The 235989-nt window shown below is 48.6% G+C and overlaps 1 protein-coding gene and 1 long non-coding RNA gene across 6 annotated transcripts; one reads left to right on the top strand and one right to left on the bottom strand.

The window, feature by feature from the left end:
• Positions 1-45587: 45587 nt before the first annotated feature.
• LOC116553753 lies at positions 45588-57326 on the top strand. Of its 2 annotated transcripts, none has more exons than XR_004269892.1 (3): positions 45588-45966; positions 54482-54607; positions 57073-57326. It is a non-coding gene; the product is annotated as an uncharacterized LOC116553753 (long non-coding RNA). The 2 variants fall into 2 exon arrangements; XR_004269891.1 differs by lacking the exon at positions 45588-45966 and adding an exon at positions 52776-53164.
• Positions 57327-59922: 2596 nt separating this feature from the next.
• CRTAC1 (cartilage acidic protein 1) lies at positions 59923-221764 on the bottom strand. Of its 4 annotated transcripts, none has more exons than XM_032281221.1 (15): positions 221391-221764; positions 202543-202742; positions 130606-130802; positions 117615-117751; positions 111866-112022; positions 102368-102502; positions 98698-98843; positions 95542-95678; positions 91711-91793; positions 90701-90801; positions 90062-90230; positions 79533-79678; positions 78101-78143; positions 75625-75768; positions 59923-60698 (listed from the first exon to the last, which is right to left on the bottom strand). In XM_032281221.1, exons 1-15 carry the CDS (start codon positions 221412-221414, stop codon positions 60559-60561), a joined length of 1959 nt encoding a protein of 652 aa, XP_032137112.1. In that variant the 5' UTR covers positions 221415-221764; the 3' UTR covers positions 59923-60558. The 4 variants fall into 4 exon arrangements, with proteins under 4 accessions (XP_032137112.1, XP_032137115.1, XP_032137114.1 ...); XM_032281224.1 differs by lacking the exon at positions 59923-60698 and adding an exon at positions 74471-74965 and having other exon boundaries at positions 221391-221587; XM_032281223.1 differs by lacking the exon at positions 59923-60698 and adding an exon at positions 74471-74968 and having other exon boundaries at positions 221391-221587.
• Between the last annotated feature and the right edge of the window lie 14225 nt (positions 221765-235989).

The raw sequence follows: 235989 nt of genomic DNA on the forward strand, positions 1-235989 counted from the left end.
TGGAGTGCAATGGCGCGATCTCGGCTCACCGCAACCTCCGCCTCCTGGGTTCAGGCAATTCTCCTGCCTCAACCTCCTGAGTAGCTGGGATTACAGGCATGCGCCACCATGCCCAGATAATTTTTTGTAGTTTTAGTAGAGACGGGGTTTCACCATGTTGACCAGGATGGTCTCGATCTCTTGACCTCGTGATCCACCCGCCTCGGCCTCCCAAAGTGCTGGGATTACAGGCATGAGCCACCGCACCCGGCAGGTTCATTTATTATTAACGATGGAGTCCCTGTTTTGTGCTGGACACCTTCCAGACCCCAGAGAGACAGTGGTGAACAGAACAGGCAAGGTCCCTGCTTTCAGAGGACCTAAACTCTAGAGTGGGGGTAGGAAGACATGCAATCAACGAATCGGTAATAAACACCACCATGTTCTTTCTCACAATGCTGAGTGCTTAGAAAAAAACAAGAGAGGGCGATGGGACTCAGTCTATGTCAGATGGATTGGGAGAGAGAGGCCATGTGAGCAGGTGATGCCTGGAGTTGATGACCTTTGGCATAAGGGAGCCAGCCACGTAAGGAACCTTACAGGTGAAGGGATGGGAGGAGAGTCTGACCTGTGGCTGGAGCACAGTAAGTGGAAGGAAGGCAGCATGGGAGGACAGTCAGGCAGGGGCCAGCTGCAGGAGTCTTGTGGGCACTGGCAGGGACTTTGGATTTTTTTTTTTGAGAGTCCAGTGGTGTAATCACATCTCACTGCAACCTCAACTTTCAAGACTCAAGCGATCCTTCCACTTCAGCCTCCTGAGGAGCTGGAACTAGAGGCATGCACCACCATACCTGCCAAATTTTTAAATTTTTATTTTTTGTAGAGATGAAGTCTCACTATGTTGTCCAGGCTGGTCTTGAACTACTGGCTCAAGGAGTCCTCCTGTGTCAGCCTCCCAAGGTGCTGGGATTATAGGCGTGGGCCACTGTGCCCAGCCAAGTCTGGATTTTATTCTCGGGGGAATGGGAACTGGGTTGTGTAATTTAGAGATGCATGTGTTGCAGAAAACTAAACCAACAGTGTCACAAACAAATGAAGTTTATTTTTCTCACTTGAAAAGGAGACTGGAGCTGGGTGGCTGTTGGTGCTGTCTCCATGGCTTGGGGAGGTTGGGGCTGAGATGTGTGCCGTTCTGGGACTGTCCCCTCTGGTTGTGAGTGGCTGCGGCAGCTCCCGGTATCACAGCTACATCCCAGGCAGAGCCTGCTGGTTTCTTCTTACTCAGAACTGCTCTTAGCTTCAAGGAAGCCTGGAAAAGGGAGTCAAGTATAGGAATGAACTTTTCTGGCCCCAAGTGAAGGCAGGCAGGAGAGCTAGGGCTGGAGGTTGGGTGTGGGTGAGCCTTGGCCTCAGCAGCACTAGCGCTTCTTGAACTTTCAGGACATAGGATGCATGGGTCTGTGCTGGGGTCTGAGATTCTGTGTTTCAGATATGCTCTCAGGAGTTGCTGATGGGGCTGGCCTATCCTCCAGACTTTGAAGAACGTGGGTAAACACCACTGGAGAGTTTTAAGTAAGAAAGTGGTAGGCCTGGCATGGTGGCTCATGCCTGTAATCCCAACACTCTGGGAGGCCGAGGGCAGCGAATCACTTGAGATTAGGAGTTTGAGACCAGCCTGGCCATCATGAAGAAACACTATCTCTACTAAAAATACAAAAATTAGCTAGGCACGGTGGCAGGTGCCTGTAATCCCAGCTATTCAGGAGGCTGAGGCAGGAGAATCATTTGAACCTGGGAGGTGGAGGTTGCAGTGAGCTGAGATTGTGCCACTGCACTCCAGCCCGGGCCATAGAGCCAGACTCCATCTCAAAAAAAGAAAAAAAAGGAAAGTGGTGACTTGATTTGTGTGGCTCTGTGAAGAGTCCAGTGTCGGGGACTAGAGGCGACACCTGGAGGCCAGTCAAGGGACCAGAAATCAGGATCACTTGGGTTAGGGTGGGAGCAGGGCAGATGGTGCTGGTAGTTGCGTTAAAAATATTTTTTAATTTTTAATTTTTAAAATTGTTAAAAAAGAATTGTAAAATAAACATAAACTTTATCATTTTCACTGCTGTTAAGTATATACAGTTCAGTGGCATTTAAATACATCCATAGTGTTGAACCCCATCACCACTATCCATTTCCAGAGCTTTTCATCACTCCAAGCAGAAACTCGGTACCCATTCAGCAATGACTTCCCCTTCTCTCTCCCCTAGTCTCTGGCAACCTCTGTTCCATTTTCCGTCTCTATGAGTATGGCTACTCTAGGTGCCTTGTAGAAGCAGAATCACACAATATTTGTCCTTTTGGAACTGGCTTGTCTTACTTCATGTAGCATCCTCAAGGCTCATCCACAGTAATGCTGCTGTGCACGGGGGTGTTCGAGGATCTGAGAGAGTCCTGTGGTTGGCTGTGAGGGGTCTTTTGGAGCAGAGCCATCAGAAAGACTGGTAGGTGGAAGCAAAGACAGGAGCAGAAGGACCCGTGGGTTTTTGGCTTAGTGGCCGGGGTGGCTTATATTAAGTTGGGGAAGAACTTGTAAAGTGCTCTGCAAACACCAGACAGTATTTTATTCAGAATTGTTTTAAGGAGTTATCAGCCGTGAAATTATCCTAATAAACACATGAAAACCTCCCTTTATTTATTGAGACAGGGTTTCACTGTCACCCAGGCTGGAGTGCAGTGGTGCAATCCCTGCTCACTACAACCTCCACCTCTGGGGTTCAAGTGATTCTCCCATCTCAGCTTCCTGAGTAGCTGGAACTACAGGTGCATGCTACCACACCTGGCTAATTTTTGTATTTTTAGTAGAGACGAGGGTTCACCATGTTGGCCAGGCTGGTCTCGAACTCCTGGCCTCAAGTGATTCACCTGCCTTGGCTTCCCAAAGTGCTGTGATTACAGGCATGAGCCACTATCCCCAGCAAAAACCTCCCTCTAAGAGTCATGCACCTGGGGCCTGGGCACGCAGCTTTCCTTACTCCTTCCATAACTGCCTGATTTGAATGAGCAGTTGGCAAACCATGGCCCACAGACCAAATCCGGCTCACCACCTGGTCTTATATGTCCTAGAGCTAAGAATAGTTTTCACATTTTAAAATATAAAATGGGGTGGAAAAAAAGACAATGGAGCCCTTCACCTAGAACAGTTGCTCACTTTTGACTCTTGGCCCCAGAGAGCCTAAAACATTGACTCTCAGGCTCTTTGTAGAAGTTTGCTGACCTCTGACCTGTTTATTGGTTTGGCTCAGACAGAAGAAGACAGTGTGGTATCTTCTTCTGGAAATAAAAGAAAACAAAACAAAAATCAAAACCCCTCCTCACCACTGCTGACCTACTTCTCTGTAGAGTTTCTTTTGTTCTGATGAGCACCTGCTGGTAATAGGAAACTGCAAGCCAGACCCACCCTGAGGGCCTCTGCGGCCACCACGGTTAACAGCTCCAGTCAGCTGAGCCGGGTGAAATGGATTCGTGCCAGCACAATGTTGTTTACCAGAGCAAGTGATTTATTTAGCATCTAAATTTTAAAGGGTGCCTGTGCTTCCCAGGAAGCTGTCTGGTTTAGAAAATTGCCCATAATAAATGCATGTAATAAATCCATTAGTTTGAACCAAAAGGAAGATATTCAAGTTTTATAAGAGAAAAGGAATTTCTCCTCATCTTCGCTAAATGCATGTTGTGTAAATAATTACAAACAATGGTTTGAATGGGTGCTAAATTATCAACTTGCCAAAATGCAATCATGGCTCTTATTATTCCAATTAATCATGCAAAAATCCGCTAGCTGGTTTCTTCCTAGTGAGGCCTCCCCCATTCCTGAATAACCCAAGAATCCACAGTGCTTTGCATCAGAAGACTCTGGAGAGAGCCGCCCCTTTGCTCGGGATTTTAAACTACTGGACCCAGTCTTGGGCACTCCTGGGTCTCCTCATCTGCTGCTGCAGGGATGCCGTGGCCTGGTAGGTTGCAGGCTGCCCCATTCTCACGCTCTTGAAGTTCTAGTTGTTTTAGCTCATACTCACTTAGCTCCCGAGGGGCTGAGTCCTAAGACTCAGTGAGCTTCGATCCCAAGCCATGCCCCCTCCCTGAGACTCCCAGACCAGGGACGAGGCGTAGAGCCACAATGCTGTGTCCTGAAATGTGGATGTCACCACATCCATCTTCAAGAGTACTGGGGTTGGGCAGGACGTTCTTCTAGGAAAGTTTTTGGCCTCTGGGAAATTTGCAAATTTACCCACCTGCTTCTCTGGAATTACTTCTGTGCACCAAGGGAGATTGGGTGTGGTGGTGTTTGTCAGGCCGTAGGAGGTCCTGGGCAATGAATATCTACTCGCCTCACCTTTATATAACCAAGAGGGGTTCCCAGGAGTCTTCTTCCAGATGAGAATATTGGTGGTGCATGGTGCGTTGCTGGTTCACCTAGTTGAAGTGGCTGGGAGCCTCTGTCCTGCAAAATGTATGCATTCAACAAGTGGTTTTTTTTTTGTTTTTTTTTTTTTTTTTAGAGATAGTCTCACTCTGTTGCCCAGGCTGGAGTGCAGTGGTGCGATGTCGGCTCACGGCAACCTCCGCCTCCCGGGTTCAAGTGATTCTTGTGTCTCAGCCTCCCGAGTAGCTGGTACCACAGGCGCACACCACTGCACCCAGCTAGTTTTTGTATTTTTGGTAGAGATGGGGTTTCGCCATTGTGGTCAGGCTGGTTTCCAACTTCTGGCCTCAGGTGATCCACTTACCTCAGCCTTCCAAAGTGCTGGGATTACAGGAATAAGCCACCACGCCCAGCCACATTCAACGCAGCACCTCCTGTGTGCTGGACAGTGGGCTGTCCTGGGCAGTTGGGATACACCAGTGAACAGTGTGTAAAACAAAGACACAGTGGGGTATAAAGCTCTGTTCTTGAATACAATGCAGTGCTAGGGGACCCAGATTGCTCTGTGTGTGTGTGTGTGTGTGTGTGTGTGTGTGTTTAGGACACTGGAAAGTCTTCCTATAAGAGGAGGCATTTGACAGGGTCTGGAAAGCTGAGCGGGATTTACCAAGGCACACAGAGGCAGAGCTGCGGAGGGGCATCCATGCCTGAAAGTCTGGAAGTGAGCAGGAGGTGGGCAAGTTCAGACCTGGAAGAGCCACATGGTGGGAGCCAGGAATGCTCGGGGAGCACAGTTTGCCCATAGAATTCTCAATTTCTTGCAAATAAATCAGCTCCAGGAGGGGCCGCTCAGGGGAAAAGGTGCCTGTAGGGTGGGCTGGGGCCCAACTCTAAGGGGCTTTGAATGCTTTGCAAAAGGGTTCGATCTGTGTGTTTGCAGCCTCATCCTCAGGGCCCCCAGCAGTGGCCAACTCTTGGGGTGCCATGACAAAGACCTCCAGGTGAGTGACACCCCCTATGGTTGGGTCCTGTCCCCTTCCCAGCCACTGGTTTTCCATCTCCCCCAGTGTGCCCCCCAAGGGCTGGCTCTGTAGGTGCCTGTTGGAGAGGAGCACCCTGACTCACTATCTCATCCCCACCTGTTCTAGAGATCACATTGAATAACTTTTTCCTTCTTAGGTGCTACGTGCTACACTTTCTGATTTAGGACCAGCATTCATTAGCACCTGTTTTGAGCACCTCCAAGGGTGGGGACGATTTCCCTGGGTCTGTCTTCTCAGCTCAAAGCGGTTCTTTGTGTACAGCATTTCTAACTGTGGGCTCAGCCCCCACATTTGAGTTTCTGAAAGAGCAGCAGACAGGAGTTGAAGGCAGAGGTCCTCAAGTTTGGTCCTTGGACCACATGAACCTGCCTCATCCTGTTGGAAATACAGATCTCCAGCTCAGATCTGCCAAGTTTGAATCTCTAGGAGGGGGGCCAGTAGTCGGTTTTTGGAATGTGTTTCCCAAGTGGTTCTTAATGTATGTCAAAGTTTGAGGACAACTATATGGGAGAGCGGCTCCTTAACATTTTGGGAGCTGGGGCTAGGTCTCCTTGATTGGATGCATGAGTTTGGCCTTCTGAGATAATGGAATCTGGGCTCAGCTGGCCTCTGCCTGATGGTGTCTAGGTCTCCAGAGTCACTACCTGCAAGGCTATTGTTCACAGTGGAGAAAAGGTGACTCTTTCTTTCTTTTCTTTTCTTTTTTTTTTAAATTGAGGCGAAGTCTTGCTCTGTCACCCAGGCTGGAATGGAATGGCACAATCTTGGCTCACTGCAACCTCTGCCTTCCGGGTTCAAACGATTCTCCTGCTTCAGCCTCACAAGTAGCTAGGATTATAGGCGCCCACCACCATACCTGTCTAATTTTTGTGTTTTTTAGTAGAGATGGGGTTTTACCATGTTGGCCAGGCTGGTCTTAAACTCCTGACCTCAAGTGACCCACCTGCCTTGGCCTCCCAAAGTACTGGGATTACAGGCGTGAGCCACCATGTCCAGCTGGAATCTTTCTTTTTTTGAGACAGGATCTCACTTTGTTGCCTAAGCTGGAGTGCGGTGGAACAGTCTCAGCTCACTGCAGCTCAGCATCCCTGGGTTCAGGTGATCCTCTCATCTTAGCCTCTTGGATAGCTAGGATCACAGGCATGCACACTGTCCCCAGCTAATTTTTATATTTTTTTTCTGTGTTGCCCAGGCTGGTCTCAAACTCCTGGGTTCAAGTGATCTTCCTGTCTTAGCCTTTAAAAGTGCTGGGATTACAGGCATGAGCCCTTATGCTTGGTCAAATCTTTCTTATTTGAAACAAAATCTCCTTCCCTGGGGTTTCTACCCTGTGGCTCTGGTTCTGCCCACTGGAGTCAGATCAAGTAAACTCAGTGTGTCTTCCAGATGGCAGCCCTGCAGACATCTGCAGGCTGCTGTCATATCAAGATCCTTGGATCTTTTGACCAGTTTTTATCTATTATGATCACTTTGCTCTCCTGGGCGCTCCCCTGAATGATGACTCTGTCTTATGTGTTTTCTGTGTATTCTTATTTAACCCTCCCCACATCCCAATAAGGTTGGCTTTATTATCCCCATTTTACAGATGAGCAAATGTAGGCCCAAAGAGGTGAAGAGACTTTCCTAAGATTACATGACTAGTTTGTGTCAGAGCTGGGATTTGAACCTAAGGTCAGCTAGACACAAAAGCCAGAGTGCTATTATGATCCCCATTTTACATACAGAGAAACTCAGGCTTAGAGAAGTCAAGGACCTACCTAAATCACACCACAACAAGTGGTAGAGCTGGGATATGACCCCAGAGCCTACATTTTTTTGGAGACAGGAATCTCACTGTTGCCCAGGCTGGAGTGCAGCGGCGTGATCATAGCTCACTGCAGCCTAATATCAACCTCCTGGAGTCAAGGGATCCTCCGGCTTCAGCCTCCCAAGTAGCTGGGGCTACAGGTACGTGCTACTATGTCTGGTTAAGTTTAAAAAAAATTTGTAGACACAGGGTCTTGTTATATTGCCCAGGCTGGTCTAGAATTCCTTGCCTCGAGTTTTCCTCCTGACTTAACCTCCCAAGTCACTGGGATTGCAGGTGTCAGCCATTACACTTGTCAGAGCCTGCATTCTTAATCATGATGCCAAATAATGCCCTCATAGTAGGCAGTGTATGGTAGTAATCATGTCTACATTAGGAGCTTTACTGCTGAACACAGGGGCTGCTAGGCACATAGTTAGCAGCCAAAAATATTGGATAATAGGATTGTTGATATTATTCTTAGAGATTGACACGGTTCCCACCTAATATGACATATATATCTATATCAATATATATATATATTTGTGGACAAGTAAACCTGTCTTATGTCAAAGGGAATGTGTTTTTTAACTTGACCTGTAAGATGACCAAAATTGCTGTTGCTTGGGTGCAGGCAAATGTTTCAAACCATCCTTGGAGTGACTAGTACCTTTAAATACCGCCAGTAGTGTTATTTTTGTAGAGACAGGGTTTTGCTATGTTGCCCAAGCTGGTCTTTAACTCTAGATCTCAAGCAATCCTCTCGCCTCAGCCTTCCAAAGTGCTGGGGTTACAGGGGTGAGCCGCCACACCTGACCTACATTAATGTTTACTGAGCACCTAACACAGGCCCAGGGGCACAGGGCCCCTGAATCAGATCCTATAGCTGTCCATTCACAGTCAAACCCCCTTCCTTGTAGACTGAATGAGATTTTGTTCTGGTATCAGGTAACAGTATTTCATGGCCCCTTCTCCAGCTCCAAAGGCCATGTCTTAAGAAGCCCAGCTTTTCGGCCACGGCGCGTGAGTGGGTGTGGTGGAGTTTCAAGATGCTGATGAACTTACAGTCTGGCGCTTGAAAGAATCAGTGAAGCTTTTCAAGTAGATGAGATATATTTGGATATGTTACCTTTAGTATCTACAGAATAGAGGATGCTTTTTTTGGTTGTTCTTTTCATAGTGGTAGCAAGTGTGAATTTTGAGATGGCCCCAACCATCTATAAGAATATTACCTGACAGTTTTGTGTCTCTGCCTTATAGTTGAATTGATCCTGCAGAAAATTTTTATGGAATTCAATTTCATTATTTAAAGTAGTTTTTCTATGAACCAGCTGTGGTCTGTAACTTGACAGTGTTAATACCAAAGAGCAATACCTTAATCATGGTTCATATACTCAACAAAGATATGACTTAACTCTAAATATTGTTAAGATTGTTATTTCGGCCGGGCGCGGTGGCTCAAGCCTGTAATCCCAGCACTTTGGGAGGCCGAGGCGGGTGGATCACGAGGTCAAGAGATTGAGACCATCCTGGTGAACATGGTGAAACCCCGTCTCTACTAAAAATACAAAAAACATTAGCTGGGCGTGGTGGCGCATGCCTGTAATCCCAGCTACTCAGGAGGTTGAGGCAGGAGAATTGCCTGAACCCAGGAGACAGAGGTTGCGGTGAGCCGAGATCGCGCCATTGCACTCCAGCCTGGGTAACAAGAGCGAAACTCCGTCTCAAAAAAAAAAAAAAAAAGATTGTTATTTTACAGTACTTTTTTTTGTGTGTAGTTTACGAGATCCGAGTCTTTTTTTTTTTTTTTTTAAGGCTCCACTCTTGTTTCCCAGGCTGAAGGACAGTGCTGCGATCTCAGCTCACTGCGCCATCTGCCTCTTGGGATCATTCTCCTGCCTCAGGTTCCTGAGTAGCTGGGATTACAGGCATGAACCACCACACCCAGATAACTTTGTATTTTTACACATTTTTGTTTTGAGTCTTGTTAGTGCCCAGGCTGGAGTGCAGTGGCACAATCTCGATTCACTGCAACCTCCACCTCCCAGGTTCAAGTGATTCTTCCGCCTCAGCCTCCCAAGTAGCTGGGATTACAGGCTAATGTTTGTAGAGGTGGGTTCCATGCTGGCCAGGCTGGTCTCAAACTCCTGACCTCAGGTGATCCACCCACCTTGGCCTCCCAAAGTGCTGGGATTACAGGCATGAGCCACCATGCCCATCCAGTGTATTCTTAAACATTACTGTTGAGCCATAGATAGGACAATGGTGGACTTTGAATATTTGCACATCTATAGTAAAATGCAATGCTACGTTCATTTTTTGTTGGTATGCTAAAGAAACTTTTTAAAGTATCTCACTTTTTTAAAAAAATGGGTTTGTGTATTTTATGTGCTTATACATTTTTTCATAGTACTGTAGATCATTTTAGTGATTAAATTTGACACTTGACAGAAAAACAGATCAGTGAGTTTTGGGATCAAAAAGGGGTTGATTGCAAATGGACAGGAGGGAATCGTTAGAGTGATTCTACAGTTGTTCTGCATCTTGATTATGGTATGACTATGCATTTGTCAAATCTTAACAGGATGAATTTTACTGAATGTAAAATCATACTTCAATAAACATGACTTTATACAAACTTAAAAAAAAAAAAGCCCATACCATTCATCTTATCTCTGATTACACATATTTCCAGTCCTCTTGCTAGTGGTTGCCTTAGGTCTGGGCATGTGGTAGGTGCTCAGTGGCCCAGCAATTGGCCAATGAGACGTTAGGAGATGTATGCCTTGAGAGAGCACCTGGGAAAGTTGTCGTGGCTTTTAAGGCAAGACATGCAAAGGCCTCTTCCTGTCTTTGGATGTTATTGTGTGAGAATGAGATGTTTGTCACTGTTACAGGCCTCTATGACTGATTGGATAAAGCCCAGAGAATGCTAGAGAAGGTGACCCAAAGCCCTGATTTTTTGAGCCACTGAATTAACATAATCTGGATGTCCCCTGCCTCCAGGCTTCTTGTATAAGATTATAAGTGTTGTTATTACAAAAGATACTTTCAGTTGGGCATTCTGCTACTTGCAGCCAAAAGCATAACCTTAACGGTTATGGTCCCTAAAGAGCTTACAGGGCTCCTGGGGAGAGAAGGAACATACTTAGGTGTCATTAGGTCACCATATGGCAGCAGGAGGTAACTCAGCACCGATCACACAGTGACAGGTACGACATCAGGAGAGAAGGGTGAGATCTGAGAGAAGGAAGAGGGGAGGTGGGCGGACTTGGGATTCAAAATGACTTAGAGCTTGGGCTTCTTGTTGTTGTTGTTGAGATGGAGTCTCGTTCTATGGCCCAGGCTGGAGTGCAGTGATGTGCACTTGGCTCACTGCAATTTCTGCCTCCCAGGTTCAAGCAGTTCTCCTGCCTCAGCCTCCTGAGTAGCTGAGATTACAGGTGCACACCATCACCCTGGCTAATTTTGTATTTTTAGTAGAGACAGGGGTTTCACCATGTTGGCCAGGCTGGTCTTGAACTCCTGACCTCAGGTGATCTGCCTACCCTGGCCTCCCAAAGTGCTGGGATCACAGGTGTGAGCCACCACGCCTGGCCTAGAGCTTGGGCTTTGAAACCTGACTCTACCACTTACTGGTGGTGAAGCCTTGGGAAATTGTTATTTATTTATTTATTTAGAGATGGAGTTTTGCTCTTGTTGCCCAGGCTGGGGGAGTGCAATGGCACAATCTCAGCTCACCGCAACCTCCGCCTCCCGGGTTCAAGCAATTCTCCTGCTTCAGCCTCCCGAGTAGCTGGGATTACAGGCATGCACTGCCACACCAGTCTGGTTTTGAACTCCTGACCTCAGGTGATCTGCCTGCCTTGGCCTCCCAAAGTGCTGGGATTATAAGCATGAACCACCACATCCAGCTGGGAAATTGACTTAACGTCTCTTGTCCTCAGTTTCCTCATCTGTCAAGTGGGGATAATACTAGGGCCTAAATCACGGGGCTTTGTGAGGATTTGAAAAGCCATTGAGCATGGTGCCCGGCACATGGCAAGCTCTCAAATAAAAGCCATTGTGATGATCATTCCGGAGACATGAACTACTGTGAGGACCCTGGCTGCAGCCTCGCTCCTGTCCCCTGTCCCGCACCAGCTGAAATGCTTTCCTCCCGCTGCAGGGGCAGGCTCAGGTGGGCATGAATAAACTCTTTAGCAAAGGTCTTCCTCCAGGACCCTTCTGTTTCTTCTTGCTTGTACTATGCTCTTGTTCTATGCGGTTCTGGACTTCATGGCTCAGCTCTGACCTGGAACCCAGACTTCAGGTTCCTATTGATCCTAAATTGGTCCCCAGAATTGTGTCTTTTTTCTGGCCATGAATTTGGGCTCCCTGATCTTGAAGATCTTGAGATACTCTTTTTGACCTGCCCTCGTTAGATGCTCTGAGAACCTCCTTGCTGATAAATTGGCTCACAGGTGGCTGCGGATTGGTGCTTCTCCAGCTTCTGCCTGAGAGCACCCCCGGAGACAAAGGCATGTGAACACCGTTCAAGTCTGCTACAAGTGAGAAGGGTGTCTAAAGCCTTGTGTCTGATCTTTAATTCATGTGGATTTTGCAGCACTTCCTGACTTGAACAAGTCATTATAATATAAAAAGTTTAACTTACCATCAGGAAAGAATACGAAGAGTGGCTGCCCTGTTCGTTAATGCATGGGATGCAGCTGCAATGAATCGAGCTATTTTTTCATATGCGCTGAATTGAAAAGAGATCACATTGCCTCGAAGATTAGCTTCTCTCCTCTTCCCAAGGTTACAGTATGTTAAAAACCCAGATCCTAGGCCGGGCGCGGTGGCTCAAGCCTGTAATCCCAGCACTGTGGGAGGCTGAGGCAGGTGGATCACGAGGTCAAGAGATCGAGACCATCCTGGTCAACATGGTGAAACCCCGTCTCTACTAAAAATACAAAAACATTAGCTGGGCATGGTGGCGCGTGCCTGTAATCCTAGCGACTCAGGAGGCTGAGGCAGGAGAATTGCCTGAACCCGGGAGGCGGATGTTGCGGTTAGCCGAGATCGCGCCATTGCACTCCAGCCTTGGTAACAAGAGGGAAACTCCGTCTCAAAAAAAAAGAAAACAACAACAAAAAAAACAAACCCAGATCCTTGTAATTCTGTGGCTATGAAGGGCAGCAGCTCTTTGTTTGGCAGCTTCAGGTAATCGCCGACGAGAGGCATCTGGAATACCATGGGAGCAGTGGGCCCGTGGAGCAAGTTCAGGCTTCTGCTGCAGGCTGGATAGCCCGGGAAATGATGAGCATGCGCTCCCCGACCTGGTGAAGCTGCAGAACTCTGTCTCTTGCTGCCCTCCAGGTCTTTGACTGGCCTGCTTCTGCTTCTTAAGGCTGGTCTCATTCATGTGCTTTGAATCCTGCAGCCTGTATCTGTCTGCTTCTGCTCTTTGAGTCAGATAGGATACAGGTAACAGAACATTCCATGGACAGTGGCTTAAACCATAATGACACTCAATTATCTCAGAAGCCTGGTCTAGAGTTGATGAGCACATAAAAAATGTTGAAAGGACTCAGGCTCTTTTGATTTCTCTGCTTATCATCCTCACTGTATTTGCTTTTCTTAAGCTTGTTACCTTTTTTTTTTTTTTTTTGAGATGGAGTTTCGCTCTTGTCACCCAGGCTGGAGTGCAACGGCACGATCTCTGCTCACTGCAACCTCCACCTTGTGGGTTTAAGCAATTCTCCTGCCTCAGCCTCCTGAGTAGCTGTGACCACAGACACACACCACCACAGCCAGCTAATTTTTGTATTTTTAGTAGAGACAAGGTTTCACCATGTTGGCCAGGCTGGTCTCGAATTCCTGAGCTTAGGTGATCTGCCCACCTCAGCCTCCCAAAGTGCTGGAATTACAGGCGTGAGCCACCATGCCTGGCCAAGCTTGTTACCTTTTGATGGCAAGATGGCTGCCACAGCTCCAGCCATCACACCCTCACTCAACCACATTCAAGGCAGGAAGGAGGAGAAAGGGACAGTTTCTTCAATTAAATGTCTATCTCTTTTATCAGGAAGCAAGCAGCCCTTCCTCAGATTTGTCTTTATTTTTCTTTGGCTAGAACTGTATCTTGATGGCAAGGGAAAATGGGAAAGTAAGAATCTGGGAAAAGCAAATGAAATTACTGTGTTTGTTTAGCCCAATTGTGATTCATCTTCTGAGGCTGGAACAAATATCAGAGTCTGATCAATAAAGAGAAGACAGTGACTTTAGGGTGGGCACTAACAGTGTCCACAAGTCTTTCTAATTTCCTGTGTCACCCTCAACTTGCTGGCATAAGCCCTCAGGCCCATGGCTTGCTTGAGGAGCCTCAGGAGAATACCCCCTTCTTGGTCAGACCCTCCTTTGTAGCTCTTGAGGCCCTCTTCATACTTTGCTGTGAAATATGTCATAGGGAAGAGATGTCCTCTTTGATCAAATCTCACAGAATTGCATTCTGCGCCAGTCTGTAGGTTACAGATGACGGAGATAGAGATAGCTCTCGCTCCAGCACGTCTCAAAGACTGCTGTCTCTGCGAACAGAGATTGTTCTGAAGAAAAGGCTGACCATTGGCCCCACGCACAAAATTATCCCCCAAATCAAGTTTGGGTAGAATGACTATTCCCAGTAATTGGCCATTGTTATAGACAATTCCGTGCATTTGCATTGCTTTCCAATGCAGGGTGGCCTAGGAGGGGCACAGACTTGGGAGCCCAGGTTTAGTCCTGGCACTGACAGCGTGACCTGGGGCAAGTCCTTGAACTTCCCTGGGCCTCTATTGATGTCCCTCTGAATAGGAGACAGGATTGCCACCTCAGGGTTGCTGTGAGGATGGACTGGGACTTGAGCGGGAGAAGGCTGGAGGGCTCTAAGTGTGGTGTTACTTCCTGCCTTCAAGGCTTCTACCAGGAGCAGATTTTCAGTTATGTATTTGCACTTGAACTTGGCCACCTGATGGCTGGCTTTGTTAGAAATCAAGACCATGGCTTATTTGGAGCAAGGCTCTTATACCTCATTGGCCTTTGGGCCTCTCTTTAAGCTTCCCCAAGGAGCAGATAAGCAGGTCTCAGTTTCTTGGTTTGTAGGTATGTGTGGGGAGATTTTTCCTTCCTTTTGTCCTTTGCTATTTTTTTATTATTGAGGTAAAATTTACTTACAGTAAAGTCCACAAATTCTTTGTTTTTTTGAAACAGAGTCTCTCTCTGTCACCCATGCTGAAGTGCAGTGGTGCAATCTCGGCTCACTGCAACCTCCGCCTCCTAGGTTCAAGCGGTTCTCCTGCCGCAGCCTCCGGAGTAGCTGGGACCGCAGGCTCCCGCCACCATGCCTGGCTAGTTTTTGTATTTTTAGTAGAGATGGGTTTTACCATGTTGGCCAGGCTGTCTCTAACTCCTGACCTCAAATGATCCACCCAACTCCCAAAGTGCTGGTATTACAGGCATGGCCCACCATACCTGGCCAAGTCATGTGCTGTATAGTTTGTGTATTTTTTCTGTATTTGTACATCAGCGCAAGCATTGCTCTAATCAGGATATGGACTGTTTCCATCGCTCCAGAGGCTTCTCCAGCCCCTCACCCGCTTCCCCCATCAACCCAGCTTGTGCTCCTGGCATGCAGCAGCTGTCCGTGAACTTCACATGGGTGGTATTGTACACCATGTGCTTTACATCATTCCCTCAGGACCTTCACTTCTTTTTCTGGTCAATTTTAAGCAGCCTCTCAGCTCTTGTTGTGATGGGCGGGGCTCCTCCCTCTTGGCACATCACTGGTGACAGCCTACTGTGGTCTCCTGAGATGGCAGAAGCCTCAGATGTGCCTCCCTTGGCAGGGTGTGCCCTGGGATATTCCTGCGGGCACCCAGACCAGGACTTTGCTCCCAGAGGCAGCTCTGTGGCTTTACTGTCTGCTGCATTGCAGGGCTTAGAGGAGCTGGGAATGGGCTGGGGGCTGGGTGCCCTGGGCAAAGGTTTCTGAGAAGTGGCCTGAAGTCAGGCCAAGCTGGGGGGCTTTAGAGAGGGAGTGGATAAAGCTACAGACCCAAGAGAGATCTGCACCATGGGGGGTGCTCACAGAACACCCAGTGATCTTAGAAGCGGTGGTGAAGTGTTGGGTGATGAATTAGGCATTAGCTCGGCCCTCCACTGAGAGTGAGGGGGGACAGGCCCCACCCCTGCTGACCAGGCTGGCCTTAGGTGTGGTATAGTGGGAAGTCCCCCTTCCCTACAAAAATATCCCTTTCGCCTGCCTGCTGACACCATGTGCTCACCTACTTTTTCACGTCAGGGGTGTTTCCTGGGGCCCTGGGTATGCCAGGCAGTGTGCTAACGCCAACCGTGTGAGGATGCCACAGGGGCTCTCATCCTGAGGGCCCACCTCCTAGACAGGCTGTGAACGGGTAGCCCGTAGGCCAGATCGGGACCTCAGATGTGCTGGCTTTGGTTTCCATAGTTTAAAAACCTGGAAATTGCCTATAGAAACTAGCTTCCTGACTTCTCTTGACAAATCAGGAGATCTGGCAACCCCAGCCTGCTACACAGCAGCAGGTAGCCGTGGGCACAGCATGCCTTCTCCAGTTTGCTACAGTCCCCAAAATCCTCCCGGCCTCATGCCCACTGGCCTAGGTATGTACATTTCTGCTACACCACTAGACATGTAGACAATTCTGCTTATCTGGATGGATGGGAAGAGTGGGTGAAGTCCTCACAGGCGAGGCAGTGAGGCTTGGTCACTGGTTGGAGAGGGCCGGTCCAAGCCTTCTCAGGCTCTTCCTTCTCAGGGTGATGCTCTCCTCGTCAGATGCTCTCTGGAGAGGATGATAGTGTGGGGGGAGGGGGAATGGGCAGGAGAGCAAGATGCTGAGATAGCATACCACCAAGGCCCAGGGTAGTGGATCTCATGGTCTGGACTACCTGGATCAGGATCACCTAGGGGTGCTGGCTGAAAACGCAGCCCCACTGCAGCAGAGCCTGCAAGGGAGCTCCCCAGGTGACGGTCTTCTCACTCAAGTATGAGAAGAGGAGGCTGGGGCTTAGCGGGCCGTGGGTCTAACACAAACCATGTTTTCTAGGGCAAGACTGGGGACCCAACTCCCCCTTCCCGTCGATGGAGGCTTGTTCTGGATAGCCTGCTTCCAGGCACAGCTGGGGCCCCCACCAGGCTGAAGGCGTGAGAATCCTCTTCTCCAGCCTTCCGGCCCCTGCACCTGGAGGAAAGGTCACGCTTGCCTTTGCCAAGTCTTGTCATTTTCCAGCATCTTTGCCACGCAGGCAGTGGGCCAGCTCTGGGGAGTGGGATGGCGGCTGGTCGGCTGGTAAGGGACGCCTTGTCTCCTCTTCCCTTTGATGGGTGTGCGTGCCTCTCAGCCAGGTGGCCTGACAGTTGCTGGGCTCTGGCCAGGGGGCTGGAATCATGGCCCTTTGTAGGTAAGGAGGGGCAGGGGTTGGGAGGCTCTGGGGGTGGCCAGGGCGTGTGTAAGGAGGTGCTTATGCTCCCGTTCTTGAAGTGCCCCAGCAAGGGAGAGTCTCCTTCATACTGAGGTTCCCGGGGAGCGAATGGGAGGCCCTCATTCTCAGGATGGTGAAGGGCCCACCCCCACCCACTGTTGCCAGCACCTGAGCATGTGGGCTCCCTAAATGTCTCACTTGCCAACCCTTGTCGGGTCCTACACCCTGATCACTGCACTCAGGGAGCCGGAGGGATGTGCTGGGATTGCAGGTGAAGGAGAGGGCGGGGCAGGCAGAGCGTTTAGGAGCTCTCACATCAGACCACTGCCTCAACCCTGGCTGCACACAGGAAGCCTCCGGGAAGCTTTAATGTTTCCTGATGCCAGGACCCCATCCCCAGAGATTTGGATTTAATTAATCTGGGGTGCAGCCTAGGTGTTGGGGCTTTTGAAACTCCCCAGGGGCTTCTAATGTGCAGCAAAGTTTGAAAACCTCTGATGTGGGTGGAGCAGGGAGGGTGTTGTTTATGGGTTTTCCTTTCATCTGTTTGAGTTGTGAGCAACAGACCAACAAGCAGGACGCTTTCTTTCTGTGAGACGGATGCAACCTCTGTCTCCCAGGTTCAAGCGATTCTTTTGCCTCAGCCTCTCGAATAGCTGGGATAAAAGTCGCACACCACCACGCCTGGCTAATTTTTGTATTTTTACTAGAGACGGGGTTTCACCATGTTGGCCAGGCTGGTCTTGAACTCCTGACCACAGGCGATCCGCCCACCTTGACCTCTCAATGTGCTGGAATTACAGGCGTGAGTCACTATGCCCGGCCTGGGTAATGCTTTTACTAATAACACCAATAGCTGTATGCTGTTGTCAACATTCAACAAAGTGAATGGACTATGAGGAGGATGGAAAGAAGTCTGAGATTCAAGCTCCCAGTCTGTGCCACATGCATCATGTTTGCCACTTAATGGTCAGCCCTGGGAGTTTACGGATGAGGAGCTTAAGTCTTGGCCAGGTTAAGGACGTTGCTTGCACCTCACAGCTGTGGAGTAGTAGTGCCTTAATTGAAATTGATGTGTGACAAGGTGCTGGTAGGAATGAAAGTCCTTCCTGTTGCTTTCAATTGATTTTGTAAACAAAGTATTTCTGGGGTCAGCTGGTGGAGGAGAGGACTTCGGAAAGAACTGGGCTCCGACTCCTCTCTGCCTGCAAGATAGAGGGTGGGGAGGAGCTGAAGACTATTTCGGGCCCCTTCCCCCATCAGATTAAGTCGGAATCTGGCCTCAGCCAGCTGCCCCAAGTGATTTTAAGAAAAAATACCTCTCCCTTTGCTTAAAGCCAAATAGGTCCCTGGACCTAAACTGATTTGGCTAGTGTGATAAAAAGGGGACCTCTTCGTTGCTTCCAAATTCTCTTTCTCTCTTTCTCTGTCTCTGTCTGTCTGTCTCTCTCTCTGTCTCTGTCTGTCTCTCTCTCTCTCTCAGAGTTACTGCAATTTCACCAATTAGGTGATTAGATTCAGCCAGAAAATACTCATGGGAGGATAAGTGGGGAGACAATGCCATCTGTGACAGGGCATATTACAGGTTACAGATTCCTTTTGTGTGGGGGCCGATCCCACATTCTCGGCAGACCTATGCATCCTGGCAAACAGCAAACACCACAGAGAATGTGCCATAGAGACTTCTGAAGGTGCAAAGAGAGAGCATTTAAGGTGAGACTTGGAAGATGCTGGAAGCTGCTCTTTAATCGGTAACTTTATGCAAAGGAATTGTCCCACTGGCTTCCACAGCAGTGACAATGCTGTGAGCAGCTTTTTCTGTGGTGAAAGAAGTCCACTTTCTCCTACTGAGAGCGGTTTCTGCGTTCTCAGTTGGTTCATGCAGGAGCAGCAGGCCAGGGAAGATAGCACCAGGGCTGGCTGGATTCCTGCCTGTCCACTTAGGGGCTCCCTCACCTCAGAGGGGTTTAGCCTCTGAGTCCTGGCTTCCTCCTGTGCATGCGGGGGGCTTCTGCTTCTGGCCAAGACATGGTAGCAGGGACTGGATTTGCACTCCTGCCTGAAACAATTTTTAAAAAACAGACAGAACATAGGAAATAATGGTTTTCAAGACATTAGGCATCAGGCTACAAGATTCAGGGGCCCCAGAGAGCTCTACAACTGTCCCTGCTTACTGCCTGGAGAGGGTTTTCTGGCTACAACCAGAGAGGGGAAACTCAGGCTGGGAGCGGAGACATGGAGGTAACTTCTGTAAGGTTCTTATACTCGATGCGAAGTGGCACAACATCACTTGAAGGTAAATTGTGAAAAGGTCAAGATGTATACTATAAATACTAAAGCGACTGCTATGCCAGTTACAGCTGCTAAGCCAACAAAGAAGATAAAATGGAATCATCAAAATAGTCCAAAAGAAGGCAGAAAAGGGAAAAAATAGATGGAACAAAATCTCTATCAATTATCATGTTAAATGTCAATGGTCTGAACACCAAAAAGAGCAAGAGTTAATTCCTAAAAGAGCAAGAGTGAATTCCATGCTGCCTGCAAGAAACCCACTGTAAATATAAGGACAGAAACATATTCAAAGGACAAAGATGATTAGCATATACCATGCTAACACTAATCAAAAGAAAGCTGGAAGGGCTATGTTAATATCAGACAAAGGGCTATGTTAATATCAGAACAAAGACACTATCTGGTAGATCTATATCTATGTATTTATATCTAATCTATGTTTGTAATATTGGGAACAATGATCCTTGCCTCATTGGGTTTTGGTAAGAAAGGACTGAGATAATACCTGGAAAAGTGCTTGACAGACTATGAAACATGATACAGGTGTAACTGGGCCTTAATGATTAGAAGCAGGATCATCTTATAAAGAGTCAAGGGGCTGGGTTTGAACTGTTGAGTTCTTGAGAAAAACAAAGAAATCCCAGATAGCAGCTCTGAGGAGGGCAGGGTAGGGCTGGCTGGAGGAGCCAGGGCCTAGGAATGTCAGTGCCAGGTACCTCGGCCAGTGCTTCAGAGGTCCTGCAAGTTGACCAGCATCCACCCTAACAAGGGGGCTTCCCTGAGCAGCAGGAGAAGAGATGGGACCAGAGGGCACTTGAATCCCATAACCCCAGAAGCTTTGGTAATCCTAGCAGATGTTTGGCTAAAAAGAAAAGTAAGATGTCTAGAAGTTGCTGTGGTGAGTCTTTCTGAGCATTTTCTCCTTCGTTGGTCTTATTTGGTTGGTACTGATACCATCATCTCCATTTGACAGTTGGGGATATGGAAGCTGAGCATTATAGAGCCATGTAGCCATTGGGCTGGAAGGGGACCCATGAAGTCTAGACCAGAGCTCAAGGCCTAACCACTACCTTAGCCATGCATGAGGTGAGGGATAGGAAGGCCTTGGGCGGCCAGAGGGTTGTATCTAGATTCAGAAGCAGGGAGGGGAGGGGTAGAGCTAGGGTAAGCTTCTTCACCCTCCAGCCCATGCAGTGCATCCCTGCCCCTCCCTCAGGCTCCCCACTCCCCTCCCATGTCCCTCACCTGCCCTCCAGGGGCCAGCAGGTGAGGCGTGGGGACCAATCAGCCAGAAGGAGCTGGTGCTGGGCTGCAGCCCTGGGGCTATGCTAGGTTCCCCTGCCTCTCCTCCTTGGAGTCAGGAGGTCCAAGCCCTGCTCCAAGCCACACTGAACCTTGGTTTTCTCATCTGGAGAATGGGATGGAAGTTCTGACCTCTTGGGGATATCTGAGGGTTCCTCAGCAGTGTGGTTCCTGGTATAGGATGGCTGCCTTCTCTCTTCTGTCCGCCCGGCCCAGCTCCTGCCCCTGCTCCCCTCTCCCCTCTTCTACTTGGGGGTATTTTTTGCCCTTGGACTCCCCCTGCCTCTCCAAGGCCTTCTGGGAGCCAAGTGCCTCAGACCTGCCAGTGGGCAGGTTGAAGATTTTTCCCTCACGACCCTCGAAGGCCAGACTGGTGGTCAGGAGTCAGGGAGCATGAAAGCTGAGTGAGACTAAGATTTTTTTTTATGTTTCATTGGTATTTTTTTTTTTTTTTGGGATAAAATTCACATAATACAAGGAACCATGTTAAAGTGTACAATTCAGTTTGGGTACAGTGGCCCACACCTCTAATCCCAGCACTTTGGGAGGCCAAGATGGGGTGATCACTTGAATCTAGAAGTTTGAAACCAGCCTGGGCAACATGGTGAAACCCCATCTCTACAAAAAAATTAGGTGAGCGTGGTGGTGTGCGCCTGTGGTCCCAGCTACTCTGGAGGCTGAGATGGGAGGATGCTTGAGCCCGGGAGGCAGAGGTTGCAGTGAGTTAAGATCACCCCACCGCACTCTAATCTGGGCGACAGGGTGAGACCGTGTCTCAAAATAAATAAATAAAAATTATACAATTCAGTGGCATTTAGTACATTCCTAATTTTGTACAACCACCAGTTTCAAAACCACTATTTTCAAATTTTTTTATCACCCCCGAAAAACACTCTATACTCATTAAGCAATCAGTCCTCATTCCCTCCCTCCCCGAAGCCCCGGGCAACCACGCATCTGCTTTCTCTCTATGGATTTGCTGTTGTGGTCATTTCATTTCAAAGGAATCATAGACTCTGTGGTCTTTTGTGTCTGGCTTCCTTCCCTTAGCATCATGTTTTCAAGTTTCATCCATGTTATGCAAGTGTCAGTACTGTATTTCTTTTTAATAGGCGAATAATATTCTATTACATGTATGTAACACGATGTTTATCCATTCAGCTGTTGATGGAGATTGAGTTGTTTCCACCTTTCAGTTACTGTGGATAGTACCGTGAGGAACATTTATGAACAAGGGGAGTCCCTGTTTTCAATTCTTTAGAGCATATGCCAAGGGGTGGAGTTGCTGGGTCCTATGGAAATTCTGTTTATCTTTTGGAGAAACCGCCAGACTGTTCCCCACAGTGGCTGGTACCTCCTTTTAATTTTCAGATTATATTATTCTAAGTGCAAAGATAAAACAACACTGTAGAAAATTTGGAAATTATTCATTGAGCAGTTTTTAAAAAGCTTCAATTAAAAAAATGAAGTTACATATACATACATGCTTACTGTAACAATTCAAAGACATTTCTAGCAGAAAAAAGTCTACCTGCTCCCCCTGTACTTTCCCCCTGGCTGACAAATGTTGGCCCTTTAGTATGTATCGTTCCAGACATTTTCTAGGCATTGACAGAATTTGGGATTTTTTTCTTTTTACGTGAACTTGTCATACTATCCCTATTATCTTGCTTTGAAATATTTATATCCATTTCTTGTGAATTTCAAGTGGGAAAGACTGTTCCAGAGCCAGGTGAGCAGTCCCTGGAGGAGAGACCCTCAGATCTGTGACCTGTCCTTGCTCTGTTAAAAAAAATGTCTGGAAATCTGGGCCACAGGTATGGACAAAGTTGTCCTCAGTGGATGTGATAAAGAATGTATTATAATTTTCTTTTTGTTATCTGCATATACAAATTATTTGTAAAATGGGTATGAATTGCTTTTATAAGAAAAAAAAGTAGGGAAGAATTGAGGGGCAGGCTTAGTGCCCAGCTTGTACCTTAATTTAGCACTAGCTTCTCTCTTCCTTATTGCATGATGAGTTGTTTATGTGTTTGCCTCCCTTGAGGGCGAACAGGCTTATTCATCTCCTTGCCCTCCCATCTCCTCCCCTGCTCAGGGCTGAGCCCCATGCCAGGCACACAGCAGGATTGCTGAACAAGCAAGTGGCCCCTTCAGGGTTGTGATGGAGACTGCAGAGGAGAAGGCGGGTCCCAAAGACCCCCATTTGCCCTCAGCTCAGGCTCACAAAGGAGAGTGCATGGCCTGGGGAGTCCAGGCCCCTAGGACCAGGCCCCCTGGGGTCACACTCTCTGCAGGGGCACCAGGCCCAGCCTCTGTGGGAAGCTGGGTGTGAGTGCAAGTGCACTTATTCATGGCAGCACCGGCCAGGGTACCCATAGAAGGCAGCACCCAGCTGAGGAAGTAATTAGAGCATTGCCAGGAGCAGGAAAGCGGGGCTGGAGGCTTGGAGGCTTGGGCTCCCTTTCCAGGAGGTAGAAATGGCTAGGCTGCTGGTGGAGGCGGAGAGCAGTCCACACAGGAATGGAGGTGCGAGCAGCTGGTACCTGGGGCACAGGGTAGGGTTGGCTTCTTGGGCTTGTCCGTCGTTCCTGTTTGGGAGGTGTAGGGGGAGGGCATGTGGTCTGTGGCCTGGAGGGGACCTGGCTGAGGCCCTTCCTCTCCTGCCTGGGCCTCTGCCCTCTATCCCCCAAGCCTGGCCTGCCAGGGCTCATGGGAAGCATCACAACAGCCCCACAGCCCTGGCCTCAGCTTCCTGCCTCTAGCTTTCCAAGAGAAGCAGGCTATGAAGGTGGCGGTGGGGTTCCAGAGCTCAGGATCATTCTAGCATTTCCAGAGGATAGTCCCTGGTGGTGCTGGGCAGCTCCCTGCCTGACTCATCTGAAACCACGTTATAAATAACCTGGCAGAGGGACGTGGGCTGTCCACCCCCGTACTCGCCACACTCTGAGCAGGTGGCAGCACCAAGGTCCTGAGGGCTTCTGAGATGTCTAGGGCAGGGTTCTGGTCAGGAGCCAGGCCCCAGAGGATGCCGGGAGGGAGCGTTGTCCACCTCTGGTGAATGGCGCTGCGGGGGTTCTGGGCACTGCGGAGTCTTCCCTCAGCTGTGATGTTGTCAGCACCGCAACCTTCAATGGGAGCATCGGGGATTTCTGGCTGGGCTCACTGAGCCACTATCGGCTAAAGTTGCTGGGCAACCTGCAATGAGTCACTTCCCTTCTCTGGGAACCCTAAAAGGTTGAACTAGGTGAGCACTAAGGTATATTTTTTATTCTCCTTGGTGGGGACACGTTGGTGTTCCTAAATTAGATGCCACAGATATTTACTGAGCCCTCATGTCCCTGGCACTGTGATGCAATTTTCTTTTTTTTTTAAGAGATGAGGTCTTGCTGTGTTGCCAAGGCTGGAGTGCAGTGGTGTGATCTCAGCTCACTACAGTCAACCTCCCAAGCTCAAGTAATCCTTCCATCTCAGCCCCCTGAGTAGCTAGGACTACAGGTGCACACCACTACACCCGGCTAAGTTTAAAAGTTTTTGTAGAGATGTGGTCTCACTGCATTGCCTCGGCTGGTCTCAGACTCCTGGCCTGAAGAAATCCTCCCTCCTAAGCCTCCCAAAGTGCTGGGATTGCAGGCAACAGCCACTGCACTAGGTCCTTTTTTCTTTTTTCTTTTTTTTTTTTTTTTTTGAGACGGAGTTTCACTCTTGTTACCCAGGCTGGAGTGCAATGGCGCGATCTCGGCTCACCGCAACCTCTGCGTCCTGGGTTCAGGCAATTCTCCTGCCTCAGCCTCCTGAGTAGCTGGGACTACAGGCACGCGCCACCATCCCCAGCTAATTTTTTGTAGTTTTAGTAGAGACGGGGTTTCACCATGTTGACCAGGATGGTCTTGATCTCTTGACCTCGTGATCCACCCGCCTCGGCCTCCCAAAGTGCTGGGATTACAGGCTTGAGCCACCGCGCCCGGCCACTAGGTCCTTTTTTCTTGAGACAGAGTCTTGCTCTGTTGCCAAGGCTGGAGTGCAATAGCATGATCTCAGCTCACTACAACCTCTGTCTCCTGGGTTCAAGCGATTCTCCTGCCTCAGCCTCCCAAGTAGCTGGCACTATAGTCACATGCCACCACACCTGGCTAATTTTTGTGTTTTTTTTTTTAAGTAAAAATGGGTCTTTGCCATGTTGGCCAGGCTGGTCTCGAATTCCTGACCTCAAGTGATCCGCCTACCTCGGCCTCTCAATGTGCTGGGATTATAGACATGAGCCACCACGCCTGGCCTCAAATATTTTTTAATAAGGCTCATCTGCTGCTAGTTAATGCATTGGTCAGGGGCCCATGCTGGTCGGGCCTCATCAGGATCCCACGCCAGGGCAGCAGCTGTATATATGTCAGCCATCTGAAGGGTTAGCAAGGGAGTGGGGTCACATCAGGCAGAAAACACCTGATGCTGAGAGGGAAGGGCACTGTGGGCTCTGACGCTTGTCTGAATTTCCCTCAGCAGCCCCATGCATCAGATGGACCCTGGGACTTGCTCAAGGTCCCACAGCTGGAAGTGGTGGGGGTTGGGGAGGTGTTCTGATTTCACACCCGGTTTCTTGGGAGGAATGCTCCTTGCTTCTGTCTTCTCTATTTGGAAAGATCTCAAGTAGACACGATGACACCAGGAGCCAGAGGCCACTGGACAGAGAAGGCAGGGCCCTGTGTGTTCCTGACTGGGCCTGCTGTGGTCTCAGGCCGGGGAGGATACTGTGCCATGGTGCTTGGTGGTGTCTGGTGCAGATGGGCATGTGTGGGTGGGGCAGGAGGAGGGGCAGTTACCCGCAGATGGAGCCTGCATGCTGGAGAAGGAGAATCTCTCCCTCGTGAGGCCTGGGGGACACCGGGAGCCTCCAGGGCAGGGACAGCATCTAGGGGGCCAGGGGTTGGGGACAGGGCTGCAATAGGCCTGATTTTGTTCCTGAGGAAGAAGAGACATTTGGCTGGTCAGCCACAGAAGGCAGATAAGGACCCCGGACTCAGATTTCAGCATGGCACCGCCTGTGTGCTCACTGCCGGAGCATTTCCACCTGTGAGGTGGTGAGTGCCCAGTCCCCCGATGGGTGGCCTTCTGTGAGGGTGTGGAGGAGAGGACTTCCTGGGGAAAGGCTGAACTAGGCTGGTGGTTCCCAACAGGGTATACCAGAATCCCTGGAGGCATTTGCTTACGGCACAGATCCCCGAGTCGCCCTCTGACCCTCCACTGGATGGGACTCTCCAGGGGTGCGGCCCGGGGACTGAGATGCACAACCTCCACATCAGGTCTCCAGAGGCTGGGGCTCCATTTATCCCAGCCTCCCCTACCCACCCTGAGATATGCTGTTGAGGTTTCAAGCACAGTGCTGCCACAGATGTAGTTGCAGTCCATAGGCAGAGAAAAAACAGCAACCTCAGGAGATCGTGGATTTGGAGCTTAGTCAGTGGACTTGGTGGCTGCACAGAACCTCGACAATGGCTTCCCTGCAGGCCACTCCAGAGACTGATGTCAAGTGTCATGCCTATGGGGATTAAGATGCTGAAGGGTTTGGTATCTTTCAAGGGAAACAGAGCTGCAGGGCCTTCAACAAGCTGCTCTGCTCCTGTGGTCAGTCCAGTTCAATAGTAATTTCTGGCGGGGTGTGGTGGCTCACACATGTAATTGCAACACTTTGGGAGGCCGAGGCTGGAGGACTGCTTGAGGCCAGGAGTTCGAGACAAGCCTGGCCAACATGGCAAAACCCCTTCTCTACTAAAAATACAAAAATTAGCAGGGTGTGGTGGCACACACTTGTAATCCCAGTTACGTGGGTGGCGGAGGCATGAGAATTGCTTGAACCCAAGAGGCAGGGGTTGCAGTGAGATCACACCATTGCACTCCAGTCTGGGTGACAGAGCGAGACTCCATCTCCAAAATAAAACTGAACAAAACAAAACAGAACAGAACAAAACAAACAAACGTGGACCCTGAGATTCCAACTCTGGTCTATCTGATACCCAATCTTGTCCTCTTTCCAGGGAGTCTGTCCACTCCCCTAGTGGGAATTCAGAGACTGGAGGCCAGCCTATTCCAAAGTCCCACCACTGCCAGCCTGTAATTCCACTGTCCACTCCTCTGAATGAAAGCAATGTTGTCTCCTGAAGGTCCCAGAAGGACACAGTAAATGGGGAAGGTATTGGACTGTCAGTCACTCCAATAGGCCAGGCAATAAGCAAATAGGACATGGGCCAACAAGATTTGACAGGGGATGAGGCTGGGACTACTGGGAGGGGAGGGGGTCTGAGACCTGCAGGTGCTCCAGGGGGTGTGCCTAAAGAAAGGAGTGTGGTACTGCAGAGTGACCAAGTGGAATGGGTGTAGCAGAGGCACCACTCCTCCCAGGATGGCTGGTGGCTGGGAGGACTAAATGAGATGATGATTGTGAGGTCCTGGCTTGGGGCCTGGCAACAGAGTAAGGTCAACAAATGGGAGTGGTCCTGCTACACCAGGATGTGGGTCAGGTCTCCCCCATCTGAGTGCTGAGCCTTCGGTGACACCCAGCTACCCCAGGGCTATCTGAAGGAATGCAGGAGTCAGCTGATCCCCTGGAACCTGGCCTGGGCATGGGCAAAGCCTCCTCCTCTTGGGGCCCAGCATCTCTCTGGCTGTAGCTTTCCATGCAGGACCTGCTCCTCCCACCTTGCTCTTTCTGTCTGACCAGTCAGGGCCTGGTGAAGCTGGCCACTCTGGAGCCATAGCGAAGCCCCTGCCTGTTGTGTTTAGTAGATCCTCTGATACTCCGTGACTTCAATTTCACAGACCTCTCAATGATCCTGACTTCCTATTGTCTTATGTATAAAATGACTCAAATGAGGGACAGAAACCCAGACATACATGAACAACTGGAATGCAGGAGAATTTGCAAATCTCAGAGTGTCAAGCCTAGGAGAGCCCTGAGGGTCATGAGGCCCACCTGCGTCTGTCAATGATGGAGAGCCCAAGGTCCAGAGAGGGCCCATGTCCTGTCACAGGTCACACAGCTCATAAAGGACTGAGCTGGGGTTCAAACCTGGATTTCCTGACTCCCCAGCCAGTGCTCTCTGCCAATCTGGACAGTCAATGTGCTGGGGACCCCACAGGGAACCCCACTTTCATTTCCTGTCTCCATGTCTTGACCCGCACCCCCATATCAGATCAGGTAGAAAGTCACAGGGAGCAACTGACAGCGCGGGGATTGGTGAGGATCAGGATGGTCTCGAATTCCAAATGAGCTGATTATAAGAACTCGCTGACTGCCTCCTGCCCACACCTCTGTCCCTGTTTTTTCTGTAGTCTGGAGTGCTCTCCTCTCAACTCTGCTGGTCAAAATAGCCTTCTCACACCTCCCAGGTCCCACACTTCCCGGGTCCCACCCCTTCCGGGTCCCACCCCTCCTGAATCCCACATCCCCAGATCCCACCCCTGCCAGGTCCCATGCCTACCAGGTCCCACCCCTCCCAGGTCTTACCCCTCCCAGGTCCCATCCCTCCCAGGTCCCATCCCTCCCAGGTCTTACCCCTCCCAGGTTCCATCCCTCCCAGGTCTTACCCCTCCTAGGTCCCCTCCCTCCCAGGTCCTACCCTTCCCAGATTTTACACCTCCCAAGAAGCTTTGGGTAGAAAAAGGACTGAACTGTTCCTTTGTGCCCCCCATAGTGCTTTGTTTTTGCTGCTTTTGTCACATGGTTTCTTATGTTTTTATTGTTGGCTGAAGGAAATTACCCTTTCCTGCTTTCATTCTAAGATATTTGGGAGCCAAGTCAATTTCAGAGGCTACAGATAGGGAGCTAGGGCTCACCTGCAGCCCGACCAGAACGCTCAGGGATGTTGCTGCTAAGGCTTTGCTGGCCTGGCTTCCTCCCACCCGGCCAAACTCTCATCTTTCCTCAGTTTGTGGGAAATGAGTCTGTTCACCTCTGAAATACTCTTAACAGGCACTTTTAAACTAGACACTGTGTCCTTCTGTAAACCTGTTCCAGCACAGATGCTACAAACAAACACTTATCTCTCCAGGAGGGTCCTGAGGCCAGATGGCCTGGTGCCCACAATGCCAGCAAAAGGCTGGGGTTTGGTTGGTTTCTCCTGCCTACAAAATAAAGGAAAGGAAGATGTGGCAGTTGCCTAACCAGGCTTTTCTGCTGAGGGCTTCCAGCCTCAGAAATTTCACATTGTTATGAGCTATGATGTCTGAGCTGGGGCCTGCTATCACCTGCACCTCCCAAGCAGTTCCTGCAGGAATCTGGACCTCAGGGCCAATCAAAGCCTCAGGATTCCAGGGATCTGCCTGTATCCTCTTCCTAGCATGGACCAGAGATCCTGGCAAAATCCTACACAGATTTTGTAGCTGACAATGCCTTCTTTCTGTATACCCAGCACTGTGACAAGAGCTTATATGTTATCACATTTAATCATCCCGATAACCTTATAGCACAGGTGGTATTGTCACCATTTCATAGATGCAGAAACTGAGGCCCTGGGATGTTGAGCCATGTGCCCAAGGTCACACACAGCTAACAGGCTACCAGCTGGGACTAGAATCCAGCTCTTGCTGACCAGAGAGCCTGTGCAAATGACCATTGCACCACCCTGCCATCAGATCACCTCTGCCCCCAACACCTGATCCCAGCCTTCTAGAATAAGGCAGGTGTACTCGTAGAGTCTCTAGGCTTGGCTTAACATGTGCTTAAATGCCATCCGGGTGGAACTCCACTGCTTCCATTGGGAAACTGTTGCCCAACCCCAGAGCTTTTGCTGAGAGAAAAAGATTCCTGCCACTAGGCCTAAAATTCCCATGGCTTCATCTCATTCCATTTTGCATAATTATACCCTCTCATGTCATCCCCAATACTTCCCTCCCTCAAAGGCTTTCACACCCCTTGGAGCCTTGCATGCAATTATCCTATTCTGCTTAACTTGGCAAAGCCCAGAGTGTGGTCTTTTCATCTGTTATAATTATTCCATTTCCCTTGTTCCTACATTGTTTCACATATCTCATCTCTGAACATCCTCCAATTTTAGGGTACCCTGTGGAACAGTGGTTGCCAAGAACTCAGTGCTGCAGTCAGGAAGATCTCATTAGGAGCAAGTGGAGGGAGGGGACATCCCCACTGGGCAGGGGTTGCCCAAGATGCCAATAGCATGCCATCTGGAGGGTCCTACCTCCTCCCTTCCTAGGCATCCAGGGCTGCCCAGACACCAGTCTGAAGGCAAAGGGGGCTTACCAACTGCTCTCCTGGGCACAGAGGGTGTAGACAGCGCTCTCTCTGAGCAGGGACATGGGTCTGAGTCTCTCTACATGTCTCTCATCTCAGCCTTCTTTCACTACTCTGCTTCAGCTTTTCACTTATTTTACAAACATTTGTCAAAACCTGCCATCTGCCAGACCTGGAGCCGGGCAGTGGGGATGCCACAGTAAGCAGAGGCATGCAGTCCCTGCCCTCAAGTGGTGTATGTTCCAGGGCATGGGAGAGACAGTGAGCAAGCAGAGCAGCTGATGCATACGGACAGTTGAGGCACGAGGAGATCAAGGGGCAGAATCCAGGGAAGGAGAGTAACAAGGGGCCCCACTGAAGTGGGGTGGTCAAGAGGGGTCTTTGAGCAGGTGGCATTGAAGCTGAGACCTGAAGATAGGAAGGACCCTGCTAGGGAAAGATGTGGGAGGTCAGTTTCTGGAAGAGGTGACAGGGTATGTAAAGCCCTGGTTAGGAAAGGCTTGGCTGAGTGGAAGGATGGATGGAAGGGCAGTGTACATGAGCTGAGGCTGGAGGGCCAGCAGCCCAGACTGGGAGGAGGTTACGTATGATTGCAAGTGCCTGCCTCTTCCACTGACCTGCTGTGTGGCATGAGCAAGTAACTAACTTGGGTTTTCTCTTTGGTAAAACGGAGATGGAAGGTCAGGCATGGTGGCTCACGCCTATAATCTCAGCAATTTAGGAGGTTGGGGCAGGAAGATCACTTGAGGCCAGGAGTTTAAGTCTGGCCTGAGCAACATAGTAAGAACCTGTCTCTATGGAAAATTAAAAAAAAGTGGTGCAGCGATGTGAGCCTGTAGTCTAAGCTACTCAGGAGGCTGAGGTGGGAGGAGCACTTGAGCCTGGGGGTTCCAGGGCGTATGAGCTAGGATGTGCACTCCAGCCTGGGTGACAGAGTGAGACCCTATCTCCTAAAAAGAAATGGAGATGGTCATTCCCTCTTCCTAAACATGTCAGGAGGCTTCAGTGGGAAGCCAGGCTGTTCCAGGCCCAGGTCAAGCCCTGCAAGCAGGGAGCAATTCTTTTCTTCTTTTCACCCCTAATTCCTTTAGGAAAAACATCCTAGTAATGTCTTGGCTTTCTCTCCACCCCACTCCTGTCTACCCTCTTTCCCCCTCCCAAATGTGAGGTTCTCCCCACTCTAAGTGACACCCAGACAGAACTGGCCAGACTTCTGCCATAACACATCCAGTTGTCTGAACTCCATGTATTCTGGGCTCTGCCAGTCCCAGATGGTGACGAGACGGGTGGGGCTTCCGTCCCACAGTGGACTTGCGCTGTGCATTCATCCCACTTGCACTCTCTCTCCTTTTTAATCTTCAAGTTGTTTTAATTAGTTATTCAGTGGGCACAAAAGACTATTTCTGGCATCTGTGTAAAGTATAAAGAATGAGAACACAGTGAACACCTGTGTACCAACCGCTCAGTTTAAGGAGAGCATTTCCTTCCCATTTGGAGTTCTGCGTCTGCGTCTCCCCAAGTTTGCCTAGAGCTAATCGCTTTCTTGATTTTTGTGTTTATCTCTTTATTTCTTTTCTTTATAGTTTTGCACTTATGTTTGTATACCCAAGTAACATACTATTTTAGTTTCTGCATGCTTTGGAATTTTATGTAAATATAAACGCAACCACACTGTATGTATCTTTCTGTCATTTGCCTTTTTTGTTCAACCTGTTTTTTCTGAGATCCGTGTTGTGACTTTTTTTTTTTCTTTTTTTGAGAGAGTGTTCGATATTGTCCCCTAGGCTGGAGTGCAGTGGCACAATCTTGGCTTGCTTGAACTGGGACTTCAGGCTGGGATTACAGGCGACTGCCTCCTCACCTGGCTAATTTTTGTATTTTCAGTAGAGACAGGGTTTCACCATGTTGATCAGGCTTCTCTTGAACTCCTGACCTCAAGTGATCTGCTCACCTTGACCTCCCAAAGTGCTGGGATTTCAGGTGTGAGCCACTGCACCTGGCTGCCTACTGTTATATAGTATTCTATTATGGGAGTAGATCATGATTTAATTATTCATTCTCTGACCTAAGGATGTTTCCGGTTGTTTTCAGATGTTTTTCTTTCACAGTGCTGCTGAGAACAGTTTGGTTTGTTACTGGACCCACAGATGCAGTGGTGTCGATTTAGGAGTGGAATCGCTGGATTATGGAGTACGGCTAAATTGTTTTCAAAAGTGGCTGTACCTGCTGATACTCCCGTCATCAGCACAGAAGTATTCCTGTTGTTCCGCAGCCTTCCCAGGGCATGCTTGGTGTCTTTCTAACTTTTGTTGATTTGGAGGGTGGCGTCTCATTGTCGGCCCCCGTGATGTTCTAGTGCATTCTTCAAAGCAGCCATTTTTTGGCTTTGTCAAGGTTAAGGTTACTCTCTCCTCTTCAGAATCTGTTTCCAGGCCTGCCCTCTGCCTTTCTTGGCTATGGCAGAGAATGAAACAGCCTTCCTCCTCTCTCAATCCTGGGCTCTCTTCTCTCTCCTGTGGGAGCCTACTTCTCCCCTTCTTCCCCATCATCTCCAGTGTCCCCTTATTTATGGTTTCCAGATTTCGCAAATGAGTAGTGTGGTAGGTAGAGTTGATCACATACCCAATCTCTGGCTATTTTCAACCTCTTCTTTCTTGCCTTCCTCTTCCCATAGAGTCTGAAAATGCTGGATAGCTTCCTGGCTGCCCTTGCAACTGGACGTGGCCATGGATCCAGTTCTGCCAATGAGATACAGGGGCAGGTTTACTGGGAGGCTTCTGAGAAAGATTTATCTCCCTGAAAAAAGGAAGTAAGTTCTCCCTCCTCCTGCCTGCCATGGAAGTTTATCTATGAGAACATGATGCTTACAGCGGCAGCAGCCACCTTGCAACTATGAGGACGAGAAGCCGATTTGCTCAGGATGTAGAGAAAGGCTGAAAAAGGGCCAGATTCTTAAGGACACTGGGGGGCCAGTGAGCGAATTCTGAAGCCGCCACCCTACACACTGCTTGTTAGGTTAATCAGATGCCTTTATTGCTCAAATAACATTCATAGAATAATCTATTTGCAGCCCAAATATCCTGCCTTTGGCCTTTGTAGTGATTTCTCTGTTTGCTTTCTCTGTCACTCTGTTTGCTGACTCCTTTTGTACTCCAAATTGCACTCTCTAAAGACTCAGTAATGTAATTCCTGCCAATCCAGCTCCTCCTGAACCTTCTATAATACCTGACACTGTTCATCCGCCTTCTGGAGGGCTTTTCCCTCCTGGGCTTCTGTGATGCTCCGGGGTCCAGGGTCTCCAGCTACCATCGTCCTTTTCTCCTTACACTGACTCCTTCTGCCCATGAACTACTTTTGCTGAACACCTGCTACAGACCAGGAGCTGAACATGGTTCTTTCTAGAGGTTATTTTACTCCCTACAAAACTCCTGTGACATAGGCATTGTAGTTTCCACTTCACAGATGTAGAGCCTCAGCTCAGAGATGGTAATTAACTCATCCACAGTGATGGAGTTAGTAAGTGACACAGCTGGGATTTAAACTGAGGTATCTTTAACTTCAATTACACCATCTTGCCCAAGGCTAGACAGCCAGTCTCTTTCTCATAGTTCTTTTTAAACTTCTCCTGGGGTCAAATGACACATTCTTATTGTATTAGGCCATTCTTGCATTGCTATAATAAAATACCCCAGACGTGGCCTGGCATAGTGGCTTGTGCCCGTAATCTCAGTACTTTGGGAGGCTGAGGAGGGCAGATTGCCTGATTCCAATAGTTTGAGACCAGCCTGGGCAACATGGTGAAACCCCGTCTCTATAAAGAATACAAAAATTGGGTGGGCGTGGTGGCGTGTGCCTGTGGTCCCAGCCGTTCAGGAGACTGAGGTGGGAGGATCATTTGACCCTGGGAGGTCGAGGCTGCAATGAGGCGTGATAGCACCACTGCACTCTAGCCTGGGTGACAGAGTGAGACCTTGTCTTAAAAAAATACCTGAGACTGGATCGTTTAGAGATTTAATTGGCTTACAGTTCTTCAGGCTTCACAGGAAGTGTGGTGCTGGCATCTGCTCAGCTTCTGGTGAAGCCTCAGGGAGCTTTCAATCATGGTGGAAGGCAAAGGGGAAACAGGAAGGTCACATGGGTGCCACACACTTTTAGACCGACAGACCTTGTGAGAACTCACTCCCTATTGTGAGGACAGCACCAAGAGGATGGTGTTAAACCATTCACGGAAATCCACTGCCATGGTCCAGGCACCTCGCACCAGGGACAAACATACAAATGTCATCACTCATTGCATCAATTACAGAGAGGCCTCCCAAGTTTTTCCCACAGTCTTACACTATGCCCTCAGTCCTGAAAAACCACGAATGCTTCTCCTATCCCCTTACATCTGCCACATATAATTCTCACCTAGTCTGCCTTTGTGGTTTCTGCCTGCAGCATCTTCCAACCATGGAGATGGATGGGTCATCCTGCATTCTTTTGTCCACCCCTCCCTTCTCCATCTCATATACTCAGTCAGAAGCAGGAGCCCTGGGTGATCCCAGTGAAAGTATTTCTTGCATCTGTCCCTTTGCCCTCACTCCTAGGCAATGCCCCATGCCCCACCATCTGGTCCTTCCCCCACCATCTGGTCCTTCCCCTTCTCATCCACCCCTGAGACTGCTTCCAGATGGATGGTTCCAATACATTGCCTTCCTGATGCCCCCACATGTTCCCATTGTCTGTGTGGCCCAGTCCTGGCTTTCATGGCCCTTCATGATCTGGCCCCTGCCTTGGTTCTTGACAGAGTAGTTCAAATCCACCAGCGGGGCTGCTCTTTCGAGACATAAGTTCCCCTTTCTTAACTTCCAACTGCCCACTCCCCCCGCCCCTCCTCCCAATCTGGCATCTTCTTCCCCTAAGCATAAAACACCTCACCTCTAATCTTTTGGGTGAGGGGAAGACTTCTGTTACTAGACTGCCGGGATTTCTCCTGCCTCAGCTTTCCTATGATTCTTGCTGTTTCTACAGGTCCCTAGGACACCTGTCAGATGCTCACTGTGTCATGCTGTCTAAGCCAGTTTCCCAGACAAGTGTAAAGTTTTTTATGATTGGAACCATACCTCTCCCTGTCTGAGGCTCAATCTTGGGGAACTGAATAGAGATATTCCCTTTCCTGTAAGTCAACTCACCCTTTCCTGTAAGTCAATATATAAATATTAACTGAGCATCTACTATGTTCCAGGTACTATTCTAGGCAATGGGAATGCAGTCGAAGTGACAAAGTTCCTGCCTTCAGGGGTTTATGGTGTAATAGGGAAGATGAATAAATAAACTTTAGCAAGTATGACTGTTATTATGGGGAAAGTATAGAGTGCCAACAAGAGGGGCACATATAACCAAGGCCAAAGTGACAGGAAAGCCTCTTTCCCAAGGAAGGAAATTATAAATCAAGACTAGAAGAAGTTTAGCCAGGTGAAGAGCCAGGTGAAGAGCAGGGAATGTTCCAGGCAGAGCACATGTGAAAGCTCAGAAGTGAGAGAGAGCACAGAACATTTGAGAGAGTGGAGAATGAAAGTCCATTCTGGCTGTGGCTGGCATGGAGTGTGTGTGGGAGAGAAGGGGTGAGAAGGGCTAGGAGGGGTGGAGGGTGGAGGCCAGATGGGCTGGACCCAGGAGAGAGGGGAGTCCTGGTTGTTGTGGCCTTGGTGAGGAGGGATAGCACCTTTTTTTTTTTTTTTTTGTGGTGGAGTCTTGCTCTGTCACCCAGGCTGGAGTGCAGTGGTGTGATCTCGGCTTACCACAACCTCCACCTCCTGGGTTCAAGCGATTCTCCTGCCTCAGCCTCCTGAGTAGCTGGGATTACATGTGCACACTACCACACCCTGCTAATTTTTGTCTGTTTTGTAGAGATGGGTTTTCACCATGTTGGCCAGGCGGGTCTTGAACTCCTGGTCTCAAGTGATCTACCTACCTTGGCCTCCCAAAGTGCTGAGATTACAGGCGTGAGCCACTGCTCCTGGCCCCAGCCCTTTTTAGCCAAGGAAGCTTTAGGTTCAGGGGAATATCAGGGGCCCAGCAGGGAATGGTGAAATGGCTGCTAGAACTTGGAAGACTATGGAAATGTTCCAATTGCTGGAACCTGCACTGTAACCTGGGCAATAATCAGGAATTCCAAAACCTCTAAGGAGTTTACCAGGCACAGCATGGTAAGATAGAAGCCATGAGAAAGGTGTCTAGAAAGCCCCGTGTTTGGGAGTAGAATGGTTCAAGAAAGGCTTCTGGTCCTGATGGACTTCAAGATGCATCTGCAACGTGGGACTGATAGTGCTGGGCATGGGTGTGGGGAGGATGGGGTTCTCTCCTTCCTGCCAGAGTGCAGAACAGTACCTGGAACATAGGAGCTGCTCAAGCTTAGTCTGTGGCTAAGGTCTTCTGGCCCTGGGGCCTCTGGTGGCCCAGTTATCCCTGGTGCTTCTCCTTTCCGCAGCAGGAACTGACCTTGGGAGAGTTAGGTTGACAAAGGCCACTTCCTCAATGTTCATGTCCTTCCCAGTCTCTACCAAGCTAAGCAAATAGCTACTTTCTTTCCAAGGTAATTGGACCAATTTGTCCAAACATGGAAAGCCAATAAGTGGGTCTGAACTGAAGTCTTTATCTATTATGGCACCACCCCTATTGTCTAGAGTTTTTTATTATCTACAAAATAAAATTTTCATTTATACACCCTCCCACAGAACAAATCAGATATAAAATGATTGATTCTAACAGTATCTCAAAGAAGCTCCATTTTCAGAGAACTCTGCCTTAATTAATTCAACAAATATTTATTGAACCAGACATTATTCTAGGCATTTGGTATACATCAGTGAACGTAGCAAAGATCCCTGCCCAAGCTTGCAATTTAGCAGGCAAGACAAACAGAAGACATAATAAGTAAATTATACAGTTTGCTAGAAAAGGTGATGAGTGCTACAGAAAAAAACTAGAAGGGGAACTAAATAGAGAGCTCTCTTTTCCACAAGCCAACCTACCTGAGGGGGAAGGGGGATGGGAAGGAGGGGAGGGAAGAAAGAGACAGGACACAGTTTCTGTGCTTTACTGCCCGCGTTAGCCTTTTGTCCCTGGTTGGAATTTTACATTAATTACCTGTATTACTTTGATAAAAATAAAAATTAAGTTTAAATAGTGACATAACCATATTGGGAGGAGGGGTGTGACCCAAGTTCTCTTCTGTCACTGAAGAAAACAAGACAAAGTTTCTAAAGTGAATAAATCAAGAGACAGAAGTACAGGCATATTGGCCGGGTGCAGTGGCTCACGCATGTGATCACAGCACTTTGGGAGGCTGAGGCGGGTGGATCACTTGAGGTGAGGGGTTCAAGACTCGCCTGGCTGATATGGTGAAAACCCATCTCTACGAAAAATACAAAAATTAGCTAGGTGTGGTGGCACACAGCTTTAGTCCCAGCTGCTGGGGAGGTTGAGGCAGGAGAATCACTTGAACTCAGGAGCTGGAGGTTGCAGTGAGCCGAGATCATACCACCGCACTCCAGCCTGGGAGACAGAGCAACACTCCATCTCAAAAAAAAAAAAAAAAAAAAAAAAAAAGTACAGGTATGTCATTTAGAAAGTCAACATCATTATCAGAAGGATTTAAAATGGAAAAGTAATTTTTTCTAGAGGAAAAAAGACAGAGAGGAAGGCTCGGGACAGAGTTGGTGGGGGACTCTTGCCTTTTAAAAATAAGCCTTTCTGTATGTTTGGATTTTAAAAATCATAGGCGTGTATTACTTTGATGATTAAAAAACATTCTGCTGAGCCCTTGAGGGGTCCACAGTGGTGGAGGTGCCTTTGGGACTTCTGCAGGGAGTGCAGGGTAGCAGAGAAGCAAATTCTGCCTCCTTTCATCCAAATCCACTTTTTATTTGTTTTATGTATCTGACTTTCATGCGAGACTTTGAACAAAGGGTTCTGCAGCTAAAATTGGTTTGAACTCTGTGATCCCTTTTGGCTCTTGTAATTAATGATGCTTTATAAGCACCTGTTACCCTTTGTGCTCATGTCTATTTACTTGCTGAAATAATTTCCTTAATTTAGCCAGAAGCCTTGCAGTCTTCCCTCAGTAGGCTGTGGTTTGAAATGATTGGTGAGTTTGCTGCCAGTTTGCTTAGTGTAGAAGTGACACCTTGCAGTCAGTCATTTCTGATTGCTACTCCAGAGGGCCTCTGGAGCCACTGTTAGGACAAAGATCCTGTGGGCACTCTGTCTGGCCTCTAGCACAGTGGCTATTGTAACAACAGGTAAACATTTTGGCCAATAATTCCCTGATGTCATCTCAGTATCTGCAGTCTCTCCTGGGCAGCTGTGAATCTGCTTATAGAATCTACTTATAGAACCTTGCCTCCCACTCCACCACTTCCTGGAGAGAGGGAAGTGAGAGAGAGAGAGAGAGAGAGCGAGCGACAGAGAGAGAGACTGTGAATGAAGTTAGGAAAGGGAGGGAGGGAAGCAACTTCCTTTAGCTTAGTCACCTCCTAGTGACCCCACTTCCAGACATGTGTCATAATTGGCCTGCTCTGGATCTATTTATAGGGCAGGTCCACTCCATTCATGTTTCTGGGGCCTCTGTAGTTGTTGCTGTTTCTACCTGGCAGCTGCTTTCTTGAATTTGAGGTTCCAGAGGTTCTGTGTTTACAGGCACCTATCATGCCCCCTCGCCTTTGCACACTGTTTTTCATCTGCTGTCTGGGGATCTAACACTAATCCCTGAAGGCCAAGCTTAAATGCCTTGTAGTTTGTAAAACCTCTTTGGGCCCCCACCTCTGGGGAATTTATCTCCACCTTAGCACTTAGCACAGACCCTGACCATCACTCGATTACATTTTGGTGTCCTTTGCGGGTTGGAAATATCCCATGGTCATCTCTCTGAGGCATACAGTGGGTGTTTAATAACTGCTTGCCAAGTGAAATGAAGTATGTTTGCCTATGTCTCTTTTGTGCTTCAGGAAATCCCATTGGGCCTGGAATAAATGTCGGTGTGGGAAGCTCTCTCTCAAGGCATCACCATAAATCTCTTCCTGTTTTCCTCTTGAAAGACAAGATTTGGAAGTCAGGTAACATCTGGAGAAACCTGCTAATATTTGGATGAATTCTATCTGGGGAGGGAGAATTATTGTCATCATTTTACGGATGAGAAATCTGAGGCTCAGAGAGACTGAGACTTGCTAATGATTACATGGTAAATAGCAGAGCCAGAGATTGAAACCTATGTCATCTGACTCCAGGGATGCTGTTTCCTACCACACACTTCCTAGAGGTCTCTGCAGTGTGCTGTGAGATGACACCATTTAAGACTTTCCAGACCACAGTTTCCCGCTCAAGCATTCATGCAATAGTTTTCCATCCAGACCCAAGGGCTGAGAATTTCCTGGTCTCCCCTGCTTTTTCTTCATCTTGCTGAGGTTTGCTAACTCTTTCCCTGGCTTCTCTGCAGTCTGCAAGAGTTCATTTTTTCTCTCATCTCTTTCCAGATACTGTGATTTCCAAATCTTTCAGTCACTTTCTTTTTCCAGCTGTGGTCCTTTATTGGGAGGCTTTCCAATGCAGCCACAGATCAGAGGATGATAACACTGAATTAGTGGATCTTCTTTGATGTTATTTTGTGGGTGAACTCATTAATTTATGATGAAAGACATCAAAGAGCTAGGCTCTTGCATAGGACTGGGTTGTCCCAAGGCAGCTGGATAATAATGGTTAGTCAGATTCAATCTCAAAGAGCTCTCCTCCTCAAATATAGGAGTTAAAATCCAGATGACTGCAGTTGGGAACGTCCCATCCTCCAACATCCCGACACAGCCTTGAGTCAGCACAACATGGAATGCTCCCCACTCTGAATGTGGGTCTCTCTCTGTGGCGTCCGCTTTGAGGCCTCCAAGACTTGAGGTCTGTCGAGATTGTTACAACCCTGGAGGCAATGTAGGGCAAAACAAGGGTGAGGCTGTGAAAGCCTTTTTCCCATCAGAGGAGCTGGATATTAAAAGGGATCATTTGTCCTTGTGTGAGTGATCTCAAAGCCCTCTATAGACTCTAGTCCTGTATGTCAATGAGGAGAACTCTCTCTGGGCTGCATGGGGAAGTGCCAGCTCCATGCTTGGCATGGAGCAAGCTTTCTATAGGTACTGGTTGAATGATGTGTGAAAAGCCTCTGGCTAGTTGAAGGGGGCAGGAGTGGAACTCAGGTTTTTCTTTACATGCAAAACCTCCTAGCCAGCTGCCATCTGTGGCTGTTTACTGTGCTGCTTTCACCTCCGTGGAAAGTTGTCTGTGCTTCTCTCCCAAACCATCCCCTTTCTGTTTGTCCTGAGTCCCATTCTCTGCTGGTCTGTTAAGGGCTTGCTCCTGCAAATAACTCTCTCTTTTCTGAACCATCAGTGTTTCCCTCTCTACTAGACGATTCCTGTTAGCAGACAAACATGCCCTAATGTCTTCCCTCTTGAAAGGAGCCTCTCTTGCTTCCACTTCTCCCTTAGACCACCACGCTAGTCTTTGCTTTCCTTTACAGCAAAAAGAGTTGTCTACACTATCAGTATCTCTGCTTCCTCTCCTCCATGCTAACTCTCAAACCCACTTTAATCAGGATCTCATCCCTGCACCACTAAAACAGCTCTTGCCAAGGTCACTGGCGACCTTTTTGCTGCCAAGTCCGGTGGTCATTTCTCAGTCTGCATCTTATTCCACCTGTGAGCAGCATTCAACATGGCAGGCAAGGCTCTCTTTCCAGCCTTCTTTGCTTGGCTTCAGGACGCCACCCTCTCTTGAGTCTCCTCCTGCTTCCCTGGCCACTCTTCTCAGCCTTTCGTCTTCTAGCCTATCAGTGACCAAGTGTCCTGAATCGGTTCTTGAACAGCCTTTTTTTCTAGCTATGCCTTCTCCTTTGATGATGTCTCTAGTCCCATGGTTTTAAATGCTAACCACACACTGTAGGCTCCTAGAATTATATCTTCAACTCCTCCTCCCCACTTATAATTTACTTATAACATCAAACTTCAAACCTAAGTTAACAAAATAACCAAAATGCTGCATCCCCCATCCCTTCAGGCCTACGTATTCCCTAGTCTTCCCCTCTCACTTTCTTCTGATGGCTCAGATCTCAAGACTTGGAATAATCTTTGACAATCTCTTTTTAATTTTATTTATTTATTTATTTATTTTTTAGACAGTTCTCACTCTGTCCAGGCTGGAGTGCAGTGTCACCATCTCAGCTCACTGCAACATCTGCCTTCTGGGTTCAAGTTATTCTCCTACTTCAGCCTCCAAGTATCTGGGACTACAGGCGTGCACTACTGTGCCTGGCTAATTTTTGTATTTTTAGTAGAGTCGGGGTTTTGCCATGTTGGTCAGGCTGGTCTTGAACTCCTGATCTCAAGTGATCCACCCACCTCGGCCTCCCAAAGTGCTGGGATTACAAGTGTGAGTCACCATGCCCAGCCTGGCTGTCTTGGTTATATCACACATCCAATCCATCAGAAGATCCTCTTAGCATTACTTTCAAATTATATCTAGAATCTGGCCACTTCTTCCCCCCTCCACTGCTACTACCAGATTCTGAGCCACCACCACATTTTCTAAGCCTGGGCTGCTCTAACATCCTCCTAATTGCTCTCACAGCTTCTACCCTTGCCTCCCCTCTGACATCCAGAGGAATCTTTTAAAAACTGCAATTAGATGGTGTCACACCCCTGTGCTAAACCTTCTTAGGCTTGCCATTTCACTTTATGAGAAGAATCTAAAGTCTTTATCAGGACGTACAAGACCCTGGAAGATCTGATTCTTGCTACCTCTCTGAGCTCAACTCCCAACTCTCTTCCCCTTGCTCACTTCGGGTCTAGCTACACTGGTCTCCTAGTTATTTTTTTTTTTGGTGGGGGATGGAGTCTTACTCTGTCACCCAGGATGGAGTGCAGTGGTGCAATCTCAGCTCACTGAAACCTTCGCCTACCAGGCTCAAGTGATTCTCTAGCCTCAGCCTCCCAAGTAGCTGGGATTATAGGTGCCCATCATCACACCTGGCTAATTTTTGTATTTTTCGTAGAGATGGGCTTTCACCATGTTGGCCAGTCTGGTCTTGAACTCCTGTCCTTAAGTGATCCACCTACTGTGGCCTCTTAAAGTGCTGGGATTATAGGTGTGAGCCACCGCACCCAGCCTTCTGCTATTCTTTGAACATACCAAGCCAGCCCTGTGTCAGGGACCTTGGACTCTGTCTTCTCTGCCTTGTCACCCTTCCTCTAGGTATCTATATGTCTAGTTCTCTCTCTTCCTTTAGGACTCTACCCAAATTTCACTTATCAAAAAAAGTATTCCCTGATTGTTCTTTCTAAAATATGCCCCCTCTATCACTATCTCCTTGCCATGTTTTCTTCCTAGCAGTGATCACAACTTGATTATGTCATGGATTGTTACCCTCATTACTATATAAGTTCAATAAGGACAGAAGGTTTGTATTTCTAGTCATGATTGTATCCCAAGTTCCTAGAATAGTGCCCAATACACAGTAGGTGTTCAACAAATAGATGTTGAATAGATTTGTTGAATGGCTTCATCCAGATCTCGAGTCATAAGGTGAAGAGAGTGGTTTCCAGACAGTTGTCTAATTGATGTGGTCAAAATTAAGTGGGAAGAACTGTGAAATTTACGTGGAGATCATCAGATTATATGTTCATTTATTACCAGTGACCACTGCAGGATTCACAGATATTCTGTTTGCTCCTTGATGCCAAATTCTGTGCCAAACTATAAGGTAGAATGAGACACCTGCCTCTAACTTCTTTAGCATGTCACTTATCCTCTGGGACTCAGTGTTTTCATCTGCAAAATAGGCAGCTGGAGATGGGGTCATTGCTCTGCTAGCCTGTGGTCTCCCAGATGCTGAAGGGAGGCAGTACAGTTAGGAAGATCAACCACACAGGCCCTGGAGCTTGACTGCCTGTGTCTGAATCCTGTCTCCATCCCCCACAAGCTATGTGACCTTGGGAAATTTTCTCAGTTCCCTCATTTATAAAGTGGGAATAATAAAAAGATCACTAGAACACAACTCAAAGAGTAATTGTGGGGATTACGTAAGATCATACATATAAAGTGTGTAGCATGTGGGCTGGCACATGGTAAGTGCTCACTAAATGTTAGCTATTAAAAATGAAAAGTTCTGGGGGAATTTTTGAGGGGTCATTGCTATGAATGTGTTTTAGGGGTAACAAACTATTCTAGCATATTAGATGATATGGGTATTTTAAAAGCATAAGAATTGGCTGGGCGCCGTGGCTCACACCTGTAATCCTGGTATTTTGAGAGGCCAAGGCAGGTGGATCACCTGAGCACAGGAGTTTGAGACCAGCCTGGCCAACATGGCAAAACCCCATCTCTACTAAAAATACAAAAATTCAACATGGCAAAACCGCATCTCTACTAAAAATACAAAAATTAACTGGGCATGGTGGGAGGCTAAGAATTGCTTAAACCCAGGAGGCAGAGGTTGCAGTGAGCCAAGATAGTGCCACAGCACTCCAGCCTGGGTGATAGAGCAAGATCCTGTCTCAATAAAATAAAATAAAATAATAAAAAAGCATGAGAATGGTATTGTTGGGACAATGCTCTTCTTCTTGGGAGATGCATAGTGAATTGAAGTACTTACGAATAAAGTCTCATGATATCTGTCATCTTCTAATAATCTAGCCAAATATATCTCTGTTTTTATATCTATCAATAAAGCAAATATGGCAAAATGTTAGGAATTGTTAGAGCTAGGTGGATGGCATAGTTTATTGTACTATTCTTTCAACTTTTCTGTATGTTTAAAAATTTCTAAATAAAAGGTTGAAGGAAAAACAAAAGGCCCTAGAAATAGTCTAGTGAAATCCAACACTCTTATTTTACAGAAAGAGAATCATGGGCTCAGAAAACAAGACAGTTGCTCAAGGTTATATAGCTGGAGAAGCCTGGGTGAGAACCTAGGTCTCCTGGCTGCCAGGTTCTCCCTGTGTGTGAGCTTCAGACTCTCAGGCAGCAGTGAGCTGCAGAGGCACACACCCCACCACCCCTCAAAGTGACCAAGGGGTATTACGGGTATATAAAAAGACACTTGTGTTGGTGTTTCCTTTTTTATATTTAATTTAATTTAATTTTTTTTTCAAGCCAGAGTTTTGTTCTTGTCACCCAGGCTGGAGTGCAATGATGCAATCTCAGCTCACTGTAACCACCACTTCCTGGGTTCAAGCAATTCTCCCGCTTTAGCCTCCTGAGTAGCTGGGACTACAGGTGTGTGCCAGAAAACACCTGACTAATTTTTTGTATTTGTGGTAGAGACGGGGTTTCACGATGTTGGCCAGGCTGGTCTTGAACTCCTGATCTCAGGGGATCCACCCCCTCAGCTTCCCAAAGTTCTGAGATTACAGGCATGAGCCACTGCACCTGGTCTTATTTTTAATTTTTTAAGAGACAGGATCTTGCTCTGTTGCCCAGGCTGAAGCGCAGTGCACAATCATGGCTAGCTACAGCCTTGAACTCTTGGGTTCAAGTGATCCTCCTGCCTTAGCCTTCTGAGTAGCAGGAACCACAAGCATACACCACAACGCTCGGCTACTGTTTTTAGTTTTTGTACAAATGGGGTCTTGCCCAGGCTGGTTATGGACTCCTGGCCTCAAGCAATCCTTTTACCTCAGCCTCCCAAAGTGTTGGGATTACAGCTGTGAGCCACTGTGCCTGGTCTCCTTTTTATTAAACAGATAATTTAATTGGAAGTTATGATGTAAAAAATGTGAAGGTGGCATCAGAGCCAGACCCGCCATCCTTGGAGAGTGAGCATACCGGTTTGGCACCATCTGCTTGTGGTTTTTGAGTGGTGGTGGTAGTGGTGGTGCATGTGTGTAAACTCGGGTTGCAGAGGACAGAGGGAAGAGTAAAGGGTGGGGCCCAGGTCCAGGAAGAACAGCAAGGAGAGAGGGCTTCAATTCTGGAGCTCACTGGGCTATGGCTGTGAATGAAATGTGGGCACCTATTTAAAGAAAGGAAATGATTCTCTGCGGTCGGCAGGATCTGTGTCTGGCCAATGGGGTTTCAGAAAGTGCAAAGGAGAGGGGAAAGGAGGGGCCGTCCGTGCAAGCCTGGCTGTGTGTATACGAGGGGAGCGCACAGAGAGGAAAAGGGAGAGAAAGAAGAGAAAATATTCTGGAGGAAGCTGGGGGGCGGGGGGTGGGGAGGAGGGGTAGAGCCGAGGCGTTGTGGGTGGCTGGAAAGGTAGAGAGGCCGCACCTGGGGGCCTGCGAGCAGCTCGGGAGCGGTCAGCCTCCGCAGGCTGAAGCGTCTTGCCCCAGAAAATCCCTGCCCCACTCTCCGACAGTCTGGATGTCCCAGGGGCCACGGCGGCGAGCGCTGAGCTCCGGGGCTCTCACGAGGGGGAGGGCAGGAAGGGGAGGCGGGGCCTCGCGCGGGGCGGGAGCCGAGCCTGTGGCCCGGGCGGGGCTCCTCTCCGGCGGTGCCGGAGTCTGGGGGCTGCGGCTTCCCCCTCCCGGCCCGCGGTGGCGCCTGGCCCCTCCTCCCCCCTCCACTGCTCCCACCCCCGCCGCCGCCGCTGCCAAAGCTAAACCCGGCCGTTGCCTGCAGGAGCCGCAGCAGCGGGCGTTCGGGCCGTGAGGAGCCTCGGGCGCGGCCTCGCCTCCCGGGCCGGGCGCCTGCCTCAGCACCGCGGACAGCGCAGCACCCCTCGCCCGGACCCCGCCGCCCGCCAGCCCCTGGCCCACCTGCGCCCCGACCCACGACGCCCGTATCAGCACCGCGGACAGCGCCCCGGGCCCCAGCTCGCTGCCGCCGCCCACCTGCTCCCGGGGTCAGCACCGCGGACAGCCCCCCTCGCCCAGCCCTGCGGCAGCCTCCGAGCGCCCTCGGATCATGGCCACCGAGGTAGGGGCGAGCGCCCGGCCCGCAGACAGTGCCGGATTGCCGCGGAAACAAATCCCCTAGGGGAGGGTTGGGCAGGAGAGGGAGGCGGGGGTTGGGGGTGGGATGGGGTGATTCCCTGGGTCAGGTCTGGAGGGAGGAGGTAGGGGGCTTAGTGAGGGCTCATCTTTCCCTGGCGTGTCAATCTTCCCCTCGCCCCACCGGAGACCCCAAGCTGTCCGCAACACTTGTTGGCACTAGTGCCAGGGTTGCTTCAGGGCCCCAGGCCGGGCTTTCCCCTTCCCTGGACTTCACAAGTCCCGAAACCGCTTTCCTAGAGGGTTGGAGACGCGTGTGTGCGCGTGTGTGAGGGGAGGAAAGGCAGTTGTCCGCTGTTGCTATGCAGTGCAGTCACCTAGCTTCTGAACCCAAATGCTTGGCTAAGGGATGACAGACTTACCTCTATATCCGCATTTCCTTTGTGGGAGGGAGGGGACAAAGACACTGCAGGTTGAGAACCCAAACGGTTGGTCCCCACTTTTGCATATCACCCTTCTTGCTTTTTTACTCCATTTGAATTTGCGTGTGTGTCTGTTCCAGGGTGTCCAAATTTCCCCTCTATCTGATGGGAGGTGCTGCCTTCTTCAAGGTGCACTGATAGGTGTGTCACCTTCAAGCACTTGAAGGCTGAACCAAGGAGCCTGTTAGCTAAGGGCAGAATCTTGGTGTAATGCTTGAGGTCAGGAATTTCCCCCTTTACCCCTATGTATTGCCCTTCTCTCCCCTCATTTCAGGAGGGAGATTGGACTGTTTATGTTCCCACTTTATACACAATAAAGGTGATATAGGGAAAATGAGAGGACTGATTTGCTACTCCACACAGGATATCAGCAGCAGAACTGAAAGTTTTTGCGTTTGAATTTTTGGAGTGAAACTCAGGACATCAGGGTCTCCTCAGTTCTGATGTTGATTTCCTTTGTGGTGTCTCCCCATTTCCAATCCAGCTGGCATATGCTGGGGGAATGCAGAGGCTTTTGAATGATTCAGTGCAGTGCTTCTGGGCATCCTGGTGAGCAGTGTGACATTAATACCAAGTGTAGCTATTGTTATTCCTCTCAAATCTTCACCACAGAATAAGGTGCCATGGTTTGGCATTCTGACAATGCTGGAGGTTAGCTACAAGGAGAGCTTGCCCCCCAGGACCTCATGTGGGGGCAAGCCCTGGGGAGACCCTGAGAGCTTGGTTTCTAGAGGAGAAGACTACAGAGTACTCACAAAGCACCAAAGACACTGAGGAGAGCAGGAAGAACAAAGGGAGAAATCAAGGAGCTGGTTACCTTCCAGATAGGACTGCCAAACTGCAGCAGAGGCTGCTGTGTTGGACAGAAAAGGGGAACTTCAGCTACATGGGCATAGCCTGTCTAGCAGTGTGGGCAGAGAAGGCAGCTGCCTCTGTGATGTGATCTGACAGATCCCAACAGGCCCATCTGTCCCAGGATATCTGCCTCACAGGTCTGCCATGGCCCACAGATTCCAACCAGCAGGCTCACATCTCTAGGTTGAGGCAGCATTTCCAGGAGGCTGTGACACATGCATGACTGTCCCCTGGGAGGGGCTCTGCTCATAACGCCTTTGAGAATATTGCACTTTCCTGTGTACAAAGCACTATCACATAAATGATCTCTTTTAAGCCTCAGAGCATATCTGTGAAGTGGGTAAGAATGGTGTTATTATGCCCAATTAACAGATGAGACAACTAAGGTTCAGAAGCTTGCCTGATCCCTGTGAAGGAGCCAAAGAAGGCATCATTATCCCATTTTACAGGTGATGCAACTGAAGTGCTGAGACTTATTCAGGAAAATATGGCTAAAAGGTGGCAGGGCTGGGATAAGAACTTGAGTCTTCTGCCTCTTTGGCCAGTGCTTTTTTCCTGCATCCAGAGTGAGTGTACCCAATTAGCCAATTGTGTCAGCTAATAGAGAGGAGGGCCCTCGGGGTCTTGACATAAAGCTTTGAGGGAAAGAGGGTTGCAAAGGAAATCATGAAGGGCTGGAGTATGGGCATTCAGGCCCCCTGCTTGCCCTGGCTGTGTTGGTTTGAGGGCAGAGGGACAGAGGAATATCTAGAAGTGACAGGTAGCTGAGGACAAACATTCCTCACTTCACAATTTGGCCTTGGGTGGACTCTGATGGCAGAACTGAGGAAGGAAGCCTTAGCTCTGCCAGGGCACAGGGCATGCATGTATTCTGGGCTGTGGGGTGAGTCATTCTCCCCAGGCTGTTTTTACTATTAGGATTGAGTTGAAATTACCAGGATAAACCTGTTGGGAGAGAAAAAACGTCGCGTTAAGTTCCCATGAGTATTCCCTTAGGATTATCAGTAGGAAGTCTTCAGCTCTAGGAGAAGCTGTATTGAGAGAAAGAGAGAGGGAGAGGAAGGGGGTGGGGAGAGGAGCAGACAGGAGGGGTGAGGGAGAAGGAAGAGATCCATGGGTGGAAACTGGGTCTTTTCTGTTTCCTAATTTCTGTTTAGGAGTTAGCATTAGGGGAGAGGTGTCTGAGGAACTCAGAGGAGGGATGGTGCCTCCTGAGCGATACACTGACCTCATTTGGAAAGCTGCAATAAGCCCATTTTCTGAGCAGCAAACCTCTGTTAATGTGTGTCACTGGGAGCAGGGTCTGCCCTGGGAAATAGTCCAGCTGGCCAAGGATAACTGGGAAGTGCCTGGCTGGGAGGGGCTTCTCCAAGTATTGGAGTTTGGCTTCTAAGAGATTTTTAAATGCATCCAAGCAATGTTATTCAAGCAAGGTATTTGGAGGTTTGATCTTTGAAGCATGGAATTAATGACCAGCAGATCCTGGGTCAGGCTTGAGCACTGGTACAGGCTGAGAAGAAGGGAAGCCTTGTGGCTGGTGTTTCATCCTTAGCCTGACCTGGCTGTCTGTGACTCACCATCCTCACTCCTCCTCCACACCCCAGCCAGGAAGCAGAGTGCTGGCATCAGCAGAACCTCCTGATGCTTCACATGCATCCTATGGAGTGAGATAGTTTTTAATGAGGTTGAAGATGGGGCCAGGGGGGCACTCCCATTGGACTTGGGCAGACTGGACCAGGAGTTCATTTACACTCCAGAGCTTGCTCCTCTGCACCCCAGCTGGTTGACTGTCAGGTGAACTGGAGCTAAATGTGTGACCTGTGGTACCCACTCTCCAGGCAGCCTCCCCCTCCTTCTCACCATGAGTCCCATGGGTCTCAACATTGATTTTCCTCCTCATGAAATGCCTCTCAGTCCTGTCTTCACTCTGTTGCCAGTGGACCAGTGCAGGTGGCAATGGGAGAGAGGGGCAGGGTTGAGGAAAGTGAGAAGTGGAGAGAAGCTCAGGTCTCTGGGGCATTTAAGAGCCCCCGGGAGATGCTCAGGGGAGACACAAAAACTGCAGCCTCAGAGAGGTGTGTATATATTTTGAGATCATATGGTAGGATTTCAGAGCATCATGGATCTCTGCTGAAAACCCCACCAGCTTGCTGAAAGCTTAGTAGTTGGTCCGTGACCTGGAACCTGGCTTAGTTCTTGCCCAGGGGCCAAGCCATGGGATTCTTTATTCAGAGGTCCTAAACTAGCAGCTCTAGAAATAAGTCTGGTCCATGGATATACCTTATTTAGTCTGTTTAGTGCTTATAATTTTTAAAAATGTATTGGAAACATTCGAAAATCAGGATATTATATGTTAAAAATATCTAGATTTGTGGCTTCTTTTGAGACACCAGAAGTGCTAGCAACCTGGGCATACATTCCCACATGGCAATGGTCATCTGCCTCCTTGAGATGGGGCACCTGTTTTCTATTTAGCCTCAGGCCCCACCTGGCCCACTTATTGATCAGCCCCTGTAAACATTTACATTCATAATCCCTGATAAAGCCTTTAGAATATCACAGCTGAAAGGGGCTTGAGCAAGGATGTTGTTCCAATTTCTTAGTTTCCAGCTGAAGAAATGGAAGTCCAGAGAAGGGACGACTTTCCCAGGGCCATGTGGCCCAGAGTCAGGTCTCCTGCTCCCAGGTCAGTAGGCCATCTTTCCACCAGGGCTTCCTGGCACTTCACACTCGAGCCACCATGGATGGAGAGAATCGGGAGACCCTGCCTGCCTTAAATCCTGCTCTTCACCAACTGCAAATGAGTCTGTAATGTATGTACTCTATGTAGGCCTGGGAGACTAAGGCTCTGCCATATACAATGTGTCTGATATCATCCTTTAGCAACTCCTCAAGAGTTGCTCCTCCACAAACACTCTCCAGGGAGAGAAGCAGATCTCTGGTCACCCAGAGCCTGGGCAGTAGTCTAAGGCTTAGGATATTTTTGGTGCTGAAAAGGGTGTTGACCTATCCCATTCTGGCTACTTGAGAACCCATGGATCAAAGCCAAGAGGAAGTGGGACTTTATCATGTAAGGTAGCACCCCCAAATCTTAATGTATTTTTCTTAAATATTAAAAAATCTTTTTTATCCAGCCCAAAATGTCAATCTTAATGTATTAATGGCTTAATACAATAGCAATATCCTGCTCAGTGAAGTTTCAGGTAAGTGTTCCCGACCAATAGGTGAATCTCTTCCAGGCAGTGATTCAGAGACCCAGGCTCTTCCCAACTTGTGGTGTTCATAATCTTCAAAACAGGGCTCCACCGGCTTCCATGAAAGGGGAAAGAGCAGGGAGGAGTGGTATATCTTCATGAGTCAAGCCTACATATGACATCACTTCTGCTCACATTCTACTCAGTCATAGGGATGCACATAACTGCAAGGGAGGCTGGGAATTAATATAGCTGTGTGCCTAAGAGGAAGAAGAAATGGCCAGGTCAACAGCTGGCCGGTTGCTAGAGATCCACACCTTCAGTACAGCACACATGCATGCATGTATGCATTCAGGCACATACAAAAGATGTCAGAGGAGAGGAAGCTGAGTCCATGTCAGAATGCTTTCTTCCCTTTCTTTCTATTCTCACCACTGCTTTTCTCACCACCTCTTTAGCTTTTCCTGTGGACTACTAGAAAGAGAATCATCCCTCCAACTGGCCCCTCACCCCAGTCTTGTCTACTTCCCACAAAACCGCTAGAATGAGCCTTCTAGGGGCAGGGGAGCTGAAAGGGGCTTGAGCAAGAATGACAGACTTTTGTAAGCTGGTTTTAGAGGGGCAGAGGAAGGCCATAGCCCTGTTCTTTACTCTTGAAAATACAACATTATAAAACCTTAACCGAAGCAGGTACATTAACCATTAACTTATGTATATTGCCAAAGCATTCTTTATTTCTCCAAGTTATCATAGGTTCCTAGTAGCTATCAAGGGGATTTCCTCAGTGAAAACCTTGATTAGAAGAATCAACCAATATAAGCCCAGAGGAGCGCTTATACATTATTTAATCCAGTCATAATACTTTGGGATCACATTTTTTTTACATAGAGCAAGGTTCACCTGGATTTAAGAAAGTCACATATAGCGTTTTTGGATTCCCACCTTTTCGGGACCTTGATCTACCAGTTATGTGCTCCTTCTACTTTATTGATAACCCTTCTCTGGTTATTTATTATTTCCCCAGATTTTTGTTTGTTTTAAATTTTATTTTATTTTAGATTCAGGGAGTACATGTGCATGTTTGTTACATGGGTATATTGTGTTTTTGTGGGGATTGGGTTTCTAGTGTACCCATCACCCAAGTAGTGAACATTGTACCTGATGGGTAATTTTTTAACCCTCACCCTCTCCCCTCTTTTGGAATCCCCAGTGTCTATTATTTTCATCTTTATATCCAGGTGTACCCATTGTTTAGCTTAGGCTTATAAGTGAGAAAGTGTGTTTTGTGATATTTTATTTTCTGTTTCTAAGTTAGTTCACTAAGGATAATGGCCTCCAGCTCCATTCACGGTGCTGCAAAAGATATGACTTTATTATTTTGTATGGCTGTGTAGTATTCTCTCGTGTATATATACCACGTTTTCTTTATCCAGTCAACTGTTGATGGGCATTCTGAAGTTGACTCTGTGACTTTGCAATTTTGAATAGTGCTGTGATGAACATATGAGCACAGGTGTCTTTTTAACACAATGATTTATTTTCCTTTGGGTGGATACCCTGTAGTGAGATTGCTGCGTTGAATGGTGGGTCTCTTTTTAGTTATTTAAGAAATCTTCATACTGTTTTCCATAGAGGTTGAATTAATTTACATTTCTACCAATAGTGTGTAAGTGTTCCCTGTTTTTTGCATCTATGCCAACATTTGTTTTTTTAAATTATAGCCATTCTGATTGGTGTAGGATGATATCTCAATGTGGTTTTAATTTGCATTTCTCTGATGCTTAGTGCTGTTGATCATTTTTCATGCGTTTATTGGCAGCATATATTTCTTCTTTTCAGAAATGTCTGTTCATGTCCTTTGCCCAGTTTTTAATGTTTTTTTCTTTTCTTTTCTTGAGTTTGAGTTCCTTGTAGATTCTGGATATTAGTCCTTTGTCAAAGGCATAATTTGCAAATATTTTCTCCCTTTCTGTAGATTGTCTGTATACTTTGTTATTTCTTTTGCTGTGCAGAAGCTTTTTAGTTTAATTAAGTCCCATTTGTCTATTTTTGTTTTTATTCCATTTGCTTTTGGGGACTTCATCACAAATTATTTGCCTCGGCTGATATCTAATAGAGTTTTCCCTAGGCTTTCTTCTAGAATTTTTACAGTTTCAGGTCTTAAATTTCAGTCTTTAATCCATCTTGAATTAATTTTTGTATACAGTGAGAAATAGGGGCCCAGTTTCACTCTTCTGCACATGGTCAGCCAGTTTTCCCAGCACTATTCATTGAACAGGGAGTCCTTTTCCCACCCCATTTACAATAGCCAGACACACACACACACACACACACACACACACACACACACACACACACACTCTTAACCAAGGAAATGAAAGATCTCTGTGAGGAGAACTACAAAACACTGATGAAAGAAACTGTAGACAACACAAACAAATGGAAAAACATCTCATGCTCAAGGATTGCAAGAATCAACATCATTAAAATGACCGAGCGGCCTGCAGCAATCTACAGATTTAACACAATCCCTATCAAATTAACAACATCATTTTTCACAGAATTAGAAAAAACAGTGCTAAAGTTCATATGGAACCAAAAGAGAATCTGAATAGCCAAAGCAATCTTATGCAAAGAACAAATCCAGAGGCATCACATTGCCTGACATCAAGTAATACTACAAGATGGTAGTAACTAAAACAGCAGGCTTTGTACTGGGTACTGGTACAAAAATAGATGCATAGACCAATGGAACAGAATAGAGAATGCAGAAATAAAGCAGCATACCTGCAACCAACTGATCTTCAACAAAGTCTTTCCCCAGTGCTTAAGCAAGTTTAAGTATCTTTCATCTTAAATCCTCCCCTTCAGCAGGAACCCGTCCTACCCCTTGTGATCTGACCCTTGCCTCCCTACAGTCTCATTTCCCACTGTTTCTTATCTAATCTGGAAACCACCTCCAGTCTTGCTGAAATCCGCCTGTAGTAGACCGTGTGCTCTATCTTTGTCACTTTGCACAAGTTTCTCTTTTTGGCTGCGTTGCCTTTTCCTCCCTCTCCACACTCCCCGCCTGTCCCCTACCACTGGTAACCCCTGGCCTTCCTTTATGACTCAACACAGGCTTCAGGAGGCCTTTTCTGAGTGAGGATTTCTGGGTAAGATGTTACTTCTCTGTGGCATTTGTCACTGTCTAATTCGTTATATATTTACTTGTCTTCCTCCCTGGAGCTCACAGACTCTTTAGCTCAGCTCTCCCAGAGCTTGGCACTGGGAGAGACTCAATAAATGAGAGCTGAGTGACTGAATGGATCCAGCTTAATTACATGGGATGAACTGGCTGTTGTTCACTCTGCCTTTGGGGCTTGGTCTCCACGTGGTCTCAATGTTGGGCATATTTCAACCGGTGGGATGCTTGTCTTGAATGTGGGTGACTGAGGCTGGAGAGGTGGAAAAAGTGGCCTTGTTCTGTGGAATTGAGCCAAGTCCCCTCAAACGCTAGAGTCTGTGTCAATGTCAATTTCTGTCCCAGGTGTGCACAAGGGACAGAAATTGCCCCTCTCCTTCCTGTTAGGGAAGGCTATTTCTTTCATTTCTGGCCTCTGTCCCCACTATCCTCTGGGGAAGTTTGGACATTCATGGACCCTTTGTTTCCTGTGGGGAGAAGTGCTGGATGTGAAAAGCATCTGAGATAGCCTCTGGCTGGGGCCATAAAACTTGGCCTGGACGCCAGTCTCTGAGTTTAGGGGTGCATCAGTATTCCTCTGTCTCACATGTTCCCTGCCCTCAACTCTGTTGTGAGTTCACTCGGCACAGCTGGGGCATCGGTCTTGTTCAGTACTGCATTCCCCAGGCACAGGGCCTCACAAGTTGTGAACACTTGGTACTTGGCGAATGAATGAAAGTATGAAAAGTTCTGCTGTGTGTGTGTGTGCATGCGTGCATGCATGTGTGTGTGAGAGAGGGAGAATGGGGGAGGGAGTGACTGGATCTGCCACCAGGAGGTCTTATTCCTTTTGTTAAAATATGTTGGTTCCAGAACTTCTCATTTTGGCTCAACTTTGGCCCTGCTTTAGGCTTGTTAAAACATTTTTTAGAGTCAGGGTCTTGCTTTATCATCCAGGCTGGAGTGCAGTGGTGCAATCACAGCTCATTAAAGCCTTTAACTCCTGGGGTCCAGAATCCTCCCACCTCAGCCTCCCAAAGTGCTGAGATTACAGGCATGAGTCACTATGCCCTGCCTGGCTGTTAAAAGATCTTTCTGGGATAGCTCAGGGCAACTCCTTGGGTAGACCCCACAACCCTGCCTCCCATGGCCTCCTGGAGCACCTGTAGCATGCCCAGTTTGTCCCTGCATGCTGGGGACTTTCCTGGTGTTAGTGCTGGAAGAACCCGCATTCTGGGAAATCCCTGCATTTGGGAGATGCCGAGATGGATGATCACTCTCAGTGCATGCTGCCCCTATGTCTCTTCAGGTCCACAATCTCCAGGAGCTCCGGCGAAGTGCCTCACTGGCCACTAAGGTCTTTATCCAGAGAGACTATAGTGATGGGACCATCTGTCAGTTCCAGACCAAGTTTCCCCCAGAGCTGGACAGCCGGGTAAGGATGCCTTTTTTTACCCTTGGAACCCAGGGCTGTGATGGAGCTGAGGTTCTTATTGGAATGTATTATTTCCGGGATCATATGACCCATAATATCATAGGACACATAAACTGTTCAGCCACTTTAAAAGGATGAATTTAAAAAGTTGTTAACATTGTATTACTGTCTCCTCATAGAAAGTTACAGCTGAAGGGGTCTCAGGGATTTTCTGGTCCGGCAGCCCTCAAGTTTCAGTTGCCTAGGAATTATGTAGAGAGTTTGTTAAACAAATGGAAATTCCTGAGCCCTACTGGGTGATACTTGTGTTCTCCAGTGGTACTGATTCAGTTGTTGGATTGTGGCTCAGGAATCTCCATTTATTAGCAGCTGTTCTCAACCTTGGCTGTATGTTAGAGGTTTCTGGGGAGCTTAAAAAAATCCTGATGCTCAGGTCACAGCCCAAAGCAATTACATTAGACTCTCTAGGGTGGGGGTCTGGAATCAGCATAATTTTAAAATTAATTTTAATCATGATTGTTTAAACTTTAATATGTATTTATAATTTTGTGGGTACATAGCAGGTGTATATATTTATGGGGTACCTGAGATATTTTGATATAGGCATGCCATGTGTAATAGTCACATCAGGGCAAATGGGGTATCTATTACTTCAAACGTTTATGTGTTACAAACAATCCAAGTATACTCTTTTAGTTATTTTAAAATGTACAATTAAATTATTATTGACTACAGTCACCCTGTCGTGTTATCAAATACTGGGTTTTTTTTTCTTGATGGAAACCCAGCATGGAGTGCAGTGGTGTGATCACAGCTTACTGCAGCCTCTGTCTCCCAGCTCAGGTGATCTTCCTGCCTTGGCCTCCCAGGTAGCTGGGATTACAGGTGGGTGTCACCATACCTGGCTAATTTTTTGTATTTTTAGTAGAGATGGGGTTTTGCCATGTTGCCCAGGCTGGTCTCAAACTCCTGGACTCAAGTGATCTGCCCTCCTCAGCCTCTCAAAGTGCTGGGATTACAGGTGTGAGCCACCATGCCCAGCGCAAATACTAGGTCTTAAGCCCTACTTTTTAATGAGGAATTCCCATTATGAATCAGAATCAAGTGGTTCATAGATTATACTTGGAGAATTTCTGGTCTTCTGGAACAGTGCTTCTTCTCATCCTTGGCTGTACCTTAGAGGCACTGGAAACTTTGAAAAAGGAAACTTGCAGGTGTCAGCTTGGGTAGTGGTGGTCTTTGCTGCTCTGATCCATCCTCCCCTTTCCTAGACCATTGACTCAGAATCTCCTGGTAGGGGAGACTTGGACCTCATAGGCTTTAAAGGCTGCTCAGATAATCTCAGTGTGCAGCTGGAGCTGAGAACCATTAAGTCCTTGTTACTAAAACTGTGGCCTGTGGATCAACAATATTAGCATTACCTGGGAGCTTGATAGAAATGCAGAATCTTGGGTCCCTCCCTGCATCTACTGAATTTGAATCTGGATTTTAACCTATTCCCTGGGTTACTCAGCACGCAATTTTGAGAAGCTCCACACTAGTCCATCCATCTCATTTAGCAGAGGAAACCAAGCGCCAGAAATAGGAAGTGACATACCGGAGTTAGCACCAGACAGGCTTAAATGCCCTGCCTCTCTGCTTTTTCACAGGACTCTTATTTTCTTGTGGATGCAATTGCGTCTTTCATGGGTATAGATCAAACTAGATGCCTTCATGATCACAGTCTTGCAGGGAAAGTTTAGAGACCCTAAAGGAAGAGCTGCAGGCCGCTTTTCCCTTCTCCTGCTTGGGGTGAAGAGGAGAGCTGGATGCTCCCTCCCACAGTCTGTGCTGGGTGGCATCAAAGGCAGTCAGCCAAGGGCTCTGCCCACAGCCCTGCCTCTAGACTCAGATAGTTGGGTGACTCATGGACCTCAGGCTGCTGTGAGGCATCAGCTGCTGAGTTTTGCTACCGGTCCAGGGGTGTCTGTGGCTTTCATCCTAGGCTGCCCTGGAGTGGGCCTGGGATTGGGGAGACCAGAAGGCTGATTCTGACCTTCCATTCCAGCAGCCTAGGCAGATCTGAATGGGTTTGGGAAGTGGGGCAGGGATGGTCTGTACTGATATGACCCCAGGCCAGCTTTTAGAGAGAATGTGGATCTCTTTCACACCTTAGCATGCTTGTCCTTTAGGGCAGGGTGGCCCCCAGCCTGGAGCAGCAGGGCTCGTGGCATGGACTAGATGGGTTGGATTTTCTCTATGAGTTCTCCACAGGTTTGTGTAGGGGCAGTGGCTGGGAACTCCTAAACCTCTAACTATTCTTGGACAGAGCTTTCATTCTAGAGAGGCGGAGAGGTCCCTAAACTGTGTGAGCAGTTCTGGTCCTGCTGCACAAGTGAGGAAGAAGGTACTGTAAAGAATGTGAAAAATAGGGCTACTATTTTGACACTTTGACACCTGCTGAGTTTGGAATGTGACCTTCCCAGGGTCTCTGAAGTTACCCTGTGAAGAGCACAGACTCTGGGGTCAGAGCTGTAACCTTGGACAAGTTCACTTACCATTCACTAAGTATTTAATGAGCACTTAGCATTCACTAAGTATTTAATGAGCACTTAGCATTCACTAAGTATTTAATGAGCACTTAGCATCCACTAAGTATTTATTGAATATGTATTAGACTCTAGAGATATAGGAGTAGACTCATGGCATTTATTTTCTCTTAGGTGGTATAGAAAATAAAAACAGCAACCAAATACCGTTGACCCTCGAACAACATGGGTTTGGGGTGCCTATCCCTTGCACGTCAAAAATTTGGATATAACCTTTGGCTCTCTAAAAACTTAACTATTAGTAGCCTACTGTTGACTGGAAGCCTTCTGATAACACAGTTTATTAACACGTATTTTGCATGTTATGTATATTATATACTGTATTCTTACAATAAAGTAAGCTAGAGGAAAGAAAATGTTAAGAAAATCATAAGGAGAAGAAAATATATTTACTACTCATTAAGTGGAAGTGGATCACCATAAAGGTGTTCATCCTCGTCATCTTCATGTTGAGTAGGTTCATGAAGAGGAGGAAGAGGATGGGTTGGTCTTGCTGTCCCAGTTGTGGCAGAGGAAGAAGAATATTCACATACACATGGACCCACACAGTTCAAAGCTGTGTTGTTCAAGGGTCAACTGTAAATATACCTAGCTCAGGAGGTAACAAATACTAGGAGAATAAGGGGAGGATGTCGGGGGGTCGGGTGTGCTGGGGAGAGGTGGATGATCCAGGGCACAGGTGAGACCCGAGGGTGTCAAGGGTATCATGGCAGCCTGCAGGGGAAGGTGTGGCAGCTAAGGAGATAGACACAAAGGGTCTGAGGCAATTTCAAGAAGCAGGGGACTGAGTGAGGAGGAGAGGAGGAGATGGGCCCAGGGGTAGCAGGTCCAGGCCATGGAGGGCCTAGTGGGCACTGTAAGGACTTTTTGGATTTTACTTATAGACAGATGGAAAGATGGTGGGAGCTTTTGATCACAGCTATGACATAATGTGACTTTAACAGGAAGTTAGGGCAGGGGCAGGGAGGCCAGTGAAGGGGCTAGAGACGGTGGTGGCTGGAACCACAGAGCAGTCCGTGTGGCCTTAGGACCATAGAGCAGCTCTCGCCTGTAAAATGGGATGACAGTAGCACTTTTCTCATAGACTTATTGTGAGAGTTAAATGAAAGAATGCATTTCCTGGCACATAGAAAGTGTTTACTACATATTAGCTATTCCTATTATGGATGCAGGCAGAACAGCTTCTTAGGTGTCCAAACACACAGGCCTGTGGCGTTGTGGGTGACCTCTGAGCTAGAAGGAAATGCTCCTTCCTGGAGAGATGCCCAGGAAGCCCCTGAGGTCTCACTGAAGCAGTCTCATGCAGTCCCATTCAAACATGGAGAGATCCTATGAATTTAGTCCTGAGTTCTCTCACAACCAGCAAGATGGGACGTGTCAAAGTCACTAGAATACTTGTCTGATTTCCCGCAGAAAACACCTAGGATATCATGGGAATTTTCTGTTTCCAAGGGAGGATAAGCAGCCATTCTTATTCTCATTTTATAGATGAGGAAACTGAGGCCTAGACAGTTAAGCTGTTAGTTCCAGGTCATGCAGCCAGCTGATGGCCAAGTCTGGACTGGGCCCCCAGTCTCCTGACTCCCAGGCTAGTGCTCTTTCTGCTGTGCCTGCAGCCTCTTTGGTCTTGCCTGTGTGCCAGTGTCATCTCCCCCATCTACATGGCCCCACCACTGTCACCCCCAGCCCCCCCGTGACTGTGCACACTCCAGGGAGACTAACCACAGCCTGGCTCTGTCCCCTTCTCTAGATCGAGCGGCAGCTCTTCGAGGAGACTGTGAAGACCCTCAATGGCTTTTATGCAGAGGCTGAGAAGATTGGGGGCAGCTCCTACCTCGAGGGCTGCCTAGCCTGCGCCACAGCCTACTTCATCTTCCTCTGCATGGAGACCCACTACGAGAAGGTGCCCCCACCCCCCGCCCCACCATGCGTCCCCTCCCTCAGGGCTGCTCATCCTTGTCTGGCTCCTCTTTTTGCAGGTTCTCAAGAAAATTTCCCGCTATATCCAGGAGCAGAATGAGAAGATCTTTGCACCTCGAGGCCTCCTACTTACAGACCCTGTGGAGCGTGGGATGAGGGTTGTATCCTTCCGGGCTGTTCTGTGTGAGGGCACAGGACTGCCAACTAGTAGAGATCCTGGTGAGGCTGCCAGGAAACGGGGCCTCCATTCAAGGTTTTCCCAGGATCCCTCACAGCAATGGTCCTCAGCCCTCCTCTGCCACTGTACGTTACTGGAGGCTTTTGAGTTTTAGGTTTTGCACTTGGTGGGTTGCATGTAATCAGTGCTTAGAATATGCCAGACACCATGTGAAGTGCTTTGAAAATATGAATTCATGTACTTCTCATAATCTTACGGGATGGGTTGCTCTGATTATTCCAAGCAACCTGCTCAGAGTTGTGCAGCTGGTGAATGTGGGAGCCAGGACTTGTGCCCAGGCTCACCCTTAACCACAAAGACCCCTCCAGGAATATACAAATCACCGCATTCATTTACAGGTCCACAGTCTCATGGAATACTCATGGAATTTCCCCTGGCAGGTCCCACTGTCCTGCTTTCGCAGATGAGAGACATGAGGTCTAGGATGAGGTGACTCCCCCAGGGTCTCAGTCCTGGTGGGAGGCTAGACAGGTGTGGGGCTCAGTTCTGTGGACCCCACCTCCACCTGGAATAGTGTGACCTGGGTGTGCACACATCCCTCCCCCCAGGCAGCAGCAACACGAGTAGAATTGCTAAAAAATAAAGTTTACTGGAAAACTGAGGAGAAACAGAGTCAAAAAACCACAGACACCCAGAGTCACATGTTGACAAAGCCCAGTGAGAGGCACTTGTTTTTATTGAGCCTTTACTATATGCCAGGTTTTGTGCTAAGCACTTTATATACGTTTCATCTCCTCTCCCCACTAACCCCAAGATTCTATTCCTAATCCCTATTTTGCAGATGCAATAATTGATGGCTAACAAGTTAGGTGACTGGTGTAAGGTCACGTAGCTTTGTGAGTGCCTGGGTCAGGATTTGAACTCAGGACACTGAAGTTCTTCTCATACTTCCTGTGCAGTAACACCACCTCCCTGGGCACATCTGTGTCCTGAGATATGGTCATTAAACCCACTGGAATGTAAGCTCCATCAGGGCAGTGACCCTGTCTGCTGTGATCACGGCTGTGTGCCTAGCACAGGGGCTGGCCTTACAAGTCTCCCTAATTGTTAGCTAAGTAATGTGCATGGATGGGCTTGGGGAGGGGTCTAGCTCCCAGCCCTCCACAGCCTTACTGTCTAGGCAGCAGCACAAGCCCACGTTCCCATTCCCCTGGCGGCCTCCATCCACTGGTTCACGTCCGAACCCTGCTCAGCAGCAGCTCTCCTTAACCGCCGTGCAGATTGAGATCTCCATCTACGAGGACCGGTGCAGCAGTGGCAGCTCCAGCAGCGGCAGCAGCAGTGGCAGCGGCAGCAGCAGTGGTGGGGGTGGTGGGGCTGGGGCCCGGTGACTGGCCGAGAGTCCCTGTAGGGAGGTGTATGGCCGGAATGAGGGCCTCGCAGACCTGCGGCGGCTGCGCTACCAGAGCACCCGCTTCTGAGTCATTCTCTGGGCCCACCCTGCTGCCGTGGTGGGAGGGAGGGTGATGGGGCTCCTATTTCCTGTAGGCCATCAACCTATGCCCCCTGTCCCTCACCCCCAGCTGGGTCAGTCCATTTCCTGACCTGGGGGCTTTCCTTTCCCGATGGGGGTGGTCTGGGCCACACAGAGACAGATCTTTCTAGGGAAGGCCGGGGTGGGGAGAACACAACCTTAGGCGGCCCCTCTCTTCTACAGCTCCTCTCCCAAGCCCTCGAGGGGGCCCAGGTCTGCCACATAGAGGATTCCCATGCTGCATGACCCCTCATCCCAAAACCATGTCCACCAGGACTCTCTCCCTTGGGCCCTGCGTTCCGTGGCTCTCTCCCAGTGTCTGCTCCTTCTCATGGCCCTGTGGGGCCCCGGCCTGTCTATGATCCTGCCTCCACCGAATTCAGGGTGTGGGGAGATGGGTGCTGTGGTTGGGAGCTGTTAGGCCACTCCTGACCTCTTCTAGACCTAGGGCTTTCCTGTCCTGCAGCCAGAGCTGGGAGGCCAGCTCGGCCTTGCCCAGAAGCACCCAACTCTGAGACTTTGCAGGCTGCCAGGTGCTGGCTGTGGGGCACACAGCCTGGGGCTCTGGGAGGTTATATGGGGGTCTGGAGAAACTTCGTGGAGAGATGTAGTTATGCGGGGCTTGAACCTCCTGAATTGGACCAGTTTCCTGAGATTAGAACCTGTGTGTATGCACGTGCGAATGTATATGTGAGTGCACATGTGTGTAAGTGCAGCGTGCATACATGTGTGAGTCTGCGTGTGTTAGCATGCCTGTGTGTGAGCGCCTGTGTGTGCACCAGTGCAAAAGGGTATGAATGTGGGTGCATTTGTAAGTACACCTGTGTGTGTATATGTGCACATGTGTGCACAAGTGTGCACTTATGTGTGAGTGCATTCATGTGCACGAGCATGTGTGTATGAGTGCTCATGTGTATGTGTGTGTGCAGGTGAGTGCACGTGTGAATGCACGTGTGTGTGAGTGCCTGTGTGTTCCCCTTGGCTGCTAGGCCAATGATTGCGTCTCTGCATCCTGCTGTCTTCACTACCTGATGGTCTGTGACTTCTTCCCTACGTGGGTCCAGCCTGGGCCCTTGTAAATAAATGTCCCAAAGCCCCTTGCCCCTTCCCTAGGGCTACCAGCTTGGCTTTTCTTTCTGCCCTCTCCCCCACCTGCTGACTCTACTGGAAGAGAAGCTGGGGTTCTAGGAGAGCAGAGCCAACCTTTGGTGGCCTTCGGTGCCCCCTCTCAGCTCCCCATGACAAGACAATGGGGCTACAGACACTGCGTGTTCAGCCTGCCCAAGGGCTGGGGCTCTTTCAGGCTTTGTAGACGAGGCTTCTGTGGACCTTCAAAGGTGCCAGCAGCCTGCAGGGGAAAGGCAGACTCCTTCCTTGCAAGGAAAGGAGATGTCCAGCCAATGATGCCTGGCTTCGAAGGCCCAGAGGAGCAGGTGGGATGGGAGCCACCCCTGGGCCTGGTGTCCTGAAGACGGAATGAAGGGGGCTGCCTGCCTCAGTTGGCAGGAGGTGCTAGAAGTGGATGTGAAGACCAGCCACCGCAGGTAGCTTTCTGGAACCTAAGAGGGGCCTGCTTTTCTACTGGACATGGGAGGAGCATATGGGAAGCAAGGGCCTACCCAGAGAGTGGAGAGGGCTGGCCCAGTCCTTGCGGCCTCTGGAAGTCCTGGCCCCAAGTGAGTCCTGGGCCAAGGATCTCCCTGGAGAGCTGCAGTTCAGTGGGCTCCGCCGCAGCACCTGGCCACAGCCTGTGCCCACCCAGGGCCAGTGCGGGCTGGGCATTGTGTCTGACCTGCGCATCTCCCATGGGGGGCCGGGCACAGGCAGTGCCATGGCTTTTTAGTTTTTCTTTTTTCAATAAAAGGACTTGCCCAGCGTGAGGCTCTGTGATGCTTTTCTCTGCCCCATGATGATGGAGGGTGAGTTCTGTGCCCCAGGACCTGTGTGGGGATGCTTGGCTGCCTGAGCCAGACCTGAATGGCGGGCAGGATGGACCCTGTCTTCTTGGAGCTTGTAGTATACTGGGGAGGCAGACACTTCAGCGCCTCTAGTCTGAAATCTTCGGGGCACTTGCAGCCTTGGGCGGGGGAACAGGTTAGACTGAAAGCCAGGCCAATAGTAATCAATTAATTATATCAATAAATCCTCATTTCTTGAGCTCTTCCCTTGGGTTGGGTCCTGTTGGGAGTTGGATCACACGGGTCACTCAGAGCTGAAGATGAGAAAGTAGCCAGATGATCGCTTCTCAGCTTCTTGGCTAAGATCAAGTGTGGAGAAAGTAGCTGGGTGTTGGAACCTAGCAGAGTTGTGTCCTGTCATTGAGGTCCAGAGAGGGTGGGTGACTTGCCCCAGGCCACACAGCTGGTTGACAATGACAGGGCCCAGGTCTCCTGATACCACAGGGATGGCACCCAGGAAGCTGCCCGAGCCTGCAGGGAGGCTGGAGTCACATACTCATGTCTGTTCCTAGAGAGGAGCTCATCAGACTGTGGGGACAACGGCTCCAGCCTCTGGGGTGGGGGCTGGGCAGTCCCCTCTGGGTGGTTTTCATGCTTGTTCTCACTGCCGATAAGGGCAGCTTGGTGCTTGCCTGAGCTGTGTGCAGCCTAGACTCACTCCCTGTGCTGGAACCTGGGCCCTGTGTGGGTTGCCACAAGTGAGGATGTTCTCTTAACATGTGGGCAGGTTCATTCTGTTTTGGGATAGGAAGTTTGTTCTACCCCGAGGCCAGATTTGAACCCAAGCTCAGCTCTTCTAGAGAGGAAAGGGTGAGGATTTACTAAACCGGTAAAACCAAATCCGGGTGCTTATTTAACTGAGAGGCATTCAGTCTGTCCATTTTCATAGTAATCATCATAAACAACAGTGGCTGACATTTATTTGGCACTTCCTATGTGCTAGGCACTAGGCTAAGACTCTACATAATCAGTCATTCGATTCTCACAGCAACCCTCTATGGCATGGATTCTTACTTCCCATTTTACATATGGGGAAACTGAGGCTCATGGAAGTTAAGTAACCGGTAAGTGGCAGATCTTGGCTTTGAATCTAGGCAATCTGACTCCCAACTGCAGGGAAGAAGACAGATCCAGTCTCAGAGGCCCCTTAGCAGCTTGAGGGCCTCAGCCGTCCTGGGATTAGGATCTGGCAGGTTCTCAGGGAAGGACCTGGAGCTATGCCTGAGGCAGGGCTGGCACCTCCACTTCCAGGGCATCACAGGAGTGTGGGTGGGCTGTGCTCGTGGGCATGCGGGACCCAGGGGCAGCCCAGTGAAGGGCAGTGGGGGACCCGACTCACTGTGGGCCTGGGGAGGTGTGGTTTCTCTGCCGGCTTAGTTACAGGCAGTGGCCTGTCTCTCCGGGGTCTGGCTGTAGCCATGTCCCTGCACCCACCTTGCCAGCCTGGGACAGGCCCCGTCAAGACCCAGTAGCAGCTCCGGCCTCAGCCAGACTGTCCCCAGGTCCCATGTGAGGCCTCAGCCACCCAGGCATGCCCCAGCCAGCTCCTGAAGCACGAGCTCCTCTCACCTCGCCAGCACCCTGCTGTCTGGCTTCCTTCCTTTGGCCGCAGGCAGGGTGTTTGTGAAACCACAGGGTTTACAGAAGCTCAAGATGCCACTGAGCGGCTGAATTGTGCACTGCACTCGGGGAATCAAAGGCATTGGCAGAAAGAACTAGAGCTGTTGTGAAACGCCCACAGCTGCCAGGCTGGCAGCCACTGCCACCTGCAGGGATTTTTCTGTGGTTTCCAGAGGTGCAGGACAAAGGTGGAGTCCGGTGACTTTCTCCCTACAGCCAGCCCCTGGGCTGTCTTGGTGGCACCGCTAGCCTAGGAAACTCCACATCCCCCTCCACACCTCTAGAAGGACTCACAGTGAGGGGGGCCCAGGCAGGAGGCGTCACCACCTGGTTTGGGTTTTACTATTCACCCAGGGTTAAGGCAAGACAAACACCACTCCACATCAGATCTGAATTTGAGCTCTGGCTTCATGACATTAACACATGAAGACTCTTGGAGCCTCAGTTTCCCCAGCTGTAAAACAGGGAGACTAATACCTCACAGAGTTGTTTAGACCCAAGGTGTTCAACTTTGGTGGCAATGGGTGTCACATAAGAGTATGAAAAACCACCAATGCCTGATCCCACCCCCAGAGATTCTGATTTAATTGTTTTGGGGGACAGCGTGGGCATCAGGATTTTAAAGAGTTCCCCTGGTGATTCTAATGTGAAGATAAGGCTGAGAATCCCTGGTTTTGACGGTACCTGCAGCCTATAAGCCTTTCATAGGCCTCTGAAAATGTCTGAGACCTGAATAAAAAGTTTTTGGGTTCCACAAAAGCAGCCAGACACAAAAAAGAGTATGCACCATGTGGTTCCCCTTATATGAAACTCAAAGACAGGCAAAGCTAGTCTTTGGTGTTGGGAGTCAGCACCAAGATTACCCTGGGTGGGGGTAGCGAGTGGATGGGGACCTGGGGGGCTTCTGGGAGCTCAGGATGTTCTCTTTCTTGAGCAGAATGCCAGTTACACAGGGGTGCTCACTTCATGAGAATCCACCAAACTGTACACTTAGGAGCTGTGTATTTGTACGTACTAGTATATATCACTAGTCCTAGTCTGCATGAAATAGATCATGGGTACTAGTTTGTACAAACTAGTACTCGTGATATATTTCAATAAAATTCACCAAAAAAGCCTATTGGCTACAAAATAGGAAAAGAAAGGACAAACTTCAAGTTAATGTTTTGTGCCAGGTGTGGTGGCTTACACCTGTAATCCCAGCATTTTGGGAGGTCGAGGCGGGTGGATCACTTGAGGTCAGCAGTTTGACACCAGCCCAACATGGCAAAACCCCGTCTCTACTGAAAATACAAAATTAGCTGTGTGTGGTGGCACAAGCCTGTAAACCCAGTTATTCAGGAGGCTGAGGTAGGAGAATCACTTGAACTTGGGAGACAGAGGTAGCAGTGAGCGGAGATCACACCACTGCACTCCAGCCTGGACAGCAAGAGCAAAACTCCATCTCAAACAAACACACAGACAAGAAATTAATGTTTTGCCAAATATCTGGAAATGTAACACACATACCAAACAGACAACTGCAACTGTTACTGTGTGTGTGTGTGTGTGTGTGTGTGTGTGTGTGTGTGCGTGTGTGCTTGTGCGTGTATGAAAATGTAATGTCTGCTCTGTTGAGGGTGGGGCCTCTAACAGGGAAGGTCCCTGACGCCTAAGAAAATCTTAAAACAGCCCAGGTTCACACCCAGGAGTTCTTAACCTTGACCCGACTGCATTCATGTGCATATTATGTGCCGTTATCTGAGGAGAGAATCTACAGCTTTCAGCAGATTCTCAAAAGGGTACGCAGGCCCCTAAAAAGGTTAAGAACAATGGGTCTTGAGGAGTCAGGGAGAAACTGCCCAGTGAATGTGCTTGGCATGAAATAGGTGCGTGGTAATGTCAGTTTTTTTCCTTCCTTTCAGAGCCCAGCCTTTGGGGGTTCTGCATGACCCTTCTTGGGGGACTTGTAGGAGGATTTATTCTCCTGGCAGTGCCAAGGGCAGCCTGCACCAAGCTCACAGCTCTTCCTCCAAGAGGATGTTCAAAGGGCCCCCCATTTCAGCATCTGCTGGACAGCAGAACTTCGCATGCAGAATCCTGGGGCTGCGTTGGGTTTTGAACCAGGGACAATGGAGGAGGTGGGACAGTGTGAAGGGAGTCAGAAGGCTGTGCCAGCTGCCCGCCTTCCCAACTCCAGCAATTCACTTCATTTTCCTGAATCTCAGCTTTGTCATCATGAGAATGCATCTATTTATAAATGATCATCTGTTTCTCCAGTGTAAGGTATTACTGTTATTGCAGAAGTGACACTAGGACCTCATTATATAATGGCCTCATGATATAGATTTAGAGCAGGCTTCAGATTCTGGCATTGAGTAAACAGATTTTTTTTTTTTTTTTTTTTTTTGAGGCGGAGTTTCGCTCTTGTTACCCAGGCTGGAGTGCAATGGCGCGATCTCGGCTCACCGCAACCTCCGCCTCCTGGGTTCAGCCTCCTGAGTAGCTGGGATTACAGGCACGCGCCACCATGCCCAGCTAATTTTTGTATTTTTAGTAGAGACGGGGTTTCACCATGTTGACCAGGATGGTCTCGAGCTCTTGACCTCGTGATCCACCCGCCTCGGCCTCCCACAGTGCTGGGATTACAGGCGTGAGCCACCGTGCCCAGCCAAGTAAACAGATATTTATCCAAGGGTTCACTGATTCCCTAACAAATGCCAGGAACATTCATGTACATTATTATTCCATTTAATTCTCAAACACTGGGGTATTGAAATGTTATTTTACAGATGAGGAAACTGATGCTCTAGGTGGTCAGGTAGCTTGACGAGGGCCAGTAAGTGTCAGAGCAAACACTTGGACCTAAGTCTCCAACTCCAAATCGAGAGAGACTGCTCTACCTGGATTGACTCATAAAGACCGAAGACAGATTCCAGACCAGAGAGAAACTCATGGGCAAATGCAGACCCAGAAAAATTAGCTTTGCAGGGGCATGAAAATGTTGGTTATTTTGGAGTAATTCAAGTTATTGATTTCTGTAATGGAAAAGTGATTGGGAATCAGCTACCACCTGAAAACGGTGCTGAGTGAGGCCCCAAGAAGCGGGAAATGTTGCACACAAGCTTACACACAGCTTACAAGACCTCAGCGATGGCGAGGGTCCTTTTCCCTGCTGCCCCCAATTAGTCAGTACCCTGCTCAAGGGCAGGGAGCCTGTCTTATTCATTCCCCCACCCACCTCCCTCCCCCTGTCCTAAGTGCTTGCCACAGGGCCTGGCCCTGGCCAGGTGAATGGAAGATGCTGCCCATCTCAGGCTGGCAGGAAAAGCTGAACCTAGACAGATATGTCATCTGCGAACCCCTGGGGCAATGTGCCACTGAGAAGCAGCTCAGAAAAATGCATACAGGCAGTAGCCACTGAAGGATACAATCCACCTGCCACCTGCAAGTGGTCACCTATAACTCAGTTAAAGAGCGGTTGTAGTGACCCCAGGCCACTCCCTGAGCTGGGCAGCAGCTCTCAGTGATGCTGTCCTGGCTGTGACATTGTGGTTCCACTCATGACCTCTACCTGTCCTGGGAGAGGAGGGTAGGAAGCGTGCGTCCCCCCCTAGTCAGCCCTGCCAGGCATTCCCCGAACACCATTTTGAGGTGGTGAAATCCTTCTGGTGCTGAATGCTTTGCTTGGGAGATCAGGGCCTCGGGGCCTACAGAGTGAACTACTGTGAGCGGCTGGCTGGCTGGGTAAGTGGATGGATACAGAGAAGACGGGTGTAGGGAGATGACTGATAGATCGGAGATGAGTGAGAGGCCTGCCTGGCTTGAGATGGATCCTCGCAGACGATGGAGAGGCAGGTGAATGGATGGGTACCGATCGCCCCTGGGCTCCCCAGTGCAGATCTAAATATAGGGCTGGAGCTCTTCAAAGGGAAGAGCTGTGTTAACCCAGTCCCCAAATGAGCTCTGCATTTGTAACTCTGAGTGATGGATGTGTCTTGTTGGGAAGAATCCTTATAGGTCTAATATTGCCCCAGTTAATAGCTTATGGATTGCTGTAAAGTCAGGGATTGCTGGAAGCGAAACCGGGAGGTGAAAGGTCCTGGTACAGATTTTATGACAGTATCTGCATTTCATCACTCAGGCTGCAGCAAGTGCCTTACAGGCTTTACCTCGATGAAGCCTCGCAAGGCTACGAGGATTTTATAACTGCCTCCATTTTGTGGGTGAAGAAACTGAGGCTCAGAGATGGAATAACTTGCTTAAGGCTACTTGAGAATGCCTGGGTGGAGGGTCTGGACTTGAAGTCCATCTGACCCCAGAGTTTCAGGGTGAAGAGAAAATTTTAAGGACAGGTAAAAGGAAGGGAGAGAGGAGGGCCATAGGATTTGTGCATAGCTCTAAGAAAGAACAAGGCATTTTGGCACATGAGACACCTTTGCAGTGGGAGGAGGTACTGAGACTCTCTGATGGCTGTGTGCCCCGAGGGCGGCCCCAGGTTTCCTTTTCCCTCTCTTTCTTATGTCAGCCTTCCAGGGCTCTAAACCTTGAGTCTGGGGATGTGAACTGCAGAGAGGGTGTGTGTTTGGCTCACGTTCCTTCCTTTGGCTTAAACTTGTCCCTCTGCCATGGTTCCCACAAGCAATTGGGGAATGAGGATGTGCTTTTCCTCTGTTCCATGAGCTCTGCAGCCAGGTCTGGGGTGGAGGGAGGGAAGTCAGTTCTTAGATTTGGGTGGAGAGTGCATTAAATGACTCTGGGGGGTGAGATCTTTCCTGGCTGCTCTGGGGCTGGCCATGAAGAAGGAGAAGCAGCTGCCTTTAGGGGAATTATTCTGGCCCCAGACTGCTTTCCTGTTGGCAGGCAGGCAGATGGCGTGAGGCTCTGGGTGGGACGTTCTGGGAAGGGGTGATACAGATTCTTCATCTGCCATACCGTTCTCCTGACCCTGTGTCCCTCCTCACAGCTGAACAGGCTCCTCTCTGCACTCGGGACCTCCGTTCAGATCTGTGTTTAATCTCGGCGGTGTTCCAAGGTCCAAGTGTGGTTCTTCTGTTACTTGGTGGGCATGTATCCTGACTCAGTTTCCATGTCAGCAAAGTGGGAAGGACAAGCCCTGCCTCTCTTATTCCTGAACTTGTTCATACATTTAGGCTTCTGGAATACTTGGAGCTTTCTGGAGAAGGGTGCTGGGAGCAGTCTGGTAGCTGAGGTCTTTTGAGAAACAGGCTGAGCAGGAAAAAGGACCAGACGCAGGGCACAGGTGCCTTGGGAAAGATGCAGCTCCTTTTTGGGCCTTGGTTTCCACGTCTGAAAAGGATGGGACAGGACTAGATGATTTCTCAGGTGTTCTTGGATTTAAAGCTCTAGGATTCTGAGATTGTTGAGGGCCAAATACCCAGGCCAGCTCACTAGCTCCCGGTGACCTCTGCTCTGTGTGTCCCAGTCCATGCCATGCCTGCCCGGCTCAGTTCACCTTGTTTTATGACTGTTCTCTCTGGGAATGGCACTACTTGAGAATTCTGCTGAACATAGCACAGCCCAGGCCCCAGGAAGGGTGGCTCTGCCCCTTATGGCCATTTGCCGTCTTTTTCTGTTGAATCTGTCAGTTCCTTGGAGGTGGCCCCTGTCCTCCCCGTGTCTCTCACTGCAGGTGTCCTGGGTGGCAGCAGGGTGCACCGGGAAGCACAGGAGCTTTGGCACTGAATGGGCCCAGGGCTTCTTCCTAAACATGGCTACTTAATAATAATCAAACTCTAATTTGTTGGGGGCTTTCTCTGTGACAGGCACCATGTCAAGTCTAATATAATAACTCTCTGAGGTACTATCCCCATCTTGCAGATGGGAAAATTGAGGTTCAAAGACATCTTACCTACTTTAAGTCTTTGCTCAATGCCTCTTTCTCAGAGAGGCCGACCCTCACCCACCCTGTTTAAAATGGCATTCCGCCTCCATCCCGCTCTCCCAAATGGCCCTGATGCTACTCTTCTCCAGCTGTCCATAGCACGTATCATGCTGTAACACGCACAGACTTTCCTTATTCTGGGTATTGTCTAATGCCTGCTGTGCCTTGCTAAGGCAGAGACCTTTGCTAGTGTTGGTCACAGATGTATATCCCAAGCCACTAGAACAACACCCAGCACATAGTAGGCATTCAGTCACTGTACTCGCATGAAAAACCGGTTAAATAACTTCCCCAGGTGTCAGTTACCAGGAGATTGAACAGCACAAGGCTTAAGAACCCAGGCTTTGGAGCTAGTCATGAGTTTGAATTACAGCTCTTGCCACTTTAACTAGTTATGTGACCTTGCGTAACTTACTGTTTCTGAGCCTCAGTTTCTTTGGTAATAAAATAGACTAATAACATTTATGTTGTGGGATGGGTGTGAGGATTCATGGAGACATGGTTGTAAAGTTCTTGGCATATGGCAGGCATTGCGTAAATGTTAGGTGCTTTCCCGGAGGATGTTTTTCTTCTCTCTTGCATCTCATTTTCCCTCTGATGGCCGATTTTTTGACCAGTTCACTGTCAACAGTAGTTCCTTAGAGGGCAAGCCACGGTGGGAAGGGCTGGCATAATCTGTGGTGTTAACCAGCCTATGTTTTCTTGCCTTCCTTCCAGGATGTGCCTGTTGCTACGGAGACACAGCAGCAACCCCTGGCTGGTTCCTGGCCCCTGTGGCTGGGGTTCTGGCCTCATAGAAGGCTGGCCCTGGGGACAGGGAGGAAGGGAGGGGCTCAGTTTGCCTTCTGGGCTGCAAATCTGGGTGGAGGTATCAGCCTGGAATCTGTTGGAAGAACTTGGCTGGCTCCCTGTGAAAACGAAGCGCTCATCTTCTTTCCTCCACGGGGCTCTTGGATTCTGGAGTGGAGTTCCTGCTTGGGCCGAGGTCCAGAGGCACTGGTCTGGGTGTGATGCCCAGACCCTGGGAGGGGGCCATAGCAGCCAGAGTGACACATAATCAAACTCCTGGCCCTCCGAATGGCACCTTCCCAGAATAGGGTTGGCAACCGCGTAGATGCTTGAAGAGGCCTGGTGGATGGTTCACCATTCTGCCTCAGCGAAGGCTGGCTGAGCCCGCCTGGCGAGGGAACTCTCAACATCAGCGAGCACTGCCATCTCTTCTTGCAGACTTGAATGTGATCGTGGGGAGGACTGTTACAGATCACTCGGCCTCCAGGGGCTCCATTTTTCCCTTCCAAACCCTGCTCTTGATTCTGGGCAACATGAGCGACTGTGGCTTTTGCTTAAGCCAATTCACCACCCCAAATGAAGAAGGGAGTGGTAGGTGAGAGTGCCAGCCGATAGCCAGACTCCCGGGATCCGATCCTGCCTTCATCTGTCCAGGCTGTGTGACCCTACACAAACCATTTAGCTTATCTGCAAACTTGAGATAATTACAGCACCTTCCTCTTGAGATTATTGTGAGGATTAAATGAGATGATTATTTTAAAGAGTTTAGATTCAACCCAGACATGCTGAGCCCACTAAATGTAAGCCATTATTGTCACTTTAAGGGGTACTTGAGCAGAATAAAAATGGTATTATTATTTGACTTTTCTTGCAAAATGGGGGGTTGTGGCATCACTGGCCCACCTTGCTGCTGGAGTTGTGGCTGCCTTGCGCAGGCAGGTGGGGCACAAGCTTCCCATTTGCATAATCCCTTCTGGGTCCATTTCATTACTTGACTGCCCCTAAAGGCATTTGCTATTTTTGTTACAAATTCAAGTGTAGCATAAGCCAACAAAGATGTCAGGAGCCCAGGTGGGGCTAAGGGACAGGGAAAAGACAGACTTATCTGTGCACAGGAGGAGAAGGGAAGGGTTTGGGCTCCCATGGGTCTCAGAGAAAGGGATTAGAAGAAAGAGGGGGACTGGAGTGCTGAGCCTGGGTAGCTTGGGGGTGGCTTTGCACCCACAAACCTGTGACTGGTATAGCATAGACCAGTAGATGCACTGAATTTGAGGCACCTGCCCAGAAAGCCTGTATTGCTAGCCCAATGAGGAGGCCCTGTCTTTTTTTGGGTGGTGGGGGTAAGTAATGTTGAGTGGGTTCGATATCCACCTGTCCTCTGTATCTTTCAGCCTTGTATTTCTTTTAACACAAGCATCTTGGAGGCAGGGGACTTGTCCACGTCATTAGAGGGTCCTTATCACATTCCTTGTGGGAGGAACCTAGTGCTTGTCATACAGGATATTCTTAATAAATGTTTGCTGAATGAATATGTAAATGAATGACTGCAGAGAGCTTGCTTTTTGGTATAGCAACCTGATAATTCAGCTTGACTTTTTAGAAAGCCCCTTGGTGTACCACTCCCATCCCATGCACTTGACTCCTCTACCTGGCTGGAGGGAAGGCAGCATAGGGGCGGCAACCATGTCACCTTCACTTACCATTATATACCTATTATATACCATTATATACCAGGCCTGGCTCAGTACCTGGCTCATAATAGGAGCTCAATCAATATTACTTTCACTTACCGTTGTATGCCTAGAGCCTCTCAGTATCAGGCACATAGTAGGGGCTCAACAAATATTACTTTTGCTTGCCATTGTTACCTTCACTTGCCATTGTAGGCTTAGAGCCTAGCCGATTATTTGGCACATTGTAGGTGCTCAATCATTATTTGTTGAACTCATGAATGAATCAAACGGAAGCCTTATCCTGGAGTCTGAGTGCTATGGTGGTGCTCTTATCAGCTGTGGGAACTTAGAAGGCCTCTGTAACTCACCGGACCCCACCCGCCCAACACGGTCACATGACACAGATATACCCTGTTACATAAAACTCAGTGTGCAGGCATTTATTGGTTATCACCTATAAGGCATCATCTGAAGTCTGCTGTCACCCTGAACCCCCTAATGTGCTTGGCAGGCTGTCTCTGTAGTTCGCCTGTCCCTTACTTCTTGTGCTGTTGTGTATGGCCAGTCGATGGGCAGTGTTATCTTGTCATTGACCACTGCATTCGGAACCATTCCTCCGTGGGTTTTGGGTTTTACTTATTTCACCATCTTAGATTCTCCACTTGTTCATTTTTAAAAAGGCAGCAGTTTCCAGAAGGACCAGGGAATAGTCCGAACAGTGACAGCGCTCCCTGTTACCCCTCTGACAAGATGGTGTGGTGGGAAAGGGCTCCGGCCCTGGCTGGGGGACAGTGGGCTCTGTGACCTTGAACACTTCAGCTCCCTGAGCCTTGTCTCTGGAGCCCTTTCAGATCTTTAATTCTATGTCAATACACAGGAATGGGCTTTCTAGAAGTGGAATGATTTTTAAGTTGGTGTATGCTTTTCAGGGAAATTGTAGCTGTTTTCATTTAAAAACTTTTCATTTATGCTCCTGTTCTGAGTGTAAAAACAGCACTAGCTACAATGAATTCATATTTTGTGATTTATTAGGAGTATTACTATGATATCAGAAAACGGTAGGGTTTTTTTTTGTTGTTGTTGTTAAATATGTTTTTAAAAGGGTTGCTGCATTCTTAAGTGTGATTTTATTATATCCTGGGATGATTTTTTTCCCCATGAAGAATAGATCTATGTTTTATAACAAGCCCTCACTACTGAGGCTGGTTGTGAGCATATTCTATGGCGTTACATCATTCCCAAAGGGTGTTCTGGCTACAGGAACACTCCATTTTCTAAGCAGATTGCAGAGACCAAGCAGCAAAGTTCTTTCTAGAAATCAGAGTAACTTGAGATGAGCCATGCCTAGGTCCAGCCAGACAGTGAGGAGTCTTAGAAAGGAAAGGCCCCTTAGGGATACATCAGCCCAACACTCTTGCCATTTACATTAGGGAAACCGAGGCCCAGCATGGAGAAGTGACTTCCTGCAGGTAAAAGGCCCAGAATGCACACTCCATTTCTGCCCCTCACTCATCACACATCCTTCACTTGGCCCAAAACCTGCTCCCTGAAATGTGAACACTGTTGTACACAACCAAACCTCTGCTGGTGCCTGGGGGTGATACCTGCTCTGTGTGATGATCTGCTGTCGAAGCATCCCATGGTGGAAGGCCTGCTGCTAATTTAGCATTCTAATCAGTTCTACTTACCCCAAACCCTTTTTTTTCATCAGCTTGGCACTAATATCTAGCAGAGAGTTTATTGGCATAACATTTCTCCAGAAAAGAGGCTGGAAGGTTTAGCAAGTTCAAATGATAACATTTTTATCAAGAGTCCCAAAGGACCACGCTTTTCCCTCCCATCACCACCACCAACACCAGTAAGGCTTTCTCTAGCACAGGAAGACAGGGACAAAAAGCAGAAACAGCATAGGCCAAACCAGCAGGCACATGGTACATCATCGGATCAACCAGCAAGCAACCACCTGGGAGCCATCTTTGTTAAGGGCAAAATACCGTGCTCACGAGACACTGGAGGATACAAGACTATCTTGATTCTTCTGAAGGAGTGAGGGAGGCTGGATGGGGTGTTGGGGAGACTTTCCTTTTCTGTTTTCTCAGAAAACATGCAAAGAAAGGCTTCATAAACAACTAAGGTTGCGTCAGTATCTCCCAACTTTCCCTTTTCAAAGATGGCCACCCCTGCTGTCCATTCAGAGGGAGCACGCAGCAGAATCTACTGGGCGTGGAGAGAGAGACAGGCAGCAGGAGAGAGATTTAGTTTTCCACAAAGGCTGTTAGTTTAGTTTTGTTTTTTTCCTTTATTGATGGGATTTAAAGTGCATATAACTGAAGGCAAAGTCCAAGGCCTAGAGAAAGATATGAGGCCCGAGAGAGAGGCTCAGAGATTCTAAAGGCGGCGGAAGAATACCCACCTAAAAAGGCCACTTGAGCTGCAAAAAGGATGGGACAGGGAGATAGAAAATGGGAAAAAGAGAAAGGGGGTGGGGACAGGGTGGAGGTAGAGGAAAGAGTTTGGGAAGAAGAAATTACCAGTTTAGAAATTCAGCCAAAGATGAGTAGTAGGAGTTAGTTTACATCCCAGCTATGAAAATATGGGCTGACTTCAAGGCAGGAACACTTGTTTTAGGAAAGGTAAGAAGAGTGATAGCCTCAGGACACAGCATCCCCCGACCCTTCAGGTGATGGTAGAAGTGATGGGGCTTCTCCAAGCCTCTGCCATGGTCTTCCCTGGAGACCCAGTGTGGGTTAAAGGAGACACTATCCAGCCAAAAGAAGGAAGGGGCTAGGGACCTTGATCTGGGGCCTACTCAGAGCTCCCCAATGGAAGGCAACTTCCCGTCACTACTGGACTCTGGCTGGGGTCCCACTCACCCACACAGGCCGTGCCATCCTCGTTGGGCTCATAGCCCCGACTGCACCTCTTGTTGGTCCGGCACCTGTAGCTTCCATAGGTGTTGACACATACGGGCTTGTCTCGAGGGCACACGAATGGAAACTGGATGCATTCATTGGTGTCTGCAAGGCGAGGGGAACCACTCACCATGAAGGTGTGGGGCAGCAAGTCCTGGCCCAGGCTCTGTCTGCCCCATATATGGTCTGGCTTTGGGAATGTGCCTTCCTCTCTGGGCTTCAGCTCCCTTGGCTGGCTCCTCGTGTACTTGGTCTTTACATGCTGAGGGGCACTCAGGCGTGGTCCTGGGTCCTCTCTTCTATCTACCACAATCATTCTGGGTGATGTCTTCACACATGGATGATTCCAAAAGTTCTATCTCCAGTCACAACCTTTCCCCGTGGCTGCACACTCGTGAGTACAATGACTCATGACCTACTTAACAGCTCCAGTTGGATGTCTAAGATGCACCTCATGCTTAATATGTCCGAAATAGAGCTCCAGATTCTGCCCTGCCCTTAAACCTCTCTTGCCCTCTGTTCTGTCTTCTCTAGCTCAATCGATATCCCCTTCATCTATCAGCTGCTCAAGGAGTAATCAGAGCGACCCTGATTCCTCCGTCTTTCTTACCCCCTGCGCAATTTCACAGCAGAGCCTGTCCACTCTGCCCCACAGTCCACCTCTGTCTGTCACCTCTTTCTCACTCCTCTGCCAGCACCCAATCTCCAACCATTGTGATCTCTTGCCTGGATTTCTGCAGCTGCCTCCTCAGAATACCTGCCTTTCCCACTTCCCTCCAATCCACTCTGCAATTCAGCAGCTAAAGTGAGCCTTTAAAAATGTGAATCACATCATATCACTCTCCATTTAGCTTCTAAGGCTCCTACTAGCAAAATGAAGACTCCCTATGGGAGCCTCACAGACTCTCCATTATCTCCAGACCACGCTGGCCTCCCTCCTCTTCCTCGACACATGAAGGCTTTGTCCTGCCTCCTGCTTTTAGCTCCTTCCCTTCCCTCAGCTCTTTCTGGGCCTGGATCCTTCCCATCCTTTAGGTCTCAGCTCAAAGTCTTCCTCCCAGACCGTTGTGTCTGGAACAGTCTCCAGGGAGCACCTTGCTCAGAGGGTCCTGAAATCATCTTGTCCAGCTGTGTGGTCATGCGTTCAGGATCTGTCTCCCTGCACTAAATGGATGCCCCTGTGGGGGAGGTGGAACTTGGCCTATATTCCCCACTCCCAGCACGGCACCTGCTGTATACAAGGCACATCACTGCCTGTTGGGTGATGAAAAGGAAGAGGAGGCTGAACTGGTGACCTCAAAGGGTCCTTGCAGCAGGGAGAGAAGACTCTGGAATTTCTGTGCACGTGCACTGTGTGTTTGGAGTGGGGCTGGGTGGGGATGTGGAGAGTGCAGGGGAGTCATTTCCTCCTCCAGCCACCCTTGACAGCACTGCTCGTGCACCTCCCCACCTGCGCTCCTTTGTCCAGACAGTGCCCTTCACTAGAACCCTGCCTCCCCTCTCTATGCCTGCCGAACTCCTCCTCATCCCTCAGGGCCCAGCTTAGACCTCACTTTCTCTAGGGCACCCTCTAGGACCCTCCCTAGACTGGTTTAGGACTACTGCTTTGTAGGCTCCAAGCCCTTGCCCTCCCCTATCTGGGCTGTGATCACACTGTGTGGTTGTCAGCTGTTTACTTGTGTGGCTCGCCATTGGTTTTCAGCTCCTGAGAGTGGTATCTGTCTGTTTACTCCTGTATCTCAGTAGCAAAGAGCTAATGAGTGGCTGCAGAGTAGTTTTGGGAAGAATGCTGGATAAGTGTTCAAGGAAGGAGGGATCCTTGGCCTGACCCCTCATTGCTGGTCACTGGGATGGCAAGTGTTGGGGTGAAGGTCTCCTGGACACTGAGCTTCTAGGCTGCCCCTTCCCATTCCAGGCCCTTGGGGACTTTCAGAAGGTTTTTGGACCCTCAAGGAGCTGCCATCCTGGTAGTGCTGCAGCTGCCTGCCTGCCCCAGTACTGCGCCAGGCTGCAGTCTTTCTTCCACACTGCTACCACACTCCATACACTATTTTGCCCCAATGCCCTTGACAATGCCCGCCCTTGCCTGCCAGCCTCCTTGCTTGCTGCTCCACTGGCTGACCATGGTGTGTGGCTATTCCCCTGTGCCAGGGTGGTGGCATGTCTCCTTCCCATGTGCACTTTCTCGGTACTCACGGCAGGGAAGCACTGCCAGTTCCCAGAACCACAGTGATTCAGCCTGTGGGTCAGTAACATAACTCTCACCCTGGTGAGTCATGTGGCGGTTGTCTTGGCATCTGGAGTCCCAGGACAAACAACACCCTCTTCTGTCCGCCTTTCCACCCCTTTCTTGCACAGTGGGCCTTGCCATGGGTCAGGCGGGCATTCCCCAGGGAGATTCCTCTGCCCCACACCCTGGTGCCTGCAGGCAACTCACCCATGCAATGGCCATTTTCCTGCTGGGAGAATCCTTGGCCGCACTGCAAGGTGGGCAGAAGCAGAGACATGAGTGAGTTGAGAAGGTCCCATCCCAGGTTCCCTTCCTAGTCATGGCCACAGAGCAGCTGTCGCCCTAACCACAGTGTGAGGTGCCACTCTCTGCGCTCTGGGCCTGGGGAGATCCCCCTCCCTTGTAGAACCCTTCCTTTGCGCTGAGAACAAGAGCCCCAGGGGAAGGCCATGAATGGATACAGTTCAGACTCTTGCTCATTTCCCTGTGTAGGGGATCCACGTGCCGGAGCTGGGATGCCCAACAGAACTGTCCCTCTTGTAGCATTGCCCTGAGACTGAGGCTGGGTCTGTCAGGTCAAAGTGTAATGAGGGCTGGGAGATGCTTTTTGAGGCATCTGCTCACTGCCCACACCCCCTTCTCCGAGAACTTCCCCCTCACATGGGCGGGTGCCCATAGCCATGCTTGTGTCCCACCTCTCTGGCCAGGGCCGATGGGTGGACATCCCAGCAGGAGAGAAGACTCAAGGCTTTGTAGCAAGAATTTGAACAAACTGACTCAGAGACTTGAGAGTTGGGAGCTGGTCTTGCCAGGCTGTGGGGGCTCTGCCATGCCCATATGGGGGTCTCAGAGACAGCAGCCTGGGTTGGGGCAGGGGACTCAAAATGTAACACACGACACAAAATGTCAATCCATCATACCGACGAATGAGGTGGGTGGATGGGGATTGTTGGGGAAGAGAAGCCCCCTCTCCTCCCAAAGCCAGTGCACTGACAAAGGTCCTTGAGCTTCTAGGGCTAAGGCCATCAAGCTGCCACAGTTCCTACTCATCCTGAGCTCTCCTGAGTTTTGTGAGTAACCCTTCTTATAAGCCCCCTTCATTTGTGTGATTTTGGGTGGGTTCCTGTTACTTGCCACCAAGTGAACCCCATCAGAGTTGGAAGGACACTGCCAAGGTGGGTCCGGAACTGCTTCTCAAAGAGCCCCTAGAGGGGCCCTGCTGCAGGCTCTGAGTCCCACCCTGGGGCAACAAGAGGTCTTGTCAGAGACTGGAAAGAACCAGGAGGGCAGCAGGAGACCTGGGGTCATCTCTTAACTCTGCTTACAACTGGCTGTGCAGCCTTGGTGGGCCTTGGTGGGTTTCCTCTCTTAACCTCGGTTTTCTTCCTCTGAAAAAGGGGTGCAAAAATGCTTGCCCTGCCAATACACCAGGGCTTCTGTGAGAAGCAGAAGAGACGTGGGTGTGATGGTGTTGTGCAAACTACAAATGGAGGGATCAGCATGAAGCCTTCGCTTTGCCAAGAAGATTTCCATCACTCTAGAGGCTGAGTTTACAGATTCCTGGGAACCCAGCTTCAGCCCGTGGGGTTGTGGGTGGTGCCTGCTTTTCTGGTTATGAGGCCCAGATGCCTTTGCCCACCTCCAGGGGGGCTGGGTCCTGAAGTGTGTCCTCATCCCGGGGGTAGGGGATCTCCAGCACCGAGTTCATCTCCCCGCTGGCCACGTTCCGGCTCACCATCTTGCCATCTGGCCACGTCACCTCCACACTGCTGGCTTCATCTTTCCCTGAGGGACAGAAGGAGAGAGCGTCAGCAGCAGAGGAGAACAGGAGGCTCTCAGCAGAAGTATCAGCATCAACAAATTGATCCATTGAATACAGGCATGAATTGGCACTGTTGTAAGTGCTAGGGAAATGGTGAATGAGACAGATTTGAGGTCTCTCCTCTCTGGAGCAAGGCTGTCCCATAGACCTGTCTGCAAGGATGGAAATGTTCTGCATTTGTGCTGTCTAGTACAGTAGCCACTGGCCTGTTGAGCCCTTAAAGTGTGACTTGTGTGGTTGAGGAGGTGAATTTTCAATTTTAGTTAACTTGAATTAATTTACATTTAAAAGCCACACATGGCTGGTGGCTGCCATGTTGGATAGTGCAGCTCTCAAACTTATGTTCTAGCAGAGAGGCCAAGCATCGGGAGGCTGTATTGGAGGATATAGTAAGGCCTGTGATAAGCAAGTTGTCTTTGGAGTCTGGGGTTCAAATCTTGGCTCTACCCCTTACCTGGTATGTTGGAAAAAGCATGCCGGGGAGTGGATGGGAGACCTGGGGACAAATCCCAGCTTTGCAGCTAACTGGCTTTGTCATCCTGGGAATGCTTCTTGTATTTCTATTTACTGACCTCTGCTAGGGGCCAGGCTCTCTCTTGTCACTGGGGATACCCCTGTTCTCAAGGAGCTCCCATTCCAAATGCGGAGACAAGCAAACAGACGAATAAATAAATCATGTCAGATATTGACCAAAGTTAGGCAAGGGGGTAAGGAGGAGCTGGGGGTTGCCAGGGCCTTCTCTAGTCAGGTGATTAGGGACTCCCCTTTAGGGAGCGGGCATTTGAACTGAGCTCTACATAAAAACTTGGAAAAAGAGCTGGGCATGGTGGGCTCAAGCCTGGAATCCCAGCTACTCAGGAGGTTGAGGCAGAAGGATCGCTTGAGCCCAGGACTTCAATTCCAGCCTAGGCAACATATTGAGACTCTGTTTTTGTGGGGGGAAAAACAACAAAAAAACCAAACCTTAGAAAAGATGGAGTGATAAAGAGCTGGCAGGTGGAGGACAGGGGAGAAAGCCCATTCTACAAATCTAAGATGCTTACAGAAGATAATGGGAAGCTCAGAGACATTCACAGTGAATCCATTCGCACACATACCTAAAGCAATGTGCTATATCATTGGTGGAAAGCAGGCTGGAAAGATTTGTCAGATGTTTCGGCACTGTCAAAGCTGGCCCCAGCTCCCTATGTAAGGAAATAGGCCATCACTGTGGCAAGGTCAGGCTAATGGTGATGGATCGGAGTGGGGAGGAGGCGGGGGCTGGGCCTCACCTTCAGGGAGAGGCTGCTCTCAGGTCAGCCCCTGGGAAGGAGGGTCAGGCCCAGCAGACAGGGGGAAGGCACAGCTCACTCTATCACCCACCAGGGCTGAGCAGATGTGGGGACACAGGGTCCCGCAGGGGGCCTAGAAATCAACACACTCCCCCAAACACCATTCCCGGGCTAAATAATCCATCACCCACATATATGCACTATTATTTTCCCTAACATGTAGATACTGTTAGAAAACAAATTAAAATTGCTGTTGAATGTATATTCGCTTTTGGCCGTTACTATCCACCAATGAATTTTACGACGATGGCTACCATGGGAGTGGAGGGTAGTGGGCAAAATATCTTGATGTATAAAAGGGGTTCCCCTATTTTAGCAACGGGGTTTTGGAGGCCACATGCAGACTTGGAGGAGAATCTCTGTGTAGACTACGAGTAGAAACCATTGTGTGGGCATGGAGGAAGGGAGCCGGGGTGCTGGCTGGAGGACCTGCAGTGAGAGGGGTTCCAGAGGGAGTTACGCCTTGTGAGCCACAACCCCAGCTTCTAGATCCTTCCTGTATTTGGTCTCCTTTTGTTCTCCCACCCTGGCCTCCAGGGGAGTCTCACTGGAGTGTCCCAGCCTTGCTGCTGCCGTGCTGTGAGTCTATAAGGGCCAGGACCAGAGGCTACACTCGGAAGAGTCCATGGAGACGCAGCTCCTGCCTTCATGGGCATGGCAGACAGCAGCAACAGGAGAGGCTCAGAGGCAGAGGCTTGTCCTCAAAGGTCAGTTTCTCTGCCCATAGGAAGATCCCCTCCTTCCAGGCCCAACCTTACTGTTCTGGGTTTTGCTTTATCAAGCAACAAATTATTTCTTATCAATCCCTCAATCTATAAGAATTCCTTCTGCAGAATGGGGGTGAAAATGGGACTGGGGAGTGCCAACTACAGATTTTTTTTTTTTTTTTTTTTTTTTGAGACGGAGTCTTGCTCTGTCACCCAGGTTGGAGTGCAGTGGAGGGATCTCGGCTCATTGCAACCTCCGCCTCCTGGCTTTGAGTGATTCTCCTATCTCAACCTCCTGAGTAGCTGGGATGACAGGCATGCACCACCACACCTGGCTAATTTTTGTATTTTTAGTAGAGACGGGGTTTCACCATGTTGGCCAGGCTGGTCTCAAACTCCTGACTTCAAGTGATTCACCCTCCTCAGCCTCCTAAAGTGTTAGGATTACAGGCGTGACCCAACACACCTGGTCAGATTTTTTTCTAATTTGAAATAGAAAAAAAATTTGAGGTGCAAGAGATTTGGCATTTCCAGGGTGTATAGTGCCCAAATTAAGTGGCACATGTAAAAGGTAAACATTTGCCATTAGAAGGAGACAACGGCAAATGTTTCTTACCTAAGCCTGCAGAACAGCTACAGGAATATATTTTCCAGTCTGACTGAAGGGCCACAAAGGACTCAAAAGAGTCACCAAATATTCATAGACAATCACAGATTTGCATGTGGTACTTAGTCTTTTTTTGAGATGGAGTTTTGCTCTTTTTGCCCAGGCTGGAGTGCAATGGTGCAATCTTGGCTCACTGCAACCTCTGCCCCCCGTGTCCAAGCGATTCTCCTGCCTCAGCCTCCTGATTACAGCATGCATCTGTATTTTGTATTTTTAGTAAAGATTGGGTTTCTCCATGTTCATTAGGCTGGTCTCAAACTCCTGACCAGGTGATTCACCCTACTCGGCCTCCCAAAGAGCTGGGATTATAGGCAGGAGCCACCGTGCCTGGCCCCACTTAGTTTTGAGTCCTGCTTCCTCAACTTCCTCCAGATACAGACCTGGTGCAGGATACCTGGGGCTATGAGATAAACAGGCCTCAGAAAGCACAACCAGCAGGACTCCCTCCTCTGCTGCTGTTTTTTGCTGCCTTCGGCTTCCTCTCTGGGCCCCTGTTTCTTCATCTGTAAGATGGGGGTGCTGGCTGACAGCCTTACCACTCCCAGGAAGCGCAGCCTTTCTACCATGGAGCAGGAGTTCACCGTTCACCTCAGCATCCCCAGCACCATCAGCTCTCGGACACGGGGTCTCCCTGCAGTTCCCAAAGGGCTTTCAGGTGCTGGTAATAACAGTGAACACTGACAACGTGCCCCAAGCCGTACCAGGTGCTTTACGATGTTAATGCATTGAAACTTCACATTTCCACGAGGAGGGTGCCAAAGTTATCGTTTTCGCCTTAGAGATGAGAAGGCAGAGCCGTGGAGAGGTGCAGTGATTTGCCCAGCTAAGACTGAGAGATCCCAGGGCCCGTATCTGCTATGCTCCTGTTACCCTGCCCACCCTATCCCACACCCAGCAGCCACCATATGCCAGGCTTTGCACAGGGATTTGGGATTCAGTAGTGAATGAGACAGACCCAGCCCCCATTCTGATGATTCCCGTGGGAACAGTGAATACAAGTGATCTTATTATAAGCTGGGGACGTGCCACAACAGCACTGCTACCACGTGGTGAGAGATGTGGGTCATTTCATTTAGGTATTGCAGGAGGAGTAAGACTTTGTGAGGCGGAGAAAGGAAAGAAGGAGCATTCCAGGGAGAGGATACAGTGTGGGCAAAGGTACAGCAGCGTGGAAGGGCAAGTTGCATCTGAAGATCAGGGAGAAGTTCCAAGCGGAAAAGAGTGGGAGAATGTGTATCAGAGGGAGGGGAGGGACTTCAGTCTTCACACCTAAGAGGTGGGTGTTTTATCCCCATTCTCCAGATGTCAACATTGAGGCTTGACAAGGTGAAGTGACTTCCAGGTATCTGAGCTAGAACTGAAACCCAGTCTCCTGTCCTTAGGCTCAGCCCACCCCTCTGCCCAGGTGGTCTGCATAACATCTTAAGTCTTTCTTGGGCTGCACAACCTAGGGGGACTGGCTCCCAGACACTGCACACCAGCAGCTTCGAAGCCGGCCAGGCTGCCAGGCCTGTATGTAGGGGAGGGCTGAGCAGAGGAGCACCCCCCATTAACCAGCAGAGACACGAGGTCATGAGCAGCAGTGAGTCACCTCTGCCAGCTTTTAAAAGACAGAGGCCAAGGAGGCAGAGAGAATTACACTTTTCAGAAGAATTACAAACAAAACAGATGGTGGGAATACAGTTGGTAGAATATTTTTGCACTTTAATAAAGCAATTTTTATGTGGGCCACTGAATTTCCCTTCCCTAAATGAGCACCAGCCAGCCGCAAGGCAGCTCTGAGTCACCTGCAAACAATTAGCTGAAAAGACGGTGGCGTGTGGGGGTGGGGCTGGGGACACCAGCGATGGTGAGAGTGGGGGATAGGGTGACTCCCAGTGGGTCTGGTGGAGGCAAATAGATGATTGGTGTTTTTATTTTCTGGGTTTGGGAGTGGGCTGCCTTGGCCTGCTGCCAGCTGGGAAGTGGAGGGTGGCATGTGGAGCTTGGGGGTGGGTTCCGTGCAACCAGGGTGGCAGTGGGGGAGCGGTCGATAAGGGCTGTAAGCAGAAACGCTTACCCTGCATGCAGGAGGAGCAGGGACAGGCCAGGGTGGAGAGGGGCTGCAGAACATGGTGGGAGGCTCCACTGAGCAAGGCGGGGTCCACTGAGAGAGGATCCCACAACAAGATGTCACTGTGAGAGCTCTGCACAGCAGAGTGGGCCCTCTGGGAACCCCCATGCTGACACCCACTGCCTGCGGACGGAGGTAGGGAGTACTGGTGAGGGTCTGCTCCTCTGGGACGCGATGTGCACAGGGCAATACTGAGGCTGTCTGGGAAAGGCACACGTGTGGACTCACATACATGTCCACGTACCTACACACGTGCACCACACCTTGCTGCGAAGGAGCCAGCACGTGACTCATGAAGGCAGGAAGGGGGCAGGGCCCTGTAGGCAGGCGAGCTGAAGCTTTGTGGGTGCAGGCCCCTCCCCTTCAGCCCACTCTTCTGGGGACAGCCTCAGCTGGACCCTGCCTCTACTTCTGCTACATACGGGACCTCAAGGCAGGCCTTTCTCAGATTCATGTTGTAGACATCCCCACTTCTCATCCCAACTGCTGAGAACTGGAAACAATCTAACTGTCCATCCAGAGGGGACTTGGTAAATAGGTTATGACTGTGAGTGCCACCTCTCAGTGAAATACTCCACGGCACTAAAAGGAAACGAGAGATATGCACAGACGTGCAATGTTGTCCAGAGTGTGTACACACACACACAGACACACACACATTCTCTCTCTCTCTCACACACACACACACACACACACACACACACACACACACATTCTCATGTACACCCCCTCCCCACTCTTCTCTCTCTCTCTCTTACACACATGTGCATATGACAGCTCTCACTCTGTTACCCAAGCTGGAGTGTGCAGTGTTATGATCATAGCTCATTACAGCCTCAAATTCCTGGGCGATCCTCCTGCCTCAGCCTCCTGAGTAGCTGGGACTATAGTCTTGCACCACCATGCTGGCCTAATTTTTGTAGAGAGAGGGTCTCTCTATGTTGCCCAAGCTGGTCTTGAACTCCTGGCCTCAAGCAATCCTCCCTCCTTGGCCTCCCAAAGCATTGGGATTATAGGTGTGAGCCACTGCACCCAGGCTTGAACATATGGTTAAGGGTAGGGGACGGGGAAGCAAGTTACAGAAACAATTGGAAAGTAACATTATGTTGATTTTGAAAATTGCCAAGAAGTATATATCTGAAAGTGCGTTCCTGTGCATATGACACATAATAAAAGCTTATCACAAGTATGGCCTGTCCAACCCGGACCACTGTGTTGGAAAACTGCTCCTTGCCCCTTCCCCTTGGCACTCCTAATCCATTCCTCTGTTCTGCATTTGCCTATTTACTATGTGTATTATGTGTATAAGCTCCTTCTACTGGAACGTAGGATGGCTTGTGGCAAGGATCTTCAGTTTAGTGTCTGGCACACAGTAGGTGCTCAGTAAATATGTAGTCACTAAATTAATCAAATGGTATTGAGGGAAGGTGAAGGAAGAAACATTTGCTTTTTCCTTAATATTCCAAACATAGTGGTCAGATGATGAGTAATTTTTACTTCTTTTAAAAATAATTCTCTAAATTTCCTATAGTCAATACGCATTATTCTTATAATCAGAAAAAAGAAGTTTTCCAAAGCATTCCCATTCTTTGGACTGGATCTTTCCACTTGTGGGCCTTTGGCCATGCCACCCTAGAAGGCCTCCTTAGGCCTTCTACTATACTACTATACTAGACCCAATTCCAGTCCCTCTTCCTCCGGGAAGCTGCCCAGAACAAAACTGATTTCTCTTGCCTGGGTCCTCTCATGGCCATGCGGCCAGTATGGCGGTGTGTCCAGATCTGCCTCGCAGGAGAGTCCCGTGTCCGTCTGCCTTCTGCCCCACTGCCAGCCTGGAGGGCAGGGGGCATTTCTGATCTGCCTCTTTCCCCATGTCTCCACCTCTCTCTGTCTTCCCCAGGCCCATCTCTGTCTTTCGGTCTGCCCCGCTCTCTCTCCCTGCAGTCCTTTCCTCCAGCTGGCCTTCTCCACTGGTGCCCTCACTCCTGCTCCATTGCCGGCTCCGCCATCAGTCAGGAAGGGCTACACTGAGCTCCACTCACAAGAGATCCGGAGGGGCCTTGGAGCTGCAGGGATGGAACTGCCAGCGTCCTGCCTCTCACTGTGTCCATGGTGGCTGGGTTGGCCACCTGCTGAGGCGCCTCGTGACCCAAGGGGCCTGTCCCTAGAGCAAACTGCCTTCCAGTGCCGCTGGGAATGGATGCTGCCAACAGAGAGGAGTCTGCCAGGAGGCCCCTTAAAGCAGTTTGAGCCAGAGTTCAGACCAAGAACAAATCCCAGGGCTTTGCAAAATAGCAAGGACTGGCACCAGGCAGAGCTCTTGATGAGGCGCAGTGTACATAACCCTGAGTATGGGGGGCAGGCGGCCCAGAAGGGGCGCTTGATCCCCCTTCACCCCACACACGACCTGGCCGAGCTTTCCAGTTAAGAAAGCATTCTATTCTCTTGGCAGGGCAGATTCTGGCCAGAGAAGGGGCCAAGTGAGGCCCCAACACACCTCTTAAAACAGCAGAGGCAGCCCCTGACATGTGGGGCAGGAGAATCTCAGCCCCCATCCTGCCCTTGCCATTGATTTGCAAGGTGAGCTTCCATGTCCTTATCCACACAGTGGGGTGGGGGAGTTGATGTCGTCAGACACCTGGATAAACAACCACTTATGATGCCACGGTGGTCACCTTGGTGCTTGGCTGGCCACACAAAGCAGCTACCACAGGTGGTGAGTCATGGCCAAGAACTCAGACCTTGGCTTCAAGGAGGTGGGATCCAAATCCAGTTCTCCTTACTCAGTGGAGGTGTGGTTTGGGGGAACTTACTTGACCTCAGCCTCAGTTTTCTGACCTGTAAGATGTGGGTTATGATACCTGGTTCTTCAAGTTGTAAGAATCAAACGAAGTGACTTAGGCAAACCACTCAGACCAGTGCCTGGCACATGCTAATTGCTTGATAAGTGTCAGCTACTGCTACTTTGCAAGACAGGACTATGTATTTAAAAGGTGACTTGTGCCTTTAGGGTCAGCTTAGCACATAGCTGCCTTAGGAGTGATAAACACTCCAACCTCAGGCTGACCTATCCAGGGTGAAATAGCCCAAGAAAATGATCATATAACCAGGCCCTGGGTCCCCTAAATACTTATTGCTTCTTTTCCAGACTACACATAAATACTATGTGTTCCCTATAAAAACTGGAGCGCGCACACACACAACAAAACATGGAAAAAAAAAATCAGGTGCTCAACAGAGCCTGGGTTTGAATCCCAGCTCTGCCATTTAAGTATCATGTGACCTTGGCAGGTTTCTTAATTGTTCTGATCTTCAGTTTTCCCATGAGTAACATGCGGATAATATTGCTCATCTCACAAGGTAGTCATGAGGATTAAATGGAGTAATAAGAGTGAAGTGCTTGGCGCTGGGTCTGGAATAAGTGAGTTACTATACTAATCCAGCCACTCACACAGAATTGCTGTTCTCACTTTTTGCATTTCCTTTCAGTTTTCTTTCTGCGCATATGATGTATGTATAATATTAACATTTGTATTTATTAATTTGAGACCATAGTGTCTATTCCTTTTATATTAAAATGATATCACCTCACGAGGCGCGAACACCTGAGGAAGGTGTCTGGTTTGAAAGCTGGGAATGAGTGGAGCTCAGTGCAGCCCTTCCTGACCCACTCAGTGCTTTCTGAACTACGGTGTTTTAGTGAAGCTGCTCTGGGCTTCCCCACTCCTGCCATGTTCCTCAATGTTTTTTCCATCATTATAATCCCCTCACCCTGCCAGAAGACTCTTTAGACTTTTTCCCCAATTCCCCCCATACATTTATTTTAAAATGTTGTATTTTAAAATAATTATAGATTCATAGGAAATTGCCAAGATAGTACAGAGAGCTCCTCTGTGCCCTTCACCCAGGTTCACCCCACGGCTGCAGCTTGCATGCCCGGGCAGCCACCCTGGTACGAGGCATGTGTTTTGTTCTGTGTCATTCTAACACACGTGTAGATCCATGCAGCCACCACAACCGAGGCACAGAACTGTCTCATCACCACCGAGATCCCCTCAGGCTGCCCTTGAGAGTCTCGCCTGCTCCTTTCCCTTCCACCATCTCTAAGCCCTGCCAACTGCCTGTTTTCCATCTCTATCATTTTGTCATTTTGAGAATGTTATGTAAACAAAATCTACGGTACGTGACCTTTGGAGATGAGCTTTTTCTCCCTTTTTCTCTCTCATCATAGAGCCCTGGAGATCTACCCAACTGTTGCATGTATCAATAGTTTATGCTTCTCATAGCTGAGTAATAGTCCATGGAAAGGCTGTATCACAGTTGCTTGAACTATTAACACCTAGGTTGTTTCCAGCTCTGGGCTGTTAAATATAAAGACACTATGAACGAATGGAAAAGTTTTTGTGTGGATATAAGTTTTTATTGGTCTGGGATAAATGGCTTGGGACATGACAGTTGGGTCATAGAATAGTAATTGTTTGCTTAGGTTTGTTTTGTTTTCTTAAAATAAACTGGCAAACCATTTTCCAGGGTAGCTGTACCATTTTACATTTCCACCAGCGATTTATGAGAGATCCAGTTTCTCTGATCTCTAGAAGCTACCTGGATCCTTGCCAGCATTTGGTATTGTCGCTATTTTTAATTTTTGTTCTAATAGGTGTGTAGTGACAGTGCCATTAATGCCATAGGTATACTGTAGATCTGTTTATGTGCTATATGTATGTTGATGCTTTTTTTATTTTTTGAGACAGAGTCTCACTCACTCCAGCTCAGGCTGGTGCAATCACAGCTTACTGTAGCCTCTACCTCCCTGGGCTCAGGCGATCCTCCCGCCTCAGCCTCCCAAGTAGCTAGGACTACAGGCATGCACCACCACGCCTGGCTATGTTTTATGTACTTTTGGTAGAGATGAGGTTTTGCCATATTTCCCAGGATGGTCTTGAACTCCTTAGCTCAAGGGATCCACCTGCCTCAGCCTCCCAGAGTGTTAGGATTATAGGCATGAGCTACTGCACCCGGCCCCTGATGCTTTTGCATATATAAAAAAGATAGGATTTTGTCATTCACCCACCCCTGCCAAGAACTCACTTTTTCCCCTTTGGAGTGACTTCACTCCCGTTGAGAATGCATGGCTTCCCAAGCCTTCTGTTCAAGACTGAACCAGCTCCCAAGAGGCCAGGGAAACAGCTGGTTTGGACACGTTTGGTGCAGACCAGCATTTGAACAAGGCTACAGCCTTGAACAAATGGAGGATTAAACACTCTGACCCCAAGGTGAACTAATTCCACAGAGGCACTGGGGTGGGGACTCCTGCAAGTGAGATGCATGAAAATCTGACCAGCTCTTCCCACTTGCCTTCCCTTGAGCTCAGGCTTATTTCAGAGCAGGGCTTGTCCCCAGTAGCTGGTGTCCACCATGGCTGTCACAGTAGAGCAGCACCCAAGGATGCTCAGGATGTGAATCCCTGAATCAGTCAGCATCCTGCTGTCCTGATAACAGCTCACCATCCCCACTGGACTCCGACTCACCCAGGCCAAAATGTGCCACGGGCTCCATCTCGCACAGGTAGCCTGAGCCCCCGTCGATGATCCTCAGGTGGGCCCCGCTCTTCTTGGTGTAGAGCACGACCTTAGCCCCCCTGGCAAAGGCCCCAAACCGGGTGCGTGGCACCACTCGCAGCCAGTTGTTGTTGAAGCCCTGCAGGGAGGGAGAGAGGCAGACACACAGTGGGCATCAGCGTGGTGGGTGGGAGGAGCAGGGAGCAAGGGAGGACAGGAGCGGGAGAGGGGGAAGAAGGAGGTAGAGAAGAAAGTGGGCAGGGGAAAAAGAAAGAGGAAGCCAGGCAAGAAAAATGAATGAAGCAAAGACAGATTGGCTGAATGACGGAAAGGCACTTCAGACAAAGGAGACAAAATCCAAGGGCCTCAGGGCACAGTGTTTGGCAGAGAAATGACAGTGGAAGGCAGAGAAGCAAGGGCTTCTCCCGAGGTGGCCCTTCCTGAGCTTTCCTGTGTTGCTTGGAATTTACCTCCCTCCTTCTCCAGGGCCCAGGAATACCATTACCCACCATGCTGGCCAAGACAGCACCCGGCGCCTTGCCCTCACCAACCCGAGGTACCCAAGAGCATGCTGGGCTGGGATCTGTGGCTCCTGAGGTCCAAGCGCACCTGATTGCCTCGGAAGACAGACAGCGGCTGAGCCATGGACTCTCCGTGGGACAAGATGAGGTCCAGCATCCCATCTCCGTCGAAATCGGTCACCACACCCCCTACAAACAAGGCAGATTTCACCTCTGGCCATCATCCTGGAGACCCACAGAGGGGAGGGGCTCCCAGCCAAGTGTGGTATCCACAGCCCTGGGAGTGGGAGCCAGAGAAAGCATAGCACCGGGGCAGGAAGTCTGGGCTTGGCGCCCATCTCCTCTCCTTCCTAACAGCTGCCCCATGATAGGACTCAGGCGACAGAGATTTCCTTCCTGGTCTTTGCAGGGAGAGGTGATTGCAAATTACTGGGACCACATGGGCTTCTTTCTGGTCTTTCTATTATGGTTTGAATAATACACACCTGTTATATTTGCACAGATTTTTTTGTCAATTTATCAAGTGTTTGCATATACAAAGGCCCATTTTAGCCTTCATTACAGCCCAAGGAGGTGAAGAGGGCAGATATAATTATCCCAGTTTTATGGATGTGGAGAACAAGACCCAGAAGGTAACGTTGCTTTTCCAAGACCACAAGGTGAGGCAGTGGCAGAGCTGGGTTTTGGGACTCCTGGCCCAGTGCTCTGACAACAAGCTGAGTGCCAAGAGGGGCGGGGTCAGATGGCAAGATCCTCCTCCTGAGAGCAGACGGGGTTGACTCCTCTCCTTTCAGTCCCACACAGGGCAAGACATGGCCATAGAGGCTCCTGCCCACAGACCCAGAGATTACCATTTCTCCGCCCCCATCAGCCCCGGATTGGGGGAGTGGCCCATCCTCTCCTTTGCCTTCTGCCTGGCAGTCCCCAGGGTTCCCCCATCTCCACTCTCACCCCTGCCCTTGAATCTCAGCCCTCAGTGTGGCAGGGACAGGAGAGGCTCTGCCATGAAACTGGCTGCTCCGTCCCTCCCGCACTCACCCCAGGGCAGGAATAGCACTAAGGGGACAATGCAGGCCAGATGCCCCAGATGCCCCTCACCTGTGCCCCGGCCCTCAGGCTCCAAGGCATCGCCGGGATTGAGCTCCTCGATGAGGGGGTCTCCATGCTCCCTGCGGATGACACTGCAGGAGAAGAGACAGGCTTGCTCTGGCAGGGTCTCAGAGGCCCCCTGGACCTAAAGGCATCCCCAGTTCCCCATGAGCATGGGCTGCCACCTGGCTGCCCAGGGAGCCACTCTTTGCTCCCAGACCCTGCCTACACCCCGCCTGCTCCCTGCCTGGGTTTTAATTCACGTTGGTAAATATTGATTTTCCCTTCTCTAATGGATGAATTATAGGCAGCCTGGGGAAGGGCAGCTGATGGATGGAGAAGTGGCAGGGACACAACTACCTTCAACCGACCTTCCTTGTCCTTCAAGTGGCCCCCAGGTTTCCTAGTTCTGGATGAGATGCTACCCGGGGTTTAACCCCACTCAGTGCTACCTCCTCCATGCCCTCCTGGACCATCCTGCTGGAAGCATTCCCTCTTTCTTCACGGCCTTTATCACTTTGTGCCTGTGTTAAAGCTCTGTATGAATGCATCTGATCTCCCTTGTTAGAATGTGAGCTCTTTGTAGGATGGGACCTTGCATTATTCATCTTTGCATCTCTTGCAGCATCTAACACAGTACTTGGCTCTCAAGAAGCTCCAAGCACATGTCTGCAGGATACAAAGGTGAATTTCGGGGGCAAAGAGAGGAAAGGAGTCCCTTTGGGTGGCAGGGGTTCTGTCTGTTTTGAACTTTGAATCTGGATGTTATTTGTTTCAGAAACGTCTGCTAAAAAAGTCCTGCTTTTTCTCTGCACTCAGCTGATGATGGCAGTGAGCTTTCCTCTAGAATTTTTCTCACTTGGTGTATTCTCACAGCCCTGGGTGCTCTGCCCTAGATGTGCGGGGCAATGATGGGAAGGCAGGCTGTAAGGAGGAATTGGCATCGCACTTCCTTTCGCACTGTAGGTTGCACGTGAGAAACACTAGAGGGCTGTGATATGGCCACAGCTTCAGGAGGGAGTCAGGGTCCCCAGAGCTGGAGCCTTTGGTGGCTGGGTGGCAGAGAGAGCTGGCAGATGCCCCATGAGGTGGGCTTGGGAGTCGGTGTGCATGGGTGTGATGCCCAAGCCTGCTGACACCCACAGTCCCTTTGACCATCTGTGTTCTGCAGACTGCCACAGCTGGACAGAGACACTTCTTGGTTCAGGTGACAATGCAGCTAAGGAGTCCTAAGGATAACACCCAGCAATTCCACTTCATTTCTGTGTTCATTTAACACATACTTAGGCAGCAACTATTGTGTGCTGGGCCTTGCGTGAGGTATGGTGCGTGGCAGAAAGGATGGAGCAGAGTCCGTGTTAACAGGAACCGCCGTGCAGAGGCCTGAAGGCCCAGGGAGAGGGGGATGTGGGCAGTGCAGAATTGGGAAAGCTCACCCAGATTTGGGCAATCAGGGAAGGCTCCCCAGAGGAAGGGTCAGCTAAGCTGAGACCAGCACGGTGAGTGAGCATGTGTTGCTCAGACGAAGAGGGAGAATTGGGGGCTAGAGGTTGTGGGCAGCCTGAGGGTGAGGCCTGGCACAGCCCAGAACTGAAGGAAGCTTGCTGCACCTGGCGCTTAGATGTAGACAGGGAAGTAGAGAGTGACGAGGCTGGAGATGCAGCCGGGCCACATGGGTCGTGTCGAAGAGTTTGGACTTCATTCAAAGGCAATGGGGAGCTTCTAGAGGGTCTTTGGAGGGAAAGGGGTGTGGCCAGACTTGCATTTTCAATGGCTCACTCTGCAGGACTAGAGACAAGGAGACCAGCTGGAGGAGGGGCAGGAATCTCCGTGGGAGACCAGGAGTGGTGTCATGGTGGAGAGTAAGAGCAGATGGGAGGCATGGCTAGAAGAGCACAGCAGTGACCCTGCACACTGCAGTTGGCCTAGAAGAGTCCCTGTTCATGCCTTTTTGCTTCTGTGATTCTTTTTCTTTTTCCTTTTTTTGCTGTGATTATTAAGAGGCTCCCTTTCATTCTCATTAAGTGACTGTTTGGGTGATGAATTCCCTGGATGCTGCAGCTATCATTAAAAGATGTGCAGACTCAAGCACACTGAGGCTTTGTGTCCCCACAGTGCCTGGCGTGCTCCTGGAGAGCACCAGGGCCAAGGAGCCCACGATGCCTGTTCAGTGACAAGTGAAAAGCCCCTGTGGTGTGGGACAGTTGGGGGTTAAACTTCCAGAGCCGTCAGCTGAGTGCCATTCCCAGCTGTAGCCCCTCTTGCTCTCCTCTCTGCTGTGTGCTCAGGACTCAGCCATCTGCTACGGGGACTTGGGGCAGAGCCACGTACCTGGGAAGTGGCTTCTGCTGCTGCTACGTGGAAGCAAACACACTAACCCTCTGGGCAGCCACGTGGTGACTTGCTCTGTCCACAGACAGCCCTGGGCCAGCCTGCCTTGTCCTCCCTCCTGGCCCTTTCTCCTGGCTGCAGGGGATGCTGGGAGGTTTGAAGCAGGCTGGATGGGCAGGCAGACAGGGGAGGTACCTAGGTTCTTGGGCCACAGAGACAGGAGCACTAGATTCCTCAGTGCTCAGTGTTCAGTCCTTGTCCTCCCGGCGAGTGACACTTTATTAGCCAGAGAAGGAAAGCAGTGTCTCTGTTAACTAGCAATTGATCTTCTGCAATTAATCTGGAAGTTGTGAATAAGCTTTTTGCAAGGCACCTAATTAGTAAATCTAGCGCCTTCAGGGGGTGATTACATCCAGCCAGGATTGATGCTTTGTTAATAATTATATTTTAAAACACTCTTAGTCACACTCATGCCTTTTATTATAAATAGGTGGGCCCTCCTGGGAGATGGGGTAGGGTCTTGGGGGGGGCGGAGCAGGTGATCTGGCCCATGTCCTGGATTCAAGGCCCTGGCCCACCCTCATTTCCCCACCTGATCCTGAGCCCCGTTGGCCAGGAACAGGGACATCTCAGGCCACATGCCTTTCTAGGACTCCACCTATCTAGGACTCATGGGGAGACCCTGAGCTCAGTTTCTCAACAGTGGTTCTCAACCTTCAGTGTGATGAGAATCACCTGGTGCCTGCTGCACCTGTTAAAATACAGATTCCTGGGCCTCGCCCCCTGAGATTCTGAATCAGGAGATGTGGGGCAGGTCCCGGGATTCCGTGCTTTAAACACTCTGGGTGATTCCGATGCCGATGGTCTCTGGACATCCCCTTGGAGAAATATTGCCACAGCAAATCCAGCCCTTACTCCCTAGACACACTGCTGGGAGGCCTGCAGATTCCCTCCATTTCTGAAACTCTTTTCCTTGTCCACGAGGGACACTTGTCATCCAGAATTTCCCCAAAGGGTGTTTTGCGCAACACCAATCTCCACAGAAAAATCTGTGAAAGAAGTGCCCTGTGATCAGACCTATTCAGAATACTCCATCCATCTTTTGGAAAGTTAAACTATTCATGGTCAAGTTAAAGGCACTGAGAAGTCCTGCAGTAAATAAACCTGTTTATCTTTGTTTAACCCAGGTTAAGCAAACAGATTGGACCCTTAGCCTCTTTTCATGGTAGTGTGGCTTTGTATCTTGTGGAGCTTGGGTTCTGGGTGCACTTTGGGCCCCATTCCCTTGCCCTTTTCCTGCAACAGCTGAGGCCAGCTTCTTGCCCAGGCTTCACCCTGCATTCCCGCAGCCTCCCAGTCTTCTTCCTTTCCTCCTTTCTGTTTCTTCATCAGGGGACCTGCCTTCACCTTAGCCTGACTCCCTGGCTCTGATTCTTAAACCTTCTCCCTGACCGTCCCTCCCACCAGCTGTCCAGGGTGAAGGGCCATGACCCAGGATGGAGCGTCTACCGGAAGAGGCGGTTGGCTGAGGAGCTGCGGTAGGCGATGTTGTTGAAGAAGATCTCCAGCTCCTGGTCATTGTCAAAGTCGGCGGTGAGGACTGTGCGGACAGGGGAGGGCATGGAGAACTTGGGCGAGGCGATGTCCTGCAGGAAGCAAGGCTGGGGGTCAGCGGCAGGAGAGGAGGCCAGCTCTCCCCTATGGAGTGTGGGGTCAGTTGAAAATAAGAGACAGCCCCACCCAACAGCTCCCTCCTGCCTCTCCAAGAGGACTTGGGGGCTGCCTTTAGGACCACACAGACCTCAGACTGCTTGTAGGAGAAGAAGGAGGGAAGAATGACAGTCGCGATAGACACCAGTGAAGCACTTAGCGGCTCCCTAGTCTGGATCACACCCGTCCATTCCTCCTGTCCGTCCCTCCTACCCATCCCTTCTGTCCATCCCTCCTGTCCATCCCTCGAGGCAGTGCAGACACTAGCATTCCCATTTGACAGGTGGGGTAACTGAGTCCTGGAGCAGGAGGGGAACTGCGATGTCACAGGTACTGAGTGGGGCTGAGGCCAGGGCTTCTGATTCTGGATGCTGTGCCCTTTTTCCTGTGCATCCTTCTTCCTCTGTGCTGAGTCAGAAGCTGGGTGGGCACCAGAAATCACTGTGCATCTAAATCCAAACTCCACCACTGACTAGCTGTGTGATCTCAGGCCAGCGACTAACCCCTCAGATCTCACCTTCCCCATCAGTCATGTGGGAATAGTAATAGCTGCCTGGGTTGTGAGAATTGCATGTGAAATGCCTGGCATGGAGTGGGCATGAGACAGATCGCTGGCAGCCTGTCCTGCCTTACCTGCCACCAGCCTCAGGAAAGGTGAAAGAGGTTACCTGTGGCTGTGGATTTGGCCGCCTCTACGACCTTATGTTATTTCTTGGGAGCCTTTTTATTTTGATTTTTTTTTTTTTTTGAGACATTTGCTTTGAGGAGGTTGCAGTATCAGCTACATCTGTCCAGGACTCATGGGGAGATCCCAGGCCCAGCTGGGGCTCCAAAGTGCTGGAGGGCCTTGGAGGACCAGGCAAAGGGTGCTGGGTGTGATTTTGCCTCTGAAATAGAAGGAGAGCTGGGAAGGGCAACCTTCTATTTCTGAGTGTAATATCCTCATCGTAGGCTGGTTTTTCCCTTAAAGACCTTGGGGGCCTGTCCAAGTCCCAGGGCCCACATGGAGAGGGCTGAGATAGGTACAGGTGGTATCTCTGGGAGTCTCCTCTGCCCCAGGCTTGGCCCTGCCCTCAGCCTCCTGCTGCAGGCCCTCTCTGGCGGCCAAAGGGATGAGGAGGCTGGGTCAGCGGGCGAGCTGCCTGCTCTGGGAAGGCCAGGGAAGGAGGTTGTCTCCATCAGAGCAGTAATGAGGTTGAATAAGCCTGGCCAGCTGGTCAGGGTGGGTTGAGCAGGGCCTTAACAGCCAGGGAGCAAAAAGACCTCAGGATCTCTAGCCATTATGATTCCATTGATCCTGTAAAAATGGAAACCTCCCACAGCCCCCTTGGGGTTGCCCCATTCAATGCCTGCGCTTCCGAGATAATGTATGTTAAGCTTAGCACAGTTCCTGACATAGGGAAGGCACTTGATGAATGAGGCATTTATTATTATTATTATTATTGCTCCTGAGAGCTCTGGGGAGGGGCCATCAGTCGGAGGAGTTAACAGGGTTCCTGGCCCTCAGCGTGTTGGCATTTGGGGCTGGATGATTCTTTGTTGTGAGGCTGTTCTGTGCACTGCAGGGCGTTCAGCACTGTCCCTGGGCTCTGCATACTAGATGCCAGGAGCACTCCCTTCCCCAGCTGTGACAAACCTAAATGTCCCCAGACATTGTCAAATGTCCTGGGAGGAGGGCAGCAAGATCATCCCTGTTGAGAAGCTGGGAGAGAACAAGAGTGGAATAAAGATGGAAATTATCCAAGATCCCAGGACCAGCTGCCCTGGGCTCAGGCCACGACTCCCCCTACCTAGAGAGCCTGAGTCTCAACTCTACTGGGTCCCTTAGCAGGGGGGAGTGGCTGGCCTGAGTGTCCCAAGGTGGCTGCCTACAGGGAAGGGACCCAGTAGGGTTGGCATCTCCTTTGTCACACAGACACGAGGTCCCTGGGGACTTCCCTGGGACCATCAAGCCTCAGGTAAACCCTGGAACTTTCCCATTTCCTCGGGGGGTTTTGGCAGATCTAGGTACCTGCAGAGCAGTTCTGGGTCCCTGAGATCAGCTTCAACCAGCCCATGCCCTTTGTTGTCCGCCCTGAGAAAGTCCCAAACCCATGACCCTCAGGCTGGTGGCACCTCCATCACTGTCACTAACAGCCCTTTTGAAGAATTCTTGGCATCAGTCTATCAACAGCTCAGGGAGAGGGCACAGAGAGGGCTGTGAGGCCACCTTGCCTGCCATCTGCTGTTTGTCTTTAGGGGCAGCTGTTGGGAACTCCGTGGCTTCAATCTTCCATCCTCTCTGCCACTTTGCCCTTGGTCTGAACATCAGTCTGAAAAGGTCTGAAAAGCTCAGCCTGGGCTTTTGCGGCACGTGCAGGGAACACCATCCTGTATCCTCTGCACACTCTCCACAGACACTCACCCTGGTCTATTTTCTAGGAGCCACCAGGAAAAGTGGCCTGGATCCAGAGAGTGCAGCCCACCTCCCAGGGCTCCGGCCCACCTCAGAGGCTGCTCTACCGCCTCTGCTGACCCGGCTCTTCCTACTCTGTGCTCCAGAGCTCCTACAGCTGCCTGGCTGTCGTCCTTCATCCCTTGGTGTCACCTTCCTTGTGACACCACCCCTGCCCTGGGCCCAGAGAGCCCTGTTTAGCCTGGTGGGAGGAGTGGGGCAGCTCTGATGGCATGCCAGGGTGCCCCTGCAGTGTTGTGGGAAAGAATGAGTGAGAGGCTCCTTCTTTTTTTTGAGACACAGTCTCGCTCGGTGGCCCAGGCTGGAGTGCAGTAGCATGATCTCAGCTTACTACAACCTCCACCTCCCGGGCTCAAGATTCTTGTACCTCAGCTACCCAAGAAGCTGGGATTATAGGCATGTACCACCACACCCAGCTAACTCTGTATTTTTAATAGAGACAGGGTTTTGCCATGTTGGCCAGGCTGGTCTTGAACTCCTGGGGCGAGGCCCCTTCTTACCCGAAAGCGGACCTTCCCATGGGCGCTCATCTGCAGGTAGAGGCGGTGGGGGCCATTCCAATTGCCATAGACGATGTCCACTTTGCCATCGCGGTTGAAGTCAGCCAGGGCGACGCCTCGTCCGTGCTGGTGGGGGTCGTCCACACCTGGGGAGGAGAGGCAGGAACTCTCAGGGCGACATCTCCTGCACGCTCCACAAACGCTCACCCTGCTCTAGCTCTGTGACACGTAACTAGGGAGGATGACTCTCGTCTTGTTCCTACTGTTCATGGAGTAGATGTGGAGACACAGCTGCAGTCTCAGAAGCTCTCAATAGGGGCAGGAGGTGAAACAGTCATGTGGTTGCAGAGAAAACCCGAGACTTGTGTTCAAGCCGTGTTTGCCCAGCATGCACATTATTTTTACCCTGTTTCGGGGTGGCATGGGTGGGAGGAGGGAGACTGGGGGAAATTCTGGAGGACCAAAGGCTCTTCCTGGCCACCCCTAATACTGCCACTGGGAGACATTAAGCTGATCATGCCACTCTTTTGCTAAAATCTCTTAGTGGCCCTCCCATTGCCTTGGGGAAGGTTCTAATTCCTGCCTGGGGACCACAAGGCTCTGCCTGACCATGGTCCTGTCCACCATATCTGGTCTTGATTTGGTCTCACTCTCCACATCTTCCCAGCTCCTGGGCCTTTGCTTAATGTGGTCTCTCTATCGGGGATGCGTTCCCTCTGGCTCTCGGTTACCCAGCTCCTGGTTATTCTGCTCTCAGCCACAATGTCACCTCCTTCTGGAAGCCCTCCCTGACCACCCATCTTGCTCTCCCTGTCAATCTCCCACCTCATCTTGCCCACCCTGTCAATCTCCCTGACAGCCTCCTATTCTTCTCCTCCAACATGCGGGTCACAATGTGCAGTTATGTTCCTTTGTGGTTTACTTGTTAGGGCCTGGCTTTCCCACTGGCCCTGACATTCCATGAGGTCTGGACTCTCTTCTCAGTTCACCTGGGTACATGCAGCGTCTATCTCAGGGCCTGTGGTTGCCTGGTAGGTTTCAGTAAATACTTGCTGAATGAGTGAACAGACATAAATAACATGACAGAAGGCAAACCGGGGATGTGGGTGACAGCAGAGGAAATACTACAGCCATGACACAGAAGCCCACAGCATGCCTGGTGAAATCTGGAAAGTGAAGTCTCTGTGCCCAATGCCATCTGCTTATACCATCCACTGAGTGGGCCCTGGGGTATGGGAGAGGGTAGCTTAGCCCACAGCGATGGCCTGACCTCCTAGCTGCCCACTGGCCACAGCAAAGCTGAGAGACGGTGATGAATGTGACTCTAAGCACCCCCCCACATTGACTCTTTCAGAGGACAAACAGCTGTGGGTGGTCAGGCCCTCTGGGACGGCAGGCAACAGGACAATGTAATTGGCAGTGGGGATCAGAGACCCCAGGGCACAGAGAGCTCTTGCCAGAAGGCAGGGTGGGCCCCCTGAGAACCTTGGAGGCTGAGCATCCTCCTAGGGGAGGTAAGGAGCTGGGGGAGGTGTGGGGGGAAGAGGTAGTGGTACCCGGGCCTGAGAAAGTGGGTTTGCAGAGGACTAGGGCCAGTCACCAATTCCTAGGATTAATACTCCATTAATTCTCTGCCAAACTCCCCGGCCCAAATGTCGGTGGCCTTCTGCATTGGCCCATTTCTCTCCTATCTATGAAGCACCTTGACAAGGAGCTGGTTCCTTTTCACGGGAATAATCGGTGCCAGGCTGCATTTCACAGCAGCATCTGTTTGGGTGATGAATGCCCTCTTGACATGTCTTGTTAAACCCCTGCAATCATTCTGACTTTCAATTATGGGCCTAGCACCTTGCCTCTCTCCTCCTGCCTGATACCTTCTCCCACTCCAACTTGTTCACTCACCTCTGCCTCCATCTCTTTAACACCTTATCAAATCCTCCTGGTTTTCTCCACTATCTCCTCCCCTTTGCTTTATGATTTTTCAGCAATGAGAAAATTTGCTGCCAGAGGATAGCACTAGGAGGGGTGAGCCAGGTGAGAGGGCAGGCCAGGGGAGCCAACTTCAGCCTTGCCAGAGAAGGGTAAGAAGTAAGGCAAGGTTGGGGCTGAAGGGCAAAAAGCTGGGGATGGGTGTGTGTTCAGTAAGCCCCCACAGTGAAGCTCCTGGGCAGAAAGCTGGGGTGGCAGATACTCTCAAGTACAAGAGAATGGACTGGCACCTGTGCAGGGATTCAACGCCAACTGCAGGCATCAGCCAGAACTAGCAGGACCCTGGATCTATGTGTCTAGAGCCCACTCACCACTCCGGGAGAGCAGAGCTCTTCCCCATGCCTCAAAGAAGGAGGTGAAATCAAACCTCCCATTCATTGGCAAGGTGGGAGGAAACGGTGGGGGTACATGGGATGTAATAATACATCTGAAAACTTGCAGGGAGTGTCCACTCTGTCATTCAGCAGAATTTACTGGGTGGCCACTGAATTCCAAGCCTTGTGTCAAGAATGAATAGAACTGTGGCTCGGTCCTTGTAAAGCTCCTAGACAAACCTTGATGGCAACATGGAGCCTGAGCGAGCCGTGTATGTAGGGGCAGCAGGAGGGGGAGGGCTGGTCTGCCAGGTGTCACGGGGAGTCAGGAAGGTCTCTGCAGAGGTGATATTTGAGGTGAACGATGAAGGCTAAACAGACGTTCTGCCGGTTGAGAAGCGGGAGGGCAGGTGCAAAGGCCCTGAGGCGGGTGGGAGATGAGCACAGAGGAAGGAGGAGGAGCAGAGCTGGGAGCCTGGGGCACTGTTTTGTGTTGGTTTTATCCTGCTTCTTATTAGAGCAGGATATTTGTGTCTACAGCTGTTTCTTTTTTCTTTTTCTTTTTTTTTGAGACAGAGTTTCGCTCTGTCGCCCAGGCTGGGGTGCAGTGGCACCATCTCGGCTCACTGCAACCTCTGCCTCCCGGGTTCAAGCGATTCTCCTGCCTCAGCCTCTTGAGTAGCTGGGATTACAGGCACGCGCCACCACACCCAGCTAATTTTTTTTTTTTTTTGTATTTTTAGTAGAGACGGGATTTCTACTAAAATCTGTGTTAGCCAGGATGGTCTCGATCGCCTGACCTCGTGATCCACCCGCCTCGGCCTCGCAAAGTGCTAGGATTACAGGCATGAATCACCGCTCCCAGCTGCCTACTTCTGTTTCTAGAATGTCAGTACCTTCTCTGTGTGTGTGGTGGCCCGAGCCTTATTCAAGTTGGCATCCCGGGTTCCCAGTGCCAACCTGACACTTAGCAGGGGATTCATGAATGCATTGTGTATTGATCTGAATGTTGAAGATAAATGTGGGAGGGGGCCAATGTGGGGAGAGGCCGCTTGGAGGATAGGTTGACGCTGAGAGACACAAGCAGGACATGGAGGGTCGCAGGTAATCCCAGCTGCTGGAAGATGACAATGGGCAGGAGTTCCAGACCCCTCTCCCTAGGAGCAAACACTCCCTGTGGCCAGAGCCATGAGAGATGGGGAATAAGAAATGACAAGCAGCGTTTCTCCATGGGGTGCAGATGATGATGTGCCCAGCTCTCCCTGCAGCCAGAAGGGACCATGCTGGAGGGGGTGGGGCAGTCTGGAGTGCCCTGTGGGTCTGGGATGAGGGGTCAGGATGCACAGGGCATGGCTGCCTCCACTCACCAGCACTGGCTGCAGCGTCCACAAAGGTGCCATCGCCCCGGTTGTGGAAAAGGAAGTTAGGCCCATTCTCGTTGTCGCAGAAGATATCCGAGGCACTGCTGCTGAGTATGGGGCCCACGCTGACACCTCGGCCCCCTGGGAGACGACATGGTCACACAGTGAGTGGCAGAAGCAAAGCCCCAGGCCCACCTGGAGGACGGGGCTGCCCCTGAGGCCTGTGGGGAACTGTAGCGGAGGCTCTGCAGAGAAGCCAGGAGGGAATTCTGCTTCCCGTGCTTTCCTGAGTCTAAATCTGGGCCCATGGTCTCCATGAACCTGTGTGGAAGGTGACAACACTGATGACGATGGAAGGAAGGAGCTCCACCAGGCACAGGGACCCCACACAGAGGCCAGCGCATGCTTTTCCCTTCTAGGAGAAACGGCTGAACAATCATCTTAAACCCTAAACCCACAATAATCCTAAACCTAGCTCTAAGCATACCATTGTGATCAAGTCACAGATCCCCCAACAGCCTCCCGAGTCCCACTTTGAGTCATACATATGTTGGCCAAGATCCATGTCCCAGCTTTAAGAACGTACAGGAATAGGTCCCTAGCTATAGGTACAAGGATGCTTACTTTGGTTTGTTTGATGTTAAACAATTACATCCATCGATAGTGAACGGGTTGAAAGGATTACAGAGCATCCATATGATAAACCATTCTGCAGTAAAAAGACTGCAGAGATCCATATGGATTGACTTGGAGGAGTGCCTGTGATATATGGTTGAAAGAATCAGCAATTCAACATGTAATGGCATTGTGTGATCATGCTTTTATTTTTAAAAATAGGAAAATACATACTATTCTGAATACATATGTTTGAGAAGTCTTATTCAGTTTGGAGAAAAGTGGGAAAGGCCACACCCTAAGCTGTGAACACTGGCTGCCTTCCTTGATGGAGCAGGATTTGGGGAGGGAAAGAGAAGCGATAGTTGGCCTTTTTCCTTTGAATGTCTTTGTAGTGTTCAACTTGTTGCAACAAGAATTGCTTCTGTAGTTTGAAAGGAAGAAATCCAATAAAGTATATATGTTTTTTAAAAAGGGAAGAAATCAAGCCAGCTCCACGTTGGGCTTTGAAGTCTCTAAGATCAAATTTGAGCTGTTCACGTCAAGAAGTCTAACCTTAATACGTCCTGAACAAACTACCTCCGCCCAGTGGGTTTCAAATGAAGGCCCTCTGTTTGCCAGGCCCCACCTCCAGCTCCCAGGAACACAAATCTACCCTGAGAAATCCTTCCCCCGGTCACACCCCCAAACGCTGGAAGAACTGTGCAGAAAATGACCCAACCAGGATCAAGATGTGGATTCTAGCCCCAGCCTGGCTTCTAACAAGCTCTGTCACCCTGGGCAATTTACATCACCCTCGAGCCTCAGTTTCCTCAGTTGTAAAACGGAGAGAGTCCGACCTGCCTCTTCTGCTTTGGGGTTTTGGGAGGACCAAAAGAGGTGAGATGCACCTGTCAGAATGACCATTATCAAAAATATAAAAGAGCACATGTGTTGGCGAGGGTGTGGAGAAGCGGGTACCCTTGTATACTGTTGGTGGGAATGTAAATTAGTACAGACATTGTAAAAACCAGTATAAGGCTCCTTAAAAAATTTAAAATAGAACCACCATATGATCCAGCAATCCCACTACTGGGTATATATATCCAAAGGAAATGAGATCAGTGTGTTGAAGAGATATCTGTACTTGCAGGTTCACTGCAGCATTATTCACAATAGCCAAGATAAGGAATGAAGATATGAAGTGTCCATCAACGGATGAATGAATAAAGAAAACGTGTTATATATACATAATAGAGTATTACTCAGCCTTGAAGAAGAAAGTCCTGTCATTTGTGACAACATGGATGAACCTGGAGGACATTATGCTAAGGGAAATAAGCCAGGCACAGAGAGGCAAATACCACATGATCTCACTTATATGTGGAATCTAAAAACGTTGAACTCATAGAAGCAGAGAGCACACTAGTGTTTATCAGGGGCTAGGGGTAAGGGTGGTAGGGGAATGTTGGCCAAAGGATACAACGCTTCAGTTTAACAGGAAGAATAAGTTTGGGGATCCATTGTACAACGTGGTGACTTCAGTTAATAAGAATGCACTATATACTTGAACTTGCTAAGAGAGTAGATTTCAAGTGCTGTTGCCACAAAAAAAGTATATGAGGTAATGCGTATGTTGATTAGCTCGATTTAGCCATTCCACAATGTCTACGTTATTTCAAAACATAATGTTGTACGATGAGCTTATGAAAGGGCTCTGTGGGCGCTGCAGCCTTGCTGCTCAGAGTCAGGTCTGAGAAGCAGCTGCAGGAGTGGCGCCTGGGAGCTTGCTAGAATTGCAGAACCTCAGGCCCCTCATGGAATCAGAAGCTGCATTTTAACAAGACCCCTGGGTCGTTTATGTGCACATTAAAGTTTGAAAAGTACTTCTCTAAAGGGTTGTTTATTATAAGAAGAAGAGTTATCAGAACACTCCAGAAAAACTTGATATTTAAAAACATAAATGAAAGCTCAGGTAGACCTGCGTAAAGAAGGGCCAGGCCTCCCTCACCCCCATCCACCTCTGGATAGGGCAGAGGTTTCCCCAAAGTGACCGTGCTTATTTGAGACAGGGGTTCTCTTGATCTCTAGGTGGCTCCCATCCTCTGAGAGATGCCCCCAGGGGAAATCATGGGGCCTTTTCCACCTACGCAAATGGAGCTGGCATTTGAGGCCAGGGAGATGGGGTGGGACAATGGCATTGTCACTCTTATTGTGCTCATAGTTAACACATTCTGGGCTAGATGCCTCCGGGATTCCTCCAAGACAATCTCACTAGCTGCCAAAGAGACCCAAGCCACGTGAAAATGGAGCCACCGAATTCACATCACTCCTCTGGAATGTCCTCCAAGATGTAGCATCCACTCTTCATGATGGGAGCTACGGAGTGGCGTGGGTAGCTTCAAGTTCTGTCCTAAAGCCAGCAGGAAAGGGTGTGGGGTCACAACCTGGGCACCACCTCTGCCCATTAAAAGAGGTGTCACTAAGTGGCTGCTGGCAGCTGTCCCTGCCCTGGTCTTACCAGACTCCAGCCCCGGAGCAGGCTTCTGTGAGAAACCCTTGGCCCTGCCCGGGCCTCCTGAAACTCCAGGTGGGACTCAGGGACTTGCCTCCATGCAGCTCCATCCTTCCTCCTTCACTTCCACATCCCCCAATTTCCTCTCTGCCTCTGGCTCCCAAGCTGTGACACATTCCCTTCATTTTCTACAAAGCAGGTTATTTCCCTTTTGGACAAATTTCTAAATCTTTCTAATTAACTAATTGGGTTGGGTTGAAGCCTTGTACCATTTGTAACCTGTAATTACTAGAAAATTGCCATGGTAACCACACTACTAATTAGCCACAATTTATTGCCATGGCAACTGGACCATAACAGAGATGTTACCCACACCTCCTTCTCAGCAAGTTGGCTGCATAGTTGGGGAGCAGGTGAGTCGACAGTCAGAGAGCTGGCCTCCTGGGCGCCAGCCCCAGCAGCTTTACAGTGGCGGCCCAACTAGGGGCTGAGGCGGGGCAGCCAGGTACCCGCACCCCTCACTGATGCCCCAGGGAAATGACTCCCAGGTTGATATGCAAGTCTTCAAACCAACAGAATCCACCTATCATTATGTAGGCTGCCATGCCAACGCCCTGCCAGGCCAATGTCAAAGGCCACTTATTCAGCAAATGTCTTCTACTAGGACCTTCCCCTCCTCTCCTCCCTCCTTTGTCACATCCTCGCTCTCCTCCATCTCTTAAGGTTTAGCACTCACCAAATGCGATTGCCCAGGGGCACCCAAGGCTAGCATCTTTATTTAGCCTTGGAGAATGTTCTAACAGGGAGTTAACTCCACCTTGCATCAATTAATTCTTTTATAATTTGAGGCCAGCACATTCTCTTGGGGCTGGAGAGGAATGCTGGCGGTGGGAGAGACCACAGGACTGGGGGTCAGAAAGTCCAAGTTTGAGCTGTGTGACCTTGTGCTCATCACTGAAACTTCCTGGGCTTCTGTTTTCTCAGCTATAACATAAGAGTGATAAACATAAGGGCTCCTTCCCGGGGCTGTCATAAATATTAAGTGAGCTGGTTTTTGGAAGGTGCCTTGGAAAATGTCAGGTGCCACATAGTCATTAGCTGGGACTATTTACCACCTGCTGGGTGAATAATATCTCTTTATTTTTCCCAGCACTTTCAAGCTTCAAAAGCCTCCTTGTTCTACTGTTGGGGTGTGACTGCTCCGCCCTGCCCATCCCTGCTGAAGGCTCTGCTCACTCTGCCCACCAGGCTGGGTAGGGGGTGGAGTTAGTGGGGAAAATGGCCCTTCCAGGTCCCCGTTTCCTCCAGCCACATTCCGGCACTCTGATGATCTGCTCATTGGACCCAACCCCCATAGAGCAGCCTTGGTTGTCCTCAAGAACCACCCCTCTACCTCTCAGCCCTGGCAAGCTGGCAATTGCAGACCCAAGTACAAGTCAGGTGCAGGTAATCCATCTCTCAGACTGCATCTGGGCCAGCCCTCAGGGACTGGGGGGTGAGGCAGGGAAAGGTGGTGGGGAGGGAGGTATGCCTGCAACTGAACTTCTCCAAGCTATGGGTCTGAGGACCCAGGACGAGGCAGCACGAGGACTCACGGTGCTAAGGTAAAGCCTCTAGGTTCCTGCCTGGCCCCTGCAGGATGGTGGGAAGTATGCTCTCCAGGCCTCAGTTTCCTTCCTGTAGAGTGGGTGAGAATTGAGAAGATCTCCAAGACCGCTTCTATCTATCTTCACTTTGCAATGAACGCATCCTCAGGGTGGACACAGGATAAGCGTGTTGGGGGCTGGTCCCTGCGCCCAACTAGACCCTGCACCCTCTGCATCGGCAAAGACTCTGAAGTGAGCCCCCTCAGCCAGGGAACCTGGCCATCTGCTGAGACCTTCATAGAAGCAGGATTCTGGTGGATGCCATGATTTGCAGGCTGCCAAGAGCATCCAAAATATTGTTAATGAGTAGGGCAGAGATGCTGGAAATGTGGTACAGGAATGGACAGTGTGTGTGTTGTGTGTGTGTGTGTGTGTGTGTGTGTGTGTGGTGTGCATGTGCACACATGCTGGAGAATGGGGTGTGAGGATGAAGTGCAGGATGGAAACAGGGTCTCTTACCCTAAATTTCCTAAAAAATTATAAGACAAGATAACTGTGTAGGTGCTGGGTCGCCACTCCCAAGCCCTCTGGGGGCCTTCAGAGGCTGGGCAGGACTCGGCTGTTCTGTGTGGAGGGTATTAGACAAGGACACCCCACCCTCATCCTTCCCGCCCTGTCTCTGCAGAATGTTAAGGCAAGGGGAGGGGCAGGAAGACAGGCCCCATCATTTGTTCCCTCTCGACAGAGGAGGGATTTGCACTGGCAAAGCCTGGGGGTGTAACCCGGAGTGGTTAGCCACAGGCTTGACATTTCTTTAAAATCTCTTGTGTTAGCTGAGAAAAATGCGTACATTTTGATTCTATAACATATCTATGTTTTAAAGAAACATAATGTTCCCCCCGATACTCATCAAATGCCTCTGCCACCCCAGGGAAATGGTCTCTGTGTGTCCTGGGCTTTGGGTACCCCATCAAGCCTGTGCTGCACTCCCTGGGGGCCCTGGGCCCTGGCTGGGGAGCCTGTCACTCCAGCCCTGCCTGGTCCCTGTCTGTCAGATCTGGCTTCATTCCTAATGAAGGGCCAGCGCCCGCCAGGGAAGCTAGGAGGCTCCTTGGCCCCCACTCTGCGGCCCCTGGTTGAGCTCGCTGGTGAGGAGCTGCCAGAAGGCCTCAGCTGGGCTTTAGGCATCTCCGTCTCCTCCAATAATGACTTCCTATAAATCAGGTCTGCCCTCCGCTTTGTTCTACACCACTCCCAGCCAACAGCAAAACTCCCCACCCGACATAAATCCACCTTCATTTTCTTTCCGAATTTCTTTTAGGGCTTCTTTAATCACCACCTTGCAGCCTGGACAGATGCTGCCTCAAAGGTGAGGCCAAAATGCAGAGTTCCTGGGGAGGAGGCGAGCCTGGGGGAGGCAGGGCAGGCAGGAAGGGGGGCAGAGAGTTGAACTGCTGTGGGGATGGGGGTGAAGATGCTGCTGGCCATGTCTGGGACTGGAGGTTTGGGGGGACATACAGAGAATGTTTCCCAGGCAGGGGCTGGGCCTGCTCCTCTTGTACATCCCCCTGTGCCTTGCACAGTGCTCTCTGCACCCAGGAGATGCCCAGCAGAGGGCCCTGGCACCACTCTGGTGGAGCCTCAGAGCAGGAAGTATTGGTATTTGCTATGCTCTGTGGGCATTGCCCATGTGCCAGGCCATGTGCCCATCATGTCCCATGGGCGCCTCCTTTCATTTTCACAACATTCCCATTTTGAAGGTGAGAGGCTGAGGCTGGGAGAAGTTAATAGCTCGTCCACTGCTGCCTAGACTGGAATGCACAGGGGAGGCTGGACCTGCACCTGTGGCCTGGCTCCAGACCCTGTCCCCTCACCTGCTAGCTCACTGCCCTCGGAGAAGCTGAGGGGCATGCCCAAGGTTGCTGGGCCCTGGGCCGCAGAGGCAGTGCAGGACTCTCACCTCCCACCCTCCCCTCCTCCACTTCCATCTGGTTCCATGCCAGGCCCTTGGCCATGGCCAGAAGCCAGTTCCCAGGATTCCCAGGCAGGGAAGCTCCGGGCACTGTTCTGCCTCCAAGAGGCCTCAAGCAGCGGAGGAAGTTGGGGCTCAGGATTCTCAGGGGACCAGGGGATGCGGAACTGGCCTTCCTACCACCTCAGAGTCTCTCACAATCTCTCACTCCGCCACCCTCCCGGGGCTCTCCAGTCCCCCGAGAGCTGGCACGATGGCCGCTAGATGGCACTGTGACCCAGAGGAGCAGCTGCGGCTACAGGAATCCATAGTGTCTGGAGAGGCCTCCCCTCCCCCTCCCATAGAGCTGAGGGCTCGTGCCTGGGTAGCACCTTTGCCTGGCCTGCCCTGGGGTGGCTGGACCTCCCCCGCTATCCTGAACACCCAGCCAGGCAGCTGCTTCAGCCACAGCCACCTGGGTAGGGCTGCCTCAAGTCTTGGTGCCAGCCTGGGGCTGTCATCCAGTGGGTGTGGGCCTCCCCTCACAGCCCCTCCCATCTTGCAGGCTGGCAGGATTCTCAAGCAGGAGGCCATCAGAAAGGTCAGCCGGTGGTGGCAGTTTAGGCCTCAGGAGAAGATGGGGCTCTACTGCTAGTCCCTACAAACCTCCTGTGTGACCTTGGGCGAGTCCCTTCTCCTCCTTGGATCTCGGTGTGTTCTTTGTAAAATGGGAGGTTCTCCCAGGTTGTACAGTTGTCCAGCAGGCAGGTGCTGTGTGGCTTGGCTCCAGGGACCTCCCAGCTCCCTGAGTGCACATCTGGATAAGGCCTGCCCCTCCCACCTGCTCAGGGCCCCGCCCCTCCCACCTGCTTCCCTCACTGCCTCTCAGGCCCCCTGGCACTGGAGTGGTGCTGAGCACTGGCCACGTGCCTAGAGCCTCAGCCATCAGGCCGGGCTCAGCATGGTGGCCCTTACATGTGGGGTCCATTCCTGGGGCTCATGGGGCACTCTGGGCTAGTTTTCCAGCCAGATGTCCAAGTGTCATTAGCTGAGTGACAAAGGGGGCTGCAGGGTAGTGTTGGGGGGCTTGGCGGACAGGGAAAGGGTAGGCTGGGGAAGGCGGGCAGACAGATTAGTAACATGGTGGGCCAAATAGGTTCTTGTCGGCCAAATGGCTTTTGGAAGTCTGCAGAGCTGCTCAAACGTGTCCTCTGGGCACGCCAGCTGCCCCAGCCTCCCTCTGTTCTTCCACCAAAGCTGCTGCTGCTTCCGTGAACCGCCCGTCCTTCCAGCCCAGCCGGCACAGTTGGCTGCTGCTTCCATCCCCACCGTGCTCCTCAGCTGCCTCCTCTGGGTCTCTTCCTTCCCCCTCCTCGGTTCCGTGCCAGCCCAGCCAGCATGAACAATGCCCCTTGCGTGCTCAAATCCAGCCGCAACCTCCGAATCCTTTATTCAGCGTCTAGCTTGCTTTCCCAGTCCTTGTCTCCTTCCACCTCGTCATTTTCAAGTGCTTCATTCCCCCAGTGCACCCCCTTCCCTGCAAGACCAAGGCATTTAATTGCCAAGCCAGCCCAGTGCACAGAACCAGGAACTATTCCGAAAAATTGACCGTACAAATCTAGGCTGAATCGCCTGCATGTTTATTCCTTTTCCCGGGAAACATGGTTTATTATTGACACAGCCTGTCCCTGGTCCCTTCATGTGTGGAGCTCTCAGGCACTTAGGTGGGGGCTTGAACTGTGCTATTTTATTGTCCAGTCATTTGTTGGACAAACTTTGTCAGACAGGTCAACATTAATCTCCCCCATTCACTAGGGTGGAAGGTGGTGAGAAAAAGTCTTGGTAATCTCAGGAGAGGCAGTGACAACCCTTTCTGGGCAGGACTTTGAGAGGATGCCAAGTCCAGACCCAAGTGTCTGGAGGCAGGGGGTTGCCCCAAAGGATGCCTCAAGCATCCTTCCAGCCCCAGGATTCAGACTGAGGCAGGCAGCCACGATGGAGGCCTCTGCTGCACATGCTGGGATGGATATGTCAGGAAGGCTGACCAGCAAGAGGATCTCTCTGTGGGAAGTGCAGGTCGGGTATGCATGTGGCTGAAGTTCACATCACAAGTTGTTGTGTACAGCTCTGGCTTCCTGATTTTTGGCACCCAAAACAGGAACTGGATTGCTCTGCCATCAGCAGTCTATTGGCAGATTATCAGAGTTTAGTCAGCAGCCGTGCTGGAATTAGAAAAACAGCCTTCCCTAGAAAGATCTCCCTGTCAGAGACTCTGACAATAGGTCCCCCATCCAGAAAGATGAGGGGGGAGCATGCCTTCAAAAAAAAAAAAAAAGGGTGCAGGAGAAGGTTTTGGAACAAGAACACAATTCTTTGAGCTCAGTTATCCGAGACGGGACCCAGCTGAAGCTTAGGGATTTAGCACTGAGTTCCTGGCTGCTTATGCGTAAGTCAATAATTTCATCTGTGATTTGGCAATAAAGAATGCTTTAAATCTCGGCTTTTGTGATTTGTCAGTTTTCTCCCACAGAACCTGCTTACCCATCAGAGGGAATGGGGCAAGGGGTTCCAGGGAGAGAATGATGTGGTGTTCTCACATCCCACTTTCCAGCAAGCCAGATGTCCCCTCTTGGGTACCCCAAAACTCATCTGCCAGACAGCTCACCAACCCTTGGAGAGGCAGCGTGGGAGAAGCCTTCTGTGGGTGGCAGGATGGAACAGAGCCTTTATCTCCCCTCCCCAGGGACATCAGGCCACCCTCTCCTTGTGGTCTCTGATGAGTTAGACTCAGCCTTGCAGGGCCCTGGACCCCAGCCCCAGCCCCTCCAGCACACCACCTCCCACGTCACTCTGCATACCTGTATATTTGCTGACCCCAGCCTCAGCAGCCACATCTCTGAGTGCCAGAATGCCCCGGGAGAGGTCACTGGCTTCGGGGTCCATTTCAATGAGGGCATCAGGGCCCACATTACCGTAGGCATAATTGGCAATGTAGATGGAGTAGCGTCCAGAGCCCTGAGGAAGAAGGGAAGGAGGTGGTGAGCAGGCCCATCTTGGCTCATCCCAGAAACCACCACTCCCCATCCCAGTTAGGACCATAGCTCTTTCGCGGGGTTGGGTTCTTCTCCCCAGGTCTGTTGTGAATGGCCTTTCAGGCTGTGTGTGGCACACTTCCAGAGGGGCTTTTCACAAAGGCTACCATGTGAATGACACTCCTGGGAGTCGTACAGCAAAGCAGCTTGCTTCTCTTTCCATCCTGTTGCAGAAGAACACATCCCTCCCTCTCCCCAACAACCACCTTCTTATAGACAATTTTCTAATGTGCCTCCCTCCAGCTGAGCTCTCTCTAGCTGCCAGCCAGGGTAGCTGCTCAATAAATATTTGCTGATTGATTGATCTACCAATTCCCATTATTCTCAGTCTCTCTCTTTCCCATTCAAGCTCACTCCAGCCACGATGACAAGCAAATTCCTGAGCCATCTCCCTCTCCCTGTTCCCACCCCACGCTTCTTCATTCCTCTATATTGGTAGCACAAGAGGCACAGATTTTCAGGGGTCCTACCTCCCTCTTCCATTCCCTTATTTCCCCTGTATTACAGAAAGAAAGATTATATCACTTCTATTTCTTTAATACTGTCTCAAAGATTCGCTTTTTTCTTTGCATCCAGGAGCAGCCCTGGGCACCAGCTCCTCTGTGCGAGAGTTATTCTCTTCTCTAGTCCAAAACATTGCTGATGAAAGACTCTTCTCTTCTGCCTGTTATTATAATGGTGCTATTTCTTCAACGGATGACTTCTTCCCAAGAGATGCACACACTTTCTAAATCAGTTTTCTGGCTTTTCTCTTATCCTTTTCATCACTTCCCTCCAATTAATCAGACGGTAAATATTTCTCAAGCTCCAACAATGTGCAAAGTGCTGTGCTACAAATATACTTAAGACAAAGTCCCTGTCTGCAGGTTGCTTATAGTCTAGTTTGAAAGGCAAGCCATACACCTAAAGGACCCAAGGGAAACTCTTGAGCTCAAAGTGACAAGATTGGTGGTCCTCTTTCCTTGCTTCAATTTCTCATCCATTGGCACCACAAGCACGATCCTTGTTCCACCTATCTGGTCAGTGACTGTATATCTTTGTGGGTTTTTTGGGTGTGTTTTTATTTGTTTGTTTGGGTCTCACTCTGTTGCCTCGGCTGGAGTGCAGTGGTGCAATTTCACCTCACTGCAGCCTCCACCTCCTGGGCTCAAGCGATTCTCCTGCTTCAGCCTCCCAAGTAGCTGGGATTATAGATCCATGCCACCACGACTGGCTGATGTTTGTATTTGTTAGTAGAGACGGAGTTTCACCATATTGGTCAGGCTGGTCTTGAACCCCTGATCTCAAGTGATCCACCCCCCTCAGCCTCCCAAAGTGTTGGGATTACAGGCATGAGCCATCGTGCTTGGCCAGTCTTCGAAGGGATCATTTTCTTTGAGGAAGCTGACTAAGAGCCACATGAGTCTGTCTGACTGGTGGATGAGGCCAAGCAGGGAGCTCAGAGTTTCCTGTTAGAGTCTCCTGGGTGACACAGATGTATCAACAATGATACAAGCATATGGCAGAGAGTATGTGCAGGATTTCCTGGGTGCACAGCAGAGGAACTCCTCACACAGAGGAAGAGCACCTACCTACGGGAAGTTCAGAAAAGCTTTTCTAAGAGGAGTCTCCGGTGAATTGGAGGGAAAAGAACCTTCCAGGTCTCTACCAAACTGGGCTATGAGAAAGAGGATGTATGTAGGGAAACTACAGCGGTTAGTTCAGTGTTGCTGGAATGTAAAATGCAAGGCAGGAAGTGTCAAGGGATGAGGCCGGAGAAGGTGGTAAGTTTGTTCCCTACAGATTGCTCTGTTCCTTCTCTTTTGCTTGTCTGAGTCTTTATGCTGCTACCTGGGAATCCATGCCTTACAAATCTTGCTATTCTAAGTGGTCCCTACATCAGTGGTGTTGGTGACCTCTGGGATCATGTTTGAAGTATAGACTCTCAGGACCCCTCCCACCCAGACCTGCTGAATCAGAATCTGCATTGTAGCAAGACTGCCATGTGATTCTGGTGCAAAATTGGAGTTTGAGATGCACTCCTTTACAATACAGCTTTTTTTTTTTTCTCTGTCACCCAGGCTCACTGTAGCTCCAACCTGGGCTCAAGCAATCCTCCCATGCCAGCCTCCTAAGTAGGTGGGACTACAGGGGTAAGCCACCGCGCCTGACCTTTTTTTTTCTTTCATTTTTTTTTTTTTTTTGTAGAGACAGAGTCTCCCTATGTTGCTGACGCTGCTCTTGAACCCCTAGTGTCTCAATCTATCCTCCCAATTTGGACGCCCAAAGTGCTGGTCACAGGTTTGAGCCACGACACCTGGCCTAACACAGCTTCTTGAATAGGGGAGAACTTTAAGAGGTTCACAGCCATCCCAGGCTGTGCAGAATGACTGGATGAAGAGTGAATGAAGGGGCCAAAGAGAGAAGTGCACCATCACACACCATTCCCAACCTACCAGCTGGCAGCAGTCTCATCAATAAATGCGGAATAAGTTCAATGGACTGAAATTCACTCTACTAGAAATTAGGGTATTTACAAAATTCAGTAATGCCTAGTTCTTTACTTTGATTTATTGGGGCAACTGATAAACACAAATGTGTTACAGTTGTAGAAGACTGCAGAAATTCACATGTGAACTTGACCACATTAATTCTGGGAGGGTGAGAGATTCTAAGGAAAGGAAGATGTTTCTGCAGCTTTGGGGCCAAGGCAGTGGTTCCCGCACTTTAGCCTACAATAGAATCACCTGGGGGACTCATTAAAACACAGATTTTTTTTTTTTTTAAAATATCTGGCCCCATCCCCTGAGTTTCTGACCAAGAGGTCTGGGGTGAGCCATGATAATCTGCATCTCTAACAAGTTCCCAGATGACGTTGACACTGCTGGTCTGGGAACCACACTTTGAGGACCACTGGTCTAGGGCCATTAGCCCGGGTCCTAGTCTGAGGCCTGCCCCTAAATGCTCCCTGTCCTCGGGCAAATCCCCGACTGCCTCCAGGCTGCATCTCCTCAGATGTTAAATGGGGATCATATTCCCCCTGCTTCCTGGCAGGGTTGTTGAAAAGATGAAATGAGACAACGTATGTGAAAGGTCTTTGGAAACATAAAAATGCTATATAAACATGAGGCATAATCATTATTGATCAGGGAACGTTCTTGTAAGAGATCGGCTTTGAGCTGGATCCAGAAAGGTGGGTGAGTGATGAGGCAGCTGGAGAGAAAGGACAAGCGGATGTTCTAGGTTTGGGGCAGAGAATGAATGAGGAGCGGAAGGGGAGAGGGAGAGAACAGTACAGGTGGAGTGGGGGCGGGGCTGAGACATCTACGGAGCAATGGCTCTCACACTTCAGCATGCAGGGCTGAGTCACCTGCAGGGCTAGCTGAACCCCAGATCACTGGCCCCACCCCTGGAGTTTCTGATTCAGTCTGTCTGGAGGGTGGAGTGGGGCTGGGCCTGAGAATGTGCATTTCTAGCAATGCTGCTGTTGCTGTTGCTGGCCTAGAGGCTACACTGAAAACCACTGACCAGGTAGGTAGCTAGATTGAAAGGCCCCACCCCAGGTAGGGGCTATGGGGCTGAGGAAGGACGACTAGGGTGAATGCTGTAACAGAACCCGTAGTTAGAAACTTGTGTCTGCTATCATTTCACCCAGGGGCAGGGCAGCTGAAGGTGAAACAGCATCTGCTTCATTTTCAGGCAGGCAAGGTTCAATTCCTGGCTTTGTCTGTTGCTTCACGTGTGATCAAGGTCAAGTTGCCTAATTGCTCGAAGCCTGAGTTTCCATATCTGTAAAACGGGATAGTGATGGCATCTACCTCGTTGGCATTTTATAAGGACTCCGTAGGACAGGGCAGGTAAACCATGCAGCGGAGGGCATGGCATGTCCCTAGTGTAAGAGGTGTTGGCTGTCACTGTTGTCCCTGTTCTTGTGTTTTCCTGCGCCAGGCTGCATTCCTTTATCTCAACTTCCAGACTGCCCTTGGCCTCTCTCCACTCCTCCCCTGACAGTCCTCAGGCCCCAGGGATGGTCAAGTTGGTGGCTGGGTGCAGGAAGCAACCTCTCCTCTGCTGGCAGAAAGACTGGGGGGCTTCTTTCTAGTTCTCTGAGGCCTGGGAGGCTAAAGTCGGGGTTGAGCAGGGCATGAGTGAAGCTTCTGGATGCCTGCCTCCTGTGCTGCAGTGCCAGGATGTCTTTTTTTAAAATTTTTTAATTTTTTTTTTGCATTTCACATGGTGCCTTTGTCCTGTGGTTAAATGCATGGGTGTGCAGATGACCTTGTTAGGACAGAGGGCATCTCTTTGTGATTAACCTGCACGCCTCTCTCTCCAGCTCTCCGAGAAGTTGCCCACATTAGCTGAGTGTCAGAAGCCTTAGTCCTAAACTGGTGAGATGGGAAACCAGGAGGCGGCTGGGAAAAGTCACCTAACCATGACCAGATCTAGCACCCCCCCAGCTCCACCCCGCACTCTGGGGCTGTTCGCAGAGCTGCCTCCCCATCCCCTCCCACCAGGCAGGAGTCCAGGTGGCACAGATTCAGGTCAGGCTAAATGTGGCTTCACAGCCCAGCTTGGCTTCTCCTCCCAGCACCAGCTTGTTAAGAAATAAATATTTATACCTGGCACCTGCCTTCTCCCAAGTCCTGGAGGCCCCTGCTGCAAAGATTCACACTGAATCCCCAATCCCCTCGGTGCCATCTCAATCCCAAAGCCAACCAAGCCTCTTGCCCCTGCCCCCAGAATGGGGGCCACAGACACTCCCAGGCAGCCGGGCAGCAGCTGGGCCCCTGATTTAGTGATGACTATTTACAAAGCCAAGGAGGTGGGCGGCAGGGGAGCAGGTGACAGGAGGAATAAATCACCTTTGCAGCAAGCTGCCGGCTCTGGCAGGGCCTGCTGGGACCCAAGCCTAGGTGGGCGGCTGCCCCCTCACGGGGCAGATGGCGGCAGCTGCTCACACCCCTCCTCACTCCGCCTTTCCTCCCCATCCAGCTTGGGTGGGGCACCTCCATGTAGGGTGTACTCCCAGGGCATGAACACACTGGAGGAGCTACTGATGAACTAAAGCACTCATATATGGAGGCAACCCTCCATTTGTTCCTTTGTGCCTTCATTTGTTCCGTAAATATTTGCGAAGGGCCCCATGGCTCAATGCCTGGCGCACAGGAGCACTTAATAAATGTTAGCTGAGTGAAATGAATGCAGGCAGTGTTTAGAGCTAGAAGATGTGGGTTCCTGTCCTAGCCACACCACTAATCTGTTTTGGGCTCCCAGGCAAGTCACTGCTCCAAGCTAGGCTCCCATCCCTGCGAGGATCCAGAGGATCCCCTGGCTGGCTTCCTCACTGGTTTCTGGGAGGGCTGCGTGGGAAACAGGACGTGAAAGGCACAGAGTCATGCATTCATAGTGGTATTTAGCACCTGATCCACACAAGACACTGTGGGAGCCGCCATCTGTCAGGGGACATCTACATAGTGGCTCCTCTCCTGGCTCCCACATTGCTTCTTCCCAGACCCCCATGCGCCCCTGCACTCACCTTTCTGTCTACACAGGCCACAGAGCGTCCGGCAAAGAGGCTGGCCACACCGCGGGCCACGTTGACCTCATCGCTCAGGATGTCTTCCCACCGGTTATTGCGGAACTTGAACAACTTGTCAGTGTACGTGGCCACCCCTGGAGAGAGGAGGAAAGGGAGGGCTGGTGGGCAGTAGATCAGGGTCTTGGTTCTGGTCTTTGGGCATGTCTCATGGCACCTGCCACAAGGTGGCTGGGAGAGAGGAGGATGGGTCATCTGCGGCAAGGAAGACCTCCGGCAGGTGAGACTCCTCTGTGTTTGGGGGCACTCGGATGCTTCCAGTTGAGGGAAGAGACTCTGAGCCTCACAAAGATGGCTGGCCCAGGCTTCAGGAACTAGGGAAGAAGAGCTGCAGTGTGCCCGAGAGGACCCTCAGCAGCTGGGTTTCACACCCTGCCCTGTGCTCCTGCAACAGCATCAAGGAGCGCCCGGGACAGCAATACTGCAACATCCAAACTCAACCCAGGACGGCTTTTTCTACAGTCTCTGCTGGATCGCAGGACCTACCTGATTCGGGTCTCACAAGAAATGGTTCTGGTTCACAGTTGGGTCTCAGTCCACCCTGAGGAAGGGGTTGGAAGCTGAGCTCTGCCAGGGTGAGAAGTGAGGGGTTGTTCGGCCTGGGGTGTGATGAGTTTGGGCAGCCTGGGAGCCCCAGAGGCAGTGGTCTTGACCTCTTTTGGATGACTGATCCCTTTGGCAACTGGAGGGAGGCGGAGGGCCTTCAGCTCAGGGCGTCCCAGGTCTGCACCACACAACATGCCATGTGCCATTTCAGGTCCGTGGCCTTCTGGAGCTCGTTTGTGACTAAGAATCCTTGTTCTGGGGAAGTGGGAATAACTGCCGGTGGCTGAGGCCTCAAGCCCATTCAAGTGACCACTTGAAAGGCAGAGCTCTCTCCTCCGCCATCACCCTTAGTTAATTTATTGTTACTGCAAGACCCAGAGTGTTCATAGTTCAGGAGGGGCCCTGTTCAGCCCCCTGGGCTGGACAGGAAACACAGGGAGAAGCTGAAGAAATCGGGGAAGATGAGCTTGAGGAAGAGTGGACTTGGGGACAGAACCCTGAACTTGACTGTCTGACCCAGGGAAGAGGCAGCATGGCGCAGGGGCCAAGAGCTCGGGGTTTACAGGAAAGGAGCTGCAGCCCCAGTGTCAGTTCTGCTTGGATCTACCTCCAGGCTCAGACTCGATGCATGCTGCCCAGCATCTCTGAGCCTCGGTTTTCCTACTCGCGAGTGGGGATGAAGGTAGTTACAGTCAAGTTCACTGTGAGGAATAAACGAGGTGGTGCACATGAAAGGTTTGGGATGGTCCCCCCACCAAAGTGGTAGCTATTTATTCGACAGTCATGATTTTTCCCATGCTATAGATGAACTACTTTCCCAGGTCCTTTGGAGACATCGGCTCTGCACTGCAGGGGTTTGGTGAAAACCGGTGATTCTGTGAGTGGGTGAGTGTGAGAGTGGGAAGTGTGTGAGTGAGCATGAGTGAGAGTGAGCATTGTGAGCGGGAATGTCTGTGAGATGAGTGAATGAGTGAGTGTGCAGGAGTAGGAGCCAGTGTGAGAGTAAGAGTGTGTGAGTGGGCTGGGCACGGTGGCTCATGCCCGTAATCCTAGCACTGTGGGAGGCTGAGGTGGGTGCATCACTTGAGCCCAGGAGTCCTAGAAAAGCCTGGGCGACATACCAAGATCCCATTGTAAGGCTGGTTGCCTCGCCGGGCGGTTGGACACACCCACCTCTGCACCCGGCACCACGCTCTGCACTGGGCACCTAGCTCTGCCGCAGGGTTCCCCTGGAAGGCTCCAGCTGATGCAAGGCTCCTGACCGGCTCTCCCACCGGAAAATCCGCCCAACAACCCGCCAACCAATAGCGGCCTGCCCGTCTCAATCCCACTCCCCTGGAGTCAATCAGAGCACTCAGCTGTTGCTCATTCCTCCTAGCCATAAAATCCCCACGCCCCAGGAAGTTGGCGCGATTTCCCTGGCCCCTTTCCCCGGGACCATGGAACCTCGCCCGGGAGCTGAATAAATTGGATTTTCATTTTCTTATATGGGCCTCAGTTTCCTCATTTTAAACTCGGCAATAAACCTTACACCCATCTCTACAAAAAAATACAAAAAAAAAAAAAAATAGCCAGGCATGGTGGCACAGGCCTGTAGTCCCAGCCACTCAGGAGACTGAAGCAGGAGGATCACCTGAGCCCAGAAGGTCAAGGCTGCAGTGAGCTGTGATTGTGCCACTGCACTCCAGCCTGGGTGACAGAACGATATCTTGTCTCAAAACAAAAAAACAGTGTGTGAGTATGTGAAAGCAAGTGTGTGAGGAAAAAGTGTGAGTGTGAGAATAAGTGTGTAGGTGTGAGAGTGGGACAATGGCTGAGAAAGAGTGTGTGTGAGCATGAGTGGGTGTGCGAGGGTGTGTGATGGGTACAGAAGAGTAAGAGTGTGTAAGAGAATAAGAGTGGGAGAGAATGAGTGAGTGTGCAAGAGTAGGGATGAGTGAGTGAGGGGACGAGTGAGAGTGAGTGTGAGTGAGGATGAGTGAGAGTGAGTGTGATTGGGGATTAGTGAGTGAGTGTGTGAGAGGGGATGAGAGTGTGAGTTGGGATAAGTGTGAGCGTGAGTGGGGATGAGTGTGAGTGTGAGAGAGGAAGTGAGTGAGGATGAGTGAGTGTGAGAGAGGGTGAGAGTGAGTGAGGATGAGTGAAAGTGAGAGTGGGGATTAGTGAGTGAGTGTGTGAGTGGGGATGAGTGAGTGTGAGTGGGGATGAGTGAGAGTAGGTGGAGGCTTGAGCGCAGCCCCGTTTCTGTGGAGCTCAGAAGGGACCTGCACTAGCTGCTGCGGCTTGGATGCACGTGGGGGAAACTGAGGTGCGGGTCACCCAGACAAAAGCACATGGCCCCGACCCAATCAGCTGGAGTCGTGTCCCACATCGGAGTCTTGTTAGCTACGAGGCCTGAGGTCTGGGTTTCCTCATCTAAAAGTTGTGGATAACAGCTGTGCTTCCCTCCCAGCGTGACTGCGGGAATTACATGAGAAACGCTCATGGAGAGAGTGTGGCGGCAGCTCTGAGACCCCAGGTCCACAGCCCCTCCTCAAAACTCCTGGGAGTCAAATGTGTTCAGGAATTTAGATATTTTCCCTCAGATTTTGGAAAGGTAATACAGTGCACACACCGTTTATTACATAACACCCCCAGCAGGGATGGAGGCAGCACCCTGTAATTAAACACATTAATATTTCTGCAGTGAATTATATGAATATTCACCCTAAGGGGGATAAATAAAGCCTATAAATAGCTCAGATTAGCCCAGGACAGCTTTTGCTATCAATTGAATTTCCCACAAAACTTAAAAAATGCACTCGAAGCGTTCAGAGGGTTCTGGATTTCAGGGCTGTCAAGAGGGGACTGGGGCTCAGGCCGCCAGCATCATGGCTGTCCTGGGGGCAGCGGCCGGCTTGCTATTGCTTTCAGATGCCTGGGGGCCTCTGAGGATGGGTCCTGCAGGCTTCTGGGTCTCCAACCTTCACCATCAGCAAGCAGCCCTTGCCCATCTCTGCCCAACAAGGGCCCCCTTTAGATGCTGTACCTCCAGCTGGTGTCATCCCTGCAATGCCTGGGTCACACTCCACCAAAGCCTGGGCCGGGGTGGAGTCGGGGAGTAAATGGGCGTGGCAGCTGGGGTTCCACAGAGCTCTGATGGACACCTCTGGCGTCAGTGAGAGAAATTTCTCAAGCTGCTGAGCTCCCGCCTTAGCTATCGAGAGGAGACACTAGGTCTAGGGTGGCTCTATCCCCCTCTGTTTGCCTTCTCACCTCCAATTCCTCCTGTTCACCCAGGGCAGCGTCTCCTAAAGTGTGCTTTGTGGGACTCTGAGCTCTAGGAGGCTCCTTGGAGAAAAGACTCTGAGATCATCTGAGCTTGGGAAAGACTGCACACTTGCCCACCTCTTGGATATTCCCACTGGACATTAATCTATTAGAACTTCAAAAAGACATGCAACAAATTACCTGTTTAATTTTATTTAACCCAGCCTTTCCCAAGTGCATCTTGGCCATGGAACCCCTTTTTGTAGACCACTCCTTAGCACCCTGCATAACTGGTGGTGATTTTAGCAAGTTGCTGTCTTAAAGTGCTGATGTCTGGTCAGGCTCAGAGCTTTTCAGCTGGAGGTGTTAGGGTGCCTGTGCTGTTTGCCTCTCCCCCTCTTCAGCCTCCTGGCTCCCCGTCTCATCAGGGATGCCCAGAAGAATAAACTAATTAAGGTAAAATGTGTAACAGCCATGCAGAGCCTTGTAGATCATAAATGGGAATGGCAAAATCAATGGCAGCCCTTCTGCAGGCAGAGGCCTGGAGGCCTGGGCGACAGGAGAGATGGGAGCCCGTGATTTAGGAAGAGCAAACGCTCTGGCAGCTGCAACCTGGGTAATTAGGTGTGTCAGGAAGACAGATAAACAGCGAGCTGTGCGGGTCGATGGCACAGGCAATAAACACCCAGCACTGGCCCCTGGCCCATGTCAGCATGCAGTCCTGCCTTCTGGCTCCTTGTAGCTGTACAAGAGCTGCACTCTGTCCTGGGGTCCCTCACGAGAGGGCAGGGACAGCTGCTCGGGAAAAGCAGCTCTGTTAGGAGCGGGAGAGAGGCATTCTCTTGAGTCCCCTGGGGAAAGACACTGAGAAGGTAGACGGCTGGGAGAAATAGGAGGGCATTTGGGGCAGGGCAGAGGACCCTGGAGTCACAGCCCCCATGAGAGGCAAGTGTGGGGATTCCTATTTCCACCTTGATTCTGGCATCTTGGCATTAAAGGAGCCTTGAAGCTCTCAGAGTCCAGTAAGACCACCAATTGTTACCAGGTGGCCAGAGGGAAGGGTCTGTAGGTGAGGGTTGGGTGCCCTCCATGCCCTGCAGGGGGCCAGGTGTTACACCAGGTGCCATGGGAGGCTGGGGGAAGTACACATGGGTCCCTGACTCAGTGCTGTTAGAGTCCATCCCCAACACCAGGGACAGGTAAAGGAGATGCCAGGAGACAGCCATGAGGCGGATGATACTGCCGCGTCTGTCGCACTTGCTAGGTGCCAGGCACTTCACATACATTCACTCATTAGCCCTCACCACAGGCCCACTAGGTGGGTACTATTTTCATGACCCTTTTACACATGAGGTGCCTGGGGTATGAGAGAGAAGGGGACTTGCCTAAGATCCCAGAGCTGGCAGAGTCCAGCAGGGCAGAACTGGATGGTATATCTGGGAGATGCCATGAAATCAGGATGGAAGAGGTCGTTGTGATCAGGGAGGGCTTCATGAGGGAGGAGGCACCTCAACTGGGACTGGAAGGGTCAGAGTAACAACAGCTATGACTCCCGTATGTATGGAGCACTTCGTCTGGCGCTTTGTGAAGCCCTTTCTTGTTTTTGCAACTACCAGGTTGCCTAAACCCTGCATCCGCCTTGAGAGATGATATAGCCCCATTTTACAGTTAGAGAAATTGCGAGTAGAGAGGCTAAGGCAATTGCCCAAGGTCACAGAGCTGGTAAGAGGTAGATAGAGATTCAAACCCAGGTCTTTCTGCTTCTAAAGCCTGTGTTGGTACTGCACTCTACAGTTTATCCAGGGAGGATAGCACAGAGGGGACACTGAGTTTGCCCAGGGAGCGGGGTTTGTGCAGGTGGTGGTGGAGAAACACGGCAGGGCAGGAGAGACCCAGTGAATCCGAGACTGAGGGCAAAGGGGCCATTGGTGGCTCCTGATCTGGGGAAAGTCAGGAGAAGACAGTGTTTCCGGAAGATTAAGTTGGCAGGGGAGTGAGAGGTGAATACACTAGCGAGGGAGAAAATGCAGCGAGTGGCCACTTTTATGGGAGCTCAGGCTTGATCAGGATGGAGAGAAAGCACCAGTGCAGGAGGGGTTGGCTGAGTGTGGCCGAGAGAGAGAGGGAGCTGTCCAAAATGGGGAGACAGTGACCTGAGCAGGGACGCTGAGCTCACTGGCGGTGGGCAGGAGCTGGCCTCAGACAGTTTGCATTTAAAGTGACCACAGGGTGGTCAAGAGGTCACTGGTCATGAGATGTGACTACTTGAGGAGCAGTGAGAGCTAGGGAGCTAGGAAGAAGGGAATGACCAGGCCATAGACCAGGTCCCTTGAGTCCCGGGGAGAAGCCACGTTTGGGACAGAGATGGAGGCATCAGAAGACTAGTAAAGGGGACTGAGAGGGTGCCATGGAGCCACTGGAAGCGTGAGGTTGGGTTAAAACGAACTCTTCCTAAGGATCACTGGATTGGAATGCCTCCTCCCCCTGGGGCTTTCCCCATCCGGGAGATGGCCTGACTCAAGGTCTGGTATTGGTGGTAGAGAAAAGGGTGGTCAGGTTTGTGTGGCAAGGTAGAGCCTCAGCCTCCAGCCCTATTCATCAGGCAAACAGCAGGGCTGGGGAGGTAGCCAGCAGCATTCCTTCCTCTAGGTGGACCTTGGGCAACTCATGAACTTGTGTTGTTCTGATCTGTAAAATGGAACGACAACGGCCACCTATTCATCAGGTTGCTGTGAGGGTTAAATTAGATAATGTATGTAAAGTGCGGAGAACAATCCCTGGCACATGATAAGTTAAATAAATAATAACGACACCATCATCCTCACCACCATCATCCAGGAAATTACAGCACGTGACCACAGCAGATCCTCAACCCAGGAACCAACTGTGATGTGAAGTATGAAGGGCTTTGTAAGACTTAGTCAGGAGAAAACCAGCAACACAGTGATGGCTTTGGGGAAGAAAGAACTCATTCAGGAAAATGCTGACCCCAGCCTTCTTTCCCCCATCCCAAGGTGAAGAGGAAAACCCACTAGCTCTCGCCAGGCACTCCGCCCACATCGGCTCCTTCAGAGCTCTTCGTAGCCATGCCGGGAGGGTGGAGTCTTTATTTCACAGAGAGGAACTGGGGCTCAGAGGGCAAGATCACTTCCCTAAGGCTGTACACTGTTGTGAGGTGTCTGTCTGCTGCAGAGCCCTCTCTCATGTTATTAAAGAGCTGGGGACGCTTGTGGGAGGCAGTCCCAGCTCCCAGGGAAGCTCGTTCCTTGTTAGGACCATGGGAACGGCTTCTGGGGCTCCATATTCCTTACTGTGCTGCTTTGGCCCGTGTTGGGAGAGCTGCAGATCAGGACCTTGCATCCAAGTGAAATCTGGCTGGGGGATCAGGAGACCCTAGAATCCATTTTAGGGCCTAAAGAATCCTAGGAAAAGAGGGTGGAGCCATAGGGTGGTACATCTCAGACTTTGCTGGGTTCAGGAAGCTCTCGGAGACTAAATATAGATTCTGGTCTAGGGGGTCTGGGGTGGGACCTAACAGTCTGCATTTTTAAGGGCTCCCAGCTGATTCCTGTGCTTCTGGTCCATGCATCACACTTGGAGAAGTGCGGTGCAGAATGTCTGGGTGCGGTTGGAACTGGGACTAGGTGGAGGAGTTGCCCAACCAGGGATGCTTCTCTCAAGAGCAGACAGCTCCTCTGCTGTAAAGGCAGAAGAGGCTGGAAGTACCACCCACCTGAATACCCTTCTCTCTGGCTTGGTGACTGTTGCTTCCTCTCCTCTCTAAGAAGTTATGAAAGCCCCTGCTGAAGACCTCTTTAAGTATGACACAGAGCCAGAAGCCAAAAAAAAAAAAAAAGTGATAAATCCAAGTCTATAAAAATGAAAAATTTCCACATCACAACATCCACCAAGAGCAAAGACCAAAAAAAAAAAAAAAAAAAAGACAAACAAGGGAAAAGTATTTTCAACTTGTACTATAGACAAAGGGCTAATTCCCTAATTTGTAAAGAGGTGTTACAACTCAACACGGAAAAGACCAATAATCAATACCAAAATGGGCAGAGGCTATGAGCAGACAAGAGATTCCAATATAGAAAAATATTTTCAGCCTCCCTCATTTTAAGAAAAATGAAAATTAAAACTATACTTAGATATCAATTTTTTCCCCATCAGATTGGCAAATACTGAAAAATAGATGAAATATTGTGTTGTGAGTTTGGAAAGTGCTTGCTTGCTTATTTGGCTGATGGGAACGTCCTGAGCGGTGGCCCTAGGAAGGACAATTTGGCAGCAACTACACATGTATATTCATTTGATGCAGTAATTCTACTTCTGTAAACTCACAAGTACGCCTGTAGTGTGGAAAATGGCATGTTGTACAAACTTACTCATTTGGTAGCATGCTTTGTAAGGGCAAAGGGAAAAGACTGCAAGTAATCTTTCATCAATAGAGTACCAATTAAATTAATGGCACAATGGAGTACTATACAACCATAAAATGAATGAGAAAGCTCTCTGTGTACCGCCATGAAATCAAATGCAAAATGCATTGTTAAATGAAAAGAGCAAGGAGTGGAACCATGAGCTGGGCATGCTGTTTGTGTAGAAAGGAGGGAGACACAGGAATTATTTGAGCAGTGCCCCGCACATAGCAGATCTTCCATCATCATTTTATGGAACTGAATGATGAAAACATGGTAGTGGTGGGGCTCACAGTTCACACTGACCCATCACTACCCACGCTCCCATTCGTGACCCCAGGCCAGTCCATGTGGGCAGGAGCCCTTAGGGCTATTCAGTAAAGTAGTGGGGGTGAGCTAGTATGTAACTGACTCCCCCACCCCCAACCCAGGGGATGGACTCTGACCAGGAGCTGCAGAAGATCCTGGGTTCTTGGACGTGGAGGGAGGTGACGACACCTGCCTCTTGTCCCCCTGCATCCTGCACACTCTCCTACCTGGTTTCACTGAGTGGTGTTGCCTAAATTCTACTCAGTGGCTTGTATTTTCCCAGGTCAGTGAAGCTATAAGCTGGTTTCCTGGCCCAGGCCCTCTTGGAATGGTGGTCAGTCTTCCTCCGTCTCCCTTTTCTTACCTACTTGCCAATTCTCAGCCCTTGACCCCGTTCCACTTGGGACCCTCATCTGCACAGTGTTACACTATGGTCCTTTTCTTTTTGCTCCCACGGTCTCTTTCCCACAGGCTGGGAAATATTCCCACAGTCTCTCTTTCCCTCTGCCCATGACACTTAGAGGCTCTGGCTTTCTTCAGAGCCGCAGGACTAGGACGGCTATTGTGTGGAGTGCTCATTAAGTCCTAGGCACTGTAATGAGTGCTTCCATTCATTATCTCAGGTGTTCATTCAAAAACATGTATTTAATGCTTACTAAGTGCCAAGCACTCCTTTGGATGTGGAGTACGGCAGTGAACAAGACACCCCCATGGAACTAAGACCCTCGTAGGAGAGATGGACAACAAGCAAAGATTGCGTATTTTCAGATAGTGGTCAGTGCTGTGAAGGAAAATCAAGCCAGTTAAGGGCACAGGGGGTAATGGGGGCACAATTTTAGGTAAGGGGCTCAGGAAAGATCTCACTGGAGGGGGGCCTGAATGAAGGAGTGAGCCCGGAGAACACCAGTGGGAAAAGCATTTCAGGCGGAGGGAACAGCAAGTAAGGAGCTCTCAGGAGGGAAGGCAGCCAGTAAGAGGAAGAATGGAGGAAAGAAAGTCAGAAAGGCAACCTGGGTCACATAGGAGGGGTTCTGGATGGGAAACCCTCCTATGGGAGGGATGGGATGGGAAAGGCTTTGGATATAGTCTATGGAGCCATGGGCGGGAGTTGAGCTTAAGAAGTTGGCATGATTTTAGATGCGGGAGTTGAGGCTGAGAGAGGTCAAGTAACTTGTCCAAGATCACACAGTAAATAAGGGGAAGACCCCAGGCTTGTACAAAATGACTCCCACAGGATGTTGTTGGGATGCAAGGTGCTGGTCCTCTTCCAGGAACTCCAATACTAGCATCCCAAAGGCTGGCTGAGGGAGGGGAGAGGGACCACGCTTCCACAGGTCGCTCCAGCACCCTGGCACATGCCATGGGTATAGCCAAATGCCATGGACATGCCTGGTCTGGTTGGGGGCCCCTGGAGAGTGGGCAGGGTGGCAATGGCCGAGTGCCATGCCAGCTGGGCCCGAGGAAGTGCAGACTCGACACAATGTCCCTGCTCCACACCCCACCCACTGTCGATGAATCAATGGGATCACTCAACTGAAAAATTAACTCAAACCCACAGGCATCCCTCAAGCCCACAGAAGGTCACCAGCACTGAGGCTGCTGGGCGCTGCTGCCTCACCCCCACCTCAGGGGCCGGCTCCAGTCCCTCCCAACACATACTTGTGCCCTTGATCCCAGGAGCCCAGGGCCTTTCTGGGGCCTCCACTGTGCCTGCCTTTCTTGACTTCCCTCAGTCGGTAAACCCTCTCTCTCAGTTCCAGAGGCTCATGCCCACCTATTCTTCCTGGGATTTATTTATCAAATTTTAATTTAGCTTTTAGGATATGCAATGTCCAGCTGGGGCCAAAGAGGGCCACAACATGAACAATACAAGGTTTTGCCTTCAAGGAGCTTAGAGTCCAGGCAGCGGATTGGGAGACGGGGCTCAGACACCCAGAGAAACACAAGGCTGTGTTGAAGATAGAATGTAAACTTTATGAGGGTAGGATTTTTGTGTTTTATTCACTGAAGCATCCTCAGTGCCTAGAATAGTAGGTGCTCAGTAAATATTTGTCCAATGGATGCATGCATTAATAGATGAGTAGGGTTGTGGGGCTGAACATGATTCTGAGGAGTCATGCTATGATTGTGGCCTTTGACCTTGGTGTTTGGGGGAATCACCTGGAGGTCTTTACTGTCTAGTGACTGGGTCCCACCCCTAGAGGTTCTGATGCGATTGACTGGAGCACAGCTTAGCTGGGATTGTTGGTAGCTCCCCAGGTGACCCTAATGTGCAGCCTGGGCAGGGAACCAGGGCTCTGGGATTCACAAGGCAGCACTCTAAGAGCGTGGGAGGGGCTGCTGCTTCAGAGACACCTGGGGGCTGCCACTGCAGGTGCTCTGTGCTTGGTGAATAGGGGATGGTCTGTCCCCTTCCTCTGGCATCTGCCTGCCGAGCCAACACATCCACAGTTCTCCTCGCTCCAGCTTCCCAGCCTCCGGGAGACTTCCTGGGGACTCACCCCTTCTACAGGCATCCCTTGATGCTGCTCCCTTCCTGACCTTGTCCCACATTAAAGAGTTGATCTGCCCATCAATTAATTGTGTCCTAATCCAATCTTGGCTTGGCTGGAGAGAGGGCAGTAAATCCAGCTGCATAATCATGCCCTGATATTTGTGTAGGGATAATCACTATCTCTCAGGCCTCACTTGGTGGCAAGATGAGATGAAAACCCATAAAACACCACTTGGGGCTGTGGTTCATCGTTTCTTGGCTGCACAAGGTTGGATGCCAGCCAGGAAGCACTGCCTGCCCCAGCCCCTGGCATGAGCCCCAACCTCTTCCTCTCCCATTCATGCAACTGTAGGGCTCAACATCAGGGGCAGTCTAGGGGCTGGATCTCGGCTTGGGCTCAACAACCAGTAAGGCTAATGTCATGGCTCAGGGGAAAGGCGGTGTGTATATGCCAGGGTAGGGGTGGGGCACAAGGAGGGTGATCCTCACAGCCAGGTAGTCACCGGCCTCCAGGAGGTCGGGAGGTCCAGGATGATGACTGCTCAAGTCTGAACCACAGGATTTCATCCAAAGCTGACCTAAAGTGGGCTGCCATCTGGAGGGGCCCACTGCATGTTCAACCTGGCCCCACAAGGACCCAGGTCCCTACATCCCCCCCAGGAGACACTGTGGCCTGGGACTTTCACAGAGATGTTACAACCCCACAGGCCTGGGTTGAGATCCTGAGAGCTGAGCCTAAGGCAGTGTGAGCATCAGGGGTGGGAAACCACCTTGATTTGGGGGCTGCCACAAGGGCTCAGCCCTCACATCGTGAGATGAGCAGCCACCACGAGCCAGGCTTTCCATGAGGCCGCGAGGACACAGGGTTGAGGAAAGCCGTAGAGCATCTTGATTAAGAGGAAGTGTCTGGAGTCAGATCCCTGGGCTTGAATCCTGCGACTTACAAGCTTGGGCAAGTCAGGTAACCTCTTTGTGCCTCAGTTTCCTCAATTGTACAGTGGCATTTACCAGTACCTATTAATTGACGTGTGTGAGGCCTAGATGAGATAATTAATGGAAATGCTTAGATCAGGGCCTGACACACAATAGGTGCTACCTATTATTAACTGTTATTATTGTCATTGTCATTTAGCCTTCTGGGCATCAATTTCCCTCATCCATTCCCCAGCATGCAGGACCTTGTTACTCAAAGTGTGGCCCGTGACTCAGAGGCATCGTCATCATAGCCTGGGAGCGGGTCAGAAGTGCAGGGTCTCAGGTCCCACTCAGACCTGCTGAGTCGGTCTGCATTTGCACAAGACCTCTAGGGGACTCAGATGCACACTTCTGTTAGAGAAGCTCCTGCCAGAAAAGGCTCCATGAACTCAAGGCCTGTCTTCCTCACGGTTGTATCCCCAGCACCTCTAGGCTGGCATAGCGTAGGTGCTTGGCAAGAATTTGGGGAATGAACAAATAAGCTTGGCTGAGAGTGGTGGGGGGTACTTGAAGGATTTCAGAACATTTTAGAAAGGTCCCTTACAGCCAGCATGGAGGCCAATTCTAGGGGCGTCTTCTGGTCCTGGCATAACCCAGTGAGAGTGATGCATGCTTGAGCCAGGGCAGGGCGGTGGGGCTGGAGAGGAGGGGAGGGGTCAGGAGGGCTCACACTAGGAGGCAGTGGTGGGGACTCTGAGGGAGAGCCTCGGTCGCTGCTCACTCTGTCCTGTGGTTCACGAGATGAGACCCACTGGCTCATGCGCAAGAGAAGGAGTCCTTCTGGGACCCAGGCAGGTCCTGAAGGCAGCAGGGCGCAGTGTCTAGGGGGTTGGTGACAGTTGCCTGAGAAAGGGCTAGCGTTCCCATGGCCTTCCCCGAGTTGGTGCTGGGAGGGAGAAGATAGGAAGCAGGAAGAGGCCTGAGACCCGGCCCTTACCAGAGAAGGCGTTATTGGTGTTGAGGAAGTAGATTTCCTCCCGGCCATCACCGTCGATGTCGCAGGCTGTGACCCCAATGGCATTACCCTGCCGGTCCCGCAGGGCATAGTAGGGTGAGCTGCGCTCGTCGACTGCGATGTTCACCAGCCGCTTCTGAGCCCGGTCGTACTTCAGAACCAGGTTGGGGCCATTGTACCTGGAGGAGGAACCAGGAGGGGGCGCTGGGGAGGAGCCGCTGGGTGCACCCAGTCCCATCCAACCACAGCAATGGGCTGGGAGTCCACCCGGACACGCCGCGGGGCAAGTCAGACCCAGAATGTTCCGGGGAACCCGGCCAGCTTTGCCTCAGAGACCCGTGAGTGTTGGATGAGTGTCCCTGAGTCAGAGTGTGGCCAGGCGCAGTGAGAGTCAGCGGAGGCCGTGTGCGACACCATATAAGAGGCAGAGTGGTGGAGGGGAGTGGGAGCCGCAGACGGCCCCTTCCCACAGGCTTCACTGATGAAAACAAAGAGCTCCCTGACGCTCATCTTGCCCATTCAATGCAAAAGGCATTTTCACATTTATGATCTCATTAATTTAAATTTAACCATCAAGAGAGGTAGGGATGGAAAGCCTGTGTTATTAGCCCATTTTTACAGATGAGGCAACTGATGAGGTTCATTAGGGAACTTGAGGCTCAGAGAGGCTGAATGCCCTTTGCAAGGTAACACAGCCTAGGAGGTGTCAGGTGCTGGGAGTTGAACCAAGGCCCTTTCTGCTATCCCGAGTCCTGAGTCCCTGTGTGAAAGAGCCCTGGAGGAGCAGGAGACTTTGTTGCTGCAGTTTGAACAACTCTCCCAGCAAAGTCCCACCACTTAAACAGTAAGGTGAAATTAGCATCTCAGATGGGAGAACATTAACACGTCTAAAGTTATTAGACCTACTGGATCTGTTTCTAAGAGCTCAAGACAAAAGGCTAAAAGGCATCACTACTCATCTCCCCTCTGTCTCACTGTCCTCCACCCGCAACCCCCTTCTCGCTGCACTGAAGCCCCAGGTATGTTCCTGCCTCCAGGACTTTGCACCTGCCGATCTCTGTCCAGGATGCTGTTCCTCCAGACATCCACACTGCTGGCTTCCTCCTTCACCTCTTTTAAGCCCTTGCTCCCCTGTTCCTTCTCAGTGAGGCCCTGCCTGTCCATGCTCCCAAAATTACCACCACCGCTGCACCACTACCCTGCTCTCTCTCACTAACCCTCTCGTCCCACAGCTCTGACCACCTGCTGACAATTCCATATTCTCACTGGAATATGGAATTCTCTTCCTTCTCTGGTCCTACTAGAATGTCAGCTCCATGAAGGCAGAACTTCTCATTTGTTTTGTTCCCCAGTGCTTAGAACCATGCCTAGCATACAATAGGTGCTCAATAAGTGTTTGTTGGCTGATTGAATGAATGAAAGCTCAGAGCTCATGTCTAAATCATAAAAGCTCAGGTGTCCCACGGTCAATTTCTTCGCATCACCCTCCCGTCTGGAGAAAACAAGGGCCCTGCAGCAAGTTGGTGAGCCCAGGTTCACCCCGAGGCAGCACAGCCACCAAGGGCTGAGGCCTCCTCCCGCCCCCCGGGAGCACCAGCTTGCCAGGTTCTCCCAAGGAATGCAACAGACCCCATCCACGGGGTCCCTCACCTCTTCCTATGTTTCAACCTGAGTGTGCACATCCCAAAGGAAATGCAGAGGCTTTCCTGGGGGTCACCCAGGGAGGGCAGAAAGAGCTCTTCAAGGTCTTTGAGAGAAATCACATCTTTCTTTCCTGAAACAGATCCAGTCTGGCCCTCTGCATCATCCCAAGATGCAGAAGCCAGCGACATTCGGGGGACGCTGAGCAGCTGGCTGGGTGCCTTCTGGCACCCACAGGGTGTGAAAGGAAAGATGGAGCTCTCTGGGGGCTGAGTCAGCACCCGGTGATGGAAGGTCGCGCCTTAGAAACCTTGGCAGAGTGTCTGAGGATGGCATGTCCAGGGCGAGGCATGACCTATGGAGATGTGTCTAGGCAGGGGAGACAGGCACATGGGTTCCAGCACTGTCGGCAGCTGGCGCCAGTGCTCGGGGACAGGAAGTGCCTGTGAGTGCCGAACACGAGTCTTGCAAGCCTTGGGGTTTTCCCCTTTTCCATCACTACTGCACCTCGTCAGATGACTGTGGGGTTCTCGGCCTTGCTGAAAGCACCCTCACATGCAGTTCCACTTGAGCCCTCTGTCATCTCAGAAGGAAGGCAGGCAAAGCATTTTTCCAGAAAAGGAGAATGAAGTGAGGTCCAAGGTGACACAACTTGTTAGTGGCAGCTCTAGGCCTCTGTATCTTCAGGGTCCAAACCCCATGTTCTTCCCATACTGCCCATGATGCCAACACTCTCAGGCCTGTTCATTAATTCCCCTGGCTGCCTCCCACAAAGTAGTGCCCCTGAGACATGCCTGAGACCTTCACGGAGATATAGATGGTGAAGATTATGGCAGTCTTACATTTCTGTAGCTCTTCACACTTTACAAAGCACTTTCTCATCCTTGGGCTCATTTGCTTCTGAAAGGTCCTAGCTCTGCCAGAGATGAGGTTGGCGGCCTTGGGCAGGTCAGTTTTCTCCAGGCTCTGCATTTCTCTTCTGTGAAATGCAAGAGTTGGACGAAATCTGAGAGTCACGAAGTGTGTGGTGAAAGGCAGCCTGGGGGCCTCCGCTCCGTTCAACTAGAGCATCTCCGTGTTAATGCACTTTGTTTTATGCATCACATTCCACAATATGTTGTCTGAACAAGGGATTCCAGAGCCAGAGTTTAAAAGCCCCCGGCCTGGAAACTCTGTGGGTCCATGAGTCTCACTAACCTTATGAGATGATCAGAGCAGGTGCTCCCTGCCCCAGGCTGACTGAGGAGCCACCATGTAAGCCCAGCACTGACACCTCTCCTCTATACCCCTGCCCCTTGGGTCTCCTAGAATGTGTTCACCACCTGCTGAAGCCAGCTCCCCAGATCATGGCCTCCTCACATATTGGAGTCCAGTCCTTCTGCCTTGAATCTGGGGCAGCTGGGGTACACACCAGGTCTCTGCACCATGGTAGTAACCCCAGAAAGGCAGTTGGCCCTGGCTCTCTCTTCTTTAAAGAGTTTTGGGGCGTTAGCTCCAGGGTGAGGTTGCGGGGTCAAATTCTTTGATCTGTTACAGAGTGAGCACACGCTACAGAGGCTTCCCCAAACATACATGGTGGCCTGGGATGCGTCCTGACGCTCTGGCCCTCATCTCCCCCAGCCCCCACTGCCTCCCAGGATGACGGACACAAAGGGAGACCAACAGCTCCTAGGTTGGCTTCTTGGCATCCCATGGTGCAAGGTCAGGGCAATGCATGGAGTTGCCACTCCCTCCTTTCACCCAGGCTGCTCTCTGCCGAGTCTGCCAGACCGACATTCAAAGCCTCTGACAATCCCCCAAGAAAACCAGGAAAACCAGCCTTCTTCCCTCCCCCTCTTCTTCTTGGGGCTGATGCTCCTGTTTGCTTCCTCACCATCCCCTGAATGTGCTCTGCTCTTTCCAGCTCCTGTGGTTTTGCTCAGCTGCAGCGGTCCCCTTCCACGGGGAATGCTCTCCCCATCTTCCCATCCTCCCACGAAGCCTGCCTGGACTGCCCCTGCTGGATGTGACCTTCTTTTCTCTGGAAACCCACAGCATTTTGCACCTCGTTTATTCCTGTGAGGCCAGAATTGTTTGTGTTCCAACATCACTTTTCTCATTAAAACATGTGCTTCTTGAGCTCAGAAGCATGTGGAGTGGATGCATCTCTGCATTTGCTGTAGCATTAGCAGAGCAGCCACCGCATGGCCAGTGTTATGCTAAGTGCTTTGTACCCACTGTCTCATTCTATCCTCACAATGATCCTAGGACATGGGTCTTAGTAACACCTCCATTTCACAGATGTGGAGACTGAAGTTCAGAGGTTAGATGACTTGTCCGCTGTCACTCTGCTGACAGTCCCCATGCTGACATGCCTGGAAAGCTGGGTGTGAGCTACATTGGCTTACACACTTTCTCTCTCTGACACTTGTCAGACTTTTGGGCACTTCTAGAAATTCAGGAGGCTTCGAAGCTCAGTTAAATGGAGACAGGAAGTGGGGCATGCTTCCATGTTTTCGGAGGAGCTATGGCTTCTTAATACAAAAGGACGGGCCAGCAGGCAGGGGTGATGGGCTCGGTGGCAACTGTAAAATCTGCTTGAGAGATGCCATCAAGGGCACGATCGACCCGTGCTGTGAGGGCCATCCCGTTTTGTGCCAGTTCACTGGGACAGCACTGCTGCTCGGAGGGCAGGGGCCTGGGGTTTGCCAAGAGCAGCCTGGGGGTGGGGTCCCAGCCCTGCCCCCTCCTGGCTCTGACCCCGAGCTTGTCCCCTCGGTTCCTCTAAGCTTCAGCTTCTGCATCTGGGACCGGGGGCTGGTGTATACCTCTCAGGATGGCTGTGAGGATGAGGTGCCAGAGTGTGTGTGACAACACTTGGTAAACTGTGAAGACTTACGCGATCAGAAGTTCTTATCATTACTTACAAAAACAACAAACCCGGGGCACAATCTCTCACTCTCGGGTGATTGTGTTGATATTTCCAAACACACTCCAGCGTTTCTCATGCCCAACATCCCGCCCTCAGTGGCGCATCCTCTGCAGGTGGATTTTTTATTCCCATGTAAAACCAAACTTCTCTCTCCACTTTCCCACTGCCTGCTTGCCCCACCCTCATCTACCTTCCTACCCCAATTCTGCCACAGCTTTTCCTGCTACTGTCATCAGTGGTTTTTACAAGGCCCTGTCTAGGGGTGCCCTTTTCTGTCCTCATGCCCCTAGGCCTCTCAGCTGTATTTGGTACAGTTGCTGCTCTCCCTGCCCTTGCCCCACTGCTGTGTTCTGAAAGCACTCTCCCTTCCAGGCTCGAGAAGGCCGCCCTCCTCTGGTTTTCCTGCTCCCTCTCTCTGGCTTCCTCTCCTTTCCCACTGTAACTACCTCTTCCTCTCCCTTCCCTTTTAATGTTGGAGTTCCCAGGCCAGGTCCTGGGCCTTCTCTTCTTTCTCTCCCCTTTCACTAGGGGATAATGTTCATTCCCTCGACAGGCAATTACAAATTTATACCTCCAATCCAAATCCCTGGTCCCAGGTGAGACGCATATTTCTGACTGGCTACCTGACATCACCCCTTGTACGTCCCACTGCCACCTCCAATAGAACATGTTCAACATGGAGCTACTGACCGTTCCACCCCTCCCTCCCACAAAGGAGCACCCAAGTGCTAAGGCCAGGAACCTGGTCAACCTTGGCTCTCCCTCCCCTTTGTCTTCGCCTCTCATTCATTGGCCCATCCTGTCGTTCCTACCTCCAAACATGTTTCACAAATCCTTTCTCTTCTTTCCTCCTCCGCTGCCACCATCTCTGGACAGACTTCCTTCTGTTTCCTCACTTGACCCTCCCCTAATTTAATTCCCCCACACTGTAGCCACAGTCATCTTTCCTACTGTATAAAACAGATCATAGCTAATTTACGCCATCCCCTTTAGCAGCTTCTCATTGTGTGGGAGTGAAACCCAGACCTGTGGTCACTCCTGACCTCGGAGCCTGCATGGTCTGCTCCCCCACCTCACTGGCCTCCTTCCAGCTCCTCGAATTCTGGCAGGCATTTCCCAGCCCAGCAACCTCTTGCAGAATTCTCCCACCACCCAGAACACTCTCCAACCACTTCTCACCTGTTTGGTCCTACAGCAAGCTCCTTCTCATCCCTTGATCTCCTCCTCAAAGACTCCTCAGAGAGATCTCCCTCACTGGTATTCCCTGCATCCAGCACCTATTCCTGTTTCTTCACTTATTTACTGCTTGTCTCTTCCAGTAAACTATAAGCTTCCTGAGGTCAGGGACTGTGTCTGTTTTGTTCACTCCTGTCTCCCCATCATGCAGCACATAGTGAACACTCAGTAGAACACTGCAGAGCAAATGGAAGAGACAAAGTCCATGGAAGGTACAAAGTGCTGAACAAAAGGTTGATCATGCCACCAATCTCTTGTTGAGTCTTTGAGTCTACATTTTCATAAATTCCCAAAATATTAATATATGTGCAAACATAGTCATGAAAAAGAGCTTTCAGCACCCAGAATTGGTGTCCTGGATAAGGAGGAGAGAAAACAACAAATGCTATAGGTATGGAAGACCAACTTCTTTTCTGTTTAGACTTGTTGACCTATGTGAAAAAAATCACTTAGGGAGTCACATAAGGGGAAGCCAGATAGAAGGATGTGAGCACCTACTATATACCAGATACTGTGCTAAGTAATTTACATATGACATTTCGTTTTATATAAATAGAAACATTTTTTAGATTTGAAAGATACAGAAACTATGCTATTTGAAAATTAAGAACAGAGAACTTGTTTTCATTAAAACTTTTTTTCCATTAAAAAGTGAAAAAAAGACTGGGCATGGTAGCTTATGCCTGTAATCCAGCACTTTAGAAGGCCAAAGTGGGAGGATCCCTTGAGCCCGGGAGGTTGAGACCAGCCTGGACAACATAGTGAGACCTGTCTCTACAAAAAAATAATATAAAAAATTTATCCGGGTATGGTGATGCATTCCTGTAGTCCTAGTCACTCAGGAGGCTGAGGTGGGAGGACTGCTTGAGTACAGGAAGTTGAGACTGTGGTGAGCTGTGATGATGCCACTGCACTCCAGCCTGGCCAATAGAGCAAGACCCTGTCTCCAAAAAAAGTGAAGAGAATATATCTATTCAGTAGTGTAGTCAAGATAGAGAAACAGGTCAGAAAGAAGAGACAGATGTATGAATACACAAAGAGTGCAAGACAGAGACACATGGAATATACAAAAATGGAAATGAGGAAATATATGAAAAAGGAAAATGAAGCCAATAAGTAGAGAGAAAATGATATCAGATCATACCTAAAACCTTTTATGTAAACATAGATACAGAGATAAAAACACCTACCCATATAGAAGTGTAGCCACATGGAGCCATGTATGCATGTGTTACTCCACTCATCAAGGTGAGGAGTCTATTTCTCCTCCCCTTGAATTTGGGCTGGCTTTGTGGTTGGCCTTGATTGGCAGAATACAGTGGAAGTGATGCTGGGGCAGTTCTGATCCTAGCCTGTAAGGGGCCTAGCAGCTGCCACTTTGTCTCTGGAGGAAGCCAGTTATTTGACGGCCTTGAGACCACAATGCTCTGAAATTGAAGCTAGCCCCATGGAGAGGCCATGTGAAAGAGCACCGAGGTATCTGATACATGAGCAAGGACTTCTCAGAAATTCCAGCCTAGCCCACCGACAGCTGAATGCAGCCGAGTGAGTGACACCAGCTAATGTCACATAGAGCAGAAGAACCACCCAATTGAGCTCTTTCCAAATTCCTGATTGGCAGAATTCTGAAAAATAATAAAATTTTTAAGCCCCTATGTTTTTGGAAAAGAAAGTAGATAATGATGACCTATCATCTCAGACCTAAGGAGAGAAGAAATTTATCCCTGGCAAGTAGGAAAAAGGATTATTCATAAATCAGTAGAATTCTCTAGGACAGCTATTTGAATTCACAGTAGACAGGTCTCCCTAAGGGAGACCTGGACCAGTTGTGTTGGTACTTGGATCTTAGGATATCGAAAGGTCTTTGCAGAACCCCAGGGTGGAAGGGTAATAAGAAATACAGGGATACCAGAAACTCCTGTTTTTCTACTCCTACTTCTCTTTCTTCTTTCTAACCATATCTAAACGTTTCCCATTTTGAATGCACACTCTTTGGAATAGATCATTTCTTTGGAAATGTGTGTAATGCTCTTTTTTTGTCCCTTTCTACACATTTTATTCTTTGAAAGCCATTTAAGTTAAATATGACCAGAAAACATACGGGAAGACATTCAAACAGGAGATTCACAGATTGTATCCTGGAATTGGACATATTCAGAGGCCATATATTAGTTTAAAAGTATGGAGGCTTTGGTAATGGGAAGGTTCTGGGCATGATAAGAAATCTGGAATGGGGTTCCATGAGGGAATAAATTGGGTAAGGTTGGAAAAATAACAATAACAAAATCAGATTTGATCCTGATTTAGGAGCTGGCCAGAGTGGAGAAGATTCCACAAATAGAGTGCTCTATTGAAGAAGGTAACTTTAAGAAAAAAGAGAAAAACCTTTTGTCCTTGGGGGTCAGTTGGTTTTTCAGGAAAGGGATGGTTGGCACCAAATGGTCAGAATAATCTGCAGTGGTGAGTGTCTGTGTGTTCTGAAAAACTCCATGAAGACTGATTGATTTATACCTTGTTCTTAAAATGATCTGTGCTCAGCATGTGGTGAATGCCCTTGGAATTTCTTATATTTTCATGAGCACAGAAGCACACAGAAGGCAGGGACTATCCTATGCAGCTCAATCCCCCACCATACCTCGGCCAGTGCCAGGAAAGAGCAAGTGCTCAGTCATGTTTGCTGATGATGACAAAGACCCTAACTCCATTCCTCAATGCATGTTTCTAGGAAAGAGGAAGACAGGGAGTCAGGAATTCAATAAACTGTCAAGGAAGAGATTCAGGTGATAGACAGAGGCTGCATTAATTAGGATTCTTTGGTTGCAAGTGAACTAGTTGAGGAATGTATTGGGTTAGTTATCCAAACTGCAGGAACAGCAAGGGTGCTAGGCTTCTGGGACGACTGGAACCAGGTTGTGGTTAGCACTTCCTTTTCCTTCCTTCTAATTCCTTTCTCTGCTTATGGACCTCATCCTCTCACACGATCCTCCTTCCTAAGGCTTCAACTACTGCAGCCCTCCTAGACTCACATCTCAGCTTCAGTACCAGAGGAGAAGGTATATTCTCTCCTCAATTTGCATGTGAAAAACCCCCCAAAAGAGCTCTGATTGGCTCAGGGTGGGTCATCTGTCCATCCCCAAAGGCAAGAGCTGGGAGCCTGCGGTTGGCAGCTTTCAACTAGTAGCAAGGTCAGTGAAAGTGGCATCTTGGGATCCACCTATATGCAGGAAGAGAAGTGCCAGGAAGGATGGCGGATGTGGTTCTAGATGACAGTGACTCATCTGGGACTGCACATTCTGGAGACAAACCTACCAGGGACTCCTGATGGAAGACAGTGAATGCTTCCCTGGCACCACCAATTTACCATGTCCTCCAGACACATCTCAAGGGCCCCATTCCCCTCCAGAAGCCCCAGAAAGAGGTAAACCCAGAAAGTAGAATAATGAGTCATTAGGTTCTGGAAATGGGTCTGGTTCTTGACCTCCCATCTCATCCTCAAGCCCTGTGTTCCAAGCACAGAGCTGGGCTCCAGAGAGGCAGGAGGACACTAAGAGTTGGCAGCGATGAGACCAGCAAGTGGATCCCAGAGTCTGGCCAGAGCTCACCCACTCGCTGTGGATTCAGGCAAATCACTAACTGCTTGGTCACAAAACACTTTAAGTATCTATTCCAACTTTCTTTCCTTCATGTTATAACTGCCCAGAAGCTTCTAGCTAAAAAGCTGTTGGTCTTTGCCTCTCTTTCCGTTGAGGAGGTAAGCCAATTTAGGGACAGAATAGTGGGGGCAAGGAGCCAATGAATGCTTCACTTTTCTTTAAGAGTAGAAAGATAAGTCTGTCATTGACTTCATTGCAGCCTTCTGGGATCCTATTTCTAGGCAGGGACACTGTGAGGTGCTGTGATGGACACACATGGCATATGATGTAATTCTCTGCTCAGAGTCTCCAGTCTAGTATAGCAAATAAGGAGTGGTCCCAATCCCAAGCTTTCAGAGGGCAGAGGGGTAAAAGTTGCTGGGGTAAAAGTCTTAATAAAGGTTTGTTTGATCTGGAACTTGAAGGATGTATAGGATTTTAATAAGGGACATATGGGTCAGGCATTTATGAAAGAAATGGTGTGAGCAAGAAACAGAAAAATATGTTTAGGGAGTGGGGGTAGACTAGCTGGACAACATAGAAGTGTGTGTTAGAAGTGAAAAATAGTGGAAAGAAAATTGGAAAAGTACATGTTCCATGAAAGGGCTGTATATGCAAAGCATTCCCTGAATGTTAAAGGAGCTGAGAAATAAAAGAATGAGGTGGACAGATCCAGTTTGTTGGTAAAGGGTGTTTAGTTGGGGAAACTTAAAGACAGAAGCATGGTCTTGGTGTACTGGGCAACTAAGATTGTGGAATATGTGGCATGAAACTAAGGCTTTATATGTTCTGGGCCAGGTATGGTGGCTCATGGCTGTAATCTCAACACTTTGGGAAGCCAAGGCAGGAGAACCACTTGAGACCAGGAGTTTGAAATCAGCCTGCACAACATAGAGAGACCCCATCTCTAAAAATAAATAAATAAAATAATAATTAGGAAACAGATAAAGATTATACTTGCTAGGGAATAGGGGGCCACTGAAGGGTTCCGTGCAGGGTGTACTGTTATGTTGAAACACTGTTTTGGAGAGCATTGTCTGGTATGCATGAAGGATTGGCCAAGGAAGAGAATCAAAACGATAGTGCAGAATAATGGCAATTGGATTCCATGACATTCCCTGAATTATTGCAAAAACTCCTCTAAGCTAATGCAAGTAAGTTTCTGTTCCTTATAATAAGCAAATGATTCTTAAGACAAAGTAGAATCAAAAAAGCACAGAAATCAGGAAGGCAAGGGTTAAAATGAGAGGGGTAGCCAACAGTGTCAGATGATTCTGAAGGTCAGGAAGGCCAAGGACTGGAAAATGCAAGTGTGTTTGGCAATTTGGAAGCCACTGATGACCTTCAAGAAAGCTGTTTCCTTAGAGAGGAGAGGGAAGCTAGACTGAAGGTGCATGGCAGTGGATGGGGCCACGGTGTGGATGGGTCATTAAGGACAAAACGTGCTCTGAAAGTTCTAGAATATGTGCTGGGGAACATGCTGTTATGCAAAGTTATCATCAAGCTTTGGGGCCTATGCATGACTGTGAGCAAGAGGAGAGGCCATGGATGCTGATGGCATCTGGGCAGGGTGTGCTGTAAGTCAAGAGAACAAGGTGTCATGTTGGGCCTGGAATTAAGAGGATGGGAAGCCAGGATGCACAACAAGATAGAATGAGGTAGAAGGGAGTAACTAGACAGTAATACCCTGTATTAGTCCATTCTCATGCTGCTATAAAGAACTGCCCTTGACTGGGTAATTTATGAAGGAAAGAGGTTTAATTGACTCACAGTTTTGCATGGCTGGGGAGGCCTCAGGAAACTTACAATCATGGAGGATGGGGAAGCAAACACTTCTTTTTTTATATGGTGGCAGGAGAGATAAGTGCCAAGCAATGTGGGAAAAGCCCCTTCTAAAACTAACAGATCTCATGAGAACTCACTTGCTATAATAAGGACAGCATGGGGGTAACCATGCCACTCCATGATTCAATTCCCACCCACAATCTTGTGGAGATTGTCGGAACTGCAATTCAAGATGATATTTGGGTGGAGACACAGCCAAACCAGAGACCTGGGGTGAGGTTCACAGCTGAGAGGACAGTGTGGAAGTCATAGTGCAGGAGCCTGCTGGATTAGCAAGAGATGTGGAATGAGAAACTAGATTAGCAGGAGAGAGACTTACACATGACCATTTACCATGGTAAACAGGGTCTGCAGGATCAGCCTCCTCAAGGAGGACATCAGGCCAACTCAAGGAATGTAAGCTGCTGTGAGCAGATGCTGGGACCCTGGTTCCACAGAGAAGAGAGACCCTGCACCAGGAGGGGAGAAATCTGTGCAGGGAGGCCTGGGCAGGGCCAGGGAGCCAAGTTGGACAAGAGGGCACAGGCAGAGGTGGAACACAGGCAGGTCTGTCTCAGAGAACCAAGCTGGGGTGGGACAGGGGAAGGCAGCCCTGCTGAATGTGTGGGGCAGGCATTTAGGGTCTTAGGATTCGGGACAAGGGCTGCTTTCACTCAACCCTAGGGAGTGGCTGGGTAGAGGTGGCAGAAGCGTCTGCTCTCCAGAGTGAGGTGAGTATTGTGGAGGTAGCACAGAGTAGCAGAGAGCACCCTGGACTTGGAGTCAGACATAAAGGCTGAGAGGCAGCATAGCTCCGTGATGAGGTGCTCAGTCAGGCAGTCAGACTGCCTAAGGGCAGATTCCTGCTCAGCAACTCTCTAGCTGTGTGGGTGCTCCTGAACAAGCCACCTAACCTGGCCAAGCCTCAGTTTCCTCATGTGTAAAGTGAGGATGCTGAGATCAGCTTTCAGGCCATAGGGCTGTGCAGAGGATTAGGATAATATCTGTAAAGTCATGAATACAGGGCTTGGCACAGAGCAAATGCTCAGTAAACACCGGTTAATATGTCTTTCTTTTTCTCCTTATATACTCAGTGTCTGACACACAATGGGAGCTCGAAAATATTTTTGAAAGAATGAATTATTATTATTACCTGCGTAGCCTTGAGCACAGAAGACTGTGAGCTCCATGGAGTTCTGGACTATATTTTATTTTTCCAGCCCTTAACACAACATTTGATAAAGGAACCTGCATATATTCACTAAGATTCAGTTTCCGCATCTATGAAGTGGGGCTAACGATATTTGTCCTACCTCAAGGTCAAATGAGATAATATGTGTAAACCATGGCACAGCTGTAGGTTTTGCATGTGTGCACACACACACACACACACACACACACACACACACACACAGAGAGAGAGAGAGAGAGAGAGGAGTATATGGCTGTTATCTGTACAGAGGCAGCCGCCTGGGACCCCAGGGAGCCCTAGGTCTTCTACCCAATATGACAGGAGCTGAATGATAGGCCCATGGAGCTGCAGAAATGCCCTGTTAAAGGAGAAGACAGGAATTTGTTGAGGACCTGGTCAGCCAGCAGCTGTGGTTTTCTCTAGCAGGGAGGAAGGCTGTTGTTTGCCGGCTTGGCCTGAGGACTGGATTGGACAGGCAATGAGACACAGTTACCAGACCCAGGCCACAGGCCCTGTGAGGGGCAGAGAGCACACAGGACTTGCCTGGTGAAGGGCAGGGCTGTCTTATAAGGACAGACCAGGTGAGCTCTTGCTGGTCGCTGTTCATGGGGTAATGGATGGGGAAACAAAAAGGCCATTTTCAGATCAGGAAAGTCCTATTCTGCTAGCCCCGGGCTCTGTCCAACCAGACAGAGGGGCTGGAATTAAGAGGAAGGGAAGTCAAGATGGGCAAGAAGCTAGGACAAGGTGGAAGACAGTGACTAGACAGTGACTCCCAGAGACCTTGGTCTTCTCAGAGGTAAATATGTGGTGAGGTTCTCCGCTGAGAGGAGGCTGTGAAGTCACAGCTTGAGGAAGGAGAAGTTGGAACAGCAACTGAGAAGCTAGCTGGTGGGCCAGCTGATTCTGCCTGGGTGGCTGGCCCCTTTTCAGATGGCTAAATTCCCCCACAATGACTATCTGCTTGGAATTTTTAACATAAGTCACTGAATGCCCTGTATCTGCCAAGACAGATGGGCGCGTGATGTTGGACCTTTCACTCACCTGCATCTCCATCTCCTCTTGTCCATACCTTGTGCATGTACTGTTCTGCCTGCTGGATACTCCCTTCTCTGGCTATCCCGTCCCAATGGCAAAATCAAGACAACAAAATCCTTCCAGCTGTCTCTTTCCGGCTGCAGCTAGTGGGGGTAGGACTGGCTATGTCTTGAGAAATAATGGTTGGAGGAAGCAGCAAAAGCCTTCCAGTTGCTATGGAGTGTTAACTGCTGAGTTAAACTCTTCATTTTGATTTGAAGAAAATAGTTCTAGAAGAGATTCTTGCCTTAAAAAAACATATACATATATAAAGCTGCCATGTAATAAAAGCGGTCATTCAGAGGGGTCTTTGTTGCAGCCTGCCTAGAATTTCCTCAACCAAGCATGAATCCTGATCAGAATCTGGATGTTGGAGCAAATGTACCTTCAAGTTTAGGGATAGAAATGGTGTGTGTTAAGTATTAATGAGAAAGTACCAAATTGTGCCTAGACATTTATTTCTTTGAAGTGCTTGCTGTATAAAAATTACCTCCCTGACTGGCAGTTAAGATAAACAGTTATTTTAATTACAAATGAAAGGTACATGACTATAATCTAAGATATTAGGTAAGCAGACATTCTATGGTTTGAATCATCCATCTAGAACAAAGCACCTGCTAGAGCTTGTAACTCCCACCTGCAGGAAAAGAAAAGCAAGTAGATTCTTGCTACTCAAAATGTGAAGTGGGGGGACTGGTGAGACAGCATTATTGGGGACTGTGTCAAAAAGTGTGAAATGTTGGGCCCCACCCCAGATCTCTGAATCAGAATCTCCATTTTAACAAGGTACCGAAGGGATTCACATGCACATTCATGTTTCAGAAGGGCTGGTCTGGATCAGCCTGACTCAAAGAGTAGCCTGTAGATCACCTACAATGAAAACATCCAGAGAGTTTGTTAAAAACGCAAATTCTAGTCTGGATATGGAAGCCCAGACCTGAAATCCCAGAATTTTGGGAGGCCAAGGCGGGTGGATCACCTGAGGTCAGGAGTTCAAGACCAGCCTGGCCAACATGGTGAAACCCTATCTCTACTGAAAGTACAAAAATTAGCCAGGTGTGGTGGTGTGCGCCTATAATTCCCGCTACTTGGGAGGCTGAGGCAGAAGAATAGCTTGAACCTGGGAGGTGGAAGTTGCAGTGAGCTGAGATCATGCTATTACACTCTAACCTGGGAGAAAAGAGCAAAAATCCCATCTCAAAAAAAAAAAAAAAAAAAGCAAATTCTAGAGTACTACCCAGACCTACTGAATCAGAAGTGGAGTCCAGAAATCAGCATTCCAAACAAACCCGCAGGTGGTTTTTATGTTCCTCAAAATGTGAGACCCATCCTTGGTCCTTCCAATCTCATCAAGAAAAAGGACCAGTTGGCACATGGTGCTTTGAGTCTGGTACAAAAGAGACTTGGATAAATCTCATCTCTGCCATTTAGGAGTTTATAATATCGCTACATTTGAACACGTAGAGAACAAGCTACGATGTGAATACCTAGAAAGATTATATTTTGGATTAATTCACAATTCACAATGCATTTGATTCTCCCTTCCACACCTGTGAATACACATCCTCCCTAAGGATGGAGAATAATAAACACACTGCCTGCATCCTTCCGAGTTCTGGAGCTGAGTAGATTCCCACTCCCAGCAATCATTCATTCTCTTGAGCCTATGCCTCTGCCACTCTAGTGTCCTGCTCAGAGCAGACAGGAAGCCAGTGATTTATTTCATTAGCTTTTCCTATAAGCCCTCCCCGTTCCTCCTAATCCCCACCACCCCTTCCAAGGACCAGTCAGCCATCCCTCTGCAGCTCTGCCAAGTTCAGTTCCCAAGACACAGGTCAGAAAGGGGTCAGATCAAGCCTAGGCATCTGCAAGCGCTCAGTCCTTTGGGATGGCACTATCTTTCTTCTTTTCCTTTTCATTTGTGCATTTGGTTCCTTCAGAAAGAGTGACATGCACCATAACACTTTATAGAGATAAGAGAAACCAGCCAGCATCTTTTGAAATTCAGTGTATGACAAGCAGAGAGGCAACAAGGCGTGATAGCAGTCCCACGGAGGTCTCGGCTGATTCGTGGCCTCGATAAACAGCCAGGAGGCCAGCAGGCCCTCAACGGAGGTCCCTGAGGGGAACAGTGTCTGTGTTGGTCTAACTCAGCCCTGACCTTGGGACTCAAAACACAGAACTAAAGAGGGACCAAGTATTCCTTTCATCCTCATGGCCTCGTCATCTGCATCTGTTGTGACATAGCGCTTTGATGGCTTAATCCTCTCAGCCATCCAGTGGGGTCATTATTTATCTCCCCCACCTTTCAATGAGAAATGAAAGCCTGAGATCAGTCATGCACCCAAGTCACACCACTGGAAAATGTAGGGCTGGGCTTTGAATTTTGTTCCCTGATTCCAAATTCTAGTTTCTTTTTACCCAAAAATAATGTATTATTTTCCTCCTATTCATGAGCTAACATATTATTTCAACTAGACTAGGGATTCCTTTTGGCAAAGCTTGCTCTAAATTATACCAGTGAGTGCAGAACTAGCATGTGATACCCCCCTCAGCAGGTGTGGTGGCCAAAAAGAAGAGTTACTGCTTCTTTACTTTATGGCTCTGGCAAATTCTCAGGAGGTGTAGCTGAAATATCAATGCCAGATGGCTGTCGTGGATAAGTCTCTACAGCTGGGCTGCCAGGGCGTTGCCCTGGGAGAAACGTCTTTGCAGCTGAGGAGCGTGGCAAGTCCCTGTGGAACCCCAGACCACACAAGCCTCCTGGTCTCTCTGTGGCAGCACATTCCTACTGACTTGGCTCAGCTCCACTTTCCTAGAGAAGGCTAGTATTGAAGTGAAATGAGGGAAGAGGACCTGCAGCAAGAACAGCATCTAGCAGGCATGATTGCTCATGTTGAGAGGACCCCCCCCAGGCCTGGATGTAGATGGTGATAAAGTGGGATGGTGACAGCACAAATAAGGCTCCGGTCCGCACCATCATTAGACTCCACAGATAAATGCAGACCTGTTGTCAGATGTGCCAATCTGAGCATTACAAATAACTGACTCGATGTTGTGATTGCTGGAGCTGGGGTTCAGGAGGAAAGCGGAAGCCTGAGCAGTGACCCAGATTCTGCCCTTTGAAGGGTCTTGAAGAAGCAGAGAGGATTCCTGCTAGAGCCTGCTTACCCACGTGCAGGAATGAGGAGGGCACCATGAATGCATTCTTCCAAGGATTCCGGCACATACCCTAGGCCTTCATCTTTGTGTGAATAATTCCCATATATAGCTCGTGAGCTGGGGCCATGCTGGGGCAATGACCCCAGTATTAGTCTCCTCGGGCTGCTGTAACGAAGTGCCGCAAATGCTGGCTCAACACAGAAACCTATCCTGTCACAGTCCTGGAGGCCAGAAGTCTGAAATCAAGGTATAAACAAGGTCACACTCCCTTCAGAGGCTCACAGAGAAGACGTTCCTTGCCTCTCGTACCTTCTGGGGGCTGCAGGCATTGCTTGGCTTGTGGCCACATCACTTCAAGATAAACTCTTTTCAAGATCTTGACCTTCATCATGTCTTTTGCCATACAAAGTACTGTTCATAAGTTCCAGGGATTAGGACATGGACACAGCTCTTTGGGGGGGTCACCATTCAACCACTACATCCTCTCTGGATTGACACTTATTTTCCCATAAAACATACCAGTTAGGATAATAATAGCAGCTAGGGAGTATACTAGATGCTTCATATGCAACTCGCTTCATCTTCCCAACAACTCTGCAATGACAATGTTTGCATTTTCTTTCACAAAGAGAACACAAAAGCCTGAAGTCCACCCTCCTTCGGCTTCACCAGAGGTTTTGGCTCTGTGTCCTATGGAGTCCAAGAGTCTCCCAGAGAGTCCTCAAGAACCCTGAGTAGTAGAGGGGGAGAAAGCAACAGGCTCTCGGCCCCTAAACTCCTTTAGTCCAGTTGTTCCAATTGGATCTGGTTTCTGTGTTAGGATACTGCATAAGATTTTCTTTTTGTTTCAAAGACTTATACTGAGAAAATAAAATCGGAAAATCACCCCTCTACACTGCACTGCTCAACAATGCTTGGGCAGGAGCCCAGGTTAAGAAGCCCCAGCCTCAGTCAGACATACCTGGACCCAAATCTCTTCTCTATCCTTTCCTTGTTCTGTGTCCTTGGGCAAGTTACCTAACCTCTTGAGCATCACGCTTCTCATCTGTGCAATGGAAATAATAATAGCTACCTCAAAGGGTTCTTGTGAGAATCAAATGAGATAATGCACCTAAAATGCTTAAAAAGTGCTCAAGAATGAATAACTATCATTTTCATTGCCGTCTTCATTGTCTTGTGCATGCCTCTACTGACCAGTTCCCTTATATTCAATCTGGGATGTCATGAAAATAAAAATGTTTATCCAGAAGAGGCAGCTCCAGCTGTGTTTCTCTCGCTAGCCCTTCCAGAGGAGATAGCTGGTAGCCCCAGGGTGATGACATGCTCTTCTCGGCTCATATAGGAGGACACTGTTATCCACACTGTGCCTAAAGGGCCCACATCATGTGCATGGGTGCACGGTGAGGAATTCAAGGTGCAACCCTTGCCTCATACAGGAATCCCAAAGAGACATGATGACTAAAGGTCGAGCCCCACAGGGAGCTGCAGGGCTTTCTTAGCATCTTTGATAATCACACACATTTATTCATTGACATCTGTGGGCTTCTAAATGACCTTGTAGTAAGCAATTGATGCTTCACTGGCCAAGCATGACTCACCATAAAGGCCACGTAACAAGCAAAGGGAATCACACCTGCTTCTGTTAAGGGCCTATGATTATAGTTGCTTCTAGATTGGATGAAACATGTGACTTCCAGGAGGCAAGTTGACTGACACCAAGTTCCTCCGTATATTCCAAAACAGCTGCCTAAAGCACAGGTTCTGATAGAATTTTAGAATGCATCCTAATGTCAGCTTAGCACATATTGACTGCTTACTGCCTGTCAGGCACGGGGCTAAGCACTTTATATGCATGTTCTCATGTTCTCCCAGATGAACCTGTTATCCCTTTTTACAGATGAGGCGTAGGAGCTCAAGTGACTTCCTGAAGGTCACTGAGTTATAAAGTGGCGGTGCATGGTTCAGACCGGGATTTGCGTGAGCCTCTGGCGGCTGTGCTCTCGATCCGGCACGCGATTGCACTCTAGGGTCAGTGTTCTTGAGGAAGAATTTGCACTGCCTGCTGTTGGGCGGCTTTATTTTGGAAAGGATTTTATTCTTCTCATTAAAAATAAACGGTATATGCAGTAACAGTGATGATTAACCAAAGCAAAACAAAACAGAAAACCCACCACTAGCACCCACAAAACACAAACAAATGAACAAAAAATATCTTTGGGCTGATTCTCTTCTAAATCACTGAAATCTACAATCGTAGGTTCTCAAAAGGAATAGATACTAACATAGGCCCAGACAGTTTCCCTCAAGGCACAGCACTTTGCCAGGGTCACAGAAATGATCTCAGAGTACTCAAGGGCAGGAAGAACTCTCTGGAAAGTGCACATTGAGAAGCAGGGCACTTTTTTTTTTTTTTTTGAGACAGAGTCTTGCTCTGTCAGCCAGTCTGGAGTGCAGTGACGTGATCTCAGCACACTACAAACTCAGCCTCCTGGGCTTAAGTGATCCTCTCACCTCAGCCTCCCAAGTAGTTGGGACTTCAGTTGCACACTACCACAGCTGGCTAATATTTGTTTGTTTGTTTGTGTTTGGTAGAAATGGGATCTCACTATATTGCCCAGGCTGGTCTTGAGCTCCTGTTCTCAGCAATCCTTCCCTTTTGGCCTCCTAAAGTGTTGAGATTATTAGGTGTGAGCCACTGTGCCCAGGCAGGGCACTTATGTTAAGAGAAGAGGACCTCTCTTTGGGGAGGAGAGGGTGATGCTTTAAAAAGACATCGGGACAAGGATGTGTTTGGCATTGGCGGTCTCTCTGGAGGGGGTAATGGTAGACTTCTTAGAAGAAGGAGGGAGAGGTAACAGAACTTAGGGCAGAAGTGGGCGATGGAGAAAGGGGATGAGTGATGATAAAAGCCATGTGCTTTTATTGCGGCCTGGAGGAGGTGGGCCGGAGATGGTACTAGTGACATCAGCAGCATCAGTGACAGGAGCAGCCCCAGCCGATGTTTATTGAGGGCTTACTATGAGCCATGTGCACTGTAGCTGGATGGTCTCACTCCATCCTCATGCTCTGTAAGATCATAATGGTTAGGATCTCCATTTTACTGATGAGAAAACCAAGGCTCAGCAAGGTTAGGGAATTTGCCTGAGGCTGCACAGCTGGAAAGCAGCAGAGCCCAATCAAACCCAGGCCCATGGGATCCGAGAGCTCACATTCCTAACCCAGTTTTCTTCTTGCCTTTCACCTGGCTGTTCCCTGCATTCAGTCTTCTGAAGGTGGATACATTTTTGATACATTTTGATCAAAATGCAGGGACTGTCCCCTGGTCATGTCTATGTATCATACTGGAATGCAATGGACCCTCCACCCCCAGGAGGCTAGGTTTAAAGTGCCTGAAATGTCAAGCACATGCTGAGTGGGGAGTTGGGGGAGGAGATGGTGAGTGAGGGGCTTGGAAACAGGAAATGGCAGTGGCCATCTTTAACACATATCAAACCCATGTGACGTGGCTTTGAGTTTGGGGGAACTCCTCCTCCACGCAGTACCCCCAGGGCTGCACAGGGGAAGTCTCTTCCTTCTTTCTTTTAAAACCTCCTCTAGCCTGTGCCAGGTCTTATAAGCAGGATACCTCACCTCTTGTTTGCTGGCTCTAGGTCTCTTCTTCAGCCTCTCAAACCTGATGCCTTCTCTACTGAGGTTAATAGGGGTTTGGTACAACATCGTTTCCCACTAGAGCCACACAGGGTAAAAAGATGGTTCCCCAGGAACCTCCTGGCTCCCTCAGCTCCAGGGCTCCTTAGGTGAAGGAGCAGTTTAAAAACAGAGCACTGGGCATTCTGTACATTCTCAGGCTAGGGGAGAGGATGGATGCATCACATGCCCATTGGCAAAAGAAAGGGACAATGTCTTCTCTCTCAAAGACACTTCAGTGCATTTAATGAAGATAGCAGTGGGGAATGTTGGAAATTAGTCACCCTGTGAAGAAAGTGGCCGTCTCTCACTGCCCTGATCCATACCCTAAACCACACTTGAAGAGCTAATGAATGTCTTTGGTTTTTTGTTTTCTAACCAACAGACTTTATTTTTTAGAGCAGCAGAATTGAGCAGAAAGGACTGAAATTTTCCATATACTCTGCCCCCTCATCATTGACATCCCCTACCAGAGTGGTTAATTTGTTACAATGATGACCCACACTGACACATTATTGAGTTTATAGAGAGCATTAGGGTTCACTCTTGGTTTTGTACTTTTTAGGGGTTTTGGAGCACATCCTTTCTTATCTGATAGGAAAGGGAAGGGGTGAGTGGCTGGTGGCCACCCGGCAGGGTTAGGCCACAGCCAACATTAGTCCTTAATCCCTGGTCAGCTCACACGCCATGCCTTCTTTGCCAGACAAGACAACCACCTGCTCTCCCCGGGGCCAGAGAAAATCCACCAGGATGAAACTAATGGGGATAAATGTCATGAGCCTTGAAAAGTAAGGACCACTCTCTACCCCAGCTGCTTTAAAGCCATCTGCTTGGTGGTTTATTCTCATCCCAGAAGACAATGAGACAGACAAGACACAGGCACTCTGGAAATCCGAGCGTTACCCGTTCAGGTGTCGGGCCTGCATGAGCAGTGAGTGCGAAAGAGCTGCCAGCCGTGACCAGACTCTGTGGGACAAGCCAGCCTTTGGAGTTAGACCTGAGTTGAATTAACAGGTCTGTGAGTTACTAGTAATAAGTCAATGATAGGAGGAGTGTCACATGCTGTGGATCGGGGGTCCACATGACTACCCGTAGGTTCAGTGATTCACTGGGAGGACACACAAGACTGAATAGAATCATACTCCTGGCTGAGGTTATTAAAGTGAAAAAATAGCAAGGAAAATAAGCCAAGGGAAAAGCCATGTGGGGTGAAGTCTGAAGGTCACCAGGGACAAGCTTCCAAGAGTCTGCTGCAAGGTAAACACACCTGATAACAGCAACTTCAGCACAACTTAGAATGACCGTGTGGCACATGCACCTGAAAGTGTGTCCTGAGCTCGGGAATCTGGGGGTGGCCAACTGGGAAATTCATTCCTTTCTATAGGAATATCAGAGCCCCCGACTCATCCCATGGAACATGGGCTGTATAGGGCCATGAGGCCCTGAGTTTTGGGTTGGATGGAGGTTGCCAGGTGGAGGTTGTTAAGGGGAGGGTGTTAAATAAAAATGCTATATAAACTGCATGCTGTTTTCAAGCTGTGCGGTTTTCCTGCTTGGCCCACAGCCACTGGGCCATGTGGTGATATTGTCCAGCTCACCGCCACTGGACCGTAGGTAAGGCAGATATATTGTCCAGCCCGCTGCCACTGGACTCTCTCCTCTGTATGTAAGCTGTAAGCCCCTAACAAAACCCCGTGTCTCATCTGCTGGCTTTCCATCTCTTCTTCGGCTTCTTGAACCCGGTGCCTTCCCTACGGAGGCTAATAGGGGTTTGCACAACATTCTTTCCCAATAGTCACACAGGCAGCATTTAATTCCCCCGGCAATGAGTTGTGACAACATGTGTGAAATGTTGTCTACCAGGAAAGCTCATTAGAGACTCAGAGCCCAAGGTTTTTACTGGGGGCTGGCCCCATAGGCACACTCTGCCTAGTAGGTACTAAAATTACTGTATCCCAGAAGGATAACCAGTGTTCAGAATGAACCACATTGTATGGATAAACCGTTTAGGTACAGTGAACCCCTGGCATCAGTTCTGGGTATGGTAGGAACGCTCCCCAAGTTCCCAGACATCAGCCAGAGGGCAACCTTGCAAGCAGGTCTTCCTGGGGATAGTGGTTCCCAGCCCCGAGGACAGTAGTCCCAGCCCTGCTATGACTCCTTTCTGCACAGCCTCCTTCATTGTTTAGCCCACAGTATTAATAGATACTCAATAAATTGTAGCACCTCTTGACAGCAGCATCACATATTTGTATCTTTTCTCTACAGCAAGGAGAGACCATCATATAAACACCAGCCTCCTTCAAGTCAAACTGGAAACCCCCTTGGAAAACGAAGAACACATGCCTCCATGCATGTGTGTATATGTAGTACATGTTTCCACGATGGCCTCTTCATACATACACGTGTGTATCTATGATAAAGTAACTGCTTACATAATAAATCTTTTCCTCTCCAAAAGTTGAATCATTATTCTTCCATCTCTGGTCTTGGTTTGCCTTTTACAATTCTGATTAGCATGCCCTCCAAGTCTTTAGCTGAGTAATTAATAAAAAACAGGTTCAACAAGGCAGGACCCTGGACAGAGCCTTTCTTCCGGCTCTAGAATCTACCTTTGGGGCATGATTCTAGTTAAGAGAATGACCATCTGGCTTACAGGTCAACATATTCGATTCAATAACATGTAGGGAGACTGCTAACTGCTTTGCCAAAATAAAAATAAACTATGTCTACAGCATCCTGCCAATCTACCAGCCAAATGCCTCCTTGCAAGGAAACAAGGGTAGTGTGTACAGATTATTCTTAGGCAGCCAGTGTTAGCTCCTGATCCCCACACAAGGTCCTAAAAATGTATAAGCCATTTGTTTGAACTCACTGTTCTTTAATTTTCAGATCCACGCTTTTTTTTCTTCATGTTTGAAATATAATTTGCCTGTTTTCTTCCCTGACTGCCCCATTTTCCAGGATCATTGTGTCGTTATATGCACAGCTACACCTGGTCTTGTAATTCTTTTTTTATTTTAGCAGCCCCAGCCTGAGAATGGTCTTGTAATTTTATCTCAGATGCCCACGTGTGAGCCTCACCTGCCTTAGGCTGCAGTTCCCTTAGTAGGTTATTGGTTCCACCTGCTTGAAGACCCCACCCCTAACCCCATGAAGAAGATGAAAGTCAACAGAAGTTGTAGCTTCTATCTTTTCCTCTCACTTGACAACATGGTATCCTACCCCAAAATGACCTATCCTCTTTCTCATCCTTTGTTACTTCAAAGAAGTATAACAACACTGCACCCAGGACATCATTACTTAGGGGGAAAACGTCATGAAAAACTCACCAAATTATTACAGAGGGTTCATTATCCTATTCTGCCTACTTTTGTATGTGTTTAAAACTTTTTAATTGTTTTTTTTTTTCTTTCAAAAAACAACCAAAATATGTGAGCTATATTAGAAAACACAAGTTATGAGTCTGGATCTTGGGTCAGAGTGTAAGAAGGGGAGAGTTTCAGCATGTGGACAGGGAGGGGACCAAGCAAAACACAGGGTCTTTGAGAAATTAATTTCTCTAAGGCCTTCTAATCCTAAACCCCAAAGCCCAAATACACCCTTTCCTAGTTCTTCCTCCTCTTAGGGTGGTGATGGATGAGGAAGAGAATTCTGGACTCAATTTAAGCAGACTTCCAATGCTCTATGCATTGACTAGACGCAGTGGCTCATGCCTACAAAACTCCAGCAGTCTTGGAGGCCACAGTGGGAGGATTTGTTGCAGTTAGGAGTTCAAGACTGATGCTCCATGCATTGACCTCACTCGTTCCGCTAGGATAAGCACCTACTCCAGGCTAGCGTCTAATTTTAACAGTAACTGGTGAGTTTCTATGCGTCCTTGGTGCTTGTGTCTCCTTTATGTCTGCTCTATTTTTTAGAGGTGTCTTTTTTAGAACACAGATCCCAGAAGGCAGTTTCCATGTCTTTAACTTCCTTCAGAAAGCCATGGGACATCACTGTGCTCAAGAGCCCAGCAAATCCCTGTTCTCAGATGTGAAGCCTCTGTGCTCGTGATTTTCCTTCTACATCCAGTGCCCGTCTGTGCATGGGTCTCAGGTCACGAGGGTTGAGGCTGTCTGTCAGTTTCTAAGTCAACACTTCAGGCAGAAAAAAGGGAAGGAGAAGGTGAGCGGATCTGAAGCAGCCTTCCTGAATAAGACTTACAGGGGTGAGATCAGAGCAAAACACCTCAGAGAAGTTTCTGATCCACAGAAAACAGGACACTCTGCGTCAGTAAGAAACACCCAGAACCATTTTTCAAAACCGGCAGCTGTGAAGGAATTAACGCAGATCACCGTTTAGTGCACACACAGCCTTATTCCTCCCTTGAAGAGCTTCACAGTCATTATCAAAGAACACATTTCAGAACATAATATTATTAGGCTATTGATTGTTGTTTGTTTCGATGTTTAATTCAGTAACAACTCGAGTTGTGGAGAGCTTTAAACGAAACAGATGCTCTTAAGACCCGCAGAAACATTCCAATTTTCCACTGGGTTTCACAAGGAGCTTTGGCAATGCCGTGGGGATGAGGGTTCCTGGTGGCACGAGGTTCTTACAGGTGGGGAATTCAGGGGCCGCTGCTGAGCAAGGCTCTGCGGTCTTTCGGTACAGAAAATAGAAAAGGCGGAGAGTTCCACATGAATCCAAACAACATCCGCTCTCTCTGTCACCACGCATTAAATGATCCAGGACTGAAATTCAATACACACCCCAGGCATTCTTGCGGAACGGTACCCGCGCTTCTCGGTGGCATCAACATCCCAGGAGGAAAAGAATAGCAAAAAAAAAAAAGCTTCTCCTCTGAACATCCACAGAAATAAAAGAGACTACACTGAGAAACCCAGTCCTAGCTGGGATGATGAGACTAAAGTTTCCAAAAGTACAGCCAGGCCACCCAATAGCAGCTCCTCCTCTCCCCCATAGACCACTGGCTAGCAGGACCCCAAAGGAGTGTTGGGAATCTAGGCACAAGCAAAGCTTGAGGCCAGACTTAGAAGCAGGCTGGACCCAGTGTCCTTGGGTCCTTTGTCATCATTTCCTGTCCATTGCACCCCTACAACCTTGCTTAGAACCGGCGTCCCCATCCTTCCCACTTGGTGCTTGTGTCAACTTTGTTTTGATGCCCTCTTCTTTTTCCTGGACTGGTGGTTCTCAAAGTGCGGTCTCTGACCAGCAGCACTGGCATCCCCAGGGGCTTGTTAAAAACGCATATTTCTTGGGCCCCATCCCTGACTTCTAGAGTCAGAAACTCTGAGGATGAGGGCCAGCCATCCATGTTTTTAACAAGCTCTCCAGGTGACTTTGAGGCACTCTAAATTTTGAGAGCCACTGGCTTGGACTATTCCAACAGTCTGTGATGGTCTCTTGCCTCCAGAGCCAACTTTCTCAAATGCAAACCTCGCCAACTTCAGGGCCTGGCACAGCCCAGCACATTGTAGGTGTACCATAAATCTTTACTGACTGGCTAAATGAAATATGACCTCTGCTTTTAAAACTCTGATGGTGGGGAGAGATAGCATGGGGAGAAATGCCAGATATAGGTAAAGGGGAGGAAGGCAGCAAATCACACTGCCATGCGTGTACCTATGCAACAATCTTGCATGTTCTTCACATGTACCCCAAAACCTAAAATGCAATAAAAAAACCTCTGATGGTTACTCAAAGCCTATAAAAAAATAAAGTAGAAATTCCTCAGTAAGGCAGAATAATGTTTGATTGTTACTGCTTGTTTGTACTATTTTTATTTGTAGCCATCATTTTATTAGCAGCATCTACATTGCTGCAGGTGCTTTGGTAAACACAATGTATTGATATTTATTTACTTTTTAAACATTCAGCCCTGAGAGGTAGATCTAAGTAGTTGCCTTTCACAGAAGAGGAAATTGAGGCTTGGAGAAGTTGTGTGACTTGACTAAGGACACATAGGTAGCAAGCAATGAGCTGGAGTTCAAATCCAAGTTTGTCTGTCTCCGGGGTTCATGCCTTAAATGGATATGCTTTCAAAATCAGACCTTGATGTGCTTTCTACACTCACCCCACCTACCACACCGTCTCAGGGCTCCACGGTTTGGCCTTTGCTGGCCCCTCTTTCCAGCACACCCTTTCCTCCTCCTCCTCTGGAGATCAGGCAGCCACCTGAAGCTGATCTGATCTTCACTGGAGGCAGAATGGGCTACTTTCTAATTATGCCAATGAGCCAGTGCATTATGCTGGGTGGCTTGTGAAGACGTAAAACCCCTAAGATGAGTATTTCCTGAAGCGTGGTCCTCAGATCAGAATCACATGGTCGGGGGAAGCATGTGAGAAACGCAGAGCCCCAGGCCATGCACCCCCCCACCCGCCCAATCCTAACACAATGCCTGTCTCCTAAGCATCCCCTCCCCCATGATTATTCTGCAGAGTAAAGTTTGAGGACCACCGCCCTGGAGTGTGAGTTTGTCTTATTCACGCGGGTCCCTTGCAGCAAATGCAAAGGTGTTGCTGCTTGACAGGCTATCAGAGAATGAACGAATGAGCCCTTTTCTCTTAAAAAGATTGAGGTGGGGTGGGGCATCCCATAAAACACTCATAGGAGAAAAGCCACGGCAGAAACAGCCTTTCCAGATGTGGCACCAGCTGTTGGCACGTAAGAAACAAGCTTGAGTGTGAACAGAAGACACATGTTCTGAGCCGCAAAAGCTTGATGTATTGACTTTGGCAAGCCTTGCTGGCCACATGGTGCTGATAATGTTATTAACGCTGAATGTATTTGCCTGACCTTATCAGGCCGTATAAAGAGCACAGGTGTCTAATTAAGTTCAGATGCCAGCACCTCTAACTTCTTTCTTGATAGCTACTGAGCCCATCATTTACCCGGATGTCCCTGAAATGATCAGTCTTTAAAACCAAAGGAAGTTGGTCATTAGCATGTGTAAGGCGCTTGTCATGATTTGTGGTAAGACTGATCTGGTGTCCCGAGATGGAGGGCATTTCATTCTACTTGGTGTGACACCAGCCCAGCTGGTAGGAGACCGGGCCTTATCACCCCATCACACTTGCCACTGGGCTGTGCTCTCTGTCTCCTTCTATTCAACATGCACAGATGAATTGGAAGATGACACTGATGGGCTGACTGATCAAATGAACACATGACATAAAATTGGGAGAGGAAGTCAGAGTGCTGGGTGTCAGAGCAGGGATCCAAAAGAGACCTATGAGTCAGGAGTGACTGACTACAGGCTAGTGGAAGGTCTCTTCTTAGACTGTCTCTACCCTCAGAACAAATATTAAAATAATAGCAGACAATAGTAAATATTTTTATAGAACTCACTGTGTGCCAACTCAGCCAAGTACCTTTACACACATTAATTCACTTAATCTCCAGTATCCTATTAAGTAGGTTCTATTAGTAGGCTCATTTTAAAGATGAGGAAACTGAGGCAAAAGCAGTTAAGTAACTTGTCCAGGGGACTGTAAACATCATTGGATTGAATCTCCTTTTTCAGTTCCACTGGCCAAATCTCCCCATTTTTTGTAGCTGCCAGGTGTACCTGAATACTCCCAATGTTGGAACACTTAATACTTCCAGAGGCAACTCTTTGCTTTTTCTTTTCTTTTTTGGCAAGCTCCTACTTTGTGGAAAGTTATTCTCTATATTGATTGTAATTGAGTGGTTTTTTTTTTTTAACTGGATAATTGAGTTGGAGATACTTGTGTGAGGTGATTGTCCCCCAAAGTAAAAGTCATTTTAGTCTCTATGGGCTGTATTAATAAAGATATATGTAGTGAACTGAAAGAGGTGACAGGCCTGCTTTTCCCTGGGCTGTGCAGCCATACTCAGAGTGTTACGTTCAATTCTGAGCACCTCAATGAACTTAGGCAGGCAGTTGTCAAACTGAGCTATGCCTGAAGAAGGGTAGTCTAGTCAGTGAGAGAAGCTGAAACTAGGACTCAGAGGTTCTTATGGAGATGGAGATACCTGACTCGGAAATGAGATGATAGATGGGGCAGGGGAGAGGTGAATGTGATGGCTGCCACTGGGGAGTGGCTTAGAGGGACACAGAGCTGGCCTGTTCTACGCCATTTCTGAGTTGACTCAGGCCAGGGATAGCGCCAAGGCCAGTACATAGGTAGGGAAAGCTGATTTTCTTTCTTTTTTGAGACAGTCTCACTCTGTCACCTAGGCTGGAGTGCAGTGGCATGATCTTGGCTCACTGCAACCTCTGCCTCCCAGGTTCAAGCAATTCTCACGCCTCAGCCTCCTGCATAGCCACTACAGGCATATGCCACTATACCTGGCTAATTACAGGTGTGCCCCACTCCACTACACCCAGCTTTTTTTTGCATTTTTGGCAGAGACTAGGTTTCGCCATGTTGGCCAGGCTGGTATCGAACTCTTGGCCTCAAATGATCTGCCCCCACTCAGCCTCCCAAAGTGCTGGGATTAGAGGCATAAGCCACTGCGCCTAGCCTGCTTTCTTTTTAAGTACACATTTTAGCTTAGGATAGTCTTAGGTTTACAGAAAAATTGCAAAGGTAGTACAGCAAGTTCCCACACATGCCCCGCCCAGTTTCCCCTCTCATTAACATCCTACATTAGTACATTACATTGGTCACAATTACTGAACCAGTATCAATGTATGATTATTTACTAATGTCCACACTTTATTCAGATTTCTTTAGTTTTCCCCTGATGTCCTTTTTGGTTCCAGGATCCCACCTAGGATACCACATTACATTTAATTGTCATATCTCTTTAGCTCCTCTTGGCCACGACAGTTACTCACTTTCCTTGGTCTTGATGACCCGGACAGCTTTGAGGGGTCCTGGTGAGGTATTTTTGCAGAATGTCCCTCAGTGGGATTTGTCTGATGTTTTTCTAACGGTTAGACTGGGGTAGTGGGTCTTTGGGAGAAAGATCACAGAGGTACGGTGCCATTTTCATCACATCATAACCAGGACACATACTCTCAACATGACTTCTCCCGGCTGATGTTGACCTTGATCACCTGGCTGAGGCCGTGTTTGCTGTGTTTCGCCGCTGTAAAGTTACACCCCCTACATCCTACACTCTTCTGAAGGAAGTCACTCTGCAGCACCTAAGCAGGAGTAGGGAGTTACGCTTCAGCTCCTCAAGGGTGGTGTATCTACATCAATTATTTTGAATTCTTCTACCTGGGAAATTTGTCTATTCTACCTCATTTATTTATTTATACCATCATTTATTTATATCAGTATAGATTCATTGATATTTATTTATACTTTAGGTTATAATCCAGTACAATTTTATTTATGTTGTTGCTCAAATTGCTGCAGCTTTAGTCATTGGGAGCACTTTCAGTTAGCTCCTCTGTCTCTTTGATACACCTCGTCACGGTGGCTTTTCAAGCACCTCCTTACTGTCTGCATTACCAGATGCTCCAGGCTCATCATATATGTTTCTTGTCTCATTCCTAGAATCAGCCATTTCTCCAAGGAGTCTTGGTTCCTTTTGCTGGAGAATAGTATTAGAAACCAAGATCTGGGAGCCAGGTGTGCTTATTGATACTGGAGTGTTAGTTGCTTCTAGGGCCTCTGAGATGACAGATGAAGGAAATATATGTGTGTATACTAACCCATGTATAGACATTTATCTATAAATATTTCTATATGTAACCATCTGTATCTATATTATCTTCACACGGTCTCCAACTCTAATCCATTACCACATGAATCATCCTATCTTAGGGGAGACTGATTTTTAAACAACATTAAAAAAAAACATTCTGCAAAGTTGGAGCTGGTTGCTTCTGGAAGTAATGAGTGCTCCATCACCGAATGTATTCAAGCAGATTGGGAAGCAAAAGGAGAGGGCTGATGGGTAGAATCGGAAAAGTTCCATTTAACTATACTCAAGGTCCCTTCCAGCCCTGTTATTGTTGAAACAGAAGTGCCATGTAAGGAAAGGTATGTCCAAGGTACATATGGCTTTCCGGGGGCATTCTTTGTCTTCTGTCTTTTAGAAGTCTGAGATATGAGCAAGGAGAAGGAGCTGGCATTTAGACAAATAAAGGATACACCATTCAACAGGTAGGAAATTTATGGGATTTGCAATCCAAAGAAGAGAAAACAGGCTTAAAATATAAATGAAGCTGAAAAAGGTTTTAAATTCACAGATGACAGAGCCAGAATGGATTATGAAAGGGGAATGATGCTGGCTTGTGGTAAGAACACTTGCCAGGGTGCTGACATCTGAGGAAGTAATCCTGCTGCCCCCTTAAAGTCCTGGGTGTGCACAGAGGGGCAATTCTTTATGTGTTACTGCAGCAGCCCAGGATCTAGTCAGGGGAAATGGGGCAGGCCAGAGTCTGAGAAGGAAACAAGGAATTGACTGTCCTGAAGACACAGCGAGGCTGAGTTCCCCAGGAAGGCAGTGCTGCCCCAGCTTTAGTACATGTTAGAAACAGGATGACCACCCTACTGCAGGGGAAATGATCCTCCTCAACCAGCAGCTCTTCCTTTTTCCTGAAGCCTTGTCTGAAAAGACCATGAATCACCTCTTGCGGAAGGAATAGAGATGATGGGACAAAGAGAGAATTCCTACACTGGCAGGTGCTCACTAAAAATGCAGACCGTGGGTCCTATCCCCAAAGATTTTGAGCCAGTACATCTGGAGATGAGCTCATAGATTTATTTTTAAAATCATATCTCTAGGTGATGCTGATTCTGGAATTTCTGAGCCACATTTGCTGGTGGTCTTAACACCAGAGTTTGCCCAGGACAGTCCCAGTGTGTTTACTTTTCTTTCCCCCCATGTCAAGAGTGCCCTCATTTGGGTGACAAATTATATGATCACTCTCTTAACACAGATATGTCTCTAAGCAACAGAAGAAGTCACATGTTGATAGGCATCCTTTTTGGCCAAGGATGCCTATACCATCCCAGCTCCAATCCGAGGGTGTTTCACCCTTGAAAGTGAGGCTTCTTAGTTGGGGAAGGAGGAGGTGCTAGAATCTCCTGGGGTTAGGAGACTTGGGAGCCAGGGAAGAAGAGACTGGCAAAGCTCCCAGGTGTTTTGATGCTCTGTCCCCTCCTAGACCCCAGACAATCTCTACTGTAAAAAAGGAGCTGGCAGATGAGGACAGGGCAGACACTCTAGCTCGAGCCTCCCTTTGGGCCCGTTGTCCTTCCTTTCTCTTTCTCCCAAGTCTGTATTTTCCCCTGTCAATATCAAAGGGCTGCCAATGTGCTTCGCCTGTTGATGATGACTCTTGAGATTAAAGAGTTAGCTGATCTTTGGTCAAATGTAACCATGAAAATCTGGACATTAACCATTGCCTACCGGTGAACTCAGAAGGGAAGCTCTCATACTTCCTCCATGCTCAGAAGAGATGGGATAGACCATGGGCGACCCCACAGAGCCATTGATCAGAACCACAGGTCTGATCACATCTTATCTCTCTACCCAGACCGACTCCCAGCCTGGTAACCCTCAAAATGCCAAACCACAGCAAAGGGTACAAATCTTTGCTGATGCTGGAGGCAGCAGCCTGTTATTGGGTATCTCCTCTCTTCCATCCATTTTCACTCCTTAGTGACCTCATACAGTATCAGGGCTTTAAATACCGTCTACCCGCTGACAACTCTCAAATTTATATCTCCACCCCAGACCTCTTCCCTGAACTCCAGACTCATATATCCAACTGCCTACTCGACATTGCTCTTGAATGTTTAATAGACATTTCAAACTTAACTTGTCAAAAACGGAGCTCCCAGTAGCTCTTCTAGACCTACTCCTGCTGTCTTTCCTTTCCCAACTTCTGGCTTCCAGGTGCTCAGGCCAAAAGCTCCAAGTCTTACTGGATTCCTCTCCTACCCCAGACCTAATTCCTATCGGCAAATCCTATCAGCTCTACCTTACACATATTAATACACAGAACGTGGTTATTTCTCATACCTCTGCTAATCTCTGGTCTAAGCCCATCATCTTTCATTTGGATTACTGCAAGAACTTCCGACAGCACCCAGCTTCCCCCTTTCCTTCCTTCAGTCTATTCTCAACATGAAAGTCAGAGCATCTTTTTAAAGTACAAGTCGCGTCATGTCACGCCTTGGCTCAAAATCCCTCTCCTAACAACTTTCTTCTCACTCAGAGAAAGAAGCCAGACCCTGAGCAACCAATCCGCAGGGCCAGCGTGGTCTGCTGCTCTGGTCACACCCTGTTCTTGTTCGTCACTCCTCTCTGCTTCCTCACTCCGCCTATTCCAGCAGAGAAGGCTCCCATGTTCCTGCCTAGGGCCAGTTCTCCCCAGCTAACCACAGGGCTCCCTCCCTCGGATTGCCTCAAACTCCTCAGCAAGGCCTTCCCTGACACCCACCCCTGACAATTCTACCTCCCTTCTCCACTTTAACTTTTCTCCTTAGCACTTATGCCGTCTAACATAGTAATGTCTTGTGTGATGTCTTTCTCCCCCTCTAGGAGGTAAATTCCATGAGGGCAGGGATTTGTGTCTGAGGTTCACAGCAGTCTCTCCAATGCCTAGACAGTGCCTGACACAGAGGAGAGGAGGTGCTACAAGAATATCGGCGATGCTTTAAATGCATCATTCATCTATAACAAGTGCCTATAGAGTAATAAGTAAAACACATCTTTAATAAGAAAATGATCAGAGGACATAAAAAGACAATTTACAAAGAGGAAACACAACCCAGCTAATGAAGGTATTTTTTTCTTAAAGTTTACCTTCATTAGGAACAATCAAAGAAATGTGTTTTAAAACAATAACATGCTACATCGCTAGTATCAAAGTAATAAAGATAAATCAAATGATAACATCCAATGCTGACAAGTGCACTTACCTTCTTATAGAGGTAGTGAAAATTTGCAGAAAGGTTTTGGAAAGCAATTTGGCAATATGTATTAAGAGTCTAACATATTTTTCATACCTTTTGATTGATGCCTAGGAATCTACTAGAGAGCCGAATCTTTAGATAAAAGCTTAGGCACACCAATGGATGAATGAATAAACAAAATGTGGTATATCCACCCAATGGGGTATTATTCAGTTTTAAAAAGGAAGGAAATTCTGTCACATGCTACAAGGAATGAGCCTTGAGGACGTTATGCTAAATGCAATAAGTCAGCCACAGAAAGGCAAACAGTCTATGATTCCACTTATAAGAAGTACGTGGAGTAGTCAAATTCATAGAGACAGAAAGTTGAATGGTGGCTGCCAGGGGCTGTGGGGAGGAGAGAATGGGGAGCAAGTGTTTCACAGGTTCAGAGTTTCACTGTGGAAAATGAAAAGAGATCTGTGGGTGGATGGTGATGATGGTTGCACAACAATGTGAATGCACTTAATGCCATCAAACTCTACTCTTTTTTTTTGAGCTGGAGTCTTGCTCTGTCATTCAGGCTGGAGTGCAGTGGTGCGATCTTGGCTCACTGTAACCTCTGTCCCTCGGGTTCCAGCGATTCTTCTGCCTCAGCCTCCCAAACAGCTGGGACTACAGGCACGTGCCACCACGTCCGGCTAATTTTTTGTATTTTTAGTAGAGACAGGGTTTCACCATGTTAGCCAGGATGGTCTCGATCTCCTGACCTCATGATCTGCCCACCTCTGCCTCCCAAAGTGCTGGGATTACAGGCGTGAGCCACCACACCTGGCCCATTGAACTGTACTCTTAAAAATGGTTAAGAAAGGGAATTTTATGTTATGCATATTTTACCACAATTTTGTTTTTTTAAAAGCTACAAGATTGAACACAGAGCTGTAGCTAAGTTCACCAACGGTTTATTTATATACCTTGGAGAGGTGGGAAGTGTGATGCATGTTTTTTGAAGATAAGTCTTATTATACCGTATCAATGTTTGGCTTGTAGTATACATTTATCTGTTTGGAGAGCCCCCAGCTACACTGAGGTTTCAGTATCAGAGTGGCTGGTAACCCTGCCCTAAGAGGAAGTGCAGGGGAGCTGGACATGGTATGTCCAGCGTGCCTTTCACGAGATACTTCTTTTACCTGGAAGACTGCCAATTGTCTAGTTGCCTAACCCGAGACCAGGGTCCCTCACCCGGGAAACTTGTTTCTATTGGCAAACGTCCTTGTGGCTCTTGTCTGACCTGACTGTTGCGCTGACACTGGTAGCCTGACCGTGCACCCAGAGAAAACCCAGCCTGGGGGCAGCCCCTGGAAGGTACAATACACCACCAGAATGGGAAAACAAGTTCAAAGACCTTTTACTTCCAGACCCTGAGCAAAGAGAGCGCCACTGAGTCAGGAGGGCAGTCCTCTGTTTCCAGGTCACAGGAGGCAGGAATAAAGAGTCAGACAGAGAGAGAGTGCATGTCGCAACTAGCGGTGTATGTTATCAGGAAATAGGGTGTGGGTCACTTTGCGTTCACAGACAAATGCCTGAATGGTCCATTACAAGCAGCATCAGGGAAGTAGGGAGACTAGCCTGCTAGGTGGGAGAGACACCTCTCAGTTCCCCTGCCCTCTGGATGTGGAGTAGGACTGGAAACTGGGCTCTGCTTCTGGTATGAGAAAGTTAAATCTGTACTCAAAATGGATGCCAAGGCAACATAAAATCATCAGAATCCATTACATTATCTCTGAATAAAATATTAAAAACCAAAAAATAAAGGTTATGCAAAGCATTTTTCATGGAGATACCATATATGGTAGTAAAAAAGAATCAGTGTAGTACCTACTGATAGGTAAATGGTTGCATAAATTATAGAATACCCACATAATGAAATATTATGCAGCTGTAAAAATTGTTTTTGCAAATACTTTTATAACCTGGAGAATTACTGTGGCATCATCCTGAGTCACGAAGCAAGATACAAAATTTGAAACAATGAGAACTCAAGTTCGAAAACAACATAGGCTTATTTCATCAATTCTAAGACATTGATGGAATTCCAAGGATTGTTTTTTCACATTTTAACCTCTCTGAAATGGAATGTGTCTCCCTCCCTCTGATAAGAAGCACTGTGTCAATTGTAATGGTGCATTTGTAGAGACACAGAAAGTAGTGATGTGCTCCCAAATGATGGTGTCTTAGAGGTAATGATGAACTCGTGTCTGGGAAGAAGACTAAAGGAAGGAATATGCCAAAATGCCAACGAATTATGTGTGTGTTTTTATTTTTCCACAGTTTTAGGAAATTTCTATAATTAGCTTGTATTACTTTCAGAATTAGGAAAAAAAAAAAAAAAAGGTAAGTTAAAAATATCTCATCCTGGCTGTTCATTTCCTGGCAGGACAAAGTGCAAACTCCCTGGCCCGGTGGCCTCTGATGCTGGCTTCACCGTTCAGCCTTGTCTCCCTCCCACCCTAATTCACACGCCAACAAATTACTCCTGGGCCTCCCGGCTTCCAACTCTGTGGAAATGCTCTTCGTCCTGCCTGAAATGCCCTTCTCAGCCCCCTTTTCTGTCTGGTGATTCCTGCTTATTTTTCAGCCGCCCATCTCAAAACCAGACTTCTCTGTTGGGACTTCCCGTTTACTTCCTAGGCCAAAAGGAACAGAGCAGCCTCTGCATTGCCAAAGCACTTGTTGCCTTACCTCAAAAATCTAACTTCCTCCCCTTCCCCACGGAAACTTTTCTCCTAGAGCCCCCGTCCCCACCAATCTGCTGATTTCTAATTCTAGGGAACGCTTCTCAACCCTTATGTTCTCAGAGCTTTCTGAGGCATCTGAGGGGCACCGCTTCCTTCTTCCTGAACCCCTTTTGGCCTGCTGCTGCAGTGATAACTTTTCTGGAGTATTCTCCTCCCGCTAACTCCTTCCTGATCATTGTCACTGCCTCTTCTTTTTAGACAGTCACTGAAATGCCTCGTTTCTTTGGTTCCATGGTTCTAATTTGGAAGTCAGGGGTCTGTGGATAGGCCCTAGGGGATCACGAACCTCCCAAAACTGCTTGCAGAATTCTATGATTATAAGAATGTGCACACCGCCGTGGGAGACAGCCATCGCATTCTTTGTCTCATAAAAGATCCCATAACCAAAAAAAAAAAAAAAAAAAGGTTAAAAATGAAAATGACTGCCCTACACATTCTCCGGTGACCTCATCTACTTTTGATTTTAAGATAAAATACCACTTATATTTTTATCTCCCCTCAAAGAACTTCTAAGGGATGGGCGCTGCATGCTGTGTTGTGTGCGGGAGATATTTTTTGCATGGGGAGGAGGCGTTTTCTCTTAAGTCACAACTCAGCCTGTTCTGCCTACACACATTAGGAGGAAGAGAAGACGGCTGGGAGACGCCCAGGAAGCGCCTGTCGGTGTGTAGTAGGGAGGAGTGGGTACAGCGAAGCTGCCGCGAAACCAGCAGGCTCCCCCCTGCTGCGTAACAGGCGGACTCACTTTGTTGTACATTTCGTCTCATCTCAACACCGAAGTCTGCGGTTCACGTGCACTCAGGCACCTCCGGTTACCGCTCAAGCAGCAAGGTCATCTGCTTACAACTCAGAAAAAAATCAGACACTACACGGCTTAGAGCATCTGAATAGAATTACGTGTCCAGGACTGGCAAGTCAGCCTCTTTCAACACTTCCCAATATCCTCGAAAATAAAGAAAAAATATTAATCTAGGGAGGGAGAAGTCGCTTTGGCGGAAACTGTTTTATCCACCGACTCTCCAGGGCTGTTTAACTCCTTGAAGACATCAAACGGAATTCACCTCTGCTCCCCGGGCTCCCTTGCCCCCCTGTCCCGCTTCCCCTCTGCCCCTCTGCCCCTCCGCCGCTGGGGGTCACCTCCCCACCCTGCCGGGAGCCGGGGAAGCTGGAATCGGGGAGCTAGGACAGGCTCGGATCCTAAGGCCGGCATTTATGCTCCCTGCTCAGAGAGAGGAAAAAAGACCCCTTTCTTCTGCTTGATATATTTAGTAACGACCTTAAAGAGTCTGCGAGGCTGAATGAATTGGTGCATCTCGCTGCATTGGAAGCAGCTGCCGCGGCGCAGACAGGAGGAGGGAGAGACGAAGGGGAAGGGAGGGCGGGCGGAGGGAGACGCTGGGAAGAAGGGAGCGGGCGGTGGGGGAGGAGGAGACAGGAGAACCTGGAGCCCGCGGGAGGAGGCCCGGGCGGGGGCAGGGACCGACCTGGGATCGATTCCCGGGTGTCGGTGGAGGGCCGGCCCGGAGCCTACAGTTAAATCTGGCTACATGGCAGCACTTAAGGGCCCTGCGAAGGAATCCAATTTGCGCACAAGGATCGTCTACAAATTTATATGTCGGCATTTAACACAAAATGCTCCTGGCCCAATCCTAGGACGCAGGGGGACCCGGGGCCCGGCTGACTGATGTGGCTGCCCTCAGTCCCCTCACGCAGCGCAGGTGCAGGAGGCTCCCCCGCCGATTCCTGACCTGCCTCCCGGCTGGAAGATTCAAAAGACTTCAGAGCTCTCGGGCCCTGTTCACAGAGATGCCGGCTGTGTGGGGGGTGGAGGGGTGGGGTGGGGAGCCCGCAGACCTCGCTTGCTCTCTTCCTCTTCTTTGGGGGAGAAGTAGCTGGAAGACTCAACATTTCTTGGCATCCAAGAGCAGAAAGAGGATTAACCCTGTCGGCACTTTGGCCCAGGTCAGAATGGAATCCCCTCTTCCTCAGGGACGCGAGGCTCCATTTCTGTTACAACTGGCAGCCAGTCTTCCACATAGTCCTGGATGGGCCCTCCCTGCGAATGATTAAACAGCGCCCCTTCCTCCAGGCTTGCACCACCTCACACGGGGGCAGGGCTCGGGGGAGCGAGGGAAGGCGGGGCTTCCAGCCCCCCCCCCCCCCCCCCCCCGCGCGCTCCCACACAGAGGCCCTGTCTAAATGCTGCCCCGCCCTCTGTGCCAAGAGCCTCTCCACCTGCCACGGAAGCCAGGCACACTCAGCGTGCTCCTGGGCCCAAGGTGAGGAATGACCTCCCAGCTGCCCCTTGAGGTCATGAAGCCTTGAAAGAAGGAGGAACCATCTCCTTGGGGTGTGCCCGTCCCCCAAGCCACATCTTACATCTTAGGGCCCCTATAGGGACCACTGACGTGGAGCTCCAAAACCGCAGGGACAGACAGCTTAGCTGCCCTCTGAAAACCATACAGACACTCCAGGGTTGGGGAGCTGCGGGCCTAGAGAGCCTGTTCTTGGCCATCTAGAGCTGGGAAAGGCAGGCTGCCACAGCTTACTGCCATCCAGCGTTTCACTGATTAGGTGGCTCCAAAGCCCATAGTGAGGAATAAACAAACATCTTCAGTAGGTCCTCCGTGCTCGTTCTACTTCTGCCAAAGCTCAACAGAGTTGATTAGAGATTTTAAAGTGAGGGTAATCAGAAAGAAAACCAAATATCTTGCATGTAGAAGCACAAGTGTTTCGTAGCTTATAGCATGGGCACTGCCTCCAGGCTGCCTGGGTTCAAATCCCAGCTCTCCATAGAGTAGTATTTGGCCTCAGGCAGGTTACCTGACCTTGCTAGGCTTCACCTGTCTCACCTGTAAAGTGGGGATCACATGCGTCAAACCTCATGCGGTTAAAGAGATGATCAGATTCGCTAACTCATACAAAACACTTGAAATAGAGTCGGATACATGGGAAGACCTTAATACATGCTAGCAGTTTTTAGTTTGACTAAAAATGCTCATCCCTCAGTTGAAATTCTATCTATTCATGGGCAAGCCAGATCCATTCCCACTGCTTCCATGAGATTGTTCCAGACTTCTCCAGCTACAATTTATCCTCTCCTACCCCACTCGGATCCAGCCTTTAATCCAGAATTTATCACATTCTATTTTTCATACTAGATATTTGTGGATCTGTCTACAGGTTCAACTGTAATAGGTTACAATCTTCTTGATTACAGGACTGCACTTTATATATCTTTGTTTCTCCTTGAGTGATTGGCAAAGTTCCTTCATACAGCTCAATAAGTGTTTGTTGAATTGAATAAAATGTAGAGAATTGAATAAAATGTAGACAAATACAGGCTAGTTCAGTCACTTTTGTTCATTTTGACCCAGCGATCATCTCGTCCAAAGGTGTGAAGTACATATTCCCTCAGAGCCTCCGAGTCTTTGCTGGACCTTCAAGATGTCACGGGAAATGTGGGAGTATTTGCTAAGCATTTCTATGCAGTTGGTATTGGTGTGCAATTTACTGCCAAATTAGTTTTGGGCTTGCCTGGAATTTATGGGTAAGTTCTGAACAGCTGGACCAGGTGGGCCCCTGACAGATAAGAGGGCCCAGAGTAATTGATAAAGGGGCCTCTACTCAGGCATCTTTTGTGACAGGTTCTATAAGTCCTTTGGCAAGCTGCTCATCATGACAGGAGCTGAATTGTGATGTCTGGAATACTATGGCCGGGGAGGAGAGCGGCAGCTCCGGGAACACTGTCTGGCATGTGAGCAAGACAGGAACAAGGCTCAGGAGCTGTAATTGCATCTCAGCGGGTTCTTTTTAGGACGAGCTCTGCTCACCCAATGGGGCAGGGGACTGTGAAAGGTCCCCCACATCAAGTCCTGTCAGTTTTTCCCCTCTCTGGTAACAGTGGCTACTGCAATGATATTTCTGCTGTGAAAAAGAAAGCCAGCTGTTTACAGTCTATGCTGAGTTTTTTTCTGGGATAATCTTAATAGCAACTCACCAGGGTACCAACTCAAATTTGAGACTGGGAGAACCCTGGAGAGGGACGTCAGCTCTGAGACCCAGAGAGGAACAAGATCTGGTTAGCAAGGAATTACACACCACTCTTGGAAACATAACTGAGAAACGCTGGCTTTATGGAGTTGGTTTTTGCTATCAAAACTGAAACCTGAAATAACTCAACAAGTTCCCTATTGGAATTGATGAGTACCTCACGAGTGTAAATCAGAGTGGCAGGGAACCAATATGTGGGGATCATCAGTATGTATGGCCTGACCTGAGGCTGTGCCTAAGACAAAGCAGGGATTCACACCAGCCTGGACTCCAGCCTGCTGCTGTTCCTGACGGGGAGGGGAGGCCTCTGCCACTTCCTCCTGAGGTTTTTATATCAACATCTGAAAGAACTTCAGCTTCTGATCCTGCTGGGTGGGGTGCCAGAAGGCTAACTCCAACATAGTCCACCTGATCAAATAGCCAGAAATAATCCCCGCCCCCTCACCCCCCAATTCAGACTGAATGGCCATGGTTGGCACCCATCATGACCTAAGACTTTGCTACGCAAAGTGTGGCCCATGGACCAGCAGAAGTGACATCCCCTGGAAGGTTGTCGCCAATTCAGTATATCAGGCCCCACCCCCAGACCTAGCCAATGAGAATCTGCATTTTAACAAGGTCTTTGGTGACTTGTGTACACAGGAGTGTTTCAGAAGCACTGCTTTGAGCTCCATTTTTTACCAGCCCTGTCACTGTGGTAGTGTTCCTTTACCCCCCTCCACCTCAATTTCTTTCAAACAAAAATGGGACTAAATCCCTCTTTCTTCTTACATCTTACATAGTACATCATTGCTCCAATGAGACAACAGGTGTAAAGAACTTTCTTGTATTAGGAAACACAAGTGGCTGCTGTGCACATATCAGCCCTTGCTTGCTTTCTGTTCTTGCCATGAATGAAGCTCGCTCCTGCCCCAGGAATTTCTGCACAAGCTGCTCGCTTCCTATGACACTTGCACTTGATGGCTTCCTCGAGGTTTGCAACATTCTTTACATAGGGAGTCTTCTCCCAGGTCCTTGAGGGCTACCTCCTTTTGTCATTCAAGTCTCAGCTCTAATGTTCTCCCTTCAGAAAGGCCTTTCTGCTTCTCCCAGTCCAAAGCTATGCTCTCTGTCACTCATTCTGATTTGCTGTCTTCCTGTCACTTACCCCCTCTGAAATGATCTTGCTTATTTGTTGTCTGTTTGATAGTTCCTTATAAGAGCTCCATGGAGGCAAGAATCTGGGCTGACTTGATTACCATTCTTCTTCCAGCCACTAGAACACAGCCTGGCATTCAGCAGGCATCACATGCATCTTGCCCAATGATTTGTTGAATTCACACTGCCGTCTGGAAGTGTGTGTGTGATGACCCATGACTAAGCAAGGAGATGGGGACAGGGCTGGTCCTTGACTCTGTGTGGATGTGCCTCAGTGGTGTCCCCTGCAAATGCTATGATCAAAGAGTCTAAGACCTAACTGAAAGCTCCCTCAGGGAAGTTCTTGTTCCAAAGCACCGTTTTGCACCAGCCAGGAAGCAGGCCAGGGCTCATACTTATGTTTATGTGGCTTGTGAGTTCCATGATAGCCAAACTGCTAAAGCATGGTCCCTGAAGGGTGGTCTCCTGACAGCAGCATTAGCCCTACTCTGGACATGCTCACTCAGACCCTGTGTGGATAGGTTCCTGCAATCTGTTCCAACAAACACTCCATGTGATTCTGATACAGCCTGAGGCTTGAGAACCTTCGTGGGGAAAGAACAAGAGACTCCCCATCTTTTCCCCAAGCTCTGGTCTATGCAGCAGTTTAAGGGTGTCAGATTTTGGTGCCCCATTAGGAACTGGAGAGTGAATGGGAGCAAGGACTGATGCCGCACGCTGCTGGTTAATTTGTTTTTCTTCCTTCGGCCCTTATACAAGTCCCCCTGATTGCTGGGCTGGAAGTGGGAGACAGTTGGTGGGCACTGAGTGGTTCTTCTTTAACCAGAGTTTTCTTAGAGTAAGTCAGGCTGATTTAATTTTAATCAGCTGAGGCAGCAGAGCGGTGGTTCTCAGCCCTGGCTGCACTTTAGAATCACCTGGAGTGCTTTAAGATACTACTGAAGCTCGGGTCCCACCCCAGTCTGATGAAATCCAAATGTCTCTGGGGTGGAGCTTGTCACCAGTATTATTATTTTTTTTTTGAAGGCTCCCCAGATGATTCTAACCTGCAGCAGGGGCTGCGAAGCACTGCAGTATTGTCTAACATCATCTCTCCCAAGCTTGCCCGATGACAAAAATCACCAGGGGCACTTGGTAAAACTACCAATTCCCAGGTCCTTCCCCAGACCACCCAGTCTGAGAAGCTCCAAGGGCCTGGAGGTTGTCTCTTTAACAAACACCAGGGGTCATTCTTTTAACCAAGCTTGGGACACACTGGTCCAATGGCCTGTGTAAGCTCTGGGACTGAGTTCCAGCTCTGCAGTTTAAAGCAACCCCAGAAAAGCTTCTTTTTTGTTTGCTCATTTGTAAAATGGAAGAAACCATAGTATCAATTTCAAAAGATTGCTGAGGAGTAAATGAGAAGATTCATGTAAAGTGCTCAGTGCAAACTGTTACTTGGCACACCCACCCTCATATAAGGTGGGTTCTGAGAAGCTGTTTTTAATAATGTACTTGCTTTTAGTTTTAGTTTTGGGCAAATTTTGGATCTGCCCTTGTACATGGGCAAATTTTGGACATGGTCCATTTAAATCAGGGACAAGGTTACAATTTGCTTCTAAGCCTCCAAAACCTCTAATACTATATTCTATACTCCAAGAGTCCCATACCCGACAACTGAAGGGTGTGTTTTAATCCACCATCAGTAGTGCCTGTAAGGAAGTCCTGGGATTCACTTCCACAAAACGTTGCAATTGGGTGCTTGGGACTAATGAGGGGATTGTGTCATCGGAGCAAGTGTCATAGGAGCAAACTAGGTTGAAGTTGAAGACATTCGATCATGTAGTCCAACCTCCTCATGCCACAGCTTGGAGGTAGCGGAAGAAGGCTTTTAATTTCCAGCACACTGACATGAACTTAGAAATGGAGGCACCTATGCATCAGGGCAGAAACTCAAAGAAGTCTATCACAAAGAAGAGATGAAGAAATGACCCCATGGAGGTGTCTAGTATTCCCCCAACATTTAAAAACATAGATTTAAGTGTCACACACATGCACAGAGTTGTCGCTGGCTCCCTTGCTATTCCTGGGTGGAGAGCGGCTGAATAAGAATGAATCTGTTGCTGAGCTCTGGAAAGCGCATTTCAGAAACCTTCCCAGTTAAGACAATTATTGAGGAACATGTTTCCAACTCCATCCTGCAACATCAGACAGAAGAATTTGCAGAATCCCTGTGATTCTCAACAAGGTATAGGAAATCATCAAACAGCTGAAAAAATAAGGCACCTGGAGCCAATGGAATTTCTGTTAAAATTTTCCCAATTAGGTGAAGAGAAGCACAGAATTATTCTCCGTGTTCTCATCCTGAAGATCAGAAATGCTGAAAAAATTCTTGGGTGACCCTATGGATGCTATAATTGTGATAATTAAAAGTCTTTCCTGATTATAAAAAAATTTGTGCAATTTCTACAAAAACTGGAAACAGGCATAAGGAAAAAAATAAAAATAACCTCTAAATCAACCACCTAGGATAGTGTGTAATACTTCAGTGTATTTCCTTCTCATCCTTTTTCTGTGGATATTTAAATGTTTTACAAAGTTGGGATTGTACTGTATCAAGTTTTATATTATGCTTCTTTCCCTTAGTTATGATATCATGAATATTTCCGCATGTCCTTAAATATTCTTTGAAAAGAATTTTTTTTTTTTTTTTTTTTGAGACAGAGTTTCACTCTTGTTACCCAGGCTGGAGTGCAATGGCACGATCTTGGCTCACCGCAACCTCCGCCTCCTAGGTTCAGGCAATTCTCCTGCCTCAGCCTCCTGAGTAGCTGGGATTACAGGCACGTGCCACCATGCCCAGCTAATTTTTTGTAGTTTTAGTAGAGACAGGGTTTCACCATGTTGACCAGGATGGTCTCGATCTCTTGACCTCGTGATCCACCCGCCTCGGCCTCCCAAAGTGCTGGGATTACAGGCGTGAGCCACCGTGCCCGGCCTGAAAAGAATTTTTAATGACCACATAATATCCCATCACATTGGTGTTCCATAATTTACTTAACCTCATTTTGTTATTAAAGTTGCTTCTGGCTTTTTGCTGTTGTAAACACGCACAACAAATAGCCTTGCACATAAATTTCTAACCATATATTTCTGATTATTTTTCTAGGACAAAGTTATAGAAGTAGAATTATAGAGTCAAAAGGGCTGTGTATTTTTTAGGCTTTTTGTACCTTTTGGCAAAATTCTTCCCAAGTTTTCAAACTCCCACTAATAGTTTATGAAAATATCCATTTCATCACATTGTTCCCAACATTGAGTAGTATAATCTGCCTAACTTTTTGCCAGTTTTGTTAATAAAAACTAGAGTCTGGTTTCATGCCACATCTTCAAAATTCTTAATTGACATCGTATAGTTTTCCTGTCTGTTGGCCATCTGCATCTCTTCTTTTGTGAATTACTGATTATGATTATTTTAAGAATTTATATACAAAGTGAAACTGTACCTACCATGTTACAGGAAATCCCCGCACATGAGCTGTCCCTTCCAGCATCTCACTGTGGCTTTAAGTCATGGACACTTAGCCTCATAAATGGCTACTTTTACCTCTTGCCAGTGGCAAGAAAAATTCAGAAACCATAATCCTATTTTTCATACCTTATCTGATTTCATAAAAGCTTCTGATTCACTCAAATGATAGCTACTGTTAGAAGATGCTCATCAATACAAATGTCCACCAAAATGTGTCAACATAGAGCTATTTTCTCTATGATGGGTCTGAGCAGGAATCTTTGATACTATGAACACTTTCTGACACTTCAAGGTCAACACAAAGTCAACAAGGTTGTGTTTTAGTCTAACACTCCCTGACATTTCTTTTCCTGTGCAAAGTTATGTCCACAACCATCTTCCTGCATGAAGTTAAATCAGTTGGTGGACAGTAAATCTCTGCTGACTCTGAGGGAGAAGTAAAACCCACTCTGATCTAATCAAATCTAATCATCAAGCTCAAAAATGCTGCTGCTGCTGCTTTAATTTCAGTAACAGATCTTCACACAACTGTCAACATCATTACCAAAACACATCAGAAAATTGGATGAAAGCGCAACACGTAGACAATCATAATCCCCCATCATCAATCTCTAGCAGTCCCCAGTTGACAATTCAGATTAGGGGGTGAGCCTCTAGGGGACACACTTTGTAAATCAACTTTACAAAAGAGTAATATTAACCCCGGGAGCACCACAGTTATGTGAATTCAGGTACCGGCCAACTGGAATATGGGAATGGAAGGAGCATCGCAACATTTGAACAAAGTTTTTGGTCTAGCCTGTTATGGATGACCTGACCCAGATCACTAAGAATTGAAGAAAGTGGGAAAGTTGTTGCCTATGGAAAGAGTTTCAAAAACACAGAGTAAATGAACAAACAGCTTAAAATTGTTTTTAAACAAACAACTTTTGACGAACGAAAGCCAACGGCATTGAGCAATGGTCAGTTGCTAGCAATTCTGCTGGGTAAACCCTGTGAACCTTCAATTCTGGACTCTCAAGATGAATCTGATATGCTTGGAGACACACACATGGAGACTGAGTGTGCTCAGAAGAATGGCAAAACGATGTTTTGGAGAATAAGCACCAAACAAATATGAAACATGCCATAGGGCAATGGTGATGCCCACCACAGGGAGGGAGCCCGCCTTTGGAGAAAGCCCACCAGTAGGCTCTCCTCAGTTACCAGGGGAGCCATAGAGTTATGAAATGCCCTGGAATGCCCTTAGCAGTCATGCCACTTACCCACAGATACTTAGTGAGCACCTACACCGTGCCACACACTGTGCTTGCACTCAAGAAGACAGGTTTAGAGAGGTTAGATAATCTGCCCAAGGTCAGACAGATAGTTAAAGCCAAGACATCTACTGAAAAACTAGCATTTCAATTTTTTATGACAAGAGATAGAAAAAGAATGTTTGACAGAAATGAGTTACAGAACAAATAAATAATCCAAGACTGTCTTAAAGCCTGCCAAAAGTAGAGATTCTCCTCTCCCTCCCCTCATTGGGCTGTGCTCTTTTGATCACAAAGAGATAGAAATTTCAAGACACCAAGAGACAGAAATCAATTCTGAAAGCTCCATTCTTCCTTTGTTTCTCTATCAAAAGACACATCAAGAACTACCACATTTCTTCTTTCCCCTGCCTAAAAGTAGAATTCTTCTACTGTTGAAATGGTCCAGGACCCGAGGCCTGGCAATGGCATTAGGGATAGAAGGTAGAAGATTTATCTATTCCTCTGGCCCAACTGTGTGTGTGGGTGTGGCCAGGTGACCACATCAAGATGGGGATGGAGTAGGGTGTGTTCCAAATGCTCTCATATTTCCATCTGGGGCTCATAGTGTCATCCAAAAATATGTATGCACGTAACACACAGTATGCACACGCATTTTTTTTTAAATTTTGGAATACCTAATGGCAAATATTTTTCTAATCAAAAAGAGAGTTAAGAAGCAAGGAAACATGATGCCTATGCAAAGGGCTTTAACCAGGGGTTTGCTGATGGAAGTTAGATGCTCTCTTATTTTAGATTTGCAGCCTATCATTGGGCAGAGGACATACATTTTGCTTCAGAGCAAAAAACAATAGCCACTCCCTGTTAAACCTCATCTGCTTCCCATGTGAAGGGGAAAATCCCTACATGGCTATGTCTAGGGGGTGGGGAAGGGTCTCAGACTGTATGTAGAGAATTTTCCAAAGGATTTTTAAGACAAACTCTAGGTCTTAGGCTTGGAAACATGTCTCCAGCATAGAGTATGACTTCTATATAATGAGATGGGCTATTTAATAAATATATTGGAGTCTGTTTATCCAAATGAGTGTCCCTCCCTCTTCTGAGTAGTCATCAGAGATGCCAGATATTTATCCCAAGGTTGCTGTCATTGTTCCAGACACTTTGGGGGCTCCCTTGAGAATCTTCTTCAAATCGATGCCACATTATTTGGAATGAGCACAATGGTGGCAGATCCCCATCCTGCGGAGCTGGATTTTATTTTTGGAAACAGTCAAGAGGCTTTTTGGCATTTGTAGCCAAGCTCGGTGAATAACCAGTTGATTGAGCTGGTAATGTTGTTTTGGGTCCAAATTGAAGCATGGTTATAGGGTCTGGTGTTCTTGCATGGCAGGGAAACAAGGCTCCCAAGGTCATCTCAAATGTGAAGCTCCTGCAGTTTTTGAGGGTTGGCAGCACCACTGAACCGACACATGGCCTTCCAGAGCCCTCTGTGAAGAGAACTAGTTTGAGCACGTGATGCTCAGTGGGATTCTTTGATTGTAAGCAACAGAAACTGAGTCTGCCTGACTTATGTGAAAAGGAAATTGATTGGCAGGGCTATGGGGGAGCTCACTAGTTCAAAGAGAAGGCCGAAGGACCAGGCTAGGAACAGGGCGCTCCACAAGGAGCCTGAACCCTCTTACAGCCTAGTTCAGGTGCTGCAGTGAAAATAACTAAATTTCAAACAATTCTTCAATCCTTACATTGCTCTGCCCAAAAATGAGACTCAGGGGAGATTGCAATTTGATGCATGTCAGACTTATGCCCAACTTGTGACTCTACTCCTTGGCCAGAACCTCCAGGGATCCTTTCGGCCTGTGTAGCGTGAGGGGCAGTATTCCTTGATTACCATTTCTCTGAAACTGCCTACAAAAGGGGAGAAGCAATTACCTATTAGGAAAGAAAGAAAGAGAGAATAGATGCTAGGCACCAAAATATGACAAATATGAACCACAACTAAGCTTGGTTCTTCTTCCTACTACTGTATAATATTATGTATAAGAAGTTTTGCTCTATTTGTCAACATTTTTCTCACATTGTAAATTACATTGGTCTCATTAGCCATCACCAGTTTCATGGGCTGATGCAATCTTTCTCCTTTATCTCATAGCTCCTAAAACATATGCCAGTCTGTGGGCTGCTCCGTCTTCTCCAGACAGAACTAGATGCTGCTCCTTTCCCTCAGAGCACTCATGAGGCCAGGGAGCCAGCCTGGTTCTTCTCCTTGTCCTAATGAAGAGAGCAGGTGCTCTTCCTGCTTGTGGTATACCTGCCACAGCCACCTCTGGCAGCCACATGGAGGCCAACTGTGCATCTGTCACTGTGGATGAGCCGGGGCATGCATGAGAACAGCCTTTGGTCAGCTCAGAGGTGCACTTGCCTCTGCAAAGTGCCAAGGCCTCCTGTGTAGCCTGATTGTGCTTGCTCCCAAGAAAACCAGTCACAGCCTATGCAGAGAAGAATCACCCTCCAACCCCTCACACAGAAGGAAAGCCACGTACATGCATCCACACCATTATTAACATGTAAGCCAGGTCCTGAGGCAGTAGCTGGCCCACCCATCCAGGCTGTCCTGCACTGAAATAAGAGATCACTTTGTGAACTGCCAAGAACTCTGGGCAACCCATTTGACCTCAGTGTCCTTGGCCAGCAAGAGACAGAAGCCCACAGCTTCCCTATTGAGGATCTTTGAGAAGTTCTTCCAAGCCAGAGCACTAATCAGGGTCACAATAGCTGCAACAGCCTCTAAAATGCTGTTTATGGAAGTTCCGAGAGTGATCAAAGCTGCAATGTGTGGGAAAAAGGCTGGGTTCTGGGAAGGAAGAAGGGTAAAGGGAAGATGAGGTCGTGTCTCAGATGGCCCAGGGCTGGAAGGGAGGCTGCTTGGGGAAGAAATGCACCAAGGGCAGGGACTGGGCTCCCAAGCAGCCTGCCGCCACACAGGGGAGAGGAGAGCTACAGCGTTTCAAGACCCTTGCAAACAGGGAGGTCCTTTAAGCTTCAGTTTCCTGGCCTGTGAAACCGGGGGAGACCTTCCTTTGTGGTTTGATCTATCAGAGACAACACGTGCAAACCATCCAGCCTGGGGCTCACGGGCACTCAATGAAGCTCTTCTGTCGTGAGATGCCAGTGTTATCTAGAGCAGTACTTTCCAAACGCTACAATGTCATGGCACAGTGAACTTTCAAAAACAACCTTGAGAGCTCTCATGCAGGATTGCCAGTGTTTTATTTCGCCAACTGAGGACAATACAAAAAACAAAGCAAAACACAAACAAAACCCCCATTATCTATTACATAACCAACCAGAAAAATAAGAATTACGAAATCTTAGAATTGAAAAATCAGTCCTTTAAATATTTTTAGCATTACAAAAATACTAGGACATCATTTTTATTTAGTTAATTTTGCTATAAAGTGACCACGATTTCATTCTAGGCTGGCCCTGCTTAGTAATGGGCATTTGGGAACCAGGGGCAGGAAGGAAAAGTCTGGGTCTTGGAGCTTAACAGGCCACAGTCACCTTCCGGCTCTGCCCCTTACTAACTGTGTAACCTTCAACAAGAGACCTGACATCTCGCTCTGACTTTCCTCCTTTATAAATCAGAAAGAGTAGCATCTCCTTCATAAATGAGATTATGTGTGAAGGGCAAAGCACAGAGTTTGGTACACTGTAGGTGCTCATTAAATGCTAATGCCAGAGTGTCCTGAAGTTTGAGAGAGGGCTGGGTCACTTCCAGATTCTGAGAATCTCAATAGATTAAGATATGAAGAAATGCTAAAACAGAGTTGCCAAAATCATTCACATCATTTTAAAATATCACGAGAAAAATATTTGAAACATCTACACATGAATACAATGGTTGTATATACAGCCTCATGAATCTCGCGTTTGAGAGAGTAAGGCTGGAGCCCAGTAGCCCGTTGGTCCTCAGAGACAGGCCTGGTTGGCTCCTTTATAAGCCACGGCTCTCATGGATGACATACTCTGAGACACTGACTTTACTCATCTCTTTCCCTTGGTTCTTTCCCAGGCTGGGGTTCATCTGGAACATTTCTCTAGGCCTCCCTTCCTTTAGTTCATAATTCTGAGCATGCAAATTTTCTTGGAAATCTAGCTGGTGTCTTCTTTGCATCACTGGATCTCAATAGGTTTCAAAAGGACTAAAATTGAGGGTTAGAAGGGAAGATAAATGTGTGCTGAAGTGGATGATTTAACCAGGGGATTCCAGGGCAACCAAGGAAGGGAAAGGGGTCTGTGCTGGAGGCCCCTGAGGGGGGGTGATGAAGGCATGTCAACAGCAGGATGCAAGATTTTCCCTGTGAGCAGTGTTCATGTGCACACGTGTGCATGCATCTGCATTCGCTTACTTTTCATTCAAATGTCCTGTTTCTTCGATTATTGCTGTCTCTCCCATTAGAACGTCAGCTCCACGAGAGGAGGGACCATGTATCTCTTGGCCATCCCTGTGTCTCTAGCGCTGAATACACATAGGTGCTCAATAAATGTTTGCTGAACGAATGACTATGCCATGATTATGTGTCTGCTCAGCACTCTTCCTTCTTGGATCTAGGAACAGACCCCCTTGGCATTTGAAGATCAATCTTATCCCCTTTCCCAACCATACAGTTTCCTTGAAACACAGGGATGGGCATGTGGTCACTGGAATTCTTGTAATTGGAACCTTCTCTCTGGTGGTCAGGCTGGGAAGATAGATGCCAGGATTGCCAGCAGTTTTGGTGCCAGACTTATGGCAAAAGATGCTCTGAAATAATTAAGTGGACAGGCCAAGGCACAGATATGGGGATGAGAGGCAGGGACACAGAGAGCGACCCTGGCCACAACTGGTCTCTGGATCCTGTCTGTCTTGACACCCGCTACTGTCCCTGTGCTGCTTTCTCAAGGCTCAGTTAATCATCTCTTAACTTTGAGTTCTGTGAGTGCCCCAGTATGCCTCCATTAGATCCTCTCTTTTCTGGGCGGGGGGGAGTGAGGAGGGGTGGGTAACAAATGGTTAGTTTCTTTCATTGCAATCAAAAGGGTTCTGACTAGTCCAGTTCATTAAAGATGAAGATTGGACAAAAAGTAGCACTCAGATATTTGCCGATGGATGAGGCTCAGAAAGATCTCATGGGTCCCATATAAGGTGGGACAGTAAGAAATGATGATGATGGCCAGGTGTGGTGGCTCATGCCTATAATCCCAGCACTTCGGGAGGCTGAGGTGGACAGATCACTTGAGGTTGGGATTTTGAGACTAGCCTGGCCAACATGGTGAGACCCCAACTCTACTAAAAATATAAAAATTAACCAGGTGTGGCAGTGTGCGCCTGTAGTCCCAGCAGTCAGGAGGCTGAGGCAAGAGAATCCCTTGAAACCAGGAGGTGGAGGTTGCAATGAGCCAAGATCGCAGCACTGCACTCTAGCTTGGGAGACAGAGTGTGACTCCATCTCTTTAAAAAAAAAAAATGATGACAGTGGTGCTGGCTAATATCCAAGTACTTTCCACATGTCAGACATAGGGCCAAGTATTTTGTGTGCATTATTTTAACTACTGTGATGGTCAGTTTCATGTGTCAATTTGAGTAGGGCACAGGTGCCCAGATTAAACATTGTTTCTGGTGCATCTGTGAAGGTGTTTCCAGAGATCAGCATTTGAATCTGTGGACTCAGTGAAGTAGATTGCCCTCTACCATGTGAGGGGACATCTAGCAATCTGTTGAGGGCCTGGTTAGAAAAACACCAGAGAAAGGAGGAATTTGCCCCTTATCCCCTGCCTCACTGCAGAGCTGGGGCATCTCATCTCATTTTCTCCTTCCTTGGGATTGGGATTTATATCATCGGCTCCCCTGGTTCTCAGGCCTTCAGACTCAGACTGAATCACACTGCAGGCTTTTCTGAGCCTTTTGATTGCAGATGGCAGATCATGGGATCTGGGATCATTGGGCAGATCTCAGCCTCCACGATCACATGCCAATTCCTCATAATAAATCAATCAATCTCTCTCTCCCTACACACACACACACACACACACACACACACACACACACACACACACAGAGTCATATGTAATAATGACTGAGATACGTTCTGAGAGATGTTGTTAGGTGATTTTGTCTTTGTGCAAACATCATAGTGTGTACTTACACAAACCTAGATGGTACTGCTTACTACACACCTAGGCTATATGGTACAGCCTATTGATCCTAGGCTACAAACCTGCATAGCATGCTACTGTACTGAATACTGTAGGCAATTGTCACACAATGGTAAGTATTTGTGTGTCTAACTATAAAAAAGGTACCATAAAGATACAATTTTATTATCTTATGGGACCCCCATTGTACATGTGGTTCACCTTTGGCTAAAATGTTGTTATGTGGTGCATGCCATAACTCCTATTAGTTATTTTCTCTTATTGGAGAACTTTAATACCACCACTACCATAGTGTTATGAAGTAGGATATTAGCTATTACTGTCTCCACTTTATGGATGAGAAAACTAAAACTCAGAGAGTCTAGGTAACTCACTGTAAGTTCCCACAGCTAGGAAGAGAAGGAGCTAGAGTTTAACCACAGATTTGTGTGACTCCATCATTTCCCTCATACATCTTGTGTACAGTTCTTCTCTCTCTTCTTTTCTCACTCTTCTGTTATCTAATTCTTTCTCCATGTCTTGTCTGAAGTCTCTCATTCTCTCTTCTTTCAATGACTCTTCTCTGGCTCCTTTTAATCCCATTTTCATGACAGCACATGAGTATATATTTTAAGACTATGGTTTTGAACTCATTTCAGATATGAAGATACCATTTAATGTTAAAGAATCTCCATATAACGGTAGCTGTACTAGCACCTATTGATAAAATGCCCATGCACAGATGGATTCTCAGATGCCGTGTAATAACTCTGTGACCTCTAGGCTGGCATTCACTGCTTTAAAATATATGGGAGAATCCAGATAACCATCCCTCTTACTGCTACCTGCTTGGCTTGTTACAATATCGGCAAGGCTTATAAATGCTACTATATAGCTCATTTTTGCTCACCCTGTGCCTTAAGGCTACCAATTTCTTCTGAAATGTGGTCTTTTTGTCCTTCCTTTAATATGTTTAATTATTTAAGAAGGCATGAACTGCGATACTTACATTTTATATATCACCTCTTGATTATCCAGGGGCTGATTAATTCATGGATTGCCCAAGTCAAGTCCTTCTCTTTTCCACCCCCATTTTGTTTTATCATTCCATTTCTTATTAGCGTCTTTTAGTAAGCATGGACAGTGGGATGAAAAATGATTCTGGTTACAAATTATGAATTCTGATAAAAGATTTGGTTGGAGGAAGTTGAAGTTATTTCCCAAAGTAAGAATTTCTTTCATCCATCTGGCATATTGACTCTCTTTCTGAGCTCTGTGAAGGCAAGAGTTGTTCTCATTCACTACTAACTTCCAGGGCTCAGCAAGGTGCCTGGCACATGGTAACTGAATAAAAGAATGTGTGGAATGAATGAATAAAAGCTGACAAATATAATAGGAAAAATAAACTTTCTCCTAGGTGAGACACTGATTCATGGGAAACTAAAATACAAGATAACTTATTTTACAGTTACATGTCTGCAGACAACATAGTATTCAGCAATGTTTAAAGGGCAGCTTTAAAAATTAACAACAAAAGATATATAGTTCTAATTAAAAAACAAAAAATGTGGCTGGGCATGATGGCTTATGCCTGTAATCCCAGCACTTTGGGAGACTGAGGTGGGAAGATCACTTGAGGCCAGGAGTTTGAGACCAACCTTGGCAACATATGAGAACACATCTCTACCAAAAAAAGAGAGAGAGAAATAGCTGGATGTTGTGGCATGCACCTGTAGTCCCAGCTAAGGAGGCTGAGGCAGGAGGATTGCTTAAGCCCGGGAGTTTGAGACCAGTAGCCTGGTCAATATAGTGATACCCTGTCTCTAGAAATAATTAAGAAACAAAAATTAACCAGGTATGGTGGCACACACCTGTAGTGTCAGCTACTGGGGAGGCTGAGGAGAAAGAATCACTTAAGCCCAGGAGTTGGAGGCTACAGAGAGCTATGATTGCACCACTGCACCCCAGCCTGGGTGACAAAGGGGGACCCTGTCTTTAAAAAAAATAATAAATAAATAAATAAGATAAAAACCAAAAAATGTTACAGTGTCACTTAATCCCCCTGATAAAAAGAGGGATAGAGAGACATGTTTCTAAGACAAGAGTGGGCCAGGCAAACTCCTCCTGCTGTAGTAGGCATTAAAGAAACATAATTATACTCAACACACTAACGATTGAGCACTTAGTACATGTCAGGTGCTATGCTAAGCAATTTACATGGCTTATTTCATTTGTCTTCACTACAACTTAGAAAGTATTATTATTTGACAGGCATCAGAAAGTTACCAGTGTTCCCTGAAAATTTCTTTAGCTCTCCAGATTTTTGAACCAAGAATGAACTTGTCTCTTTTTACTTCCTGGTGTTTAAATTAAAGACTTATTTTCCTATGAAATGTTAGGTGTGTTTGAAAGATTGATTTAGGTTTTAGATATGCCCTTGGAAACTTTGAGATATCTGTTATTTCACTATCTCTTGATTTTTGACACTAATAAATTGTCTAGAAAGGAAACTTTTATAATGAGACTTACCATACTTTTCCAAGTCTTCCTAAGCAAAATGTCTTGCATGTGGGGAGGCAGATGGGGAAGGCGGCCAGGCAGCATCCCTGAGCCTGTTCCATGGTTCTGGTGCTGTCCAGGAGCCAAGTGCTGAAATGACTTAACCAAGGCCTCAGGCCAGCCGGATGGAGCAATAGCTGATGGGAGTTGGGGGAGTGCTGCCTCGGCTATAGCCTGGTGCAGCTGCTTCCTGGAATCGGGAAGCAACTTTAAAAGATCCTGGTGGAACTGGAATTACAGCCCATCTTATTGGGAGGGGGTTGAGGGAAATAGCTAGCTATCTCCCTCCTACTCCTTCCATACTTTGCTTTAGCTTGGAAGGAAGAATATGGACAACAGGTTAGTGATGGAAAAATATATGTTCAAAAAATAAGCCTAATTATGGAAAACCGTATGGAAGTTCCTCAAAAAATTAAAAATAGAACTGCCATATGATCCAGCAATCCCACTACTGGGTATATATCCAAAGGAAATGAGATCAATATGTTGAAGAGGTATCTGCACTCCCATGTTCATTGCAACATTATTCAGAACAGCTAAGATATGGAATCAACCTAAGTGTCCATCAATGGATGAATGGTTAAAGAAAATGTGATAACACATAATAAAGTATTATTTGGCCTTAAGAAGAAAATCCTGTCATTTGTGACAACATGGATGAACCTGGAAGACATTATGCTAAGTGAAATAAGTAAGGCACAGAAAGATAAACACCACATGCTCTCACCTACATGTAGAATCAAAAAAAGTTGAATTCATAGAAGCAGAGAGTGAAATGATGGTTATCAGGGCTAAGCGTGAGGAAGGGAGATATTGGTCAAAAGATACAAAATTTCAGTTAGATGGGAAGAAGGAGTTCAACAGACCTATTGTATAATATGGTGACTATAGTTAATAACAATGTATTGTAATCTTAAAAATCACTAAGAGAGTAGATTTTTAATGTTCTCATCACAAAAAATATGTGAGGTAATGCATATCTTAATTAGCTCAATTTAGCCATTCCACAACGTATATATATTTTATAACATCATTTGTACATGATAAATATAGACACCTTTTATTTGCCAATTAAAACAAAGCCCAGGCTGACATATGTACAACTAGTTAGTGGTGCATTTTGAGAATTTCACTGCCCTCTTGTCTTGGTGGTAAACGGGAACTGAGAAAAACCAGGACTGGAGGCTCAATGATACTGTCAGTCCCTTGGGACTACTCAGCCAACAAACAATTATTGTGGTTTAATGAAAGGAAAATTAATGTAAGGATCTTGGCTTTAATAGTAAAAGATCAAACCCATGACATCATAGACAAGTTCCACGGAGGGGGAAAGCCTTATGACTACAACCTCATATGAAGTGCAGTGTTTATAAGAAGATAGAATATTCACTGGGGACATGAACCTGATGAGTGTGCTGAACATGGAGGGAGTGTCTTCTCTGCAGCACATATGACATTCTGCTCTGTTATTTCCATGTACGCCTTATCTCTCCTGTGACTGAGATAGCTTGAAGGAAGGGATCATATTCTTGTATCTTCCAAAGCACTGAGCACACAACCTATGCACACGGTAGGAGGGCTTGTAAAATTTGCTTACTGAATTGATTGATGTTGCTCTCAAGGCAAAGGCCCTTAAATCAATCACTTCTGAATATAGCTAATGTTTATTATTTTCATTAATCCCCTTATCTCAAATCCTCCATCCATCCATAAGACCCCTGCCTATTTCATTTGAACACTGTGTGATAGGCACTATAGGTGCGTGGATGAAAAAAAGTTCCTGCCTTTAGAAGTCTGCAATCTAATGTGAGAAGAGAAAATTTAAAAAGAATTATTGATCAAAATGTGTATGTTGAATGTTCACTTTTTTTTCTGAGATGGAGTTTTGCTTTTGTCCCCCAGGCTGGAGTGCAAGGTTCAAGTGATTCTCCTGCCTCAGCCTCCCAAGTAGCTGGAATTACAGACATGGGCCACCACGCCTGGCTAATTTTTGGATTTTTAGTAGACACAGGTTTCCACTGTGTTGGCCAGGCTGGCCTTGAACTCCTGACCTCAAGTGATCTGCCCACCTAGGACTCCCGAATTGCTAAGATTAGAGGTGTGAGCCATCGCACCCAGCCTAGAATGCTTACTGTTTAATTAAATAACATCATGATATGTGTTTGGTTTGAGTTTTATTTTAAATCTGATTCAGCTAGCAAAAACTCCTTCACAAACCTAGGTTATCATGGTTCATAGATTGCCAACCGTTTTTATATATTCTTAAGAATCTTCCCAAAGCATCTCCTTTGGGGCTAGGGATGGTTACACTCTGATTTGCAACACTGCACCAGATAGGATGCTTGCACTAGTCTAAAAAGGGGATTCTCTTGTCTGATTTATAAGCCATAAGTTTTGGCACTAAATGAAGAAAGTAGCTGTAGAGAAAAGGAGGGAGAGGATGCATTACAGGTATATGCCAGGCTGACCCCAGAACTGAAGGAAAGCTTCAGGGGACCCATAGTTCTGTGGACCTCAGGGACAGGCACCCAGGAATCTCTCCTCATCTTCTCTCTGGATGCCATTGGCATTCTCTCAGCTTCCTCCATCAGATGGGGGAAGGAACAGGTGGTAGTTGTGTTACACCTTTTCAACTCATGATTCAACAGCAAAGGGATAACTTTCCTCCAAGATAGAAAGTTTCAGATCAAGACACAAATTAGATACGAGACTAATTCCTAGTGGCCAAAGGGCTACTTTGATTGGCGCCCGCAGGATCCTGTGCTTGGAACAGTTCTCCAAAGGAGGAGTATTCTTTCCAGAAGGAATGAAGGTCCTGTGGAGACCCCAGGAGCAGATTCTGCCACCTTATCCTGTGTGCAGAGCTCTGGAATGCATTGCTGCTTTCCAGGATAGCTCCCAAGCAGGGAGAATCCCCTTCCATTGCCCACTCATGGATAGCATACAGAGTGCCTGCAATAGGTGGGGACATCAAAGGATACTATGTAGTTGTCCATGACCTCATATGGCTATAGGCATTTTATAAACAACATGGGAAGATGGCTGCTGAGGGGGAAGGAATCTTCAGTTGTACACAGTTATATGCTTCCTTGCTTGGCATAGCCAAACACCAGTGGATGGTATCATCTGTGCTGTGAACAGATTCTGATTTTGAACTCCTATGCTCCTCTAGAGAGGTACAGTTCAAGGACCGCAGTCTGTCCTGGCTCTTCTTGAGTGCATGGGGTTTCCTGCACATGCTTCTCTACACACACACACACACACACACACACACACACACACCTCCTCATCTGTCTTATACCCAAGTCTTTCATGCTATAGAGCACTTCCTATTTTGCAAGAAGTGAATTCAAGCATCTCTGAAAAGCTAAGGGGAAGGATCTCTTAATTCCTACTTCCTTTAGTTACACATACCCTCCAATGTCTTCTTGGTGATAGAAAGGACACAAGCTTTGGATTTCCTAAGTCTATTTTTCTGTTTCCAATGGTATGTAGATCCCTGAAGGACCCTACCACTACAGAACAAGTAGATCCCAGATGAACTATATTTTTGGTGTATTACTGGACTCACAAGCTTAATGGAAGTCTCCAGAACCATCCCACCCCAAAGAAAAGTGACCTGATATTAGACCTGGCAGCAGTGAATGGTAATTACATGGAAATGAGGGACTCTGAGTACCATCAAGAGTATTACTAATCCTTGACCTGGTGGCAAGATAGGCTTACAGAACCCTAGAATCTTACATTAAGCCAGGACTCTTGGAGAGAGCTAGGGTATTCTCAGGTCGGTAGGATCCCTCGGCCCTCAGTAGAAGTGGATACAAATCCTCTCTGGTAGAAAGTGTTTTCAATTTAGGCCCACACAACTTCCACATTTTAAGATCAAGCAAATATAATAAGGGAGCGGGCCACCAGAAATAAGTGATAATGAAAACAACTAAGAACATATTTAACATTCAAGGACTGCAAATATTAGAATGGTCAAATACAGATTATAACTATGTATGAAACATTTAAAGAGTAAAATGATAAACTCACAAGAATGAGTAAGCAATAACACATTATCAGAAATTATTAGGGAGATTTGAATAGAACCATATAAAACTCCTAAAAATGAAAAACAGTTTTTGAAATGGAAACTCAGCATTTTAGATGCAATTGAAGAAATAATTAGTGAACTAGAAGATATAACTGGAAAATTATCCAGAATGCAGCAGCACAGAAAGAAGATGAAATAATGTGAGAACAGTTAAGAGACATGGAGGCTAGAATGAGAAAACCTCACATGTTTGAGTAGAGTCCCAAAAGGAGACAGTAGAGAGAATGGAGAAAAGACTTGCCTTTTTTTTTTTCAGACAGGGTCTTGCTCTGCTGCAGTAGGCTGGAGTGCAGTGGCATGATCTTGGCTCAATGCAGCCTCAATTTCTCAGGCTCAAGAGATCTTCCCACATCAACCTCCAAAGAAGCTGGGACTACAGGTGCACACCACTACACAAGGCTAATTCTTATTCTATTTTTAGTAGAGATGAGGTTTCTCCATGTTGCTCAGGCTGGTTTCAAACTCTTGGGCTGAACTGATCTGCCTGCCTCAACCTCCCAAAGTGCTGGGATTACAGGCACGAGCCACTGTCCCTGGCCAAGAAAGACTTAAAAAGATGATGGCTGAGAAATATTCAGAATGATGAGAGACATGAATCCTCCAATTTGGAAAGCACAGACCAGGCCTTTTTTTTAAAAAAAAGAAATCCATATACATGGTGGTAAAACTGCCAAACTGAACGATGAAGGACAGAAACAAGAGATAGATCACCTACAAAGGAATGGCATCAGTAACAGTAGGCATATGAAAAGAAACAATGGCAACCATTACACCATGGAGTAATACCCATCAACTTGAAATTGTGAATACAGAAAAATGCTATTTCAAGAATGAAGGTACAGTAAAGACAGTTTTAGATTAAACAAAAACTGAGTTTGCCAGAGTGGGACATTCAGCAAAGTAACATCTTTGGAATTAAAATGATCCCAGAAGATCTTTCTGAGATGCAAGAAGAAAAAGTCAGCAAATAAAATGGTAAAAAGTAATGTAAAAACATGTCTTTATACAATAACAACAACAACTATCAGTAATAGTAATTATTATTATTATAATTGCCAGGGTTGACAAAGGGCGAGGCAAAAATGCTACATGAATGCCAGGAGCAGGAGTTCAGCGTTAACGTGCCCTGAAGTCATTATATTGTTAGAGAAGGGGGTTAAGATAATTTCAAACTTTGTTAAGTTAAAATTTATATAAAGTTTCAAAGTAAACTTCTAAAAAAACAGAAGTATAGGGTATAAATCCCAAATCAATAGGGGTAAAAGAAATGAGATTTAGAAAACAACAACCTTCTGATGGTGGCAGTGGCAGGCCATCTGGAGTGGCCATGGCTATCATGTCGGCTGCAGCAGGGAGGTGCAGCTGCAGATCTAGGCTGCCCACTCCAGGGAGAAGGCAGGACCCCCGCCCTCCTGGGCACAGCTGCAGCTGCCCAAACTCCAGCTGCAGACCTAGGCATCCCTGCACTCTTGGGAGGCTGGGGAGGCCCCCTTGCCCTCACAGGCTCAGAAATGCCTGCTCCTATGATCTGGCTTCTCCCTGCTATTGGCACCTGCTCCATTCTCAGAGCAAAGTTACGGCAAGCCTGGGCACTGTCATGGTCCAGCAAGGTGTGCACAGGCTCAGAGCAGTGCTGACATGCCAGCCCCCTGCAACCTCTTCCTCCTCTGGACTTTGGGTGCAATGAGCATAGGAGGGAAGCTAAGGGGGGTGCTGTGGGGGCAGCTCAGTGCTGATCTGCAAATGCCCCCGGCACCTACAACCTGGTTGCCTGGAAGAAGGAGGCAGGTCACCATTGAGGCCCCACCTTCAGGGCAGGAAGGGCCTGAGCAGGGGTTGGGCTGCCAGTCCTATGGACAGGAGTAGAAACCTGTGGTGCCTTTTCTGGGCCCACCCATGGCTGTCCCTGGACCAATCAGCATGCACTTCCTCCCCTCTGAGGCCCATAAAAGCCCTGGCTCAGCTAGAGCTGAGGAGAGGTCTGGTCTATCAAACTGGAGAGAAGCTACCCACTCTAGGGCCTCCTCGCTGCTGAGAGCTGCAGAGATGATGGAATGACCAGCTGCAAAGAGGAGCTACCCTCTCTGCCAGGAGCTGAACACTAGCAGAGATGGTAGCTAGGACACTCTAGCTGTGAAAAGGTGCTAGGACACTCTGGCTGTGGAAAGGAGCTGCCCAGTGGGAGACTGAGCTGTTCTATCACTCAGTAAAGCTCCTCTTAGTCTGGCTCACCATTCACTTGTCTGACTACCTCATTCTTCCTGGTCACAGGACAAGAACTTGGGACCCACAGAATGGCAATGCTAAAAGATCTGTAATGCAAACAGGGCTGACACATGCCCCTTTCTCTCCATGTTGTGGGCAAAGAGAAGGAGAAAAGAGCTGTGACCCTTCAGGGAGCCCAGACCTAGGAGCTCCTGGAGCCAGGGCTGTGACTCCCTCTTTGGGACCCTACAGTTCCCGGCATCCCCAAGCTTTCAGGTGTCACCACATTCCCCAGTGCCAGCCAGGGAAGCTGCCTGCACCTGGTCCAGCCACAGCCTTGCAGAGAGCAGGCACCCGTGCTAGCACCTGGAGCTGCCTGCCCTGCAGCAACAGCCGGCGTGTCTGACTGTACAGAGGCTGGGAACTGAACTGGCTCACATACCACTTGCCACTCCACGCCTGACTCTCAGTCTCTCTTGGAGGCGTGGGATCCAGGCTGGTGGTGTGAGCTGAGCACAGGCTGCCAGGGCAAGTGAGTGGAATGAGCTTATCAGACCCAAGCAAAACTTGGGCAAAGGTGCCACCAGGCACAGGTTTCTGGCTAGAAGAGTGACACCCCAAAGATCCTGAAACACTGCCACCTTCAGTAAAAAAGACTTTCAGCCAATCAAATTTTTAAAAAGCAAGAAAGGAAAAGAAAATCATTAAAAACATGGAAATTGAGAAAACAAAATAACAGAAACAAGTTCAAACATATTAATGCTCCCATTATATGGAAACAGGCTAAACTAATTGGCAAAAGGACACAGACCTGGTCAAACGCTTGGAGAAACTTAAGCTATACACAGGCTGCATAGAAGAAACACACAGAAAACATAAGGACTTTGAAAAGTTCAAAGTAAAAATATGGTAACGATAAGCCTGACAAATACTAACCAAAAGAAAGCTGGGATAGATATCACGTTATCAGACCAAATGAGTGATTAAAAATGAATGAGGTCACTTCATGACAATGGGTCTGTTCACCAGGAAAATACATTTGGTGAAGTTACACCTAATAAATTAGTTTCTACATGTATAAGCCAAAATTCACAGAATTACTGAGAGAAATGGACCACCGTAGTAGGATATTGCAAAGCAAGCCTCTCAGTTATAGATAGGCCAAGCAGGAAAACCTATAATAAAGATTATCATTTGAACAACACAATTAACAAACTTAATGGGCGTAAACAGAATAATATTCTACCTTTTACCATCTCCATGAACACAAGCAGGTCTCTGGACCTTGGTTTCCTCATCTGCAAAGCAGGGACGACACCATTTGCAGTGTTTTTGTCAAATCTAAAGTGTCATTGGCAATAAGGTTTACCATTATATCGTGTATCTCTAGGCAAGGAAAGACTCTACCAGTTAAATGCAGGCTGCCAATTCTAAGTCCCATCTCAATTTTAGAGATATTAAAATGTAAAAAAAAAATTTGTGACTTAGAATCAATTAAATGCTGCATCTCATATGAACTGCATGATGGTTAAAATGAGATGTCAGTAAAATACCAGACCCGTGCTTTTCCTGCTCTCTACGCCTCCATAACTGCAGGCTGCAAGCAAGTGACGGTAAACTAGGGAGAGCATGGTACAAATCTGAAGTGGAATGTTCGTTTTTAGCTTCTGCACCTCCTTTTGTGTTCTAGATGCCTGCACCTCGAAAATAACCTCCAAAGTTTCCTGAGAGGGAAAATTAAGTCAGAATCACAGCAAAGTGATAAGACCACCTGCTCACCAGGTCAGTAGGACTGAGGAGGAGAAGGGATGTGTGAAGAAAAACACAAGATAGGGAGGCTGGCGTCAGATCCGGCCCCCAGAGCAGCAATGATGCTGAGAGTGGGAGCTGCGTATGTTCCAAAGAGCAGGGCAAGAATGAGGAAGGCCCGTGCTGCCAGGCTGGGGAGGGTCAGCCTCAGCTCCCTCCCTCCCTAGGCCTGGGCCCCTGCAGCCTGCAGTGGGGCCCACGGGACTAAGAAGGTCCTTCAGCCAGCCGACTGCTTAAAAAAACAGGAGAAGAAAGACTTCAAGGAAAGCGATTGGAGACAGGGCATACGTCTACTTTCTAAATGGATGAAAAATTCAGACTACTAAATGTAGCTTTGCCGTTTTCAGCAGAGGCATTTTTAGTGTTTTAATTATATCACTATTTTTGAATGGCTTTTTATATAAATACTCTTCACTACTTTGTGAAAATCAGGGTTTTTTTGTTAAAATGCTTTTTTAAAAATAAATTTAAAAACAAATGAACAAAAACAATAAGCCTAAAACTATCTTTGACCTGGGGAGGCCTCTGTCCCCTTGGTAAGCAGATCTATAGGCTACCTGTCCTTCCAAGGCCATCGAAATGCCACCTCCAGACCTCTGTGATTCCCAGCTGGAAGCGCTCTCGACCCCTCTGACCTCCAGGAATGCTTGCCTCTCTCTAGTAGCACTGTTCACTTACGACCTCACCCAGTCTGGGTGTGTTTGTCTCACCAAAGACAGTGATATCTTTAAGAGCTCTGACTTCCTTCTCTCCACCTCCAGCCACTCATAGCACCAGGTGTCAAACAGTGAGTTGCAGGTGAATTAATTCAGATGGTCACCGAGGAACCAAGTATGCTTTTAGGAATTCTTTCCAAAACTCACATGTTTCTGTGACAGGGATTGACATTGATTCAAAAGAATACATTTGTTGGTAGCATATTCCTTTTATTGTTGTGAAATTGTACAATAATACAGTTAAATTTCTCTGAAGTAATAGTTATCACCTCTCTGGAAATTAACACCAAACATTCAACCTTTTATCTCGTGTTTTAGTTTTCTATGGCTGCTTTGAAAAATTACAATGAACTGAATGGCTTACAACAATACACACTGATTACTGTACAGTTCTGTACTTTACACATCCTGCATTGGTCCCGCTGGGCTGAAATTAAAGTTGGCAGGGCTGCATTTTCTTCTGGAGGCTCCAGAGATAAATCTGTTTCCTTGCCTTTTCCAACTTCTGGAGGCCGCCCACATTCCTTGGCTCTTGGCCTCTTCTTCCATCTTCAAAGCCAGAATTGAATCTTTTTCATATGGAATCACTTTGACCTCCCCTTCTGCCTCCTTTTTTCCCACTTTTAAAGACCGTTTGATTACATTGGGTCTACTCAGATAATCCAGAATATTCTCCCCATTCCAAGGTCTTTAATGTAATCACTCTGCAAAGCCCGCTTTGCCTTGTAAAATAATATATTGGTGTGTTCTGGGGATTTGGAGGTGGTATTTTTGGGAGGCCATTATACTCTCTACCACACCAACTGGCACTCTTGTTTTGTGTGTATGTGTGTGTCTGTCTGGGGTAATTGCTGAGGGGCCTCAGACCTTTGAGCTGATCAGGAGAGTCTGTAACTTGGGGTGAGGAGGTGGAAGTGGTATTCTGCCCATTGCTCCTGGCTGCCCAGGACTGCAGAGAAGGAGGGATGGATGCGGCAATGGGACATCTCTGGCAAACCTGCCAGGCGCTGCTGAGTAACCTTTTTTAGAAAAGTTTTAAGAATGGGTTAAAAAGCCCTGGCTCCTGCTCCAATTCACATGTATTAGCATTCAATTAGTATTTAATTTAATTGGTATTCATTAGTATTCAAAATCAGGGGCAGTCCATGAAAAACCACCGCTGAAGAGCTGGCACACTGCACCTGTTCTTCGTGATACCGACAACAATGAATCTCAGGGTTAAGGGTGACCCATTTAAGAAATATATTTTTGCAGAAGAGGCTTTAGAGGAGGTCCTTTCAGCAGTTTGAATTGGAAAGTACTGAAGTTCCTCAATCCAGTTTTAACAGCAGCAGCTTCCTTTGCAGATGTAGGACAGGCCCTCTTTTCCTTCTTGGGATCGTTAAATCTACATTGACAAAGATCAGACCCTGGAACATATACGGCTGTACACACAGTAGGTGCTTGAATAGCTGTTGATCTGTATGACCCAAAGCCCTTTATTTCTAGGCTATGGATAAATACAAAAAGATGAGATTGGAAGCAATTTGGTGGCATCTAATAAGATTTAAAATGAACATATCCCTGACCCTGCAGTTCCCCTTTTTGGTATCCATCGTAAAGAATGTTTGCAATATGTGTGTAAGGGTGTGCATGCAGTGTGGTTGAGTTTGCAATGCTCACAGATTAGAAAGAGCTTAAATGTCATTTGAGGAATGGCAGAATGCATCCATGCTAAGCAATGCATCCATACATGCATCCATATTAAGCAATTAAAAAAAAGGTACATCTATATGTTTGAACATATTATACAGTGAAAAAAAGCAAGTGGAACAATATGTATCAGTGTGATTTCTCCAGAAACTATACATTTTACAACATATATATATATACACACACACAATAGAAATGTACATAACATGGACCTTTTTCTCCCTATGTCTCTGTCTCTGTCTCTCTCACACACTCTCTCTCCATACATATGACATAGAAATTTCTGGAAGCATAAACAGCAAACTGAAAACAGTTGTTATTCTGGGAGGGGGCTGGGATGGTCTTGAAGGAGTGTGGGTTGGCAAAAATGGATTTTTACCTTCATCTAGGTTGGGTGATTTTTTTGCAACAAAATGTGCTTAAGTGTAATTAAAAGTAAAAAATTTATATATATACTTTTTTTTTGAGACAGTTTTGCTCTTGTCATCCAGGCTGCAGTGCAATGGTGCGATCTCAGCTCACTGCAACCTCTGCCTCCTGAGTTCAACTGATTCTCCTGCCTCAGCCTCCCGAGTAGCTGGGATTTTAGGTGAGTGGCTAATATTTGTATTTTTTTTTTTTTTTTTTTTTTTTTTTTTTTTTTTGAGACGGAGTTTCGCTCTTGTTACCCAGGCTGGAGTGCAATGGCGCGATCTCGGCTCACCGCAACCTCCGCCTCCTGGGTTCAGGCAATTCTCCTGCCCCAGCCTCCTGAGTCGCTGGGATTACAGGCACGCACCACCATGCCCAGCTAATTTTTTGTATTTTTAGTAGAGACGGGGTTTCACCATGTTGACCAGGATGGTCTCGATCTCTTGACCTTGTGATCCACCCGCCTCGGCCTCCCACAGTGCTGGGATTACAGGCTTGAGCCACCGCGCCCGGCCAATATTTGTATTTTTAGTAGAGACGTGGTTTCACCATGTTGGCCAGGCTGGTCTCGAATTCCTGACCTCAGGTGATCCACTCACCTTGGCCTCCCAAAGTGCTGGGATTACAGGCATGAGCCACCATGCCCAGCCAAAAGTAAAATATATTTTAAGTTAAAAAAAAAAAAACCAGAATGAAATAATTGAACATTTTAAGATAATGTCAAAACTGATTATCAAATCTATTAAAATATTATACAAAACAACAATTAAGACTGAAAGGTCAAAAATTGTATTCTGATTTTGTTAAAAGCATACGTGAATGTGTGCATATATGTATATATATTTAAATATGTATCTAATTATATTTATATACATACTACATCTACCTATTTACTGTATCTACCTATACTTAAAATAAAATGCCTAAATGCTCCTTTGGCTAAATCATGGATAAATGTGTCTTTTTAAAATCATTGTTCTTATTATTTATAATGGCAAATTTATCTCCTATATGATCATGATTAATTTGGTAATTGAATATTATTTGCCTTTTAAATAATTCAATTAACTTCAGTAAATTAAAAAAGTTTCCTGACATAGTTGCAAAATTAAGAAAAACAGAAAACACTGCTTTACAATATGTAGCATCCCTTTAAGTGAAACCTTTCCAAGTGTGAAGAATGCGTTAAGGTTTTATCAAATGAATAATCTTTGGGTAGAAAAATGGATCTAAATGGTGATTTAAGCTTTACAACCACTACAATCTTCCCATTTGAGCAAACTCCTGTTGGAAACTGAGATGGTAGGGTGTTATCTCAGACCTCTAGGGATATCCCTGGAAACAAAAGCTGCTCTAAAGGAATTGTACAAGATTGACACCAACAGGAATTCCTTTCCAGACTCTGTGAGACTGTAGATTGGGTGTTTAGTTCCACTGAGAAAAGGAGAAGCCATTGGGCTTTCTATTTACTGGAGAACCAGTCCTGAGGATCCTCAATGGTCTGTGCGTGCATCGAAGTCGCCAGAGGTGATCAAATCTTCCCCTTACCCCGCAGGGAGCAGACTGCAATCACACACCTGCAGGTTAGCAGATAAGCCCTCCATATGCGGAGGCACTCGCCAGATGTGCAGAGGATCTGAGCTGGCCCAGTCCCTCCCCCATCCCCGCAGAACAAAGGGCGGTCATTTCCTGCTCCTCCCAGAGTCAGAGACGTGCACACGCCTTCCATCACAATTAACTCAGGAATCTGAAACACAACACAAACCGACACGCAACACGCTCAAAATCAATGCTGTCAATACCCAGAACGAGGACACCGAAAAAGCAACACAAAACAAACCTATTCAAAGAGTAAATACTCAAAGCAACAGGGCTCGAATCAGACATACTACAAGGTCAACAAATTCAAGACAAGTTCAAGTACGGAGCGCTTTATAAACTGAAGAGCTGGCTGTTCTCCCAGGGGTGGCAAAAGTAAACGCCTTCAGGGGCTAGGTAATGCAAAGGTCTATTAGGAAATAGAGAGTGGACCTGTCACGAACTGGACCATAGGTGTCCCTGGTAAAGGCTTCAAATTCAATTTTTTGAAATTTCAACTCCTGCTACATGATTCTTAAACAGAGAGTTGACAATCAGACTAAGAAAACAGAATTAAATATAGGTTTAGGATGGGTGAAATAGAATCCAAGAGTCGAAATCAGAAATGTTGCCAAAAAGTCCACATGGGATGAAAGGCAGGGCAGTGATCCTAGCTTTCATTGTTTGAAAAGGATAGTGATCGTTTGGTTTACATCTTCAAAGGCAATAGCAAAACAAAAGCTAAAAGAAATGGCTTATTAAGCTCTAATATGAGGGATTCAGGTTAGTCAAATCGGTTCTTGACATAAGTAACTATCGAGCTGGATTACCAAAGGATTGCCACATTCCCTCGGATGGCTCAACGTAAATGGAGCCTCTGAATACTACAGGTGTGGCCTTATTGTAAGGCAAGGGTGAACCAAATGACCTCCCAAGGTCCTGATTTAAATATGTCTGTATAGTCCAGTTTTGGTTAGCCAGCCCGAAAAAGGAGACAGTGACAAATCATCCTAAGCTGAAGATAATAAAAAGTTATATTTGCCTTTGGAATGTATTTTGGTACTCAAATTAGAATGTGTCTTTTTGATGCTCTGAGAATTCGCAATGCTTCACAACAGCCACAAAGAAAGCCTGACCTGGAGCTGGGAGGCTGCCCAATTTTGCCATCCTGTCTTCTGTGTAACTCTTATTCTTTGCTGGGGGTGAGCAATAAATATCATCTTTCAGAATAACATCCAGCAGTCCAAGCGTTTTCAGACAGAGGCTGCCTGGCTCAACCCTGCCCTAGAAGAAGAGACAGAGGTCTCTTTAAATCGCTGATTTCACATTGAGACCCAGGATGATCTGGTTCTTGTTTCTGGAGGATGACTCCAAAGCCCTACAGGACCCACATAAACAGCAAGCTAGACAAGGTTGAGACTTCTAAACCTTGCAGTCAGTGCAAATGATGGTCTAGCTTCACTACTACAGAGGACACAAAGGCACATTTCTTGAAAGAGACAGAGAAAAAGACTTCATTGAAGAGGAAGATGAAATGAATGCCCAGCACTTGGAAAGAAAGAAGCTGAAGGCTCAGGAGGTGCAGGAGCAATCCCCTGCACATCAAAGGACCAGGGGGGATAAAGACCTGCACACGGAGCCCGCATTTACGCACAGGGCTCAGGGAGCTGACCTCAGCGAGTGAGCCCATGGGGACACATATCACTCCCTTTGACCTGGAAAGGACATGGAAACTGAAAATTCTGCCGCCAAACAGCTCTGCTTCTTCCCAAATAGACCCAGGTCAGCACCAGCCTTGGGGCCAAGACCTTCTTTGCTAGTTCTGTTCTTCGTAGCTGGAAGATGAAACGTGAGGAGAGCAATGCAGCCTGTGCCTACTATTTCAGCATGCCTTTGAGAGAGAGGCTGCGGAAAGGGGCAAAACAATGGCAAAAATAATGAAGTGAGCCGTAAGAGGCTCTCTGCATCTTCCTTTAGGGGGCGTGCTCGGCCATTCACACCCTTTCTTTCCATCTGGAACTGTGGGAAAAGAGTGCAACAGAGCAGGCAGGAAAACCAAAGGTCTCCTGCAACAGCCAGGGGAGAAGGAGGGAGAGCCAGACCATGTGATGCATAGCTGGCTGCTCTGTGTGAAGGCAGGGGGTGGGGGGAGTGCCAGGTACTGATATCAGAGACAGCTTCTCTGTGGAGACAGGGAGAGGCTTTCCATGCTCTGGGATCTGGCTAGCTCCTGTCAGATGTCCAGGTCCCAGAAAGAGAAGAAAATAGGGTGAAGACACTTTCTGTTCATGTCTCAGGTCTTACTTTTTTCTGTATTAACTTATGGGAATACAGGAGTATAACATCTTCCAAGACAAAAGGAAGGCAAAATAGTAGTAGCAACTTTGGGGGTGAGGAGGAGAGGACGGTTGCTCGGCTGTTCCCCGTCCTCTGTCAGTCCCCAGGGTTTATCAGAGGAGGCCAGGGTCACCAAGTAGGAGGCAGGGCAACCATCCAACAAGAACCTCTCAGGGATGAATCAAAGTCCTTTACCAGAGATTCTGGCAGGGTGGCACATGGCTCTGGGAGTCAAGTTGGGCACAGACTTAATGAGGAGGGTGTCTCCTTGATTCAGAGAGCAACTGGACAGTCACAGAACTGGACACAGGCAAGGTTGATTCACCGCAACTCTGCTCAGGTCACCCCAGGTCAAAAGGGTCATTACAACGATTCCTATTTCTGCCATATTTGACTCTTTAGTTTTTTCCTTCTAAAAGCCCAGAACTGTACTATCCAATTCCAATGTGGCTATTTTTAATTAAAACAAAAGAAAAATTTTAAATCCAGTTCCTTGGTCGCACTAGCTACCATTTCACATAGTCAGTAGCTACCTGTGGCTGGTGGATTCCATACTGGACAGCACCAACACACACCATTTCCATTATCACAGAAAGTGCTTCTGACTGCATGATCACAGCACACCAGGCTAGATCTAGAAGGCCTAGAACTGAGTAACTCAACTCTTTGCAGGGTAGAAGAAATGAATAGACGAAATAAGAACTGTACTTCACAAAGAGTCTTTTCTACATGTCATCACCACCAACCTCGTGACTGCCCTGTGAGGCAGACCGGTAGATTTCAATATGCCCATTTTATTTAGATGAGGGAAATGGGTCTGTGTAAAGTAAATTGCATAAGGTTTATAAATACTGAGTTGGCTATGGTTAGAATTAAAACCAGGCCTTCCAATTCCAAGGTCAAAGCTTTCTACTGTTACATGCAACTGCTGCTAATAATGTTACCCACCAGGTACTTTAGTGCTACCAAAAAAGCTCAGGCCTCCCAGAATGAGGTCGACAGGCCCCTGTAGTGTTTTTATTGATTGACTGATTTTTGAAGTGATAACGAAACTTTGTACAGTGTGGTTTGGCAGCCGTAGAGTTAGGAAGCCTTGGGGTTCAGATCCCGACTCATTTACTTACTATTTACTGAGCAGAGAGCAAGGTGTTTACTGTCTCTGAACCCCACCTTCCTTTTCACTCAATGGGGATGACAGTACACTTACTTCATAGTGCTGTTGGGGATGAAATAAGATGAGGCGTGTGAAATAGGATGATGCACAGTGCCTGGCACATCTTAGTGCTCAATGCACAGTAATTGTTTTTTTTAGATGGAGTCTTGCTCTGTCACCCCGGCTGGAGTACAGTGGTGTGGTCTTGGCTTACTGCAACCTCCACTTCCTGGGTTCAGGCAATTATCCTGCCTCAGCCACCTGAGTAGCTGGGATTACAGGTGTGCACCAACATGCCCAGCAAATTTTTGTATTTTTAGTAGAGACAGGGTTTTACCATGTTGACCAGGCTGGTCTTGAACTCCTGACCTCAAGTGATTCACCCACCTTGGCCTCCTAAAGTGCTGGGATTACAGGCATTAGTCACCGTACCTGGCCCTTAATGCACAATAATTATCAATGGTAAGTGGTAAAAATGTACAGTGCACTGCCACATGCAATGGCCTCTGAAGGCTTCAAGACAACGAGCCATTACAGTTATTCCCCTTTTTACAGGTGATAGCTCTGAATCTTAGTGAGCAAGAGACTCAAGTTCACACAACTAGAACGCTTACACCTTAGGGAATGAACTCGGGCTATTTGGACTCCTAGTCTTATGCTTTTTTTGCTACACATGTTGGTTTTCTGGAGAGAAAGGAGCCGTGGGCACCAAGGCATGGTTAGAGGAGGTTTAGGTATCCCTCTTAATTTCCACCTTCCCCTGTCTTTAAAATGGTTAATTAATGTTTTCTTAGTCTTATGTAAAGTGCTGCGCAAAGGCAGCTTTGAGCATCCCCTTCTACCATAATTGTCACCCTTAAGCCCTTCCTGTATAGAGATCCTAGCGCTCCACTGGTAAAGAAGTAATATCTGCATAATCAAGTGGGCTTAAATATGAAGAGATGAAAGTGACTTAAAGTAGAGCATTCCAGTTTTCTCCCTGAAAAGCCTGTGGATCGAACACCCTTCTTCCAAACTTCCCTCCATCTTGACTCACTGCAATAGCAAAAGGTAAGGCCACAGCATCCCAGAGCCCCAGCTGAGCCGAGCCAAGCTGCAGCTGACCTGCAGACGACCACAGACCTACGAGTGAGAATGTATGCTGTTGCAAGTCACTGGGTTTCGGAGTTGTTACACAGCCATTTTATAACAAAAGCTAATTAATATCTGTCACACTCAGGGTGGGAGGCACTTACCCCGCCACGACGATCTCAAAGTCCCCATCATGGTCCACATCAGTAACTGCCACACCATAGTTGAGCTGGGTGGGGTTGCTGTCATAGTCAGGGGGCAGAACTGAGTTGGTAACTGCAGTGAACATGGGTTCAGCCCGCTGGGACCCCTCAGTGAGGGGCAGAAACCAGAGCAGCAGCAGGAACAGCAACATCCTGGACATCTGAAACCAAAAGTGACAAACATTACTGAAAGGACCTGTAACCAAAGCAACCCAACATCAAAGTCCCAGGTAGGCCCAGAGTGCCTTTCTCCCCTGTTCACGGAGAGCTTGGCAGCGCCTAAGCTGCTGCTTTCCACAAGCCCTGCCCTGCCCATCCTGCCTCCATCATGGCTGATCACCCTTAGCCTGCTCTGCTTTTTCTCTTTCTATGGCACCTACCATTGTATGATGTACGGTATAACTTACTTATTATTACACTTATTATTTATTGTCTGTCTCCCTCTCCTAGAGTGTAAACTCCACTTGGGCAAGGATCTCTGTTTTATTCACTGATATGGAGCAAACCAAGGATAGTGAACATAATGGGCACTTCTTTCCTTCATTTATTTCCTATTTGTGGAAGGAAGGAAGAAGAAAGGAAGGAAAGGAGGGAGGAAGGGAGAGAAGGAGGAAGGGAGGGAAGGAGGGAGGGGGGGAGGAAGGGAGGGAGGGAGAGGTATAAATACAAAGGCATTTCCCATGATCTGCGAGAAAGACTGGGAGAATGAAGAACATAACAGCTCTCAAACCACGCAGAGTTTGGGCGAGACCCTCATGAGTATCCAGATCTAGAACAGTAATAGAGGCAATGAAAGACCGACCTTCTGTGGGAAGGAGGAATAGAGGTAGCCAGGGGTAATATGTGACTTGGCACATTCCCCAAGCCAAGATCCCTCCCTAGGGCAGCTGTCCATTGCCTCCAGACCAAGAAGAAGACAGCTAGGGGAGGTGTTCCAGCAGGATCTGGCGGGAAGCACATCATTCACTCCGAGAAATTAAACCATTGTGTGCGTGTTTTATTATAAATTAATTATGTATAATGCATTGTATAATTCATTATTATATCTCTAACATAACTCAGGGTGTTGCCAAGTAGCCTGGGGCCATGGGAGCCATCGGCACACACCCAGGAGACTGATGAGAATGGCCAAGGAGGTGGAGGGACTCCACCCCCTTTGAGCGAGAGCAAGGGAGACACGTGGAATGCTGCAGATGGCACCACCCTGAGACTCTGCCCGCAGGCCTAGATTCAGCACTCATGGAGTGTTTAAAAGGCTCTGCTGGAAGGAGGCCCACAAAGCCTGCATAGGTCCAGTCCCAGCAGGCAAAGCGGGACTTTCCTGCCTTCAGAAGGTAGCAGACCTCTTCTAGATGGAACGTTTCCTGCTGGCTTGTTAGTGCATCTGGCAGAGAAGAGCAAGTCTGAGTGAGGCTGATGTCTTAATGAAGGGAAGAGCAAGGAAGATCTGAAGACTGTCTCCCCATTTGGAGACAGATGCTCCCGCCAGCAAATGAGCTTGCTGTTCAAGGACCCAGAGACCAAAATGAAGGACCTGGGCACTGCCTTCAAAGCCAGACTCGATTCAGAAGCCTCCCAAATGCTTTGCTGGAGAGGAGCAAGGCTCCAATTGCAGGGCAGAAACTGGGAAGGAGGTTCTTGTAGTGTGTTCACAGGGCACATGTGGGGTGTGGCATTACCAAACTGAGGTCATTCCAAATTACAGAGATGTCTGAATGAGACAGCATCTTCCACTGGGCTTTCTAATCACTAGAGACAAATGTATCATGAATCACTACAAGAGCTCTGCAACTTGGCAGGAAGTTTGATTGGATAAAGGAAACTCATAATTGGATTAATGAGCAGCTGGGTGGGGACAGGGGAGGAAATGGGACACTAAAGAGTATTTAATAACCAGTGTCGACATGCTGAAATGTAGCATGGATCTGAAGGTCATTGGACTTTTCAAGGGATGACCTCTGTTTTAGTGGACGGCAAAGGAGTTTCAACTTGAGGGCCAAATCCAATTGATTGGCAGTGGCTGGAAAGAGTGCTGTGATCAGCTTACAACATCAGCAAGAGCATGGAAGAGAAAAGCAGCATCTGACATATCTTTTAGAAGCTAGTTAGTTCCTCCCAGGCACCACACCTGCAATTTGGGTCACGGCCACTAGGGAGGCTGGTCCCATTCAGGTAATATGAGCCTGAAAGTTCTAATCATTAGAACCTTTCTAATGAAGGCCCTAAGAGTCAAGAACCATGATCTAGCCTCTTGAGTTTTACTTTTTCTTTTAATTAAAGGAGACATATGAAAGATGTAGCTGCTGTGTTATCCATTTTCAGATAAATAACCTAAAGCAACATGAGAAAGCAAAAATGCACCTATTGGCTGACCTCTATTTTGCTTAGGTGGCCTTAAACAAGTCACGACCTCTTTGGGTCTCTGCTTTCTTTTCCAAAATGAAGGTTTGGCATTCTCTGAAGGTTTTTTCCAGCTCTAAAATTCTATGATGAATTAAGGGATTTTTTTTTTTTTTAGATTCAGACCTTTAGCAGTTTTTTCCCTCCTGAGCTGCTTCTATAAACTTCAGGCCAACCCATGTGGTTTTCCTTTCTGAACATATTAAACATATTTTGAACAAGACAAGCTTTTCAGCAGGGTTCTACAGTAGTTATCTCACAAGGGCCAAGGCCAGAGAGGAGCGAGCCATCATTAGTGTGGACCCTGAACTCACCCAGCATAAGTAAAGCAGTGACTGGCCTCCCCATGAGACCAGGGAGAGAGTGGAGCAGGGAGAATAGGTCCTTTACATTTCATTCCTCTGCCATGCCAAAGGCACCCATTGCACCCACCGGGCTGCTTGGTATCCTTGAAAGGTCAGGGATAAGCAGTGAGCTGTCTCGATGGTGTACTGGGCAATGGTTATGGTGAGGAAACTTAGGAGAAGGTCTGTAAGTATAATTTTACCCTCTTTTGGGGGTTCAGATAAAGGAAATCATTTAAATGCTCTTCTCCACGCTGGCTACTCAGAGCAGTCGGCAGACCAGTCCATCAGCGTCATTCAGGAGCTTGTTGGAAATGCAGAATCTTAGATCCCAGTCCAGACCTAATAAATCAGAATCTGCATTTTAACAAGATTTCAGATGATTCCAATGCATGTTAAAATTTGAGAAACACTGCTCAATCTTGGCTGTACATTGGAATCATCTAGGGAGCTTTACAAAAATTCTCATGCCTGACAATAGTTTCTTGGATAAAATAGCAAAAGCACAGACAACAAAAGAAAAACTAGCTAAAATAGACTGCATCAAAATTAGCAAACTTTTGTACATCAAAGGACACTATCTAAAGAGTGAAAAGGCAACTCACAGAATGGGAGAAAAATATTTGCAAATCATGTATCTGACAAGGTATTAATATCCAGAATATATAAAGAACTCCTACAACAACAACAACAACAAAACTATTTTGTCTGTTCAATAAGGGACTTGAATAGACATTTCTCCAAAGATATACAAATGCTCAATAAGCACATGAAACATCACTAATCATTAGGGATATGCAAATCAAAACCACAATGAGATACCATTCCACACCCATTAGGATGGTTATGATAAAAAACAAAAACAGAAAATAAGTGTTGGTGAGGATGTAGAGAAATTGGAATCCTTGTGCATTGCTGGTGAAAATGTAAAATAATGCAGCTGCTGTGGAAAACAGTATGGCAATTCCTCAAAAAATTCCAGTTAGAATTGTCATATGATCTAGCAATTCCACTTGGGCATGTACATGAAAGAACTGAAAAAAGAGACATGAACAGATATTTGTATATACATGTTCATAGAAGCATTCTTCACAATAGCTAAAAGTAGTAGCATCCCAAGTGTCCATCAACAGTTAAATGGATAAACAAAATGTGATATATGCATACAATGAAATGTTATTCAGCTTTAAGAAGGAAGGAATTGCTTTTATATAGGAAGAAAGAAAAAAATAAAAAATAAATAAAAGGAAAGGAATTCTGACACATGCTACAAGGTGGGTAAATCCTGAAGACATTATCCTAAGTGAAATAAGCCAGTCACAAAAGGACAAATACTGTATGTTCCATTTCTATGAGGTATCCAGAGTAGTCAGATTCATAGAGGCAGAAAGCAGAATGGTGGTTGCCAGAGGCTGGGCAAAGGGAGGAATGAGAATTAGTGTTTAATGGATTATGGAAGTTTCCGTTTGGGAGATGAAGAAGTTCGGAAGATGGATGGTGGTGATGATTGTACAACAATGTTAATGTACATACCGTCACTAAAGTATATACTTAAATATGGTTAAAATTGCAAGTTTTATGTTCTGTGTATTTCATCACAATAAAAAAAATACTAATGCCTGGGTCTCCTCTCAAGGTATTGTGACTTCACTGGCACAGGATGTAACGAGGGCGTCAAATTTTTGTTGCTGTTAACATACAATCATGGGGATATCAGATTTTTAAAAGCTCCCACATGATTCTAATACATTGCAAAATTTGATGAGCACTGTTCTATATCAGTGCTTCTCAAACTTTAATGTGTGTATGAATCACCTGGTGGTCCTGCTAAAATGCAGATTCTGATTCAGTGACTCTGCAGTGGAGCCCAAGATTCTCTACTTCTAACAAGCTCCCAGGTGGTGGTGGTGATGTTGGTCCATAAACTACACACTGAATAGCAAGATTCCATACTGTAGCTCCCAGGTTCCTGAAACCAGGCTATATACTACAGTGAAGGTACAAGACTGGTTCCAGAACCTTCTCCTCTGCCTCTAGATCTAAGGAGCTGAAATCAGTCCTAGGCTATGCAATCTCCAGAGCTGCCCAGGCTCAGTTTATCTTTACACATTCAAAGTGCTGGCTGTCTTCAGCTCAATATCAAAGTACTACAATTGACAGGGAATGACAAAGAGGGATTCTGACTCTAATTTTTATGAAGACGTGAGAAGGGGAAGGGTTGATGCTGGAGGGTAGGTCAAGTCAAGGAGACGAAGGATAGCTCCCATCAAAGGGCAGAGCCTAGGAAGAAGGGGTTCTGGGCAGGAATTTGCAGGGCAAGATAGAAACACATGCCACTGTGTTCCCAGAAACCACTGTAGTGCCTGTTACCTAGCAGGTGCTCTATTAATATGTGTTAAGTAAGCGCGGGAATGAGTATGTCCAATTGATAACATGAATCAACAGAAACTGCTTGCAATTTGTCATAGTTGTTCAAAAGCTGTTCTTTCTCTAAAGAAATGCTCCTCAAACAGCAATGTGCTTACTAATCACCTGAGGGTCATGTTGAAAATACAGATTTGGATTCGGTAGGTGTGGGGTGGCCCCTGAAAGCCCGCATTCCCAGGAAGCTGTCAGGTGATATGAGGCTCTAGGCTGGTGGCTCTGAACCCTAGCTGCCCAACAGAACCACCTGGGGTGGAGGTGTTTAGAAATATGCCACCATCCAGGTCCCTTCCCCAGTTTCTGATTGAACTGGTCTGAGGTGGGGGTTTGAGCGCTGTATATTTTTAGAAGCTGCCCAGATCATGTTAATGGACAGTCTGGGCTGAGAACCACTGCCCCGGCCTCGTGGTCCCCAGATGGGAGTAGAAGCTACAATCTGATTTGAAGTGAGAAATGTATCTGCTACCAAAATTCATCATCTGCTGGTTGAAGTCTATAAAGAAAATCTATTTATCTAGGGAGTGTCAAAGGAGGAGGGGGGATATAAAGTTTAGGGGGAAAAAGCAGAGCAGGATGATACTGCCTGAAGCAGAAGAGCAGCCAGCACCAGGAGTGACCTCACATTTTGTGTGGCTGACTCAGGGAGCCTCTTGTCACACCACTGTGAACATCTGAATCCTTGGGGAAAACAGGTAGAAAGGTTAAAAATAGAATGAAAAGGTAGCTTGAACTGAACTGTTTTGTTTTCTTGAATGTTTGTGTACCAAGCACCTACTATGTATTAGAGTACTGGGAGCGGCACTCTCTGGCAGGAGGAGCACTAGAGAAGTACATAGTACAGAGTACTCCATGCAGAGATGCAGAAGCTCCTAGGAGTGCAAAGATGAATAAAACCCAGCCTTTGCCTTCAAGGAGCTCTCTCAACTGTCAGCGGAACAGCCGTGTGATCTCCGGTGTAATACCGCATGTAAGGGCAATGAGGAGGTGACTCTAAATATCAAAGGCGGAGGGGCACAGGGCCAGTGGGCAGGGTGCTTCAGTAAGGGACGTGAGCTTCTTCTGCAGGGGAGGTGTGCAGAGGGCGAAAAGAAGGGACTTCATAAGGGCCAGAGATGGGAAATCTTGTGTTTTAAGCTGTGAGAATTGCTTTGTAATAATAATTTCTTTTCTTATTTTTGAGACAGGGTCTCACTCTGTCACCCAGGCTGGAGTGCAGTAGCATGATCATAGCTCACTGCAGCCTCAAACTCCTGGGCTCAAGCAATTGTCTCACCTCAGCCTCTCAAGTGGCCTAGGACTGCAGTTGGGTGCTCCCCCTCCTGGTTTTTTTTTTTTTTTTTTTTTTTTGGTAGCGTCTATGTTGCCCAGGCTGATCTTGAACTTCCTGGGCTCAAGCAATTCTCCCTCATTGGCATTCCAAAGTGCTGAGATTACAGGCATGAGCCATCGCACCTGGCCAATAATTTCTTAAAAATGCTCTATAAGCAAACTTTTTGAACAATTCCCAGCAAGGCGAAGAGACAGAGAAAGAGAGGTTGGTCGTGGTGGCTCATGCCTGGAATCCCAGCACTTTGGGAGGCCAAGGTGGGCAGATTGCTTGAGGTCAGGAGTTCAAGACCAGCTTGGCCAAATGGTGAAACCCCATCTCTATTAAAAACACAACAAAATTAGCCGGGTGTGGTGGTGGCGCCGCCTGTAATCCCAGCTACTCAGGAGGCTGAGGTTGAGTGAGCCAAGATTGCGCCACTGCACTCCAGCCTGGATGACAGAGCAAGATACCATCTCAAAGAAAAAAAGAATGAGACCAATGCTTGCAGTTAGCAACCTGGCTTCGGATCTCAACCCTACCACAGCCTGGCTCATGCCCTCGGGTCTGTTCCTTGATCTTGCTGGTCTTTGGCATCCTCATCTGTACCATGGGGATCATATGACCTGCCAAGATTTCAAGAGTTAAGGGAGTGACAGGAAGGCCTCTCCCGGGCCAGGCAGGAGGCAGCCAACTTGCGTGTTCCCTTTCTCTGACACAGAGAGCTGGAAGGTGAGTCTTTAGACACTAGTTGTGGGTTCCATGAAGCCAAACTCAGTTTTCTATGGCCTCAGGACTTTCCTGAATTGGGTCTGGAAACTGGTAACCAAGCAACCTGGATTCTCTGAGGTAGGGTCAGGCAGCTGTGGGGAGAGGCTTCCAGGGTAATTTTCGGGGCAAGCCGTTATTTCGCAATTATGGAAAGAGCCAAGGCCACACCCCAGGCTCTCGCAAAAACAAGAAGCCTAAATGTTTCCGATGTTGGGAACAAGCAGAGAATACACAGCCTTTCAGACACTTGCAGGAGAGCTGAGACATGAAGGAGAGAGGCAGCCACAGGAACACTCTGCCCGCATAGGCTGGGCCATCAGCTCCACAAAGACACCCACGAAAGAGTTCCTGGAACTCAAGCAGCTCTGGAGAGGAGCTAACAGGAGCTGCCTGGGTCTTCACCTGCGACACTTCTTGTGGCCCCTCGCTGACCCTGGCATTGTGCTAGGCGCTTGGGTCACAGCAAGAAAGTTGCTCACCATTTGCAATATAGGGTGAGGGGTGCTGCGGAGAAGGGAGCACAGAGAGGTCTAAGTTAGCTAGTAGGGGTAGCTGGGGAGTGCTTTCTAGAGGGAGGGGCCGTAGCTGGACTCTGAGGATGCCATGAAGTTAGCTGGACAAGGAGAGGCAGGAGGAGGAGCAGGAAGGAAAGCAAAACAGAGAGCCGACTCTGCAAAGGCCGGGAGGACCCAGCCTTCGCCCAACCTGTCCTTCCCTATCTACAGGCCCTGCCACCTGGCTTATAAGATGGGAGGCAGTACCCATTTCCCCACACCACGTGTTTCCAGCCCAAGGTGCTTCCATCAGACTAGAGCAGTGGTTCTCCACCAGGGCGATTTTGTTGCCCTCTGGCCCCAGGGGCATTTGGCAATACCTGGGGACATTTTTGGTTGTCCCAACCAGGGAAGGGGTGCTACTAGAATCTAGTGGGTAGAGGCATGGGATGCTGCTCAGTGTCTACAATGCACAGGACAGCCCCCACGTTGACATTCAGCCCAAAATGTCAGCAGCGCTGAGATGGAGAAACCTTAGCTAGACAGACATCCTGGGCCTCCCTCTTTACTCAGCTCCCTCCTCCCAAGGGAGGGAGACTGAAAGAACTGGCCAGTTTGAAAGAACTGGGATAGAAGAACGCTCTTGCAAGGGCCACTCTGCCATGTAGGGAGCTTGGCCAGGCAGGCTCTGCCCTGCCCCCACCCATGGGGAAGCCTGCAGTGGTCAGGGGTAAGGTGTCAGCAAGCCCTGGGGGCCCCGAGTGGGAACCTGGCCTTCCAGACAGCTGCCTCTGCAATAAAGGTGGCATTTCCATCCCCACCTGCCTGAGCCCCACCTCTCTCATCCTTCCTCTCAGTTGGTCCTGAATCTGAGTTGGGGAGTGGGATGCTATTCATCGGGCCCCTTCAAACCCCAGCACTGTCACTCAGGCTGGAAATCTGGCATCATCTCTGCTGCCTCTTCATTCTTCACACCCACTGAATCCCAGAGTCTATTCTGCTTCACAAATCTCTCTCAAAGCTGCTCAGTCTTTCCACCCCTCCTGTGGGGGATCTGCCCCTTTCTCCCTCACCTGAACAATAGCAATACCTGCTAACTGCTTCCCCCACCTCCTCTCCCCTCTTCCCACTTCCACATGCTGTCAGAGCTCCCTTCCTAAATCCTAGAGTGGGTCGTGTGGATCTTCATATGGACTCCGTACACCAGGCACACAGAGAGGCATACAACTGCAATTTTGCATAGTAAGGGTACTTACTATGGAATGGACAGTAGCAATAATAACATAATGGTACTTACAAGGAATGGACAGTAACAATAATAACACATATCTACCACTGACCACGTGCCAGGCACTACTCTAACCACTCACATGAATGACCCACTTAATCTGCATAGTAACGCTGTGAGAGAAGAGCCATGACTGTCCCCAGATAAGAAAACTAAGGCACAGAGAGGGTAAGTAATTTGCCCAAGGTCACACAGCTAGTACCTGGTGGATCCTGATGTATGCCTAAGCAAACGAGTGCCAGGATTCTTCTACGCCATACTGAATAGTTTCTCTCATGACATCAAATTTGCCTTAACAAAGTGAGATGGGAACACAGTGAAAAGAGCTACCACCTCACCTGGGAAAGCTGGGGAAGGCCTAAGAGAGGCAACGCCAGGTGGGCCAGAGGAACAAGGTGGAGAGAGTGCTCTAGGCTGAGGGAGCAGTTGCATGGGAGATGTGCAGCTTTGTGTAGTGCAGTGAGGCTCTGCAGGGCTGGAGCTCCGGGCAGGGGCAGGACACCTGACCTGATGGGAAGAAGTGCAGCAAAGGAGGCTGGAAAAGACATTGGAGGCCTCGTGAGTGACACAGGCTCAGTAGGTCAGGGAATGCCACGGCCAGAGAGGTACTGTGTCATTACAGTGTGGAGAAGGTCATGAGAAGGCTGGGCTGGAAGCAAAGAAGCCAGTTAGGAGGCAAATACCATGGCCCAAGTGAGAGAGAACACTGGAGGCCACCATTCACTCACTCATTCATTCATTCATTCATTCACTCATTCATTCACTCACTCATTCATTCATTCACTCATTCATTCATTCTTTATTGTGCATCTACTCTATGTCAGGTACTGCTCTGGGCACTAGGAAAACAGCTGAGAACAAGATGAAGTTTTTGGTAATGTATGGCATCAGCATACATTCTAGTGCTTCTATTTCTCCACCCCGTCTCCTGCCTTGTCCTCTATATGGCCAGCCTAAGAGAAAAACTCCAGACCTCTGTAACTCCCTACCCACCAGAAGGTGCCATGTTCTATGCATTTTCCCCAGCACCAAGAAAATGTACGTCTTCCTCTTCCTCCCCTCTGCCTGGAGACAGCTCTAGACACTGCCTGCAGCAGCACTCATAGACAGGAGACCCGGACTTGCTTCAGAAAAAGGCAGACAAAACCTCAGGGGACCCAGGTAAGGAAGTGCCACAGAGGCCGGTGGGCTAATGAAATGGTGTTTCTGAAAGTGAGAGGACAAATGGAGTCTCCTAGCCTTATGCAGAAGTCACAGCAGGTTCTTAATAGGTTCTATTAACTGCTCAGGCTTCCTGTTCTGTAAAATGGGAAATAATGTTTATCGGGTTGCTGTGAGAATGAAATGAGATGAATGTGTGTTAAGTGCTGAGCGTAATGCCTGGCACAGACAAAGTCCACACATGGTAGGTAACGGCACCAATAATCACACTATTACTACTACTAATAAATGTTTGCGGGCTGCATGAATGTGTCTCAGGAGACGGAGGCCAGGCCTGCTCTGTGCCCCCTTTTCAGGAGTAGTTGCCAAATGTTGAATGGAATGCTCTGGACTATGAGACTTTGAGGAATAGGTTTGCTTCTGCAACTAATTTGTCTAGGGGACCCTGACGGAGTTCTTTGACTCCTTAAATATTGCTTCCTCAGCACAGAACCCCTTAGCATGCTATGCTATACACATTCGTTCTTCAAACATTGAGAAGATGCCTATGGGCCAGGTTAGAAATGATGAAAAAGACCTAGTCCCTGACCTCAAGGAGCTTACAGTCTATCCTGGGTGAGACACAATTCAGTGGGAGAAGCTCAGAGTAGAAACAGGTACAGGTACAAAGTAGGCCTGGAGCAATGGCTCACGCCTGTAATGCCAGCACTTTGGGAGGCCGAGGTGGGCAGATCACCTGAGGTTGAGAGTTTGAGACCAGCCTCACCAACATGGAGAAACCCTGTCTCTATTAAAAATATAAAATTAGCCGGGCATGGTGGCACATGCCTGTAATTCCAGCTTCTTGGAAGGCTGAGGCAGGAGAATTGCTTGAACCCAGGAGGCAGAGGTTGCAGTGAGCCAAGATCATGCCATTGCAGTCTAGCCTGGGCACAAGAGCAAATCTTCATCTCAAAAAAGAAAAGAAAAACAGACACAAAGTACAGACATAGGTCATAGGAGGGAGGGATTAACTAGGGAGGTGGTGGGAAGAGCAGGAGAAAAGGCTCTCTGGAGATGGTGAATTGGATTCTAGGTGATGGAGACCTAGGGATCATGGAGACAGCTTGGTACCTGCTGTGAATGCATTTGCTGCTGCAGGAATGCAAGGTCTGGGATATGGGGTGGAGGGAGAGAGAAGAGGGGAAGGTGGGGACAAGGGTGGAGATGCGGTCTTGTGTGGGGCAGCAGCTGGGGCCTGGAGAGCCTGCTATGCCACCGCAAGGACCTTGGAGTCACACTATGTGGGAAGTTTTGAAGTTGGGTGGAGACAGGATCAGACTTGCATTTTTGAAAGGGCGTTTTAGGCTTTGGGCAGCAGTGTGCAGCATGGATAGACCATGTTTCTGAAAAGTGAGTGAGAGTATCACAGAGAAGATTTGAACATCCTGGGGCAGGGGTGGGGCGGGGCACTGTATCCTCCAAAGCTCTTTTCCAGACCTAATTGTCTATGGGTCAAGTGTTTTCCCTAAATAATTTAAAACGCATTAGTGGACCCTGCTATTTAAAAGCATCCTCTCAGATATCTTTTTGTGATTCACTTCCTAGCTTGTCTCCGGTGGAAGTCCAAATTTCTATGTAGCCTATCAGCTTCAAGCAAAGTAAACCTGCGCTGAGCTTCCCTGCAGCAGCCAGGTGGGAATGGGGCGGGAAGGAGAATGAGAACAGCAAAGGGAGGTAAGGAGGAAGAGAAACGCTCCCTGCTCCAGGCTCAGAGCCGGCCACCATCTCCGGGAGTGGGTCTTGCCTGGAGTCCTCAGGCGCTGCTTGATCAGGTTCCTTTGGAGATTTACATAGTCCTTGTGCCAGCTCTGGGAAGGAGCTAGATGGAAGGCGGGCTTGGAGATCCAATCGAATACTAAGGACCACTTCTGCCCCAGAATGGTCACCAACATTCACTTACTCATTTGTGCACCCACTGAGCACCTACGGAGCCCTTCCACATGCCAAGTGCCAGGCTAGGCACTGAATTTGTGGCTGAGAACAAATGACAGTGTCTTCCTCATACTGTTTACAAGGCAGCATTTCTCCTTAAGGACTCTTATTTCTCTACCCGAAAAAGCCTCTTTGGATATACACAGCTTCTCAGATGAGAGGTACATGATGACGATTTCTAAGAAAGAGCCTGTTCTTAGAGACCAGGTGAAAGGGAATATGCCACCCCTTAGAGGAAGAGACTGCCAGTGACGGAAAGAGCCTGCCACCCAGCTCTTCTGATTACAGGGACTGACCTCCAGAGGCTAAGGGACCTGCTTCAGGACATGTAGAAGATTCATGGCAGGAATCTACATAGTGATACTCTCATGTGGGAAGGGAGGGATGTCACCTCAGTCCTCTCAGGGGAACCTCAAGTGACTTCCTACCTCTGATCCTGAGCACAAGGAGGACAAGACCAGGGTGAGACTTCATGTGAAAAACACCAACCAAGGCTGTTCCCACCAATCCTACAGGAAAGAGCTCCTCTGCCCTTTTGGGAGGGGGAACTTCCAGCTCTCAGGCCTGCTCCCCTTCCTAAGAGCTGTGTTAAGATTTGCACAACACAATGCTTCCTTTAAGACACATCTACATCAAAAGAGGGCTGGAATGCCAAAGCAGGAATCTCCACTGATGTGGCTGCTCTCTAGGTAGGTGAAGGCTGATGTAAGGGAAGAAAGAAGTCCTGCCGTTCCTCCTCAGGTCACTGGGACGCTCCCAAAGCTCAGCAGTGATTCCCATGACCTTGCCACTGTACTTGTCGGGTGCAAACAAAGATAAGAGTAACTGGAAACAACAGAGCGGGTCATTTAATACGCTCTGCACTCTCAATTCTTCCGTAGCTAATTAAAGCAATATGTCAAAATGTCCCTTGGAAGAGCTCTTAAAGAATATGTCTGTTAAGTAAACAAGGTTTCACTAATTAATGACACACCTTCCCATCCCTCACTGAAGTTCCTTGTAGCACTTCCTGGGCCAGGAGGGTTGAGCAGGAAAGGATGGAGGGGAAGTCGCCATCTCCCTTTCTCACAGGGAGTGAGGAACATATCCAGCCTCTTGTCATTTGTGGAGCTATCAGTTTCTCCTCAGGATGTTGATCAGATTTCCTGGGTTGGAACCAACTTACAGGGCCAGGGTACTGGAATTTTTCCAAGAAGTAAATGCTTTGCTTCTTACGAAGTCAACGTGATTTCTTTCAAGGAAAATTTTTATTTTTTTTAAGTGCCTAGGGTTTTTGAAGGGCAAATCTTTGGATTTTTCTCTAAAGAGAATGATTATAATACACTTATTTATTTATTTTTTTGCTAAGACCACCTCCCCGCCACACACACACACATACTCACAGAGAGACATGGGGGTGGGAGAAAGATTTGTCCAATATTACACAATGAGTCAGTGGCATAGCCAGAAATAGAACTTTCCAAACTCCCAATTCTTAATAATAGAAATATTAATATAGTCTCTATAAATATTTTCTATTTATTTTTGTTTTCACAGCTCACATTTAATTTTCACAACTCTGGAGGAATCTGAGTAAGACGGTCTCAGGAGGGAGCAGATCACGTGCCTGCAACGCGATCCCGGCTGGTTCCCTCTCCTCTCTGGATCTCAGTGTCTTTAGCCGTGAAGTGGGAGAACTGCATGAAAGTACGTCTAAAATCCCTCCCACCTCTGATGTGCTGTGATTCTGTGCCACAATGCTCCAGTCCTGGATTTCCCAATCTTGGCATTACTGACATTTGGGGCCAGATAATTCCTTGCTGTGCGGCGTGTTCTGTGCACTGTAGGATGGTCAGCAGCATCCCTGGTCTCTGCCTAGCGGAGACTCATAGAACTCCGTTCCCCAGTTGTAACAAGAAAAAATGTCTACACACACTGCCAAATATCTGGGAGGGGGAACCAAATAACCCCTCTAGTAGCCATTCAAGGACTTCAATAAGGTCAAAATCATGAGTGGTTCAGTGGAATAAAGGTCTTCCTCTCCCTTTCCCCAATGCTTTCACACCTTTCTGTACACTTTTCAAAGACAACCTCTCAGTCCTTTGCTACTTCTCGTTTCTTAAATGCCCTAAGTGGTCTGGGGTGTGTTTGGTGTGATAATGAACCAATTGATTTCATACTTTCTCCTAAGGAGAGTTCACAGGTTTATGTCCCCTAAGCAACCAGCCAGGCTCTCCAGAAATCCCTAGCAGAGCCCAGGCTGGCCTGGAAGCCTGTATCTGCAGCCTGCAGGAGGCTCAGCGAGCACGAATTTGTCAGCACTCTTAAATCACTGGGCTCCGAGGAAGGCTTCTCCCAGCAGAAAGATCCTTCCTTAGGAATCAATAGCGCAGGGTCCTCCATCACATTCAGAATTATCCTGGGACCTGTAAAATTTATTTTCCCCAGGCATGGCAGGACCCCAAAGTGAAAACCCAGAGGTGGGGCAGGGAAAGAGGCAAGGAGAGAGCCCTGCCAAGAAGGCCTTGCCCATCAGCCCAGATGTTGCTGTGAACAGAGGCTGCTGTGCAAACCTGGACACTCAGGCTCACTCGCTGGGAAAAAGAAGACTCTGGGGGTTCCCAGTGATTCGGCAATAATATCCCCTTCCAACTGAATACCTCTTTACCTCTTACCAAGGGAAGAGGAACACTAAAGACTATCTCCCTCCCCTATGCTCATCACACAGTTGTCAGCCTCACCGTTTAGCAGAGAAGGAAACTGAGGCTTGCAGAAGTTAAATGGTTTGTTTAAGGTCTCAGCAAGCGGAGACCAGATTCTAAGCCTATATCCTTACCATTACAATGAGAAGGGGAAGGCTCAGCCATCCGGTGGGGCTCATAAGAGCCCCAGTGGACAACTTCCTGTTTCTCAAAGTCTAATGCCACTTCTCAAGCTCTATACCCACTCCCCCATTCAAAGCAAAGACCAGAGAACTTGTGCTATAGCTATGTTTTACGTAAGTATATTCCTCTGGTCTTATCCAGAACTAGACCAAGCCTTGAGAATGCGGCTCATTTCGCCAGCTGAAGCTAGGAGCTGGTGAGATCTCAAGCACAGTCTCTTAAGACTCCAGTTTAAAGAGAGGGGCTTTTGCTCTCAGGTGGTCCATGTGATCCTGCCACCTCCCTCTTCTCCCTGGAGATAAAGCCCCAACTTCATCTTCTGTGAGGATGAGGGAGAGGAGGGGACTCGAGCATCTTCCCTGGCAACAAGCAACCCTTTCGTGAGCCTTCAGGAGGGAAGTGGATTCCGCCTCTCAGGATTCTGGCTTGGCAGCAGTGGGTTTCTCAGGAGGGTAGGCCGCCAAGTCTGCTGAGGCTCTGAGGAGAACCAGGAGGAAGTCCGTCCAGTGTGCAAAGAAGCCAGGTGGCGAGATGAGAACAAAGGGGGCAGCCCACAGGCCACTCAGCAAACCTCCTTCCCAGAGCCCAGCTCAGGTGTCGACAGCCAGGCTCTCGGAACAGTAGAAAGGGCAATGGAAATGGTGATCTCTTTCAGGTCACCCAAGAAGCCCAAACATAAGGATTTTGCAAAAATAGAATGTCCTAGCACTCTGACCTTGAGCTAGGAGCAACAAGGGTGGGGGAAATAGACAAATACTCTTGGGAAATTCTCCAGTCCATCTAGAATCTGAGTCTGGGAGGTCTCACCAGCAGCGGTGTGACTGCAAGACAGAGAGACCCCACGCCCGCATTCCTTGGCGCTCCAGACCTGGGTTCCAAGACCGCAGTGAGGGACGCAGCACTTCTGACTCCTAGGTACACAGACAGAAACCTGGACTTGCATGACTTTTGCTTAAAACACCACTTGGAATAATGAAACCAGATTGTAGAGGGACAGAAAAATCATTAGGAATTTCTATGACCTGTGCATGTCCATGACTAGAACTGTATTTTCTCCTCAACTCCTCACTCTGAAAAACAGATTCAAAGGGAATCTCCACAACTGTATGAGATGTATTCATTTACCAAAGCCTGGTCAGCCAGTAACTATGAGTACCTCCTGTATAGAGAATGTATGTCCATCTTTATAGTGAAGAGGAAGCAGGCCACTGGAGAGGAAACAGCTCTGAATGGAGCACCAGGAGTCCTAGGACCCAGCTCCATGTCTTCCACCAAACAGCCATGTGACCTTGGCTTTTTTATCCAGCTTCCGTTTTCTCATCTGTGAATGAAATGTGTCTGCGAGTGTTGGGATGGGATGGGGTTGGATGAGATGCTCTCCAAAGTGCCTTGTTTCTGGCTCTAATGTTCTGAAACTCCATGAGCCCTTGAAGAGTTCAAAGAAAACACCTGCACCAAGCACAAAGAAACGATGGCGGAGGGCAGGTGGGGCTGTGTACCACCTCTGTCTCCTTGGAATGTTGTTCTTGCACCTGCCCCATTGCACCTGAAGCCACAGGACCACCTGAAGTCCAGGAAGCCTGTGGTAGAAGGACTCCAATTAGGTGATGGTGGTTGAAGGCTGTAGCCTGAGCTGCCTTAAAAGCATTAAGTTGCTACAGCCAGTGAAGGGCAAGAAGCGAGAAAGTCAGTGGTCCTGAGCTAGGTACCTTTGGCGCCCCCTACTGGACACCAAGGAATCTGCTCCACCTTTATGCTTCCAGGGCCTCTCAGCATGGGAAGCAAGGGAGTGCTTGCGCATGGGAGGCTGTCACAAGCTGTTTAATAGGACTGCCTTCCTGGTTGGTGGCGTTCTTTCTATAAGAGTCTTTGTTTCACTCCCTAGAATCATGCAGGCCATTGGTCCACACATTCACAGGGGCACCCCTGTGCAGCCGTAGGACGTCTTAACCAAACATTAAGGTGCCAAGGAATAAACATCAGAGTTCAGAACACCAGGTGCAGCCCAGATGGAGAAGGGAAGAAAGAGCAATAAGCAGGTATTTCGCTGCACAAATCCCCAGTGGAGAGAAGGTCTTGGGAAATGCAGCAGAAAAATGTTGACTGCAGGCAGACCACGATGGATATGGATTCACAGCCCCCATAAAATATCTCCAGGCCGAAGCAGCTATCCCAGGAGTCTGAACATCACCCACTTTCAGGGGTGGGATAAGGTGAAGGATTCACCCCCAAAAGAGCAGCCACAAAGCAGGTTACCCCTGACTCCCCACACAGAGTTTCAACCTTCTCCAGAGTCCATTAGTACCGACCAGAAACTAGAATGTTCTAATTGTGGTCCTCTGTGCCATCATCAAGACCTCGACTCCCTTCATTACCTCTTAAATTGACTTTAGGACCTACTGCCAGAAGGATGTTCTTAACTGAGTCAGAGAGAGGAACCTTTTCTCAGGGACCATAATGGAACAGCCACCATGCTCCCACTTTTCCAGCCTCCACCTCTCCCCATGACTGACAGTGAGGTACTGTGTGACTCTCTCAAGAGCTCTAACTCAGTCTTGGACATCTCCAGCCCTAAGTTGTCTGGGTTCCAAATCTCCGTCAATCGCTTATCTCTTCCCACATGGGTCCTCCCCTGACTCAAGACAGTACTATACAACTGTTCTCTGTCCTGGAGCTCTCTTCCCTTCTTTTCCACCTGGCTTCACATGGAAAGTCCTGCACCCATCCCAGAAGATACCTCAAGTGCGACTCAAGAATGTGTCCTGTCAGGAGAACTGAAGCATATCCTGGAATGTGCAGAAGCCTGACTAGGTGCACCCACCACCACCATCATCACCAGCAGCAGCAACAACAGCAATATTCATTAGTCATTCCCGGAGGAAGACCCCCCCACACACACCCCGAGTTGAGAGCTGGGGAAGCTCTCAACCCCAGGAGAATTTCCCCGCCACTCTGGGAGGCTTCCATCCAGGCTGGGATGACTCTGGATTCTTGAGTTCGTTTCTGCAGAAGCGAGACTAACCAGGGCTCCCAACTACTGTACTGCAAAGAAGCGCGCTGCATTGCTGGGCATGCCCCCAAGCTCGGCCTGGCTGCCCCATCAAAGCCTCCAGGTGCCCCCACAGGGTCGAGGAGGACTCACGGTTCCCCTGGAATGCTTGAAGCTGGCTTGCCTGAGGCAGCCTGAAGGGAAGACCACACCTCGTCCAACATAAGGCGGCCAGCAGCTACGCCGCGCGCGGGGCTGGCTCTGCCACCCAGCGCTGTTCCCAGGAGCTCGGCTTCCCAGGGGAGGAAGAGCCAGCCCCCAGGGCTCTTCCCAGCCTGGAAGCGTGGGCATTGGGCCGAGGCCAGTGGCTTCCCCGGCCCGGATCTCAGCCTGGCTGGCTAGGAGACTCTCCCAATACCCCAGCACACCCTCCTCACCCGCTCCGCCCCCTCCCGGCCCCGGAGGCCCCCTCCCCCGACAGCTGACCTCCAGCGCGCCCCCAACACCTTCTCTGCCAGCTGCGGGCTGTCGCCCCCACACCTCAGCTCCCACCTCTACGCCACATCCAACCCGGCTCCCGCCTCGCCCCCAGCCCGCGGGGGAGGCTCAGCGCGCCAATCGAGTCCAGCGCCTTCCAGCAAGTTAGGAGCGAAGCCACCGCCTTCGCGATCCCGGTCTTCCCGGGTTCTCGGGCGGCGTCCCAGCTACCCTCGCGGGCGGATCCGGTGGGGGGCGCGCGGGGCTGGAGAAACTTTCTCCGCCTGAGGGTGGGGGGCACCAGTGAGGGTACTCACGCCGAGGTCAGCGCTCGGAGCCATCCTCCCTCTCTCCGCCCCGCCGCCTGGGGGCGTGGGAAGCGGGCGCTCGCCGCCGACTCTGCCGCCGGCGCCGCCGCCTGCTAGCTTCCAGCCCGGGTCCCGGGCTGGCCTCAAGCCTCCCGCCCCGACGCCGCGCGCTGGCTTTATACAACTCCACTCGAGCGCGCCCGGGCTTATGTAAAGGCTGGCGGAGGCCCGCAGCCAATGGTGCGGCAGCTGGAGCCGGGGGCCCGGGGTGGGGGGCGCCTGCGCAGCCAATCGCAGCCCGGGGAGCCCGGGGAGCCGGGCGTGGGGAGGGAGCGCCTCCCCGCGCTGATTTAGGAGCCGGGATTGCGGTGGCAGCAGCCGGCAGCCAGGCTGGCCCGGCGCGGCGCGGCGGGCACTGGGGTGGGCGGCGGCGCAGGCGGCGGCGAGGGCGGGCGCCCCCCGCGCTCCGCCGCTGCGTCGCGTAACCTTCAGAAGGCAACGGGGCCTGGCGAGGGGGGGAGAGGGCGCCTGGCTGGGCGCTGGGGGCCCCGGGCCGGAGGGAAGCTGGAGTCTCTCGGGAGGCAGCGCCGGGAAGGAACGAGAAGGGGGAGGGGAGGCCCAGGACCCCGCGGCCACCCCTGCGCGCAGGACCGAAGGTGGTGGAGCGAGCGGCGGCGCTGCCTTCCCGTTTCCCCCCCCAGATAGCGATCTGGCGTCGCCAAGCAGGGCCGGGGCGGCCGCGCGAGCCGCGTTGATGGCGAGATTTCGACTGCGGAGCTAGCACCGAGCCGATCTTTATGCAGCCTGGGGACGTGTCCGAGCACTCCCGGGGACTGCTCAGTATGGAGAGCAGGGCTCTGCGACGGCCCCCGCAGGCGGGGAGCGGGCGAGCGCAGCTCCAAGATCTGGCGCGGAGAGGCCCTGGCGGCTGCAGGCAGCGCTGCTTCCACCCCACCTCTAGTTCCCACCGGCGATGCCCCCATCCCGTCCCGCCTGCCCCCAACCCCAGCAGTGCCTGGGTCAGGCTTGCCCTGCTGCTCCTGCCGCGTCCTACTAGCCTCCCTCACCGCTTTGAGCACAGGTACTGTCCCCTCTCCTCGCCCCTACCCTCTGCGGCTGGGGAATGGCTTCTGCCTCTCTAGACCAGGGGAATGAGGGTGTTAAGCGCCAGAAAAACACACTTGATCAGCAATGCCCAAAATATCCCTGTCCAGACAGGAAACTGGCCTTGGTGGGTCACACTCAGAAGACAAGTCCTTTATTTCGCGCCTAGAATAGAGCCTGGCACATAGTAGGCACTCAGTGTTTATTGAATGAATTCTGAGCTTCCATGAGTGAGGTCTTTGGGTTTCTGAAAGCTGGGTACAGGGCTACAGAAGAGAAAGACCTGGGAATTCACCATCGGAGAGGGAAGGAGCTAAGACTGTTTTCCCATCTGTTGACGCTTTTGTGACAGTCACCCACTATCTGCCTTCTGGGCGCTTGACTCTTAAAATGATTTGAATGTGTTCTTTTATAGAGGGCCAGCCAGCCAGCCTCTGGCCCCTGTTATCCCTAGATTTTGAGCAGAACTACCAGGACCTACTCTGGGCCCTGTTTTCAAGTCTCTGTGATCTTCCTCCGAAAAGAAATAGGGAGGCATAGACAAACTTTCTAGCTCTTTGAGCCCCCATCAAGCCTTTAAGGGTTGTGGGCCCCTTTGAGAATCTGGCAAAAATTACTGAATCGTTTTTCCAGAAAAATACACAAACACATTTACACACACACGCACGCACGCACACACACACACACCTTGAGTATACTTTCAAGATCATCAGGAACATTGAGTCTCTTGGGGCTCTGTCCAGCGCCCACCTGTTTCTTCAGGGGTCTAGGACAGTAGTTTATAACCACCCTCCTTTTGGGGATCACAGACGCTTTAGAACCTTTCAAGAATCTCAAATGTTATGGATCTGTTTCTTATAAAAATGCTCACCCACATACACACATGTTGACATGCAACTGTAGAAGGGTTTGTGGATCATTAAAACTTAATCTAGGGTCCTGATTAAGAACCTTCATCTAGCGGCAAATAGACTCTGCCCCAAGGCCATATCTGATCCCCAGCTCTCGGCATAAGGAGTCCAGTCAGCTCTGTACTCTGCTGGAGCATGCCACCACCCTGTTCTGAGGGCATCTGAGTCATCTGATGGCTCTGGCACCTGAGAGACTGTCTCCACACTTTCTCTGCATCTTGGTCCCCACCACCCTCTTAATGTGGAAATAAGTTGCAGGTTGTCATATTCTGTCTGATCTATGAGCATTCCTTAGCCAGAAACTCCAACTCAGGGAGACAGCAAGTGACTGGTAATTAACCGGTTTCACTCAAGCCCAAGCATCTGAGCACACCTTTCTTGGTTTTTGTTCTCACCTCTCTCTCTGTGCCGGCGAAGCTGTGCACAGCAGCCCCAGCTGCAGTGCCTCACCTCACCCAGACCCGACAGATTTAGTAACCAGAACGGTAATTATCAGCATTAGCCAACCAGATGTGAATAGGTGCTCTGTGCAAAATAACTCTATAATAATCTCACATTTTCCTGCAGCTAGCCAGGTAAAGGTACAACAGACCAGAGGTGTTAGGGAAGGACAGAGAAATACAGGGAATGATGGAGATGTTCTAGCTAGGGAGTGCTCCAGGGAATGCAATCTGGCTTCAGCACTTGAACTTGTGAGGGTTGAGCCCAGTGGGCCAGGCAGTCCTGGTTGGAAAATTTCTCATTTCTCTGATGTCCTCAATGTCCATTCACTCAGTTCATATTAGTGTCTGCTCAGAGCTCCAGCCCTGCCCCTGCCTATCCCGTAGGTAGACCTCTGGTCCTTTCACATTGCCCAGACACACCCTGCTTTTGTAAGGCACATGCACATGGTTATACACTGAATTGTGCCTCTCTGACCAAATTCATATAGTGAAGCTCTGACTGCCTTTAGGCAGTCACATTTGGAGACAAGGCCTTTACAGGTGCATTTAAGGTAAAATGGAATGATAAGGGTGGGACCCTAATTCAATAGGACTAGTGTCCCCGTAAAAGAGAAAGAGACACCAGAGAATCCCATTTCTCTCTGCGCGTCCTCAGGAGAAAGGCCACATGAGAACAGGAGGAGGCCATCTGCTAGCCAGGAGTGGGCCTCCGAAGAAATCAGACCTGCCAGCACCTTGGTCTGGGACTTCCAGGCTCCAGAACTGTGAGAACATTAATTTCTGTGGCTAAGCTCCTTGTCTGTGCTATTTGCTATGGCAGCCTGAGCCGACTAATACACACGTTTTCAGCACACCCCTTACGCTATGCATCTTGTTCAGGCTCCCATCCTTTGACCCCAGAGAAGACTTTTTTCTTCAGTGTGTTTCCCCACAAACTTCTCCATTCTTACCTGGGAAACATGCTTAAAGTGGTTTCTCGTGCTTAAAGTGGTTTCTCATCTGTTCATACCCAAACTAAGTCTCCCCTTCTGCACCACCTTCCAATACTGCCCTGGCTAGCAGCTCTCAGCTCCCCTTATCATCTGTGATGCACATTCGCTTTTTTCTCTAATTATTTCACTCAGTTACACTTGACTTCCCTAACAGAATGTGAGCCCTGTGAAGTCCAGAGTTTGAACCTTACAGTTAACTACCTCACAGAACCCAGCATAAAACTGGGCACAGAGTGAACACACAGTAGATATTTTCTGATTTCTTCCAATTAAACCTATTTACTTAAAAAATACCGTCAAAGCTGTACAGGACTTCATTTTCTAAAAACTCAAGACGTATTGCATGTGTTCATTATCAAAGCCCGCTGGAGCAGGAGTTCTCAGGAGTTAGTTTTCCTGTACAGTCCAGGCTCAGAGAGGTTGGACTTACACAAGTTGCTAACAGTCACACAGCAAGTCAAGGACAGGACGAAAACTGTAGAAAACACTGAAGACAATCCCCAGTCCCCCATGTCCTTTCATTTACAAATGACTTTGTTAATTTTCTCTCTACATTAGAAGATTTGTCATTCCTGGTTTCCTTGTGACTCTCATTGATCCACTTGGCTATCTTCTTGCTCTCCAGGTGAGAAGTCAAGACTCCAGATCTTAGAGATGCTTCTGTCCCAAGAGGTCTATCACAGGAGAACAGAGAGGCAGGTACAGTTCCTCACACCCCTATCTGAAGCCCTTGAAGCCAGAGGCGTTTTAGAATTCAGAAAGGCACTATGCATTTTGAAACATCCTCTGTGAAGTTTTGAGCAGTGTATTGAAATCAGACACATGAATATTTCCACAGCAAAATATATGAAGTTTACACGAAGCAGGTGTGAGGATAAAGTAACTTCACCTCAGTTTAGGTCAGATTTTGCCTACCAGAAGAGTTTTGGCATCAAATTTGCAAAACAAAAATCCTTTTGACTTTCAGAGATTTGGGCATTTGGAATGGTAGATAAGGGACTGCAGAATGGTATACTAGGCTTGGTTGTCCCAAAAGAAATGAATCTTTCTGTAAAGGGGCGGAAAAACAGCAATAGTTGAAAACGAGAAACCACAAACTGTGAAAGAAATGAGACGCTAAGGGGAATGTGAGGAAATAACCCCTTTGCAAACCAAGTCATGTTGCGGGGTCGTCCCTTTTTTCCAAGGAGTACACATTTATACATGGCCAGTGAGTTTCAGATGCACTTGTGTTAACAGCGTCTTATAAGTGGCAGATGTACAGGATGGACTTTGGAGGGGATATAGTTTAGGGGTAAAGCTAGGCAGAAACTCTCTTAGAGAAGCCACAAATCCTGGGTGATGGTTCAGTCAGGGCCAGGGCCATCACAGAAGCAGAAAGGAGTCTTCCAGATGGCCGGAGAGTTAGTTCAGAACACCTTGAGCTGCGAGCGCATGCTGCAGGCAAACTTCTGGGCAGAAAGCAGCCCCAGGAAAGGGATGCTGGAGGAAGGAGGACACGATGGAATCCTGGGGAGGTCTGGTGAGAAAGCTCAGAGGCTGTGGGGCAAGGGGAAGCCTGGGGGTAATGATGCAAGCAGGTGTCTGCTCATCATGTTAACCTATGCCAAGATGGCTTGGGTTCCAGGAACTCGCCTGTGTGCCCAATGGGCTGTAGGGTTTCCCACACTGTCATGGGGGCGGCTCTGCAATCTGAGGGGCTGGTTAAGGATATGACGTAGGCAGGGAGATGGGAAAAGAAAAGTCATTGTAGGCCCCTGGCCACACAGCTCTCTATCCCTGCCTGAGATGCTCAGCCAGAAGTCTTCACAGTAAAGGGGCTCCCTGGAGTCCAAGTCAATAGCAGGGAAGCTTCATCTTGGATCTTCATAATTTTCGCTGCCCCTAGTCCTGCTTGGCCTTTCTTCTCAGGTCCTAGTACCCCACGATTGTCTTTTTCTTCTGACAGAGCTCCTGCTAGTATTCCCAGCTTCAGTCACTGGATCTGCATCCCATTTTCACTTCCTGGGGCCCTACCCCATGACCCAGGACCTCAGAGCCTAGGATTCTGGGGTCTGGATGCTTTCCTTTCTTCCCTGTGGCTGAGTCCTTACCACCTGCTGCCCCACATTCCAGGCATCAACTGCCTTCTTGAACCTCTGCCAACTGCCTCATGCCAGCTGCCTTTGACATGCCCCCAACCTGGCCTCACTTCTGCCTCCAGCTGCCAGGACCTCCCCAGATCCTGGCCTTGCCTTGGTGGGCAGGTCTTGTTTCAGGTTCCAGCCCTTCCTGGTCTGGCATATCCAGATGCCAACCCAGCCAGGTTTCTGACAGACGTGAGATCATGGTCATGGCTTAAACAAGAAAAGAAAGAAAAAACCCTGTCAGCAGTTGGGCGGTGGTAGCACACATTTACTAGCAGCAAATACCAGGGAGCTCCTGAGCCAGGGGTGCTCTGGTCAGTTCCATCCTAAAGGAAGATAGAGAAATGGGTAAAAAGTGAACAGAAGTGGAAGGGGACCAGGAAGGAGTAAATAAAAGGAGGAAAAGAATCCGGAGAAGAGAGAAAGGGAAGGGGGGATGTTGGGAGAAGAAGAAATTGGGGCGGGAAGAGTGTCTGTAGCTATAGCCTGTTTTCAGTGTCCAAACAGCATGGAGAACTTGTCATCCGCAGGGTCAGACATTGACACAGAAGAAGATGGAAAAGGAAATTGAGCCTGTGTGTGTGTGCATGTGTGAGGAGGGGTGGAGGAGGGAGAGAGAGGAAGGAGACACAGGAAAAAGAAAAAGAGAAGAGTCAGGAAATGGGCCATCCAGGAAGTAGATAGAAGTGGAGGGCTAAGAGGCTGGACAAAAGCCGATGACATCTGGAAAAAGGAATCCATGTTTGAAACTGGTAAGGGCCATCACTTTTGATTACCCCTTCTGATGCCATGAACCAGGGTTTGTGGAGGACCCGCTGCCCTGACCACCTACCTCTGCACCTCTTGCTCGGTTCTTCTCTCATTTGTTCTAAAGGCCTAGTAGCCTCATCCTGACACCAAATTTCATTATAGACAGGATGGATCTCTCACAGGTTCAGCTTGAGTGTTTGGAGGTATGTTATACACCCTACCTTATGCAAGGGTAAAATGAGAATAATAACACCTCATGACGGGGATTTCATAAGGAACGTGAGATAACATACGCAGAGCCTTTAGCAGAATACCCAGCACATTGTGAGCCTTCCATGTGATAGCTATCTTCCTTCTTCCCTTCTTTTTCTCCCAGTCTCTGTGCCCAACTGTCACCTCCTTCTGCCTGTCATCCCTGTGAAATGTCACTCACTTTCACCCTTTTCTCTTCCTCCAAGCCCTTTAGCACATCCCAGGTGTATTTCTCCTATTGCAGACAGGTAGAGCCCCTGCCTTCATATGCTTCTTACCCCAATCTATGGTAATCTTTTAACTGTGTAGCACTTTACAGATTTTAAAAAATCCTCATTAACACCTCTGAGATAGACACATAAATGAAGTCTCAGAGAGATGTAGTGGCTTTCCCAACACAGCACAGCTAATAAAAGGCAGAGCTGGGGCTAGGCACAGTGGCTCATGCCTGTTATTCCAGCACTTTTGGAAGCCAAGGTCGGTGGATTACCTGAGATCAGGAGTTCAAGACCAGCCTGACCAACATGGTGAAGCTGTCTCTACTAAAAATAAAAAAATTAGCCAGGTGTGGTGGCAGACACCTGTAGTCCCAGCTACTTGGGAGGCTGAGGCAGGAGAATCGCTTGAACCCAGGAGGTGGAGGTTGCAGTGAGCCAAGATCATGCCATTGCACTCCAGCCAGGGTGACACAGAGAGACTCCATCTAAAAGAAAAAAAAAATGCAGAGCTGGGATGCAAATGCAAGTCTCTTGGGCCAAAATTAGTGCATTCTCCACTGTCCACAGAGTTGAGTCAGCAAGTGATGCTTTTGTGATGCTATTATTGAGGGTAGAGACCTGGTTTTACATTTCCTGTAAATCTCTTCGAGATCTGGCCCACAAGAGGCCTTTAGTCAGTGTCAGTTATTTACTTCCAGGCACCCAAAGGAGCTCAGGGCTACCCTTGGCTCAGCCCTGCCTTCGTGGTAAAGGGTCCTCTCTGCTTCAATGTTGCTCTGTTCACACCCCAGAGGCAGAATCCCAGCCCAGACCCAGGCCTATGTGCGCCGTAGAGGAGGGCTGACCAGAAGTGAAGCTGATATTCCATCCTTTGGTAAGGCAGGGAGAGCATCATGAGGAATTAGGCTTGTTTAAGTATAGTTCAAACTAGCAGAGAATAAAAGCAACTCCATGCTCGTTGCAACAGAAAGGAATTGAGATTTCATGAAAAGAAGGCCTTTTTCTCCATGAGAGTTGTGAGATGTTAGAACGAGATTCCTGCAGAGGTTGTAGAAACTGCTCCCCTGGAGGTCTTTAAGAGCTGGAGCGCTATTCGCTTTCCAGCAGGATGCGGGGCTGAGGGCTGCGTGTGCCGGCGAGGGCACAGGCAGCTGGAGGAGGGCTCAGGAGGCAGCAGGCCTGACCTGACATCTCCACCGCAGGAGGCAGGTGGGAACTCAAAGGCTAGGCGGGGCGGGGCTGGGAGGAGAGAGCTGGCCCCAGGGAGGCAGGAGGTCAGAGGGGCAGACAGCAAGAACAGTCGCAACAGGCTGTTGAGTTCTCGGTTCCTGGTGGAGAGCCCCGCAGGCTGTTTGTTCTCCGATGTGTGCAATGGCTGCCCGCTGGCGGGGCTGTGGGCGAGGCAGCGTGGAAGGAAGGGGCGGGAAGGGGTGCATTCTGGACCCTCGCATTGATTGGACCCAAATGGACAAAAGCTAATTATCTTTCTCTGAGTAAAGCAAAGTACGGAGGCTGGCCCATCAAAATGTTAAACACACATCGTTTCCTGGCTTTTTGGCTAAGATCAAGTGTAAAATATTAAACAAAAATAACTAAATCTGAAGAGAAGTCTTACATGATGCTTATGCTGGAAGTATTCTGGGAACACAAAGTACCCCAGATAAAAGGGCCATGTCTTCCCGCTTCCTGGAAGATCCCCTTTTACTAGAAGACCCACTTTGCCAGGGGCAGGGGGAAAGAGGAGGAGTGGTAGATAATTTAACTGGCAAGAAATAAAAATATCTGGCTGAATGCAGTGGCTCATACCTGTAATCCCAGCATTTTAGGAGGTCAAGGTGGGTGGATCACCTGAGATCAGGAGTTCAAGACCAGCCTGGCCAACATGGCAAAGCCCTGTCTCTACTAAAAATACAAAAAAAGTAGCCAGGCGTGGTGGCACGTGCCTGTAGTCCCAGCCATTCAGGAGGCTGAGGCAGGAGAATCGTTTCAGCCCAGGAAGCAGAGGTTACAGTGAGCTGATGTCGTGCCACTGCACTCCAGCCTGGGCGACAGAGTGAGACTCCGTCTCAAAAAAAAAGAAAGAAAGAAAGAAAGAAAATATCGAATTATCATTTGAATAAATCTGCATATATTTTGGAGCTGAATGCAAAACTGTGTGTGCATATTTTAAACAAAGCATGAGCCTTGAAAAGATCTTCCAGGCTTTCTGTTGGGTGAGATTCTCAGACACCCCCCACCTTGTGGGAGTATGTGTAACCCTTTCTTTTGCTTTTACAGTACTTTAGTAAAAAGTTTTAACAGTGCCACTGTAGTATTTACAAAACATTGTTTCACACAACATCTTATTGGGATATTCAACAAGCACTTAAGCACTTCCTGTGTGCCAGACACTGTGCCCTTTATGGCAAAGAAGTGGGCATTTGTATTTTGCCTATTGTGGAGATAAGGAAATAGAAAGATGGGGTGACTCCCATCACCTCCTGAAGTTCTCATGGGGCAAAGCAGAGCTAGGAACGTGGGTGTCTTTCTTGGGATGCTGTGCCCTTCCGTCATGCCTGCTGCCTGCTCTTCCCGTATCTCTGCGATTCCTCCCACATCCATTCCTGCCATTAAGCAATTACACAGCTCTCACCACCGCATGGCATCCTCCTGAGAGATTTCCAGACAGTAGGGGCAGGTCACAGGCAAATGGGAAACCCAGGAGAGCCAGCTGGTGCCTGCGCCTTTTCTCCTTCTGCTTGTGATTAGGACACGGTCTGCACACATTTACTGGTAAGGGCATTAGCACAGGGTAACTAACATCCTCAGGTCACAGGCAGAGCATCCAATCCTGTGGTTGGGCTGGTGGATCACCAGTGCGGAGCCCTAGGTGATCTGGGATACGATCAATGCACTGTATAGCCCAGGATGGATTGCTCACCAACAAGCATTTGTCCAGGGCTTGTTAGGGGTGGGCTCTGTGTTAGGCTGGTGGGAAGATAAAGATAAATACAACTGCCTCTGCCTTCAAGGAGCTTACCATGCAGCAGGAAACTGGTGCCCAGGTTGTGCTGAAAGAGATAAGGAATAGGGCTGGGGGCAGTGGCTCATGACTGTAATCCCAGCACGGGATTGCTGTAAGGTCCAGATGAGGCACTGCATGTGGAATGGTTGAAGAACAGCTACCTAGAGTATGCTTGAGTGGCAGGCCCAACTTTGCCACTTACTTGCTTTGAGAGGAAGAGGTGGGGGGATCACTTGAGCGCAGGAGTTTGAGACCAGCCTGGGCAGCATAGGAAGACCCCCATCTCCACACACACAAAGAAATTATCCAGGGTTGGTGGTGCACATCTGTGGTCCCAGCTACTCAGGAGGTTGAGTTGGGAGGATTGCTTGAGCCCAGGAGGTCCAGGCTGTAGTGAGCCATGATTGTGCCACTGCACTCCAGCCTGGGCAACAGAGTGAGACCCTGTCTCAAAAAGAAAGGAGGCAGGAGGAGAGAGAGAGAGGGAGAGAAAGAGAAAGACAGAGAGACAGAAGGAATAGAAATGGGCTGGAGAGATATGGCTACCAGGTGATGCCCCTCTTCCCACATCCTGCAAGCCCCCTTGCCAAGGCTCTGTGGGGCAGGAGACGTTTCCTTGGTCACTGTACACCTTCACTCCCCGTCTGCAAGTGCAACTCCTCCCTTTCTGCTTACTCTTAGTTGTCTCATCTTCATCCTTAGTCAAACATTTGCCTTCTTTCTCTGCAGCTTCCCAGCAGCCACCTCGACCAAAGGCAGTGCAGCCTGTGGTCACAGCCGATCCACCTAATGGCGCTTTCCAGATGATGGCAGCACACACAGCTGTACAGTCAGGTGCTCAGAGCTGCTCAAGTGCTTAACTGCTTTCATCGTCCTCACAACCTGTGATTCTGTTCTTATGCCCATTTTATACGTGAAAAAGCTGGGGGTAAGTAAACAGCAAGTAAGTGGCAAAGCTGAGACTGTCGCTCAAGCACACTCTAGGCAGGTGTTCTCCAGCCATTCTGCATGCTGCACCTTATCTGGGCCTCACAGCAGTACCGTGGTGGAGGTAGATGGGGGAATCTAGACCAGAAGGCTCAAGTGCATTATTACCAAGCTCAATTGATCCACAGGCAAAGTAGGCACGGGAACCCAGGTCTGCCTCTTGGCTGCTGTTCTTTCCATTACATTTGGTTGCTGTAACCAGAAAATATTCCCTGTATGTTTCCAGTAGCCCTATACCCACCTCGTCTTTGGCAGATGTGTATTTGCACTTTCCTCTTGGGTGAAAACAAGCTCAAAACAGTCTTGACAACGCTTAAGCCAGGAAAGCTTGAAAGACCGCCACCTGGTGGCTTGCTCTGTGGTGGCGGCTAATACTGACCCATGCCTGCGAGCAGTGGCCTTGGGGGTCAGTGGTGAGTCTGGAAGAGTAGATGTTGGAGCTTATGGCACTGACTATGTGCCAGGTGCCCTGCTAAGTATGTTAAAGGGCTCTCATTTATTCTTTGCATTAATCATGTGAGGTTGGTCTTATTCTCATTGGTCCTATTTCAAAGATGAGGAAGCTGAGGCTCAGAGGCAAAGTAACCATAGTTCAAGGTCATGCTGCTAATAACTCTTTTATTTTTTTGAGATGGAGTCTCGCTCTGTTGCCCAGGCTGGAATGCAGTGGTGAAATTTTGGCTGACTGCAACCTCTGCCTCCCAGATTCAAGTGATTTTCGTGCCTCAGCCTCCTGAGTAGCTAGGATTACAGGCATGCACCACGATAGCTGGGTAATTTTTGTGTTTTTAGTAGAGATGGGGTTACACCATGTTGCCCAGGCTGGTCTCGAACTCTTGATCTCAAGTGATCTGCCTGCCCTGGCTTCCCAAAGTGCTGGGATTGCAGGCGTGAGCCATCGCACCCGGCCTATAGCTCTTGAAGCTGGGCTTCAAATCCAGGTTTGTCTGACTCTGAGTCCTGCTTCTACTTAACTGCTCCTTATCCTGCCTCCCCAGCCTTACCGCATCAGGCCATGGCCAAGCCCATAGCCCAGCTCACAGAGCTGCAGCCACTCCGACCAGCCCTCTCTTCTTTGGGCTCTTTCTCTCACAAGGAGAATGTTTTCCCAGGTTTGCCTGTGGCTGGTTACTCATCCTACAGGTCTCAGCTCATATGGGTCCCCTCCTCAAAGACGCCATTCCAGCCATCCATCCAAGTTGTTCCTGCCCAAGCCCAGTTCCTCGCTATCCCATTATCTATCTGCATGTCCTTCTTAGGGCTTAGCATTCTCTGAAAGTATCTTGTTTGTCTGCTTGTCTGTTGTCTGTATTCCCCACTGGGAATGTCAGCTCCATGCGGGCAGGGACTGCTGCGTCTCGGCGCCTACTGTAGGGCTTGCCTAGTAGTTGCTCCATAAATGTGTACTGGATGAATGCTCAGAAGGAAGGCGACGGGAGAGAAAAGGTCCTATAACTGGTATTTTATCCATCTACTAATAACTCAGGGGCCTTCTCACTCCTCCCATGGTTGGTATCATCCTTGCCTCCTCCTTCTTCGGACCCCACCTCTTTGTATCCAGGACCAGAGATGAACTGAGGCCAGAGCTAGGAATATAGATGATACAAATATAAGATGGCTTGCATTTCTGGTCCTTGGTATTTGATATAGTTGAAGAGTCTGGGTTTTTTTGGTAGTGGTTGTTGTTAATTCTTGTAATTAGCTTGTATCTTATAGATATTGCTCTTGGCCATTTAAAAAGAGGTTTAATTGGTCATTCAGGCCTGGAACCTATTCTGTTCTCCAACTTTATTACTTCCTCCACCACATTCAGAACCTGGCAAGGTAGATTAGCATCTCAGGATTATAAACTGCCCGTTCTCACTCACCCACACTTGGATGTGCTCCAGAAAACAGACACTGGCTTGTGAATTTGAATTTAGAATCCTGCACTTGTAAGAAGAAGCTCAGACCCAGCACAATATTTAAGATCTGCTGAAAATAGGAGAGTACAAATGCTTACAGAGATGAGTTTATAGCCAAAGACATAAGCGGCCTCAGAAAGGAAAAACCACGGTAGCTAATGGTCATTAAAGCTTAGCTGATGTAATTTCAGAGAATGAGGACAGCCACAATCCCAGTTAAATAACACCAGGAGAATTTAGCTCTGAGCTGACAGTGCCACAACTGTCCTGTGGTGGCAGAGTGGTGCCGGGGTGACCACTGGGTGAGGAACTGGGCAACCTGGCCTCTCATCGGGCCGCCACTGTCCCACTGTATGTCCCTACTACATCTGGAAAGATAAAACTGAGCTGGATGATCTTTCACATTCCCTGCAGCTCTGATGCTCTAGGCCAGCATTTGGGGGTGGACGCGGGTGGGAGCAGGAGGAAGGTCTGGAGGCAAGGAGGCTAATGTTTATCGGGTTCCTTCTGTCGGTCAGGCACTGAACTGAGCACAGCAGCATCACATCTTCACAGCAGCCCTGCTATCATGGTCTCTATTTTGCAGATGAAGAAGAAGAAAAAAGGAGGCTGAGTGACATGTCTAAAGTCACATAGTTGGGCCATGACACTCAAGCCAGCATACTTTCTACTTTGCCACAAGGCATCTGGCCACTTTAAAACCATCTCTACCTGCTGCTCCGGAATATCTGATTCCTAGAAGTAGCACTCATCTTCTGTGGAGCATGACTCTGATCCACACAGTGACTGGGAAAGAGAGATGTCAGCTGGGTTGTCAGATTTTCTGGTTTATTTCAACACTATTCTCTGGCTCCCAATTAGACAGCTCAGGGGTGAAAGCTGCCCTTGATGGAAGTAATGAGCAGTAGAACTCGCGTTATAGGCTGACCCTACAGGACACTGAATGATTCTGTAATTATACCATCCAGTGTTCATTGAGGGCCATGCATGTGCTGTACACTAACAACAATCACAGTGGCAGCAGCTGCAACAGCAGCAAAACAGCAGCAGCAATAACAGCAACAACAGGAGCAACAGTAGCGGCAACAACAGCAGCAAAACAGCAACAGCAGCAGCAGCAACAATCAATGACCTTTCCGAGGCTCACCCTGCACTGGGCACAGTAAGATACTTACAAGCATATCACCTATGAGGTGTGTAAGATGACTCTCCCTATTTTCTGTTTGAGGATATGGGGTCTCTATCTTGGACAGAGGAAACGAGAACCCCAATGGCTGAACTGCCAGGATCAACATGCTTCTGCTTCTATAAGGCAGAGAAGGTGGTTAACTTGCTTGGTAAACCAAGGGGCTTTACTGAATTAAAGGGTATTTTCTGAATTAAAAATCGGTGCACATGGTCTGATACACTGGCTGGTGATCAGCAGCATCTCTAAAAACCCCAGGGGCAGTTGCGATCAGCATGGGTCTCAGTGTAGCTACCTGCCTCTTTGTGTCCCCTCTTCTGTTCCATATCCACCACATCACTCTCTGGCCACCCAAAGCCCTCCCACAGAGGCTCATCCCTCTGGCCTACCTCCCAGAGTATATCATGCTCCAAAACTGTGACCTCTAATCTATGACCAAATTTACCATTCTCAGATTAAACAATCCCCAACCTATCCTGGTGTAGGAAACCCTAATAGTTGATCGGTGTAATTCATACTAAGGTGTGAGTGACTGACAAGCTGTCCATAACAAGTGTCTGCCATTTTAAAGAGAAGCTAGTTTCTCCACCAGACAGCTCTCTCTAATAGGATCCTAGCTGCCTGGCAGTCCAGGCTTCTTCATGGGGAGCAGGCTCATGGGGAAAGGCGGAGAGGGAGAGAGACAGAGAGAGAGAGAGAGAGAGAGAGAGAGAGAGAGAGAGAGAGAGAGA

The sequence above is a fragment of the Sapajus apella genome, unplaced genomic scaffold (genome assembly GCF_009761245.1).
Source record: "Sapajus apella isolate SASKATOON/1434 unplaced genomic scaffold, GSC_monkey_1.0 scaffold13, whole genome shotgun sequence".
NCBI lineage: Eukaryota > Metazoa > Chordata > Mammalia > Primates > Cebidae > Sapajus > Sapajus apella.

Excerpts from the sequence above, each read along its gene's own strand:
- CRTAC1 (XM_032281221.1), bottom strand. The coding sequence starts at position 221,414 with ATGGCTCCGAGCGCTGACCTCGGC. Across the intron at positions 95,679-98,697 it reads ATGGGAAGGTCCGCTTTCGG|GACATCGCCTCGCCCAAGTT; the intron begins GTAAGAAGGGGC and ends TGCTTCCTGCAG. Across the intron at positions 79,679-90,061 it reads CGTGGCACATTTTGGCCTGG|GGAAAGATGAAGCCAGCAGT; the intron begins GTGAGTCGGAGT and ends TCTGTCCCTCAG.